The 288358-nt window shown below is 46.3% G+C and overlaps 2 protein-coding genes and 1 long non-coding RNA gene across 7 annotated transcripts in view; 1 reads left to right on the top strand and 2 right to left on the bottom strand.

Annotated features, from left to right (window-relative positions):
- xrn1 (5'-3' exoribonuclease 1) overlaps positions 1-98684 on the bottom strand; it is a 169882-nt gene extending 71198 nt beyond the window's left edge. The window contains exons 1-16 of one of the 3 annotated variants that reach the window (XM_072473915.1): positions 98330-98683; positions 77688-77812; positions 72999-73231; positions 57134-57231; positions 53388-53497; positions 48477-48587; positions 33628-33713; positions 33237-33324; positions 31238-31406; positions 31072-31139; positions 28941-29072; positions 4593-4683; positions 4094-4214; positions 3123-3212; positions 1687-1843; positions 541-660 (exon numbers count right to left, since the gene is read on the bottom strand). In XM_072473915.1, coding sequence (XP_072330016.1) covers positions 541-660; positions 1687-1843; positions 3123-3212; positions 4094-4214; positions 4593-4683; positions 28941-29072; positions 31072-31139; positions 31238-31406; positions 33237-33324; positions 33628-33713; positions 48477-48587; positions 53388-53497; positions 57134-57231; positions 72999-73201 — 1644 coding nt within the window. In that variant the 5' untranslated portion in view covers positions 73202-73231; positions 77688-77812; positions 98330-98683. Of the gene's footprint in view, positions 1-540; positions 661-1686; positions 1844-3122; positions 3213-4093; positions 4215-4592; positions 4684-28940; positions 29073-31071; positions 31140-31237; positions 31407-33236; positions 33325-33627; positions 33714-48476; positions 48588-53387; positions 53498-57133; positions 57232-72998; positions 73232-77687; positions 77813-98329 lie in introns of all 3 variants that reach the window. The other 2 variants (XM_072473914.1, XM_072473913.1) reach the window with 2 other exon arrangements.
- Positions 98685-135858: 37174 nt separating this feature from the next.
- Positions 135859-255698, bottom strand: LOC140389628 (serine/threonine-protein kinase ATR-like). 2 transcript variants are annotated; one of them, XM_072473911.1, is made up of 47 exons: positions 255516-255698; positions 252168-252259; positions 250568-250735; positions 245575-246476; positions 243446-243633; positions 240894-241085; positions 240174-240394; positions 236480-236635; positions 233800-233998; positions 227275-227537; positions 225576-225769; positions 225154-225254; positions 224007-224178; positions 221700-221870; positions 219059-219253; positions 217650-217835; positions 215360-215452; positions 215135-215265; positions 213238-213381; positions 208132-208225; positions 207511-207636; positions 206428-206634; positions 202873-202986; positions 199702-199817; positions 199211-199331; positions 198402-198539; positions 195637-195844; positions 192691-192869; positions 188096-188260; positions 186176-186267; positions 185230-185321; positions 183989-184166; positions 183716-183901; positions 182140-182299; positions 178670-178852; positions 177084-177226; positions 174999-175096; positions 174669-174907; positions 157218-157352; positions 150811-151011; positions 146872-147015; positions 145125-145275; positions 143809-143965; positions 143171-143324; positions 141139-141290; positions 140893-140998; positions 135859-137365 (listed from the first exon to the last, which is right to left on the bottom strand). In XM_072473911.1, exons 1-47 carry the CDS (start codon positions 255614-255616, stop codon positions 137192-137194), a joined length of 8082 nt encoding a protein of 2693 aa, XP_072330012.1. In that variant the 5' UTR covers positions 255617-255698; the 3' UTR covers positions 135859-137191. The 2 variants fall into 2 exon arrangements, with proteins under 2 accessions (XP_072330012.1, XP_072330013.1); XM_072473912.1 differs by lacking the exons at positions 135859-137365; positions 140893-140998; positions 141139-141290; ... (4 more) ...; positions 150811-151011; positions 157218-157352 and adding an exon at positions 169794-172339.
- Positions 255699-273556: 17858 nt separating this feature from the next.
- LOC140389627 (uncharacterized) overlaps positions 273557-288358 on the top strand; it is a 34790-nt gene continuing 19988 nt past the window's right edge. The window contains exon 1 of one of the 2 annotated variants that reach the window (XR_011934433.1): positions 273557-274340. This is a non-coding gene — a long non-coding RNA (uncharacterized lncRNA). The other variant, XR_011934434.1, reaches the window with a different exon arrangement.

The following is a 288358-nucleotide window of genomic DNA, read 5'->3' as shown; positions in this document are numbered from 1 at the left end:
ACTTTAAAGGCACCATACCAATGCAAGTTGTTTTGCTTCCCTAAAGACACAACAAGATCTAATGTGTCAACAGAACTTTGAGAACTCTCTCCGTGTCTGCGTGGGTCTCTTCCCCACAACCAAGGATGTGCAGGGTAGGTGGATTGGCCACACTAAATTGCCCCTTAATTGGAAAAGAAGAATTGGGTACTTTAAATTTAAAAAAAAGCTATGAGAAGACTTGGAGAAGTTGTTTATAATGAGACTACAGATGAATAAACAATAAACATCATGGAGGATTTTTAAAAGTTATTACTTATCACCTGAAGCAAAAATGTGTCATATACAAGTACACATTAAAATACAAACGCGAATCATGTAACCCACTGTTCTACAAGTTGGTTAGCATTAATAAAGAGAAATCTTTTAATATTTTCAACTAAATAGATGCTAGACCATTACAATTCAAGATTAGTTACTTAAAAATTTGTTAGATTTAGGTACAAAAATAAATTAAAATACTTCGCTTTGGAAAATCTGGTAACGCTTAAAAATACTCACTTCATCAATAAATGGAATCAGAACAACAGCTTCCCATTCCTGCTGCTTGCCATTAAGGTCAGTTGTGAAATCTGGAGGATAGTACTCAATGATTGGAGATTCTTCGTCAGTCATTAAAAACTGAGAATGCAAAAATAAATCATCTCAAACATAACGACGCAGTTTCTATCATCCTATTTTTCCCTTTCTTACATACACACAAAATTCTTTTTACGACAATCCTTGGCAAGAAGCCGGGCAAGTACATACATACAGGCAGAGGCAATGGGAAAGGCAGAAAGAGAAGAGAAGGGGGAATAGCTAGTAGCATCAAGGAACTAAGCATCGAATAAAATTGCAGAGTGGGCAACAACTCCACACTGCAGTGATCTGCAAACCATATGCATATCATGTATATCTCTGGGGGCTAGTTAAATTTGGAACAGAGATAAGTGAGATTAAAGAGATTTCCATCGAGAAAGTTTTTAAAAAAAATTAAATTTAGAGTACCCAATTTTTTGTTTTCCAATTAAGGGGCAATTTAGCATGGCCAATCCACCTAACCTAAACATCTTTGGGTTGTGGGGGTGAAACCCACACAGACATGGGGAGAATGTGCAAACTCCACATGGACAGTGATCCAGGGCCAGGATTCGAACCCGGGTCCTCAGTGCCTCAGTCCCAGTGCTATCCAATGCGCCACATATCGCCCATCTAGAAAGTATTTAACACTGACATCAGAAGTCAGGTGGGTCTTTGGCGAGGTGAATAGCCACCAACAGGTAGATTGTAAAGAGCATGAGGGATGATACACAACCTTTCTTGACCCAGCCCGGATTTTGAAGGCGTTTGTTTCAGCTCTCCCACTCGAGGCAGTTGCAGTCAGATCATAAAAAGGAATTACAGGATTGAGGAAGTTTCCTGGACATCCTACACTTTAGAGCACAATCCACACAACCTCACAATTTATTGAGTCAAATACTTTGGTCAGATCTATGAATGCAATTACGAGTTCCTGTTTGTCAACATTTTTATTGGATTTGTCAGGCAACAAAAGACCATGTCAAAGGTGCCTCAGGAAGATCTAAAGCCACACTGTGCAAAATAGAGAAATGAATTGTAAGCAATTTTAAAACTTACTTGACACCAAGAGTAATGTCTACTTACCTGGTAGCAGGTGGGTAGAAGCTCTTTACTAGCTGCTGGCAGAACAGCCAAAAGCTGCTCAAATGGCTTGAATGGTCTCCCTATATCAAACGTTAGCTTCAATTTGCTGATATTTCGGATGTCTGATAGGTAAGGTGCATAATGACAAGGATAATACCTAAACAGTGGAACAGAATATCTGATCATATACATTGTATGACAGTACTTTTTAAAAATAAACTCACCAACCCATTGTCTTGATGGGTTTTATTTGAAATTAAATTCTAATTCAACATTGAAAAGGGAACTCAAATAAGCTGGTAAATTTGAAAAGGTACACATCTCCATTGCAATAAATTACTTCAAACATACTTGTCCAAAAACTTTAATGAAAAATGGTGTGAAAAAGAATCACCCATGAAATTTTAATTTCAAGTCATCATGAAACAGTTAGTCCTCCCAATAGCCATTGGGAACAAGCTCAAAGCATAAGCTAGGCCATGAGCATCGCATTTCAATACTAACTGTACAAACAGAGAAGATTTGACATCATGTCACATCAGAGAGCTTTGGGGGGGAAATTCTGAAAGGTTTTTACTTCATTGGAATAAAGTCTAGTCCCAGAGCATTATTTTTCAAAGTTAGTATGTTATGTGATGCATACATTTATGATGAATTTATACCCAACATTTACAGTGGGGACATTATAACCATCTCCTGAAGCCTAAATTAAACTAAAGCCCCTCAGTGTCATCTCTTAATGTTTAAAATTCTAGAAATAGCATGTCAGATCATGCAGTTATTACAATGTTGAAATGCTGTATGCTTCAGAGCTGAAACCTGTAACTGATTAACACACTGATTTGTAAAGTTATCTGACTGAAGAAGAGACAACTCAAATCATTTAATAACACCATCACCTCCAAGGTCAGAAGGGAGAGAGTTCAAGTCATGCTATTGACACATTAAACTTAAAAAAATACATTTGCAGATCTATTTAAATCACAAAACGATATGAAAATAATGAGGTGATGATGGTATGGATTCCATAATCTGTGTAGTTAAAGGTGAATAGTGTGGAAGGATTGAACTTAATGGACCAAATCACCTTTTCTAATTTCAAGCTTTGCCAGACTTGGGAACAATTTAAAAGGCAGTGAGCAAATTTTCTGCAACAGCTCAGATGAAGTGTTCGGTGAAATGAGTTTCAGTTCGTAACATTCATTAGAAATTGTAATCTTTACAAACACTTCCAAGTGTCTGGCATTCACTTAATATTGGAGCACAAATGTAAGTGGTGCATCCCATATTCAAGAAAAAAATCTCTAAATCCTCGAAAATATTTAACAGAAATTGTGTAACCACATTTAAAATAATAAAATGAGTAAAAAAGAAATGCTGTAGTGCTGCCACAATCATAACATTTCAATTAAAATTATCTCCATGCAAAAACCCACCAGCTCCAAGACTGCACACCATGATAATAATAGTGCAAAATCCACTGTATTGCTTGAACATAACATCTTGCCTGTTGAGCAAGAAATTCACTATTGGAAGAAAGAAAGAAAGAAAATTAGCAAATTGTGCCAAACACTCCTCCAACAACTGATCTCCACATGCAAGCTTCAACAGTGAATGGCAGTAGCCTATTCAAACGTTCAGGTTAAGCCCGATCCTTTTTTAAATTAATGCCCATTTGTGCAAAGCGTTCAATAAAATTTGAATGCTGGACGAGCAACCCAGAGCGCAAGTCAGTAAAAACCCAGCTCCAGTTTCTTAGTCTACATAACCTGAAGTAGAGTTTAATCATTTCAGTGTGATGGAATCTCTGCTGCATTTTTGCAGCCAGATCAAAGCACTCTGCAGACAGCAGAGTGTTGTCATTTCAGGGCTTGGAGCTCAAGGGTATATTCAAACTCTATGAATCAAGGTTCTCCTAGAATTCGAAGGAAAGGAATCAGCGACCTGCCCTCTCCTCTCAGAGGACATTTAAACTCTCCTTTGTAGAGTCAACAAAGCAGCAACTCAAGTAACACTTCCCCAGATGTATTTGATGTCTCTCCCCGGACCCATCCTACCCTCTATAGGTGACCAGTGATACGGTCCTACTTTTGCAGTACACTTCGGTGCTCAAACAAATGGGAAAACCAGCACCATTCTATTTGGGAAACCTTTCTCATGGGGCTGGTTTACCACACTGGGCTAAATAGCTGGCTTTTAAAGCAGACCAAGGCAGGCCAGCAGCACGGTTCAATTCCCGTACCAGCCTCCCCGAACAGGCGCCGGAATGTGGCGACTAAGGGCTTTTCACAGTAACTTCATTTGAAGCCTACTTGTGATAATAAGTGATTTTCATTTTTTTCATTCCTCATAAAATATCATGTGATTAAACACTAGTCCTGATAGAGGGAAAATAAAATTTACTTACTCAGAAACAACTTCTATGCCCATCTTTGTCATGTAATAAACTCTTTTGTACTGTCTGAATTCTGTTTCAAACAAATCATCCTCATCCTCATTGTCATCATCATTGACATCATCCCATTGATCTGGAATAATTGAAATATACCAGTAAGTCGCCGAGAACAGAACTAGATTGTCATTTGGTCAAAAACTAAACCTTTTGCATGACAAGAGTAAGCCGTTATATCTGGACTAAAATTATCTTTATGTTAAAACTGAAGCCAGAACAAAATTCAGTTAGGTGTCACTCAGTTGACAGTGTAAATTCAAACACAATACTGAAATTTAATGGGAGCAGAAGTTGATAGCTTTGAAGAATGTCGCACAGGTCACACAGATGGGCAGGCGCCTGCCCTCGGGAAACCAAGGTAAGTTTATGTACATTTCTCCTCTTCGCTTTACTGAGATCCAAGAACAATTGGCAGCAGTTTCAGAGTGAAAACATTTACACGTGGCTCAGTTACCTTTGTGATTTAATTCAGTACTGCAGTGTGAACAGGCTCCTGCCTCATTTTCACCTTCATCTAATACAGCTAAACACATGTCATCTCGAATCTGTAAATGGAAAAAAAAACCTTCAGCTCCATTTAATAAAGGTTGGGCACTTACGAACTTCTCCATAAATCGAGGCAAAGGACCTCCACAACTAGTCAATGGGCACAATAACATATATCCATTAATTCCATTCCCTTTTCCTCTCCAGATATTCACTTCCCTTTCAATAAGCCATAAATTACATAACAATCTTCATCAGATTTAACCAAAATCACACTCAAAATAGTTATATGCGGATGTATAAATTGTGGTTTGGAAAAAAATGCATGGGATATCAACATTATAACCACCATTTTCTGTACTTTCAGTATGTAGATAATTTTAAACCACAAAAAAGTGCCTCAAGCAGGAGCTATTCTGATAATGGGATATTTGAACATATTATTAGTGAAAATAGAGATTTGTAAACAAATTTGAATGAGAATAAATGCACATTTTGTTGGGAAATTGATGTTCAATGATTAATTTTAGTTTACACACAATTGAAGGATGTCAACCCAATATGGTTTTATGCGGAATTCTGGGACACTAGCCCATCACATGACTTGGTCTTAGCATCACACCCAAACTTGGTACGGGAGAAAAAATTATATATGCCCTTAAGTTAGTGATGCAAGACGTCAATTTTGAACAATCACTGGTATGGAATTATCCATCTCCCTCACAATTAAAATAAGTTCTGTTCTTGAAGTCCAATTGTGCAAAGAAAAACAAATATTGAAACATTCAGCCTTGTTCATTAAATTAGTGCAGTTTACCTTTTGATGTTTAGAGAAAGTCACTTTATTTCACACAATGTAACCATATTTGATTTTATAAGTGTGGAATTAAATTCTGTATTTAACTTCAGTAACTCTATAATTCTTCTAAATTTTAATATAGGTTAGTTGAATGTGTTACATTTAGCAAAGCAACCACTTTCAATTGGTTGTATATGTATTTTATATGTGTTATTGCTGTAACTTAAGTTTTACAAACTATTCTGCAAGTTTAATTGACTTATATGAATCAACTGATGCAAAAACACATTGAGAGGTGCCTATTTTAATTAAGTTACCTATAGATCAATTAGACATCCAATAAATCCATTTTCCCCAAACATTGCATGCTGTCGTATCTCAAGTAAAAGCAGACATGAAAACTATTCTCACTTATATTCTATTAATATATATTATATTAGTACTTTGCAAACTTCTTTAATAGTTTTAAGTTATAAACAGCTTTGCCGCTCTATCCTTTGTTTTAAAAGTAAAGTAACTCATTTCATTAGGTTTTGAGATGATGAACTCAAGGTATTAATCAGGAGGGCATGACAGCAAATTTCCCTCATCCTGGACAAATGGGCAATGAAGATATCAAAATATTCTTTCATCTTACCAAGTAACAGAAACAAACCTGAGAGGGATGGTCCCACAAGTAATTGACACTTTAGAGGGCCAGTCAGAGGGCAATGGGAAATTACATCAAGAGATGACCATCACCCTCAAGAAACTGATCATGCCTACCTAGAACAATCATTGATCACACGTCCCTTAAGACAATTAAGAATTAGTCCCACCTCATTTCAACCAATTAGAGCATATCATGGAGCATGCTGTTGCTATGGCTTGGAAAGAGCAGTCAAGTTTGGACCCTTCTGACCTGGCTACTGACTTGGGTGCAGCCGTTACGCCTCACCCCACCATCACCCAGCAACACCCTCAGCCCGGTGACATTTCGCCAACGGATGCCGGGCCCGGCGACACTTCTGCTCAGGCCCCTGTGGGTGGCGGTAGTGAGGTGCGTGACCTCGAACCAGAGGGTGCTCTGTCCCAGCCACAAATTCTGGAGAGAAGCATTGAGGGACAAGGACTCAGCCAGGAGGGGCCTCCAGAGATAAAGGTCGCCTCGGTGTGTGACCCTCTCCGCCGCAAACAGCGTCACTCCAGGTTCTTTTCCATAGATGTCACGCCCAGTCCCCGAAAGAAAAGAGGCGAGGGGGGGGGAATAGTGAGGAAATCACAACAGCTGCCGCTGTCCCCTGTGCAGGGTGCTTCGGGGTTGGATGGGACCCCAGAGGGCCCGTTCCACCCAGTACAATTTAGTACCCCGGGCTAGTTCAATTTCACGGGGGAGGGAGGTCAGCGATAATCCCCTGCTTCTTAGCGGGTTACAGTTTTGAAGGTCCTCTGTGCCAACCGTCGTCTTTGGGTACCTCTACCACCATCCCAGACCTGTTTCCGGAGTTATTTTCAGGGCCTTCCAGTGACCAGGCGGCAGTGGCGGTGCAGGCATCTGCACCACCGCCTCCCGCTGGCCTGGGACCCCGGGGATGAGCCCGAGATGATCCTGGTGGCGGGATCAATTCAGGGCCGGGATTGGTTGGTGGGCCCATGTCGCCCGCCGAAGGATTCGGGCCCGGAGGGCGACTGTCCAAAGGCTGTCAGCCGCCCAGTGTCGGGAGCGGAGGGTGCTTATGAGGCTCTCTGCAGTGAGGCGCAGGGCTCACTCGTGCCTGACACTGTCACCTCTCACCTCTGGGGGACTCCCGGAATTTGGCACATCATAATTGAAGGTTTTTTTGTTTTTGTGCCTCCGTAGATAGTTCAGGCAGTGTCCTATTGGGCCCTCCCCACCACCCTCCTTTCCCCTCTCTCCTCTTCCTTCCTTCCACCCCCTGCTTTTCCCTTCTGTTGGTAGAGAGGCAGGTGTATCTGGTCACCCCAGCGCAAAGTTTAATGTGTACCATTTGTTTTTTGTAGAAATCTGTTGTGAACTGTTTTAATAATCAGAGTATCCACCCCCCATCCCCATACACTGGTACTGAGGGGAGGGTACCCTGTTTCTCCAACACAAAATTAGTGTTTGTACCGTTTGACCTTGTATATGCTTTTTACTGTTTTAATAAAAAGATATGGAAAGGGTTCATTTTGGTAGATCTAATCAGGGCAGGGCCTATTCAGTTAATGGTAGGGAGTTGGGGGGAGTTACAGAACAAAGAAATCTAGGAGTACAGGTTCATAGCTCCTTGAAGTGGAGTCTCAGGTGGACAGGGTGGTGAAGAAAGCATTCAGCAGGCTAGGTTTCAATGGTCAGAATATTGAATTCAGGAGTTGGGACATCTTGTTAAAGTTGTACAAGACATTGAAAAAAAAAAAAAAAAAAATGAAAATCGCTTATTGTCACAAGTAGTCTTCAAATGAAGTTACTGTGAAAAGCCCCTAGTCGCCACATTCCGGCGCCTGTTCGGGGAGGCTGTTACGGGAATCGAACCGTGCTGCTGGCCTGCCTTGGTCGGCTTTCAAAGCCAGCGATTTAACCCTGTGCTAAACAGCCCCTGTTGGGAAGACCACACATGGAATACCGTGTTCAGTTCTGGTCACCCTATTATAGAAAGGATATTGTTAAACTAGAAAGGGTGAAGGAGAAATTTACAAGGATGCTACCAGGACTTGATGGCCTGAGGTTATAAGGAGAGGCTGGGACATCTTTTCCTCGAGGTAGGTGGCTATGGGGTGATCTTATAGAGGCCTGTAAAATAATGAGGAGAGATAAAGGTAGGTAGTCAAAATCTTTTCCCAAAGGCAGAGGAGACTAGAACTAGAGGGCATAGGTTTACGGTGAGAGGAGAAAGATACAAAAGAGACCAGAGGGGAAATTTCTTCACACAAGGGGTAGTGAGCATCTGGAATGGGCTGCCAGAAGCAGTGGTAGAGGCAGGTACGATTTTGTCTTTTAAAAAGCAGTTGGACAGTTACAATGGCAGGGTGGGTATAGAGGGACATAGGCCAAATGCAGGCAAGTGGGACTAGCTTAGTGATAGAAACTGGGCAGCATGGACAAGCTGGGCCGAAGAGCCTGTTTCGTTGCTGTAAACGTCTATGACTAATAAGCAGCTACATGCACTGAGCAAGTTGCACAGCAAGTGACTGCTGTCCAGAGGGAAGCATAAATAACGGAGACGGAGAGAGAACAGAGATTGAGTATCAACCGACACCCAAGGCTGAACTGAAAAGCAATAGCCATAGTACACTAGTCTCATGGCTTCAGGTCAAACATGAGCAAGTAAACTTCTTGCTGATTACCACGTACAGTTCACCATCAACTGATGAATCACTACTCCATGTTGAAGACCACTTGGAGGAAGCACCGAGGGTGGCAAGGGCACAGGACATACTCTGGGTGAGGGACTTCATGTCCGACACCAAGAGTGGCTCGGTAACACCACTACTAACTGAATTGGCCAAGTCCTAAAGGACATAGCTGCTAGACTGGGTCTGCGACAGGTAGTGAGGGAACCAAGAGGGAAAAGCATACTCAACCTCATCAACCTGCATACCATGGATGCATCTGTCCATGACAGCATAAGTAGGAGTGACCGCCGCACAGTCCTTTGTAGCGACAATCCCATCCTTACATCGAGGATGCCGTCCATCATGTTGTGTGGCCCTACCACCAATTGGCTAGATTCAGAACAGACCTAAAAAGTCAACACTGGGCCATCGGCAGCAGCAGAATTGTACTAAGCCACAATCTGTAACCCCATGGCCCAGCATATCCCCCACTCTACCATGACCGCCAAGCCTGGTTCAATGAAGAGTGCAGGAGGGCATGCCAGGAGCAACACCAGGGGTACTGAAGTTACAACACAGGACTACTTGCATTCCAAACAACATAAGCAACAAGTGAGACAGAACGAAGTGATCCTACAACCAATGGATCAGGTCAAGGCTATGCAATCCTGCCACAATCAGTCATGAATGGTGGTGGACAACTAAACAATTCACTGGAGGAGGAGGTGCCGCAAATATCCCATCCTCAATAATGGAGGAGCCCAGCACATCAGTGCAAAAGGCAAAGCTGAAGCGTTCACAATAATCTTCAGCAAGAAGTGCCGAGTGGATGAACCATCTCGGTCTCCTCCAGAGGTCCCCAGCGTCACATATGTTGGTTTTTGGCCAATTGGATTTACTCAGCGTGATATCAAGAAAGACTGAAGAAACTGGATACTGCAACGGCTATGGGCCCTGACTAAATTCCGGCAATAGTACTGAAGACTTGTGCTCCAGAACTTCCCGTACCCGTAGCCAAGCTGCTCCAGTATAGCTACAACACTGGCATCTACACAGCAATGTAGAAAATTGCCAGATTTGTCCTGCTTTCTGTGTGTAGGACCTATCTAACCTGGCCAATTACCGCTCCATCAGTCTACTCTCAACCATCCTCAGTAAAGTTATGGAAGGGGTCATCAACAGTGCTATCAAGCGACACCTACTTAGCAATACCCTGCACCCTCATGCTCAGTTTGGGTTCCACCAGGGTCACTCAGCTCCTCTCCCGATTACAACCTTGGTTCAAACATGAACAAATGGGCTGAACTCCAGAGGTGAAGGTGAGAGCGATTGCCCTTGACATCAAGGCAGCATTTGATCGAGTCTGGCATCAAAGATCCCTGGAGTGAATGGGAATCAGTGGGAAAACACTCCACTGGTTGGAGTCATACCTAGCACAAAGGAAGATGGTTGTAGTTGTTGGTTATTCATTTAGTCTCAAGGCATCACTGCAGGGGTTCCTCAGTGTCCGAAGCCCAACCATCTTCAGCTGCTTCACCAATGACCTTCCTTCCAACATAAGGTCAGATGTGGAGGTGTTCACTGTTCAGCACCATTGACGGCTCTTCAGACACTGCACGTGCAAATGCAGCAAGCTGTGGACAATATCCAGGATTGGGCAGACAAGTGGCAAGTAATATTTAAGCGCCAGGCAATGACCATCTCCAACAAGAGAGGATCTAACCATCGCCCTTTGACATTCAATAGTATTACCATGACTGAATCCATCAACATCCTCAGGGTTACAATTGACCAGAAACTGAACTGGACTAGCCATATAAATATTGTGGCGACAAGGGCAGATCAGAGGCTAGGAATCCTGCAGCGACGCTTCCGGGTGCGGCAATGACCAGCTGAGTCGCACGTTTCGGCATCTCCCGTTGGAACGGACTTTTGGGCTCTTAATAGGAGCCCCAACGGCAATTTAAACGGCCAAAAACACTGTGCGGTAAACCAGAAGGGAATGTCCCCGGGCACGCATGGAAAAGGGAGAGGATAACGGCCGGATTACGGAGGATCCTCTGGAGCAGCGGCAAGGAAGGGAAGCTCAAAGCAATATGGCGTCGGAAGGTGGCCGTTTGATATGGGGCCCGGAGCAACAAGAGTTCCTGCGGCGCTGTGTGGAAGAGCTGAAGAAGGAATTGAAGAAGGAAGTGTTGGCCCCGATATTACAGGCGATTGAAGGGGTAAAGGAGGAGCAGAGGACCCAAGAGCTGGAGCTTCGGATCGTGAAGGCAAAGACTGCTGAAAACGAGGATGAAATACAGGGCCTGGTGGTGAAGGCAGAAACGCACGAGGCACAGCACAAAAGGTGTGTGGAGAGGTTGGAAGCACTGGAGAATAACTCGAGGAGGAAGAATTTAAGAATCCTGGGTCTTCCCGAAGGCGCAGAAGGGGCGGACGTCGGGACATATGTGAGCACGATGCTTCACTCGCTAATGGGATCGGAGGCCCCGATGGGCCCTTTGGAGGTGGACGGAGCCTATCAAGTTCTGGCGCGAAGACCAAAGGCTGGAGAAATACCTCGAGCTATAGTGGTGAGGTTTCTCCGCTAAAATGACAGAGAGACGGTCCTCAGATGGGCGAAGAAAACTCGGAGCTGTAGGTGGGAGAACGCGGTGATCCGCGTATACCAGGATTGGAGTGCGGAGGTGGCGAGAAGGAGGGCAAGTTTCAATCGGGCTAAGGCGGTGCTTCACAAAAAGAAGGTTCAATTTGGAAAGTTGCAACCGGCGAGACTGTGGGTCACACACCAAGGGAAGCACCACTACTTTGAGACGGCAGAAGAGGCGTGGACATTCATTGTGGACGAGAAGCTGGAATAGTCTGGCGAGAGACTTCCGGGTGCGGCTATGCAGAGCTAGGTCGCATATTCGGCAGCTCCTGCTTGGAACGGACTTTTGGGCTCTTTTACAGGGCCCCCACGGCATTTGTTTGACATTTCCCGGTGTGGGAAGAAGGCGGCAATATTCCCCCGACAGTGTCCCCCAGGAAGGGTATGTCTCTTGGTTGCCAGACACACGCAGAAACAGTGAAAGATTTGGCTGCAACTACAGGATAAACAGGGCCTCTTCCAGCATGCAGGCGGGGGAAGGGCAAGCTTAAAGCTGCAAGCTGACCTGAGGGCCTGTATCAAAGGTGAATTCTAGCAGCAGAGGGAACAACTGTGAAAAGACCTCATCAAGGCCACTGAAGGGACTTCCGGTTGCGGTGATGCCTAGCTAGCCGCACGCTTCGGCGGCTCCAGCTCCGACGGACCTTCGGGCTCTTTTAAGAGCCTCAACGGGGAATTTTTCGACGACGCAACCCGGTGTGGGGCGTGTGAGAAGGGAGTCCCCCCAAACGAAGGAGGAAAAAACCGGCGGCAGCGGCTGCAGCGCGAGGAATCGTCGACCAAAGGGTCAGAAAGAGAGAAGTACAAGATGGCGGCGGAGAAAGCGCAGGCGACATGGGGGCCTGAGCATGAAATTGTGAGACGGTGCGTGGAGCTGCTGAAGAGGGAGGTGCTGACCCCGTTGCTACAGGCAATTGAGGGGCTCAAGGAGACATTAAAGACCCAGGAGACAGAGCTCCGTGTGGTGGAGCAGAAGGTGACAGATATTGAGGACGAGATCCTGGGCCTGGCGGTTAAGACACAGACGCACGAGGCACTTCATAAAAAGTGTACTGAAAGGATCGAAGCCCTAGAAAATGGAGCGCGAAGGAAGAACCTTCGGATACTGGGTCTCCCTGAGGGTGTGGAAGGAGTGGACTGTGGAGCGTACGCAAGTACGATGCTGAGCTCACTGATGGGTGCTGAGGCCCCTACGGGCCCCTTGGAGGTGGAGTGGGCAAATCGGATTCCGGCGAGAAGACCAAAAGCGGGAGAACCACCCAGGGCGATAATCGTGCGATTTTACCGCCTTAAGGATAGAGAAGAGGTCCTGAGATGGGCTAAAAAGGTGCGGAGTAGCAGATGGGAGAATGCAGTGGTACGGGTATACCAGGATTGGAGTGCGGAGGTGGCGAGAAGGAGGGCGAGCTTCAACCGAGCCAAAGAGGTGTTGCATAAAAGGAAGGTGAAGTTCGGGATGCTGCAGCCGGCAAGACTATGGGTCACGTATCAGGAGAGACACCATTATTTCGAGACGGCGGAGGAAGCATGGACCTTCATCAAAGAAGAGAAATTGGATCGGAACTGAGGGACTGATGCTGCAGGAAATGTTATTGTTAATGTTACGGTGGAAGTTAATTGAGAAGTAAACAGGGAAGGGGGGAGACATTGGGGAAATGTGGGCGCCGGTGAGGGGGGAAAGACGGGACATAGTTGGAGAATGGGGAAGGGGAGGGGGAGGGGAAAGGGAGCTGCGCCATAAGAGGCGGGTCAGGTAAAGGGATGTTCCCGCACCAGAAAGAATAAGGCGGGAAGACAGGCGCAAGGCGGATGGGAGTTCCCCACATGGGGGGGGGTCGAGGAGTGAGCAGGAATAGCCGGGGTCAGTTGAAGTCAGCTGACTTACGGAAGTAATATGGGGGGAGCAATCAAGCTAGAAAGAGATCTAGCGGGGAGGGGAGGAGGGAGGAAGAAGGGGGGGGGGGACAACTGGGTTGCTGCTGCGGAAATCCAAAAGGAAATGGCTAAAGAGTGGGTGGGCGGGGATGGTGTGCGACGCTGGGGGAGCGAGCGGGAGCGCGGAGGCGGGATATGGGACTGGCCTAGAGAAGGTAATGGCTAGTCGACACGGGAGGGGGGCAGGTAGCCCCCTAGTGAGGCTGATCACGTGGAACGTGAGAGGCCTGAACGGACCGATAAAAAGGGCCCGAGTGCTCGCGCATTTGAAAGGACTAAGGGCAGACGTGGTTATGCTCCAAGAGACGCACCTAAAGGTGGCGGACCAAGTTAGGCTAAGGAAAGGATGGGTGGGACAGGTGTTCCACTCAGGACTGGACGCAAAGAATAGAGGGGTGGCCATTTTGGTGGGGAAACAGGTCGCATTTGAAGCAAAGAACATCGTAGCAGATAGCGGAGGTAGATATGTAATGGTGAGTGGCAGGCTGGAGGGAATGGAGGTCGTGTTGGTTAACGTGTATGCCCCAAACTGGGACGATGCGGGATTTATGAGACGGATGCTGGGGCGTATACCGGACCTGGAGGTAGGAAACTTGATTTTAGGAGGGGACTTTAATACGGTGCTGGACCCGGGGCTAGATAGATCCAGCTCAAGGACCGGAAGAAGGCCGGCAGCGGCCAAGGTACTTAAGGGGTTTATGGACCAAATGGGGGGAGTGGATCCATGGCGATTTCTTAGACCTAGGGCTAGGGAGTATTCCTTCTTCTCCCATGTCCATAAAGTGTACTCCCGGATAGATTTTTTTGTTTTGGGAAGGTCGTTGATCTCTAGGGTGGAAGAAGCTGAGTACTCAGCCATAGCGGTTTCGGATCATGCCCCACATTGGGTGGACCTGGAATTAGGAGAGGAAAGGGAGCAGAGAACACTCTGGCGATTAGATGTGGGACTGATGGCGGATGAGGGAGTGTGTGCAAGAGTGCGGGGGTGTATTGAGAGATACCTGGAGGTCAATGACGACGGCGAGATCCCTGTGGGAGTGGTATGGGAAGCACTAAAAGCGGTGGTCAGAGGAGAGCTGATCTCCATTGGGGCCCACAAAAGGAAAACAGAGGCCAAGGAAAGGGAAAGATTACTGGGGGAGATTTTAAGGGTGGATAGGGAATTTGCAGAGACCCCGGAGGAGGAATTGTACAGGGAGAGGAGACGACTCCAGACGGAATTTGACCTTCTGACCACCAGAAAGGCGGAGGTACTGTGGAGGAAGGCACAGGGGAGGAGGTATGAATATGGGGAAAAGGCGAGTCGCCTGTTGGCTCATCAATTGCGAAAGAGGGCAGCAGCGAGGGAAATAGGAGGAATTAGAGACGAAAGGGGAGACACGGTGCGAAGGGCAGGAAAGATAAATGAGGTGTTCAAGACCTTCTATGAGGAACTGTATAGGTCTCAATCCCCAGAGGGAGAGGAGGGGATGCGGCAGTTCCTGGACCAATTGAGGTTCCCGAAAGTGGAGGAGCGGGGGGTGGTAGGCCTGGGGGCACCGATTGGGGTGGACGAGGTTATTAAGGGACTGGGAAGCATGCAAGCAGGGAAGGCCCCAGGACCAGACGGGTTCCCGGTGGAGTATTACAGAAAATATGTGGACTTGTTGGCCCCGTTGATGGTGAGGACGTTCAATGAGGCCAGGAAAGGGGGGACTCTACCCCCGACGATGTCGGAGGCGACGATATCGTTAATTTTGAAGAGGGATAAAGATCCGTTGCAGTGCGGGTCCTATAGACCCATTTCATTGTTGAACGTGGACGCCAAATTGTTGGCAAAGGTACTGGCATCGAGGATAGAGGACTGTGTCCCGGGGGTGGTGCACGAAGACCAGACAGGGTTCGTAAAAGGGAGACAACTGAATGTTAACGTGCGACGACTATTAGGGGTGATAATGATGCCCCCAGTGGAGGGGGAGGCAGAGATAGTGGCGGCAATGGACGCAGAGAAGGCATTTGATAGGGTGGAGTGGGAGTATTTATGGGAAGTGTTAAGGAGGTTTGGGTTTGGGAACGGGTTTATTAGCTGGGTTAGACTTCTTTATGGGGCTCCAACGGCAAGCGTAGTTACAGGTCGACATAGATCGGAGTATTTCCGACTATATAGGGGAACAAGACAGGGATGCCCGCTGTCTCCATTGTTGTTCGCGTTGGCAATTGAACCTCTGGCCATGGCGTTGAGAGACTCCAGGAAATGGAGAGGGGTGATTAGAGGGGGAGAAGAACACCGAGTCTCGTTATATGCGGATGACCTATTGTTATACGTGTCGGACCCAGCGGGGGGAATGATAGAGGTTATGCGAATTTTGAGGGGGTTCGGGGATTTCTCGGGGTATAGGCTAAACATGGGGAAGAGTGAATTATTTGTGATACATCCAGGGGACCAGAGTAGAGAGATAGAAGGCTTGCCTCTAAGGAAAGTGGAAAGAAACTTCCGATACCTGGGGATTCAGATCGCTAGGGGCTGGGGAACCTTGCACAGACTTAATCTGACACGGTTGGTAGAACAAATGGAGGAGGACTTCAAGAGGTGGGACATGCAGCCTCTATCGCTGGCGGGCAGGGTGCAAGCAATTAAGATGATGGTCCTCCCGAGGTTCTTATTTGTATTTCAATGTCTCCCTATACTAATCACGAAGACCTTTTTTAATAAAATAGACAGGAGCATCACGAGCTTCGTGTGGGCAGGGAAAGTTCCGAGAGTAAGGAGGGGGTTCCTTCAGCGTAGTAGGGACAGAGGAGGATTGGCACTACCGAACTTGGGCGATTACTATTGGGCCGCCAATGTGGCAATGATACGTAAATGGATGATGGAGGGTGAGGGAGCGGCGTGGGAAAGACTGGAGAGAAAGTCCTGTAAAGGGACGAGTTTAGAGGCGCTGGTGACGGCGCCGCTACCGATCTCACCTAAAAAGTTTACCACGAACCCGGTGGTGGCGGCAACATTGAATATCTGGGGACAGTGGAGGCGACAGAGAGGGGTGCGGGGAGCCCTGGTGGGGTCCCCAATCAGGAACAACCATAGGTTCGCCCCAGGAAGAATGGATGGAGGATTTCAGAGCTGGTTCCAGTTGGGAATTAGGAGGGTGGGAGATTTATTTATAGATGGGACTTTTGCGAGCTTGGGAGCATTGGAGGAAAAGTATAAGTTGCCCCGGGGAAATTTCTTGAGATATATGCAGGTGAGGGCATTTACTAGACAACAGGTGAGGGAATTTCCATTGCTCCCGACACAGGGGATACAGGACAGGGTGCTTTCAGGGGTGTGGGTCGGAGAGGGCAAGGTGTCAGAGATTTACCGAGAGATGAGGGAAGAGGGGGAGGAGTCGGTGGGCGAACTAAAAGGAAAGTGGGAAGAAGAACTAGGGGAGGAGATAGAGGAGGGTATGTGGGCTGATGCCCTAAGCAGGGTAAATTCCTCTTCCTCATGCGCCAGGCTTAGCCTGATTCAATTTAAGGTGCTACATAGAGCACACATAACGGGAGCAAGATTGAGCAGGTTCTTTGGAGTGGAGGACAAATGTGGGAGGTGTGGCGGGAGCCCGGCAAACCACGCACATATGTTTTGGGCATGCCCGGCACTGGAAGGGTATTGGAAGGGAGTGACGGGAGTGATTTCGCGGGTGGTGAGGGCCCGGGTCAAACCAGGCTGGGGGTTAGCTCTATTTGGAGTTGCGGAAGAGTCGGGAGTGCAGGAGGCGAAAGAGGCCGACGTTGTGGCCTTTGCGTCCCTAGTAGCCCGGCGCAGGATCCTACTCATGTGGAAGGAGGCGAAACCCCCCGGACTGGAGGCCTGGGTAAATGATATGGCGGGGTTCATTAAACTGGAGCAGATAAAGTTTGCCCTGAGAGGATCGGCTCAAGGGTTCACCAGGCGGTGGCAGCCATTTCTCGACTACCTAGGGGAACGTTAGAGGGAAGACAGATGACCAGCAGCAGCAACCCAGGGGGAGGGGGGGGGGGGGGAGGGGGGGTTTAGTTTAGGTCAAAGATAAAGGGGTTTTGTTACTTGTGTATTGTTTAAAATTTCTGTATTGTTATTGTTGCGTTTGCTTTGTAAGAGGGGAAAAATTGTTGTTTGGGAAAAAATTTTCAATAAAACATTTATAAAAAAAAAAAAAAAAAAAAAAAAGGAATAGTCTGGCGAGAGAAAGAGCTTCTGAGACAAAGTGGTAGGGTGATTATGTGGGGCGAGGGGGGGGATGATTTTTCAATTTGTTAATTCTGTGATCCTGTAGCTTTTCTAACTCTTCTCTCTTCCCCATGTTTGGGGGGGGGGGGGGGCGAAGGAGAAGGGAAATGCGCCATTAGGGGCGGGGCCGAGTGGGAAACGCGGGCTTTGCTCCCGCGCTATGGTAATTGTGGCGGGAACAGGGACACAGGAAGGGGGGGGCCTCGCACAGTGGGGGCCAAGGACAAGGGGGAAGCCGAGGTCAGCCAGAGTTCGCTGACTTCTGGGAGCAACATGGGGGGTGCAACTACGCGAGGGGGGGATCTAGCAGAGAGGGGGGGGGGGTTAACTGGGTTGCTGCTGCTAAGGAGAAGGGGGAGCTGTTATGGGATGGGGTGGTCGAGGCGGGAGGGCACCGTCGGTGGGATATACGGGAACGTGGGAACCGGGTGAGGAGCTGGGTTAAAAAAGGGGATGGCTAGTCGACAAGAGGGGGGGGGGGTAAAGAGCCCCCCAACCCGGCTGATCATGTGGAACGTGAGAGGGCTGAACGGGCCGATTAAAAGGGCACGGGTACTCGCGTACCTAAAGAAATTAAGGGCAGATGTGGTTATGTTGCAGGAGACGCACCTGAAACTAATAGACCAGGTCAGACTACGTAAAGGATGGGTGGGGCAGGTGTTCCATTCGGGTTTAGATGTGAAGAATAGGGGGGTGGCTATCTTAGTGGGGAAACGGGTACTGTTTGAGGCAAAGACCATAGTGGCGGATATTTGGGGTAGATATGTGATGGTGAGTGGCAGATTGCAAGGGGAGGCGGTGGTTCTGGTGAACGTATACGCCCCGAATTGGGATGATGCAAATTTTATGAGGCGTATGTTGGGACGTATCCCGGACCTGGAGGCGGGAAAGTTGGTAATGGGGGGGGAGACTTCAATACGGTGCTTGATCCAGGGCTGGACCGATCGAGGTCCAGGACCGGGAGGAGGCCGGCAGCGGCCAGGGTGCTCAAGGACTTCATGGAGCAGATGGGAGGAGTAGATCCCTGGAGATTTAGTAGGCCTAGGAGTAAGGAGTTCTCATTTTTCTCCCATGTTCACAAAGTATACTCACGGATAGACTTTTTTGTCTTGGAAAGGGCACTGATTCCGAAGGTGACAGGGACGGAGTATACGGCCATAGCCATTTCGGACCACGCTCCACATTGGGTAGACCTGGAGGTAGGAGAGGAAAAAGAACAGCACCCACTCTGGAGAATGGATATGGGCTTATTGGCGGATGAGGGGGTATGTCTAAGGGTGAGGGGGTGTATCGAGAGGTACTTGGAGCTATATGACAACGGAGAGATTCAGGTGGGAGTGGTCTGGGAGGCGTTGAAGGCGGTGGTCAGAGGGGAACTGATATCCATAAGGGCACATAAAGGGAAGCAAGAGGGTAAAGAAAGGGAGCGATTGCTGAAAGAACTTCTGAGGGTGGACAGGCAATATGCAGAGGCACCGGAGGAGGGACTGTACAGAGAAAGACAAAGGTTACATGTGGAATTTGACCTGCTGACCACAGGTAAGGCAGAGGCACAGTGGAGGAGGGCACAGGGTGTACAGTACGAGTATGGAGAGAAGGCGAGTCGGCGATTGGCCCACCAATTGAGGAAGAGGGGAGCAGCGAGGGAGATAGGTGGGGTGAGAGGTGAGGAGGGAGAGATGGAAAGGGGAGCGGAGAGAGTGAACGGGGTGTTCAAGGCATTCTATGAGAGGTTATATAAGGCTCAGCCCTCAGAAGGGAAGGAGGGAATGATGTGTTTCCTGGATCAGCTGGAATTCCCGAAGGTGGAGGAGCAGGAGAGAGCGGGACTGGGAGCACAGATTGAGATGGAGGAGGTGGTAAAAGGGATTGGGAGCATGCAGGCGGGGAAGGCCCCGGGACTGGACGGATTCCCGGTGGAATTTTATAGGAAATATATGGACCTACTGGCCCGCTTTTGACGAGAACCTTTAATGAGGCCAGGGAAAGGGGGAGGTTGCCCCCGACTATGTCGGAGGCGACGATATCGCTCCTTCTGAAGAAGGAAAAAGACCCGCTGCAGTGTGGGTCCTACAGGCCCATTTCCCTTTTAAACGTAGATGCTAAGCTCCTGGCCAAGGTGATGGCGATGAGGATAGAGGACTGTGTCCCGGGGGTGGTCCATGAGGATCAAACTGGGTTCGTTAAGGGGAGACAGCTGAACACGAACATACGGAGGCTGCTAGGGGTGATGATGATGCCCCCACCAGAGGAGGAGGCGGAGATAGTGGTGGCGATGGACGCCGAGAAAGCATTCGACAGAGTGGAATGGGACTATCTGTGGGAAGTGCTGAGGAGATTTGGTTTTGGAGAAGGGTTTATTGGATGGGTACAGCTGCTGTATAGGGCCCCGGTGGCGAGTGTGGTCACGAACAGGTAGAGGTCTGACTACTTCCGTCTTTATAGAGGGACGAGGCAGGGTGTCCCCTGTCTCCGCTACTGTTTGCATTGGCGATTGAGCCCCTGGGCCATAGCACTGAGGGGTTCCAGGAAGTGGAGGGGAGTACTCAGGGGAGGAGAAAAACACCGGGTATCATTGTATGCAGATGATTTATTGCTGTATGTTGCGGACCCAGTGGAGGGGATGCCTGAGATAATGCAGACACTCAGGGAGTTTGGGGAATTCTCGGGGTACAAATTGAATATGGGGAAGAGTGAGTTGTTTGTGGTGCATCCGGGGGAGCAGAGCAGGGGAATAGATGATTTACCGCTGAGGAAGGTAACAAGAGATTTCCGGTACTTAGGGATTCAGATAGCCAGGAGTTGGGGAACCTTACATAGGCTTAATTTAACATGATTGGTGGAACAGATGGAGGAGGATTTTAAGAGATGGGACATGGTGCCCCTGTCACTGGTGGGTAGGGTGCAGGCGGTCAAAATGGTAGTCCTCCCGAGATTCCTTTTTGTGTTTCAGTGCCTTCTGGTGATGGTCACGAAGGCCTTTTTCAAGAAAATCGAGAAAAGTGTCATGAGTTTTGTGTGGGCTGGGAAGACCCCGAGAGTGAGGAGGGGGTTCTTGCAGCGTAGCAGGGATAGGGGGGGACTGGCACTACCGAGTCTAAGTGAATACTACTGGGCCGCCAATATTTCAATGGTGTGTAAGTGGATGGGAGAAGGGGAGGGAGCGGCGTGGAAGAGATTGGAGATGGCGTCCTGCAAAGGAACCAGCCTACAAGCACTGGCGACGGCGCCGTTGCCGTTCTCCCCGAAGAAATACACCACAAGTCCAGTGGTGGTGGCAACACTGAAAATTTGGGGGCAGTGGAGACGGCATAGGGGAAGGATGGGAGCCTCGGTGCGGTCCCCGATAAGAAATAATCATAGGTTTGTCCCGGGGAGAATAGATGGGGTATTTGGAGCATGGCAGAGAGCTGGGATTGTGCAACTGAGAGATCTTTTTTTAAAAAAAATATATTTTATTGAAATTTTTTTCCCTGAGCAACATTTTTCCCGCTTACAAAACAAGCGAAACGATAACAGTAACAAAACAGAAATTTTAAAACTTTTTAACAATAGTAATAATAGTAGTAATAATATACAAGTAACAAAACCTCGTACTCTATTGCCCGATACTCAACTGCCTCCCCCCCCCACCCCGGGTTGCTGCTGCTGGTCATCCGTCTTCCCTCTAACGTTCCCCTAGGTAGTCGAGAAATGGCTGCCACCGCCTGGTGAACCCTTGAGCCGATCCTCTCAGGGCAAACTTTATCTGCTCCAGTTTAATAAACCCCGCCATATAGTTTACCCAGGCCTACAGTCCGGGGGGTTTCGCCTCCTTCCACATGAGTAGGATCCTGCGCCGGGCTACGAGGGACGCAAAGGCCACGACATCGGCCTCTTTCGCCTCCTGCACTCCCGGCTCTTCCGCAACTCCAAATAGAGCTAACCCCCAGCCTGGTTTGACCCGGGCCTTCACCACCTGCGAAATCACTCCCGTCACTCCCTTCCAATACCCTTCCAGTGCCGGGCACGCCCAAAACATATGTGCATGGTTTGCCGGGCTCCCGCCACACCTCCCACATTTGTCCTCCACTCCAAAGAACCTGCTCAATCTTGCCCCCGGTATGTGTGCTCTATGTAGCACCTTAAATTGAATCAGGCTAAGCCTGGCGCATGAGGAAGAGGAATTTACTCTGCTTAGGGCATCAGCCCACATACCCTCCTCTACCTCCTCCCCTAATTCTTCTTCCCACTTTCTTTTTAGTTCGCCCACCGACTCCTCCCCCTCTTCCCTCATCTCTCTATAAATCTCTGACAGCTTACCCTCTCCGACCCACACCCCTGAAAGCACCCTGTCCTATATCCCCTGTGTCGGGAGCCGCGGAAATTCCCTCACCTGTTGTCTAGTAAACGCTCTCACCTGCATATATCTCAAGAAATTGCCCCGGGGTAACTTATACTTTTCCTCCAGTGCTCCCAAGCTCGCAAAAGTCCCATCTATGAATAAACCTCCCACATTCCTAATTCCCAACTGGTACCAGCTCTGAAATCCTCCATCCATTCTTCCTGGGGTGAACCTATGGTTGTTCCTGATAGGGGACCCCACCAGGGCTCCCCGCACCCCTCTCTGTCGCCTCCACTGTCCCCATATGTTCAGTGTTGCCGCCACCACCGGGTTCGTGGAGTACTTTTTCGGTGAGAACGGTAGCGGCGCCGTCACCAGCGCCTCTAGACTTGTCCCTTTACAGGACCTTCTCTCCAGCCTTTTCCACGCCGCTCCCTCACCTTCCATCATCCATCTACGTATCATTGCCACATTGGCGGCCCAATAATAATCTCCCAAGTTCGGGAGTGCCAGTCCTCCTCTGTCCCTACTGCGCTGCAGGAACCCCCTCCTTACTCTCGGAACTTTCCCTGCCCACACAAAGCTTGTAATGCTCCTATCTATTTTATTAAACAAAGGTCCTGGTGATTAAAATAGGGAGACATTGAAATACAAATAAGAACCTCGGGAGGACCATCATCTTAATTGCCTGCACCCTGCCCGCCAGCGATAAAGGCTGCATGTCCCACCTCCTAAAGTCCTCCTCCATTTGTTCTACCAGCCGTGTCAGATTAAGTCTGTGCAAGGTTCCCCAGCTCCTAGCGATCTGAATCCCCAAGTATCGGAAGTTTCTTTCCACTTTCCTTAGCGGTAAGCCTTCTATCTCTCTACTCTGGTCCCCTGGATGTATCACATATAATTCACTCTTCCCCATGTTTAACCTATACCCCGAAAATTCCCCGAACCTCCTCAAGATTCGCATAACCTCTATCATCCCCCCCGCTGGGTCCGACACGTATAGCAATAGGTCATCCGCGTATAACGAGACTCGGTGTTCTTCTCCCCCTCTAGTTACCCCTCTCCATTTCCTGGAGTCTCTCAGCGCCATGGCCAGAGGTTCAATTGCCAGCGCAAACAACAATGGAGACAGCGGGCATCCCTGTCTTGTTCCCCTATATAATCGGAAATACTCCGATCTACGTCGACCTGTAACTACGCTTGCCGTTGGTGCCCCATAAAGTAGTCTAACCCAGCGAATAAATCCGTTCCCAAACCCAAACCTCCTTAACACTTCCCATAAATACTCCCACTCCACCCGATCAAATGCCTTCTCTGCGTCCATTGCCGCCACTATCTCTGCCTCCCCCTCCACTGAGGGCATCATTATCACCCCGAATAGCTGTCGCAAGTTAACATTCAATTGTCTCCCTTTTACGAACCCTGTCTGGTCTTCGTGCACCACCCCTGGGACACAGTCCTCTATCCTCGATGCCAGAACCTTTGCTAGCAGTTTGGCGTCCACGTTCAATAGTGAAATAGGTCTATAGGACCCACACTGCATCGGATCTTTGTCTCTCTTCAAAATTAGCGATATCGTCGCCTCCGACATTGTCGGGGGTAGTGTCCCCCCTTCCCTGGCCTCATTGAACGTCCTCGCCAACAACGGGGCCAACAAGTCCACATATTTTCTGTAGAATTCCACCGGGAACCCATCTGGCCCCGGGGCCTTCCCTGCTTGCATGCTTCCCAGTCCCTTAATAACCTCGTCCACCTCAATCGGCGCCCCCAGGCCTGCCACCGCCTGCTCCTCCACTTTCGGGAACCTCAACTGGTCCAGGAACTGCCGCATCCCCTCCTCTCCCTCTGGGGGCTGAGACCTATACAGTTCTTCATAAAAGGTCTTAAACACCTCATTTATCTTTCCTGCCCTTCGCACGGTGTCTCCCCTTTCATCCCTAATTCCTCCTATCTCCCTCGCTGCTGCCCTCTTTCGCAGTTGGTGCGCCAACAGGCGACTAGCCTTTTCCCCATATTCATACCTCCTCCCCTGTGCCTTCCTCCACAGTACCTCCGCCTTTCTGGTGGTCAGAAGGTCAAACTCGGTCTGGAGTCATCTCCTCTCCCTGTACAGCTCCTCCTCAGGGGTCTCTGCAAATTCCCTGTCCACCCTTAAAATCTCCCCCAGTAATCTATCCCTTTCCTTGGCCTCTGTTTTCCTTTTGTGGGCCCCAATAGAAATCAGCTCTCCTCTGACCACCGCTTTTAGTGCTTCCCAGACCACTCCCACAGGGACCTCGCCGTCGTCATTGACCTCCAGGTATCTCTCGATACACCCCCTCACTCTTGCACACACTCCCTCATCCACCATCAGTCCCACATCTAATCGCCAGAGTGTTCTCTGCTCCCTGTCCTCTCCTACTTCCAAGTCCACCCAATGTGGGGCATGATCCGAAACCGCTATGGCTGAGTATTCAGCTTCTTCCACCCTAGAGATCAACGACCTTCCCAGAACAAAAAAATCTATCCGGGAGTACACTTTATGGACGTGGGAGAAGAAGGAATACTCCCTAGCCCTGGGTCTAAGAAATCGCCATGGATCCACTCCCCCCATTTGGTCCATAAACCCCTTAAGTACCTTGGCCGCTGCCGGCCTTCTTCCAGTCCTTGAGCTGGATCTATCTAGCCCCGGGTCCAGCACCGTATTGAAGTCCCCTCCTAAAATCAAATTTCCTGCCTCCAGGTCCGGAATACGCCCCAGCACCCGTCTCATGAACCCCGCATCGTCCCAATTTGGGGCATACACATTAACCAACACGACCTCCATTCCCTCCAGCCTACCACTCACCATTACATATCTACCTCCACTATCTGCTACGATGTTCTTTGCTTCAAATACTACCCGTTTCCCCACCAAAATGGCCACCCCTCTGTTCTTTGCGTCCAGTCCTGAGTGGAACACCTGTCCCACCCATCCTTTCCTTAGCCTAACTTGGTCCGCCACCTTTAGGTGCGTCTCTTGAGGCATAATCACGTCTGCCCTTAGTCCTTTCAAATGCGCGAGCGCTCGGGCCCTTTTTATCGGCCCATTCAGGCCTCTCACGTTCCATGTGATCAGCCTCACTGGGGGGCTACCTGCCCCCCTCCCGTGTCGACTAGCCATTACCTTCTCTAGGCCAGTCCCATATCCCGCCTCCGCGCTCCCGCTCGCTCCCCCAGCGTCGCATTCCGCCCCCGACCACCTTCTCTTTAGCCATTTCCTTTTGGATTTCCGCAGCAGCAACCCAGTTGTCCCCTTCCCCCCGCTAGATCCCCATTTCCTTTTGGATTTCCGCAGCAGCAACCCAGTTGTCGTCCCCCCACCCCCCCCCGGCTAGATCCCTATCCAGCTTGATTGCTACCCCCATATCACTTCCGTAAGTCAGCTGACTTCAACTGACCCCGGCTACTCCTGCTCGCTCCTCGGCCCCCCCGGTGTGAGGGAACTCCCATCCGCCTTGCGCCTGTTTTCCCGCCTTATTCTTTCTGGCGCGGTAACATCCCTTTACCTGCCCCGCCTCTTATGGCGCAGCTCCCTTTCCCCTCCCCCTCTCCTTCCCCAGTCTCTGACTATGTCCCGCCTCTCCCCCCTCACCGGCGCCCACATTTCCCCAGTGCCCCCCCTCCTTCCCTGTTTCCTTCTCGCTTAACTTTCACCATCCCATTAACAAAAACAATAATAACAACAATAACAGTTCCCTGCAGCATCAGTCCCTCAGTTCCGGTCCAGTTTCTCTTCATTGATGAAGGACCATGCTTCCTCCGCCGTCTCGAAATAATAATGTCTCTCCTGATGCGTGACCCATAGTCTTGCCGGCTGCAGCATCCCAAACTTCACCTTCCTTTTGTGCAAAACCTCTTTGGCTCGGTTGAAGCTCGCCCTCCTTCTCGCCACCTCCGCACTCCAATCCTGGTAGATCCTTACCACCGCATTCTCCCATCTGCTACTCCGCACCTTTTTGGCCCATCTCAGGACCTCTTCTCTGTCCTTAAGGCGGTAGAATCGCACGATTATCGCCCTCGGTGGTTCTCCCGCTTTTGGTCTTCTCGCCGGGATCCGATTTGCCCACTCCACCTCCATGGGGCCCGCAGGGGCCTCAGCACCCATCAGTGAGCTCAGCATCTTACTTGCGTACGCTCCACAGTCCACTCCTTCCACACCCTCCGGGAGACCTAGTACCCTAAGGTTCTTCCTTTGCGCTCCATTTTCAAGGGTCTCAATCCTGTCAGCACACTTTTTATGAAGTGCCTCGTGCGTCTGAGTCTTGACCGCCAGGCCCAGGACCTCGTCCTCAATACCTGACACCTTCTGCTCCACCACGCGAAGTTCCATCTCCTGGGTCTTTAAAGTCTCCTTAAGCCCCTCAATTGCCTGTAACAACGGGGTCATTACCTCCTTCTTCAGCAGGTCCACGCACCGTCTCACCACCTCGTCCTGCTCAGGCCCCCATGTCACCTGTGGTTTCTCCGCCGCCATTTTGTTTCACTCCCTCTCTCTCTGATCTTCTGGCTGCAGATTCTTCGGGCTGCAGCCGCCGGCGCCGTTTTTTCCCTCCGTCTTTCGGGGGGGGGGCTCCCTTCCCTCGCGCCTCGCACCGGGTTTTACGGCCGTCCAAGTCCCCGTTGGGGCTCTTAAAAGAGCCCGAAGTTCCGTCGGAGCTGGAGCCGCCGAAACGTGCGGCAAGCTCATCCCTGCCGCAACCGGAAGTCGCAACTGAGAGATCTGTTCATAGACGGGACGTTTGCGAGTCTGGGAGTGCTGACGGAAAAATATGGGTTGCCCCAAGGGAATGCATTTCGGTAAATGCAACTGAGGGCTTTTGCGAGGCAACAGGTGAGGGAATTCCCGCAGCTCCCGACGCAGGAGATTCAAGATAGAGTGATCTCAGGGACATGGGTGGGGGATGGTAGTGTCGGATATATATAGGGAAATGAGGGACGAGGGGGAGATCATGGTGGATGAGCTGAAGGGAAAATGGGAAGAGCTGGGGGAAGAGATTGAGGAGGGGCTGGGGCTGATGCCCTACGTAGGGTAAACTCGTCGTCCTCGTGCGCCAGGCTAAGCCTGATACAATTCAAGGTTTTGCACAGGGCACATATGACCGGAACAAGGCTTAGTAAATTTTTCGGGGTAGAGGATAGGTGTGGGAGATGCTCGAGAAGCCCAGCAAACCACACCCACATGTTTTGGTCATGCCCGGCACTGCAGGGGTTCTGGGTGGGGGTGGCAAAGGTGCTTTCGAAGGTGGTGGGGGTCCGGGTCGAACCAAGCTGGGGGTTGGCTATATTCGGGGTTGCAGAAGAGCCGGGAGTGCAGGAGGCGAGAGAGGCTGATGTTTTGGCCTTTGCGTCCCTCGTAGCCCGGCGAAGGATATTGCTTATGTGGAAGGAAGCCAAACCCCCGGGCGTGGAGACCTGGATAAATGACATGGCAGGGTTTATAAAACTAGAACGGATAAAGTTTGCGCTAAGGGGTTCGGCTCAAGGGTTCACCAGGCGGTGGCAACCGTTCATTGACTACCTCGCAGAACGATAAAGGAAATGGGAAGGTGACAGCATCAACCCGGGGGGGGGGGGGGGGGCTCGGGGGGGTCCTCAGGGGTGGTTTTTGTATAGATATTTGTACTTGGTTATGTATATTGGATTGTTTGATTTTATTATCTGGAGAGTTATTATTTTTGTTATGGCAGTTGCCATTTAGTTTATATATTATTTATTTACTTGTTAAAACGGTCACTGTTATTTATATTGTTTTATTGTTGTAAAAAGGGAAAACCTTTGTATTGTTTTGTTTGGCTGAAAAATTGAATAAAATATATATATATTTTTTTAAAAAGGAATCCTGCAGCAAGTAATTCACTTCCTAACTCCCCAAAGTGTGTCCACAAGGCACAAATCAGGAGTGTAATGGAATAGTCTCCACTTGCTTGGATAACTGCAGCTCCAACAACACTCAAGAAGCTCGACACCATCCAGGACAAAGCAGTCTGTTTGATTGCTCCTCCTTCCACAAACATTCAAACCCTCAACCACCGACAAACAATAGCAGCCATGTGTACCATCTTAAAAGTGCACTGCAGAAACTCACCAAGGTTCCTTCGGCAGCACCTTTTAAACCCAGGACCACTACCATCTAGAAGGACAAGGGCAGCAGCCACATGGGAACACCAGCCACTGGATTTTCTCCTCCAAGTCATTCATCATCCTTACTTGGGAAATATATTGCCTTTCCTTCACTATCACTGGGTCAAAATCCTGGAACTCCCTCCCTAGCAGCATTATGGGTGTACCTACACCATGTGAATTGCAGCGGTTCAAGCAGGCAGCTCATCACCACCTTCCCAAGGGCAATTAGAGATGGGCAAAAAATGCTGGTCTAGCCGAAGACAGCATGCGGTAAAAATTAATTTTTTTAAATGTCCCACCCTGAATTTAACAAGTATAAATTTATAACTTAAATATTTCCCAAGTTACTTCACCAAGCTGTCTCATTGCCTAAATGGTTAAAATCTCAACGAACACGATTAGAATTTAAGTTTTAATAATACCCAGAACTTATCATTTCAACAATGGTCATCATACTGCAGGCAGTTTAATGATCATGAAAAGATGATCATTGATAGCTCTACAACCCAAGGGAATGAGAAATGGACAGTTTTTATGGTTAATCGATTACTTGAAGTTTCAGGCACCTGTTGTTTTTGAATTAAAATCAGATTATTCTATAACTCAGTGCATTAGCAATGCCTCTCTCATGCTGCATCAATTGACAGACACAATTAAACAAGACTTCAATGGAGCGCCGATTTCCATGCTGCGACTTGGAAGGGGGCAAGGGATGACAATACAGAGCACATCATGCCAAGCTTGAATAATATTCACGAGAGGATGAGAAAATCTTCTGGTATTTCACTGGACAATTTGGGGGATTAGGAAGTATTGCTGAACGTTCCTTTGGGAGATTAAGTGGCTCTTGATAGGATAACCACTTAAAAGGTTTAACGTACAATGAGCTGAAAAAGAGTATTTGAAGAATCAGAAGTGTACCTTGTTTTTCTTTTTACGTCGTTTTGCTTCCTCTGCTGCAATGCCTGCTGCCTCATTTAGGTACTTCTTACCCACTTTACTTTCAAACCACTTTAGGTCAACAAAAACTTCACTGAAATGTTCACGATCAAACTGCAAACAAATAGTTACATCATCTTTAAATCAGGCAATCAAATCAACTAAGCAATATTTTTTTAAAAACCACACTCAAATGCTTTTGATGAAAAACTTCACCAATTGATATATACAAACTGAATCTAGTTAAGGTTCAAGCCACTCTCCAAATTGACAGGCATCGCCTGAAATTAATTCAGCTGTCTCCTCAGAATGCAGAAAGATCTGGGCCACTTTGCACAAGGTGCCAGAAAGCATACCAGTGCTTTGTTGTGATTTAGTGCTTTGAAAAGGCATCGTTCACTGAAAAGGTGGGAGAATAAGACTCAATTTGAAAAAATTTCTGAACTATGAACAAAAATACCCAAACAATAATCCCCGAATAAGGAGGAACAAAACCTGCACCAGGGTAATATTCATTATGTCATTCATAAAAGGCTTAAAGATGGAGCTGCTAATCGTACCAAGAGTTTAGGTTTAACCAAAAGTCATTTGCACTAAGCTACTTTGTTGTTCTAACATACTTTTGAATTTTTCATCTTATGGTACAGCACCAATCACAGCGATAGTAAGGTCCACCATGGATGTTAAATTTCTAAAGCTCTCAATCTGAACCCCTTAAAGCAAGATAGCCAAATTAGATTTGGACAATCAACTTTAATTGGTCTGACATATACTAGTATGCCTTTTCAACAATGGAAGCACACAGGCTCTTGTAGCAAGTCTAAACTGTAGCTAGTGCCATATCACAGTGATGGTGGTAAAACATTCACATCCATGGAATCCAACCTTGGCTACATTTTCAGAAACAGGGGAGTGAAATTAAATATCAAGCTCAGATGTCTGGTTCTCAAGCTGGAGTTCACCGATTTCCGAGGACATTCCGGATTGTCCGCAAAATAATGCTACTGCCCATGCCACCATGGCCAAGTGTGAACAAATGAACCGTGGCCATAGCCGGCTTAATGTGAGTCAGGAGCAGTATGCATTCCCCCACATGTACAGCTCAGAACCGTCTGGCTATCTCAGAGGAGAGTGCACATCAAGGAGCACTGAGAGCAGCGCAAAGATAGTCAGGTAGATTTAGTTACCAGGGCTGGCAATGGAAAACATTTAAGCTCAGCCTTGTTCAAGAGAAGGGAGTTTCTAAAAATAATTAAGTGCTACATACTTAAACTTAAAGAATGGGTACCAAAAATACAAATTTGTCAAGGGTGCCATTTTTCTCAAGGCCAGCCATGTCAATGAGCAAAAATATTGTCAAAGGCCACAGCGAGGATAGATGGACTCTGATACATTCAAGTAAATACCCGTTTTCTCAAGAGCATTAAATAATCCTTCACATATAGCACTTCCACATCGAGTGGTACTCAATTATAGTATTACAATTTAGGTGTGTGCTTACTAATCTGTTTAAAAAGGGTTCAGTCAACCAAAAAGGTTTGAGAACCGCGAACGTAGAAGTCAGAACCTTCCCATGCAGAGATGAAAAATAGGTGGGTGGAATATCATTCTCCATTTTCTAAAGTCGGATGCAAGACGAACAAAGGCTTTGAGAACAAGTCATTTCTCACTCCACCTGCCTGGATGGGGAGAGCGAGCCAAGATTTTTTTTTAAGAAAAAGGGATGGGCACACAAAGGAAAACAAATGACTAATATCCATAATCAACAAAAAGGCTTTTATCCCTAACAATCTGCTTAAGATTAATAGCCATCACATAACCTGCAAACACCAGTATGTTATTAGGTCAAGTAACATTTTCCAGAAACGTCAAGTTTGGAAGCACAGAAACTGTAATTATAATGCTCAATGTGCTTTCTTTAAACTCAGGACAAGCGGACTCAACCATAAGTTACACAAATTTGCTGTGACACATTACTGGAACCTTAGTAACAAGGTTGTTACATTTTTGATTTACTTTTTAAACAGACCAATTCAAACAAATCTTCAGGCTAAACTATGTGAACTGCAAAAAGTTTTTTTTTTTAAAAATGGTGAAAACATTCCATGCTTACCTCTGACAGTTTTACCAGATACTTCTCGAAGTGTTCCAAATTCAATGTTCCGCCTTCATTAATGTACCCTGATCAAAAGAAAATATTTTCAGAAACACTTATTTACACAGGAAACAATCAAGGGTTTGAAATCATTTTTTTCACTTGTTTTCTATCATGCACTCACCTCCAAGGGTTGGCAGGACCTCAGTGTATGTCTTGTATAGCAAAGGCAATGCATCATGATTGATGTGTAAATGAGGTAGATGAGGAATAAAATCATTACCAACAAGAAACCCCATCAATATCCAGTCATCAATTATTCGTTCAAGGTCATACTCAAAGCAAATCTTGTCCTGTTAATTGAAATAAAGAACAAGCTGTTTACTTAAATATGATCAAAGTGTATTTGTGGCAGGGAAGCACAATATTGGGTTTGATCCACTGGCACATTAATGTTAAAGGCCGATTATTTAGAAGATAAGGTTTAATGGTCTGCTTACTACAACTGAACAATTTTTTTTTGGGGGGGGGGATGTGGATACAGGTTCAATCATGGTAAAGGAGAATTGGTTGCTTATCTATTAAATGTTTGCAGTGGAAAATTAATTTGAAGTAGTTTTCATTCTCTCCCCTCACCCCACCGACCCATCCCACCTTACAACACCCCTATAGTAAAATAACAACTATATATATGAGTTCCACAGCCAACCTTACCGTCGACAAAATGGACCTAAAGCACTTAATAAGTTCTCGGTCAACCTAAGCCAGGTTTGTGCAACTTGTAACAGACAATTGCAGAGAAGCACTGGGAAAAGCTTTGGAAGAAGTTATCAATATATGTACCGAGAAGGAATCTAAGTTCCTTTAAAATAATACATATTCTCATTTACACATTAAGTTGGGGAAGAAGGATAGAATCATTAATGTACCGCCCATTTAAAAAAAAACGCATTTTATTCAAACTTGTATCAAAGTAAGTTACAGCAAATAAACACCCCAGGAAACATTCTTCCCAACAATCAACGATACAGTTTGTACAGATTTTTCTCCTTTTTCACCCCCCCCCCCCGCCGCGCCGAACAGCTCCTCAAATACGGTCACAAACATCCCCCACCTTTTCTCAAACTCCCCTGCTGAGTCCCTTAACTCATACTTTATCTTCTCTAACTGCAGGAAGTCATACAGGTTGCCCAACCATGCTGCTACCCCCGGTGGCAATGCCGACCGCCACGCCAGCAAAATTTGTCGCTGTGCAATCAGAGAGGCGAAGGCCAAAACATCGGCCTTCCTCCTCTCCATGAGCTCCGGCTTCTCTGAAACTCCAAATATCGCCACCAAAGGGCGGGTCCACCTTCGCCTCCACTATCCTGGCTAAGACCACGAACACTCCTGCCCAGAATCTTCCCAAATTTTCGCAACCCCAAAACATGTGTATGTGATTCGCTGGCCCCCACCCACACCTCTCACACTCATCTGCTACCCCCTGAAAAAACCCACTCATTCTCACCTGAGTCAAGTGCACCCTGTGCACCACCTTAAACTGTATCAGGCTCATCCTTGCACAAGAGGAGGTCCTGTTTACCATTCGCAGTGCCTCACTCCATACTACCCAGTTGATCTCCATTCCCAACTCTGCTTCCCATTTCTCCTTGATCTTCAACACCCGCTCACCTCTCTGCTCCCCCCAGCCACTTACATATATCCCCAATTCTTCCCTTCCACATCCGGAAGCAGCAGTCGCTCCAGCAGGGTGTATCCCGGCAATCTAGGGAAACCCTTCCAGATCTTTTGTGCAAAGTCCCAAACCTGTAGATATAATATGCCGATTCTTACTGCATCCTATCATGAGAGATGTTTACTTGCATGCTCCTATGTCAGTTCAGTTTTGTTCCATTATTTCTGCTATCAAGGTGTTGCTCAGCGTAAACCTGCATTAGATATTTTGTCGAAACCTCTATCTGGAGGCATCAGATAGGAGCTGCAGGCACCAGGGGCTGTGCAAAGCAAACTAAATTACACCAGTAAGGGGCACTTAGTGTACTGCCTATCTCTGACCAGTTTAACAGACTAAAAGGTAGAATGAGAGAGATTAAAGAGAAACTAATTGCTGCATTATCTCCTTTTATATCATTTATGTGGCAAAGCACTTTTTCATTGAAGAAAATCCAAATCCAAATACTGACCCGTACAGATGAAAACTCATAGTCAATATACTCTCTCATTAGGGACAGGTGCAGTAAGTGAAACGTAGTTTCTTCAACTGCAGTAATCCTGAAACAAATAAATGCGAATAGCAAATATTGGTGCATTAAAATTAACACAGTAAGAATAATTACAGCTCCTAAAATATCCAAAGATTTTCTTCTTCAGGAAGGAAAAAGTTGGATAGCCCAGGCCACAATTACACACCACTTTGTGCTTTGACTAGTATTAAACAACCTCTGGGAAGTAATTTGATCTGACAAATGAAACACTTAAAGAAAAATGGGAGAAATTTATGCATTTTAAGAGAGGAGTCGAATAAACTTTTATTTAAAGCCTGAAGAGTTCTATTAATTGGTACCAAGATCCTACCTTTTCTGTGATTTCCTGCCACCAAATCGAACTTCTTCCCTCAAAAGGGAAAAATTTGGTTCATGGCTTGTTAATCCAAGCATAATCTTCAGTAAACACAAATATCAGTCATTTAGTTGTACAAGAGTGAATAACTTTTTTTTCTTTAAAGCTACTTGTAACCATGATGAAAACCCTTATCCCGATCAGTGAAATTATGCGAAAGCATATAATTATATTAAAATAAAATATCTTTACGAGATCTTGCAAATTACAAAAGAGACAGATACCATGATTTTGTATTTCTTATAAAATAAAAGCTTTTCAAGTCTTGAAATGTAATATTAATAGTACAATATTAATATATTGATTTTGAAGTTGCAAAGTGACAGTGGAACACCTTCATCACCCACTGACACAGTCATGTTATTGTGGGTAGGTACCAACTGACACTAACTGATTTCTACAGCTTTCAGCTGAGGAGTGATAGCAATCCCCAACTTGGGAGAAGCTAATGCTACAAGAAAGTCGGCTCAGAACATTAAACAGTCTAGCTATATTTCCTGTAGCAAAATACCAATAACAGTCATTCGCAATTTATCTTATAGCTGTCACAACTTAGAAAGAGTTATTCATAGTATACTAATTTAGAAAATAAGTGAAAAATTGCTCAATAGTTTTAATAAGTTCATTTAAAAAAAAATAATATTGTATTAAGGTATTTGAAATTTTTTATAACAGTAACAAAAACAATGACATCAACATGGTAAAATAAACATTTCCCCCCCTCCAGCCCAACCTTCACACACCTCAATCAGACAACAACAATCCAATCCCCCCGCCACCCCCCCGGAATACTGCATCGGCTGACATTTTTAATTTTCCCCGAGAAAGTCGACGAACGGCTGCCACCTCCGGGTGAACCCTAACATTGACCCTCTTAAGGCAAACTTTATTTTCTCAAGACTGAGAAACCCAGCCATGTCACTAACCCAGGTCTCTACATTCGGGTGCTTCGAGTCCCTCAACATTAATAAGATCCGCCTCCGGGCTACCAGGGAGGCAAAGGCCAGGACGTCGGCCACTTTCGCCCCCTGAACTCCCGGATCTTCCGACAGTCCAAAGATCGCTACCTCTGGACTCGGCACCACCCGTGTTTAGCACCGTGGACATTGCCTCAGCAAAACCCTGCCAAAACCCTCTTAAGCTTCGGGCATGCCCAAAACATGTGGACATGATTTGCTGGGCTTCCCTCGCACACCTATCCTCGACCCCGAAAAACATGCTCATCCTAGTCACTGTCATGCGTGCCCGGTGGACTACCTTAAATTGTATCAGGCCAAGCCTGGCGCACGATGAGGAGGTTATTAACCCTGCATAGGGCATCCGCCCATAGACCCGCCTCTATCTCTCCTCCTAGCTCATCTTCCCACTAGCCCTTAAGCTCCTCCACCAGAGTTTCCTCCACCTCCGAAAGCTCCTGGTAAATATCCGATACCTTCCCCTCTCCCACCCAGGTACTGGAAACTACTCTATCCTGTATCCCCGTGGCAGCAGCAGCGGAAAGCCCGGCACCTGTTTTCTCAGGAAGTCGCGCAACTGCAAATACCTAAAACCATTCCCTGCTGGAAATTCAAATTTATCCTCCAAAGCTTTCAAGCTGGGAAAGCTCCCATTTATAAATAGATCCCCCATCCTTCTAATTCCTGCCCTCCGCCAACTCTGGAACCCGCCATCTAGCCTACCCAGTACAAGCCTGTGGTTGTTATAAATCGTGGTCCAAATCGATGCTCCCTCCACTCTCTTATATCTCCTCCACTGCCCCCAGATCCTCAGAGCCGCCACTACCACCGGACTTGTGGAGTATCGGGCCGGTGAGAACGGCAGAGGTGCCGTTAATGATGGAAAGGGATAAGTATACACCGCAGGGCAAGAGTTATAGCTGGGGGAAGGGCAATTATGATGCCATTAGACGTGACTTGGGGGGGGGATAAGGTGGAGAAGTAGGCTGCAAGTGTTGGGCACACTGGATAAGTGGGGCTTGTTCAAGGATCAGCTACTGCGTGTTCTTGATAAGTATGTACCGGTCAGACAGGGAGGAAGGCGTCGAGCGAGGGAACCGTGGTTTACCAAAGAAGTGGAATCTCTTGTTAAGAGGAAGAAGGAGGCCTATGTGAAGATGAGGTGTGAAGTTTCAGTTGAGGCGATGGATAGTTAAAAGGTAGCGAGGAAGGATCTAAAGAGAGAGCTAAGACGAGCAAGGAGGGGACATGAGAAGTATTTGGCAGGAAGGATCAAGGAAAACCCAAAAGCTTTCTATAGGTATGTCAGGAATAAGCGAATGACTAGGGAAAGAGTAGGACCAGTCAAGGACAGGGATGGGAAGTTGTGTGTAGAGTCTGAAGAGATAGGCGAGATACTAAATGAATATTTTTCGTCAGTATTCACTCAGGAAAAAGATAATGTTGTGGAGGAGAATGCTGAGCCCCAGGCTAATAGAATAGATGGCACTGAGGTACGTAGGGAAGAGGTGTTGGCAATTCTGGACAGGCTGAAAATAGATAAGTCCCCGGGACCTGATGGGATTTATCCTAGGATTCTATGGGAGGCCAGGGAAGAGATTGCTGGACCTTTGGCTTTGATTTTTATGTCATCATTGGCTACAGGAATAGTGCCAGAGGACTGGAGGACAGCAAATGTGGTCCCTTTGTTCAAAAAGGGGAGCAGAGACAACCCCGGCAACTATAGACCGGTGAGCCTCACGTCTGTAGTGGGTAAAGTCTTGGAGGGGATTATAAGAGACAAGATTTATAATCATCTAGATAGGAATAATATGATCAGGGATAGTCAGCATGGCTTTGTGAAGGGTAGGTCATGCCTCACAAACCTTATTGAGTTCTTTGAGAAGGTGACTGAACAGGTAGACGAGGGTAGAGCAGTTGATGTGGTGTATATGGATTTCAGCAAAGCGTTTGATAAGGTTCCCCACGGTAGGCTATTGCAAAAAATACGGAGGCTGGGGATTGAGGGTGATTTAGAGATGTGGATCAGAAATTGGCTAGCTGAAAGAAGACAGAGGGTGGTGGTTGATGGGAAATGTTCAGAATGGAGTACAGTCACAAGTGGAGTACCACAAGGATCTGTTCTGGGGCCGTTGCTGTTTGTCATTTTTATCAATGACCTAGAGGAAGGCGCAGAAAGGTGGGTGAGTAAATTTGCAGACGATCCTAAAGTCGGTGGTGTTGTCGATAGTGTGGAAGGATGTAGCAGGTTACAGAAGGATATAGATAAGCTGCAGAGCTGGGCTGAGAGGTGGCAAATGGAGTTTAATATCGAGAAGTGTGAGGTGATTCACTTTGGAAGGAATAACAGGAATGCGGAATATTTGGCTAATGGTAAAGTTCTTGAAAGTGTGGATGAGCAGAGGGATCTAGGTGTCCATGTACATAGATCCCTGAAAGTTGCCACCCAGGTTGATAGGGTTGTGAAGAAGGCCTATGGAGTGTTGGCCTTTATTGGTAGAGGGATTGAGTTCCGGAGTCGGGAGGTCATGTTGCAGCTGTACAGAACTCTGGTACGGCCGCATTTGGAGTATTGCGTACAGTTCTGGTCACCGCATTATAGGAAGGACGTGGAGGCTTTGGAGCGGGTGCAGAGGAGATTTACCAGGATGTTGCCTGGTATGGAGGGAAAATCTTATGAGGAAAGGCTGATGGACTTGAGGTTGTTTTCGTTGGAGAGAAGAAGGTTAAGAGGAGACTTAATAGAGGCATACAAAATGATCAGGGGGTTGGATAGGGTGGACAGTGAGAGCCTTCTCCCGCGGATGGAAATGGCTGGCACGAGGGGACATAACTTTAAACTGAGGGGTAATAGATATAGGACAGAGGTCAGAGGTAGGTTCTTTACGCAAAGAGTAGTGAGGCCGTGGAACGCCCTACCTGCTACAGTAGTGAACTCGCCAACATTGAGGGCATTTAAAAGTTTATTGGATAAACATATGGATGATAATGGCATAGTGAAGGTTAGATGGCTTTTGTTTCGGTGCAACATCGTGGGCCGAAGGGCCTGTACTGCGCTGTATTGTTCTATGTTCTATGTTATCAATGCTCCCAGACTGGTGTCTTTACATGACGCCGCCTCCATCCGCTCCCATGCCGACCCCTCCCCCACTACCCACTTCCTAATCATGGCTATATTAGCCGCCAAGTAGTAATTGCAGAGGTTCAGCAGGGCAAACCACCCTCCCCCCTACTGCGCTCCAGCAACACTGTCTTCACTCGCAGGGTTTTACTTGCCCTCACAAAGCCCGAAATAATCTTATTCACCCACTTGAAAAAGGCCTTAGGGATGAAGATGGGGAGGCACTGAAAGACAAACAGAAATCTGGGGAGGACCGTCATTTTCACGGTCTGTACCCTCCCCGCCAGTGATAGCGGGAGCATGTCCCATCTCTTAAAGTCCTCTTCCATTTGTTCTACCAACCGGGATAGGTTTAACTTGTGTATAACTCCCATTTCAGGGCCACCTGGATTCCCAGATATCGAAAGCTCTTCCCTACCATTCTAAGCGACAGCTCTCCCAGTCTCTTCTCCTGCCCTCTTGCCTGGATCACAAACATCTCGATTTTCCCCATGTTCAATTTATACCCCCAAAAATTGCCAAATTCCCCCAAGATTCGCATTACTTCCCCCATCCCCTCCAACGGGTCCGAAATGTACAAGAGCAGGTCATCTGCTTAGAGCGAGACTCGGTGCTCCACCCCACCCCGAACCAGCCCTTTCCAGTTCCTAGAAGCTCTTAACACCATGGCCAATGGTTCTATGGCCAGAGCATACAGTAACGGGAAAGGGGGCACCCTTGCCTCGTCCCTCGGTGTAGTTCAAAATACCCCAACCTCAGCCGGTTCGTACGCACACTCGCTACTGGTGCTTGATAGAGCAACCGCACCCAGTCAATAAAGCCCTCACCAAACCCAAACCTTCCCAGCGCCTCCCACAGGTAACTCCACTCCACCCGATCAAAAGCCTTCTCCGCATCCATCGCTACCACCACCTCCGCCTCCTCTCCTTCGGAGGGCATCATAATAACATTTAGAAGCCTTCGAACATTGGCCTGGAGTTGCCTGCCCTTAACAAATCCCGTCTGGACTTCCGGTTGCGGCAATGCGGAGCTAAGTCACACATTCGGCAGCTCCCGCCAGAAACGGACTTTTGGGCTCTTTTTAGGGGCCTCAGCGGCATTTGTTCAACGGTTCCCTGTGTGGGAAGGTGACAGTACGATTTCCCCGGCACTGTATGGATTGGAGCAGGAGCGGAACTGTGAAAAAAGTAATTTTGGTGCAGCGAAAAGTGCGAGGGAGGAAAACCAAGATGGCGGCAGGTGGTGACCAGGCAGCGTGGGCGCAGTGGTCGCAAGAGCAGCAGGAGTTTCTCAAGCGCTGCTTCACGGAATTGCAAGCAGAGCTGCTGGAGCCGATGAAGGCTTTGATCGACAAGCTGGTCGAGACCCAGAAGGCCCAAGGGGCAGCGATCCGGGCGGGAGAGGAGCAGCATAAGAAATGGCACGAGAAGTTAGAGGACATGGAGAATCGGTCGAGGAGGAAGAACCTGCGGTTTCTGGGTCTCCCGGAGGAAGTGGAGGGGTCGGATGCTGGAGCATACGTGGTCACGATGCTGAACACGGTGATGGGCGCGGGTGCCTTCCCGAGGCCCCTGGAGCTGGATGAGGCCCACCGAGTCCTGGCGAGGAGGCCAAGTCTAACGAGCAGCCACGGGCGGTATTGTTGCTGTTCCACCGCTTGGTGGACAGGGAGTGTGTCCTGAGATGGGCAAAAAAGGAGCGGAGCAACAGGTGGCAGAATGCAGAGGTCCGTATATACCAGGACTGGAGCGCAGCGGTGGCCAAGAAGAGGGCCGGTTACAATCGGGCTAATGCGGTTCTGCATCGGAAGGGGGTGAAATTTGGGATGCTGCAGCTGGCGCGACTTGTGGGTCACGTTTAAGTACCGGCACCATTACTTTGAGACGCCAGAGGAGGCGTGGACCTTTATCCAGGCCGAAAAGTTGGACACGGACTGAGGGTCGGTTGTAAGGGGATGTCGCGGGGGGGCTACTGTGGTTACTGTGCTTTGGGGGATGTTCTGTTCAATATTATGTCCTTGGGTGCTGGGTGGGGTAGGGTGAAATGGTTCGAAGTGGGGTTTTGAGAGTGTGGGCGTCAGTGGTTGGAAAGACGGGGCCGTTTGGGGGGGCGGGGGGAGATGGGAGGCCCGAGGTGGGGGAGCTGGGATTAGGCTGCAAAGGGGAGCCGCGCCAGAGGGCGGGGCTGGTTTGATAGGAAGCGTGGGCTTTTTCCCGCGCTGGGGAAGGGGGCAGGGCCGGGAGGGAAGGGCGGTGTTGGAGAGGAATGCCCGCTGATGGACAGGTGGACGGGGGGCGGGGAGAGAAGAGAAATACCACCGAGGGGGTCGACGACTAATCGGCAGGCTGGGGGGAGGGGGGGGGTGCGGGGAGCCCCCTGATCCGGCTGGTAACTTGGAATGCGCGAGGCCTGAACGTGCCGGTCAAGAGGGCACGTGTGTTCGCGCACCTTAAGGGACTGAAGGCAGATGTGGTTATGCTCCAGGAGACGTATTTGAGGTTGGCAGATCAGGTTAGGCTGAGAAAGGGGTGGGTAGGGCAGGTTTTCCACTCGGGGTTGGACGCGTAAAGAATCGAGAGGTGGCGATTTTGTTGGGGAAGCGGGTGTCGTTTGAGGCGCTGAACATGGTGGCAGACAATGAAGGTAGGTATGTGATGGTGAGTGGTAAGCTGCAGGGGGTGCGGTGGTATTAGTGAATGTATATGCCCCGAATTGGGACGATGCCGGATTTATGCGGCGCATGTTGGGCCGGATTCCAGAACTGGAGGCAGGGAGCTTGATAATGGGGGGGGGGGGGGGGGGGGCGCGGAGCGGATCCGGGGGTGCATTGAAAGCTATCTAGAGGCTAACGATAATGGGGAGGTGCAGGTGGGGGTGGTCTGGGAGGCGCTGAAGGCGGTGATTAGGGGAGAGCTAATCTCCACTACGGCCCACAAGGAGAAGGAGAGGAGAGAGAGGGAGAGATTGGTGGGGGAGATTTTAAGGGTGGATAGGAGGTATGCAAAGGTCCCCGAGGAGAGACTACTCAAGGAGCGGCGAAGCCTCCAGGCCGAGTTCGACCTGTTGACCGCCATGAAGGCAGAGGTGCAGTTGAGGAAAGCACAAGGGGCAGTGTACGAGTACGGGGAGAAGGCTAGCCGGATGTTGGTACACCAGCTTCAGAAGCGGGAGGCAGCGAGGGAGATTGGGAGAGTTAGGGATAAAGGGGGGAACACGGTGCGGAGTGCGGTGGGAATAATTGGGGTATTTAGAGACTTTTATGAGGGGCTGTATAGGTCTGAGCCCCCGACGGAGATGGGGCGATGCGTCGATTTTTGGGTCGGCTGAGGTTCCCGAGGGTGGAGGAGGAGCAGGTGGCTGGGCTTGGGCACCGGTAGGGCTGGAGGAGCTGACTAAGGGGCTGGAGAGTATGCAGGCGAGGAAGGCACCGGGGCCAGATGGGTTCCCGGTGGAATTTTACCGGAAGTACATGTACCTGCTGGGCCCTCTACTAGTGAGGACTTTCAATGAGGCGAGGGAGGGGGGGCCCTACCCCCGACGATGTCCAGGGCGCTGATCTTGAAGAGGGACAAGGACCCATTAGTGTGGGTCATATAGGCCAATCTCGCTCCTCAACGTGGATGCGAAGCTGTTAGCGAAGTTGTTCGCTCCAGAATGGAGGACTGTGTCCCAGGGGTGATTCACGAGGACCATATGGGTTTTGTGAAGGGAAGGCAGCCGAATACCAATGTGCGGAGGCTCCTTAACGGAATCATGATGCATGCAGTGGAGGGGGAGGCGGAGATAGTGACGGCGATGGACGCGGAGAAGGCCTTCGATAGGGTGGAGTGGGGGTACCTTTGGGAAGTGTTGGAGGTTTCAGTTCGGGATGGGGTTCATTAGTTGGGTTAGGCTACTTTACGAAGCCCCGGTGGAGAGTGTGGCCATGAATCGGAGGAGGTCGGAATACGTTCGGCTGTACCGGGGGACGAGGCAGGCGTGGGAAAGAGTGAGCTCTTCGTGGTACACCCAGGAGATCAGGGAAGGGGGATAGACGAGCTTCCACTGAAGAGGGCGGAAAGGAGTTTTCGGTACCGGGGGGATCCAGGTGGCCAGGAGCTGGGGGGCCCTACACAAGCTCAACTTGACGCGACTGGTGGAGCAGGAGTTTAAAAGGTGGGATAGGCTGCCAATCTCCCTGGCTGGTGGGGTGCAGTCGGCGAAAATGATGGTGCCTTCCCATCAAGATCCCCAAGGCTTTTTTTAAGCGGGTCAGCAGGAGCATCATGGGATTCGTGTGGGCGAAAAAGACCCCGAGGGTGAGAAGGGTGTTTCTGGAACAGAGTAGGGACAGAGGAGGGTTAGCATTGCCTAATCTGTGTGGGTACTACTGGGCTGCCAATGTGGCGATGATACGCAAGTGGGTAATGGAGCAGGAGGGGGCGGCGTGGAAGAGGTTGGAGATGGCGTCCTGTGTGGGCACGAGTCTGGGAGCGCTGGTGACAGCACCGTTGCCGTTCCCGCCGACTAGGTACACCCAGAGTCCGGTGGTGGCGGGGACTTTGAAAATTTGGGGGCAGTGGAGACGCCACAGGGGTGAGGTAGAGGCTTCGGTTTGGTCCCCGATCTGAGAGAACCATCGGTTCGTCCCAGGGAGAATGGGTGGAGGGTTCCTGAGCTGGCACAGAGCAGGAATTAGAAGGGTGGGGGACCTGTTTTTAGATGGGACGTTTGCGAGCCTTAGGGCGCTGGAGGGAAAATTCGGGCTTCCCCCCGGAAATGCCTTCAAGCACATGCAGGTAAGGGCGTTTGTAAGACGGCAGGTGAGGGAGTTCCCGCTGCTTCTAGTACGTAGGATCCAGGATAGGGTGCTCTCGGGGGTGTGGGTTGGAGAAGGCAAGGTTTCGGCGATCTACCAAGAGAAGTAGGAGACCTCGGTGGAAGAGCTAAAGGGTAAATGGGAGGAGAAGCTTAGGGAGGAGATAGACGAGGGTACGTGGGCGGACGCCCTGGATAGCGTTAATTCTTCCTCGTCTTGTGCCAGGCTTAGCCTGATACAATTTAAGGTTCTTCACAGAGCGCATATGATTGGGGCGAGGCTGAGCAAGTTCTTTGGGGTGGCTGACAGGTGTGTGAGGTGCAGCAAATCACACCCATATATTCTGGGCGTGCTCGGCACTGGGTGGGTTCTGGAGTGGTGTTGCGAGGACGGTGTCTCAGGTGGTGAACACCCAGGTTAAGCCGAGCTGGGGGGTAGCACTATTTGGGGTATCGGACGAGCCAGGAGTGCAGGAGGCGAAAGAGGCCGGTATTCTGGCCTTTGCGTCCCTGGTAGCCCGGTGGAGGATTCTGCTCCAGTGGAAAGATGCGAGGCCCCCCAAGCGTGGAAGCCTGGATCAGTGACATGGCAGGATTCATTAAATTGGAGGGGGTAAAATTTGCCGTGAGAGCGTCTGTGCAAGGGTTCTTCAGGCGGTGGCAACCGTTCCTAGACTTTCTAGCAGAGTGTTAGGAGGTGGTCTGCAGCAGCAGCAACCCATGTGGGGAGGGGGGGGGTACTTTGTGTTTACTACTGTGTTTATGTAATTGTGAGATGTTTATTTATGCGTTCTTTGTTTTTCTTTTTTCTGTAAGGTTTTGTTGAAAATGTCAAAATTTGAATAAAAATATATCTTTTTAAAAAACAAATCCCGTCTGGTCTTCCCCTATCACCCCCGGGACACAGTCCTCTATCCTTGTGCCCAGTATCTTAGCCAGCAGTTTGGCATTCACATTCAGTAGCGAAATCGGCCTGTATGCCCGCATTGCTCCAGATCCTTCTCCCGTTTCAAGATCAATGAAATTGAGGCCTGCGACATTGCTGGGGGGAGGACTCCCTTCTCTCTTGCTTCGTTCAATATCCTCACCAGTAGTGGGCTCAATATCTCTGAAAACTTATAGAATTCCACCGGGTAGCCGTCAGGCCCCAGGGGCCTTGCCCAACTGCATGCCCTCCTCTTGATTATTTCCTCAATCTCAATTGGGGCTCCCAGCCCCTCAACCAGGTCCTCCTCCACCCTCGGGAACCTCAACTGATCCAGAAATTGCCTCATCCCCTCCACCCCAGCCAGTGGTTACGACTCATATAATTTACTATAAAAGTCTTTAAACACCTCGTTCACCCCCGCTGGGTCCAGGACAGTAGTACCGTCTCTACTCTTTACTTTACCTATCTCCCTGGCCGCCTCTCTTTTCCTGAGCAGGTGCACCAACATTCTGCTTGCCTTTTCCCCATACTCGTAGATCGCCCCCCTTGCTTTCCTCAACTGTTCCACCACTTTCCCTGTGGTCAACAGCCCAAACTCCACCTGTAACCTCCGCCGCTCCCTCAGTAGCCCCGTGTCCGGGGCCTCCAAGTATCTCCTGTCCACTTGGAGTATCTCCTCCACTAATCTATCCTTCTCAGCTCATTCCACCTTTTCTCTGTGGGCCCGTATCGAGATTAATTCCCCTCTGATTACTGCCTTCAGAGCTTCCCAGACTGTCGCTGCAGACACCCCCAGTATCATTTATTTCCAGATAGCTATCGATGACGTGTTAACCCGCTCACAGACCGCTCGTCTGCTAGCAACCCCACATCCAGTCTCCACAGCGGGCGTTGCCCTCTCTGCACACTAACCCGTAGGTCCACCCAGTGCGGGGAATGATACGGCACTGCAATTGCCGAGTACTCAGTATCCACCACCTTCGGTATTAGCGCCCTGCTCTGAACAAAAAAGCCAATGCGAGAGTATACATTGTGGACATGTGAAAAAAAGGAAAACTTCTTCATCCTCGGCCGTGCAAACCTCCATGGTTCTACTCCCCCCATCTGTTCCATAAAACCCTTCAATTCCTTTGCCACAGCCGGCCTGCTCCCTGTCCTGGATTTTGACCAGTCCAATTCCACCATGATCAGGTTATGTGACTCTAAGTCTGGGATCTTACCAACACCCGCCTCATAAATTCCACATTGGCCCAATTCGGAGCATATATGTTCTCAAGTACCACTCGCACCCCCTCCAGCGTCCCACTCACCATTATGTACCTACCCCCCTTGTCTGACACGATTCTCCCTGCCTCGAATGCCACTCGTTTGCTGATCAGGATCGCTAACCCCCTGGTCTTGGAGTCTAGTCCTGAGTGGAACACTTGGCTAACCCACCCGTTCCTCAATCGCGTCTGGTCTGTAACTTTTAGGTGTGTCTCTTGTAGCATTGCCATGTCTGCCTTCAGTTCCCTCAAATGCGCGAACACGCGAGCCCTCTTAACCAACCCATTCAGTCCTCTCACGTTCCATGTGATCAGCCTGGACAGGGGGCTTCCAACCTCCCCCCCCCTTGCCGAGGAGCAACCCCCCCCCCCCCCCACCGACTAGCCATCACCCTTTTTAGGCCAGCCTCAAGCTCGCGCCCTCCGCTTCCTCGAGTCCCCACTCGGGCTGTCGCCGTTCCCGACCTCCCATTTGTCCCCTAGTAACAGTTCCTCCCCTGCCAGCAAAGCAGCCCCCCCCCAACTCCCTAGCAACAACAATAAAAACTCAATCCCCCAAGTCAAGCTCCAGCTTAACACCTGTCCACCCCCCACTGCGCTTTCGACAGTCAGCTGACCCAGGCTGACTCAACAGCTCCTGCCCCTGGAACCAAGCAGTCTGTCTCCTTATTTTTAAAAAAATATATTTTATTAAAGTTTTGAAACACAATTTTTCCACTTTACAAATCAACATAAGAGATAACACAACAACTAATAAGTAACATTATTTAAATAAAATAGTGAACTGGCAAAGTAACAAAAAAAATTGTGCTCCCCCCCCCCCCCCCCCCCCCCCCCCCTCCCCCCTCTGGGCTGCTGCTGCTGACGATCTATTTTCCCTTAACGTTCCGCGAGATAGTCAAGGAACGGTTGCCACCGCCTGGAGAACCCCTGAACCGATCCTCTCAACGCAAACTTCATCCGTTCCAGTTTTATGAACTCTGCCATGTCGTTTATCCAGGCCTCCACGCCGGGGGGTTTCGCTTCCTTCCACATGAGTAAGATCCTTCGCCGGGCTACCAGGGACGCAAAGGCCAGAATATCGGCCTCTTTCGCCTCCTGCACTCCGGGCTCTTCCGCTACCCCAAATATAGCTAACCCCCAGCCTGGCTTGACCCGGACCTTCACCACCTTTGAAATCACTCTTGCCACTCCCCTCCAGTACTCATCCAGTGCCGGACACGACCTGAACATATGTATGTGGTTCGCCGGGCTTCCCAAGCATCTCCCGCACCTGTCCTCCACTCCGAAGAACCTGCTCAGCCTTGCTCCAGTCATGTGTGCTCTGTGTGGAACCTGGAATTGTATCAGGCTAAGCCTGACACACGAGGAAGAGGAATTTACCTGACTTAGGGCATCCGCCCACAGACCCTCCTCAATCTCCTCCCCCATCTCTTCTTCCCATTTTCCCTTCAGCTCCTCTACCAGCGCCTCCCCCTCGTCGCTCATCTCCTGATATATTTCGGACACTTTGCCCTCCCCGACCCATACTCCGGAAATCACTATCCTGGAGCCCCTGTGTCGGGAGCAGCGGAAATTCCCTCATCTGTTGCCTCGCAAACGCCCTCACTTGCATGTATCTAAAGATATTCCCCGGGGGCAACTTATACTTTTCCTCCAGCGCTCCCAGGCTTCCAAATTCCCCGTCAATAAACAAGTCTCTCAATCTCCTAATTCCTGCCCGATGCCAGCTCTGGAACCCTCCGTCCATCCTTCCTGGGACAAACCTATGGTTATTCCTGATCAGGGACCACACCGAGGCACCCGTCACCCCCTTATGTCGCCTCCATTGCCCCCAGATCCTTAAGGTTGCCACCACCACTGGGTTCGTGGTATAACCTTTTCGGGGAAAGCGGTAGCGGCGCCGTCACCAGCACCTTTAGGCTCTTTCCTTTACAGGACGCCATCTCCAGCCTCTTCCATGCCGCCCCCTCTCCCTCCCTTATCCACTTGCAAACCATCGCCACATTGGCGGCCCAGTAATAGTCGTCCAGATTCGGCAACGCCAGTCCCCCTCTATCCCTGCTGCGCTGCAGGAACCCCGTCCTTACTCTCGGGGTCTTCACTGCCCACACGAAACTCATAACACTCCTATCTATTTTCTTAAAAAAGGCCTTAGTAATCAAAATGGGAGTCTGTCTCCCTATTGTACTCTCCTCTCTCCCCATCACATGAATAAACATTTTAAAGGCATCACATTCCCCAGTAAACAAACAGAAAAAAGAAACAATCACTTTAGAAAAATAGTCACCCAAAAAGCAGAACTAAATTCAAAGCCCCCCCCCACCCCCCAAACAAGGTCCCGACAAGACAGATCCACCGATAACCATCCACACAGCCCATTATTTCACATAGAGCTAGTTAAATTTTTACAATACAGCACCACAAATCGCTGCCACATTACTTCTCCAAGGCTTGAGTGTCTTTTAATTCGCCTCCAGCTTCATTTCTTTAATAAAGGTCCATACTTCGTCTGGCGTTTCAAAGTAGAAGTCCCGTTCCTCATGTGTGACCCACAGGCGGGCTGCGTACAGCATCCCGAACTTCACCACCTTCTTAAAAAGAGGGCCGTTTTTGCCCGATTGAACCCAGCTCGCCTCTTGGCCAAATCCGCTCCCAGGTCCTGACAAATGCGCAACTCACAGTTCTCCCACTTGCTGCTCCGTTCTTTCTTGGCCCACCACAAAACGTGTTCCTTGTCCATGGAACGGTGAAAACATACCATCATGGCCCTCGGCGGTTCATTCACTCTGGCCTTCCTCGTGAGGGCTCTGAGCGCTCTGTCCAATTCCAGAGGCCGAGGGAACGCCCCAGCCCCCATCAACTTCTCCAACAGGTCCGTCACATAGGCCCTCGCATCCGATCCCTCACTGCCTTCAGGGAGGCCAACAATTCTGAGATTCTGCCTCCTGGACCTATTCTCCAGGTCCTCCAGCTTCTCCTGCATTCTTTTCTGGCGGTCGTTCATCATTCCCACCTGGCTTTCCAGCACGGTTATATACTCCTCGTGCTCGGACAACTTTTGTTTGACCTCCTGGATCGCTCTCCCGTGCGTTTCTTGATTCTGAACCACTTGATCAATCGAAGCCTCGGGTCCAGCGTGTCCTTCTTCAGCTTGGCGAAGCAGTCCTCAAAAAACTTCACCAGCTGCTCAGTCGACCACTGTGCTGTTTCCCTGCGGCCCATGCCCTCCGCCATGCTGTCTCGTGTTACCAGCTCTGCTCGAGTCTCCCTTATAGGACTTTGTCGGCTCACACGGCCACTTCTGGTCCAATTCTCCATACACCGGAGGGGGATTTCTCCTTACTGTCTCACTCTTCACTGCTTTATCCCATAAAATCCAAAAAAAAACAGGGGGGGGGGGGGTCCAAAAGTCCAAAAGCTATCAAATGTGCGACCTACCCCTGCATGGCCGCCACCGGAAGTCCCAATAAGTTCATTCATAATAAACAAATAGGTGTCTAAATCAAATCTGGCATTGGAAGGTCTTTCACAAAGCGCCATAGACTCAAGTTACCCAAGATCAAGAGTAAAATTCAGGTCAATTGGTTAAAGAGTAAGGGCGGGGGGGGGGGGGGGGGGGGGTGTAGAAATAGAGACACCAAATATTTTTTTCCTCTAAAATAATAAGAATAATAAGAATATGTACACATTACTGGATTTTTAAAAATCCTCTGAAAGGATTACATAATACATACTAAATCAGCATCCAGTCCATACAAACAGTGTCTTGTATTGGGATCATGATCAGGTTTTGTTGTTTCAGCTCTAATAAATTCCATGATTTTGTGTTCTCCCTCTCCTGGGGTCTAACAACAACAAAAATGATGATATTACAATACAGAAACATGTACTTAAACAGTCACATACTGTAATACTATTTGTTATCCTCACTTGGTGTGGGAAAGAAAAACTGCTGACTAAACTACAACAGCTTAACTACCAAAGGCCGAGCTGAGTGTCACAGAATGTTCCATCTCTTCTAGATCCAAATCGACTGATAAGGGAAGTAAGCGTTGAGCACAAAAATCTGAAATACTAAATATGCATGAGCACCTACTTACATTTTAATGATTAGAGATTAATGTTTTAAACAAAATATGACAAATAAATATATTTCTAACTACAAATTTGCATAAAATACATAAAAAGATCAACCACACAAATGGTATTATACATAGTCAACACAGTTGGTGCAAGAGTATGAGATGCCCGAGGCAAACTTTCAGCCTTGCACACCCCAACCCACCTCCCCAAATCCCCACAATGAACTTTTGAAAAGGAATATTGTGAATTAGTAGGGATAGAAATTCTGCATTTAGAATTACAGATTTATTTTACATGAAAAAGATGATACAGATTGTACATTCTCACGATTTTATACTTTTCATAGTATATGTGCATCACAATGAAGAAGGGAGGTAGGCGATGGCGCAGTGGTGTTTTCACTGGACGAGTAATCCAGAGACCCACGGTAATGCTCTTGGGAACCTTGGCTCAAATCCCACCATGGCAGATGGTGAAATGTGCATTCAATATATGGAATTAAAAGTCTAATGATGTCCATGAAACCATTGTCCAAATGTCATAAAAACCCATCTGGTTCACTAATGTCCTTTTGGGAAGGAAGTCTGATATTCTTATCCAGTCGGGCCTACATGTGACTCCAGACCCACAGCAACATGGCTGACTCTTAACTGCCCTCAGTTCAAGGTTAATTAAGGATCGGCAATAAATGCTGGCCCAGTTAGCGATGCCCACATCCCATGAATGAATATTTTTAAATGCCTCACACGATGTAATAGTCTTCTCAACAGTCACAAGATGATTTTATGCGGAATTTACATAATCAACACTCATTACAATAGAGTGAGTAGATTAAATTACATTATTTGATATTATTTTCTGGAATAATCATGTACAAATTTATAAAACTGTCACATAAACAGAATGAGGAATAGAATATGAAATTCTGGGAAAGACTGCAATTTAAATACAGGTAGAGTACCTTTTCTCCATAAATCCAAAAACTGAACAATCCAAAAATCATACATTTTGTTTTAAGAGAGAGAAGAGAGGGAAGGGGGAAGGGGAAGAGAGAAGAGAGGGAAGGGGGAAGGGGAAGAGAAAAGAGAGGGAAGGGGAAGAGAGAAGAGAGGGAAGGGGGAGGGGGAAGTGAGAAGAGGGGGAGGAATGGTGTGGGGTGGAGAGAGGAGAGAGCCTTACGCAGTCCCAGGTTTCTCAGTCACTCACCACCCTACACGAGTGGGTGAATGTGCAAGTGAGTGAGCATCCTGAGACTGGGAGTAAGCCACATATGACCCTGATACTTTTTATTAATTGCCCTTTCTTAACTTATCGCATTAATGCTATGAGATATTTCTTTACAATTGTTCAGTTATTTGGTTTTATTCATTTCCGAGATGGGGGCATCGCTGCCTAGGCCAGTATTTTGTTGCCCATCCCTAGTTACCCTTCAGGTGGTGGTGAGCCGCCTTCTTGAACCGCTGCAGTCCTTGAGGTGCAGTTAAACCCACACTGCTGTTCGGGAGAGAATTCCAGGATTTTGACCCAGCAACATTGAAGAAACAGCGACATATTTCCAAGTCAGGATGGTGAGTGACTTGGAGCAGAACTTCCAGGTGGTGGCATTTCCAGATATCTGCTGCTCTCGTCTTTCTAGTTGGTAGCGGTCATGAGTTTGGAAGGTGCTGCCTTAAGGAACCTTGCAGAGTTCTTGCACTGCATCTTGTAGACAGAATACATGGCTGCTACTGTTAGTCGGTGGAGAGACTGAATGTTGGAAGGGGTAGCAATCAAGTGGGCTTTGTCCTGGATAGTGTTGAGCTTTGTGTTATTGGAGCTGCACCCATCCAGTTAAGTGAAGACTATTCCATTACATTCCAGCAAAGGAAGGCCAAGGGATTGATTAAGGGGAAAATAGAGTACGAGAGTAAACTCGAGCATAAAAACTGACCGTAAAACTTTCTATAGGTGCGTGAAGAGAAAAAGATTGATGAAGACAAATGTAGGTCTCTTACAGCCTGAAACAGGAGAATTAATACTGGGGAAAAAAGAAATGGCTCAGCAACGAAATACATACTTTGGTTCTGTCTTCACAAACAATGACACAAGATACTAGAAATGGTGGGGATTCTATCGATTCTGGAACGGTTCCTACAGATTGGAGGGTAGTTAATGAAACTGGACTATAATATCCTGTTTTTTCTCTACCCCACTTCTAAAAAATGGGCGTAGAGAAAAAAAACAGGATATTATAGTGCAATAAGCCTGATGTCAGTAGTGGGAGAATTCTAGAATCCATTATCAAAGATTTTATAGCAGCGCATTTATAAAACAGTGGCAGGATCAGACAGAGTCAGCAGGGATTTATGAAGGGGAAATCATGCTTGACAAATTTACTGGAATTCTTCGAGTATGTAACCAGTAGGATTGATAAGGGGGAGCCAGTGGCTTAGCTTATTTGGACTTTCAGAAAGCTTTCGACAAAGTCTGGAATAAGAGATTGGCGTGTAAAATTAAAGCACATGGGATTAAGGATAGTGCATGGAGATGGAGAGAAAACTGGTTGGCAGACAGGAAACAAAGAGTAGGAATTAACTGCTCTTTTTTAAAATGGCAGGCAGGGACTTTTGGGATATCCCAGGGATCGGTGCTGGGATCCCAGCTACTTACAATTTACATTAATGACTTAAATGAAGGAACAAAATGTTCATATCTCCAAATTTCACAGATGACACCAAGTTGGGTGGGAGGATGAGTTGTGAGAAGGATGCAGAGACCCTTCAGTATGACTTTGACAAGTTGAGTGAGTGGGTAAATGAATGCCAGATGCAGTATCATTTGGATAAATGCCAGGTTATCCACTTTGGTAGCAAAAACGGGAAGGCAGACTATTATCTGAATGGCCATAAATTAGGTGAGAGGAATGTGCACCAGGCGCTGAAGGCAAGCAGGCACATGCAGCAGATGGGAAAGAAGGCAAATGGTGTCTTGGCCTTTAAAGCAAGAGGTTTCGAGTACAGGAGCAGGGATGTCTTGCTACAATTATACAGGGCCATGGCAAGGCCACACCTGGAATAGTGTGTGCAGTTTTGGTCTCCCTATCTAAAGGATGTTCTTGCTCGACAGTGAGTGCTGAGAAGGCTTACCAGACTGATTCTTGGGATGGTATGAAGACAGATTGGGTTGGTTAGGATTGAATTCACTGGAGTTCAGAAGAATGAGGGGGGAAACCTCCTGGAAACCTATAAAATTCTCACAGGGCGAGACAGGGTAGATGCAAGAAGAATGTTCCTGATGGTGGGGGTTTCCAGAACCAGGGGGCCAGTTTGAGGATACGGGGTAGACCATTTAGGACAGGGATGAGGAGAAATTGTCACCCAGAGAGTAGTGACCTAGAGGAATCCGTTACCACAGGAAGTAGTCGAGGCCAAAACAGTGTGTTTTCAGGAAGCAGCTAGATGTAGCACTTGGGGCAAAGAGGATCAAAAGATATGCAGGGGGGGGGGGGGGTGGAATCAGGCTACTGAGTCGGGTGATCAGCCATGATCGTACTGAATAGCGGAACAGGCTCGAAGGCCCGAATGGCTTCCTCCTGCACCTATTCTCTATGTTTCTATGACTTGTGCATTGTAGATGGTGGACAGGCTTTGGGGGTGGGGTGTGTGTGTGTGTGTGTGTGTGTGTGTGTGTGTGTGTCAGGAGGCGAGTTACTCAACACAGGATTCCTCGCCTTTGGCCTACTACTCTGGTAGCCACACATTTTTTATGATTAGCCCAATTCAGTTCCTGGACAATGGTACCCCAACTAGGGTCAAATTTGTTTTTTCCCTCCCTCCCCTTACTTTTGTTGGTATTTAAATATCTGCAAATAATGTGTCAAATGTCATCTTTCTGAAATTTGCTCATTGGCCCAAGGCCCGAGTGAGAGAAAAAAAATGCAAACATGTCTCCTGTCCTGCCCGAAAGGGACAAACTCGCTGTAACCTATAACTAGCCCAAGCTTCAGCTATTGTAATGGAAGCAGGCCTCGGTCTATAAGCGGTTTTGGAAAACTTAATATTTTGGATAAACAATACTAAACGTGTACATGAAAATACATGTACGTCAGTATATGGCAAGCGGAACTAGAACTTTCATTCTCACGGCTGAAGCCCGTTTGTTTACTTTAGTTTCATGAATAGTTTGTATCAGTTTCTTGCACCCCGACCCCCAACCCAAATTGGGCCACTCTAGGTGACCAGCTAGTTTCCAAGTTGTTGCACCAGTCCTGTACATTGGTTAAAATCTGTTCAAACTTGTAAACAGGATTCCAATTGCTAACAAATTGAAGTCCCAAGGGCATTGTTGCAACAGTAACAAGTGAATGAAATGCACACATTTTCTTTCCCAGTATAATTTTCAACACCATATTTTCTGATTGCTGATGTTTTTTAAGACAAGTTACCCTCTGGCATGATTCCTTTATAAATTAACATTAAATAGTCTACTTTCATGCCAATTTAACAAGAGTTTTTCTTCTCCATTCACTGGACGTTTCAAGTTTGAGGAAAGAGACAATTTTGGGCTAGTTAATATTTAATTACCTCATGACCTGACAAGTACACAGCCACACCTTCCCAGGATTTCTCAGTTGAAATCTTCAAGTTTATAAAATATTTTAGCTGTTCATGTAATCTGGCCATAAAAGCAGTACCTAAAACAGAATATAGAAAATTATGGAAAATCCTATTTTAACCAAACAAGCACAGAACAAAAATACTCTCAAAACTGCCTCTGTCCTCTAACATAAGAACATAAGAACTAGGAGCAAGAGTAGGCCATCTGGCCCCTCGAGCCTGCTCCGCCATTCAATGAGATCATGGCTGATCTTTTGTGGACTCAGCTCCACTTTCCGGCCCGAACACCATAACCCTTAATCCCTTGATTCTTCAAAAAACTATCTATCTTTATCTTAAAAACATTTAATGAAGGAGCCTCGACTGCTTCACTGGGCAAGGAATTCCATAGATTCACAACCCTTTGGGTGAAGAAGTTCCTCCTAAACTCAGTCCTAAATCTACTTCCCCTTATTTTGAGGCTATGCCCCCTAGTTCTGCTTTCACCCGCCAGTGGAAACAAACTGCCCGCATCTATCCTATCGATTCCCTTCATAATCTTATATGTTTCTGTAAGATCCCCCCTCATCCTTCTAAATTCCAACGAGTACAGTCCCAGTCTACTCAACCTCTCCTCGTAATCCAACCCCTTCAGCTCTGGGATTAACCTAGTGAATCTCCTCTGCACACCCTCCAGTGCCAGGACCTCCTTTCTCAAGTAAGGAGACCAAAACTGAACACAATACTCCAGGTGTGGCCTCACTAACACCTTATACAATTGCAGCATAACCTCCCTAGCCTTAAACTCCATCCCTCTAGCAATGAAGGACAAAATTCCATTTGCCTTCTTAATCACCTGTTGCACCTGAAAACCAACTTTCTGCGACTCATGCACGAGCACACCCAGGTCTCTCTGCACAACAGCATGTTTTAATATTTTATCATTTAAATAATAATCCCTTTTGCCGTTATTCTTACCAAAATGGATAACCTCACATTTGTCAACATTGTATTCCATCTGCCAGATCCTAGCCCATTCACTTAGCCTGTCGAAATCCCTCTGCAGACTTCCAGTATCCTCTGCACTTTTTGCTTTACCACTCATCTTAGTGTCGTCTGCAAATTTGGACACATTGCCCTTGGTCCCCAACTCCAAATCATCTATGTAAATTGTGAACAGTTGTGGGCCCAACACTGATCCCTGAGGGACACCACTAGCTACTGATTGCCAACCAGAGAAACAACCATTAATCCCCACTCTTTGCTTTCTATTAATTAACCAATCCTCTATCCATGCTCCTACTTTCCCCTTAATGCCTTGCATCTTTATCTTATGCAACAACCTTTTGTGTGGCACCTTGTCAAAGGGTGGAGTTTTCAAAATCATTCCAAGAGTTAAAGCTCAGTGATCCTTATTCACAAAACCAGTACAGGAAAAGCAGTGGAGAATTTTTTATTTTTTATTTTTTTTTAAAAAAAGAGTTGGAGGCATGAAGGGAGCAAATTGACTCTTGGTATCTATATGTGCACGACATGAAAAAATATTTTTGATGCAACTGAAGTAACTGAGATGTCCTTATCTCAGCTTGATCCACTCAATCAGGCAACTGTGATAGTGGCACAAATCTAAAAAATACATACAATTTGCACATCTGCCTACCCATGTTTTTAAACCTAATCTGGTAGAGTGGCTCATTACGTCAGAAATATGCACCTCCCAGATCTTTTATTTGCAGCGTGTCACTCCAGCACTCGGAAGTAGTGTTGACATCAACTGCAAGTTAACTGTTAATTATTAATGATAATCAATGAAGAACCCAACAGTAGAATTCTACTTTCATAGTGAACTGTGTTGACTAATTAGGATTATTGTGCTGATCATAAACTGACATATGAACATTTGATGCACCAATGCTACAGCAAATACTCGGTTTAGGCTGTCCCACTCCCCCTTCAATGTATATTTCATTACCCAACTGACTATTTGGGGCTCACCAAATAATTTTAAAGTTGATTCTTTTATAGTAAATTCATTTTTAGGCTTTAAAGTTTTAATAAACTAACTTCCAAATGCACTATAATTACATTATAAGGAAGTTTTAAGAATCCTAAAGTGACACCAAACATGCAGGCTAAAAAATCCAAGTCATGGGAAAAGAATGTCAGTCTCTGACTGAGCAACGTCTAGCACATCACCGTAAATGAATTGTCGTGCTTCCTTCATGTCTTTTCAATTCAATGCAAGATTCTTTTCACAAATACCATAAATATTTTGGTAGGTGGTGAAGCTTTATGTTATTCACTGCCTATTTTCACCTTCCTAGCATTGCTTGACTTGGCCCCTGCCTCAGATCATCTGCTGCTAAACATGCCTTTGTTACCACTAGATTCAAATATTCCAACACACTCCTGGCTTGTCTCCCACATTCCACCCTGTGTAAATTTGAGGTCATCCAAAACTCTGGTGTCCAGGCCTCAATTCAAGTCCCATGCCCCCTTGCTCATTTGATTCCTGGTCAAGCAATATCTCAATTATTAAATTCTAATCCTGGTGCTCAAATCCCTCCATGGTCTTGCCCCTATGCTCTAGTGCTCTCCAACCTCACAACCCTCAGATATATCTGCATTCCTGTAATTTTGACCTATTGTGCATTCTCAATTCCAATTGCTCCACCATGGGTGGCCATGCCTTCAATCGGCTACACCCCAATTTCTGGAATTCCTTTTCGACATCTCATTGCCTCTCACCTTCCTCCTTCAGGACATTCCTTAACAGATACCTCATTGAACGTGCTTTTGGCCTTCCGATTTAGTAATTATTTATGTAGCTCAGGGTCATGCTCAAATTTTATAATGGTCTAAAAAGAAATGTTGTTGCAGAAAACAAAAGTCAAAATCAAATACTGCAGATGCTGGAAATCTGAAATAAAGGCAGAAAATGCTGGAAATACTCAGCAAGTCTGGCTGCATCTGCTGGGAAAGAAGCAGAGTTAACACATCAGGTAGAGGACTTTTGGAAACATTAAAACTCTGTTTCTCATTCTACAGATCCTGCCAGGAATCCAAGTGTTTCTGATTTCAAACTTGGTTGCAAAATCTACAGTGCTTACATTTTGACCGTTAAACTTTTAAGGTTCCAAAATGTTGCATATTAGTTGGAAACTCTCAATACCCAGTTAGTTAGGTCTCCCCAAACTGGGTGAAGCATTTAGAAAACGCTGAAGCATTTGTGCTGAAACCAATATCATAGGAGTTAAAAATCAAGAAGCCAAATTCTACTTGTAAAGTAACGCATTACTCAAGCACTCACAGCTCATGACTAAAAAGTCATTTATTTTTATGCGAGCTGTGATATTCTGTTGGTGGACTTTGATACCAAAGTAAAGCATCAATTCAACTCAAAATACTCATCAATTCGTATCAGGACTGGAACATCATAATATTTATCTTCCTATACCTAGAAGTACAAAAGACAACTGTTGTCTCTGTCCTGATGTTGTCTCTGATGAGATCAGAAACTCTGGCACTGGGGAAACAAATCCAGTAAATATTTTTAGCACTACAAAAGATAGGCAAGGTTGCCAAATTTCCAGAATCAGGTTAATAGATATTAAAATGATTTGAAAATATCTGACTTGCAGGAAATACATTTATGCCACTATCCTATCCAATATTCTGTAATTTGTAGTAGACATATATAGTTTGAAGAAAAAGTGGTTATATAACAGCATTACCTGGGGTAATACAGTTGGAGTCAAATCTGGACTCTGTTGGAAGAATTTCTCCTTTCTCTAACGCTTTTTTAATTTTCTCTTCTGCTTCCTTTGCTGATCTACATTTAAGAAAATTGTTATGATGCAATGAATCACACGGAGCAGAAAACAGAAACATTCATAAATGAGGGGGGAAAAATAATTTGTCATGCTGGTTTCTTTTTATGATCTCAATAACCTGCCTCACTCAATGATAGCAGTCAGCTTGACTTCCTGCTTCCTAACCCATACCGGAGCCATACTTACAGCTCTTGACCATGCAAATGTCCGCACCTTTCCCCTTCCACTGCTCCCCCATACCTTCCACCTTGTCCATTCCTGACACACTGTACCACTTATATGCCTGCACACCTTCTGATCCTCCACATGTGCACTCCTGAAAATAATTAATTTTACCACATTCCCCACTGCGATCCATCCAATATCACAATTTAAAAAAATATAGCTTTCATTGAGAACGCACGGCCCAGTTGCTAGGTCCCTCCTCTCCATGGATCAGGTGGCTGACACTTGTGAACATATGTGTGTTAGTGGCACTAGACAGTTCGATGTTACTTTATCAGCCCCAGCAAAGTCCACAATCATACATGTATCTATTGTGCCTTTCCAAATCGTGCCTTTCTGAATCATACCTTTTCACCCTCTTCTATTAGCCATAGATTCAACAAACTTCAGCTGCCATTCTGAATCTTCAGGGCACCAGGGCCGTCTTCAATTACCACACAGCATAAACTGCAGTCCACCTCGCAGCAGTTCAACTTTGTCTCCAGACATTCTGTTGCCCAAGATCCCAGAGTACTCACTCAGCACCAAATTACAGGGACAATTTCAGATCTTTAGCTGTGCCAAGCAGAACACTACTGTTCCAAAGACGTACCCTTTCCCCAATGACCCACAGGGCAGTCACCGACCTTTGGGTGCCTTCTTCACTGCAGCCCTTTTCCTAATCATAGCTTCTTTCTATGCTCCTCTTTTTTCCCCCCTTAGCTTAACTGGGCCCTGTAGCGCACAAAGACTCCGTGAGACGAATAGAGTGAAGTCGATGAGGCTTTATTAAGCGTGCCTGTTCCCCCGCAGCTCGATAGTAAACTGGCCTGCGGGGGAAGACTCCGGCTTCAGGGCGGAGCTGGAGGTCAACGGCCAACCAGGACCCGGGATCTGTCAGCCAACGACACTAGGGCTTCCAGTCCCACATGACCCCCAATACATACTACCACATTCACCCCTTGTCAAAAATGAACCCGGCGGGGTGATGCTTCGTATGGTGGTAAGGGTTTACAGGGCTGGTCCTGGGAGGACAAAACATTCACATGGCAATACAGTATTGGACAATTTCGTCCTGTTGCAACTATTTACAGAGGGTATAGGAAGAAAAGCAAAATGTTCTTGTGAACAGTCCATATTTGTTTTACATCGACGCCACGAGTCGGTCGGGCGGTCTGGTCGTCCGTGTCGATCGCCTCGGCCCCGGCGGTGGTGGTGGTGCTTGTACCAGTGTTGTCGCCTCCAGGAGCCGTACGGTTTCAGCTCGGGTTTGATTCTTGGTCGGTGCTGAGGGGAGGGGAACCGATCCTCCTGGGAAGGGGGCGGTCGCGGGGTGCGGCGGTGGCAGGAAGGTGGGGGGGGGGGTGGGTTGATGGTGTCGGGGGGGTGTGCGTGTTGCCGGCGGGCGCCAGATCCCGCAGGGAGACCGTGTCCTGTCGGCCGTCGGGGTACTCCACGTAGGCGTACTGGGGGTTCGCGTGGAGGTGGTGAACCCTTTCGACCAACGGGTCCGCCTTATGTGCCCGCACATGCTTTCGGAGCAGGATGGGTCATGGGGCCGCCAGCCAGGTCGGCAGCGACATAGAACATAGAACAGTACAGCACAGTACAGGCCCTTCAGCCCACGATGTTGTGCTGACCATTTATCCTAATCTAAGATCAACCTAACCTCTCCCCCTTCAATGTACTGCTGTCCATGTGCCTGTCCAAGAGTCGCTTAAATGTCCCTAATGACTCTGACTCCACCACCTCTGCTGGCAGTGCAATCCACACGCCCACCACTCTCTGTGTAAAGAATCTACCTCTGACATTCCAGAGGAGGACCTCCTTGGGAAGACAAGGAGACGCTCATGACGCGTTTGATTAGTGCTCGTACATAATAACGACCGGATGGAATGGAGAGCGTCCGGGAGGACCTCCTGCCACCGTGAAACTGGGAGGTCCCTGGACCGTAGGACGGCCTTCCAGACCGTGCCGTTCTCCCTTTCTACTTGCTCGTTCCCCTGGGGGTTGTAGCTGGTCGTCCTGCTTGAGGCTATGCCCTTGCTGAGCAGGAACTGGCGCAGCTCGCCGCTCATAAAAGAGGACCCCCTGTCGCTGGGGACGTATGCGGGGTAACCGAACAGTGTGAAGATGCTGTTCAGGGCTTTAATGACTGTGGCCACGGTCATGTCAGAACAGGGAATGGCAAAAGGGAAGCGGGAGTATTCGTCCACTACATTAAGAAAATATGCGTTGCGGTCGGTGGAGGGGAGAGGCCCTTTGAAATAGAGACTGAGGCGTTCAAAGGGGCGGGAAGCCTTAATCAGGTGCGCTCCATCTGGCCTGAAAAAATGCGGCTTGCATTCCGCGCAGATGTGGCAGTCCCTTGTGACTGTACGGACCTCCTCTAAAGAGTATGGGAGATTGCGGGACTTGATGAAGTGGTAAAACCGAGTGACCCCCGGGTGGCAGAGGTCCTCGTGGAGGGTTTGGAGGCGGTTAATTTGTGCGTTGGCACATGTGCCGCGGGATAGGGCATCGGACGGCTCGTTCAGCTTTCCGGGACGATACAAAATCTCATAGTTGAAGGTGGAGAGCTCGATCCTCCACCTTAAGATCTTGTCGTTTTTGATTTTGCCCCGCTGTGCATTATCGAACATGAAGGCTACCGACCGTTGGTCTGTGAGGAGAGTGAATCTCCTGCCGGCCAGGTAATGCCTCCAATGTCGCACAGCTTCCACTATGGCTTGGGCTTCCTTTTCTACTGAAGAGTGGCGGATTTCTGAGGCGTGGAGGGTCCGGGAGAAAAAGGCCACGGGTCTGCCCGCTTGGTTAAGGGTGGCCGCTAGAGCTACGTCGGATGCGTCGCTCTCGACCTGGAAGGGGAGGGACTCGTCGATGGCGCGCATCGTGGCCTTTGCGATATCCGCTTTGATGCGGCTGAAGGCCTGGCAAGCCTCTGTCGACAGAGGGAAGGTCGTGGTCTGTATTAGGGGGCGGGCCTTGTCTGCGTACTGGGGGACCCACTGGGCGTAGTACGAAAAGAACCCCAAGCAGCGTTTCAGGGCTTTTGGGCAGTGTGGGAGGGGAAATTCCATGAGTGCGCGCATACGTTCGGGGTCGGGGCCTATTATCCCATTGCGCACTACGTAGCCCAGAATGGCTAGACGGTCGGTGCTAAAAACGCACTTGTCCTCGTTGTACGTGAGGTTCAAGGCTTTGGCGGTCTGGAGGAATTTTTGGAGGTTGGCGTCGTGGTCCTGCTGATCGTGGCCGCAGATGGTTACATTGTCGAGATACGGGAACGTGGCCCGCAACCCATGTTGATCAACCATTCGGTCCATCTCCCGTTGGAAGACCGAGACCCCGTTTGTGACGCCAAAAGGGACCCGTAGGAAATGGTATAATCGCCCGTCTGCCTCGAAGGCTGTGTACTTGCGGTCACTTGGGCGGATGGGGAGCTGATGGTAGGCGGACTTGAGGTCCACGGTGGAGAAGACTTTATATTGGGCAATCCGATTGACCATGTCGGATATGCGGGGGAGAGGGTACGCGTCTAGCTGTGTGTACGTGTTGATGGTCTGGCTATAGTCAATGACCATCCTTTGTTTCTCCCCTGTCTTCACTACTACCACCTGTGCTCTCCAGGGACTATTGCTGACCTGGATTATGCCCTCCTTTAGTAGCCGCTGGACCTCGGACCGAATGAAGGTCCGGTCCTGGGCGCTGTACCGTCTGCTCCTAGTGGCGACGGGTTTGCAATCCGGGGCGAGGTTCGCAAACAAGGACGGGGGTTGCACCTTAGGGTTGCGAGGCCGCAGATAGTGAGTGGGGGTATGGGGCCGCCGAATTTGAACGTAAGGCTCTGTAGATTGCATTGGAAATCTAATCCCAGCAAGGTGGGGGCACAGAGTTGGGGAAGGACGTTTAGTTTGTAGTTTTTGAACTCCCTCCCCTGCACCGTTAGGGTAACTATGCAGAATCCCTGGATCTGTACGGAGTGGGATGCTGCAGCTAGGCAAATCTTTTGTGCGCTGGGATAGGTGGTCAAGGAACAGCGTCTTACCGTGTCGGGGTGTATAAAGCTTTCCGTGCTCCCGGAGTCGACTAGGCATGGCGTCTCGTGGCCGTTTATTAGGACCGATGTCGTCGTCGTCTGGAGTGTCCGGGGCCAAGCTTGATCGAGCGTAACCGAAGCGAGCCGTGGTTGTAGTAGTGGAGTGGGGTCCGTTGTTGCCGTCCAAGATGGCGTCGGGATGAACAAAATGGCCGCCCCCATACATCACACGTGGCTGGGGGGTCACAAGATGGCGGCGGGGGTGGACAAAATGGCCGCCCCCATGCGCGTACAGGTCTGGGGCGGTCCAAGATGGCGGCGCCCCTCCTCCCCTCGTGGTGGCCGGGACCCAAAATGGTGGCGTCTGCGGGTCGCACATCGGCGCCCCTCCTCCCCTCGTGGTGGTCGGGACCCAAAATGGCGGCGTCTGCGGGTCGCACATGGTGTGCTGGGGAACGCTAGGACTGCGAGCGCTAGGACCGCGAGCGCTAGGACCGCGCGGAGCTCCCTCACCAGGGACAGCGGTGGTCGGGGCCCAAGTCGGCGGCGCCGGCGGGTCAGGCGTGGGGCCGCGAGCGCTAGGACCCCGCGGAGCTCCCTCACCGGGGACAGCGGTGGTCGGGGCCCAAGTAGGTGGCGCCGGCGGGTCAGGCGTGGGGCTCGGGTTGGGGGTTAGGGTGGCGTTAGGGACCCTAACTCCTTCCTCTCCGTGGAGAGTGTTGGCCGGGACCCAAAGTGGTAGCGCCGGCGGCGGGTCATACATGGGCTGCGGGGAGGGGGGTTGGGGAGCGTAGGCGGCGTGCAGGGCTCCCAGTTCTCCCGGGACCGCGGTGGTCGGGACCCAGAGCTGCTGCGCCTGCGGGTCGTACATGGCGTGCTGGGGGGGTTGGGGCGCGTAAACTGCTTGCAGGGCTCCCTGTGCTCCCGGGACGGCGGCGACCTCGCGGGACTGGCACACAACCGCATAATGGCCCTTTTCCTCGCAGCTTTTGCAGATAGCTGCGCGGGCCAGGCAGCGCTGTCGGGGGTGTTTCGCCTGGCCGCAGAAATAGCAGCGGGCGCCCCCGGTGCGACTCGGCGTTTGGACTGCGCAAGCCTGTGGGGTGTCCGGGGGGGGGGGGGTGGGGGGTTTGCCGCAACGGGTACGTACGGGGCCCAATGGGCTGCCGCGCGGTCGGGGCCGTAGACGCGGGTATTACGCGCGGCCACGTCTAGGGAGGCTGCTAGGGCCCGTCCCTCTGAGAGTCCTAGCGACTCTTTTTCTAGAAGTCTTTGGCGGATTTGGGAGGATTGCATACCTGCCACAAAAGCATCGCGCATTAACATGTCCGTGTGTTCGTTTACGTTCACCGACGGGCAGCTGCAGGCTCGTCCCAAAATCAGCAGCGCGGCGTAGAACTCGTCCATCAATTCTCCGGGAGCTTGCCGTCTCGTCGCGGGCTGGTAGCGAGCGTAGATTTGGTTAACTGGGCGAACGTATAGACTTCTCAGTGCTGCGAACGCCGTCTGGAAATCGTCCAAGTCTTCGATGAGGGAGAAAATCTCCGTGCTCACCCTCGAGTGCAGGACCTGCAGTTTTTGGTCTTCTGAGACTCGGCCGGTGGTCGTTCTGAGGTAGGCCTCGAAGCAAGTCTGCCAGTGTTTGAAGGCTGCTGCCGCGTTCACTGCGTGGGGGCTGATCCCCAGGCATTCCGGAATGATCCTGAGCTCCATAGTCCTTTTTAGGCACGCTTAATAAATTGTAGCGCACAAAGACTCCGTGAGACGAATAGAGTGAAGTCGATGAGGCTTTATTGAGCGTGACTGTTCCCCCGCAGCTCGATAGTAAACTGGCCTGCGGGGGAAGACTCCGGCTTCTTATACTCCGCCTTCAGGGCGGAGCTTGAGGTCAACGGCCAACCAGGACCCGGGATCTGTCAGCCAATGACACTAGGGCTTCCAGTCCCACATGACCCCTCAATACATACTACCACAGGCCCCGTCTCTGTTCCTTACCTGGGACTTCCTTTTTGGGGCCTCTCCCTGCCTCCTCTCCAGTTTTGGTACTGTTCCCTGTCTGCTGCCTGGGACACTTGCTGGTGATGGTGCATCGCACCAAGTCACTTGACCTGGCTGTTCACACGGTTATGTGCAGGCACACTGGGCCCGAAGAACTCTTAATTACAGAACTGTGCCCATGCGGATGTCCGATCTCCGTCAGTAGTAGAAGTTCCCAACCTCCAAGATCAACAAGTATAATTTTTGCAACAATCTGCAAACATTTAATCTCTGCAAAACCATACTTCTGTTGTTTGTGTGTGCCCTGCTTAACAATAAGCTTCAATGTATACTTACAATGGAAATTTGTCCTGTAGCTACACCTTCTCACCCCTTGTGGTATATATTACCTCAATTTTGCATCTCCCAGCTTGCGAAGAACTCCACAGAGTCCAACAGATAATTACTGCACAAGGCCCTTTGGCTCATCAAATCTGCACCTGCTCATTATTTTTCTAAGAACAATCCAGTTGTTCCACTCTCCAATTCTTGCTTTGCATCCCTGCTTTTTTTTAAAAAACTTTTAAAATTATAAATCCATACACAAATGGAAATGTTGTACAAGGCAAGGTCAGAATGACTTTACAATAGAGACTGCATTGCATTTGTGCAATGGACCAAATTATCCCTCCAACAACATTGCGACTGTGGAGTATATTTGTTCTCGACATGCCGTATATAATGCCAAAGATCAACTTATTAAATTGGTGCAAGGTGAAAGGTCCATGGAAAACTACTATACGTAAATCAGGTCTACATAAAATCCCATAAATTTCCAATTCTTGCAATTACCGTCTGTACTGCTGAGATAATTTAAAATTTTACAGATAACAGACCTTTCTAGTAACTGAAGGCCCAATGTTTATTCTGTGACAGTTGTACAAGATTTTTTTAAGCTGCATTAAATTTGCAAGCAGTTTAGTAGGCTCTGACCAGCAGGTGGTACTATATTATTATTTTTCCTCTCGAATGATCCAAAATACAAATTTTACATTTGTCACTTTCTTCTCCATAAGTAAATCTTCCAATATCTAAAGTGAGGCTTTTAAACAAACCATAAATATAACATTTTTCATGATAATCATTTGTCTCTACACCCGTTAAAGTTTTCAGTTAAAGGTCTCAATCTCTCAAAAGCATGGGTTTGGCATTTGAAATCTTTACCCTGAACTACGACTCGGAAGTAAATGCAAACGCAAATTGCGCATTTGGAGTGAGTATCAGTTGGATTCTCAAGTTCCCTGAGGCACATTTGGACCATTCAATGGCTAAATTGGGGTAAAATATTTCTTCAGCTATTATCAGTTTCTTGAGCTGTTTTCCCAAAATTATTTGGCACCAAACCCGTTGTGAGTCTCCCAGCCCACTCCCCCTGGCGAGATCAGGTTTTCGTCCAGAAACGGCAAGGAGCTGATCAGAACTCATTTGCATCAATTTCAATCTTATGAGCAAGTTTGAAGTAGAATGCTGCAGCCTCCCAGGATGCTCAACTTCCCACCCATCCATATCAGCTGAAAGTCCCGCTGGCCCTAATCAATCACTATTGATCCCTAAAAGCCAGGGACACCAAGGGGGTGAGTACCCTCTTTACACTTACCTCCAGGGTGCCGAGGGGGGTCCTCCTGGGGAGATGGGGTCGGGGTCTTTAAACCCTCTCCCAGCATGTCAATTTCTTTTTTTTTATAAATGTTTTATTGAAAATTTTTTCCCAAACAACAATTTTTCCCCTCTTACAAAGCAAACGCAACAATAACAATACAGAAATTTTAAACAATACACAAGTAACAAAACCCCTTTATCTTTGACCTAAACTAAACCCCCCCTCCCCCCCCCCCCCCTCCCCCTGGGTTGCTGCTGCTGGTCATCTGTCTTCCCTCTAACGTTCCCCTAGGTAGTCGAGAAATGGCTGCCACCGCCTGGTGAACCCTTGAGCCGATCCTCTCAGGGCAAACTTTATCTGCTCCAGTTTAATGAACCCCGCCATATCATTTACCCAGGCCTCCAGTCCGGGGGGTTTCGCCTCCTTCCACATGAGTAGGATCCTGCGCCGGGCTACTAGGGACGCAAAGGCCACAACGTCGGCCTCTTTCGCCTCCTGCACTCCCGGCTCTTCCGCAACTCCAAATAGAGCTAACCCCCAGCCTGGTTTGACCTGGGCCTTCACCACCCGCGAAATCACTCCCGTCACTCCCTTCCAATACCCTTCCAGTGCCGGGCATGCCCAAAACATATGTGCGTGGTTTGCCGGGCTCCCGCCACACCGCCCACATTTGTCCTCCACTCCAAAGAACCTGCTCAATCTTGCTCCCGTTATGTGTGCTCTATGTAGCACCTTAAATTGAATCAGGCTAAGCCTGGCGCATGAGGAAGAGGAATTTACCCTGCTTAGGGCATCAGCCCACATACCCTCCTCTATCTCCTCCCCTAGTTCTTCTTCCCACTTTCCTTTTAGTTCGCCCACCGACTCCTCCCCCTCTTCCCTCATCTCTCGGTAAATCTCTGACACCTTGCCCTCTCCGACCCACACCCCTGAAAGCACCCTGTCCTGTATCCCCTGTGTCGGGAGCAATGGAAATTCCCTCACCTGTTGTCTAGTAAATGCCCTCACCTGCATATATCTCAAGAAATTTCCCCGGGGCAACTTATACTTTTCCTCCAATGCTCCCAAGCTCGCAAAAGTCCCATCTATAAATAAATCTCCCACCCTCCTAATTCCCAACTGGAACCAGCTCTGAAATCCTCCATCCATTCTTCCTGGGGCGAACCTATGGTTGTTCCTGATTGGGGACCCCACCAGGGCTCCCCGCACCCCTCTCTGTCGCCTCCACTGTCCCCAGATATTCAATGTTGCCGCCACCACCGGGTTTGTGGTAAACTTTTTAGGTGAGAACGGTAGCGGCGCCGTCACCAGCGCCTCTAAACTCGTCCCTTTACAGGACTTTCTCTCCAGTCTTTCCCACGCCGCTCCCTCACCCTCCATCATCCATTTACGTATCATTGCCACATTGGCGGCCCAATAGTAATCGCCCAAGTTCGGTAGTGCCAATCCTCCTCTGTCCCTACTACGCTGAAGGAACCCCCTCCTTACTCTCGGAACTTTCCCTGCCCACACGAAGCTCGTGATGCTCCTGTCTATTTTATTAAAAAAGGTCTTAGTGATTAGTATAGGGAGACATTGAAATACAAATAAGAACCTCGGGAGGACCATCATCTTAATTGCTTGCACCCTGCCCGCCAGCGATAGAGGCTGCATGTCCCACCTCTTGAAGTCCTCCTCCATTTGTTCTACCAACCGTGTCAGATTAAGTCTGTGCAAGGTTCCCCAGCTCCTAGCGATCTGAATCCCCAGGTATCGGAAGTTTCTTTCCACTTTCCTTAGAGGCAAGCCTTCTATCTCTCTACTCTGGTCCCCTGGATGTATCACAAATAATTCACTCTTTCCCATGTTTAGCCTATACCCCGAGAAATCCCCGAACCCCCTCAAAATTCGCATAACCTCTATCATTCCCCCCGCTGGGTCCGACACGTATAACAATAGGTCATCCGCATGTAACGAGACTCGGTGTTCTTCTCCCCCTCTAATCACCCCTCTCCATTTCCTGGAGTCTCTCAACGCCATGGCCAGAGGTTCAATTGCCAACGCGAACAACAATGGAGACAGCGGGCATCCCTGTCTTGTTCCCCTATATAGTCGGAAATACTCCGATCTATGTCGACCTGTAACTACGCTTGCCGTTGGAGCCCCATAAAGAAGTCTAACCCAGCTAATAAACCCGTTCCCAAACCCAAACCTCCTTAACACTTCCCATAAATACTCCCACTCCACCCTATCAAATGCCTTCTCTGCGTCCATTGCCGCCACTATCTCTGCCTCCCCCTCCACTGGGGGCATCATTATCACCCCTAATAGTCGTCGCACGTTAACATTCAGTTGTCTCCCTTTTACGAACCCTGTCTGATCTTCGTGCACCACCCCCGGGACACAGTCCTCTATCCTCGATGCCAGTACCTTTGCCAACAATTTGGCGTCCACGTTCAACAATGAAATGGGTCTATAGGACCCGCACTGCAACGGATCTTTATCCCTCTTCAAAATTAACGATATCGTCGCCTCCGACATCGTCGGGGGTAGAGTCCCCCCTTTCCTGGCCTCATTGAACGTCCTCACCATCAACGGGGCCAACAAGTCCACATATTTTCTGTAATACTCCACCGGGAACCCGTCTGGTCCTGGGGCCTTCCCTGCTTGCATGCTTCCCAGTCCCTTAATAACCTCGTCCACCCCAATCGGTGCCCCCAGGCCTACCACCCCCCGCTCCTCCACTTTCGGGAACCTCAATTGGTCCAGGAACTGCCGCATCCCCTCCTCTCCCTCTGGGGGTTGAGACCTATACAGTTCCTCATAGAAGGTCTTGAACACCTCATTTATCTTTCCTGCCCTTCGCACCGTGTCTCCCCTTTCGTCTCTAATTCCTCCTATTTCCCTCGCTGCTGCCCTCTTTCGCAATTGATGAGCCAACAGGCGACTCGCCTTTTCCCCATATTCATACCTCCTCCCCTGTGCCTTCCTCCACAGTACCTCCGCCTTTCTGGTGGTCAGAAGGTCAAATTCCGTCTGGAGTCGTCTCCTCTCCCTGTACAATTCCTCCTCCGGGGTCTCTGCAAATTCCCTATCCACCCTTAAAATCTCCCCCAGTAATCTTTCCCTTTCCTTGGCCTCTGTTTTCCTTTTGTGGGCCCCAATGGAGATCAGCTCTCCTCTGACCACCGCTTTTAGTGCTTCCCATACCACTCCCACAGGGACCTCGCCATCGTCATTGACCTCCAGGTATCTCTCAATACACCCCCGCACTCTTGCACACACTCCCTCATCCGCCATCAGTCCCACATCTAATCGCCAGAGTGTTCTCTGCTCCCTTTCCTCTCCTAATTCCAGGTCCACCCAATGTGGGGCATGATCCGAAACCGCTATGGCTGAGTACTCAGCTTCTTCCACCCTAGAGATCAACGACCTTCCCAAAACAAAAAAATCTATCCGGGAGTACACTTTATGGACATGGGAGAAGAAGGAATACTCCCTAGCCCTAGGTCTAAGAAATCGCCATGGATCCACTCCCCCCATTTGGTCCATAAACCCCTTAAGTACCTTGGCCGCTGCCGGCCTTCTTCCGGTCCTTGAGCTGGATCTATCTAGCCCCGGGTCCAGCACCGTATTAAAGTCCCCTCCTAAAATCAAGTTTCCTACCTCCAGGTCCGGTATACGCCCCAGCATCCGTCTCATAAATCCCGCATCGTCCCAGTTTGGGGCATACACGTTAACCAACACGACCTCCATTCCCTCCAGCCTGCCACTCACCATTACATATCTACCTCCGCTATCTGCTACAATGTTCTTTGCTTCAAATGCGACCTGTTTCCCCACCAAAATGGCCACCCCTCTATTCTTTGCGTCCAGTCCTGAGTGGAACACCTGTCCCACCCATCCTTTCCTTAGCCTAACTTGGTCCGCCACCTTTAGGTGCGTCTCTTGGAGCATAACCACGTCTGCCCTTAGTCCTTTCAAATGTGCGAGCACTCGGGCCCTTTTTATCGGTCCGTTCAGGCCTCTCACGTTCCACGTGATCAGCCTCACTAGGGGGCTACCTGCCCCCCTCCCGTGTCGACTAGCCATTACCTTCTCTAGGCCAGTCCCATATCCCGCCTCCGCGCTCCCGCTCGCTCCCCCAGCGTCGCACACCATCCCCGCCCACCCACTCTTTAGCCATTTCCTTTTGGATTTCCGCAGCAGCAACCCAGTTGTCCCCCCCCCCCCCTTCTCCCTCCCTCCTCCCCTCCCCGCTAGATCTCTTTCTAGCTTGATTGCTCCCCCCATATTACTTCCGTAAGTCAGCTGACTTCAACTGACCCCGGCTACTCCTGCTCACTCCTCGACCTCCCCATGTGGGGAACTCCCATCCGCCTTGCGCCTGTCTTCCCGCCTTATTCTTTCTGGTGCGGGAACATCCCTTTACCTGACCCGCCTCTTATGGCGCAGCTCCCTTTCCCCTCCCCCTCCCCTTCCCCATTCTCCAACTATGTCCCGTCTTTCCCCCCTCACCGGCGCCCACATTTCCCCAATGTCTCCCCCCTTCCCTGTTTACTTCTCAATTAACTTCCACTGTAACATTATCAATAACATTTCCTGCAGCATCAGTCCCTCAGTTCCGATCCAATTTCTCTTCTTTGATGAAGGTCCATGCTTCCTCCGCCGTCTCGAAATAATGGTGTCTCTCCTGATACGTGACCCATAGTCTTGCCGGCTGCAGCATCCCGAACTTCACCTTCCTTTTATGCAACACCTCTTTGGCTCGGTTGAAGCTCGCCCTCCTTCTCGCCACCTCCGCACTCCAATCCTGGTATACCCGTACCACTGCATTCTCCCATCTGCTACTCCGCACCTTTTTAGCCCATCTCAGGACCTCTTCTCTATCCTTAAGGCGGTAAAATCGCACGATTATCGCCCTGGGTGGTTCTCCCGCTTTTGGTCTTCTCGCCGGAATCCGATTTGCCCACTCCACCTCCAAGGGGCCCGTAGGGGCCTCAGCACCCATCAGTGAGCTCAGCATCGTACTTGCGTACGCTCCACAGTCCACTCCTTCCACACCCTCAGGGAGACCCAGTATCCGAAGGTTCTTCCTTCGCGCTCCATTTTCTAGGGCTTCGATCCTTTCAGTACACTTTTTATGAAGTGCCTCGTGCGTCTGTGTCTTAACCGCCAGGCCCAGGATCTCGTCCTCAATATCTGTCACCTTCTGCTCCACCACACGGAGCTCTGTCTCCTGGGTCTTTAATGTCTCCTTGAGCCCCTCAATTGCCTGTAGCAACGGGGTCAGCACCTCCCTCTTCAGCAGCTCCACGCACCGTCTCACAATTTCATGCTCAGGCCCCCATGTCGCCTGCGCTTTCTCCGCCGCCATCTTGTACTTCTCTCTTTCTGACCCTTTGGTCGACGATTCCTCGCGCTGCAGCCGCCGCCGCCGGTTTTTTCCTCCTTCGTTTGGGGGGAACTCCCTTCTCACACGCCCCACACCGGGTTGCGTCGTCGAAAAATTCCCCGTTGAGGCTCTTAAAAGAGCCCGAAGGTCCGTCGGAGCTGGAGCCGCCGAAGCGTGCGGCTAGCTAGGCATCACCGCAACCGGAAGTCCCTTCAGTGGCCTTGATGAGGTCTTTTCACAGTTGTTCCCTCTGCTGCTAGAATTCACCTTTGATACAGGCCCTCAGGTCAGCTTGCAGCTTTAAGCTTGCCCTTCCCCCGCCTGCATGCTGGAAGAGGCCCTGTTTATCCTGTAGTTGCAGCCAAATCTTTCACTGTTTCTGCGTGTGTCTGGCAACCAAGAGACATACCCTTCCTGGGGGACACTGTCGGGGGAATATTGCCGCCTTCTTCCCACACCGGGAAATGTCAAACAAATGCCGTGGGGGCCCTGTAAAAGAGCCCAAAAGTCCGTTCCAAGCAGGAGCTGCCGAATATGCGACCTAGCTCTGCATAGCCGCACCCGGAAGTCCAGCATGTCAATTTCAATGATTGGTCAGATGAAGGCACTAGATGCGACAAAGGGTATGTATGGACCCTGATAACATTTCCAATTGTTTGGGTTCTCCCAGGGCCCCTCTGCTTCAGTTCTCGTTACAGCCATGGTCTAAACATGGAAAGGAAGAAGAGCTAAATTCCTGAGTTCAGAGTGAATGCATTGGGCAGCACAGTGGTCAGCACTGTTGTTTCACCAGGGTCCCAGGTTCCCGGCTTGGGTCACTGTCTGCGCGGAGTCTGCATGTTCTCCCATGTCTGCGTGGGTTTCCTCCGGGTGCTCCGGTTTCCTCCCACAGTCCAAAGATGTGTGGGTTAGGTGGATTGACCGTGCTAAATTGTCCTCAGTGTCCAAGAAGGTGAATTGGACATTCTGAATTCTCCCTGTGTACCCAAACAGGCGCTGGAATGTGGTGACTAGGGGATTTTCACAGTAACTTCATTGCAGTGTTAATGTAAGCCTACTTGTGACAATAAAGATTATTATTAAATTCATATCAATGCTGCATTTGACAGATAGTGGCATCGACAAGCCACACCGAAAGTTAAATCAATCAGATTCAGGCCAAAAAAACCTCCACTGGTTCATGTCATGCCTAGCAAAAAGAAAGATGGTTGCGGTTATTGGAGGCCAATCATCTCAACCCCAGTGAATGCCACTTTCCATTTATCACCCCAAGCATGAATCTTGTCCAGCTCTTCCTCCATCCAAGTATGGACTGCATCAATATCTGAGGAGTCACAAATTGCACTGAACACTTATGCAATTGTCACTTTCCCACTTCTGACCTTATGATGGAGGGACGGTCTTTAATGAAATTGAAGATGGTTGGGCCTCGGACAGCACGTGGCACAGTGGTTAGCACTGCAGCCTACGGCGCTGAGGACCCGGGTTCGAATCCCTGCCCTGGGTCACTGTCCGTGTGGAGTTTGCACATTCTCCACGTGATTGCGTGGGTTTCACCCCCACAACCCAAAGATAAGCAGGGTAGGTGTATTGGCCACGCTGAATTGCCCCTTAAATGGGAAGAAAACAATTGGGTACTCTAAATTTAATTTTAAAAAGATGGTTGGGCCGAGGACACTTCCCGAAGGAATTCTTCCAGTGATGTTCTGGAACTGAATTATCATCCAAATTAATCAAACAAAATCCTCGGTAGTGTTCTACTATCAAGTGGCATTCAGGCTACACAAGTGCCAGGTAATAACCATCTCCAACAAGAAAGAATCTAACCATTGCCTTTTGACATTCAAATGGCAATGGCTGTATTCGCCCAACCAAGCAATTCTGATGAAGGTCATGACCTGGAACACTGACTTGGTTTCTCACTTCACAGATGATGAGAGACCTGCTCAGTATTTCCAACATTTTAGTTTTTTATTTCAGATTTCCAGCACTGCCAAAGTTTTGCTTTTGGATATCTTTCCTGAAAGCATGAATTAACTCCTTACTGGATACAATTTGACAGTGCTGTTCATTGTCTAGTGCCAAATACAAGTGGCCAAGAATTGGTACCCGTTACAGTGAATGTAGGCAGTCTGTGACAACAAGAGGCTGTAGCGCACAATGACTTACGAGAGAGACGAGAAGTGATGAAGTCGATTCAGGCTTTATTAAGCGAGACTTGTCCCCAGCAGCTCAGCAACAGAATGAAGCGGCGGGGAGAAGCTCGGGTTCTTATACTCCGCCTTCAGGGCGGAGCCAGGAGTCGGCAGCCAACCAGGACCCGGGATCTGTCAGCCAATAGCATCACGGCTTCACAGTCCCACATGACCCCTAATACATACCACCACAGAGGCATCACATCTGAACCCTATTGTTGTCCTCAGTGTTCACAGGCATTTCTTTAGAACTGGATATTAGCTGGGAGGAAAATCTCTATGTCAAGTGCCTTGACTATTTTTAACTGCTTTCTTACCTAAAACGTCTGCCACGTTGTTGATTCATTTTTGCTCTTGGAGCCACACCATCAACTGCCATGAAGAAGATCTTCTTTGGCTTAATGATGCGAAATAATACTTCCACATAGTGGAAAATATCAGCAATTATTTTTTCCTCAGAGATTCGAAAGTGCACATCTTCATCATTTGGGTGAGAACATTGATGGATAATTCCATTCATATCCAGATAGAGATTGTCAAATTCCGGAATCTGTAAAATTGAATGCAGAAAACAGCATAATGAGCATAACAGCGTAACAATCATAATTAACTAAAGTTTCCCCATTTCAAACTGACAACATGCTATTCCACAGATTTTTATTAAAAGTATACGGTGAATTTTAAAAAAATTAATAAATTGTTATCCTCAGTGCAGGACTAGAATATATGTACGTGATTGGCCGAGCCCCTCCCACACCACTCACAAGTATTCTCCATGCCTTCAAATAACCGGTGTATCCTCGACGTTGTCAGGTGTGCTCTATGTACGACCTTTAGCTGTATCAACCCCAGCCTCGTACATGAGGTTGAGGCATTCACCTCCGCAGCACCTCACACCACAACCCCTCCTCCAGCACCATCCGCTGCTGCTCCTCACGGCCTTAAACCACTCCCAGGACGCCATATCCTACTCCAAAATCATCCCATAGATCGCCGAGATGACTCCACCCTCCAGCCCCATCACCTCCAACAACAAGGGTGGTGCCACCGGAAAAGTCAGAAAAAGCTTGAAATCTCGCCTGCATATACCCGAAAACCTCCCTCCTCGAAATCCCAAACATCTCCCCCAAGCCGCCATTCTAGAAATAGGTCCTTTATTTCCATCGCTCCCATCCCCGAACCCTAGCATCCGTCCTCGCTGGCTCAAACCCATGGTTCCCTCGGATCGGCATCAACTTCGACCCCAACCCTAACCTAAAGTGCTGCTGAAATTACTTCCATACTTTCAACGTGGTCACCACCAACGGACTCCCCGAGTATTTCCCGGGGGCAAACAGGAACGGTAACGTTACAAGAGCCCACAACCTCAACGCCTTTCAAGGGCCTGCCTCCATCCTCACCCTCAAAGCCTCCGGCTCCCTGCTCCAGCCCCGCACCTCCAGGGTCACCACACAATACTAATACATCAGGTTTAGAAGGGCCAGACCCCCTGGCTGGCACCCTCTCTGAAGCACCGTCCTCCTAATCTTTGCCACCTTACCTGCCCACACAAAACGCCAAAATCCACCCCCATAAAAAACGTTTTCAGCAAAACGATCGGTAGACACTGAAATAAAAATAAAACCGCGGCAAAATGTTCATCTTAACCACCTGCACCCAGCCTGCCAACAATAGTGAAAGGCTGTTCCATCTGAATTAATCCACCTTGACCATAGCCACCAGGCTCGTAAAAATCAATTTATGGAGCTAGGCCCAGTTCCGCACCTCCTGCACTCCCAAGTACCTGAAGTGTGTACTTGCTATCCAAAATGGCAACCCCCCAAACGCTACCCAAAATGGCAACCCCCCCCCAAACCTACTCCCGCCCCGGGAGAAAACACAATACACTCACTTCTCGCCTGAAAAGCCACAAATCTCTTAAGCAGTCCCGTTATATTCCCCACCGAAGAACCTGGGTTGGAGATATACAACATCAGATCAGCAGCATACAGACACCCTCTGCTCTCCGCCACCCTGCCTCACTATCCCCTTTCATTTATCGGAGCACCTAAGTGCTATGGCCAAGGGCTCTATCGCCAGCGCAAACAGGAGGGAGACATGGGCCACCCCTGCCTCGTTCCCCTAACGGAGAGTACCCCAAATTTACCTCATTCATGCGCACACTGGTTATACAGCAATTTAACACATGCCACAAACTTGGGCCCCATCCCAAATCTCTCCAACACCACAACCAAATAGCTCCACTCCACATGATCAAACGCCTTCTCCGCATCCAGCGTCACCACCACCTCCGGCGCCCTCCTTTCTGCCGAAGAAAGCTCTCCACTCAAGACCCCATCAACTGCCTACCATTTATGAACTCCGTCTGATCCTCCCCAATCACCTTTGGGAGGCACTCCTCCAACCTAAGCGCCGGCACCTTAAGTCAAACTCTTGGCATCCACATTCAGCAGAGATATTGGCCTATACGACCCACACTCCACCAGGTTCTTATCCTTTTTTCGCAGCAATGAAATGGATGCCTGTCCCATCATCTCTGGCAGTGCCCCCTTAGCCACTACATCCTCAAATATCTCCACTAACAGCAGCGCAAGCTTATCCAAAGTCTTTTAGAAAACTCCACTGAGAAACCATCCGGCTCTGCATCTTCCCTAAAGCCACCGGCACCACTTCCATACCCAGTCTCTTCCAACCCTGCCCTCTCCTACTTCAGGGCACTGCAACAGCTCTACAAACTCCCTTATGTCTGACAAGTGGTAGATCAGAAGACTGGACAGAATACAAATAAGAGTAAAGAATGGAGGGAAAATTAGAGTACAAGTGAATGCTAGCCAGAAATATAAAGATGGATAGTAAGAGTTCTATCGATAATTAAAAAAGAAAAAGCTAACAAAGTGAGCATCAATCTCATAGAAAGTGAGTCTGGGGAGTTAGTCATGGAAAATAAGGAGATGTCAGATGAATTGAATGGGTATTTTGCTTTGGTCTTCACTACAGGATGCAAGTAACAACCCAGACATTGGAGGAGGGAGGAACTCGGAAAAACTGCAATAACCAGGCAAGTGGTACTAAGTAAATTGTTGGATCTGCAGACTGACGTTCCCGGGTCCTGATGGACCTAATCCTAGGGAATTAAAAGATGTAGCTCATGAGCTAGTTGATGCATTGGTTTTAATTTTCCAAAACTTCCTAGATTTGTTGAAGGTCCTATTAGATAGGAAAATAGTGAATGTAACTCTCATACTTAAAAAGGGAAGGAGACTCCAGGCCAGTTGGGTTAACATTTCCCTATGACTGATGTTACAATCTATTAAAGACATTATAGCCTGGCATTTGGATAAATTAAGGGTAACCAGGCAGAGTCAATATGGTTTTGTGAAGGGGGAAATCATGTTTAACCAATTTTTTGGGAGTTCTTTGAATAAGTAGTAGATGCTGTGGACAAAGGGGAAACCAGTGGATGTACTGCATTTATATTTCCAGAAGGCATTTAATAAGGTGCCATATTAAAGGCTATTGTGGAAAATCAAATATCATGGCATAGGGGACAACATACAGAGATGGACAGAAGATTAGCTAGCTAACAGGAAACATAAATGGGTCATTTTCTCATTGGCAAGATGTAAAGAGTGGTGTGCCATAGGGATCAGTGCTGGGGCATCAACTTTTTACCATTTATATAAATTACTTGGATGAAGGGACAACATTATGGTTGCTAACTTTGCCGGTTAGAAGTTGTGAAGAGGACATGAGGTTACAAAGGTATATAGATGGGTTAAGTGAATGGTATCTGGCAAATGGAGCATAATGCGTGAAAGTGTGAAATTGTCTATTTAGGCAGGAAGAATAAAAAAGAAGCACGGTCTAAGTGGTGGGAGATTGCAGAGCTCTGAGTGATAGTGTCTTATTGCATAAATCACAAAAGGTTAGTATGTAGGTACAGCAACAATTAGAAAAGCTAGTAATACATAATAAATGTTACTTTTTATTGAGAGGGGAATTGAATACAAAAGTGGGGAGGTTGTGCTTCAGTTCAACAGAGCATTGGTGAGACCACATCTGGAGTATGGTTTTCTCCTTATTTAAGGAAGGATGCAAATATGTTGGATGCAATGCAGTGAAGGTTTACGAGACTAATACCCGGAATGGGTGGGTTGTCTTATAAGGAAAAGTTGAACTGACAAGGCTTGTATCCATTGGAGTTTAGAAGAGTTCCCGTACCAGCCTCCCCGAACAGGCGCCGGAATGTGGCGACTAGGGGCTTTCCACAGTAACGTCATTTGAAGCCTACTTGTGACAATAAGCGATTTTCATTTCATTTCATTTCAGTATGATTGAAACATACCAGATTCTGAGGGGTCGTGACACAATGGATGTGAAGAGGATGCTTCCTCGTGGGAGAATCTAAAACTAGGGGGGTCACTATTTCAAAATAAGGGGTCTCCCATCGAATGGTGGAGCAGACTCGGGGTGCTAATTTGTATTTGTGCAGGTTCTTTGACTTATAACTCTCTCTGGTTTGTGGCAAAGACTTGGTAAAATCCTTTGGCATTCAACACAAAATGTTTAACACAATAGAAAACAACATAACTCAATATGGCTCGAATCTCAGCTGCACAGGCCAGGAAGTTACAGAAACTAACCAGTCTGCATTTATGTTGCTTATTTTAGCTTGACAGCAGTGAGATTTTTGAATATGCAACAGCATGCAAGACCCAAGGAGTTTGGATGAATACCAGGCTTCATAGTGAATGGTCAACTGGAAATCAATCAGATCCCAAACTCTGAGACAAGATAGTTTTTCCCCATTTCGCAAGCAATACGGTTTAGGATTAAATTTTAAAAAGTGGTGCCACATTGTTTGTTAATCATCAAATTTTTGTTCATGAGACAATCCTGCTGTCGTTGTGATGTAAAATACCATGGTCAGGGTGTCAGATATGCTCAATAACATTTAGCTACCTGCTGAGACACCAGCTAATTCATACGGGGGAGAGACCATTCACCTGCTCAGAGTGTGGGGAGGGATTCACTCAGTCATCCCACCTTCTGAGACACCAGCTAATTCATACTGGGGGGGGGGCTGTTCATCTGCTCAGCGTGTGGGAAGGGATTCACCGCTTCATCCTCCCTGCGGAGACACCAACGTGACCATAATTAACCACAGAGATTGGATTTTGCTGTTCCTCAAATTCAAGACTGAACCATGTTCATTTGGGTCTCTTTCTGCTGGTAACAAACTCCAGCCCATTTACAGGGGCTAATATTCTGGCTAAAAGTCAAATACATTAGATTTGTGTTAAAAACAACATTTTAAAAATAACATTTAGCTTCAACTGGGCCAGTATTTCATGCATAAGAGCTGCTTGGAAATTTTATGCAGAACATATCTGTCTATAATAATTAGAAATCTGACAGATGCATACATCTGGTCGACTTCTTCCATTATAATTTTGTTTACACTGTACCCCTCATTTACACAATGAAGTCAATGTCATGAATGTAATGAGAACCTCCCACCAGCAGCGGTGCTCTACTGGTAGGTCAACTGACAGTATTAGAATTGTGAACATAGGAACCTATAATGGAAGAATAAAACAGGAACTGCACACAGACAATATAACGTGTAACAATAACACAACTTTTGTCTGTCCAAACGCTTTCGATTAAGCAGTTTAAGGGGTCTGCCGATGGGTTTGGTGGGAGGAGCCTGTTGCACGCAGAGGACTAGAGCACATGACATCAGTGCAGTTCCGACAGTTGGTAGTGCAGTGGAAGGGTTGAGGGATTGATGTAAAAACAAAAATACTAAGAGGAGTCCAACTACAAAGATACTCTGGCTGGAGAGAATGTTTCTATGAGGGGTAGGATGGGGTGGCAGCAAGGGATAGACTGGAGATGGCACAAGACAGCACTGTAGCACAAGTGGATAGCACTGTGGCTTCACAGCGCCAGTGTTCCAGGTTCGATTCCCCGCTGGGTCACCGTCTGTGCGGAGTCTACACATTCTCCCAGTGTCTGCGTGGGTTTCCTCCGGGTGCTCCGGTTTCCTCCCACAGTCCAAAGACGTGCAGGTTAGGTGGATTGGCCAGGATAAATTGCCCTTAGTGACCAAAAAGGTTAAGGGGGTTATTGGGTTACGGGAATAGGGTGGAAGTGAGGGCTTAAGTAGGTCGGTGCAGACTCAATGGGCCGAATGGCCTCCTTCTGCACTGTATGTTCTATGAATTGGACCGCATGGTTCAGGACAGGTGACATGGGAGGGATGGTGGAATTGGTCAAGTGTGCCTAAATGGCAGGAACAATTATTTGACCCAACTTACTATTCAAAAGCTACTCTTTGTGGTAAGAATGAAGATTCACTAGATTTGAATTAAAGGTTTTTAATTATATAGGTAATGATGCTGATAACAGTCTATAATCTCCAGAGTTTTGCTACAGTCCAACATTAATGGCTATGCCAACATATAAAGTTAAGACTCAAGGAAAGAGCACTTTTAATGTTGCTATGAAACTTGAATTCAAAACAAGGATTTTTTTTTTATTGGTAGTTAAGATATCTTTCTTTGATGATAGATGCTGAAATTATAATAGGCAGGTTTTAAGGAAAGTGTGTTTATTTCTCGAAGAATATGGAGACCTAAACCTGCCTTTTCAACTCGGGGGCAAATATTTGCCAATTCATATTCTGTGACTATGAACAAGTCACTGGGGCTGGTTTAGCACAGTGGGCTAAACAGCTGGCTTATAATGCAGAACAAGGCAGCAGCCCGGGTTCAATTCCCGTACCGGCCTCCCCGAACAGGCGCCGGAATGTGGCTTTTCACAGTAACTTCATTGAAGCCTACTTGTGACAATAAACGATTATTGTTATTATTATTAAGTCACAAAGCCAGGTGGTTGACAGGCTTGTTTCTACATGTGGGTAGCTTTATGTAACTTTTTCCAGAGTTAGAAGTTTTGATTCTGTTGGAGTCTTTGGTGAAAGTGTCTAGAAATCCTGTATTTAAAGAAGTACTGTTACAATAAAGATACCAATTTGACATCAAAATGTTTTGCGGGTCCTGGCTCGTTTGTCATATGTTAAGGAAGGATATTATTTTCAGAAGGATAAAAAAAAAGAAAGAATTTAACTGAATTAAAAGTACCACCCAAAGAGAAAGTAGATTATAACAATTAAACAAAGGTCAAGTATCATTAAAGTACTTGCGGTCTAATATTCCCATCAATAAACATCCTCTTATGGAGCAAAATCACATAGCCAGCTTTCCACAACTCATTGTATGAGGTTGTTGTTCTTTGACAATATACACCCAGCTCAGCCACAAAAGGTAGAAAGGCCTAGGTTGAAATACTGACTGACTGTGTTAGCCAATTTTAGCCAGTCAGGCAATACGCGAGACATAATTGACCTCTGCACCCTGGATTTAAAAGAGCAGGAAACAGTTCCTGACTGAATAGCTCATCACAAATCACTGTTGATGCTCATCTGAAGAGTGGTCAGTTGAAGAAGGTATTAAAAGTGATCACTATGTCCGAATCCCTTGTCTGTCAATGCCTTGCAGAATTGGAACGAAGGAATAAAAAGCAAGACAATTTCCCAATTAAAAAATCATCAAAATCATCAAAACATAACTCTTAGCAGCAGTAGAGGTTAAAAAAATGAACCGTGACAATAGTACCAGATACAAGCTGAATATGCACAGATAACCATTGGTGTATATTTTAGAACTTCACCAATTATGTAACTAAGTTTCACCCTGATAGTTTAGATCCAGCTCACTTGAGTGTTGCATGCTGACAGTATCTTCAACAAATCTGCAATAAAGACAAAGAATATACTGTGCAAAGAGGGAAGAAAGCCAGACAGAGTGTGATCCTACTCTGCTGTGTTTTTTTTTAAAAAACACTTTGGGTAACATTTTCTTAACAGTTAGCATTGTGGCCTGGGTTGTAGTGAAACCAGAAGTAGGGGGAAAACATGTGGATTTGCAGATGAGATCAGAACTCTTGTGTACAAGGGCACAATTAGTCTACATCTAGGCCAGGTGGAATGTTTTGCAAGTTTGCAGCAGGATGGTGCACAAGATGTTGGCTTGGAAGATTGCATCAGAAATTTGGTTCCTTCCATTCAAGCGTCCTGCTTGAGCAACACCTACTTTCTTTGCCCCGCCATTACCTCCCTAAACCTAAATCTTCAAGGCGATTCTGAAAACCTACCTCAAGCGACTAACCAACCCAAATATCTCCTTTTTGGCTCAGCATCAAATTTGGCTGATTCTTATCAAGCCCCCCTGGGATGTTTCGCTACCTTGAAGACATAGTTATGGGCGAGGCATTTTCAGAACCCCAAAATGTATCATGGAGTTCAACCAACCTCTCCCTTTAATGGATTTGTTGCTTTTCCTAGCACACGGCTTTTTCCCTAAATGTGGGATTACAATTATGGACATGAGGGTTTTTAAACACAAAACACTGTTTATTCCATGAACTCAACTTAACATCTTAAATAAATATTGGATCTCTTAACACCCCTTACTTCAAAGATAACTCGGAAAATATTGCAACAAGTAAATAATTCCTTAAAATGTTCCTTCAAACTTCCAAGAGACTTAACACCTTTAAACACAATCACATCAGGTTAAAGATCCAGCTCACTGCAAACCACAGACACTCACAAGCTCTTTTCAAACTGCAACTGCAGCACTCTGGAAACACAGACACACACAAGCTGCTTTTTCAAACTGCATAATTCAAAATGGCTGACCTGAATTCAGCTCCACCCACTCTCTGACATCATTGTTTTCTTAACGGTACATTGCTTAAACATCCACGTCTTAAAAGGTACTCTCACATGACAACATAAATTGAATATCTTTTCTTCCATTCTGAAACCAGCTATCTTCGACATCATAGTTTGTTATTTATTAATTTACAGGATATGGGCGGTGCCGGCTAGACCAGCATTTTATTGCTCATCTCCAAATGGCCCTTCGGGTTGTACGGTGGTTCAGTGGTTAGCACTGCTGCCTCACGGCACCGAGGACCCGGGTTCAATCCTTGTGGAGTTTGCACATTCTCCTCGTGTCTGCGTGGGTCTCACCACCACAACCTAAAGATATGCAGGGTAGGTGGATTGGCCTCGCTAAATTGCCCCTTATTTGGAAAAAAAGAATTGGGTACTCAATTTATTTTTTTTTAAAATCTAATTACCCTTAAAGGTGGCGGTGAGCTACCTTCTTTAACTGCTGCAGTCCCGGAGGTGTTGGTACATCCACAGTATTGTTCGGGAGGGAATTCCCAAATTTTGACCCAACAACAGTGAAGGAATAGCGATATATTTCCAAGTCTGATGGTGGAGGGGAACCTCCAGATGGTGGCGACAGTATTTATATGGCTAGTCCAGGGGTTCTGCGAGACCCCCAGGATTTTGATAGCGAGGAATTCAGCCATGGTCCTGCCATTCAATGCCACGGGCAATGGTTAGATCCTCCTACGTTGGAGATGGTCGGGGGTTGGGGGTGTTAGGTGGTGAGTTCTCGCCTTTGATGTGCTTTGGTAGCAACAGTATTTATATGGCTAGTCCAGGGGTTCTGGTCAATGGTAACCCCCAGGATGTTGATAGTTAGGGATTCAGTCATGATAATGCCATTGAATGTCAGGAGGCAATGGTTAGATCCTCTTTTGTTGGAAATGGTCATTGCTTGGCACTTGTGTAGCACAAATGTAATTTGCCACATGTCAGCCTAGGCCTGGATATTGCCCAGGTCTTGCTGAACTTGGACATAAGCTGCTTCACGATGAGGAGTTGCAAATGGTGAACATTGTGCTGTCATCTGCGAACTACCTTATTTCTGACCTTATGGTGGAAGGAAGGTCATTAATGAAGCAGCTATAGATGGATGAGCCAGTAGTGATGGATGGGCTTGGAGCTGAGATGATTGATCTCCAATCACCACAACCATCTTCTTTTGCGTCTGGTATGATTCCAACCAGCGGATTGGATTGGATTTGTTTATTGTCACGTGTACCAAGGTACAGTGAAAAGTATTTTTCTGCGAGCAGCTCAAACAGATCATTTAGTACATAAAAGGAAAATACATAATAGGGCAACACAATGTAAATACAAAAACACCGGCATCGGGTGAAGCATACAGGGGTGTAGTATTAATCTGGTCAGTCCATACGAGGGTCGTTTAGGAGTATTGTAACAGCGGGGAAGAAGCTGTTTTTGAATCTGTTTGTACGTGTTCTCAGACTTCTGTATCTCCTGGCCGATGGAAGAAGTTGGAAGAGTGAGTAAGCTGGGTGGGAGGAGTCTTTGATTATGCTGCCCGCTTTTCCCAGGCAGCGGGAGGTGTAGATAGAGTGGAGGAGTTTTCTACCCGATTCCGCTTGACTCTGGTTTTGCTATGCTCCTTAATGCCATACTCGGTCAAATGCTGCTTTGATGTCAAGGGCAGTTACTCTCACCTCACTTCTGGCATTCAGCTCTTTTAAACCAAGTGTTTAAACCAAGGCTGTAATGAGGCTGTTAATTTATCTAAGATTTCACGCCTTACAGCAGAATAAACACAAATGAATTGTATACACCCATTATTGGTGCTTATCGGGGGAGGGGTTAGTGTTTGGTAGGTGTCTTTGCGAGCCGAGATAAAATGTTAAAATCCTCGTTTGTTCATAGGGGGTCGGAATGGGCTAGGGTGGGACCCTTCTTACAGAGATGCAGTTACTGATTTTTTAAAATATTTTTATTAAGGCATAAATAATTTTAAAAGTAACAACCACCCAACCAACAACCAAACCCAGCCAGCGTGGCGTACATATACAATTCCCCAATCCTCCTGTCAAACAAACTATTTCCCACCTCAACCAAGCCCCATACTTCCCTCTTACCCGCCCCCCCTACTGACAGCTTAATTTTCCCCAAAGAAGTCAATAAATGGCTGCCACCTCCGGGCAAACCCTAGCATCGACCTCCTCAGGGCCAACTTAATCTACTCAAGCCTGAGAAACCCAGCCATGCCACTAATCCATACCCTTGATTTCGGTCCCAGTCCCTCCACACCAATAGGATCTGGCTCCGGGCTATCAGGGAGGCAAAGGCCAAAATATCAGCCTCTCTCACCCTCTGGACTCCCGGGTCTTCCAACACACCAAAAATCTCAATCTCTCGACTCGGAACCACCCGTAACTTCAATACCTTTGACATGACATCGGCAAATCCTTGCCAAAATCCCCCAAACCTCAGACATGCCCAAACATATGGACATGATTTGCGGGCCCACCCGCACACCAGTCCTCCACCCCCTCAAAGAACTTGTTCATTCGGGCCCTGTGGACATATGCGCCCTGTGGACCACCTGGAATTGTATCAGACTAAGCCAGGCACACGGCAAGACGTGTGGACTCACCTCAGGGCATCCTCCCACAACCCCGCCTCTAATTCCCTGCCCAGGTCTGCCTCCCAGTTTCGCTTCACCTCCCCTCTTGGGGCTCCTTTTCTCCCTCTGGGGCAGCATGGTAGCACAGTGATTAGCACAGTTGCTTCACAGCTCCAGGGTCCCAGGTTCAAGTCCCAGCTTGGGTCACTGTCTGTGCGGAGTCTGCACGTTCTCCCCATGTCTTCGTGGGTTTCCTCCGGGTGCTCCGGTTTCCTCCCACAGTCCAAAGATGTGCAGGTTAGGTGGATTGGCCATGCTAAATTGCCCTTAGTGTACAAAAAGGTTAGATAGGGTTACTGGGATAGGGTGGAGGTGTGGGCTTACGTATGGTGCTGGTGCTCCTTCCAAAGGCCGGTGCAGACTCGGTGGGCCGAATGGCCTCTTTCTGCACTGTAAATTCTCGGATTCCAAATTTACGAGATGCTCCCCTCCCCCATTCCCGTTTTCGACACTACCTTGTGTCCTGTACCCCCTGGGCAGCAGGTGCAGAAAGGTAGAAAACTGCCTCCACACAAAGTCCCTCCCTTGCAAGTAGCAGAACTCATTCCCACCAGGCAGCTCAAACTCCTCTTCCAATTCCTCCAAACATGGAAAGCCCCCATCGATAAACAAGTCCCCAAACCACTCGATCCCAACCCGCTGCCACCCCCAAAACCCCCCATCCAGCCCCCCCCCCCCCCACAGTGTAAATCGGTGGTTGCCACAATTTGTGCCCATACCAATGCCCCCGCCACCCCCATATGCTTCCGTCACTGAGTGACACCCTCAGGGCAGCCGCTACTACCGGACTTGTGGAGTACCAAGCCAGCGAGAATGGCAGAGGCGCCATTAACAGTGTCCCAAAACCTATGCCCCTACATGAGGCCGCCTCCACCCGCTCCCACACCGCCCCTCCCCCACTACCCTCTTCCTGACCATCGCTATGTTTGCTGCCCAGTAATAATTTATAAAGATCGGTAGGGCCAGCAACCCCCCCCCAACCCCCACCCCACCCCGTTCCAGCAGCACCTTCTTTACTCACAGGGTTTTATCCACCCACACAAACCCAGAAATCACCGCATACACCCTCTTTTTAAAAAAATATATTATCGGGATTTATACCTGATATCGCCCTCTTAAAGAAAGCCTTGGGGATAAAAATAGGCAGGCTCTGAAATATAAACAAAAACCTCAGGAGAAGAGTCATCTTCACCGTCTGCACCTTCCCCGCCAGTGACAACGGGAGCATATCCCACCTTCTGAAGTCCCCCTTCATCTGCTCCACCAACCGAGACAAATTCAGCTTGTGCAGCTGCTCCCACTCCACCAGGCTGCCCAGATACCGAAAGTTCCCTCCCGCCACCTTGAACGGCATCTCCCCAATCTCCTTTCCTATCCCCTTGCTTGAATCGGAAAGACCTCACTTTTCCCCCATATTCAATTTATACCCTGAACACCGGCCGAATTCCATAATCCCTCCAATCCCTCAATGGGTCAGAAATATACAAACGCAGGTCGCCCGCCTAGAGCGAGACCTTGTGCCCCTCCCCCTCCCCTCTACCCCCCACGATCTATCCCCTGCCAGTCCTTCAATGCTCTCAAACGCCATTGCCAGTGGCTCTATAGCCAAGGCAAACAGCAGTGAGGAGAGCCTGCCTCGTCCCCCAATGCATCCTAAAATAACCCAAGCTCACATGGTTCGTCCGGACACTTGCCACCGGTGCCTGGTACAGCAACCAGACCTAGTCCACAAAACCCTGCCCAAACCAAACCACTCCTAGACCTCCCAAAAGTATTCCACTCCACCCGATCAAATACCTTTTCCGCATCCATGGCGACCACCACATCCACCTCTCGTCCCTCGGAGGGCATCATTATCACATTTAACAGCCTTCTAATATTTGCCAATGGTCTCCCCTTCACAAACCCAGTCTGGTCCTCCCCGATCACCCCTGGCACACAATCCTCTATTCTCGAGACCAAGATCTTGGCATCTACATTTAGCAGGGATGTTGGCCTGAATGATCCACATTGTTCCTGGTCCTTTTCCTGCTTCAGGATGAGAGAAATCGAGGCCTGTGACATCGAGGCCTGCAACATCGTCCGGGGGAGCACCCCTTGCTCCCTAGCCTCATTAAACACCCTTACCAACAGGTGCTCCAGCATACCAGAGAACCTTTGTAACACTCCACTGGGTAACCGTCCAGCCCCGGGGCCTTGCCCAACTACTTCGTCTCCAACCCCTCCATCACTTCAATGAGCCCAATTGGGGCCCCTAGGCCGTCCACCAACTCATTTTCCACCCACAGAAACTCCAATCCCTCTAGAAACCGCCTCTTCCCCTCCGTCCCGGCTGAGGGTTCCAACTCGTATAACCTGCTGTAAAAGTGCCTGAACACCTGGTTCAACCCCAACGGGACCGGGTTCAAGACCGTATTCCCCACTTTTTCCTTTACTTTCCAAATCTCCCTCGCCGCCTCCCGCTTCCTCAGCTGGTATGCTAGCATCCTGTTAGCCTTCTCCCCATATTCATACACCGCCCAGCTGCCCCACCGCCTTCATAGATAGCAACCCAAACTCCATCTGCAGCTTCTGCTGCTCCCTCAACAGCCCCACCTCCGGGGCTTCCGAATACCTCCCATCCATCTGGAGAATCTCCTCCACTAACCTATCCATCGCCGCCCACTCCGCCTTCTCCCTGTGCGTCCGTATCGAAATAAACTCCCCTCTCACCACTGCCTTCAACGCCTCTAATACCATATGGCGTACCTTCACATGCCTCCGATTGGCCTCCCTCACCCGCTCACCCACCTCTGCCAACATAGAACATTACAGCGCAGCACACCCACAAGTCCACCCAGTGCAGTGCGACACCACAATCGCCAAGTACTCAACATCCACCACCCCCACCAGCAATGTCCTGTCATATTAAAGAAGTCAATTCGGGAGTACACTGTGCACATGGGAGAAGAATGAATACTCTTGCGCTCTTGGCCGCCCAAACCTCCACGGATCCATCCGTCCCTTGCCCCCAATGTGTTCCATAAACCCCTTTAGCTCCTTCACCCCCTGACCTTGAGTGATCCAGCCTTGGATCTAGAACCGTATTAAACCCCCCCCCATAATCATCCAATGCGAGTCCAGATCAGGGAACTTTCCTCCCAGTACCCGCCACATTAACTCTACATCATCCCAGATCGGAGCATAAATATTCACCAACACCACTGGCATCCCCACCAATCCCCCCAAAGTCTGTCACTATACTTCCCACTTCAAACACCACCCACTTGTTAATCAAAATCGCCACCACGCGCCCCCCCCCGTTTTGGACTCTAGCCCCGAATGGAATACCTATCCTACACACCCTTTCCTCAGCTTAGTCTGATCTACCACCCTAAGATGCGTCGCCTGTATCATTGCCACGTCTGCCTTTGCCACGTCCGCCTTTAAGCTTTTTAAATAAGCGTACACACGGGCCCTCATGACTGGCCCATTCAACCCTCTCACGTTCCAGGTGATCAGCCTGGTCGGGGGGGCGCTGCACCCCCCACAAATCATCCTCCCAGTGCAAACTAAACAACCCCCACCAAACATCCAGAAAAGAGCAACTCACCATCCCCCATCAAGAAAAAACAAGCAAACGCAGAACAAAACAACCAATGGCCCCAAACACACGTGATCCAAACAAACCACAAAAATACAGAAGAGGAACATCTCCTCCAGAGTTCAATGGCCTCATTCTCCTGCCAGTCCATGGTCTCTGAAATTCCATCGCCTCCCATGCCGTCCCAAAGTAGAGTTCCTGATCTTTGTATGTTACCCACAGGCGCACCGGGTATAGCAAGTCGAACTTCACCCGCTTCTTAAAGAGGGCTGCCTTCACCTTGTTGAAGCTCGCTCTCTTTTTGGCCAGCTCTGCACTCAGGTCCTGATAAACGCACAGCTCACTACCTTCCCAGGTGCAGATCCTCGTATGCCTGGCCCACCTCAAAATCTGTTTCTTATCCAAGAACCGGTGCAGGCACACCATTGCCCTTGGCAGCTCGTTCCTCTATGGCTTCCTCATTAGTGCCCGGTCCACTTCCAGGGGCCGACTAAATGTCCCTTCACCGTCTCGAACATCCGCCCCACATGTGCGCTGGTGTCCGCTGCATCACTACCCCCCAGCAGGCCTGCGATCTCTTCTCCAAATACGCCACTTTCTCCTGTAGCCTCCTTTGTTGATCCCACATCAACCCCATCTTCGCTGCCATCGAGGCAGATTGCTCGTGTTCCCCCACCGCCTCCTCCACCTTCTGGATCGCCTGGCCCTGGGCCTCCAACCTCGTCTCCATGCAGTCGAACCCCGCCTTTATCGGGTCCATCACCCTAGCCAGGTCCGCCAAGTTCTCCTTCCTCTGCTGAACAAATTTCTCATGGAGGAAGTTCATTAGCTGCTCCATCGACCACTGGGCGGACAGGATCAGACCCTGATCCTCCACCATCTTCCCGTGTCGCAGGAACCACACCAACTTTCAACGATTGTTCTCTCCTTTTACCGACCACTTCTGGTCCATGAATCCAAACATCGGTGGGACATTCTCTCCTTCCAACCCTCCTGCACCTTTTACAATCACTCAGCCCTGCCGTTAGCTGAGGAAATAGTCCAAAAAGTCCACCATGAGCAGGAGCTACCAAAATGTGCGACCACTCACATCATGGCCCCCACCGGAAGTCCGAGGTGCAGTTACTGTTGAGCGGACTTTTGCCGTGGCTATATTCTGTGCATCAGATTTGCTGCAAATCTCGGTTCTGCTGTGCAGGTCAATAGGGCTCACTGAGTTGTGGGATACTTTTATGAAGGTGCACGAGGAGGTTCTTGCACCTGAGAGAGCACTATCCCTGGTGGGGGCCCGCCTCAGTGTTGCCAAGATCCTGCGACATGGCTTATCATCCATCCTGAAGGGTTCGGGAGAATAGACCTTCTTGGCACTCGAGCCTGGTGCGAGGTGGTGGAAGAGTTCTCCAGTGAGTTCAAAATTTGGCTGCTATGTTTTGCCGATCATAGATCATGGAATTTAGTGCAGAAGTACATTCGGCCCGTCAAGTCTGCACCGGCCCTTGGAAAGAGCACCCCACCCAAGCCCATGGCTCCACCTTATCCCCATAACTCCACCTAACCTTTTGGACAATTTTAGCATAGCCAATCCACCAAACCTGCACATCTTTGAACTGGTGGCTAGGTGCATCAGATTTGATAGAGCACAGCGTATCCTGTCTTCAAGGCCAGACGTTGGTCTGGCTTACCGACCACTGGTCCTGTACCTAATGCTCGTCATGAGGGGTTGGAGGTGGCCGAACCGGTAGCCCCCCCCCCTCCCCCGCTGCTGCCAGTGTCGAGGCTGTAGACTGCCTGGGTGTTGGTGGGACAGCATGGTGGAAGTAATGGGTGGCATTACAGTGGTTAGCACCGTTGCTTCTCAGCACCAGATTCGATTCCTGGCTTGGGTCACCGTCTGTGCAGATTTGCACGTTCTCCTCACAACTGCGTGGTTTTCCTCTGGGTGCTCCTGTTTCCTACCTCGAGTCCCAAAAGACGTTCCGTTAGGTCATTTGGACATTCTAAATTCTCCCTCCGTGTACCCAAACAGGCGCCGGAGTGTGGCGACTAGGGGATTTTCACAGTAACTTCATTGCAGTGTTAATGTATGCCTACTTGTGACAATAATAAAGATTATTATGGTGGCTCATGATGAGATTGTTGGAATCGTTGTGAGATCCTGAAGAGTGCTCGTTGATCCTGCTTTACCCTGGACTTTTGCTTTCTTCGTGCCACCTGGAAGATGCCTTTATCCTGTGGACTGACCTGCAACTTGTCTGTCATCCTAGACATTACTCCCTGTTTATGTTGTTGTTTTCTTGATGCTGTCTTTTTTCCAATGGAGTGTGAAATATGGGTGTGAAGGCCTGTACTATTGGTTATCCTGATTTAGCAAGTGGGAAATGGAATTTGTGCAGTTTCACTCCCATTGTAATTATGCCTTTTGTGTCACAATCCTTATGTTTGGGGGAAGGGGGTGTTCTGTGTCATCACCCCTTCTCATTTAAAGCAAGATACATGGAGCTGGAGCAGGGAGAGAGCAGGATGTGCGGGGATGGTAGGATTGGTTCATCCTCGCTGTGATTGAGCTAATCAATTTGGGGTTTTTCTTTTAGATTTGAATTTAAGCTGGTCTGTTATTGGAGTAGGCTGAAGTGGGATTGGTATTCGTGGCTGAGGATTAGTCATGAGGGTGGCCCTGGATAACCTTTATATAATGGTGGTTACCGTGGGTTGGTTGTGTACCCCCTCCCCTCCCTGGGTCCTTTTTTCCCTTTTTCTATCTGAATGAACATTGCGCTGCTCCTGGTCTGGTGGAGTGGACAGTGGTTCTCGGGTGGCAGGGGGAGGACAGCCGGCCCTCCCTCCCGGGACACTATTGTTGGGTGTCTTGACGGTTCTTCTCCTGGACCAGGATTCCCTACTGGTGGGGTCAGAGAGATTATCCTTTCCCTCCTTATGTGAGTGGGGCAGTGCAGTGCCCTGGGGACATAATTTAGAGAATTTTCTTTTCTTCCTTATTTATGGCAAGAAGTCAAAAATAAATTAGGGGAAAACAATATTGAGCAGGATCAACTACTGTTTCCAACAAATCAGATAGAATTAACTCTGGTCAAATGTGCTGGTGGGTGAATAATGATAAAAAAGATGTACCAACCGGTCAGACACAATGACATTTATTCATAGACACCTGTTGAAATGACATCAAGCAAAATATACACAAGCATGAGATCACAATGACTAAATTGCATAACAAAGCACTTTGTTGGATTATGGAAATTTTGCTATTTCATCAATGAAAACACAACAAATGTATTAGGGACTGTGTAAATACCTCTCTCTGACTGAGGCTGGCAAGGCTTTTCTACGTAAATTGATAAAAAAAATAAATGTATAAATAATTTCAAATATTTGTAAAGATCATATGCAGCTCAGATAACTTGATAGTAAATCAAACCCAATTCAGGGGAAGACCAATTAATCCAGAGATACACAATAAAAAGATGACAAAGTAACATTACAGAGACAAGACGAATCATTTTCATTATTAGAATTCTTAAAAATTAATGAAACAAAGATGATCTGATAATGCTAACAACACCAACAGAGAGAGAACAGATACAGGAGAAAGAAATATGAAACTGCTAAAGAAAAATGCAGTTACAAATGCACATTTAAATCAGGAGTCTGGAGAAATGGTACGATGGTTGGCTGATAAGCAAACAAACCATTTCAGCAACAACAAACAATTCAGAGCTTCGTCCGCTCTTGTGATTTTGAATTTGTCTACTTTTGAGAAACTTTCACGAGTGGCCATTAAATAATTAAAGCACCTCTTTCAAACACTGGAATTGTTAAATAACAAGTGTTATTAGAAACTTAGTTCCAGCCAAATCCTGGGACTAAGGAGCAAGGATTTGAAGGTGAGCCGCAGGGTTGAGGAAAGAGTGGAAGGCGAGCCTCAGGGTTGAGGAAAGAGTGGAAGGCGAGCCTCAGGGCTGCGGCAGGGAGGGGAAAGAGTTGAAGGTAAGCCGTAGGGGGGTGGAGAGTTGGAGGTAAGCCTCAGGGTTGGGGGGGGGGGAAAGAGTTGAAGGTAAGCCTCAGGGTTGGGGGGGGAAAGAGAGAGAGAGTTGAAGGTAAGCCTCAGGGGTAGAGGGGTGGAGAGTTGGAGGTAAGCCTCAGGATTAGGGGTGGTGGAGAGTTGAAGGTAAGCCTCAGGGTTTGGGGGGGGGGGGGAGAAAGAGAGAGTTGAAGGTAAGCCTCAGGGTTGAGAAGAGGGAGTTTTGAACGCAGGGCTCCAGTAGTATGGGGAGTTCTGGACGGCCAATTCGGGGGGGGGGGGGGGGGGGGGGGATTGCGGCAAATTTGGGGGGGGGGGGGGTTGTGGCCAATTCGGGGTGGGGGTTGCGGCCAATTCGGGGTGGGGGTTGCGGCCAATTCGGGGTGGGGGGGTTGTTGCGCCCAATTTGGGGTGGGGGGGTTGTTGCGCCCAATTCGGGATTGGGGGGGGGTCGTTACGCCCAATGGGGGGGGGGGGGTTGCGCCCAATGGGGGGGGGGGGGGTTGCGGCCAATGGGGGGGGGGGGGGTTGCGGCCAATGGGGGGGGGGGTTGCGGCCAATGGGGGGGGGGGTTGCGGCCAATATGGGGGGGGGGGTTGCGGCCAATGGTGGGGGGGGGGTTGCGGCCAATGGTGGGGGGGGGGTTGCGGCCAATGGGGGGGGGTTGCGGCCAATGGGGGGGGGTTGCGGCCAATGGGGGGGGGTTGCGGCCAATGGGGGGGGTTGCGGCCAAAGGGGGAGGGGTTGCGGCCAATGGGGGGGGGGGTTGCGGCCAATGGGGGGGGGTTGCGGCCAATGGGGGGGGTTGCGGCCAATGGGGGGGGTTGCGGCCAATGGGGGGGGTTGCGGCCAATGGGGGGGGGTTGCGGCCAATGGGGGGGGGGGGTTGCGGCCAATGGGGGGGCGTTGCGGCCAATGGGGGGGGGGTTGCGGCCAATGGGGGGGGGGGGTTGCGGCCAATGGGGGGGGGGGGTTGCGGCCAATGGGGGGGGGGGTTGCGGCCAATGGGGGGGGGGGTTGCGGCCAATGGGGGGGGGTTTGCGGCCAATGGGGGGGGGGTTGCGGCCAATGGGGGGGGGGTTGCGGCCAATGGGGGGGGGGTTGCGGCCAATGGGGGGGGGTTGCGGCCAATGGGGGGGGTTGCGGCCAATGGGGGGGGGTTGCGGCCAATGGGGGGGGGTTGCGGCCAATGGGGGGGGGTTGCGGCCAATGGGGGGGGGTTGCGGCCAATGGGGGGGGGTTGCGGCCAATGGGGGGGGGTTGCGGCCAATGGGGGGGGGGTTGCGGCCAATGGGGGGGGGTTGCGGCCAATGGGGGGGGGTTGCGGCCAATGGGGGGGGGTTGCGGCCAATGGGGGGGGGTTGCGGCCAATGGGGGGGGGGTTGCGGCCAATGGGGGGGGTTGCGGCCAATGGGGGGGGTTGCGGCCAATGGGGGGGGGTTGCGGCCAATGGGGGGGGTTGCGGCCAATGGGGGGGGTTGCGGCCAATGGGGGGGGTTGCGGCCAATGGGGGGGGGTTGCGGCCAATGGGGGGGGGTTGCGGCCAATGGGGGGGGGTTGCGGCCAATGGGGGGGGTTGCGGCCAATGGGGGGGGTTGCGGCCAATGGGGGGGGTTGCGGCCAATGGGGGGGGTTGCGGCCAATGGGGGGGGTTGCGGCCAATGGGGGGGGTTGCGGCCAATGGGGGGGGGTTGCGGCCAATGGGGGGGGTTGCGGCCAATGGGGGGGGGTTGCGGCCAATGGGGGGGGTTGCGGCCAATGGGGGGGGGGTTGCGGCCAATGGGGGGGGGGTTGCGGCCAATGGGGGGGGGGTTGCGGCCAATGGGGGGGGGGTTGCGGCCAATGGGGGGGGTTGCGGCCAATGGGGGGGGTTGCGGCCAATGGGGGGGGGGTTTGCGGCCAATTCGGGTGGGGGGGGTGTTGCGGGCAATCCTGGGGGGAGGGCGGTTAGTTGCTGCCAATTCGGGGGGGGGGGGGGGGGGTTGTGACCAATTCCGGGGGTGGGGGGGGGGTTTGCGGCCAATTCCGGGTGGGGGGGGGGTTTGCGGCCAATTCCGGGGGGGGGTGGTGGGGGGTTGCGGCCAATGGGGGGGGGGGGGGGTTGCGGCCAATGGTGGTGGGGGGGGGGGGGGGGGGTGTTGCGTCCAATTCAGGGGGGGGGGGGGGGTGTTGCGGCCAATTCACGGGGGGGTGGCGCGGTTGGTTGCGGCCAATTCGGAGGGGGGGGGGTTGTGGCCAGTTCCCGGGGGGGGGGGGTTTGCGGCCAATTCCGGGGGGGTGGGGTGGGGGGGGGTTTGCGGCCAATTCCGGGGGGGGGGTGGGGGGCGGTTGTGGCCAATTCCGGGGGGGGGGTGGGGGGTTGAGGCCAATTCCGGGCGGGGTGGGGGGGGGGGGGGGGGCAGTTGCGGCCAATTCCGGGGGGGGGGGGGTTGCGGCCAATTCGGGGGGGGGGGTTGCGGCCAATTCGGGGGGGGGGGGTTGCGGCCAATTCGGGGGGGGGGGGTTGCGGCCAATTCGGGGGGGGGGGCTGCGGCCAATTCGGGGGGGGGGGGCTGCGGCCAATTCGGGGGGGGGGGGCTGCGGCCAATTCGGGGGGGGGGGGTTGCGGCCAATTCGGGGGGGGGGTTGCGGCCAATTCGGGGGGGGGGGGTTGCGGCCAATTCGGGGGGGGGGGGGGTTGCGGCCAATTCGGGGGGGGGGGGGTTGCGCCCAATTCGGGGGGGGGGGGGGGTTGCGCCCAATTCGGGGGGGGGGGTTGCGCCCAATTCGGGGGGGGGGTTGCGCCCAATTCGGGGGGGGGGGGGTTGCGCCCAATTCGGGGGGGGGGGTTGCGCCCAATTCGGGGGGGGGGGTTGCGCCCAATTCGGGGGGGGGGGGTTGCGCCCAATTCGGGGGGGGGGGGGTTGCGCCCAATTCGGGGGGGGTTGCGCCCAATTCGGGGGGGGTTGCGCCCAATTCGGGGGGGGGGGTTGCGCCCAATTCGGGGGGGGGGGTTGCGCCCAATTCGGGGGGGGGGTTGCGCCCAATTCGGGGGGGGGGTTGCGCCCAATTCGGGGGGGGGGTTGCGCCCAATTCGGGGGGGGGTTGCGCCCAATTCGGGGGGGGGGGTTGCGCCCAATTCGGGGGGGGGTTGCGCCCAATTCGGGGGGGTTTGCGCCCAATTCGGCGGGGGGTTGCGCCCAATTCGGGGGGGGTTGCACCCAATTCGGGGATGGGGTTGCGCCCAATTCGGGGATGGGGTTGCGCCCAATTCGGGGGGGGGTTGCGCCCAATTCGGGGGGGGGTTGCGCCCAATTCGGGGGGGGGTTGCGCCCAATTCGGGGGGGGGTTGCGCCCAATTCGGGGGGGGGTTGCGCCCAATTCGGGGGGGGGTTGCGCCCAATTCGGGGGGGGGTTGCGCCCAATTCGGGGGGGGGTTGCGCCCAATTCGGGGGGGGGTTGCGCCCAATTCGGGGGGGGGTTGCGCCCAATTCGGGGGGGGGTTGCGCCCAATTCGGGGGGGGGTTGCGCCCAATTCGGGGGGGGGTTGCGCCCAATTCGGGGGGGGGTTGCGCCCAATTCGGGGGGGGGTTGCGCCCAATTCGGGGGGGGGTTGCGCCCAATTCGGGGGGGGGTTGCGCCCAATTCGGGGGGGGGTTGCGCCCAATTCGGGGGGGGGTTGCGCCCAATTCGGGGGGGGGTTGCGCCCAATTCGGGGGGGGGGTTGCGCCCAATTCGGGGGGGGGTTGCGCCCAATTCGGGGGGGGGTTGCGCCCAATTCGGGGGGGGGTTGCGCCCAATTCGGGGGGGGGTTGCGCCCAATTCGGGGGGGGGTTGCGCCCAATTCGGGGGGGGGTTGCGCCCAATTCGGGGGGGGGTTGCGCCCAATTCGGGGGGGGGTTGCGCCCAATTCGGGGGGGGGGGGTTGCGCCCAATTCGGGGGGGGGTTGCGCCCAATTCGGGGGGGGGTTGCGCCCAATTCGGGGGGGGGTTGCGCCCAATTCGGGGGGGGTTGCGCCCAATTCGGGGGGGGTTGCGCCCAATTCGGGGGGGGGTTGCGCCCAATTCGGGGGGGGGTTGCGCCCAATTCGGGGGGGGGTTGCGCCCAATTCGGGGGGGGGTTGCGCCCAATTCGGGGGGGGGGGGGGTTGCGCCCAATTCGGGGGGGGGGGGTTGCGCCCAATTCGGGGGGGGGTTGCGCCCAATTCGGGGGGGGTTGGCGCCCAATTCGGGGGGGGTTGCGCCCAATTCGGGGGGGGGTTGCGCCCAATTCGGGGGGGGGGTTGCGCCCAATTCGGGGGGGGGTTGCGCCCAATTCGGGGGGGGGTTGCGCCCAATTCGGGGGGGGGTTGCGCCCAATTCGGGGGGGGTGGGGGGCGGTTGTGGCCAATTCCGGGGGAGGGGTTGCGGCCAATTCCGGGGGGGTGGGGGGGGGAGGCAGTTGCGGCCAATTCCGGGGGGGGGTTGCGGCCAATTCGGGGTGGGGGGGTTGCGGCCAATTCGGGGGAGGGGTTGCGGCCAATTCGGGGGGGGGGGTTGCGCCCAATTCGGGGGGGGGGGGTTGCGCCCAATTCGGGGGGGGGGGGTTGCGCCCAATTCGGGGGGGGGGGGTTGCGCCCAATTCGGGGGGGGGGGGTTGCGCCCAATTCGGGGGGGGGGGGGTTGCGCCCAATTCGGGGGGGGGGGGTTGCGCCCAATTCGGGGGGGGGGGGGTTGCGCCCAATTCGGGGGGGGGTTGCGCCCAATTCGGGGGGGGGTTGCGCCCAATTCGGGGGGGGTTGCGCCCAATTCGGGGGGGGTTGCGCCCAATTCGGGGGAGGGGGTTGCGCCCAATTCGGGGGGGGGGGTTGCGCCCAATTCGGGGGGGGGTTGCGCCCAATTCGGGGGGGGGTTGCGCCCAATTCGGGGGGGTTGCGCCCAATTCGGGGGGGGTTGCGCCCAATTCGGGGGGGGTTGCGCCCAATTCGGGGGGGGTTGCGCCCAATTCGGGGGGGTTGCGCCCAATTCGGGGGGGGGTTGCGCCCAATTCGGGGGGGGGGTTTCGCCCAATTCGGGGGGGGGTTTCGCCCAATTCGGGGGGGGGTTGCGCCCAATTCGGGGGGGGTTGCGCCCAATTCGGGGGGGGTTGCGCCCAATTCGGGGGGGGGTTGCGCCCAATTCGGGGGGGGGTTGCGCCCAATTCGGGGGGGGGGTTGCGCCCAATTCGGGGGGGGGTTGCGCCCAATTCGGGGGGGGGTTGCGCCCAATTCGGGGGGGGGTTGCGCCCAATTCGGGGGGGGGTTGCGCCCAATTCGGGGGGGGGTTGCGCCCAATTCGGGGGGGGGGTTGCGCCCAATTCGGGGGGGGGTTGCGCCCAATTCGGGGGGGGGTTGCGCCCAATTCGGGGGGGGGGTTGCGCCCAATTCGGGGGGGGGTTGCGCCCAATTCGGGGGGGGGTTGCGCCCAATTCGGGGGGGGGGGTTGCGCCCAATTCGGGGGGGGGGTTGCGCCCAATTCGGGGGGGTGGGGGGGGGGGTTGCGGCCAATTCGGGGGGGGGGGGTTGCGGCCAATTCGGGGGGGGTGGGGTTGCGGCCAATTCGGGGGGGGGGGTTGCGGCCAATTCGGGGGGGGGGGGTTGCGGCCAATTCGGGGGGGGGGGGTTGCGGCCAATTCGGGGGGGGGGGTTGCGGCCAATTCGGGGGGGGGGGGGTTGCGGCCAATCCCATGGGGGGGGTTGCGGCCAATTCGGGGGGGGGGTAAGCGGCCAATTCGGGGGGGGGTAAGCGGCCAATTCCGGGGGGGGGGGGGGTAAGCGGCCGATTCCGGGGGGGGGGGGTAAGCGGCCGATTCCGGGGGGGGGGGGGTAAGCGGCCAATTCGGGGGGGGGGGGGTAAACGGCCAATTCGGGGGGGGGGGGGTAAGCGGCCAATTCCAGGGGGGGGGGGGGGGTAAACGGCCAATTCGGGGGGGGGGGGGGTAAGCGGCCAATTTCGGGGGGGGGGGGTAAACGGCCAATTCGGGGGGGGGGGGGGTAAACGGCCAATTCGGGGGGGGGGGTAAGCGGCCAATTCCGGGGGGGGGGGGTAAGCGGCCAATTCGGGGGGGGGGGTAAGCGGCCAATTCCGGGGTGGGGGTTAAGCGGCCAATTCCGGGGGGGGGGGGGTAAGCGGCCAATTCCGGGGGGGGGGGGGTAAGCGGCCAATTCCGGGGGGGGGTAAGCGGCCAATTCCGGGGGGGGGGGGTAAGCGGCTAATTCCGGGGGGGGGGGGTGTAAGCGGCTAATTCCGGGGGGGGGGGGTGTAAGCGGCTAATTCCGGGGGGGGGGGGTGTAAGCGGCCAATTCCGGGGGGGGGGGGGTGTAAGCGGCCAATTCCGGGGGGCGGGGGGTGTAAGCGGCCAATTCCGGGGGGGGGGGGGTGGTAAGCGGCCAATTCCGGGGGGGGGGGGGTGTAAGCGGCCAATTCCGGGGGGGGGGGGGTGTAAGCGGCCAATTCCGGGGGGCGGGGGGTGTAAGCGGCCAATTCCGGGGGGGGGGGGGGGTGGTAAGCGGCCAATTCCGGGGGGTGGGGGGGGTAAGCGGCCAATTCCGGGGGGGGGGGGGGGGTGTAAGCGGCCACTTTCCTTACCTGATGCTCTTTCACCACTTGGCTCAGGCACGGATACCGTTCGCTTATCCAGCGGTAAAACTTGGGGACGCCCATCGCCGCGGCTGAGTTGAGGAGGGATGGTGGATAAAAGTTAGTGCTGGTAAGCGGTGGCTGCTCCGGGTGGCGGTGTCCGGGGACGGGCCGCCCGCTCAAGCCGCCTCTCTCGCACCCACGGAAGCAGCGGCCTGTCCGGGTGACGCAACTCCAACTGGCAGCTTGTTGCTGGTCTGACCCGCTAGCTGACAAAACACCGGGATGTTGCTTTGAACTTTATATATTATTCTCCTCTTTTATCTTTCTCCTTTTATCACCCCCCCCCCCCCCCTCCCCTGTTTTTAAATTTAAAAAAAATTAGTTTGCGGCTACTGGAGCGAGCGGTGTCACTTTAATATTGTTCCGGGCTGCCCTCCTCCCTCCTCCCTCCCCCCTGGCGGCGGTGTCCCTGCGTTGTGAGTCCGCCCGTTGCGCAGGTTGGTGGAGACAAACCTTTCGTTCCGGCCCGCAGCTGCTTTCGCTATTACCCCCGCAAAGAAACTCAATTAATGGAAATTTATATAAACTATAAATGCTTCTCAATTTTCACTACTAAATGTAATAAATCTATGCCAACTTTTAGAACATAGAACATTACAGCGCAGTACAGGCCCTTCGGCCCTCGATGTTTCACCGACCTGTGAAACCACTCTAAAGCCCATCTACACTATTCCCTTATCGTCCATATGTTTATCCAATGACCATTTGAATGCCGTTAGTGTTGTCGAGTCCACTACTGTTGCAGGCAGGGCATTCCACGCCCTTACTACTCTGAGTAAAGAACCTACCTCTGACATTTGTCCTACATCGCCCCTCAATTTAAAGCTATGTCCCCTCGTGCTAGACATCACCATCCGAGGAAAAAAGCTCTCACTGTCCACCCTATCCAATCCTCTGATCATCTTGTATGCCTCAATTAAGTCACCTCTTAATCATCTCTCTAACGAAAACAGCCTCAGGTCCCTCAGCCTTTCCTCAGAAGATCTTCCCTCCATACCAGGCAACATTCTGGTAAATCTCCTCTGCATCCTTTCCAATGCTTCCACATCCTTCCTATAATGTGGCGACCAGAATTGCACGCAATACTCCAAATGCGGCCGCACCAGAGTTTTGTACAGCTGCAACACGACCTCATGGCTCCGAAACTCAATCCCTCTACCAATAAAAGCTAACACACCGTACGCCTTCTTAACAACCATCTCAACCTGGGTGGCAACTTTCAGGGATCTATGTACATGGACACAGAGATATCTCTGTTCATCCACACTGCCAAGAATCTTACCATTAGCCCAGTACTCAGTCTTCCTGTTATTCCTTCCAAAATGAATCACCTCACACTTTTCTGCATTAAACTCCATTTTCCACCTCTCAGCCCAGCGCTGCAGCTTATCTATGTCCCTCTGTAACTTGTGACATCCTTCCGCACTGTCCACAACTCCACCGACTTTAGTGTCATCTGCAAATTTACTCACCCATCCTTCTACGCCCTCCTCCAGGTCATTTATAAAAATGACAAACAGCAGTGGCCCCAAAACATATCCTTGTGGTACACCACTAGTAACTGGACTCCAATCTGAACATTTCCCATCAACCACCACCCTTTGTCTTCTTCCAGCTAGCCAATTTCTGATCCAAACTGCTAAATTACCCTGAATCCCATGCCTCCGTATTTTCTGCAGTAGCCTACCGTGGGGAACCTTATCAAATGCTTTACTGAAATCCATATACACCACATCAACTGCTTTACCCTCATCCACCTGTTTGGTCACCTTCTCAAAGAACTCAATAAGGTTTGTGAGGCACGACCTACCCTTCACAAAACCGTGTTGACTATCTCTAATCAAATTATTATTTTCCAGATGATTATACACCCTATCTCTTATAAACCTTTCCAAGATTTTGCCCACAACAGAAGTAAGGCTTACTGGTCTATAGTTAACAGGGTTGTCTCTACTCCCCTTCTTGAACAAGGGGACAACATTTGCTATCCTCCAGTCTTCTGGCACTATTCCTGTAGACAAAGATGACTTAAAGATCAAAGCCAAAGACTCAGCAATCTCCTCCCTAGCTTCCCAGAGAATCCTAGGATAAATCCCATCCGGCCCAGGGGACTTATCTATTTTCACACTTTCCAGAATTGCTAACACCTCCTCCTTATGAACCTCAAGCCCTTCTAGTCTAGTAGCCTGAATCTCAGTATTCTCCTCAACAACATTGTCTTTTTCCTGTGTGAATACTGACGAAAAATATTCATTTAGCACCTCTCCTATCTCCTCGGACTCCAAACACAACTTCCCACTACTGTCCTTGACTGGCCCTATTCTTACCCTAGTCATTCGTTTATTCCTGACATATCTATAGAAAGCTTTAGGGTTATCCTTGATCCTACCTGCCAAAGACTTCTCATGTCCCCTCCTGGCTCTTCTTAGCTCTCTCTTTAGGTCCTTCCTAGCTAACTTGTAACTCTTGAGCGCCCTAACTGAACCTTCATGTCTCATCTTTACAGAAGCCTCCTTCTTCCTCTTGACAAGTGTTTCGACTGCTTTAGTAAACCACGGTTCCCTTGCTCGACCACTTCCTCCCTGCCTGACAGGTATATACTTATCAAGGACACGCAGTAGCTGTTCCTTGAACAAGCTCCACATTTCCATTGTGCCCATCCCCTGCAGTTTTCCTCTCCATCCGATGCATTCTAAGTCTTGCCTCATCGCATCATAATTGCCTTTCCCCCAGATATAACTCTTGCCCTGCGGTATATACCTATCCCTTTCCATCACTAAAGTAAACTTAATCGAATTGTGGTCACTATCACCAAAGTGCTCACCTACCTCCAAATCTAACACCTGTCCTGATTCATTACCCAGTACCAAATCCAATATGGCCTCGCCTCTCGTTGGCCTATCTACATACTGTGTCAGGAAACCCTCCTGCACACATTGGACAAAAACAGACCCATCTAAAGTACTCAAACTATAGCGTTTCCAGTCAATATTTGGAAAGTTAAAGTCCCCCATAACAACTACCCTGTTGCTTTCACTCCTATCCAGAATCATCTTTGCAATCCTTTCCTCTGCATTTCTGGAACTTTTCGGAGGCCTTTAGAAAACCCCTAACAGGGTGACCTCTCCTTTCCTGTTTCTAACCTCAGCCCATACTACCTCAGTAGACGAGTCCTCATCAAACGTCCTTTCTGCCACCGTAATACTGTCCTTGACTAACAATGCCACCCCTCCCCCTCTTTTACCACGTTCCCTGAGCTTACAGAAATATCTAAACCCCGGCACCTGCAACAACCATTCCTGTCCCTGCTCTATCCATGTCTCCGAAATGGCCACAACACGAAGTCCCAGGTACCAACCCATGCCGCAAGTTCTCCCACCTTATTCCGGATGCTCCTGGCATTGAAGAAGACACACTTTAAACCACCTTCCTGCCTTCACGGTACACTCCTGTAACTTTGAAACCTTACTCATGACCTCACTACTCTCAACCTCCTGTATACTGGAGCTACAATTCGGGTTCCCAAGCCCCTGCTGAACTAGTTTAAACCTTCCCGAAGAGCATTAGCAAATTTCTCCCCCAGGATATTGGTACCCCTCTGGTCCAGGCGTAGACCATCCCGTTTGTAGAGGTCCCACTGATCCCAGAATGAGCCCCAATTATCCAGAAATCTGAAACCCCCCCTCCTGCACCATCCCTGTAGCCACGTGTTCAACTCCTCTCTCTCCCTATTCCTCGTCTCGCTATCACGTGGCACGGGTTACAACCCAGAGATAATAACTCTGTTTGTCCTAGATCTAAGTTTCCACCCTAGCTCCCTGAATTCCTGCATTACATCCCTATCCCTTTTCCTATCTATGTCGTTGGTACCTATGTGGACCACGACTTGGGGCTGCTCCCCCTCCCCCTTAAGGATCCCGAAAACACGATCCGAGACATCATGCACCCTGGCACCTGGGAGGCAACACACCAACCGCGAGTCTCTCTCATTCCCACAGAATCTCCTATCTATCCCCCTAACTATGGAGTCTCCAATGACTAATGCTGTACTCCTCTCCCCCCTTCCCTTCTGAGCAACAGGGACAGACTCTGTGCCAGAGACCTGTACCCCATGGCTTACCCCTGGTAAGTCGTCGTCCCCAACAGTATCCAAAGCGGTATACTTGTTACTCAGGGGAACGACCACACGGGATCCCTGTACTGACTGCTTCCTCCCAGCCCCTCTCACCGTCACCCATCTATCTTTATTGTTCGGAGAAACTACATCCCTGAAGCTTCTATCTATGACCACCTCTGCCTCCCGAATGATCCGAAGTTCATCCAGCTCCAGCTCCCTAACGCGGTTTCTGAGGAGCTGGAGATGGGTGCACTTCCCACAGATGAAATCAGCAGGGACACTGACGGCGTCCCTCACCTCACACATTCTGCAGGAGGAACACTGCACTACCTTCCCTGCCATCCTCTCCAGATAAAAAAAAGAAAAAGAAAGCTTACCTGTTATTCACTCCCCGTCTCAGCAAGCACTCACTCAGCAACCTCTGCGCCCCGCACGATAACACCTGAGGGAAAAGAAAAGAAAAACTACTTACCAGTCACCAGCCAGTCCCTTACCTGCAGGCTGTGACGTCACGGTTCAACTTCTTTCGACTTCTACTTGCCCTCGGGCCTTCCTCTTGATCTTTACAGCGGTTGGTTTTTTTTTTGTTAGAGGAGGGGGTGGGGAGGGAAACACTGAAGAAGTGTTTCGGGTTTAAGTGTCGCTTGACAACAGTTCCTCCACAAGCCACCTTCAAGTTAGGGTGAGCACACGGACGTATGCAAATTTCCCCCGCAACACCAATCAGCAGCTCCGCTCTACTGCCCTCTGCTGGATGCTTGTCTTCACTTGAACAGCTAGGGTCTGTTGCTGAGGTACACCTTCAAGTTAGGGTGAGCACACGGATGTTTGCAAATTTCCCCCACAACAGCCAATCAGCAGCTCCGCTCTACTGCCCTCTGCTGCCTATCAGCACTAACCTTTGGGGCACCACGGTAGCACAGAGGTTAGCACTGTTGCTTCACAGCTCCAGGGTCCCGGGTTCGATTCCCCGCTGGGTCACTGTGCGGCGTCTGCACGTTCTCCCCATGTCCGTGTGGGTTTCCTCCAGGTGCACAGGTTTCCCTCCCACATGTCCCGAAAGATGTGCTGTTAGGTGAATTGGACATTCTGAATTCTCCCTCTGTACACCCGAACAGGCGCCGTAGTGTTGCGACTAGGGGATTTTCACAGTAACTTCATTGCAGTGTTAATGTAAGCCTACTTGTGACAATAATAAAGATTATTATTAGTAGCAGAGGTGCACCTCCTGTGAAACCTTACCAAGTACCAGAAGTAAATTATTAATTCATGTCTAAAGCAAAAGTATTGACAGTTTCATATTGTGTGAAGATTACTACAAAAGAACACATTTAATGAATACATTCTTCTCAGAAACGTTTTAAAAACTTTCATGGAATGTGATATCATTGGCTTGGCCAGCGTTTATTTCCCAATCCTAATTGCCCTTGTGAAGGTAGTAGGAAGCTGACTTCCCAAATCACTACTGTCCATCTGGCACAGGGTACATCCATGGTAGAAAGGAGTTCTGGGATTTTGATCATGCAATTGTCGTGAAATAAACAGCAATAATTTTCCACACCAGGACGGTGTGTGGTTTGGAGGGAAACTTGCAGGTGGTGGTGTTCCCATGCGTCTGTTGCCCTTGTCGTTCTAGGTGGTCAAGGTCATGGGTTTGAAGGGTGGAGTTGAAGGAGCCTTGGTGAGTTGATGCCCTGCATCTTGTAGGTGCTCAGGGGCAGCACAGGGATGCAGTGGTTCGCACGGTGCCGAGGACCCGGGTTCGATCCAGGCCCCGGGTTACTGTCAGTCTGGAGTTTGCACATTCTCCCTGTGTCTGCATGTGTCTTATCCCCACAAACCAAAAAAGATGTGCAGGGTAGGTGAATTGACCACACTAAATTGCTCCTTAACTGGAAAAAAAAAATTGGATACTCTAAATTTATTTAGAGGTGCTCCACGAGTGGTGGCCAACCTGTGGCTTATTAGGTTTCTGAGTTCAGCTCAGGAGACATTTTGTTGACCATTGCCCATGACCAGGGTTGCCAAATTCCACTGGTTTCTGTCTGCATAGTTTTTTCCCACCGTGTGACAAAAGTGATACATACATAAAGAAAGGGCATGTGAAATGAGGTGCATGCTGGTGGCTGTCATGGGAGCGTTGTTGTCTTATCACATGACTTCAGTGACGTCATTGTGTGGATGGAGCTGGGCTGTGACACTGAGTTTTACTTTCGCTTTGAGTTTGAACTGGTTTGTACAGCACAGGTTGAAAAAGAAGGTTGTTTTCTTCTCTATCTGCATTTTAACAGCTGCTTCCAGACTGCTTGATAACTTGAAAATAAATAATTGTTTTCTGGAAGAAATTTAAACCTGCTGATTTGGAAAGGACACAAGAGCATCCAAACCAGTGTGCTGGGCCACACCTTTGAAAAGGGTTTTCTGGTTTATGGGATTTTATTATTAAATTGGAACAGCTTAAGGGGGAATTTATTAAGGGTTATACATAGAGTACTGTAGCTGCGTGAGGTATTTATGTTGGTAGTTGATTAAAAATGCTTACTGTGTGTGTTTATAAAAATGTTAACTAAATTTGTAGAATAAACTTTGTTTTTGATTAAAGTGCTTAAGGCCTCTGTTGAATAACACCTGAAAGGCAGGCCCTTTGTGCTCATTGTAACCAAAACCAATAAACAGTTGTGGGTCAGGTGAACTCCATAATATACTTTGGAGTTAGATCATAGATGGCCCATAACATTGCACACACAACATTGACTGAGAGTCATGTACTCCCTCTGCGTCTAAAGTCTAAATGCTTATTTTGTTTAGACCATTTTAAGTTGTAAATGTAAATTGCTTATTGTCACAAGTAGGCTTCAAATGAAGTTACTGTGAAAAGCCCCTAGTCGCCACATTCCAGCGCCTGTTCGGGGAGGCTGGTACGGGAATTGAACCGTGCTGCTGCCCTGCTTTCAAAGCCAGCGATTTAGCCCTGAGCTAAACCAGCCCCTAATAGTGTGATCTTAAGTTGATAGTTTGATTAATATATGAATGATTAAGCATTTTCTATAACTGGTTATTTGCTTGTGTTTAATGTATTCAATCTTATTCATGTGGTCATGTTTAGTGAACATGTCTGATTACAATCCTGTGGCCCACTGAGGTGCAGCCCACTCACTGGCCTAGGTCACCATCACTGTCCTACATCTATGGTGGAAGGAGCAGGGCCTAGGAGAGGCGGTGTGGTGTGCATACGCTGCTAAACACTGGGACCTGGGGGTTCGGGGGGCCCGGGCTCAAGTCTTCCTCCTCGAAATAAAATATTGATACCCTGCACCATTATTCTGAAGTGAACTCTTATTTCCTACCACCTCCCACTTACTTCCTTGGTGAGAACTGGAGTGGAGTAGAGAGACTCGCAGGAGCTACAATTGATTGACATGGTTTCAGCTTTCCATTGGTCCATGGCGCTGTCAATCAACTGAACACCAGTACAGGATTGGTTGGTTGACATGAGCGGGTTGACATGGCTGGTGGAGGCATTAAAGCTCTGGATAAACAACATGAGGCACTGGGGAGGCAAAATATAACCATGAGTCCACAAATCGTTTTTTTCCCCCTTTTGGACTTTAAATTAATGCTTTGTGTATGCCAAGAATTCAAGTACATTCTGGAATTTTACAAAGGCAACGGGCTGGATTCTCCGGTCCCCCCAGCCGCATGTTGCGCTGACGGGATTCTCTGTTCCCACCACTGTCAATGGGAATTTCCATTAAAACCAGCCCACGCCACCAGGAAACCCGTGGGCAGGGGTGCACTGCCAGGGGGATCAGGTAGTCCTGCCACCAGCAAACCTCCGCAGAATTCCATCTTCGTATTTCATTCACTATTTGGCCTTTCAAATTTCTCATTTATTTAGGCCTATAAAATGTAACTTGCTGTTACATTTGTACAGGACCCACCAAGTAATTCTAATTCTATTTTGAGGTGATGAGAATTTGTTTAATATTATGAGGGGCATAGATAGACAGAAATAAATGTTTCCTCTTGTTGGAGGGATTTATAATTGACTTAAATGCAGTTCAGTTATTTGATGCAAGTTTATTCAACTTCAAAGTGCACGATTAGAAAGAAGCTAATCAATATTGAGGAATGCTGGCAACACTAAAACTGATAGTGACATTTAAGGGGCATCTTGACAAATACATGAATAGGATGGGAATAGAGGGATACGGACCCAGGAAGTGTAGAAGATTGTAGTTTAGTCGGGCAGCATGGTCGGCACGGGCTTGGAGGGCCGAAGGGCCTGTTCCTGTGCTGTACATTTCTTTGTTCTTTTATTTGACCCACAGACAACCAACAAACTAATTGTTCTAGTTAAGACCATAAGACATAGGAGTGGAAGTAAGGCCATTCGGCCCATCGAGTCCACTCCACCATTCAATCATGGGCTGATTTCACTCCATTTACCCGCTCTCTCTCCATAGCCCTTAATTCCTCGAGAAATCAAGAATTTATCAACTTCTGTCTTAAAGACACTCAACATCCCGGCCTCCACCACCCTCTGATGCAATGAATTCCACAGACCCACCACTCTCTGGCTGAAGAAATTTCTCCTCATCTCTGTGATAAAGTGACTCCCTTTTATTCTAAGGCTGTGCGTCCGGGTCCTAGTCTCCCCTGCTAATGGAAACAACTACCCTACGTCCACCCTATCTAAGCCATTCATTATCTTGTAAGTTTCTATTAGATCTCCCCTCAACCTCCTAAACTCCAATGAATATAATCCCAGGATCCTCAGACATTCATTGTATGTTAGGCCTACCATTCCTGGGATCATCCGTGTGAATCTCCGCTGGACCCGCTCCAGTGCCAGTATGTCCTTCCTGAGGTGTGGGGCCCAAAATTGCTCACAGTATTCTATATGGGGCCTAACTAATGCTTTATAAAGTTGTCACTAATCAAACAAAATTGACATTGAAAAAAGTTTTCTCAAATATGAATTATTTTGTCAGATATTCAGTTGTGGCATCGTGATGAGCTCATGTCTCCCCAACCAGAAGACAAGTCATTGCAGTCACTTCATGGAGACTGTTGTTTCCAATAATGTAGCTCTTGCTACAATGGCAGCTGATTTCTTCCTACTGAAGGTGCCTCCATGTTGTCGCTAACACACACGCTTCTGGCCCCTTAGCAGCAACCACACTGCAAGATGATCTGCGGATGATTTTCAAGCTATTTGTCTGCATGGAGACATTGCCATGGTTGTGTTGTTGTTGTCATCGCCGCGAACACAACACACACAGGGAATCTCTGTCCAGGTTGTGCTTACATACTCTGACTCTCAGACCTGCTGACCTTTGCGGTGAATTCTCTGATGGTCTCCTTCTGTTTCATGGCGGTCTTTTTCGACTGCAGAATTGTCACCTGAAGGGAGAATATGATCCCCTTGATGTCGTCCACCGGACAACTTTTCTGCATCGGGGCAGAGCCCATTGGGCTCAAAGTGCAGATGGGCCGCAATTTTGGCCAGGAGAGGGCAAGGGACCCAACAAATTTAGTGACACATGGTTTTCAAAGCTGAGCCGCCGCCGCTGGGAAGGGGGTGGTGATGGTGGGTTGTCAGGGGGGGGGGGGGGGGAGGAACCGTAAGGCTTGCAGGAAATATGTCAAATAATTGCTTCCTCTAGAGGACTGAATTAATATTTTAGGCAGGAATTTCCTTGCAGGCTGCTGAACGCTGACGGGAAACTGCGTTAGTGGCTGATGGATGCAGAAAACTGGGACCCTTCGCTCCGTGACCCTTCTGATACCCACCCGGGTCGCGACCCTTGCTTGGAAAAAGCCTGGTTTAGAGAGGATGTGAGGGAAAACTTTTTCATTTAGAGTGGTGGAAATCTGGAACTCACTGCCTGAAAGGGTGGTGGAGGAGGGACCCTCATAACATTTAAGAAGCATTTAGATGTACACTTGCAATGTCAAAGTATACAAGGCTGTGGGCCAAGTGCTGCAAAATAGGATTAGAATAGTTAGGTGCTATGGACCTCTATGGCGCTAACTGGACAACATTATACAGTGTATTTTAAGTGCTCCTGACACTCAAATGTTGTCGGGAACGATTGATTATAATTGTATGGACTTTAATTCAAAAAAGGCAACTTTGAAAGCCCTTACTGAAATAGTCTCCAAAACTAAATAAATACAACTCTATTTGTTAAAGGTGGCAAACTGGGTGATTAGTGCTCCTGTTTTATATATGTGGATCGTTTGTTCTATGGGAGAATTTTTAGAAGCCAAGTAGAAACCCAGGCCATTGTTTGACGAAGAAAAGTGCACTACACTCCTCTTTTAAGCTGTGTTACAGACAGTCAGAAAATTCATAACATGTATAATTTATTAAATGTAGTGTCAATTCAACAATTTGCCATGGAAAGCTCAGCGATGCATTCATAGAATTATCATAGAATTTACAGTGCAGAAGGAGGCCATTCTGCACCATCCCTTACAAAGAGCACCCGACTCGAGCCCACTTAACTACCCTATCCCTGTAACCCCCAATTAACCTTTTGGACACTAAGGGCAATTTAGCAAGGCTAATCTACCTAACCTGCACATCTTTGGACTATGGGTAGAAACCGGAGCACCAGGAGGAAACCCACGCAAACACGGGGAGAACGTGCAGACTCCGCATAGACAGTGACCCAGCTGGGAATCGAACCTGGGACCCTGGAGCTGTGAAGCAACTGTCCTAGCCACTATGCTGCCGTGCTGCCCGATTGTGATCACTGAGATTGTAATTTGTTTCAACTTGAGACAGTGAATAGGGCGCGAGATGGAATTGCTGCTGTTTTAACATATCTAACTGGAGGATGTTACAGCTTATTTAAGAGTGGATCTCAGAAGAGGAGGCTGGAAATACAGAGGCAGAAGTAAAACTTGGACCAAGTGAGGGAAATCTCACTAAGCTGGATGACAATGATATACGCATTTGAGAAAGGATGTATCTATCTCTGGGACCCCATCAAAAGCTGCAGGAAGATTAAGGACAGATATGCACCTCGATCAGACACAAAGAATGTCATTGCAACTTGGCTAGAAGCTGTTTCAGTGGTGTGGCAGTGGCAGTGGCAGAAACTGATTGGATAGATTCAGGGAAGGATGAGCACTGGAGGCAATAACATGTTCAAAGTATAAGTCTATAGCTGGCAATTACTAATTTGTGTTATTTTATTTCTGCTTCACTTTTGATTTTTAAGTGAATCGTTATTGAATCTTAATTTGTCGACATTGATTTAAACCTATGTGATGGTGCTTTGATTAATTAATTAATAGTTATCACGAGTGATATTATTAATTATAGACGTGTTTTACCAAGTTCTCATTTTTCATACTGACCATCCACAGCTGGTATTTTGTCTACTTCTTTTGTTTTCCCTTTTCAAGCTAAATGACTAAAATTAAAGTTGTTTTTTATTTATCGCAAGTCCTTTTTCTTTCTGCATCTGATGACATTTGAAGTACAAGCCAGGACAATGAATAGCCTTCAACATGGAGTGGGCAACTATGGTGTGGAATCAGGAGATGGCGTTTGATTGACAGATTGATGGCAGGTGGGAGACGTCATCAAAAGATGTGGAAGCAACTTGAATATGGTACAGTCTACGAACCCTTGCAGTGCTTATGAGGAGAATTGTTAAGGACTTATGTTTTCAAGACTTGTTTTGAGAATGCCTGGGTAAAACCTCAAAAGGCTGGAATGGAGCCAAACAGTTGGCTTAAAGGGAAACTGCTTTCAGGATTTGTGGCTACAGCCAGAGTGGATTAGTCAACCACTGACGCCTGTGGAGGAAGGGACAGCGATATGACAGGCCAAAGAGTCCATTCCCATGTAAGGTTCTTCAGAAACTTGGTAATATATGTGTCATGAAGCAATTTTACCAATTCAGGGTCCTGTCATGAAACACACTAATTTGGGGGTTTCCACTCTGGGGAACTATCGTGGAACAATTTGGGGGTTATTGTTTGCGATTGTAAACAAAAAGTCTTCTTTATTTTTGATTTTAAAGTGCTTTTTCCTTTTCAATAAAGTTATCATATTTTTACTTTTCCGTTTTTATATTATCAATTATAATTGTTATGTCACTACAATTATTGTCATTATTCAATAAAGTTGTTGTTTTGACATATTACTTGGCGTTGTCATTCATTTCTGTTACATCTATGGCTCCCAACCTAAGTGAAGCTCCTCAAGGGCTTCTCACCCTTACAAGAGGAAAGGGATGTCGGAGATAGAACGGTAATTTGAAAGGGTAGAGTGATTGAGAGTTGTTTGCTTCAGGGGAGGTGTTTTGAATGTAGAAGAGACAGTACTTGAGGATAGCAAACTTATTAAACCACTTCAGCTGGCATGGGGAACCATGGAAGGAAGTTATTGGTCAGCAGTTTAATGGGAGTGGGATGAACAGAGTGCAGAAGTCCGAAAATTATTCTAAATGTATAGAAAACACCAGTTAACCCCACTTAGAATAGTGCGTGCAACCTGCGTAGCACACTTCAGGAAGGATGTGAAGATTTTGGAGAGGCTATAGTTGTGATTTACGAGAATGGTTCCAGGATGCTGGACACAATAACTGGTGCATTGGAGTGGGTTCCACTGGAGCAGGTCTTCAATGTGGATAGACATATATATGTATAGTTCAACACAGCATATTCAGTTGTATCAAAATTGATCTTGTGTGCAAAGAAATTGAAATTCCAGAACAAACAGAATTGTTGAACTTATTAAAATTCAATAATTAAAAATTATTACATAATATAATCAGTGGGCAGGGGAAGCACCAAATCCCATGATTTTCCTCTCTGGCCCTGGGAACGTGTAAACATTTTAGTTGGTGGAAGGTGTGGTCAATGGATGTTTTATGATTAATGGTTGTTTTGTAGTGGTGTTGGCCAGGAGTCTGTGTAGGGACCCTTGCTTTTTCTGATACATATTGATGACCTAGATCTTGGGTGCAGAGCACAATTTCAAAGTTTGAAGAAGATGCAAAACGTGGTAGTGTTGTGTACTGTGAGTATAACGGTGTAGAACTTCAAAACGACATACACAAGTTGCTGGAATGCGCAGACAAGTGACAGATGAGGTTCAATGCAGACAAATGTGAAGCGATTCATTTTGGTAGAAAGAACATGGAGTGACAATAGAAGATAAAGTGTACAACTCTAAAGGCGGTGCAGGAGCAGAGGGACCTGGGTGTATATGTGCATAAGTCGTTGAAGGTGGCAGGCAGGGCAGCATGGTCAATTCAGGGCTTGGGTGACAGAATGGAGTTTGCATTTGTCTGCCTGGGTTTCCTTCAGGTGCTCCAGTTTCCTACCACAGTCCAAAGATGTGCAGGATTGGCCATGATCAAAGCGGGGATTATAGGGATAGGGTGAGGGAAGCGGGCCGAATAGCCTCCTTCTGCACTGTAGAGATTCTATGGACAGGTTGAGAGAGAGAGAGAGACTAATAAAGCAGACAGTGCCCAGGCTTCATCAATTGCAACTGGGGCATTACGTACAAGAGCAAGGAGGTTATGCTGAACTTGTATGAGCCACTAGTTTGGTCTAAGCTGGAGTATTAAGTCCAGTTCTTGGCACAACAAGTTGGTGAAAGCATTGGTGAACACAGTGCAGAATAGATTTACAAGAACAGTTCCTGGGATGAGGAACTTCAGTTGTGAAGATGGATTGGCGAAGTCAGGACTGTTTTCTTTTGAGAAAAGAAAGCCTAGTGGAGATTTCACAATTATTCAAAATCACGAGGGGTCTGGATGTGGAGATAGGGAGAAACTGTCCCCGGTGGAAGGATAGAGGGAACAGATTTGAAGTAATTGCCAGAAGTAGTAATATGAGGACATTTGTTTTCCGTGTAGTGAAGTTACATGGAAATGCTCTGTCGAGTTTACTCGAGACAGGTTCAATTGAAGCATTCAAAAGGGATTAGACTGTCATTTGAAAAGAATGTGCAGGGTTACACGAAGAAGATGGGAGAAGACAACTAGTGAGTTGCTCATTCGGAGAGCCTGTGCAGACACTCAGGGCCAAATCTCCTCATCTTGCATTGTAACAATTCTGCGGGTGCTGATAAAGCTCACTGCGTCCTCCAGAATGGTGGCAAGCTACTTCAGTGTTGTTAGAGTTTGTCATGCAGGCAATATTCCATTCCATGGAGAATATTCCATCACACTCTTGACATGTGCCGTGTAGATGATGGTCAGGATTTGAAGAGTCAGGAGGTTGGTTACTCACCCAGAATTCTCAGCCTCTGTCCTGCTCTTGTAGCCAGTTTATAATTGTTGGTCCTGTCGTTTCTGGTCAATATTAACCCAGGATAGGGCGGCAGGGTGGCGTAGTGGTTTGATCCCAGCCCGGTTCACTGTGTGGAGTTTGCACATTCTCCCAGTGTCTGCGTGGGTCTCACTCCCATAACCCAAAAAGATGTGCAGTGTATGTGGATTGGCCACACTAAATTGCCTCTTAATTGGATAAAAAGAATTGGATACTTTAAATTTTTTTTAAAAATTAACCCAGGATGTTGATCGTGTGGGATTCAGAGATGGTAATGCCATTGAATGTCAATGGGACATAGATGTTTTCTTGTTGGAGATGGTCATTGCCTGGCACTTGAGTGGCATAAATTTTACTTACCACCCATCAGTCCAGGTCTGATTGATTTCCAGGACCAGCTGCATATGTACACAGACTGCTTGAGTGTCTGAGCAGTTACAAATGGTACTGAACATTATGCAATCATCAACAAACATCCTCACCTGTGATTTTAAGACGGAGAGGGTCATTGTTGAAGCAGCTGAAGATGGTTGCGCTAAGGACACTAGCCCAAGGAACTCCTGCAATGATGTAATGGGGCTGAAATGATTGGCCTCCATATTAGTCAATAAATTGAACTGTAACAAAAATATGGTAACTGCTTCGCCCAAGATCGCAAGAAACTGCAGAGTGTGGTGAACTCAGCCCAACACATGACACAAGCTTGTCACCCTCCCATTGATTCTGTCTACACTTCCCTCTGCCTCAGAAGGCAGACAGCATTGTCAGAGACCCCTCCCACCCAGGCATTGCCCCCTTCCAGACCCTTCCATCAGGCAGAAGGTACAGAAGTCTGAATACCTGCACATCCAGACATAGGAACAGCTCTTCCCCACAGCCTCAATGACTCTCCCTCTGACATAGAACATTCGGCCCATCGTATCTGCACCGACCCACTTAAGCCCTCACTTCCACCCTATCCCCGCAACCCAATAACCCCTCCTAACCTTTTTTGGACACTAAAGGCAATTTAGCATGGCCAATCCACCTAACCTGCACATCTTTGGTCTGTGGGAGGAAACTGGAGCACCCGGAGGAAACCCACACAGACACGAGGAGAACGTGCAGACTCTGCACAGACAGTGACCCAGCGGGGAATCGAACCTGGGACCCTGGCGCTGTGAAGCCACAGTGCTATCCACTTGCACTACTGTGCTGCCCTGGGACTGATCTGTCCCCAGAAAGAACACTATTCACAACACTCGATGCTGCTCTTGCTCATGTATTTGCTTTGTTTGGCCCTTGTTCCACACTGTAACCAATCACTATTTGTCGATGTACTATTTGTCAATGTACTCTGTCGATTATTCTTTTTGTCTACTGTATACGTATTATGTACGTTCGCTTGGACGCAGAAAAATACTTTTCACTGTACTTCGGTACATGTACATGTGACAATAATTCGATCAATCAATATTCTTGCTTATAAAGCTAAGTGTGGTTGCTTACGCTTATGATGACTCGCACTGCACATATAGGGCCAGTCTAGTTGTGTGACAGCACAATGATTAATGGGGATGAGGTTTCTGGCCTCTCTACTCTCTACTCATATAGCATCAACTATGGCATAGCATGCTGAAGACTATAGGATGCACAAGGATCCATTTTATTTCCACTGTGTTCTCCGTTGCTCTGATCTGCAGTGAAGTGTGTTGTCTGCAAGGATGGTGGAAAGAGATTCAATAATAACTTTTAAAACAGGGAATTTCTTTTGCAGACTATGGGTGAAAAAGCAAGGGAGTGGAACTAATAAACATAATAATCTTTATTATCACAAGTAAGCTTACATTAACACTGCAATGAAGTTACTGTGAAAAGCCCCTAACTGCCAAATTCCGGCGCCTGTTCGGGTACACAGAGGGAGAATTTAGAATGTCCAAATTATCTAACAGGATGTCTTGTGGGAGGAAACCGGAGCACCCGGAGGAAACCCACGCAGACACGGGGAGAACGTGCAGACTCCGCACAGACAGTGAGTCAAGCCGGGAATCGATCCCGGAACCCTGGGACTGTGAGGCAACAGTGCTAACCTCTGTGCTACCTTGCTGACCAATCGGATAACATTCCAAAAAGAGGCAGAGCAGCCTCACTTTTGATGAGCAATATTATTTCGTGATTTGACAGGAAACAATCAAAATTTATTTATTTTTTCCTTAACTTAATACATGGAAGGAAATTATTACCTGGTCTAAGCAGAGCGAGGAATTGTACATTAGAGCTGAGCCAGATATGAAGGAACGGGGTTGCAGTTAAGGAAGGTAAACGGAAGAAAAATATTTCAGTTCAAATGAAACGTTTTTTCGATTCTTCTCTCCACAATTTCTGCTTGAGCCAAGTGTACTTCCAGAATTTTCTGTTTTTGATTTAAGAAAGATATCGACAGATACAGAGATAAAACAAGAGTGGGCAATTTTACGGGAAGATCAATAGTAAATGGAAAATGTGTCATATTAAGAAAATAAGAATCAACTGGTGAAAAATTGAACTAAGTGGCAGAGAGATGATCTAAAGAAAAAGGTCATTGAAAGTGTTTCAACAGTAAAGGAAAGGATCGGAAAGGATCACAAAAGAGAATGGTCCAGAATTTGTTCGAAAAATGTGTGAATGACACATGCCATTGTCAATCAAATAAGTCTGCAACATGTCAGGTTGCTCTGCTCCACTTTTAGCTTGAAGCATCTCCCCATAATGATCATGAAGTCGATGTATTTGCACATTAGTTCCCATTAAAGACAACAAAGTTAAATTTAGTGGTTAACAGGGTAAGTACCTGAGTATTGCTGACAAAAAAACAGACGTGCTGCCAAAACTTTCTGTCATCCACTCATTAGAACAGTTTGCAAGAATACCAACTGTAAAGCGAACAACAAATTATACTGCATGAGAAGAGAATGCTGATTGGTCGGCAAGTGGACTGATTGGAAGAGACATTGCCATCGCAAAATGCACTATAATGCTGGAGGGACAGGCATTCCCTGGCTCATTCCCCATGACAAATTATTTTTTTAAAATATTTTATTGAAAATTTTTGGCCAACCATCACAGTACATTGTGTATCCTTTACACAGTAATATCACAATATAAATAACAATGGCCAGTTTTATAAACAAGAAATAAATAATATATAAACAAAAACAAAAACAAAACTAAATGGCAACTGTCTTGTCCCAAATAAATATTCTCCAAAAATATGTTTTAACCGTCCAATATACAATTATCTATAACAACAACCTATACATATTATACTTATATATTAACATCCCTGAGAATCCCTCTGGTTCCTCCCCCACGGGTTGCCGCTGCTGTCTTCTTCTTTTCCATTCCCTCTATCTTTCTGTGAGGTATTCGACGAACGGTTGCCACCGCCTGGTGAACCCTTGAGCCGATCCCCTTGGGACGAACTTAATCCGTTCCAGCTTTATAAACCCTGCCATGTCATTTATCCAGGTCTCCACACCCGGGGGCTTGGCTTCCTTCCACATCAACAGTATCCTGCGCCGGGCTACTAGGGACGCAAAGGCCAAAACATCAGCCTCTTTCGCCTCCTGCACTCCCGGCTCTTCTGCAACCCCGAATATAGCCAACCCCCAGCTTGGTTCGACCTGGACCCCCACCACCTTCGAAAGCACCTTCGCCACCCCCACCCAAAACCCCTGGAGTGCCGGGCATGACCAGAACATGTGGGTGTGATTCGCTGGGCCTCTCGAGCATCTCGCACACATATCCTCTACCCCAAAAAATTTACTGAGCCGTGCTCCAGTCATATGCGCCCTGTGTAACACCTTAAATTGTATCAGGCTTAGCCTGGCACACGAGGACGATGAGTTTACCCTACTTAGGGCATCAGCCCACAGCCCCTCCTCAATCTCCTCCCCCAGCTCCTCTTCCCATTTCCCTTTCAGCTCGTCTACCATAATCTCCCCCTCGTCCCTCATTTCCGTATATATGTCTGATATCTTACCGTCCCCCACCCATGTCTTTGAGATCACTCTGTCCTGCACCTCCTGCGTCGGGAGCTGCGGGAATTCCCTCACCTGTTGCCTCGCAAAAGCCCTCAGTTGCATATACCAGAATGCATTCCCTTGGGGCAACCAATATTTTTCGGCCAGCGTTCCCAGACTTGCAAACGTCCCATCTACAAACAGATCTCTCAATTGTGTTACTCCTGCTCTTTGCCATGTTCCAAATCCCCCATCCATTCTCCCCGGAGCAAACCTATGATTATTTCTTATCGGGGACCACACCGAGGCTCCCGTCTTTCCCCTATGCCGTCTCCATTGCCCCCAAATTTTCAGAGTAGCCACCACCACCGGGCTTGTGGTGTATTTTTTCAGTGAGAATAGCAACGGCGCCGTCACCATGGCTTGTAGGCAAGTCCCCCTACAGGACGCCTTCTCCAATCTCTTCCACGCCGCTCCCTCCTCTTCTCCCATCCACTTACATACCATTGAGATGTTGGCGGCCCAGTAGTACTCACTCAGGCTCGGTAGCGCCAGCCCCCCCCTATCCCTACTACGCTGCAAAAATCCCCTCCTCACTCTCGGGGTCTTCCCGGCCCACACAAAACTCATGATACTCTTCTCAATCCTTTTCAAAAAAGCCTTCGTGATCACCACCGGGAGGCACTGAAACACAAAGAGGAATCTCGGGAGGACCACCATTTTAACCTCTTGCACCCTCCCTGCCAGTGACAGGGATACCATGTCCCATCTCTTGAAGTCCTCCTCCATCTGTTCCACCAACCGCGTTAAGTTTAACCGATGCAATGTACCCCAATTCTTGGCTATCTGGATCCCCAAGTAGCGAAAGTCCCTCGTTACCTTCCTCAGCGGTAAGTCCTCTATTTCTCTGCTCTGCTCCCCTGGATGCACCACAAAGCACTCACTTTTCCCCATGTTCAGCTTATATCCTGAAAATTCTCCAAACTCCCCAAGTATCCGCATTATCTCTGGCATCCCCTCCGCCGGGTCCGCCACATACACCAATAAATCGTCTGCGTAAAGAGATACCCGGTGTTCCTCTCCTCCCCTGAGTACTCCCCTCCACTTCCTGGAACCCCTCAATGCTATTGCCAGGGGCTCAAACGCCAGTGCAAACAATAATGGGGACAGAGGACATCCCTGCCTCGTCCCTCTATGGAGCCGAAAATACGCAGACCCCCGTCCATTCGTGTACCCCGTGACAAATTCTTGACCAATCACAGTTGATCTGCCTGGTTTGAATTTGAACAGAATTCGGCAGTTGACTGTTCCCTGATGCAATCTCCATGGCGATGCTTCGATAAATCTGTCCAATTGTCAACCAATCAGCATTCTCTTCTCATGCAGTATAAATTGTTGTCCCCTTTACTATTAGTATTTTTGTGAACTACGCTGATACGTGCAAGACGTAACGCTATGGGGCGGGATTCTCCATTTGCTGAGGCCATAATCGCAAAAAGCGAATGGGCGGAGAATAGGTTCCGATGCCAAAATTGCAATGGGTGCCGACTGACGCCAAATCGCGATTCTCCGTCACCTCGACAGCGCCGTCAATGCATACCGGAATGCACGTACAGTAAACATCGTATGCATTTTATTAGCGGGCCCGATCCAGTATTCTCTGGGGCCTTCACGATTCTCCTCCTCCGATGGCCGAGTTCCCGATGGCGCGGCTCACATGCTTTCAAAAATCATGAAACTGGTGTGGTTGATGAAGGAGAGAGAGAGAGGAGGTAGGACACAAAGAGGAGCAACCATGGGCTGCCGGGTTGAACAGTGGCCAGGCTGGCTTTGGTGGGGGGGGTGGCGGGCGGCCAGGTCGGGGGGGAACAGGGTGAACAGGTCCGAGCAGACCCCCTCGGAACTGGGCCATTACTGCGGCCATCTTGCTACGCACCCACTGACCACCCATCTTGGCCCCTGGTTCTGCAGACTGACAATGGTCATATGGCTGCCCTTCTGCACAAATTGAAAGGGGTTTCGCTCGTTGAATGTGCAGGTGATATGTGACCATCGGCTGCGCATCATACACATCTGCGTCCGAAACCTGGGCAATGTGCACAACGCTTTCATCCTGGCATACTTGACATGCTCGAGATCCCCCTCCCCCCGGCTGTGGGTTGGCTCCTGGGCAACAGGGTGTTATCCACTGCTGTCGTGGCTGATGGCGCCTATCCGGAGGCCACAGACTGACACGGAGACCCGCTACAACGATGCCCTTGCAGCAACCAGGTCAGTGATCGAGCACTGCTGCAGCCTCCTGAAGATGCGGCTCAGGTGCCTGGACCGCACAGGAGTAGCCCTCCAGTATGATGCTGTGTCGCCTGCAATGTGGCAGCCTGTGTGTCCTCCACAACATCGCGAGCAGAGGGGTGACGTGCTAGAGGAGAAACGCCAGGCCTCATCCGACAAGAAGCAGAGACAACAGATTGTCGGTTAAACTTTCCAGCCAGCACAAGGCGAAGGGCGAGGATGGGCAGGACATGGGGCCCAGGCAGGAACAGGAGGCCACACGTGTGCGGCAGGGCCAACGTCCATGGGACTCTCGGAACGCCTCCAGGTTCACCGACGTGAGGGTGGGGGGTATGGAGGGGGGGGGGGGTACGGAGGGGCATGGACACTGCATCCCACACTCCCACCCCCCTCCCTTGCAACTCCCTCTGTGATACATACCTGCCGGACTACGGGGTGGGGCCCTGGGCTGGCAGCAACGGCGGGTCTGTTCCATGGGATGGAGGATGATGACAACCCGCTCTGCGATGAGCTCTGGTACTCCACATCGTATGACAATGTCGGACTCCAGCCCGCGGTGGCACTTTCCACCGTCCACCTGGGTGAACCCTGCATGCCACAGTGGCCAGGGCACCCGGCCATGGCAGCTGGTATGAGTACCGGCATGTGCAGGTTGGGGGTTTGGTCGGCCTCCGGGTTTGCGGGGGCGGGGGCGGGGGGAGGGGGGGTGGATTACGGGGGTTAGTGCCAGGAGCAGAGTGCAGTCTACTTACCTTGGCCACACTGAGGAGGTTGTGCAGTTTCTTTCAGCACTGCTGGCCGGTCCGGACGGTGTTGCTGGTGGCGCTGACTGCCTCTACCGCATGCGCCCAGGTACGATGAACAGCAGCAGCTGGCAGCCACCTTCCCAGGCTGGGGTACAGGATCAAGCACCTCTCCTCCACAGCGTCCAGGAAGGTCTCCAGCTCGGCATTGGTGAAATGGGGTGACACTCTTCTTGCTGCCATCTTGTTGGCCGGGATGGTGTGTGTGGGGAGTGGAATGTGTATATGTGGCTGCAGCTGGTCAGTCTCCTGAGTGTCAATCACGGAACCGGCGAATCTGGCACCGTTTCTCATTATAATTGACTGTGGTCCAGGTGGCGCTGGTGCTAGCCCCTCGGCACCAGTTTTGCTGTCGTGAAAGTCTGTGAATTCTGCGATGGCGTCAACACTTTGTCTCAATATTGGAGAATCCCGCCAGTGATATCTTTTATCAGCAGTACTCAAACTCTGTATTATCAAACAACTAAGAGTAAATACTCTTTTAAACATCTGCCAATCGATCTCCTGCTCAGAAAGTGAAAAATTAAAAGTGCAATGTGTTATTGCTTTATGTTGTGAATTGTTGGAGATTTTAAGTGTCATTTAAAAAAATGTATTACTTTAATTTCTCTCCTTTCTGAATCCAATCTTTCATCTCCTCTTTATATTTCCCTTCTGTACTAATCTAATTAATCGGGCGTGTTTCTCCATCCCGTCGCGCCAGATTTCTGGTGGGGCACGCCGTCGGGATTCTGTTTCGGCAGCTTGTAATGTGGTTTCCCACTGTGGGGCAACCCCACGCCGTCAGGAAACTCCCGGGCTGCCGGCAAAACGGAGAATCCCGACGGCGGAGAACTCAGCCCATGATCTTTCTCAGTACATACATTGTTGATTTCTCAATTGGCCCATCTAATTAGTTAAGAAAATAGACTCCTGGTCCCATCATTCATCAGGTTCCACGTGCCCAGTTTTCAGCTCACACTTCCACCAACTTTGTGGGGCAAAAATCTTTTGAGCTGAGGGTGCAGGAACAACTCTAACCTCCGGCAAATTCGGCAACAATGTGATGAGTTTGGGAAAGAATTTAAAACGACAATTAAAGCAAAAAAGAAATATAAATCGGAACGGTTAAAGAAGGTGAAAAGAAATGGGAAAGTATTCTATAGACACATCAGGAATTAAAATCGGGATATGGCAATTAGTGGATAAGCAAGATCAAGTCATGGGAAAAGTAACTGATTTGAATATTTTGCTTTATTTTCAAGAGATGGCAACAGTAGAAAAGTTCAGGAAGGATATCGCACCAAGTTAATGTGGAAGAAAATTATGTACAAGACAAACTAGCTAAACTGGAGGGCAAGACCACAGTCTGATGCATTTGAAATTCAGGAATAAGCAGACAGTAGCAGCCAAATTATAGTATCCGTACATTCAGGAGGCCATTCAGCTCTTCAAATCTGCACCAATCTCCAAAAGAGCATCCTACCACACCCCCTGCTCTATCCTCGTAGCCCCACCTATCCTTTGGACACTAAGGGGCAATTTAACACAGCCAATCCAACTAACCTGCACATCTTTGGACTGTGAGAGGAAATAGGAGCACCCGGAGGAAACCCACGCAGACACTGGGAGAACGTGCAAACTCCACACAGACAGTGACCCAAGGTCGGAATCAAACCCGAGTCCTTCGTGCTGTGAGGCAGCAGTGCTAACCACTGTGCCACCTTTATTAATTAAAAAATAAAGAGGAAAACGAAGGGCTGGAGAATTGCAAATGTAAGTACTATCAAAAAAGGTAGAACCTAGAACCACTGAGTGGTAGAAATATATTCTAATCTCTGGAGGTGAAGAATAATTTTAAAAAACCAGTATGATTCTCTAAAAGAGAGGTCAAATTTATCCACCCATTGGGAGACCTGATAGAGGTCTACAAAATTATGAGGGGTGTAGATAGGGTGGATAGTCAGAGGCTTTTTCCAAGAGTGGAAGTGTCAATTACAAGGGGGCACAGGTTCAAAATGAGAGGGGGAAAGTTTAAAGGTGATCTGCGGGGTATGTTTTTCACGCAGAGTGGGTTCCTGGAGGATGCTGCCAGAGGATGTGGTGGAAGCAGGCACATGAGCAACATTTAAGAGGCATCTGGATGGATACATGAATAGTGAGGAAATAGAGGGATACGGACCGAGTAAGGGCAGAAAGTTTTGCTTTTAGTTAGGGCATCATGATCGGCACAGGCTTGGAGGGCTGAAGGGCCTGTTCCAATGCTGTACTTTTGTTTGTTCTTTGAATTCTTTCAGGAAATAAGAATAGACAAGGGTGATGCAGTGAATGCTTGCGGGAGGCATTTGTTATGCTTCCACAAAAGAGACTCGGGCAAATGGTCAGGGTGTGCACAGGTAGCAGAGCAGATTAAAAGATGGATATGGAAAACAGGGCAGTGGTTTGGGGAATTTCTGGGACTGGCAGAAAATTGTGTCACACTTGGATCTGTGCTGGGACAATGGTTGTTTGGGACACAGGTAAATAATTTTGGACTCGGGCAATGCATTAACTGATTCAAGTTTCAGTAGGAGAAAAACGTTGTCTGCTGCAGTGAATATAATCTTAAAAATGGGAGATACGAGAAGTTAGAAATTTTGGCTGTCTGAACTAAAACAAAAAATGCTTGAAATCCAAGGCAAAGGGTCATTAGGAGGTGCCTTTGGGCAGGGGCAGCGGTTATTCTGGTGAACGGAAGTGAGGTGGTGGGGAGAAGGCCAAGAGGGGTGGCCGGGTGGAGTGGGGAAAGGGGAAGTGGGGGGGGGGGAAAGAAGGAGATGGGGAAAAGCGGGGGGGGGGGGGGGATTTCTGCGACGTGGCAGGGGGTGAGAGATGACATGGTCAAGGGCGAAGAAAGGGGCCCTCTGGGATAGGCTAGGTACAGAGTGGAATTAAAGGGACAAGAGTTAAGCGGGGAAGATGACGGACGGTAGAGGGGATTGGAGGCGCAAGCCTCCGGTACGGTTGGTAACGTGGAACGTCCGGGGACTGAATGGGCCGGTTAAAAGGTCGCGGGTGTTTGCGCACCTCAGGAGCTTGAAAGCGGGGGTTGTCTTTTTGCACGAGATACACCTCCATGTGAAGGACCAGGTTAGGTTAAGGAAGGGGTCGGTCGGGCAGGTTTTTCACTTGGGGTTTGATTTGAAATCGAGGGGTGTGGCGATTTTAATGAGCAAAAAAATGGGATTCGTGAGTGCGAAGGAGGTGAGGGATCCATGTGGGAGATATGTGATTGTGAGTGGGGTATTGGAAGGGGCACCGGTAGTGTTGGTACATGTATATGCCCCAAATTGGGATGATGTGGGTTTTATAAGGGGGTTGCTGGCAGCAATCCCGGATTTGGCCACGTACCAGTTGATCATGGGAAGAGATTTTAACTGTGTCCTGGAGCCGAGGATGGATAGATCGAGCCCCAGGTCGATGGGTGGGGTACGAATGGCAAGGGAGCTGGGGGGGTTTATGGAGAGTATGGGTAAGGTGGATCCATGGCGCTTTCAGAACCCAGGGGGAAGGGGGTATTCCTTCTTTTCACACGTCTATAAGGTGTATGCGAGGATCGATTACTTTGTAGTGAGTTGGGAGATGTTGGTTGGGGTGGGGGGGGCAGAGGATGTGGCGATATGTTGTCTCGCACCATGCACCCCACTGGCTGGATATTAGGTTCAGTACGGGACAAGAGCAGAGGCCGGGGTGGAGGTTTGACTTGGGGTTGTTGGCGGATGGAGGTTTTTGATAAGGTGTGGTTGGCGATTAGGGATTATGTGGAGTTCAATCAGAATGGGGAGGCATCGGCGGGCATTTTTTGGGAAGCACTGAAGGCAGTGGTCCAGGGAAAAATTCTCATTTACGGTTCATGCGAATAAGGAGGGTGGAACATGATCGTCGAGTGAGCGAGATAGTGGAGGTGGACAGGGAATATTCAAGGGTGCCCACCGTGGAGGGATTTGCGATGAGGAAAAAGTTTCAGGGGCAATTTGACAGGCTGACAATGGGGAGGGCAACTGTGTAGGGCAAGAGGGGTGCAATACGAGTATAGGGAGAAAGCGAGCCGCATGCTGGCGCACCAGCTGCGGAGGCAGGCTGCTTCCAGGGAAATATTGAAGATCCGGACTGGGGCTGGGGATGTGGTGTCAGAGCCAGGGATGATGAAATGAGGCATTTAGAGAGTATTACCAGGGACTTTGTGAGGCAGATCCAGGAGGAGAGGAAGGGGGACATGGGGTGATTTCTGGACGAGCTGGAATTTCCCCAGGTGGAGGAAGCAAAGAGGCAGGCGTTGGAGGAGCCCCTGGGGCTGAGGACGGTGCTGGATAGTATCAGGGGTATGAAGTCGGGGAAGGCCCCTGGCCGGATGGGTAACAGGCGGAATTTGCGGCGGACCTGGCACCACATCTGTTGGAGGTGTTTAATGAAGCACTGGAGAAGGGGGAGTTGCCGGAGACGATGAAGCCGGCAGTAATCACACTAATCCCCAAAAAAGGAAAGGATCCAGTGGAATGTGACCCATATCACTATTGAACACAGATGTGAAAGTATTGGCTCAGTTGTTGGCGGGGAGGATGGAGGATTGTGTCCCGGGGCTGGTTGCAGAAGATCAAACAGGCTTCATGAAGGGCAGGCAGCTCGCGAGTAATATAACACGTCTGTTGAATGTGGTGATGAATCCGTCGAGTGCTCTGGTACCGGAGGTGGTGGTGTCCATGGACACAGAGAAAGCATTTAATCGGGTGGTGGCGGTACTTGTTTGAAGTTTTGGGAAGGTTTGGGTTTGGGCCAAGATTTGTTGCTGTATGTGGCGCCAAGAGCGAGGGTGAGGACGAATGACATGAGCTCACGAAGCTTTGACTTACACAGGGGTACGAGGCAGGGGTGCCCACTGTCGCCGCTGCTGTTTGGACTGCCCAAAGAGCCATTGACGATGGCTCTCAGGGTGTCGGCAGAGTGGCAGGGGATAATGAGGGGACAGAGGGAGCATCGGGTGTCGCTCTATGCCGATGACCTCTTGCTGTATGTTTCGGATCCGTTGGAGAGTATGGGAAGGATTATGGGCCTGTTGGGGAGGTTTGGAGGGTTCTCGGGATACAAGCTGTGGTATTCCTGGTGAATGAGCTGGCACAGCGGGCTAATTTAGGGGGGGGATGCCATTTATGGTGGCGAGGGATAGGTTTAGGTACTGGGGGATTCAGGTAGCGAGGGAATGGATGGGGCTCCATAAGTGGAACTTAACGAAGCTGGTGGAGGAGGCCAGGGAGGACCTTAAGAGATGGGATACACTGCATTTAACGTTGGCGGAGAGGGTCCAAGTGGTGAAAATGAATATTCTGCCGAGGTTCTTGTTTATCTTTCAGGCTCTCATGATCTTTATACCAAAGGCCTTTTTTCGGAAAGTGGACACAATCATCCCTGACTTTTTATGGGCGGGGAAGGTGCAGAGGGTGGGGAGGACCCTGCTACAGAGGCAGCAGGGGGGATTGGGGTTGCAAAAATTGCTTCATTATTATTGGGCGGCGAATGTGGACAAGGTGCGGCAGTGGTGGGAAGGAGAACGGGTAGAGTGGGTTAGGGTGGAGGAGGAATCTTGTAAGGGGTCTAGTTTGAGGGCTATGGTGACAGCAGCATTGCCAATTGCTCCGAGTAGGTATTCAGGGAACCCAGTGGTGCAGTCCATGGTGAAGATGTGGAATCAGCAGAGGAGGCATTTAGGGTGGAAGGGATGTCGGTGCTAACGCCACTGTGCAAGAATCATGGGTTTGAGCCGGGGGGGATGGATAGTGTATACAGGAGGTGGAGGGAAGTGGGGCTGGTCAAGATGAGGGATTTGTATTTGGAGGAAGGGGTCGCCAGTCTGGAGGAGCTCAGGGAGAGGGTAGAGCTGCTGAGGGGTAGTGAGTTCAGCTATCCACAGGTTAGGGAATTTGCACAAAAGGTCTGGAAGGGGTTCCCTAGATTGCCGGGATACACTCTGCTGGAGCGACTGCTGCTTCCGGATGTGGAAGGGGAGGGGAGAATTGGGGCTATGTATAAGTGGCTGGGGAGCAGGGAGGCGAGTGGGTGGTGAAGATCAAGGAGAAATGGGAAGCGGAGTTGGGAATGGAGATCAATTGGGGAGTATGGAGTGAGGCACTGCGAAGGGTAAACGGGACCTCCTTTTAAGCAAGGATGAGCCTGATACAGTTTAAGGTGGTGCACACCTCGGGTGAGAATGAGTGGGTTCTTTCAGGGGGTAGCAGATGAGTGTGAGAGGTGTGGGCGGGGGCCAGCGAATCATGCGCACATGTTTTGGGGTTGTGAAACATTGGGAAGATTCTGGGCGGGAGTGTTCGTGGTCTTAGCCAGGATAGTGGAGGAGGGAGTGGACCCGGACCCTTTGGTGGCGATATTTGGGGTTTCAGAGAAGCCGGAGCTCATGGAGAGGAGACAGGCCGATGTCTTGGCCTTCGCCTCTCTGATTGCACGGTGTCGAATTTTGCTGGAGGGGCGGTCGGCATCGCCACCGGGGGTAGCGGCATGGCTGGGTGACCTGTACGACTTCCTGCAGTTAGAGAAGATAAAGTATGAGTTAAGGGACTCAGCAGGGGGGTTTGAGAAAAGGTGGGGGATGTTTGTGACCGTGTTTGAGGAGCTGGTCGTCACAGGGGGGTGAAACAGGAGAAAAATCTGTAAAAACTGTACAGTTGATTGTTGGGAAGAATGTTTCCCGGGGTGTTTATTTGCTGTAACCTACTTTGATACAAGTTTGAATAAAATGCATTTAAAAAAAGGAAGAAATCCAAGGCAATGTCCTTCCTTCATTGTCTGAAAGACAATTTAATGGTTAACGTTTCAAGAAGTGATCTATTGCCAGATGCCTACAGTCAGGCTATTCAAAACCATGAGATTTATTTTGACAAAAAGTAACAGATTTCAAATTAATTGAAAATAATACCATCGTACATGTATTTATTTAAATGGATCGGGTTATAAAAATTGACTAATCAGAAATCAGCAAGACTTGAGCATTTGTGTAAATAAAAATGAGCAAGGACAAATTATTTTCTCCCCCTCAAATATTAAAGGTCAGGTGCAAAGTCTATCGCAACTGCCTTTCAGATATCTATAAATGCGAGGGCTCAAAAGGAGCGTACTGTGAAATACTGCCAGAGCAAAAACAAATATTATAGCTTCCTTTCTTGAATTCTTATGGCATTTTACATAATTTTAGCGTACAATCTAATATTTGATCAACATATATTTTAAACAGAGTCTTGTGAAGCTAATTATTATTATTTTTTAAAACATATTTCATTACAAACAAGTATCAAAACAGGTTACATGAAATAATCACCCCGGGAAACATACTTCCAAACAATCAACTATACAGTCTATACAGAGGCGAAATTCTCCGGTATCGGCGCGATGTCCGCCGACCGGCGCCAAAAACGGCGCAAATCAGTCGAACATCGCGCCGCCCCAAAGGTGCGGAATCCTCCGCATCTTGGGGGGCCCAGCCCCAACCTTGAGGGGCTAGGCCCCTCCCGGACTAATTTCCGCGCCGCCAGCTGGCGGAAAAGGCCTTTGAAGCCCCGCCAGCTGGCGCGGAAATGAAATCTCCGGGCGGCGCATGCGCGGGAGCGTTAGCGGCCACTCACGGCATTCCCGCGCATGCGCAGTGGAGGGAGTCTCTTCCGCCTCCGCCATGATGGAGACCGTGCGAAGGCGGAAGGAAAAGAGTGCCCCCACGGCACAGGCCCGCCCGTGGATCGGTGGGCCCCAATCGCGGGCCAGGCCACCGTGGGGGCACCCCCCGGGGCCAGATCGCCCCGCGCCCCCCCCAGGACCCCGGAGCCCGCCCGCGCCACCTTGTCCCGCCGGTAAGAGAGGTGGTTTAATCCACGCCGGCGGGACAGGCATTCTAGCAGCGGGACTTCGGCCCATCCGGGCCGGAGAATCGCGGGGGTAGGGCCTGCCAACCGGCGCGGCGCGATTCCCGCCCCCGCCAAATCTCCGGTTCCGGAGAATTCGGCAACCAGCGGGGACGGGATTCACGGCCAGCCCCCGGCGATTCTCCGACCCGGTGGGGGGTCGGAGAATCTCGCCCCAGATCTTTCCCCTTTCTCACCCCCTCCCCCCACCGACGAGTAGCTCCTCAAACACGGTCACAAACAACCCCCACCTTTTCTCAAACTCCCCTGCTGAGCCCCTTAACTTATACTTTATCTTTTTTAACCGCAGGAAGTCGTACAGGTCACCCAGCCATGCCGCTACCCCCGGTGGCGATGCTGACCGCCACTCCAGCAAAATTCACTGCAGTGCAATCAGAGAGGCGAAGGCCACCACATCAGCCTTCCTCCTCTCCATGAGTTCCAGCTTCTCTGAAACCCCAAATATTGCCACCAAAGGATCCGGGTCCACCTCGTCCTCCATAATCCTGGCTAAGACCACAAACATCCCACCCAGAATCTTCCCAATTTTTCACAACCCCAAAACATGAGCGTGTGATTCGCTGGTCCGCATCCACACCTCTCACACTCACCTACCCCCTGAAAGAACCCATTCATTCTCGCCCGAGTCATTTGCACCCTGTGCACCACCTTAAACTGTATCAGGCTCATCCTTGCACAAGAGGTCCCGTTTACCCTTCGCAGTGCCTCACTCCCCCCCCAGCCATTTATATATATATCCTAAATTTTTCCCTCCCCTTCCACATCCGGAAGCAGCAGTCACTCCAGCAGAGTGTATCCCGGCAACCTATGGAACCCCCTCCAGATCTTTTGTGCAAAGTCCCTAACCTGCAGATATCTAACTCACTACCCCATGGCAGCTCTACCCTCGCCCTTAGCTCCTCCAGACTGGCGAAACCTTCCTCCAAATACAAATCCCTCACCTTGACCAGCCCCACTTCCCTCCACCTCCTGTATACACTATCCATCCTCCCGGCTCAAACCCATGATTCTCGCACAACAGCGTGAGCACAGACATGCCTTCCATCCTAAAATGTCTCCTCAGCTGATTCCACATCTTCACCGTGGACGGCACCACTGGGCTCCCTAAATACCTACTCGGAGCCATTGGCAATGTTGCCCTCACCATAGCCCTCAAACTAGACCCCTGACAGAATTCCACCTCCATCCTAACCCACTCTACCCCTTCTCCTTCCCACCACCGCCGCCCCTTGTCCACATTCGCCACCCAATAATAATGAAGCAAGTTCGGCAACGCCAGCACCCCCCCCCCCCCCCCCCCCCCGCTTTTGTGAAGCTAATTATGACTAGTTACAGAATTTTGTGTGTAAAACTAAATTATACAATTTAGTATCCCAGGAGATGAAGCTGGAGACAAGATAATTATAATTAGTTGGAAAAATAACAGCTTAGTAATTTGATCAGAACCCTTGGTAGTTACAACCATAAATGTCTCCATTTTGAGGAAAAAGGAGGAATACCTTTGTGAATTCTTTTTCACTGCTCCCAGTCCCAAGGATTTTCAGATTATGTTTTCAACATTAGGAAAGGCATTTGCTTACAAATGTGACTCACTATTCAGTTTATCATAGAATCATAGATTATCATAGAATTTACAGTGCAGGAGGCCATTCAGCCCATCGAGTCTGCACCGGCTCTTGGAAAGAGCACCCTACCCAAGGTCAACACCTCCACCCGATCCCCATAATCCAGTAACCCCACCCAACACTAAGGGCAATTTTGGACACTAAGGGCAACTTTTGTCACTCTCCCTCTGCATGCAAGTCCCAAGGACATCCCTCGCTTTCTCCCAAACTCGGCTCCACTCCATCTCTCATCCTATCCTCTTAACTCAGTAACCCCCCCTAACTTCTTTTGGACGCTAAGGGCAATTTATCATGGCCAATCCACCTAACCCGCACATCTTTGGACTGTGGGAGGAAACCGGAGCACCTGGAGGAAACCCACGCACACACGGGGAGGATGTGCAGACTCCTCACAGACAGTGACCCAAGCCGGAATCGAACCTGGGACCCTGGAGCTGTGAAGCAATTGTGCTATCCACAATGCGACCGTGCTGCAGTTGTGCAAAGGGCAAATATATTGCTCCATAAATAAGTTTGTCACCGTTCCAAGAGGATTCTATAAACCTGCTTGCAGCCAAACTCAGAATACTGTAACGGCAGCACGCTGGCGCAGCGGTTAGCCCTGCTGTTTCATGGCGCCGAGGTCCCAGGCTCGATCCTGGCTCTGGGTCACTGTCTGTGAGGAGTTTGCACATTCTCCTTGTGTTTGCATGGGTTTCGTCCCCACAACCCAAAGATGTGCAGGCTAGGTGGATTGACCACGCTAAATTGCCCCTTAATTGGAAAAAATGAATTGGGTACTCTAAATTAAAAAAAATATCAGAATACTGCGAACTTTGTTGTAGCCTGTAACTCATGGTTGTCTGCCCTTTTAAAGGATGAACTTGCCCAAGGTTCAAACGTGAACAGGAGTCCTTCATGTGGGAAGAGAATAACATCACCGAAAATCAAACTTCAGCTTATCGAAGGAAGGTAGTAATTAAGACTATAAGCTTTTGCCAGGTCAGCAAACATTATTATACCCAAAAAGCAAAACACTGCAAATGCTGGAAAGACTTAGATTGGGCAACATCTGTGGAGCAAGATAATGCAGCCCTGGAAAGCTGCCAATCAAACTTACAAAACAAATCCTCTATCCTTTTGCAGATGTTTCTTCATCAGGGGAGACTGCACCAACATTTCCATCAGTGCGCTGCCTGCCATAACAACATTAAAACATCTGCACAAATTAAGCATATAATAATTGTATTAGCTTCACACCCATTCAAATGGCATTTTTCTTCGAAAAGCCTGGGACAAAACCACGATCAGAAACGGTTTCAAGGGTTTTCAAGATGAAAATAGATGTTGCAACATGAAGGCTCCTGACTGGATACAGATGAAGACAACCTGACAAACAAATGAACTCACTGCATCAATGCTTAACTGATTCTCCACAATTATTTCAGTACCTTCGCCCTTTTATTCAATCTACGTATGTTGAGCTTTACATCATTTGGAGGAGGGCAGGTTAAAAATCATAGAATTTACAGTGCAGAAGGAGGCCATTTGGCCCATCGAGCCTGCACCGGCCCTTGGAAAGAGCACCCTACTTAAGTCCACGGCTCCACCCTATCCCCGGAATCCCACCTAATTGTTTTGGACACTAAGGTCAATTTAGCATGGCCAATCCACCTAACCTGCACATCTTTGGATTGTGGGAGGAAACCGGAGCGCCCGGAGGAAACCCACGCAGACACGGGGAGAACGTGCAGACTCCGCACAAGCCAGGAATCAAACATGGGACCCTGGAATCGGTATTCAAACGGTTAAGCCATCCATATGCTCCAAAGGATGGTAACCAAATGGGTTGGGAATCGCCCACAGGTCTGAGAACTATCAGGAGTATGATCTAGAAACTTCTAAGTTCCAATTGCACCTGTTCTGATTTTTAAAAAAATCCTGAATCAAAATATGAAATTTCTTTTGAGTGAAGGATGCTTGACAATAAAATGTGGACTGATCCCTCAAAAGGTTCATTCATTTCTTTATAACCCATAATAGAATCTAGTTTTGCCGAAAGTGGTTGCGTAGCCTGCCAAACAGGTTGATTTTCAAGTAATACTGGTTTTAAATTTTGTTGGTATTTTAAAGCATTTCTTCATCCCCTTCGCGATGCGAACCAGTTTTTAAAATTTACATGAGCACGCTTGGGTGAAGATGAGATATGGAATCAGGATATGTAAACAAAGAACAAAGAAATGTACAGCACAGGAACAGGCCCTTCGGCCCTCCAAGCCCGTGCCGACCATGCTGCCCGACTAAACTACAATCTTCTACACTTCCTGGGTCCGTATCCCTCTATTCCCATCCTATTCATGTATTTGTCAAGATGGCCCTTAAATGTCACGATCGTCCCTGCTTCCACCACCTCCTCCGGTAGCGAGTTCCAGGCACCCACTACCCTCTGCGTAAAAAACTTGCCTCGTACATCTACTCTAAACCTTGCCCCTCTCACCTTAAACCTATGCCCCTTAGTAATTGACCCCTCTACCCTGGGGAAAAGCCTCTGACTATCCACTCTGTCTATGCCCCTCATAATTTTGTATACCTCTATCAGGTCTCCCCTCAACCTCCTTCGTTCCAGTGAGAACAAACCGAGTTTATTCAAACGCTCCTCATAGCTAATGCCCTCCATACCAGGCAGCATTCTGGTAAATCTCTTCTGCACCCTCTCTAAAGCCTCCACATCCTTCTGGTAGTGTGGCGACCAGAATTGAACACAATACTCCAAGTGTGGCCTAACTAAGGTTCTATACAGCTGCAACATGACTTGCCAATTCTTATACTCAATGCCCCGGCCAATGAAGGCAAGCATGCCGTATGCCTTCTTGACTACCTTCTCCACCTGTGTTGCCCCTTTCAATGACCTGTGGACCTGTACTCCTAGATCTCTTTGACTTTCAATACTCTTGAGGGTTCTACCATACACTGTATATTCCCTACCTGCATTAGACCTTCCAAAATGCATTACCTCACATTTGTCCGGATTAAACTCCATCTGCCATCTCTCCGCCCAAGTCTCCAAACAATCTAAATCCTGCTGTATCCTCCAACAGTCCTCATCGCTATCCGCAATTCCACCAACCTTTGTGTCGTCTGCAAACTTACTAATCAGACCAGTTACATTTTCCTCCAAATCATTTATATATACTACAAAGAGCAAAGGTCCCAACACTGATCCCTGTGGAACACCACTGGTCACAGCCCTCCAATTAGAAAAGCATCCTTCCATTGCTACTCTCTGCCTTCTATGGCCTAGCCAGTTCTGTATCCACCTTGCCAGCTCACCCCTGATCCCGTGTGACTTCACCTTTTGTACTAGTCTACCATGAGGGACCTTGTCAAAGGCCTTACTGAAGTCCATATAGACAACATCCACTGCCCTACCTGCATCAATCATCTTAGTGACCTCCTCGAAAAACTCTATCAAGTTAGTGAGACACGACCGTCCCTTCACAAAACCGTGCTGCCTCTCACTAATACGCCCATTTGCTTCCAAATGGGAGTAGATCCTGTCTCGAAGAATTCTCTCCAGTAATATCCCTACCACTGAAGTAAGGCTCACCGGCCTGTAGTTCCCGGGATTATCCTTGCTAGCCTTCTTAAACAGAGGAACAACATTGGCTATTCTCCAGTCCTCCGGGACATCCCCTGAAGACAGCGAGGATCCAAAGATTTCTGTCAAGGCCTCAGCAATTTCCTCTCCAGCCTCCTTCAGTATTCTGGGGTAGATCCCATCAGGCCCTGGGGACTTATCTACCTTAATATTTTTTAAGACACCCAACACCTCGTCTTTTTGGATCTCAATGTGACCCAGGCTATCTACACACCCTTCTCCAGACTCAACATCTACCAATTTCTTCTCTTTGGTAAATACTGATGCAAAGTATTCATTTAGTACCTCGCCCATTTCCTCTGGCTCCACACATAGATTCCCTTGCCTATCCTTCAGTGGGCCAACCCTTTCCCTGGCTACCCTCTTGCTTTTTATGTACGTGTAAAAAGCCTTGGGATTTTCCTTAACCCTATTTTCCAATGACTTTTCGTGACCCCTTCTAGCCCTCCTGACTCCTTGCTTAAGTTCCTTCCTACTTTCCTTATATTCCACGCAGGCTTCGTCTGTTCCCAGCCTTTTAGCCCTGACAAATGCCTCCTTTTTCTTTTTGACGAGGCCTACAATATCTCTCATTATCCAAGGTTCCCGAAAATTGCCGTATTTATCCTTCTTCCTCACAGGAACATGCCGGTCCTGAATTCCTTTCAACTGCCACTTGAAAGCCTCCCACATGTCAGATGTTGATTTGCCCTCAAATATCCGCCCCCAATCTATGTTCTTCAGTTCCCGCCTAATATTGTTATAATTAGCCTTCCCCCAATTTAGCACATTCATCCTAGGACCACTCTTATCCTTGTCCACCAGTACTTTAAAACTTACTGAATTGTGGTCACTGTTACCGAAATGCTCCCCTACTGAAACATCTACCACCTGGCCGGGCTCATTCCCCAATACCAGGTCCAGTACTGCCCCTTCCCTAGTTGGACTGTCTACATATTGTTTTAAGAAGCCCTCCTGGATGCTCCTTACAAACTCCGCCCCGTCTAAGCCCCTGGCACTAAGTGAGTCCCAGTCAATATTGGGGAAGTTGAAGTCTCCCATCACCACAACCCTGTTGTTTTTACTCTTTTCCAAAATCTGTCTATCTATCTGCTCCTCTATCTCCCGCTGGCTGTTGGGAGGCCTGTAGTAAACCCCCAACATTGTGACTGCACCCTTCTTATTCCTGATCTCTACCCATATAGCCTCACTGCCCTCTGAGGTGTCCTCCCGCAGTACAGCTGTGATATTCTCCCGAACCAGAAGCGCAACTCCGCCTCCCCTTTTACATCCCCCTCTATCCCGCCTGAAACATCTAAATCCTGGAACGTTTAGCTGCCAATCCTGCCCTTCCCTCAACCAGGTCTCTGTAATGGCAACAACATCATAGTTCCAAGTACTAATCCAAGCTCTAAGTTCATCTGCCTTACCCGTAATACTTCTTGCATTAAAACATATGCACTTCAGGCCACCAGACCCGCTGTGTTCAGCAACTTCTCCCTGTCTGCTCTGCCTCAGAGCCACACTGTCCCTATTCCCTCGTTCTCCCTCAATGCTCTCACCTTCTGACCTATTGCTCCCGTGCCCACCCCCCTGCCATACTAGTTTAAACTAGTATGATTTAGGTAGAACACATTCCCATTTGAGAACATCAATAGCTCATCTTCTGAGCAGTTTGGCAAGTTCTTGCTAAGAATAATCCTATTTATCAAGAGCACTGGCCATCCAAATATTAAATCTGAGCCACTTGCTGTTAGATAACTTACACAAGGTTCCAACAGACTGTTTGCAACCTTGGCATCCTATTTGGCAGAAAGCTGATGTACCATTCACATATCCTCCTTCCACACTGCTTTTGAAACCCTCCCTCTCTTTTATGACCTCTACACTCAGCTATTCCAATGCTCCCCTGGGTGATCGCCAACCATCTGAAAATGCCTTATTCAACTCGGTTGCCTTTATCCGAACTCGCACCAAGTCCCATTCACCCTCAATGACCCGTGTTCGCTCTCAATCCAGCAACACCTCAAATTTGAAATTCTCACCACTGTGTTCGTGTCACTCAATAGCTTTGTCCCAACTTATCTCTACAACATCCTCCTGCCCTAAAACTTTGAGAATAATGCAATCCTCCAATCCTGACTTCTAACTCATCTCTGATTGTCTTGACCACCATTGGTAGCTGTGCTTCAGTTGTCTCGGCCCTAAGCTCTGTAGCCTTCTCCCTAAATCTGTCTCACTTTAAAGATGCTCTTTGAAACCACCTCTTCCCACCTGCCCAAATATCAGATGCATTTCATTGTCAAATTCTGCCTGTTCTCAGTCCTGCAAAACATTTTGGAATATTTACTTTGAAGATACAACGTAGATTTAAGTTGTTCATTTGTAAAATATTTTAAAATATATTTCATTTGTGAAGTATGCCCTTCTGCTCAACATGTCCAATACCTTCGCAGATAGGAGATGCTTTTTCTATATTTCAGCTGTACTTCGAAGAACTGACAAATCTTCAATAAGGGAGCAAATGAGATCCTTATGGCTAGAAGTTTTCCATACAATGTATGCACCCAACCATGATTGTGAAGCATTCTCTCACTTTTGTAAACCTGCCATGTCAGTCCATCCATAGAGAACAACAATGTGCAGCTGTGGCCCGGTGTAATGATTCAGTACAGGTGGTTCACTGTGTTTTTTGCCACTCTTTTTTGCCAAACAATATCTTTGCACTCATGAACGGAAAAGCTATAATTCTGCTGCTATCTGAATTTAAAATCACACTCTATAAAAACACAAGTATATCTTAAAAGTTTTAATTCACATTAGTGTAAACCAAGGTCGTGGACGTAAAAAAAAAAGAAAATCTGTCCCAAATCACTAAATTTCAAATAGTACAGTCCCGTACAAAAATATTTTCAAAAATAATTTTTTGTTAAGTTTTTACAACTAACCGTGAACTAGCACAAGAGGTTGCTCCATAAAAGTACACTTCAACAAATGTGCATATTCTTCTGTCATTTCATGTTTATGCGAGAAGAAACCAAGACGTACACGTTGATTAAACGTTGGGTCATCCGCACCATAAACAGTGGAAACTGTATGCAAAGGGGGACAATGAAAATCAAAATAACAAGACTAACTCAACACTCTTTGACTTCGGTATCAACCATCGTCTATTAGGTTTGTGGAATCATTTATCTACACATCTCACTCAAGGTTGTATTTCACTTCTTTACAGATGTGGAAAAAATTCTTTGCTATCTACGCAGAGGGGTTTGTACAGTTGCAAGGAGCCATCCCTGGACCTCAGATCCCACATAGTCCATTTCACAACTGGCAAAACTATGTTCAATCTTAATGGAGTAACTTAATGATAGCTTAACAGAGAAAATAATATTGATCCCAATGAATAGTCTGGGTCACCAATGTGTGTGTGTGTGTGTGTGTTTTATCCCCTCAAAAACATCAATATAAGTCAGTTTATAATACAAGTTCATTAATATAATGCAAGTTGACAGCATGCAATGGGCTCAGACCTTTGAGTCCCCTTACTTCTGTTCACAAAAATAATCCATTTATTTTATCTTCATCAGTCTTATTTTCAGGTTGTTTGGCTTTCAAAGTTGACAATTTTAAGTCATGTGTTATTATATCAACAAGTCTCTGATTGTATACTTTATCAGGTTTCCATATATCTGATTTTCTGTTCCAGTTAAACCTTACCTCGTCCACCTAATTGTCTTGAAAGCCTTTAATTCCAGGCTTGTGAGTACTTGTGAGAAAACATAGTTACTTTACTTCCTAGATTTGCACTGCACTCAATCAGACGTCAGTAAAATTATTGCTTGTCCTTTGTCTTGCCTTCTGAAGTGAAAGAGAATTCCAGATCTTCGTGATGCGGTCTCTTTGACAAGAATGTACACTTCTGTTCCTAAACGAAGTTGTCAAAAAAAAAATCACAACTACCAAGTGTACTGCGATAATATAAAGTTGATTTGCTGAAATATTAGCAACATGCGGTGGATGATTTAGAGCTGAAGATAAAAGATGATACAAATCGAGCAGCTACCCCATGAATTACATATCTTGCTTCTTCTTTATACCAGATTTGCAGCTTTCAGTGAATTCTTTCACATGTATGGAGCCCAGCCCAGGTACATTTGGCACAGGAGGTTTACATTTGTTGCTTCTTGGATAAGGTAGTGAACATGACCTTCAATGGATAACGGTAAACCTTTCACCTTGTTTCTCGTCTTAATCACTCCATGTAGTCGCTTTTCGATATCCTGAACATGGGTTTTGGCCTAAAAAAAAAATCAACACTTCAAAAGTTGAGCAATTGTTTCCCTTTAAAATTCAACCGAGGTTTACCCACGGTTTAAATGAACAATCGCTTTTCTTTCATGGAGATTAGACTAATTGTAATTGATGTGCTTTAATCCAAAGGGTGATTACTTTAATTTGAAAAGGGAGTATCTATCACCAACTTGCTTCATAATGTCATAAAAGGGAAACAGCTCTACTCATGTCACCTCATGTTACCACAATTTACACTATCAAGAATTACTTCGAGAAAAGAATTGGCCCCTTCTATTTCTCATCCACATGCCAAGCCTCGACAACATCATCTGCAAGTACAGTGTCCATTTCCACATGTATGCTGTCAACATACAGCTCACCTCTCTCAACCCCTCCAGTTACTAAATTGCTAAGACAGTCTCATGCCCAGGACTGAAAGAGCAGAAATTTCCTCCAATTAAATATTCAGAAGATGAAAGCCTTCAATCCCCACCACATGTTCTGTTCCTTAGCCACTAACTCCATCGCTCGTATCTGTACATGACACAGATACCTTCGCAATTTTCATGATCCAACCACGTCTTTTTTAAACATTAATTTACAGGATATGGGAGTCGCTGGCTAGGTCAGCATTTATTACCCAACTCTAGTTCCCCTTGAGAAGGTGGTGAGCTTCCTTCTTGACCCGCTGCAGTCCCAGAGGTGTAGGTAAACCCACAGTACTTTTGTGAAGGGAATTCCAGGATTTTAGTCAGCAACAGTGAAGGAATGGCGATGTACCTCCAAGTCAGGATGTTGAGTGGTTTGGTGGGGCACCTCCAGGGGGTGGGTGCTCCCATGTATCTGCTGCTCTTGTCCTTCTAGGTGGTTGCAATCGTGGGTTTGGAAGGTGCTGTCCAAGGAGTCTCGGTGAGTTACTACAGTGCATCTTGTAGATGTTACACACGGCTGCCACTATTCGTCGGTGGTGGAGGGAGTGAAGGTGAGTGAAAGGGGTACCAATCAAGCAGGCTTTGTCTTGGATGGTGTTAAACTTCTTCAAATGTTGTTGGAGCTGCACTCATCCAGGCAAGTGGAGGGTATTCCAACATACTCCTGCTTCTGCCTTGTAGATTGTGGACAGGCTTTGGGGAGTCAGGATATGAGAAACTCGCTGCAAGATTCTTAACCTCTGACCTGCTGTTGCATCAGTATTTATATGGCTGGTTCAGTTCAGTTTCTGACCAACGGTAACCCCTCACTGAGTGAGGGATTCAGCAATGGTAATGTCATTGAATGCTAATGGGGTATGGTTAGGTTCTCTCACTCTGGAGATGGTCATTGCCTGGCATGACTGCTACTTGCCACTTGTCAGCATAAGCCTGGATATTGTCCAGGTATTGCTGCATATGGACTTGGACTGCTTCAGCATCTGAGGAATCGCAAATGGTGCTGAACATTGTGCAACAGCGACCACCCCCACTTCTGACTTTATGATGGGAGGAAGGTCATTGATGAAGCATCTGAAGATGGTTGGGTCCGAGATACTGCCCTGAGGAATTCCTGCAGTGATGTTCTGGACCCGAGATGATTGACCTCCAAGCACTACGGTCTTCTTTTGTGCTAGGTATAACTCCAACCAGCGGAGAGTTTTCCCCCTGATTCTAGTGGACTCGAGTTTTGCTAGTTCTCATGCCACACTCATCAAATGCTGCCTTTGATGTCAAGGGCAGTCATTCTGACCTCACCTGTGGAGTTCAGCTCCTTTGTCCATGTTTGAAACAAGGCTGTAATGAGGTCAGGAACTGAATGACCCTGGCGGAACCCAAACTGAGCAGCTAATTGCTTAAATGCTGCTTGATGGGCTGTTGATGACCCCTTCCATGTCTTTGCAGATGATCGAGAGTAGACCAATGGGGTAATAACTGGTCAGATTGGATTAGTCCTGTTTCTTGAGTACAGGACATACATGGAAATTTTCCACATTGCCAGGTAGATGCCAGTGTTGTTGCTGTACTTGAACAGCTTGGCTGGGGGTGTGGAAGTTCTGGAGGTCAAGTCTTCAGTAGTATTGTCAGGGTCCATAACCTTTGCGGTATCCAGTGCCTTCAGCCGTTTCTTGATATCACGTAGAGGAAATTGAAATGGCTGAAGACTGACTTCTGTGTTGATGGAGGTCTTTGGGGCAGGTTAAGCTGCATCATCCACTGGTCACTTGTGGCTGAAAATTGTTGTGAATGCTTCAGCCTCATCTTTTGTGCCAATGTGTTGGGCACCTCCATTACTGAGGATGCGGAAGGTGATATCAATTATCCACCACCATTCCTGACTGGATCTGACAGGACTACAGAGCATAGATCTGATCTACTGGTTCTGGAATTTCTTAGCTCTGTCTATTATTTGCTGCTTATGTTGTTTGGCGTAGTCCTGTGTTGTAGCTTCACGAGGTTGACACCCACATTTTAGGTATGTCTGGTGTTGCTCCTGCCATGCTCTCCTGCAGTTTTCATTGAACTAGGATTGATTGATCTACTGGCTTGGTGGTCATGATAGAGTGAGGGATATGCTGGGCCATAAGGTTGCAGAATGCTTTTGAGTACAATTCTGTTGCTGCTGATGACCCACAGCTTCTCATGGATGCCCAGTCTTGAGTTGCTAGACCTATTCAAGTTTATCATAACGAAGACTGCCCATTCCACCAACTTCAGCTGACCTGACCCCAGTCTGAGCTCATCTATTGCTGAAATCCTTATCCATGCCTTTTGTTACCTCTAGACTTGGCTATTCCATTGCACTCATGGTCACCCTCCCACATTCTATCCTCTCTAAACTAGAGGTCATTGAAAACTCTGCTACTCACATTCAAAGTCACACCGTCCTATTCACCCATCCTCCTGTTCTGATGGATATCCATTGGCTCCCAGTTAAGTCTTTCCTCAATTTTAAAAATTCTCATCCTTGTTTTCAAATCCTCCCATGACCTCGCCCTGCCCTATTTTTGTAATCTCTCCCAGCTCTAATTTGCTCCAAGTTTGGCCTCTTGAGCATCCCCAATTTTAATCATTCCAGAGTGACTGCCAAGGCCCTAAGCTCTGAAATTCCCACCCCAACCTCTCTTCACTCCTTCAAACCACTTCTTAAAGCCTACCTTGATGATCAGCGAGAATATCTCTTAATGTAGCTTGGTGTCAAATTTTGTTTGTTAACACCCATGTCAAGTGCCTTGGGATTATGTTGCTCTCTGAGAAATACATAAATTGTTGTCCTATAGTTGTATCAATGAAATAGAGAAGGGGAAGAAAACTTGCAGTGCATTCAATTTTGTAGATTAAAAATCTAATTTTACATGAGGGATGCTGTCTGCTCTCATCTGAGCATAACTGTAAAAATGGTCCAACACATTTAAATCAAAGTCCCAGCTACCTTTATCTGAACAAAATAGGCCGTCTCTGCAGTTAGGAGTGTTGGATAAAAATGGGTGTGTAGAACAGAGGCAAAGATAAATAGATTAGTAGGGGGAATATGTCAGAGCTCTAAATCTTTTTTCACTGACCTTTTCATTGATTACCTCCCCAGTTTCATTGGGTTGCACTTTTGCACTTCCTTTTACTGGCTTGCTCCACTCCACCAGTGGGTCATGGAGAAAGGTTTTCAAAACACTGTAAGACAAATAAATGTTTGCTCTGACAATAAGGATAGCAATGAAACTGAAAAAAGTTAAGTCAATCAATTTTATAATGACACCTTAAATAAATATATTTGAAATAATTCCAACTATAACTAAGATCTAATGCTTTACCTCATTAAAGGTTCTCGTTGATCACGCATTAATCTCAATGTCACTTCACAGGCTCGGCGAAACAAACCTTCTGTTCCCATTGGGCCCATGGCATGGGCCATATTGTGGGTTAGACGAAAAGGGACAACTTCTGGAACATCAAAGGTCTCCCCCTAAGAAAATGAGAAGATTTTTTCAACTACAGAACATTCACAAGCTCCTGCAATGCTCCCGTGAAACCTGGCGCAAGCAGGAGGATCAGCATCTCATCTTCCAGGTAGGCACTTTGCAGCCTATGGGACTCAACATTGAGCTTGACAGCTTTAGAATGTAACCTTTCTCCTCCATCTTAAATCCCTTTTTAAAAATATTCCCTTCATGTATTTCACCCCCCCCTCCCTCCCCGCCACCTCCACCCCACCTCACTCCCACACTAGCCCACCTGTCTTGTTCTTGAAGTGGCTACTTTTTGTTGTGATCTCTCAGATACACTTTAATATCTAACACATTCTTCCTCTCTTTAGTTCTGACGAAGAGCCAAAAGGATTCTAAACGTTAATTCTGCTTTCTCTCCTTACAGATGCTGCCAGACCTGCTGAACTGAGAGATTTTTTTCGTTGACTAAGCAACAAGTTGGTGATCCCCAAAACATGGGACAGGCAATGGCAAAACAGAGGTTTGCAAATCAATCTACTTTAAAACTACAATGGGAAACTGGTTTAGACATCAACTGTTTAATCTGCAGAGAATGTGCTGCGTGTGTCATTCTAGTCAAGTGCACCCTAAATGTTTTGGAGAAGGGTGCCCAGATGTTGCAGCTGTATTGATGGCAGAACTTTCAGCATTCGCTACCATTACAACTATGAAATAGATAGTGACTATGCCATCCACACATGCGCAGCTAAATATGGAAATCCAGAAGTTGTTGTAATTCCACACGCTATGCTGAAGTTCCCGCAGATGGAAATCTTACAAAATCGCTTGAATTAGTGCAAACTTTAATTTTTCTGCTATTAGTCTCGCTGAGAAAACTACAGAAAAATTAACACCATGTTAATTGAAGTGTAACTATTTTTAATGGTGTACGAAGATCAAATTTGTTGTTGAACAGCATCTCTGATCCTGAAAAGCGATGTCAAATATTATTATAATAGAACTTTCCAAATTTAATTTTTGTTTTAAGCTGATCATCTTACAGCTTCTACCTGCATCCCTCATGTATGTCCCAGTCTTTATTTTGTTATCTGTAAAGTGATTGAAAAGTAGATATTAAAGTGTTTCTAAACTTTCTGGTTTGCTAACTGTGAGAATTCTTTGATGTGATTGGCTGCTTAGTTTGTTTGATTACATCTTTGATGTTGGAAATCCCTGGAGGTGCCACAATCAATGTGCCACCCTGAAAGCAACACCACAGAGATTACTAGATCTTTGTAAGCAGCTTTCTTTGAAGTCAGCAGCAAGCATCACCGCTGAGTGTGAAATCCATGCCAATCACTTTTAAAACAACAGCCAAAATGTGATTTTTAAAGTACCTTTAGTGTCGTAAAACATCTCAAAGCATGTCATAGGAGCATTAGCATAAAATGTGGACACCAAGCCAGATATTCGGACAGCTGATCATGGAACAAAGGCCTGTAGAATCATGGTTGACTCTATATATTTTGCATTTCTTAAGTCGCTGGACCACATCTCTACCAGACCAGATTTTACTAATGCAGAAACACACTCCTAAACAATGCAAGCGAAATTCAATGCATAATTTATCCACCAAAAGAGCACCAACTGAAGGATGGCAAAGTCAATACCACTGCTGTTTCAAACCTCTCATCCACAATATAGAACGTCTCTATGCAGCCAGAAGTAGATTAAATGTGTAAAGGCTTGACCACACAGGTCACTGGTGCCTGAAACTGAAATCTTGCTGAGAAAAGTCGATCAGTGATAGAATTTTTAGTTCATACCAGTTCATACACTTTGGCTGTTTACAATTAGAAATAGGAAATAAAGTATATGTATGCTCCCACTAGAAGATGAATGCTGGAAACTGAGTTACCTTATTGAAAAGACAGTTGAAGTCCACATGAACACATTCGCCTGTTAAAGAATCAAACAAAATGTTTTCTCCATGGCGATCACCGAGACCCAGAATGTAGCCAACCATTGACATCACAGCAACAGAACGGCAGTAGGCTGATCTACTACTATACCTGATTGGAAGGAATTAGAAGATTGAAGTTTCAAAATAACAGAACATATCTATCAGAAAGCATATGATTAGTGGCACAAGTTAGAATTAAGTACATTATGAAATGTTAATTACTAACCATACAGCCATTTTTGTGACTATCAAATGAGCAATTATCCCATTATCCTCACTGCAAACATACAGTAATTAATCCATTATTTCTGACCTCACCCTTGCCGTCTTAAATTTTATCTTTACTGTGATTGATTCTTAAAACCAAACTAACAATTGCTTTGACTTTCATGGCAACTGAATGATGATCACATTAAATACCCATTCCACTTTACCAACCCAACCCAAACCAACCTACTCCCATAGGCCTCATAAAATGCTCTAAAGGAGTTACCTAAAAATGAGGGTAAAACATTGCTAAACAGATATCTTCAATCCCTTAACATTGTAGTTCGGAAAGCAGAATCCCATGTTATCAAATTTAAGAAACTGACCATGAAGTTGGATCAGGGAAAGTCCGAAGGAACCATTCATGGAAGACAGCAGGGTGACGTGGCAGCAGCTGCTGTTGAAAGACAGATAATTTCTCCTCCAAAGGTGCTTGCTTTGGCAGCATGCACTGACGCAACTCTTTACCAATCATGTAAACACCTGTCATAGAACACATGCAAAACTTAGAATACCAGGAGCCAAACAAAACAAAATCCAATGTGCAAAATATGTACATTAATGAGCTGAGCGTTATATTTGAAGAGATAGTCAAGACCATAAAGACATAGGAATAGAAGTAGGCCATTTGGTTCATCGAGTCTGCTCCACCATTCAATGAGATCATGTGAAATAATAATCCTCATCACTTTCCTGCCTTACCCCCGTAACCCTTGGTTCCTTTACTGATTAAAAATCTGTCTATCTCAGTCTTGAACATACCCAACGACCCAACATCTTTAGTCCTCTACGGTGAAGAATTTAACAGATTCACTACCTTTTGAGAGAAGAAATGAGGATTTTCCTTTATTTTACCCGCCAGTATGCTTTCATGTCCCCTTTTCGTTCTCCTAATTTAATTTTTAAGTTCCCTTTTGAACATTCTATTAACCTTTAGAGCTCTCGATATCTCCAGGTGTTGATAAAAAGTCAGCCTTTTGTATCCTATCCCTCTGTTTTTGAACCAAGGGTGCCATATGTTTGGGGAGACGACGGCACAGTGGTAATGTCGCTGGACAGGTAATACAGAGGGCTGGCCTAGTGCTCTGGGGACACGGGTTCAAATCACAGCTGCTGGTGGAATTTGAATTCAATCAAAAACTGAAATTGAAAGTGATCTCAGTAATGGTGACCATGAAACTATCACTGATCGTCATAAAACAAGTCATCTGGCTCACGTCCTTGAGGGAAAGATATCTGCTGTCCTCACCTGGTCTGGCCTACATGTGACTCCAGATCCACAGTAACGTGGTTGCTGCTAACTGTCCTCTGAAAGGGCCTAGCAAACCGCTCAGTTCAAGGGTGATTAGGGATGGGCAACAAATGCTGGCCCAGCCAGCAACACCCACTTCCAGGAAAGAATTAATTTAATTTAAAAAAAATTAAACTCCTGCCCCCTCCCTTTAATATTGTGCTATTCAGCTTATATCAACACTTATTGTCACTCTTAGCAGAAAAACTAATTTTAACATATAAAGCATATAATTTGCAATATGTATATTGTATTCTCCGTGTTTCACAGCACATTTGGATTACAATTTATCAACAGCTTCTATTTATTGGAACTTCAACAACATGCATTTATGATATGTTCAATCCTTGCCTTTTTCTTTGTACAGCTTATTCAGAATGTGTCTTAAGCCAGCAGTGTTGTTAACCCACTCAACCAGACCGCATTCTTCATTCAGAGGAATGACTGCGTATGTTCTGATGTGAAGCTCTCTTCTGCGAGACTCTGCATCTTTTCTTAAACACTGTCAAACATCAAAGTGTCCAGAAAGCTCATTAATCAATGAAGTGCAAATAATAATGTGATTATTATTATAAGTTTCAGGGAAATGATGGCAAGTCATATCACTGTACAGGTAATCCTGATGCCCAGGCTAATGCTCTGGGGACATGGGTTCAAGTCCCAAGGCAGCAGATGGAATTTAATCAGAAGGTGGAAAAAGCTGGAATTGAAAGTTAGTCTCAGTAATGATGACCATGCCAACTCTCGTTAGTCGTCATAAAAACCCGTTTGGTTCACTAATGGTCTTTAGGGAAGGAAATCTGCCATCCTTACTTAGCCTGGCACACGTGACTCCAGACCCACAACAATGTGGTTGACTCTTAACTGCCCTCTGAAGTGGCCCAGTCACTTTAAGGGCAATTATGGATGAGCAACAACCTTGTCAGTGAGACGAATATCCCGTGGAAGTACAAAGAGAAAAATTTATAGTCATTGTTCAGTCTGCTACGATTGAAACAGTCGGCTGCAATAATTTTGAAATCAAAGATAAAAGCAGAGATTTTCAAACTTTTCTGTGTCAGGGACTCTGTTGAATCAGGGAGTGCTCCTGACGCTGTGAACTCAACGACTGAATATTGTTCACATAAAGGAAAACAGTGCTAACCATATGGAAAACATTTAAAAAAAAATTTGTACATAGCAACAGTAGTAACATTCTTGAACGTTAACAAATACAGAAATCAGATGATGGGAGTGTGTAAACCTCTGTAAAACAGTATGCAATCGGGTAGTTTGGTTCAAGTGCAGTTTACTCTTTTATATACTCAACCCAATTTATTAAATTTCCAGGAATTAACCAAAAATTTATAAACCGTCCAAGGAGATAAAGCTATGAAGTCTCTCCTTTATAAACCCCACCCGAGATAACAAAGCCTGAGCAAATTGACCTAATCTTATAACCCTGGCCAATTACATTTGACAGTTAACACCCTCAGCAAACTCCCAAGTAAGCTCCAAAGCGGCAAGCCTGGTAGGGAAGCTGGCAATTTATTTATGTAAATATAGAAGATTTTTAGACCACTGCATTTACACAAATCAACTTCCACAGAACTTGAGTATTATATTAAAAAAAGCTACATGTTATGAAATTCAATGTATAACATGCCCAAACTACAAACCACATCCTTATTTGTAAACACAAAATAATCCACAATTAAATAATGATTAGCCTATTTTATTTGGATGGCTTCAAAGTTCATACACTAATCTTTTTTCCAATGAAGGGGCAATTTAGCGTGACCAATCCACCTAACCTGCACATCTTTGGATTGAGGGGGCGAAACCCATGCAAACACGGGGAGAATGTGCAAACTTCACACAGACAGTGACCCAGAGCTGGGATCGAACCAGGGACCTCGGCACCGTGAGGCAGAAGTGCGAACCACTGCGTCACCATGCTGCCTGTTCATACACTAATCATGTTAAGAATTTGCTAAACACTGCGTGAAAATATAATTTAGCATCTGAACACTTAACAGGATTTCCAAATGTGCATTAATTTAAACATACAAGTTGCTTCAACTTTCCAATGGCCATGTTAACTTTTCAAATACTACACCTTATTAATTAACGAGTTAAATTCCATGAGTCGACAATCCTTCCTCAGGTCGTCTTTTGGTTTACACATCATAATATAGGATTTTCCATCAGAACCCTTCAGATTGATTTTCTTTGGCTTCTGAAGAGAGGCTAAAATCTCAACCTGGCACAAGGGAAGATGAAAACATCTGGATGCAGTATTCAATCTTCATGTATTACAATACAAGTAATAATACTTGTCGTGTGCAAGTCATCATATATCAATTGTTGGTATGTGAAAAACTTTCGTCTATCAAAGTTTTGACAGATTTCCGAGGCCCTAGGGATAAACTGCATAAGATTAAAGATGCACCTTTTAACCCACCTCTTGAACCAATATTCTGGTCACTTTTCCCAACATTTACGGAGATTTACATAGAGTCTACAGCACAGAAACAGATCATTTGGTCTAACAAATCAATACTGGTGTTTATGCTCAATACAAGCCTCTTCTAACCCTCTTCATCGACCTTGATCAGCATTGCCTTCTGTTTCTTCCTCTTTTCTATGCTTATTTAGCTTCTCTTTAAATGTATCTACACGACTTGTCTCAACCACTACTCTGGTAGCGGGATCCACATTCTTACCACCATTTGGGTAAAATCAGTTTCTTCTGAATTTTCTATGGATTTTTTGCTGGCCATTTGCATTATGTCTCTAGTTTTGTTCTCCCCTACAAGTTGGAAAATATCTGATCATTATCCTTTATAACAGTAAAGACCTCTATTAGGTCATCCCTTAGCTTTCACTTTTCGTGAGAAAATAATTCTAGCCTAATCACCCTTTCCTGATAAATGTATCCACAAGTTCTGGTATCATTCTTTCTGCACTTTCTCTACATCCTTTTTAAAAATATGGAGTCCAGATTCTTTTTTGGTTCGGTCCATTTTTAAAATCTAGTTACATCTCTCTGAAGCACCTGGGGAATTTTTATTTGATTGCAGATGGTATACAAGTGTGGTTTTGTTGTTAGATTTAATTTACCACAATGACTTGCATTTACGAATAAACCAGAATCCAGAAGAATCCAGAGAAGTGGTGCAGGCATTGAAAAGAAAAGCTTTGGAGACATTTTTGAAGATAATTCTATTCAGAGACAAGGAGCCTGGAAAGTAAATTCCAAAGTGCAGCAGTGGCAGCCAAAGTCTGCTTTTACATGTTTACAATAAAAATTCTTGATATATCAATAATGTTTTGGCCAAACAAGACCCCGAGGGTAAGGAGGGGGTTTCTGGAGCGTAGTAGAGATAGAGGAGGGCTGGCGTTGCCGAATCTGTGTGGCTACTATTGGGCAGCCAACGTGGCGATGATTCGTAAGTGGGTGATGGAGGGAGAGGGGGCGGCATGGAAGAGGCTGGAGATGGCGTCCTGCAAAGGAACGAGCCTGGGGGTGCTGGTGACGGCACCGCTGCCGCTCTCGCCGACAAGGTACACCACGAGTCCGGTGGTGGCGGCAACGCTAAAGATCTGGGGGCAGTGGAGACGACACAAGGATGCGATGGGAGCCTCGGTGTGGTCCCCGATCAGAGATAACCATCGGTTTGTCCCAGGAAGGATGGACGGCGGGTTTCAGAGCTGGCATCGGGCAGGGATTTGAAGAATGGGGGACCTGTTCATCGATGGGACGTTTGCGAGCTATGGGGCGCTGGAGGAAAAGTTTGGGCAACCCCCGGGAAACGCTTTCAGGTACATGCAAGTGAGGGCGTTTGTGAGGGAATTCCCGTTGCGCCCGGCACAGGGGATTCAGGACAGGGTGATTTCGGGTGTATGGGTTGGAGAGGGCAAGGTGTCGGTGATATATCAGGAGATGAAAGAGGAGGAGGCGGCTCTGGTAGAGGAGCTGAACGGCAAATGGGAGGAGGAGTTGGGGGAGGAGATTGAAGAGGGTCTGTGGGGTGATGCCTTAAGAAGGGTTAATTCCTCTTCCTCGTGTGCCAGGCTCAGCCTGATACAGTTTAAGGTTATTCACAGAGCGCATATGACAGGGGCGAGGCGGAGTAGGTTCTTTGGGGTGCTCAGGAAGCCCGGCGAATCACGCCCATATGTTCTGGTCGTGCCCGGCACTGGATGGGTTCTGGAGGGGTGTTGCGAGGACTATGTCTAAGGTGGTGAAAGTCCAGGTCAAGCCAAGTTGGGGGCTAGCACTATTTGGAGTGGCGGATGAGCCGGGAGTGCAGGAGGCGAAAGAGGCCGGTATCCTGGCCTTTGCGTCCCTGGTAGCCCAGCGGAGGATCTTGCTAATGTGGAAAGACGCGAAGCCCCCCAGTGTGGAAGCCTGGATAAACGACATGGCAGGGTTCATCAAGCTAGAGAGGATTAAGTTTGCCTTGAGAGGGTCTGCGCAGGGATTCTTCAGGCGGTGGCAACCGTTCCTAGACTATCTCACGGAGCTTTAGATGGAGGTTGGTCAGCAGCAGCAACCCAGGGAGGGAGGGGGGGTAGAAGGGTGGGCGGGGAAAGGGTTTTTTCCTAGGGGCACTTGAGAAAGGAAAAACATAAACATATGGGAAAGTCAATATGTGCGGGAGGAACCTATTGTACAAAGTTCTGTATTATGTTGGATTGATATGTATATGTCTTGCTCTGTGACTTTGCTTTTCTTTTTGTTATGGGGGGGGGTTTGAATGGTTGAAAATTTTTGTTGAAAAATTCTGAATAAACATACTAAAAAAAATTTTTTTTAAATGTTTTGGCAACACTCCCTGCCTTACTTCATTAGCAGATCAAAAGTCACTCGCATATTCAGTGTCACGGTGCCAGGAGAATCATAGAATCATAGAATTTACAGTGCAGAAGGAGGCCATTCGGCCCATCGAGTCTGCACCGGCTCTTGGAAAGAGCACCCTACCCAAAGTCAACACCTCCACCCTATCCCCATAACCCAGTAACCCCACCCAACACCAAGGGCAATTTTGGATACTAAGGGCAATTTATCACGGCCAATCCACCTAACCTGCACATCTTTGGACTGTGGGAGGAAACCGGAGCACCCGGAGGAAACCCACGCACACACAGGGAGGACGTGCAGACTCCTCACAGACAGTGACCCAAGCCGGAATCGAACCTGGGACCCTGGAGCTGTGAAGCAATTGTGCTATCCACAAGGCTACCGTGCTGCCAAGTTGTTTGTGGGTATTACTGCAAGCAACGTCGGTGCTAGTTAATTGATGTAGTGCGCAAACGACCATTAATCTGATTCCGGTTGTAGAATGCTGGTGACTTGTTGCACCCAATCCAATCAAAGGTTTGCACCAACATCAAAGCAACCACGACAGATGAGAGACATGAGAAAGTGTTCATGCGACAACTGCAGCCAAGTTAGGTACTGTGTGTGTGGATGAAAAATAAAGCTGAATGCAAAATTAATTTTAAGCTCACAGAGCAATTTCCACAGCTGGTAGTTGCACTAAAATGGAAAGGAAAGCAAAGCTTTATTCATGTGAAAGACAAGATAATCTAAAACCTTGGGTTTGCATGAGTTTATAGTTGAGGCAGCAGTGACTGGCTTCACAATTTGAAGAGATGGCATGGTGTTTTGAATGACAGCAAAACCAACATTGTCACATACAACTGAGTTTCTGGCAAACTGAGCACCGCATATGTTTACAAGTAAAGGATGCTTTTAGTATAGATGGGATTGGTCCATTTTACCAATTGTTCCCAAACTAAAGGCTTAAAAGGGACAAATGTGTGAAACAGCTATGTGTCAAGAATGCGCAAGGTACCAATGCCACCCAACAGCAACATGGAGATGTAGATGATAGAACTTTTCAGAGTGGATTTGGCATTGCAATGAGTTCATGGCAATACAGAAGAGAAATGTTCTCCCCATGCAGCTTTGAGGTATGCTGAAGCAACAAAGGTAGTCAGTACGAAGGTTAATATCGTGAAACTGGAGCAAGTAAAATAGAAGCGTTACCATGTCATCAAAACCAGCAATGTAGGCCCAGTGACCAGGGAAAGGGTCATGGTTTGCATGAGTGCCTGCAGTTGATGGCAGGGTGGGAGTCATCACAGATTGCAAAGGAATGAGGATTTCACTGAAAGCAGATTCTTCCACCAGCCTTTTGAGCAATTTGAAGTGAACGCTCATGCTTAAAGTTGTGGTATTTCCATCCACCTACAAACAGAAACACTAGTTAAGGAAAACCACAACAAAATTGTTTTCACAGTGCTGAACATTTTTAAGATATGTTGCAAAATGTGAACCTTTTAATTACTCAGCAAAAAATTCTAACTTGAGCAAATTTAGAGGCTACAATGTCACTGTTAAAGATTAAAATTAAGAACATAGACATAGGAGTAGGCCACTTAATCCCCCTCTGCCCCCAACCAGTTCTAGCATTCAATAAAAACATGGCTAATTTGAAGCCTAACTGCATGTAATTAACTGCCTTTGTCCCATAACCTTTGGTAACTTTGCCCAACAAAACTTTATCAATCTCATGTTCATAATTAACAACTGCTCTAGCATCAATTGCTATTTCTGGAAAACAGTTCCAACCTTCTTAATAATCTTTATTATTGTCCGGTGGCAGCATGCAGGAGGAGGTCACACATTGGATGGCTCCTGCTCGAGGCTTGATTTTTTAGAATTTAATGCCCAGTCCCAGGGGCAATTTTGGTTAAATAAGTGCAGGAAGAAAGATGTCCAAAGCCCAAAGGAAAGCTGCCGTGAAGAAGGGGGTGAGTGAAGGTTCGCCGTCCAGTGGAAGGCTTGGTTCAGCAACTGGAAGGAAGGCTGAGGCTGGGTCGCTGCGTGGGGCCGAGGTGATGATTGTGGAACTTGAAAAACAGTTCGCAAAGCTCATGGAGGTGATGAGGAAGGAGATGATGGCAGTATTGAAGGTGCTGGTCGAGGGGGCGATTGCCCCAATGAAGGCCACGGTGCTGAGGGCATCGGCCTAGGTGCGGGAGCAGGGTGAGAAGCTGAAGGGAGTGGAAGAGGCCTTGTCAGAACACAGTGATCAAATCACCTCGATGCGTGAGGAGCGGCAGAGGGTGATGGAGGCCAACAAGGGTCTGCAAGCCAAAGTAGAGGACATGGAAAACAGATCTAGGCGGCAAAATCTGAGGATCGTGGGCCTGCCCGAAGGGGTGGAGGGTCCGAGGCCGACGGAGTATTTTGCCAAGATGTTGGCAGAGCTGTTGGGGGAGGAAGATCGCTCTCGGTACGAACTGGATGGGGCACATAGGGCGTGGAGGCCTAAACTAAAGGTGAATGAGCCGCCAAGAGCAGTGATTATTTGATTCCGTAGGTACCGCGTAAAGGAGAAGGTCCCGAGTTGGGCAAAGCAGAAACCGAAGGTGAAGTGAGCTGAAGCTGGTGTACGTATATACCAGGACTTTACTGTGGAGTTGGTGAGGAGACGGGCGGCCTTCGGTCAAGTCAAGACAGCACTGTATAACAGCAGGGTGCGGTTCAGCCTAGTGTACCCAGCTAAGTTGAGGGTGACCTACAACTCCAAAGACTTTTATTTCGAGACTGTGGAAGCGGCGGAGACGTTTGTGAAGGCAGAAGGACTGGGGCAGAAGTAAGAAATGAGACTGAGGATTGGTCTTGGACTGAGGCTAGGGGGTGTGGAGGAGTGTATGTAGTTCTATTTTTCACTGCACGTTGTCAGATGTGCTAAATGAGTTGACGTTGCCTCTTTGGACTAGGTAAGAGTCTTTTCTTTCGCAATGATGGTTCTTTGGGGTTTGTGTGTTTACACTGGGGTTGTGTGTTGAAGGGTATTTCTTTGTTTTCCTGGGACTGGGCGGGGGAGGGAGGGGATTGAAGCCTGGGCAGGGGCCTCCACACTGGCTAGCTCAAGTTGGCCAGTGAATGGGAGTGTGGTGGTGGTAGAAATGCAACAGGGCGGGCCCAGCCCAGTGGGCAGGGCCTGGAATTATGAGGATGGTGGTTAGGAGTGGAGGGAGGGAGGGTGAGAGAGGTTAGGATAGTTACGTGGAATGTGAGGGGTTTGTTGGAGGGAAGTTTTTTCTGGGTCATCTCGGGGGTAGTGCTCGTGAACTTGGAACCAGGGCCCCTAGAAGCCTTTTTCAGGGGTTCGGACAGGCTCGGGTGGCAGGCGGGTGTGGGGGCAGATGTTGTTAGCCTTTGCCTTGCTGATTGCCTGGAGGCGGGTCCTGTTGGGGTGGAGGTTAGCTTCTCCATCCTGTGACACGGCTTGGTGGGGAGGGGACCTACTTGAATTTCTTGGACTCTCAGGAAGGTGAAATCTCAGTTGAAGGGGCTAAGGAAGGGTTTCACAATTCATGGGGGCTGTTTATTATGCACTTCCAAGAATTGGTTGCCATTGAACATTAGGGAGGGGGGAAGGGGGGTTGGCAGTATTGTTGTCTTTGGTTACACTGTTTACGGATTGTTAATGTGTGTGTTTTTTTTAAAACCTGGAATGTATGGGTGGATGTTTTGGTCTGTATATTAAGCAGGAGCGGTTTGTTTGGGAGGGGGGGGGATTATTACTGTATTTGTTTTTTTCTTTTTTTTTCTTTGGTTGTTCATTGATGAAAATGTGGAGAATATAAAGATTTTTTAAAATAATCTTTATTATTGTCACAAGTAGGCTTACATTAACACTGCAATGAAGTTACTGTGAAAATCCCCTCGTCGCCACACTATGGCGCCTATTCGGGTACACTGAGGGAATTTCAGAATGTTCAATTCCATCTTTGTGGGAAGAAACACTTCCTAGCTTCAACCCTGTGATGTCTGGGTCTAATATTTTGAACTCACCAATGAGCAGAAATTGTTTCTCCCAATCTACCCCACCTGTTCCTTTTACTATCTTGGAAACTTTGATGAAATCATCTCATATCTTTCTAAATTCTACTTTGTGAAATCACTTCTTGTAATTTAGGGCAGTAATTTTTAGGGCAGCAGGGTAGCATTGTGGATAGCACAATTGCTTCACAGCTCCAGGGTCCCAGGTTCGATTCCGGCTTGGGTCACTGACTGTGCGGAGTCTGCACATCCTCCCCGTGTGTGCGTGGGTTTCCTCCGGGTGCTCCGGTTTCCTCCCACAGTCCAACGGTGAGCAGGTTAGGTGGATTGGCCATGATAAATTGCCCTTAGTGTCCAAAATTGCCCTTAGTGTTGGGTGGGGTTACTGGGTTATGGGGATCGGGTGGAGGTGTTGACCTTGGGTAGGGTGCTCTTTCCAAGAGCCGGTGCAGACTCGATGGGCCGAATGGCCTCCTTCTGCACTGTAAATTCTATGAAACCCTTGGAGACCCGGTATAATTTTCCAAAATCAATGTTGCGCTCCCTCCAAGGCCATTTTTTCCCCACCTAAGGTATGGTGCTCAGAACCACTCACAATATTCCAGATTTGATCTGACCATGGCCTTGACTAGCTTGAAGAATGACTTCTATCCCCTTCTATTATAGTCTGCTAGATATATAGGTCAATATGAATTAAATATAAATTGGCATCGGTTGCAACTTGTCTCAGGGCGTGATGCAGATTTGAGGCTACTATCAGATCAGTCATGATCTTACTGAATGGCGGAGCAGGCTCGAGAGGCTGGATGGCCTATTCCTACTCCTTGTTCATATGTCCTGTTCTCCCTTGCTCTGGCAACAGGACAGTCAGAACATAATCTAACCTAACTTCCACTAGGTAAAACAAGATAATGGTAAAGAGATTCAACATCATCAACTAAAACTCTGTTTAATTGTCATCCCATACAATACCTGACATTTTAGAAAACTAAAATTCCAATTAGAAACTGACAAAAACTTTAATGAATTTCTGCCAAATAATTACATTATTTCAAGTATAAAAACACACGTTTCTGAGTTTTTATTTCATGGGTGTGCGCAAAGACATCGTGACTCCATCAAAGGGTGGAGAAGATTCAACATATGGTTTAGGCCTTGTGCACGGTTATGTGAGAAACAATATATATAATGAAAATAGTAACAATGCCCATACTTACAACTCCCTCTCCTCCTGATTGAAGAGCTGAGATTTTTTTTTAAAAAGCAGAAACAGAGAAAGCTAGAAAAATTCAGCAGGTCTGGCAGCATCAATAGGAGGAGAAAACAGAGTAACCGTTTTGAGTCTGCATGACACTTCTCCGGAACTAAAGAGAGGGGAAAACGTGTTGGGTTACATGCTGTATAAGAGGGGGTGGAACAGCAGGAACAGTGATTAGTGGGAGCTGGGAGAGATGTAGCAAAACTGAAGAACAAGTGACAGATGACCCTGTGGCGGACGGGAGAGGGAGGCTTTTTTCAGAAGAACAAAAAGGGTGTTCCACCCCGCCAGCCTCTGCTTTCAAAGGATGAGGGCTTTCAAAGGGCAGCACAAGTAGCTAGCACTGTGGCTTCACAGCGACAGGGTCCCAGGTTCGATTCCCCGCTGGATCACCGTTTGTGCGGAGTCTGCACGTTCTCCCCGTGTCTGCGTGGGTTTCCTCCGGGTGCTCCAGTTTCCTCCCACATTCCAAAGACGTGCAGGTTAGGTGGATTGGCCATGCTAAATTGCCCTTAGTGTACAAAAGGGGTAGGAGGGGTTATTGGGTTACAGGAAGTGAGGGCTTAAGTGGGTCAGTGCAGACTCGATGGGCCGAATGGCCTCCTTCTGAACTGTATGTTCTATGATCCTCCGCCATTTCCACTAACTCCAGCATGATGTCACCACAAAACATATCTTCCCCTGAGCTGTGTCCGAATTCTGCAGGGACTGCTCCCTCCGTGACACCATGGTTCGCTCCTCCATCACGCCCAAACTCCTCATCCCCTTTCATCGGCACCATCCCTTACAAATGCAGAAGGTGCAACACCTGCCCTTTGACCTCCTCACCATTCAAGGCCCCAAGCACTCCATTCAGATGAAGCAACATTTCACCTGAACCTCCTTCAATTTGTTCTAGTGTATTTGCTGCTGCCAATGTAGCCTCCTCTACATTGGGAGGCTAAGCACAGACTAGGTGACTGCTTTGCGGAACACCTTCGTTTAGTACACAAGCACAGCCACAACCTTCCTATTGCTTGCCATTTCAATTCAGCACCTTGCTCTCATGCCCACATGTTTATCCTTGGGCATGCTACAATGCTGCACTAAGTCCAATGCAAACTGGAGGAGCAGCATCTCATCTTCTGGTCATACATGTTACAGCCCTCAGGACACAACACTGAGTTCAACAATTTTAGACTGTGATCGTTCTCCTCCATCTAAACATTTTTTAAATATCCCAAACATTTTTTGTTCTTCTGCAAAAATCCTCCTTCCCCCTCCCCCACTGGGCCATTCGTCACTTATTCTTAAATTTTGCTACATCTTTGCTGCAATCTCTCTCAGCTCCCACTAATCACTGGTCCCACTGTTCCACCCCCTCTTATACAGCATATGACCCAACACGTTTTCCCCTCTATTTAGTTCCGTCGAAGGGCCATGCAGGCTCAAAATGTTAATTTGGTTTTCTATCTCCACGGTTGCTGCCAGATGGGCTGCGTTTTTCCAGCTTTCCCTGTTTTTGTTTCAGTTTCCAGCACCCACGGTGTTCTGCTTTTATTTTAGCGAAAGACATTTTTGATGCTATTGTTGTCAGAGATATTTTCCACTTAAAAGTGATCTAAACTCCAAAAATGGACCAGTTCTTTAAAACATCCTTCACCATAAAGCAGTTCTTCTGAGATCAACTCCATGATCAAGTCTGCAACACAATATAACTCAGGATCCGTTGCACATTGGCCTATGTGCCTCCCAAACAGCTTAATGAAGCCACACTGTGGTATCAGGAGACATTCCCTCATGAGTATTGAGGCTCAAAATAGAAAATCAAATTAAATTGAAACCACTTCCTACAACTCAAAATATTGTAAACCGAGACATTTTAAGGGGGTGGGGTAGGGGCACAGGCAGAGGAAGGGGAAAAAATGGATTTGAAGGTGTCATCCTGTATACCATCTTCTTCCTATAAGCACACTTACTGAAAGGAATAGGGCAATATTATTCACAAATATGAATAAAGATTGGAGATAATTATTTTAAGATTCTTCAATGCTGATAACTCTATAACACTTTGACAGAACAAAAAATTGTAAAATATATACATGGATTTTATGAAATATTAAGGCATGTACCGTTTTGAGGGTGGCACAGTAATTAGCACTGCTGTCTCACGGCGCTGAGGACCCGGGTTTGATCCCAGCCCCAGGTCACTGTCCGTGTGGAGTTTGTACATTCTCCTTGTGTCTGCATGGGTCTCACCCCCACAACCCAAAGATGTGCAGAGTAGGTGGATTGGTCACGCTAAATTGCCCCTTAATTGGAAAAGTTAAAAAAAAAAAATTTTTCAAAAGGCATGTACCGTTTTGTTGCACAGTTCCAGCAACTTTTCAGTAAGACGAGTGGCATCTCCGATGAACTTGCCTAAGCAGCTCTTATCAGTGATGGCCTTCTGAAGAATTTCCTTGCACCTTGTAACTCGAGTTGCGTACGATGACTGCAAAAGACAAAGAACGTTCGTCATGTAATGTACAATGTTTATTTCATTAACAGCACGGAGAAGAAAGTGAAATTAGAGTATCATCTTGCATTTGTTTTTGATGCAGACTAGTTTTGTTTACTCAATACAGCAGCACACTAAAATTGTATAAAATCCAAAAATCCAATTCAGGAGCTATTAAATTTTTAGGTGCTATTTCGAGAAAGTTACATTTATTTATAAAGATGGTCAAATAGACATTTCAAATTATTCCTCTTTCTGACAGGGTTTCTCAAAGTAGAAAACTAAATTAAACAGAAACCACCTCCTAACTAAAGGAGGTGACCTTATTAAATATTAATTTAAAAATTAGCCATATTTTCTTGGGATTTTTTAGAAAATTTATGTACAATGTTTTTTTATGTAGTTAAACATTTGGGAATTGAACTGTTGCGACATTCACAGAATTGTAGGTTAGTTACAGCACAGCACAAAGAGGGGCCGGGCCATTCAGTTTGTTGTCTCCCTGAGGGCCCTCTGCAAGAGCCCACCAATCAGGTTCATTTCTCCGTCTTTTCCCCACATGTGGTGGATTCAAGATCGAGTCTGCAGGCCTTGGCGGTTCAACCAAAACATGGAGCTTTATTTAGAAGGTGCTAACACTACAGGCTGCGTTGTTAGACTGCCTGTTTACCCGTGCAAATGGAAAATGACGCCACGCCATCGTTCAGCTATATGGCTGTTCAGCTATATGGCTGCTTGTGAGGAAACACTAAAAACACAATGAATACACACGATTTGCTCCCCTTTTAAATCAAAGGTCCCTGACACAATAAACAGCACAGTATCAACAATCAATTAGCAACATGAACAATTAATCAACAACAAGCCAATGCGTCAGTCATTCCAGAAGCCGCATTCTGTGTGCTTGTCAGCGAACCGTGGGCATCTGCTTTTCCGTATTTGCTGCAACCTCTGGTGTCTTTGCTTTGCTTGTCACTCGTTATCTTAACCAGAGTCGATGTAGCGATATGAGATTGACTCGGTGTTTGATTCGCAATTGAGGTGCTGTTTTCCCCAATTGGTTCAGTTAGTGTCAGATTCTCGGGAAGGACCAGGTCGTCTCTTGACACAGCTGGATTTGGTCTCTCTGTTGGTTCAGCCTCTGGCAGATTGGTTCTTGTCACCAAAAGTTGATCGGCATGCCTTCTCCATATTACATCATCTCGGGTTTGTACCATGTAGGAGACCAATGGTGGCAGGAATCCAGTTTTCACTTGTGGTATAGTTTCTTGCCAGAACTTCTTGACCCTGGCAGAAAAACATGACATTTTGCCTTGTTATACCGCTGTATGAGTTGATTTTTCTTGACAATTTATTTTGTCTTTGGTGGTTTTACCAAATCGAATGCTGTTCGTAGTTGACATTTAATCATTAGCAAGACCAGAGATACTGGAGTGTTGTGTGTGCAGTATTCCTGTATGTGAGCAGGAATTGACTCAAGCGTTTAGATAATGAATCTTGTTCTCTGCTTACCTTAAACAAATATTTAATCTTCTGTATAAAACGTTCTGCCAGCCCATTTGTGGCAGGGTGATAAGGAGCAGATGGGATGTGTTGAATTCCATTCCCTTTCAAAGTAGTTTATGAACGTTTGAATTGCGGTCCATTTTCACTCACTTGTTGTTCAGGGAACTTGAATGTGCTGAAGATTTCAATCTCTCAACTTTTTTCTCCGATGACGTTGACTTCATGATGGCAACTTCAGGCCATTTCAAGTGAGCATTGACTAGAATGAGAAACATGCACCCTTCCAATGGTCCTACATAATCAACACCCTCCGTTGTCAGGCCTTCCTCTTCTGGCCTTTCCCATGGGTGCAACAGGGCCAGTGGCAGCAGGTTCTGCACTTTTGCTCAAGACTAACATATTTGCGCCTTTTCCTCTATTTCAGCACGTAGCCCTGGCCACAAAAAAAAGCTCCTATCTCCTTCATGCTTACAATACCACAGTTGCCTTTGTGTAATTGGTTTAATACGCTTTTTCTTAATAATGGTGGAATGGTAACTCTCATTCCCCGGAGGAGACAACCTGCCTGTACGGAAAACTCAGGGTTTGCTCCTGAAGACTTGCCTCGAACCACCAGGTCCAAAACCTCAGACTGTACTGGATCACTTATGGTATTACTCTTCACCTGCCCTGTAGCTACAGGAGCATTATCCACTTGGCCGTTTCCAACGAACTGCCCATCAACCAACTATTTTTAAAAAAAAATTGTTATTCAAATTTTCACAAAATATCAACAACAAAATACAGAAAGAAAAAGAACAACCCCCCCCCCCCATATACATAAATAATAAATTAACACCCTTCATCAACACAAAGGCAAAAATACACACCCACTCAAGAAAAACGAACCAACCCCCCCGCGTTGCTGCCGCTGCTGACCATCTTGTAACGTTCTGCCAGGAAGTCAAGGAACGGTTGCCACCGCCTGAAGAACCCTTGTACCGATCCCCTGAAGGCGAATTTCACCCTCGCCAATTTAATAAACACCGCCATATCGATGATCCAGGATTCCACGCTTGGGGGCCTCGCATCTTCCACTGAAGAAGAATCCTTCGCCGGGCTACCAGGGACGCAAAGGCCAGAATACCGGCCTCTTTCACCTCCTGCACTCCCGGCTCCTCTGCCACCCCAAATATTGCGAGCCTCCAGCCCGGCTTGACCCTGGAACCTACCACCCTCGACACCATCCTCGCTACACTCTTCCAAATGTCCTCCAGCGCTGGGCAAGCCCAGAACATGTGGGTGTGATTTGCTGGGCTCCCTAAGCACCTAACACACCTGTCCTCACACCCAAAGAACCGGCTTATCCTTGCCCCGGTCATGTGAGCCCTATTGCAGCACCTTAAATTGTATGAGGCTAAGCCTCGCGCAAGAGGAGGAAGCGTTCACCCTCCCCAGGGCATCCGCCCACATCCCCTCATCAATCTCCTCACCCAACTCCTCCTCCCACTTACCCATTAGCTCCTTCACCGAGGCCTCCTCCACCTCCTGCATCACCTGATATGTTGCAGAGATCCTTCCCTCTTCAACCCAGACCCCTGACAGCACCCTGTCCTGGACCCCGCATGGCAGCAACAGTGGGAACTCCACCACCGGCCGCTGAACAAACGCCCTTACCTGCATATATCTGAAGGTGTTCCCCGGGGGGAGCCCAAACTTCTCCCCCAGCTCACCCAGGCTCGCAAACTTCCCATCCACAAACAGGTCCCCCATCCTTCTAATACCTACCCTGTGCCAGCTCAGAAACCTTCCGTCCATCCTCCCCAGGGCAAACCGGTGGTTCCCCCGAATCGGGGACCACACCAAGGCCCCCACCTGCCCCCTGTGACGTCTCCATTGCCCCCAAATTTTGAGGGTAGCCGCCACCACCAAGCTCGTGGTATACCTCGTTGGAGGAAGCGGCAGCGGCGCCGTCACCAGCGCCTCCAGGCTCGTGCCCACAGGACGCCATCTCCAGCCTCTTCCATGCCACCTCATCCCCCTCCATCACCCACTTACGCACCATCACCACGTTGGCGGCCCAATAATACCCACAGAGTTTAGGCAGCCCTGCACCGCTCCAGGAACACCCTTCTCACCCTCGGGATCTTCTGCGCCACACAAACCCCATAATGCTCCTGTTAACCCGCCTGAAGAAGGCCCTAGGGATCAGGATGGGGAGGCATTGGAACAGGAACAAAAACCTCGGGAGCACCGTCATTTTAAGTCACTGCACTCTACCCGCCAGGGAGAGTGGCAGCACGTCCCACCTCTTAAACTCCTCCTCCATCTGCTCCACCAGCCTCGTGAAGTTAAGCTTATGTAGGGCCCCCCCAGCTCCTAGCCACCTGGACCCCCAGGTACCTGAAACTCCTCTCTGCCCTTTTTAGCGGGAGCTCACCAATGCCCCTCTCCTGGTCCCCCGGGTTCACTACGAACAACCTGCTCTTCCCCATATTAAGCTTGTACCCGGAGAAATCTCCAAACTCCCTAAGGATCCTCATCACTTCCGGCATTCCCCCCACCGGGTCCACCACATATAGCAGCAAATCATCCGCATAGAGCGACACCCGATGCTCCTCCACACCCCGCACCAGCCCCCTCCAGTTTCTCGACTCCCTCGACGCCATGGCCAGGGGTTCAATCGCCAGTGCAAAGAGCAGGGGGGACAGGACACACCCCTGCCTCGTCCCCCGGTGTAGCCGGAAATACTCTGACCTCCTTCTGTTCGTGGCCACACTCGCCACCAGGGCCACATACAGCAGCCTCACCCACCTGACGAACCCCTCCCCGAACCTTTTCAACACCTCTCACAGGTACCCCCACTCCACCCTATCAAAGGCCTTCTCCGCATCCATCGCCGCCACTATCTCCGCCTCCCCTTCCATCGCCGGCATCATTGTAACATTCAAGAGCCTCCGTACATTAGTATTCAACTGTCTCCCTTTCACAAACCCCGTAACAAACTATCTATTAAGGGTAGTGGGGATAGTCCATCTGCATTCCCACAAAGGTTTGACTAACGATATTTGATGGTGTATGTGTGTGCTGACAAGAGTAATGCCCACCTTCGCATTCTGCTCGATGCTAGTGATGGGATCCTGGTATGAGGTTCAAAAACTGTTGTTAGTGGACGATGGTCTGTCAATAAAGTGAATTTTGTCCCACACAGGAATTGATAGAATCATTTAATTCCAAAAATGATTCCTAGGGATTCTTTTTCTATCTGCTTTATTCAAGGTCTTTGATGCCAAGGCTTCTCTTCACCAGTGGGCATTATGTGGGAAACCCCATAAGGTGATTCGTCACATGCTAGATGCAGGGATAAATGTGGATTAAAACGTGTCAGGACTTCTGGCTTGAGTAACACCCCTTTTGGTTTGCTCAAATGCTCGCTCACATTAATCCCCCCATTTCCACTCTTTATTTTGACAAGTAAATTGTGCAAGGTTTTTGGAATAGTCGCCAGATTAGGGACAAACCTTCTGTAGTAATTTAGTCCGCCTAAGAAGGATTGAAGTTGGTTGAGACTTTAAGGTGTGGGAGCCTCGTAATGGCTTTGACTTTCGAAGGCGACTTATGCAGTCCCTTGGCATTGATGACATGACCCAGATATTCAATTGAAGTTTAGAAAATTTCACATTTGTCTTTTCAGACTCATAATCTACAATCTTCTAATCTCTGGAGAGGGGCATTGAGGTTGCAGAGATATTTTTCCTCATTCTTGGCAATAACCAAGATGTGATCTAGGTAACACTGGATTCAGTCTAATCCGTTTAAGATTTGGTCCGCAACACGTTGGAACAAAGCTGGAACTGAAGTGATGCCAAATGGCAATCTTTTGTATCGAATTAACCCTTTGGTTGTCGCAATCGTCAAGAACTGTTGTGAATCCAGATTTGGATTTGGGTTTATTGTCATGTGCACCGGATTCTGTGTACAGACCAGCCAGATCGTTCCATACATGAAAATACATAGGACATACGATAAAATATACAATGTAAATACATAGACCACAGGGTGAGCATACGGAGTGCAGTGCTACTCAGTAGAGAGGACGTGTGTGTTAGACGTTTTAGTTGCTGTGAAATGAAGAGTCTAAAGTTCTTGTTCCTTTTCACCAAACACCATTTATTTCACTTCCACAGCCTCTACATAAAACTCTTAACAACACACCACTTGCCAGAGGCCACCTGAAGCCCCTTTACATATCAGTGTCAATTAATGGATACTTAACATAAATGAGACAACTAATTGCAATGTCTCTTAACCCATTACTTAACAGTCTCCCCTTCCTTGGAGAAAAAAAAATTAGGTGAAAACAAAATTTCAAGAAACTCAAAAACACACACATGATGTCCCCCTTTTTTTTTGTTTGGACGAGAAAGAAAAAAAAAAAGTCACAGAAACAAGCGCCCTTCATTAACAATATCCAAAAGTTTCTGTGAACTCGCCCCTCTTTTCGTAAAACAGTCTGACAGTTGATAGCTCCTGTCAACTCATTTAATTTTTGTTATTTCCCCTCTGTCCAACATCTGCTTCAAACTTGCGATGTCTATCCGTAACCTCTTTTCATTGACACTTTTTGTAGAGTGCACATTTTCCCACAGGGATTTATTGTCAATGTGACAGTCAATAGATATATTACCCAAATCCCCTAATCCCAAAATTTCTGTCAATATCATACTTATATAAAAAGCCATATCCACCACCTCTACAAGGCTTAACGTCTCAGCAGCCAAAGTGCTTTTTACCACTCTCCTTATTTTCTTTGTTTCCCACACAAGTGGGAAACATTTACCATTGTTCCGCAAAAGGAAAATTATAAAACCTCCTGCGCTTGAAACCCCATCACATAAATTTGCGTAGGACGCATCACTATAAACTATGAGTTTCAAGTGCTTACGGTCACCTAAAACCAGGAACTTCAAAACACACTCCTGCATTTTTAATTTGGCCAACGTTTTATTTGCTCTTATTATGTCTTCCACTTTGGGATCATTCATTTTTGTACTCAACTAAGACATCAAAACTCACATCCGGTCTAGTCTGTCTACCTAACCAGTTCAGTTGCCCAATTAAACTTCGCATTTGCTCTTTTTCTATCTTTGAAACCAGTGCGACTTTTTGTGAAACTCGGCCACGACTAATTGCTATTGGGGTGATGCTTTCCAATTAAGATTGCTGACGTAAAGTTGCCCCTAACTTAGTCTGTCCCATTGCCAGTCCAATATATTTAAATGCACCGGAAGCCTGACTTCCAACTCTGAATTCTTTCCTCAAACCAGAGATTGCAATAGCTTCAAAAATCACTAGTCCCACCCCACAAAAAATCATCGACATGCATCACAAAAATGCCAGAAAGATTTCCTTTATAGTGCCAGTAAAACATTGCAGGATCTGCTTTCAACTGGCAACAGCCTAACTTTAACAAAACTGACCTTACCAGAAAAAACCAGACTCTAGATGCATTATTTAATCCATATACACATTTGTTCAACTTCCAGAGTACCCCTTCTGTGTTAGCTGCTTCTTTAGGAGGACGGAGAAAAATGTCTCTCTGGAGCTGATGCCCCTGCAAAAGGCAGCTTTTATATCTATAGATTTGCATTCCCATGCCTTTGTGGCTAATAGAGCCAAGAATATCTTTAAAATAACCTTTCCTGCTGTAGGTGAATCTACCCTTAAATCCTGATCTTCTAAGTTTTCTTCAAATCCCCTTGCCACAAGCCTGGCCTTTGCCTTATAAGTTCCATCCGGAAGAACCTTTTTCGTGTAAATCCATCTGTGGGATAGAGCTCTTTGTCCCCTATCCGGTACTTCCGTGTATACCCCAAATTCACTCCAACTATGCAATTCTTGCTGTTTAGCTTCTTTAATAACTTTTTCATCTAATTTATTTGAAGCCACCAAAATCTCACGCGCAAGTGGACTTCTACTCCTATTTGCATTTGTAGTCTTACTCATGTTCCGAGATCTTGACAAACTACGTCCCCTCTCCCGCCTGGTATCTCGTTCTGTACTGCTACGGTTTGATCTTTCCCTTCTGCTGTGGGATGTCCTTTCAATAGTTCTCGACCTTTTACTGCGGACCTGTTCGCTATCCGATATACTATCTGAACTGGCACTGCGTTTCTGTGCCCTCCATTTTTGAACTTCGTTTCCCCAATCCATTGTCTTGACTCCTTCCCCTGAATGCTGTACATTCAACCAATGTTTATACTTTCCAGTGACCTTCCCTGCTCTACTAATAACAGTTGCATCCTTCCATTGACTAGACCCTTCAGGCAAGTATGTCACTTTTGTACCAACTTTTGGCAGTTGCCCTTTCGGAAAATTGGCCTGTTTTAATTCACCAGAAGTGTTGTGTTTCTCCACAGAAACCCTGTCTATATCAGTTAATTGGTCCTCATAGTTCTGTAACACATGCGTACCAGATGACTCTGGTTCCTCGTCATGTCTGTCTGCTCTGTCTAAATTTGAAAATTTGTAATCTGTACCCATTATTCTTGATGAATGGACCCTAACAGTTTGATTACCATGTTGCAAAATAATTGTTTTGCCATCTATGCCTATCATCTTCCCTGGGCCTTTCCATTCATTAGAATTGTCTCTCTTATAGTATACCATGTCTCCTTGCTGACAAGCGGCATCTGATGGCCATACGTTAAGTCTTAAAGCTCTGCGAATTCTTTCAGAGACTTCTGCATCCAAAAAAGCTTTTCTACTGCTATGTAATGCATTTAAATGTTCAGCAAAACCAGAGCTAATTGTAGTCCCCTCCCAAGCTGGAGGCTGGTCATCCAAAATGGACGGAATTTTAGGATTTCTACCAAACACTAATTGATAAGGACTATAGCCCCCAACCATCTGAAATTAATTCTTTGCATGTACTGCCCATGCGAAAGCTGAATTTAGCCTGCAATTTGGTCGATCTGCCAAAATCTTCCGAAGCATGTCATCCATGACAGCATGATTTCTTTCACAGACACCATTACTAAATGGGCTTTCTGGAGCCTTATTCATAACTCTGATATTCATGTTTTCACACATATCCCTAAACTCATCATTAGCAAATTCTCCCCCATTGTCCGGAAGGAATTTTGCCGGTGGACCCATTCCTGTCCCTATCCATTTTTCCACGATTTGATCCAGAATTACTCTCTTTTCTTTACTTCGTACAATCGTTGATTGACTAAATCTGGTTGCTAAATCTACAAAATGCAAAATAAATATATTATTTGCTTTATCCCAGATCTTAAGGTCCATGGCCACAATGTCGTTAAAATCCCTGGCCAAAGGTAGGGTTACTATCGGTCGTGCTGGTGTCCTTCTGTACTTCCTAAAAACTTCACAGCGGTCACTAACCTGTTCTATCAGTTTAGTATAGTCGTCATCCCTTACCCCTGCATCCTTTAATAAATTTTTCAGCCTCCGAGGAGACGGATGTGCAAATTGCCTATGCATTTTTAATACCACAAGCTTTTTATCAGCTAAAGTCCCATTTTCAACTGCCATTCACACATCCTTAACCACTCTACTTGAAAAACTATTTGTCAGTAATGGAATACAATAGTGTCCCGACTGTGTAAATTGTAAGTCCACCATCTTTCCAAAAACTGTTGCCTTATCCTGTTCCATATCCAGTTTCATGTGTGCTTTCTTCATCGATGGTCTGCTCAGAAGCAAAGGTATCTCACTTGATACAACATCCATGCTAATGAAATGATTCACTCCGGCAATATTGCAAGGGATCACCACTCTTTTCAGTGACTTCAGACTATTATCATCCCCAAACCTGAAACTTGTGGAACTTTCAAATTCCTTAACCTTGTTTCGATTTTCAGCATTCAAAGAGTCCAGGTAACATTTTAACCAGTCAATTCCCCACACAGTAGATGTGCAGCCACTGTCCAATACAGCACAGTTGAAGGATTCTGCAACCAACACCCTCATTACCGGCGTAAAACTGCTTGTCAATAGGACAATGCCTTCTTTCTGGTCACTATCTTTTTCCTCTTCTGACTCTTCCGTGCCATGTGTCGCTTCAAACACTATCATAACGAGTTGGACAGTTGAAAGCATAATGGTATTGAGAGTCACATCGAAAACATCGATTTATCATGCCCCGTGCATTTCTGGGGTCCATCTTCCGATTGTAGGTTCTATCTGGGATTCTGTCTTCATAATTTCCTTATCTCGGTCTCCGTCTATAGTTTTGAGCCCTGTTCGTAGCCATACGATTTCGCCATCCTGTTACTAGTGTATCTTCCATATTCTGCCTTATTGCAGGCTGACCTATTTGGGTCATCAGAGCCATCGGAATCGAATGTTTCCCCAGAAGCTTTTGTCATCTGTTCGAATAAGGTATCCTTATCAGTAAACTGAACTCCTGTCAAAACCAGGAGCCCATCCATGTTGCTCACTCTAGCACAGTCAAGTAATTTAAAGGCCAACACAGACTGTGGAAATTCCAGATTGTGTTTCTGCAGCCTTTTATATAGTCTGCCAAATTCCATTGTATAGTCTTCCATGGAGATATCCTCCATTTTCCGGAACTTATCAAAATCCAACCATGCTTCATACGCACTTAACAAGTCACCTTTCTTATAAATCTTATCCATTTAATGTAATAAAGTCTCCAGACCTTCTTCTGAGTCTAACTCTTCCAATTCCAGCTCAGAAAGCACTTTGTTTCGGATTTTACTGCCATATGGCTGAGAAAGAGCCAATGCCATACCTTGTTTTCTCTTTCCCAAAGCAGTTACTTTAGTCCACATAACTACTGCACTTCTCCATTGGTCGTACGATTCCCTTTCAGAAAATAAGGGAGGATAGTCATATCCAGCCATGTATCTTTTTTTTCCCCTTCTCACTCACTCCTTGGTTTGATCAGGAAAAGTTGTATCTTTCAAACCTTCACATTTGCACAGCAACCATCCTCTGCTACCATTTGTTCGATGTTTTAGTTGCTGTGAAATGAAGAGTCTAAAGTTCTTGTTCCTTTTCACCAAACACCATTTATTTCACTTCCACAGCCTCTACATAAAACAACACACCACCTGCCAGAGGCCACCTGAAGCCCCTTTACATATCAGTATCAATTAATGGATACTTAACATAAATGAGACAACTAATTGCAATGTCTCTTAACCCATTACTTAACAGTGTGGAGAGATCAGCTCAGTCCATAGGAGGGTCATTTGGGAGTCTGGTAACATAAGAACTAGGAACAGGAGTAGGCCATCTGGCTGATCTTTGTGGACTCAGCTCCACTCTCCGGCCCGTACACCATATCCCCGAATCCCTTTATTCTTTTTCTTAAAAACGTTTAAAGAAGGAGCCTCAACTGCTTCACTGGGCAAGGAATTCCAGAGATTCACAACCCTTTGGGTGAAGAAGTTCCTCCTACACTCCGTCCTAAATCTACCTCCCTTATTTTGAGGCTGTGCCCCCTAGTTCTGCTTTCCCCGACCAGTGGAAACAACCTGCCCGCATCTATCCGATCTATTCCCTTCATAATTTTATATGTTTCAATAAGATCCCCCCGCATCCTTCTAAACTCCAATGAGTACAGTCCCAGTCTACTCAACCGCTCGTCATAATCTAATCCCCTCAACTCTGGGATCAACCTAGTGAATCTCCTCTGCACTCCCTCCAGTGCCAATATGTCCTTTCTCAGGTAAGGAGACCAAAACTGAGCACAATACTCCAGATGCGGCCTCACCAACACCCTATACAATTGCAGCATAACCTCACTAGTCTTGAACTCCATCCCTCTAGCAATGAAAGACAAAATTTGATTAGCCTTCTTAATCACCTGTTGCACCTGCACACCAACTTTTTGCGACTCGTGCGCCAGCACACCCAGGTCCCTCTGCACAGCAGCATGTTTTAACAGCTTACCGTTTAAATAATAATCCATTCTGGTGTTATTCCTCCCAAAATGGATAGCGCCAATGAAGCTGTTTTTGAACCTGTTAGTGCATGTTCTCAGACTTTTGTATCTTCCTGCCCAATGGAAGAGGTTGGAAAAGAGAATAAGCCAGGTGGGAGGGGTCTTTGATTATGCTGCCCACTTCCCCAACTTCATTAAAATCTGTCGCCAAGAGCATACTCACTGTGGGCCGCAATGGTACTCTTCTATATTTCTTACATATATCACATCTATCGCTTATCATTCCTATAAGTTGGGTGTATTCTTCATCTTTTATTTTCTAAAATAGATTTAGAGTACAGAATTATTTTTTTCCAACTCGGGGCAATTTAGCTTTGCCAATCCACCTACCCTGCACATTCTTTTGGGTTGTGGCAGTGAGACCTAAGCAATCACGGGGAAAATGTGCAAACTCCAGACGGACAGTGACCGGGGGCAGTGATCGAATCCGGGTACTCGGCGCCTTAAGGCAGCAGTGCTAACCACTGCGCCACCATGCTGTCCTTCTTTATCCCTTACACTCGCATCCCTGAGCTAAATCTTTAACCTTTGGTAAGATGTATGGGCAAATTGCCAATCAACTTTATAACACAATTAACTTTTTGTTTAATCGACTCCGGTTCTCTGGCACCAACAGTGCTTCCTTAATTTCTTTACAAGTAAAATTAGAATTCACGAATGGAAAATAGTGTCCAGACAATGTAAATTGGTAGTCCACAGTTTTTCCAAATACAATGGCCTTGTCAGTTTCCATGTCAAGTTTAATATGTGCTTTCTTCATCAATGGTCAGCTCAATAATAAAGGTATTTTGCTGGATATCATCCCTGCGAAAACATGATTCCTTCTGGCAATTTTACAAGGAATCACGATTCTTCTCAGTGATTTAAGAGTATTATCATCCCCCAAATCTGAAACTCGTGGAACTTCCAAATTCCTTAACTTTGTTCCAATCTTTTCACTTAAAGAGCCCAGATAACGTCTCAATCAGTTTATTCCACATATTGTACATGTACTTCCACTATCTGATACAGTAAAATTGAAGGACTCTGTGACCAATGCCATCCTCACCGGACTGAAACTTCTTGTTACTAAAACAATGCCTTCTCTTTGGTCAATATTTTTCTCTTCTACGTCTGAGTCTTCTTTCGCGTGTTTGATTTCAAACACCCTATTATATCGCTTAGGACAGTTTATTGCATGATGGAATTTTGAATCACACTTAAAACACCAATTGACCACACCATGGGCATTTCTGGGGTTCATTTTTCCCCAATTCATTCTACCTTCCATAATTGTTAAAGGTGTTCTGTCCTTGTTATTTTTAGTTATAAATATTCTTTTGTATTGACGCTTGTGGCGTTTCTAGATCACCTCTCCCTCCCATTAACATTGTGCTTTCCATTGTCTGTCTTATTGTTGATCGGCTCATTTGTGTCATGATGGCTGGCGGTAAGGAATGTTTTCCAAGGAACTTTGGGGCAGGGTTCTCCGACCCCCCACCGGGCCGGAGAATCGCCGTGGGGTGGCGTGAATCCCGCCCCGCCGCCGGCTGCCAGATTCTCTGGCGCCGTTTTTTTGGCGGGGGCAGGAATCGCGTCACGCCAGTCAGGGGCCGTTGGAAGTGCCCCCCCGGCAATTCACCGCCCCGCGATGGGCCGATTGGCCGCCCGTTTTCGGCCGGTCCCGCCGGCGTAAATTACACAAGGTCCTTACCAGTGGGACCTGGCTCTGCGGGCGGCCTGCGGAGTCCTGGGGGGGGCTCAGGGGGATCTGGCCCCGGGGAGGGGGGGGGGTCCACGGTGGCCTGGCCCGCGATCGGGGCCCACCGATCTGCGGGCGGGTCTGTGCCGTGGGGGCACTCTTTTCCTTCGCGGAGCGGCTGTAACGGTCCGCCATGGCCGGCGCGGAGAAGAACCCCCCTGGGCGGCCCGACGCCGGAGTGGTTCACGCCACCCCTCGGTGCTGGTACGGGCCGCCCCACCGGATATCGGAGAATCCCGGCCTTTATTCACAGCCTCTTACATTTGTTCTAGCAGGGTACGTCTTTCCGCAAATCTAACTCCCGTCAAAACCAGAAGCCTATACATATTTGTAACATTAGACCAGTCCAATAACTTGAAAGCCAACACTGATTTGAGTAATTTCAGAATGGAGTTTTTGCAGCCTTGTATAAATCTGCTATATTCCATGGCGCACTCTTCTGTGGAGGTATTCTTCAACTTTCTAAATTTGTCAAAATCTGACCAGGCCTCATAAGCACTTCATAAGTCATCCTTCTCGTAAATCTTATCCATGAAAGTTAATTTTATTTAATTACTTAAATTTAGAGTACCCAATTATTTTTTTGTCCAATTAAGGGACAATTCAGCGTGGCTAATCCACCTACCCTGCACATCTTTGGGTTGAGGGGGTGAAACCCACGCAGACATGGGGAGAATGTGCAAACTCCACACGGACAGTGACCCAGGGCCGGGATTCGAACCCGGTTCCTCAGCGCCGTAGGCAGCAATGCTAACCACTGTGCCACGTGCTGAAAGTTAATAATGTATCCAATGTATCAGAAGTTAAAATGCTCCGGCTCCAATTCGGAAAATACCTTGCGTCTTATTGTGCTTTTGTTCTGAAACAAATGTGCCAAGGCCATTCCTGGTTACTTCTTGGGCAAGGATGTAACCCGTGTCCACGTGCTAACTTTATCCTTCCATTGGTCACAGGGTTGACACTCATTAAACAATGGTGGGTAGCCATACCCTGACATTTTACACTTCGATTCAGCCATTTGTTTTCCAAGCCATTCCAAATTACTCTTCAAGGTTCAAACACAGCCTTTCATCCGAAGAAATCTTAGTTTGCAATCCTTTTTACTTACTATCAGGGAGCATCTTCCACTACCGTTAAGTTCTGATGGTATCTCTGTTAGAAGAACTAGAAAACAAGTCTTGACTTCTTCAACTCTAACAATCACTATATATGTGCAGTCTACCAAACAATAAGTGTGGTCTATTAAACAATTAAAGGTCCAATTCTAACTTATGCATTGTGGAACATTCATTCTTTTCTAACTATGGCTGCCCCAGTGTCCAGCTCCATTTTCACCGGCTAATGGTCCAGTAATGGAGTGACCTAATATCGGTTTGTTGCACCAGAAATAGCTAGCACATTTAATGACAGTTCAACTTCGGACTGTGAATCAAGTTCCTTCTTACATCCTTCTTGTGCCACGTGGACACTTCTTCCTTGATTCAGCTTGCCACTTATTTTATTTGGCTCGTGCTTCCTGCAACTTTTGCCTGAAGTCAGTTTCTTTTTCCATGCAATGTGGCCCTTCCTGCCACAATTTCCACGCATGATGTCTTTGCACCAACAATCTACTGTTAAGTGCCCAGTTTTTGCACACCTATGGCAAGTGTGAGCCTAGCCTGTGTTTGTGTTAAGAGTTTCAGTCGACATTTTGTGAATTCTTGTGCCTGAACTCAACAGTTGAGCTTCTTAAAAGCAAATTACTGCGGATGCTGGAATCTGAAACGAAAGAGAAAATGCTGGAAAATCTCAGCAAGTCTGGCAGCATCTGTAGGGAGAGAAAAGAGCTAACGTTTTGAGTCCAATGACTCTTTGTCAAAGCTAACAGAGGAAGTGGGAAATATGCCATACATTTTTAAGAACGACCTTGCTTTTTTTCTACCCAAAACAAGGCATAACCCAAGCTCAGCCTGTTTAATTTTATGTTTTGTAACACCCCCAGCTTGAAGTTTGTTGCTGCTGGATACTTGCTACTCACGGCTCCAGAATTTGTTTCAGGCGGAGCACATAGCAGACTTGTTTCCTTTAGATTTCCAACCATTGCAGGTTGTTTCCTTTAGATTTTGTGGTTCATCTGGCGGCTGTAACCATTGTTTGGCTCCCCATCGGCAGCTTTCATGAAGCGGTGATTTCAGTTATTTATTATTTCTTTGGATGCGTACAAACGCTGTTTGCCTACCTCATCGCCAGTTTTTCTGTGCTGGATTTAACGTCTGGTCTGCAGGACTTGGGAGGTTTAATCAAAACTTGGGAGCTGTATTTAGAAGGTGTTAACACGGCAGGCTGCGATGTTAGACTTCCCGTTTGACCGCATAAACGGCTGGTGACGTCCCACAATCGTTCTCTTAAAGTGCCCCTGTTCAGCTACAAGCTGCTTGTGAGGAAACGCTAAAAACACGATGAATACACAACGCCACAGCTCTGCAATTTTCTTTCCCCCCCCCCACCCCCCAAGTGCTTGCCCAATTCGATTTGGAAAACCATGACCACGCCCTCAGGCATTGGATTCCAGATCCATGCTACTTGTATACATTTCTCATGTAGCCATTAGTGCTTTTGCCATTCAGCTTATATTGGTGAACCTTCAGCCCACAGGAATGGTTTCATTCTAGCTCCTCGTTCTGCATCCCCTCATGAGTTTCAATCAAATCTCATCTCAACCTTCTCTTCTCCAAGGAGAACAGTCTCAGCTTCTTCAATCAATTCACACAACTGACATTCCTAACACTAGAACTGTGCCCGTAAATCTTTTCTGCACCCTCTTTAAACCTTTCCTAAATTATACCCAGAACTAGACGCAATACACCAGTTGAGCTTGCAGCCAGTGTGTTGTAAAGTTTCATCGTAAAATCTTTGCTTTTGTACTCAATGCCTCAGTTTAGAAAGCCCAGTATCGCGTAGGCCTTTTTAACCACTTTCTCAATGTGCCAAGTCGCCTCATGCACAATATGCTCAAGTCCCTCTGTTCCCACATCTCCTTCATTTTGAATTACCTATCCTCATTCATCTTACCAAATTGTATCACTTCACTTTTCTCTGCATTAAAATTCATCTGCCACACAGTCATCCGTTCAACCAGTCTGTTTATTTGTACTCTTGTGATCCATCACTATCCTCGTCACAGTTCACTATACTGCCAAGTATTATATCATATGCAAATTCTGAAATTGTGCCCTGCAGATCCATGTCGTAGGTTATCAGAGAATTTACAGTGCAGAAGGAGGCCATTCGGCCCAGTGAGCCTGCACTGGCCCCTACAAAGAGCACCCACATCTCTACCCTATCCCTGTAACCCAGTAACCCCACCTAACCTTTTTGGACACAAAGGGCAATTTAGCATTCCCACACTTTACTTCCTCTCACCCTATCAACGTATCCATTTGTTTTATTTGTTCATGGGCTGTTCACTGGCAAGGACAGCATTTATTGTCCATCCCTAACTACCCTTAAAAAGGTGGTGGTGAGCCACCTCTTTGAACTGCTGAAGTCCACGTGATGGGGCAGCATGGTAGCACTGTGTCTTCACAGCACCAAGGTCCCAGATTCGATTTCCCACTGGGTCACTGTCTGTGCGGTGTCTGCACGTTCTCCCCGTGTCTGCGTGGATTTCCTCCGGGTGCTCCGGTTTCCTCCCACAGTCCAAAGACGTGCAGGTTAGGTGGATTGGTCATGCTAAAATTGCCCTTAGTGTCCAAAAAGGTTAGGAGGGGTTATTGGGTTACGGGGATAGGGTGGAAGTGAGGGCTTAAGTGGGCTGGTGCAGACTCGATGGGCCGAATGGCCTCCTTTTGCACTGTATGTTCTATGTCTATGTAGGCACACTCTTAGTGCTGTCAGAAAGGGAGTTTCAGGTTTTATATCCAGTGACAGGGAAGGAATGGCAAATAGCTCCAAGTCAGAGTGGTGTTCATTTTCTAGATACTCTTAAATGAATATTTGCTATGGAAGAGAACCACTCCATGTGGTAGTGAATCCTACATTCTCACCACTCTGATTACACACAACGTTATTCATTCAAATGTAATTAAATGATGTAACATCTAATTACCTTGCAGACGGCTGTCATCATCCACATGGCCTGCTGGGGATAAGCCAGGAAAACCTTCACAATAATGCCCTTCAGACGAGCAAACACATCATCATGAAAATGACAGATTCGTGAAATCAGTTGTGAAAATGCCGTCAGAAATTGGTAGGGAGCCAGGTGGTTAGTGTGATCCTCTATCACCTTGTTAATCTTTTCGAGATCTGTTCTCATGGCAATGCGATCAGCAGTTCGCCCTGGTGCTGGACAGAAGATATTTGTTCAGACTGTGAAAATCATTAAAACATTTGCTTTACAAAGGCAGAAAGCACATGCATATTAAAGCATTCTTACCTTTTTCCAATTCATAGGCTTTTGCTCCATAGTCAAGCCACAGTGATAGCATTCTAGGCATGGACTGGTAGATGAACTGATTTCCAAACTGCAGGGAACTGTCATTCAATATTTAAATACGTATTAAGCATTTTGATACATCATTAATTAAATGCTTTCATACAACAATTCACTCTGTTTATTCTCAATCTTTGTGTATTAATGACACAAACCTACGCCCAGTGCTGAGTTAATGTGCAACGTCAAACAAAAAAACAATCTATATTCTGACCTTGATAGTCTGTACATATATTTTGTTGAACAAATAGGAGATTCAGTTGAGAAATACCCAACTTGGCTTTGGGAACAGAGGCTAACAATTTCACAATATCTGGTAGCTATTTTGAACTGTTTGCTTTGCTCAGCTGATAGCACTCTCGTTGCATTAGACGTTTATAAATGCACGCCTCACTCCGGGAACTAAGCATAGAATGTGTAAAGAGCCCAGATGAGTTGTTTGCTCTCTCAGATGAGTACAATGATGCTTTGGCACTTTAGCGGAGGGAGCTTTCCCCCAGTGTCATTGTCAATATTCACAGTTCAACTCAGAACGTCAAAACAGATTAACAGCTCAGTATCTCATCGTTGTTTATAGGGCCTTGCCGTGCACAAGTTGGCTACATTGCTTGATGCAAAATAAAAATAACTCTCAGTTCAACAGTAATTAATTGTCTGAAGTATTTTGCCGGTCCCGAGGGCACGAAAGAGGATATTTGCAGGCTCTTTTATCTTCTTGAAGTGAATATTGATTTCAGGATTGACAGTAATTGCATTTTTATAGAATACAGATAAAAGTGATTGAGCAGTTAGTGCAGGAGGGGAAAAAGTGAGAAAGGTTATAAAAAGCAAAATAGGGGCTTTTTTCAAGTAGTTCCACAGAAAACATTTAATTAATGGTATCCTTGAAATTTTTTCTGAATTAAAATTTAAAAATGTAATTGTTTTTATCTTACTTTGACAAATCCTGAGAGTTAATTGAAATTATATAACAAGGTTGGTGACACTTGGAAGTAAAATAAAAGTAATAAGCAACGTAGTTTATCGTTTGGGCTTCAGAGACATGGAGATGTAATGCTGAGCTTTAAGAATGGAGAAATACATTTGTAAAAGGAAATTTGTTGCATTCTGTTTAAAATTTTCAATTCAATTCAAGACCTAGGTCAAAGTAGCATATCAACAAAATCTTTTTCATTCAAAAGATACACATCGACATTTTTAAATATAGAATTAACCTTTCTTGAAATATTTCAACATCCAGATCCACAGCAATGTGGTTGACTCCTAACTGCCCTCTGAAATGGTCCAGCAAGCCACTGGGTTCAAGGGCAATTAGGGAAGGGCACCAAATGCTGGCCCAGTTCACATCCCATGGAAAAACCTTTTAAAAAGTTGAGTTTTCAGAGGTGGGGCTGATTTCTAATGCACATCAACAGAAAACATTCCCATTCCAAGCATAAATATAGATTGCCATATATTGCCAACTCAGAAACAAATTGTTGTAATAATAATAATAATCTTATTATTATGCAATGAAGTTACTGTGAAGAGCACCTAACCGCCACCTTCCAGCGCCTGTTCGGGTACACAGAGGGAGAATTTAAAATGTCCATTACCTAACAGCACATCTTTCGGGACTTGTGGAGAAAACCCACGCCGACACGGAGAGAACGTGCAGACTCCGCACAGACAGTGACCCAAGCCGGGAATCGAACCTGGGACCCTGGAGCTGTGAAGCAACAGTGCTACCCTCTGTGCTACCTTGTAATTCACATTCCTAACTTGTTTCTGAAGAACATAAAGATAATCAATTATCCATCGTCCACAAGGGACTGTAGGCATATCTCTCTTTCTGTTTGAGAGTGTCAAATGGTTATGTAGCTTGAGGGTCATCACTCCACATCAAGCATGGGGCACAGTAAGGAGGTTGGCCTTCATGAACTACCACACCTGGTTTAGGGCTTGAACCTGGCCTTTGGATGTTGTTCTACAACACATTCAAGCCATCTAGCCACCTGATAAAAATAACCAAATAATCCAGACACCTACGTTCCAAAATGAAGGACGATGTAGCGAATCAAATCTCCCTGCTTCTCTATCTTGTTATCGGTCACCATCGGCATCAATTTGTCATAATACTTCGCCAAGTAAAAATGTCCATCTTCCCAGTCTGGCAACAAAGTGGTCACTTCCTGTAAACATTGAAAGTGATTTGTGAAACTGAGGGATGTGCCAAGGAAATAGTATCCATGCTTAAAAAAGTCACATCTGCAAACCACTGATCATCTGAAGAGAAATTGGAAGAGAAATAAGGCACACAGAAGTTGTCATATATTCCATCTTTATGAAATGGAAAAGCGAAGGCCTCATCTAAGTCTCAAACTTTTCAGAATTAAATCTTGGATAGTTCTCTGGCTACACAGCTGTGATGATACGAGCATCACCATCTTTACTTCTGGCCACTGCCTACTCTGTCACTCACGATGGCGTAATGGAGCAAAACACTGGAACTGTATTATGTACGGTGTTGACAACAAATACAGCCTGTCTTAATATGTTCCTGTTCTCTTTAATTTAATTGTCACCTTCAATGCTGATGTACATTCAAACACATCTGCAAACAATGATAAAAATAATTTCTGAAATTATAATATGCTGAAATTTGAAGTGTTAACAGTACTGGAGCTGTTCTACCCCTCCGTCGTTTCTGTCTCACACCATGCCCCACGCTCCAGGATAATTCTTGAACCAATATAAATTCTTCAGCCAAGTTGCTCAGATGTGTGCAGAGTTGGCTTTCCTATATTATTTATTCTTTCTCTATGCCGAGAGGCTGAATAGATTCAGACTGTTTTCATTAGAACGACGGAGGTTGAGGGGTGACCTGATAGAGGTCTACAAGATTATGAGGGGCATGGATAGAGTGGAAGAGCAGGCACTCTTTTCCAGGGTGAAGGGGTCAGTCACCAGGGGGGGCATAGGTTTAAGGTCCGTGGGGCAAAGTTTAGAGGAGATGTGCGAAGCAGGTTTCTTTTACACAGAGGGTGGTGAGTGCCTGGAACGCGTTGCCTGGGGAGATTGTGGAAGCAGATACATTAATGGCATTCAAAAGTCATCTTGACAAATACATGGATAGGATGGGTATGGAGGGATATGGCACAAGGAAGGTTTTGTCCAAGGTTATGACCGGTACAGGCTTGGTGGGCCGAAGGGCCTGATCCTGTGCGGTATTGTTCTTTGAAAGCATGTCCCCATACAGGTCAAAAGCTTGGAGATTTGCTGTGAGGAGAAGCATAGGAAAACTGTATTTTTGGATTTTTTTAAATTTTAAGAGCACTGTATATAACACTTGCTTTTAGAGTATTTAGAATGTGACAGCTTTGAACCACATTCAGACTACAATCGTACATAACTATATTGCAAGCCCAGCGTCTTGAGTTTCACCTGGCTCGAGGTGAAGTATCACTTCCTTCTCCAAGAGTTTCATTCTGCTTCACTCCAGAGTCAGGTCAGAACCAGGCTCCAGATATGTGCCAGAAAGTCAGAGAAGGTGTGAAGCAAAACTCCATTCACATCAACAGGACGGTCGCTGTTATAAATCTAAGCGCAGACGCACCCGAGGATATTTCAGTTACCTTATACTTTTTCATAACCGCGTTGCTTTCAAAGTTAGCTGTCTCTTCCATAAAACGGCCAACCAACAGCACAGCTTTCCCCTTTATTAAACAACTTTTATCATCACTCATTTCTGTTTCTGTTTCTCCAAAACACAACTCAACACCTTTCTGCAGGACAATTAAAGCTTGGTGAACATCCCCCTGAAGAAAAAGTAAAACAATTTAATTACACAGGATTAAGTTACAAATGATTGTCTATATCGAATAAATTTCTTCACCCAGAGTGGTGATCCTGTGGAATTCTCTACCACAGAAAGCAGTTGAGGCCAAAACATTGTATGTTTTCAAGAAGGAGTTAGATATAGCTCTTGGGGCTAAAGGGATCAAAAGATATGGAGGGAAAGTGGGCACAGGTTACTGAGTTGGATGTCAGCCATGGTCACAATGAATGACGGAGCAGGCTTGAAGGGTCGTATGGCCCACTCCTGCTCCTATTTTCTTTGTTTCGAAGAGGAATTACATCAATCAATATAGATCCAAATAGCTTTTCTTTGCTATCAGTCAACACGCTGCCATTTCATCCACAGATCTCAGGCTTCATTATAATCCTCTTTTCTGTGAGCTGTAATCAAAGTAAATACCTAGCATGCACGGATAACCAGCACAAAAGTGATCTTGAGTTGGAAAAAATAATGGTGTCATAAAGGTGACCCAAGTATCATGAAATTCATATCATTGTAATTAGAGGTTTCCTGTTGTGGTTGGAGCTGAATTAAGAACTGCAGGATTTTTTTATGGACAAATGCGATCTGAATTAATTATTACCGTTAAAAGGAATAATCTAACTGAACTACAGCAGTCATTCCATTTTTGCACATATGTCACAGAATTCATAAAGCACATTAAAAGCCATTTTCACTTGGAAATTACAGACGGTGGAATAAAATTAAACTCGTCTCCAGACAGTAGCAAGGCCTTTGACAAGGTACCGCATGGTAGGTTGTTGCAAAAGGTTAAATCTCATGGAATCCAGGGTGAAGTAGCTGGTTGGATACAAAATTGGCTTGGCGACCGAAGCCAAAGAGTGGTTGTAGAGGAATGTTTTTCAAACTGGAGGCCTGTGACCAGTGGTGTGCCTCAGGGATCGGTGCTGGGTCCACTGTTACTAGTTATTTGGATGAAGCATGGTTAGTAAGTTTGCAGGTGATACCAAGATTGGTGGCATAGTGGATAGTGAAGAAGGTTATATAAGATTGCAGCAGGATCTTGACCAACTGGGCCAGTGGGCTGATGAATGGCAGATGGAGTTTAATTTGGATAAATGTGAGGTGAAGCTTTTTGATAGATCAAATCAGGGCAAGACCTACTCAGTTAATGGTAGGGAGTTGGGGAGAGTTACAGAACAAAGAGATCTAGGGGTACAGGTTCATAGCTCCTTGAAGGTGGAGTCACAGGTGGACAGGGTGGTGAAGAAGTAATTCAGCATGCTAGGTTTTATTACCTATGGGCTGGGACTTTTTTCCCAGGAGTGTAGGAAGCTTGGGGATGATTTTATAGAGGTGTGGAATCCATGGTATACTGTACCTTAGCAAGGGACATGAGTTAGTATGAAATCCATAATATCCTGCTCCTTAGCGAAGGACATACGTTTGTTTCTTAGTGTGTGATGCAAGTCTGTGGAGACAGGACATGGGGATAGCCTTCTCAGCTATGCACTTTTCTGTAAACTACCGTAACCTCCAAGGGAAAAGGGGAGATGATTACATAAAAGGAAGATGGAAATACTTTGCTCTTCTATTGGTCAGTTGCCCGGTCTACTATTAGCTAGAATTACTGTCCTTTCATTGGCCTAAAATGAAAGTTTAACTGTCATATTATTGGTGTGCATGACATGCAAATGAAGGATTAGACTGCAACTGTAATTCTATTGGTTAATCAAGCTATAAATGTTTCTGCTTGATTGGACTTAGTAGAGTGAAGCAGTGTACCCACTGGTTTGCTCTCCGTGTGCACATGTCAATAAAGATTGATCAAAGAGTGCTCCTGTGTCTGCCTTGTAATACTTCGACAGAGGTTTATAAAATAATGAGAGGCATAGATAAGGTTGATAGTCGACATCTTTTCCCAAAGGTAGGGGAGTCTAGAACTAGAGGGCATAGGTTTAAGGTAAGAGGGGAGAGATACAAAAGAGACCAGAGGGGAAATTTCTTCATCTGGAATGAGCTGCCAGAGGCAGTGGTAGAGGCAGGTACAATTTTTTACTTTAAAAAAGTTAGACAGTTACATGGACAGGGTGGGTATAAAGGGATATGGGCCAAATGCAGCCAAGTGGGACTAGCTTAGTGATAGAAGCTGGGCCGCATGGACAAGATGGGCCGAAGGGTATGTTTCCATGCTGTAAACATCTATATCTCTCAGACATGCTTTGCACAGGCACATTCCAGAAGGAGGAGGATAACAGTCTTTTCCCACCACAGGTACCTTGAGGGCAACATGAGTGTCCGGGCGTACAGGAAGGATGTGACAGGAATGAGCCTTTCGCACTGCCAACCAAGCTACACCTTGGTGCTTGTTTGAAAGTCCTGGCAATAAGGCAGCCTGCCAAATTACTTTGACAGTCTGCTCAGGGAACCATCCGACACAATCTACCACAGACTTGTCCAACGTTTTCACCTGTCCAGTTTTTTTCCCTCACTCAAGGAGATTTCAGAAAGTTAAGGTTTGGCACAATGTTAAATGTATTTTTAAAAAAATAAAAAGCAGTCCCTCCTTTCCTCCCTCTCTCTTCGAGCACATACTCACCCCTCTCACATATACACACACACACATGCACTCACCCCTCACACACATGCAAGCACAGGCACACTCACCCCTCACATACACATTCAACCCTCACACGCACACTCACGTCTCTCACACACGCACACTCACCCCTCTCTCATACGCTCACGCTCACCCACCCTCTACACAAACACACACAAGACAGACAAACACAGAGGGCTGGAAAGGGGTAAAAATCAAAGTGCAACAATAAACAAATTCGCAAAATGCAATTTTAATTAAAATAAATCAATCGATAATGCAAGAACTCACTTGCCCTAGCTATAAGTAAGGATGAGCTACAGTGTATGGCGGATGGGAGACCAGGATTGACAATGACACTGTCAAGTCTGGATATATAGCTGAGGAATTCAGCATTGATAGGCAGAAGTAGGTGCAAAAGCGGGTGATTATAGGGGTACAGTTAAATTTATAATTGAATTATAAAACCAGTATGCTTGAGTTTAATTCAGTCAAATTGTGCAAACTGCAGGCCTACCTTCTTATTCATCACATAAGTCCTATTCTGAAATATCCTCACATTATTGGTGGTTAACAATATTTAGGAATATTTTTGAAATTCCAACATGCATGAGACATGGACCCCTTTTTTTTTCTCGCTAAAGTAAAGTTTGCAAATGGTGCTGCCTTGTTAACCTTAAACTTACCTTGGACCAAAGCCACTTTGCTCTTTCAATGTAAAGCTCAGGTAATCGGTACTCTCCTGCATTCAAGAGCGCATTGTATGCAGTTTGGTGATGACCTGCTTTCCTGGCAACCCTGGCACTTTGCAGCCAGCACTCTCCAACCAGCTCACTGTAGTCCGCTCTATTTGCAATCACATAGATTTAAAATCTCTGAACACAATTTTTTTTAAACTAACTTTTTGATCTTTTTAAAAAGTCACTTCAAATACTTATAATTCCATATAAATATCATGTAAAATATAAAGGTTTTCCCTCCCTACATATCATTCTCTACCCACTAAATTGATTTCCGGACCTCACATTAGTTGAAACCAGACATACACCACTCACATTAGTTGAAACCAGACATACACCATGTACTGAAATAGCACCAAACCTGCACTTCTACCATTGTATGTACATGGCAATTCTATAAAGCTTATATAATGTACACACAACTGCTACATAATATTTCACTTAAATAAAAGTCTCACTTATAACTTGTAAATATCAAAAATATATGGTCGTCTTGTGACACCCGGGAGATGTTAGGAAATTGGATCGAAGATGCAGTGTGCAATTTAGGGGTTAACAGTCTGAGGGTAAAACTACGAGCTCCCACCAGGACGGCCGCGGACTCACACCGAGTTCCCGACGGGTGGGACCATGAGAGAACCACGCCGTCGGGAACTCGGCCAGTTACACTTGGGAAAATCGCCGTGGGGGCCTCTGTCAATGGCCCCCTACCTGCACCGCGTAGACCACGCACGATTCGCAGCGATTCTCCGGGGGCCAGAGAATCGCGGAGCGGCGAATTTAGGCGTCGACGCCCATTCTCTGCCCCCGCGCCGATCGTGATTTTGGCGCGGAGGCTTGGAGAATCCAGCCCAGGCTTTTGGAAAGGAGATTCACAAACAGCAGGAATATGTTCTGTAAATGTAAGTATAATTTTTGCCTGCCTCTGTTAAGTGGAGTTGTGATCTGTATGTTCATTCTTCTGCTGTTTAATGCAAAATCATGTGTCAGGGTTAAGAGATATGTGCAAGCTGTTCTTGTTAGGTTTGAAGTTTAAAAGTATAAATATTGCTTTTCTTTTGTCATACTAAAGTTTTGTTTGTAAATATAACCAAGCCCTATTTCTCATGCAATCACTCCTGGAGCAAATCATTCCTTCCTCACAGTCTTAAAAATAGAAAAAATGTTGCAGTTCTTGTCCAGTATCTTAGCCACTGGTTTGGTGTCTGCAAAACCTGTCAGCTGTTTTTGTATGGCTCCCAATTAGGGACTCAGTTGAATCTAGGAATACATATCTGGCTTCTGTGGAACTTCACAGAATTAATTTCACATTTGTTTTTACATGTATGCACAGCCTGAAGCACTCTTAGACATAACTGAAATAAAACCTTGGTAGATGCAAATCCAACATTATTGTAACTTGGAATAATCCAGACTTCTGAGAGGCTCTTTTAGCCAAGCAAATTCCCACCATAATTTAAATGCCCCATTTCTGAATTAATATTTCACCACTTAAAATCATAAACTAAATACGTTGACATACGTTTTACTGACACGGAGCAACGCTCTGCGCAATGCCAAGACTGGCTCCTTAGCCCGAAAGGAATTTTGAGTCATTTCTAGACGAGCATGCCAGTTGAGAGGATGCTCATGTTCTTTACGATGTATCTCAGGCTGCTGGTGAAGAAGTCCTTTGACACTGTGCTCCAGCTCACACAACATGTGTAGTCTGAGTAAAGGAAAATGACTCTGAATTAATAATTAATTAATACGCTTGAAACAGAAATATCTAAAGCAAAGTCAATTCTAACAGTACCTGACAATATACTCATAGCCTCGCTGATAGGACCCACGTTCAAAACTTGCTGCGGAGAGAGGCACGATCTGTTCCGCTCGAGTGACCTGCAATTGTTCATAGAAACCCTCGGTGTTGCTCTGTTTAGCAACAAGCAACAGTTGCCCAAGTCTCACGCTCCAAGAACAGGATTTCCTCTCTGAAAAGGAAAGTATTGACTACAGCTGATCTTTTGCAGGATCATTTCACATTAGGTTCACTTTAAGCAATGGTTGCAATGCATACTGCACCATTAGAGGTTGCTTGTCATAATGTTCACAAAGTACAAGTCCAGCAAATGGCTAAAGGATTTCCTACTTTAACAACTCAATATTACCAAATGCAGCATTTAGGTCAGAAAGATGAGAGTGAGAAAGCAGAGGCAGAAATATTCCTGAGAAACAGCAAGAAACAAATCTATTTTAAAATTAGAGAACACACAAATATGGCCCAAACATGTTCTGGTTTCTAGGGTATGCTTTAGTCATGTTCCAGACCAGAATGTATGAAAGTAGCAAAGTGTGGTTTCACTACAATTCTATATAGAGTATTTATGGGTGGAGAAGAAATCATGTAATAATAATAATCTTTTTTAGTGTCACAAGTAGGCTTACATTAACACTGCAATGTAGTTAATGTGAAAATCCCCTCGTCGCCACACTCCGGCGCCTGTTCAGGTACACTGAGGGAGAATTCAGAATGCCCAGTTCACCTAACAAGCACATATTTCGGGACTAGTGGGAGGAAGCCAGAGCACCCGAAGGAAACCCACGTATAAGCAAGCTGAAAGATCAATTTTGAGCCTCTAAATCTAGCAGTATGATATCTGCATTTAAGAAGTTGATTTCTATATTGCACTTTCTTAGTTTTAATTACCAATGCCAGGGAGATATAGGATGGTGGTTGGAATCCATGGCATTCCACACAGCACAGCACGGATCTTCAATCTCAGCTTGGGGGCGGGGACAGGGGGTGGAATAGTGGTATGAAGGAAAATAAGACGACGCTGCAAACTTAATCTTACACAGCCACTGTCATTGATAAAGAAATGCTTGCCTGTCCTCTTGGCCAAAGAAAGGTGTGCAACAAAGTGCACGGAGAAAGACAAGGATTTGAATGGGCCTAATGGGAGAACATTTCACATCTCAATATTATGCTGGAATGCTAATATCCATTTATAATAATTTATTCCGAGTCGCTGAACTTCCGTCTACTTTTATTACCTGTCGTCACATAATTCTGCAGCAAGTCCCATTGTGTTAGTTTCCACGCCGCCTCCACTCTGTATGTGTTCAATTCAGAGGTCCACTCAGTCCTGTGAATAACAACTAAATGTAATGTGTTCACAAATTCCGTTAAGTAATATATACCAGGTTAGTTTTTGTTCATTGCATAGACTTCACAGCAGGCTAATATGTTCTTCATTTGACCAGATCTCATTTTCACCATTTAAAAACATTCTACAGCTGCTCAGATCGAAATGCCTTGCTCACATTATAATTTAGCAACACATAAAGTAACTAAAAATAACAGAAGGACACAATTATAAACTGAATCTTAGTTTAGTTTACTCTTGTTGAAGGAAAGAAGCAGTTTGCATCAGGACTTGGGAATCAGAAATTGTTGACATGTTGTTTCTACATGAAAAGGTACCATGTACCCAACATAAAACTACACTTTCTTGCATTTGTCTTGTGGTAATTTAAATTTGATTTTATAATATGGACTGTGAAAAATAAAATTAAAAAAATATTTTTTTCAAGCTATGATTGTAAAACCTTTTATAGAATCCTGAAGTTTTGAATAGTATGTCGGCACTTGAATGCAACAAAATTAATTCACAGGTTAAAAATGCATTATTTATATTAAATCTGCATACGACACATAATAACTTCCAGGGAGGAGAAGGTAATCAATATTCTGATACCAAACCACATCCCCCACAATAAACACCATGCAATGTCCTTCCAAATGTTTTTTTTACTTCTGTTGGCATAATTAAGGGACCAGAGCATGAATTTCTCAATGTTATTCATACCCTTAATAGTTACTGGGTGATCAACGGAACTTGACCATCAGAAAATATTAAAAATATGTAACTTGGATATGCTTTCAACAATTTGAACTATTTGCAAAATCAACGGATTTAAAAAGCCGAGTAGATTATACCTGCTTGCAAGCACTCCATTAACCTGAGTGATTACTGTAGACAGCTGACCAAGTCCGAGCATAGATTTCATCAATCCATGGTAATGAATAATCTGATTTAAAACAAAAGAAAGCCACTGTCAAACAATTTCTTGCAACAACCACATAATAAGTATTACTTTGGTTATAATGATGACATGTTTTTAAAAGTTGAATAGAATTAAGTCACAGTGGTTCTTTAGCGGTGCTGAAGTGGTTTGTTATCTCTATCATATTACCAATGTGGAGATGCTGTATAAAGGCCAGGATTTTCCCTTCACAAAAGATGGCAATGGGGTGGAAAGTAATTGGAAGGTGTTACTGCTCCCATCTCCTCATATCTTGCCCACAAAAGCTGTTCCAGAGTTCAGACAGTGAATGGCCAGAACATTCAACTGTGAGAAGGAAAATAATTCACGTGCCCAGCCAGATAGTGTCTTCACCTGCAAACCATCCTTGTGCACCAACCAGCAGGACCTGTGGCTTGTTCTAATCTTACCTAGTTTAAAGGTATTTGTCACACCTCCACTGGTGCTCTGATTGACTTCAGTTAATTAAGCTCCAACAAGGAGCCAAACTTTGAATCTGCCTAATCTGTATGGTTCAGAACCACAGCAGGCAGTGCATTTACCTCCTGGTTCACAGAGACCGGGTGTAGAAGCCAGGTATTTCGAATACAACTAGTATAGGTAAAAGATAGCTGTTTAAGCATAAATGTTGAGCCCCAGTTTTAAATACCCATTTATACAGCATAATTCACTTTTACTGAGGTCTGTTGTTCTGGCAAATGCATATTTTCAAAGACAGTGTGACATTAAAACAGCACAGTTGCAAGATAATTTGACACTGCTTGTGCTAATTGTCAAGGCCAAGGGATTGAATACACAGCAACAGGAAGGCACCATTGTTCACAATGCAGATAACAGCTAGGTCAGAAAAGCTGATGTTGCACATTGAAGATGGACGGCTTGCCATCAAATCAAATGTGTTTGAGTCTAACCCAAACCAATTAGGATTATATTGGGGTGTGATTAGATGACTTAAGACAGATATGAAAGTGTATAACTGAAAAGTTTCCCCCGCCATTTTAGTGTGTTGTCTGTGGTGTATTGTCTTTGGGGGTGTGTTGTGCGAAGATGTCTTTGTGTTGTCTTTCTGTTAGTTTAGTCAGTTTTGTCCTTTATAGACTCCATTTTAGAGATGTCTTTTGGGGGTTCTGTCAGTCTAACAGTCTGTGTCAGTGATGTTAGTTCACTTTTGACTTTGAGTTTGAGTTTAGCTGAAGATTAGCTTTCTCTCTCTCTTTATGTTTCATTGCCAGACTTTGACCTTTTAAAAGTTACTTTCGAGCTGTCTGCCTAAGCAAAGAAAGATAATGTCTGTAATTCTCTGAAAGCTTCGAATTGTCTACGAATTGCCTTTTAAATGACTTTCAAATTGTAATCAAGCGACTACAAATAAAACAATTATTTTTGGCACCTGAGAAGTTTATACTGCAAATTTCTGCTGAGTTCCAGTATTCGCAAAGTGCTACTGATAACCGAATAGCAGAGATGATATAAATTCCTTCAACTATACACAGTCGAATAATACAAGGAATCGAACAACTTAACACAGTCTACAAATATTACAAATCTTACAACTTGTCGTATTGCGCCAGGACTTGATTCATCAACTAAGCTTCCCCCAAACTTGGCGTAGTTCGACAGGTTAAGATCCCTATAAATTAAAGATTCCTTCACCAGGCATAATCAATTATCAATATAACATTTTGAAACTAACATTCATCCTCACGCTTCAATGTTTAAAAAATAATTCTAGTTGCAGTTTTGTATCAAAAAAATAAAGTGGTCCTCCCAGTGTTGAGTAACTTATCTTGAATGAGTTTTATTTGGCACTTACCTCATCAGGTTCCAACTGAATAGCCCTGTCGTAGCAGGCTGTGGCATCTCTCAGCAGTCCGCTGCTCTCATGTTCCAAAATTTGCTCCCTCAGAGATCGCTCTCCTTTACGGATTGCACTAACTCCAGCTACTCCATCTGGCTCATGCATTGCTGCATATAGCTTCTGTATTTGGAACAAGAAAATTGTCCTTAATGATGTTCTGCGAATAACATGGGATGCCATTTTATCAACTTTATCGCACTAGCTTTTTGTTGTTGTTGTTATTACGCATGAATCAAATATATAATTAATCTTCTCTACACACTGCACCTGCTCATTAAGGTTGTCTTTGAGTCCACAAAGTTTATTCACGGATAGACTTTTTTGTTTTGGGAAGGGCACTGATCCCAAAAGTGACAGGGACGGAGTACACGGCTATAGCTATTTCGGATCACGCTCCACATTGGGTGGACCTGGAGATAGGGGAGGAAACAGAACAGCGTCCATCCTGGAGAATGGACATGGGATTATTGGCAGATGAGGGGGTGTGTTTAAAGGTGAGGGGGTGTATTGAAAGGTACTTGGAACTCAATGATAATGGGGAGGTTCAGGTGGGAGTGGTCTGGGAGGCGCTGAAGGCAGTGGTTAGAGGGGAGCTGATATCTATCAGGGCACATAAAGGAAAGCAGGAGGGTAGGGAAAGGGAGCGGTTGTTGAAAGAACTTCTGAGGGTGGACAGACAATATGCGGAGGCACCGGAGGAGGGACTGTACAGGGAAAGGCAAAGGCTACATGTAGAATTTGACTTGTTGACTACGGGTAATGCAGAGGCACAATGGAGGAAGGCACAGGGTGTACAGTACGAATATGGGGAGAAGGCGAGCAGGTTGCTGGCCCACCAATTGGGGAAAAGGGGAGCAGCGAGGGAGATAGGGGGGGGGTGAGAGATGAGGAGGGAGAGATGGAGCGGCGAGCAGAGAGAGTGAATGGAGTGTTCAAGGCATTTTATGAAAGATTATATGAAGCTCAGCCCCCGGGTGGGAAGGAGAGAATGATGTGCTTTCTGGATCAGCTGGAATTTCCTAAGGTGGAGGAGCAGGAGAGGGCGGGACTGGGAGCACAGATTGAGACGGAGGAAGTAGTGAAAGGGATTGGGAGCATGCAGGCGGGGAAGGCCCCGGGACCAGACGGATTCCCAGTTGAATTCTATAGGAAATATATGGACTTGCTGGCCCCGCTACTGATGAGAACCTTTAATGAGGCGAGGGAAAGGGGGCAGCTGCCCCCGACTATGTCAGAAGCAACGATATCGCTCCTCCTAAAGAAGGAAAAAGACCCGCTGCAATGCGGGTCCAAAAGGCCTATTTCCCTCCTGAATGTGGACGCTAAGATTCTGGCCAAGGTAATGGAAACGAGGATAGAGGATTGTGTCCCGGGGGTGGTTCATGAGGACCAAACTGGGTTTGTGAAGGGGAGACAGCTGAATACAAATATACGGAGGCTGCTAGGGGTAATGATGATGCCCCCACCAGAGGGGGAAGCGGAGATAGTGGTGGCGATGGATGCCGAGAAAGCATTTGATAGAATGGAGTGGGATTGTTTGTGGGAGGTGCTGAGGAGATTTGGCTTTGGAGATGGGTATATCAGGTGGGTACAGTTGCTGTATAGGGCCCCGATGGCGAGCGTGGTCACGAATGGACGGGGGTCTGATTATTTTCGGCTCCATAGAGGGACGAGGCAGGGATGTCCTCTGTCCCCGTTATTGTTTGCACTGGCGATTGAGCCCCTGGCCATAGCATTGAGGGGTTCCAGGAAGTGGAGGGGAGTACTCAGGGGAGGAGAAGAACACCGGGTATCTCTGTATGCGGATGATTTGTTGCTATATGTGGCGGACCCGGCGGAGGGGATGCCAGAGATAATGCGGATACTTGGGGAGTTTGGGGATTTTTCAGGGTATAAATTGAACATGGGGAAAAGTGAGTTGTTTGTGGTGCATCCAGGGGAGCAGAGCAGAGAAATAGAGGATTTACCGTTGAGGAAGGTAACAAGGGACTTTCGGTATTTGGGGATCCAGATAGCCAAGAATTGGGGTACATTATATAGGCTTAATTTAACGCGGTTGGTGGAACAGATGGAGGAGGACTTTAAGAGATGGGACATGGTGTCCCTGTCACTGGCAGGGAGGGTGCAGGCGGTTAAAATGGTGGTCCTCCCGAGATTGCTTTTTGTGTTTCAGTGCCTCCCGGTGGTGGTCACAAAGGCTTTTTTCAAAAGAATCGAGAAGAGTATTATGAGTTTTGTGTGGGCCGGGAAGACCCCGAGAGTGAGGAGGGGAATTTTGCAGCGTAGTAGGGACAGGGGGGGGATGGCACTACCGAGCCTAAGTGAGTACTACTAGGCCGCCAATATTTCAATGGTGTGTAAGTGGATGGGAGAAGAGGAGGGAGCGGCGTGGAAGAGATTGGAGAGGGCGTCCTGCAGTGGGATTAGCCTACAAGCTATGGTGACGGTGCCGCTGCCGTTCTCACCGAAGAAATACACCACAAGCCCGGTGGTGGTGGTTACATTGAAAATATGGGGGCAGTGGAGACGGCATAGGGGAAAGACGGGAGCCTCGGTGCGGTCCCCGATAAGAAATAACCATAGGTTTGTTCCGGGGAGAATGGATGGAGGATTTGGAGCATGGCAAAGAGCAGGGGTAGCACAATTGAGAGATCGGTTCGTAGATGGGACGTTTGCGAGTCTGGGAGCGCTGACGGAAAAATATGGGTTGCCCCAAGGGAATGCATTTCGGTATATGCAACTGAGGGCTTTTGCGAGGCAACAGGTGAGGGAATTCCCGCAGCTCCCGACGCAGGAGGTGCAGGATAGAGTGATCTCAGAGACATGGGTGGGGGATGGTAAGGTGTTGGACATATATAGGGAAATGAGGGACGAGGGGGAGATCATGGTAGATGAGCTGAAAGGGAAATGGGAAGAAGAACTGGGGAAGGAGATTGAGGAGGGGCTGTGGGCTGATGCCCTACGTAGGGTAAACTCATCGTCCTCGTGTGCCAGGCTAAGCCTGATACAATTTAAGGTGTTACACAGGGCGCATATGACTGGAGCACGGCTCAGTAAATTTTTTGGGGTAGAGGATAGGTGTGCGAGATGCTCGAGAGGCCCAGCGAATCACACCCACATGTTCTGGTCATGCCCGGCACTACAGGGGTTTTGGGTGGGGGTGGCAAAGGTGCTTTCGAAGGTGGTGGGGGTCCAGGTCGAACCAAGCTGGTTGGCTATATTTGGGGTTGCAGAAGAGCCGGGAGTGCAGGAGGCGAGAGAGGCTGATGTTTTGGCCTTTGCGTCCCTAGTAGCCCGGCGCAGGATATTGTTGATGTGGAAGGAAGCCAAACCCCCGGGTGTGGAGACCTGGATAAACGACATGGCAGGGTTTCTAAAGTTGGAACGGATTAAGTTCATATTAAGGGGTTCGGCTCAAGGGTTCACCAGGCGGTGGCAACCGTTCGTTGACTACCTCACAGAAAGATAGAGGGAATGGAAAAGAAGAAGACAACAGCAGCAACCGGGGGGGGGGGGGGGGGGGGGGGGGAAGAGAGAGAGAGAGGAGGAGGAGGAGGAGGAGGAGGAGGAGGAATCGGACAGACTCTCAGGGATGTTAGTGTATATGTATAGGCACTTGTTTTAGGTAATGTATATTGGACTGTTGGATTGTATCTTTGGAGAGTATTTATTCTTGACCAGGCAGTTGCCATTTAATTTGGTTTTTGTTTCTGTTCATATATTATTTATTTATTTGTTTAAAACTGGCCACTGTTATTTATATTGCTTTATTGTTGTTTAAAAGAAACACTACGTACTGTTATGTTTGGCCAAAAAATCTTGAATAAAATATATATTTTTTAAAAAAGGTTGTCTTTGAGAATCATACAATAAGTGCATGATATCCTGTTTTATGTAATCAGCAACAACCCTTGAAAATGTTATTAACAATGCACAATAGTGGGGAGTGAGTTATAAGAAGATTACAGCTCCTTAAGTCTTCTGTTTCATGAAGTATCAGAGATTTAAAGAAATCTCTTCTCACCTTGTAATCGATCAAAAAGCATGATACAAAATCCAGCTTTGTGTTAGAATTAGATTCTGTGATGGCTGATCGATCATGGTTTATGGTTTTAATAATATCATTTTAATAATATAAATAAATAATAAAATAATAATCAATAATATACATAATAGTAACAAAAAAATAAAATAAATACAATAAACATGAATAAATAATATAAATAAAAACAAATAATAATAAATAAATAATAATGATTATTGTTATTTATTTAGTTTTATTTGTTAATTATTTATTAACTATATTTATTTATATTATTTATTTATATTATTTAAAAGGTATTATTAAAACCATAAACAATGATCGATCAGACATCACAGAATCTAATTCTAACACAATGCTGGAATTTGCATCATGTCTTTTCGGTCGATTACAAGGTGAGAAGAGATTTCTTTCAATCTCTGATATTTCATGAAACAGAAGACTTACTCCCAAATTTCTCAAGTACTGACCATTTTGGAAATTTCTATTACTTATCTACTTCTTTGACCTGCAAAAATCCAAGGTGCTGCTGAATGTTCTCTTTCTTTTCTGTGATGAAGGATTCAAAGTGCATCACTGCTCGAGTATAAGCCTTGGATCGAAAAGAAGCCACGGCAAGAGCATCCTGGGGTATGAGGTCCAGAAAAGAGGTGACATTTTTATACTCCTTGTACTCTGAGCTTGAAACTGTAAAAAAAAACACAGCCCAATGGTAGGCAACTGCATTTATTGCGATATCACTCTGTACATGAAAGAAATGCTGCACACTATTTTCTCTGAAGTAATTTCTACAGAACTTGCAAAAAGAAATCAACTTCATTGCCTTAGTTGACTTTTTCTTATTAGCATACATCAATCAACAGGGAGATTTACCAAGTGTAATACTGCACCTTCTCATTAACATTGCTCTTCTTTATAAAACAACGGGCGAGTTTTCCCAGGTATCGGCAAAGGCGATAGGTGGAGAAAGAGACGATAATGGCAGCTTTCTCCGCCATATAGTCTGGGACTCGGGGGGAAAAAACTTCAAAGGGGTGGCTCCCATGACGTATCCCTGGTGGCGCACGTATCTGATTCGCCCGCACAGCCAGCAACTTAGACACACGAGGATCAGGGTGTCACGTTTAAAAGACGCCTCAGGTTATAATACCTAGGTAGTGCCGGGGCTGGCAAGGTAATACCAGGGGGTGCCTGGGTGGTACCAGGGGTGCCCGGGTACTACCCAGGCATAACCCTCTCCCCACTGAGTGCAACACGCACCTAAGCTCCCCGGGAGGTCCGCTCATCAGGTGCATGCGTTCGGAGACAAGTCTGACTTCATGCCATTCTGCCATCCCTCCATCATGGAGGCATTTTATGATGGGTTAGGGGGATGATTATGGCGTACGAGCCTGATAGTTACATGGTAATGTATTCAAATGAGGTTCCCGATATTCATCGTCGGGAAACGTTCCCCATCACTTACTGGGGGCGGAGACAATCACGTCACATGTTTCTACCAATGTAAAACGTGACTTTTCACTTCTCGTGATATCATAATAATAATGTTTAACACTGCAATGAAGAGACTGTGGAAATCCCCTAGTCACCACACTGTGGCGCCTGTTCGGGTACACGGAGGGAGAATTCAGAATATCCAAATTACCTAACAGCACGTCTTTCGGGACTTGAGGGAGGAAACCGGAGCACCCGGAGGAAACCCACGCAGACACAGGGAGAATGTGCAGACTCCGCACAGACAGTGACCCAAGCTGGGAATCGAACCTGGAACCCTAGCGCTGTGAAGCAACCGTGCTAACCACTGTGTTACCATTTTCCGTTCCCATTACCAAAGCCGTCTGATGTCCTGGTCGCAGGCCAGAGTGCTCCTGAGGTCACCAATCTCCCACCAGCAATGCATGATTTTAAAAAAGTCTTGTTTCCAACTACTCCTGTCCTTCTCCCAAGGCAAGAGATACTGAATAGATTTATGCTTTTCTGTCAGTTAGCTGAAGTGATGACATGACTGAAATGTCATAAGTAATGATGCATCAAGCATGCGCAGTAGCAGGAAGAATATTGCTGATATTAGTGACTCAATGTAACTAACATTCAGAAGTGTTGGAATGTAACACTGACAAATGAAAGCTCTTCACTTCTACAAGCATACCCAAACAAATTTCTGTCAAAGATTTAAAAAGTTCAAGTGTAAACCTATGCAAAACATTCAGTTCCGAACATAGAGCTACAGAAGAAATTTATTGCGGTGTGAAGCTTTTAAAAAATTATTTAAAAATCTTTATCAAATTTGGATAATTTGGGAATAATACAGTTGTTACTTTTGGGAAAAAACCTAGGTTGTAATTTCTCTCCCAGGCATTCTGGCTATTTTTTAAGATTTGAATTTGAAAAGTGATCAATGCAATTAATACCTTGAAAGAAATGGGGGGGGGGGGAAAAACACAGCATAAATCTGTTACTAAGGTATCACATAATACTGATTACATTCAATCGTGAAGTGACAAGCAGAACAGATTTGCACAATATAATGGCACTACCTGTATGCAATTCAACTGTAACTCTTCTATCTAGCAATGGACAACAGCCAACAAGAGCTTGAAATTAAATCAGGACTTATTACAGGATGGCAAAGCTAAATACAATGTATGTTAGATAGATAGCCAGTAAGCCAAGTTATTGTTCTAGTGTGCATATCCCCACAGAGAATAACAGATACCTGGAAGTGGGTACATACATACAATCACATCCAGAGGTTCGGATAGAATGAGGATGCTCATCTAAACTCTGAAATAAATGACTGCATTAAAATCATTCACATCTGTTCATGTTTTTGAACTGCACATTTTGGGCTTTGTTAAAGCAGTTTTACTTCCTCCCTGTTTTTTGGCAACTAAACATTGGTGGGTTAGCAACAACAGCCAGAAAGCTCAATTCAAAGTTAATACGAATTAGAAATGCTGCAAGTTAATAAAGTAACAATCTGCAGCTGTTACCAGAAAGTAACGGTAAGCACGGAAAGTAAGCACGGTAGCACAAGTGGATAGCACTGTGGCTTCACAGCGTCAGGGTCCCAGGTTCGATTCCCCGCTGGGCCACTGTCTGTGCGGAGTCTGCACGTTCTCCCCGTGTCTGCGTGGGTTTCCTCCGGGTGCTCCGGTTTGCTCCCACAATCCAAAGACGTGCTGGTTAGCTGGATTAGCCATGATAAATTGCCCTTAGTGACCAAAAAGGTTAGGAGGGGTTATTGGGTTGCAGGGATAGGGTGGAAGTGAGGGCTTAAGTGGGTCAGTGCAGAACCGATGGGCCAAATGGCCTCCTTCTGCACTGTATGTTCTAAATATAATGATTTATTTTTAAATGGTTATGGGCAGTTCCCATTTTGAAATGCCTGGACATGTCTCATACACATTGCTTCTGAACAATCATCAAAGTGTGTTAAATTTTCAAGACTCACCATTAGGACCCCCTCTGTCCTTGCTGGATCTGCCAAGGCTTTTCTCGGAGCTCAGAGTCTGTAATTTGTGTCTGGACCACTGTGCAAGATGATCCAACATAGAGAAAACAGTCTGTGTACTCAGCTGACTGAGATCTGATGCACTGTCTTGCAACCTCCTATCTGATGCCTCATCGTGCTTTAGGACGGCCATCATCTCTGAATATACCTGCAGAAGAAATAAAAACATTGTCACGTGAGAGTCCCTTTAAGAAAAGTGTGTTTCATCAAATGGCTGCAGTGATGTCATTGTGTGGGTGGAGCTGGAATGTGATTCTGTATTTTCCTTTCGTTTTGAGCTGGGAGCTGCAGTGTGTCTTAGTTTTGTTTTCAGTTTAAGCTGTATTCAGACTACAAGGATGTAGGAGTCTCTCTCTCTCTCTGTATGTTAAAAAGGTATTCAGATCACTTCATAATTTAAAAGTGATACCTGCTTTCTGTAGAGATTTCCAACCTGCTGTCTTTGTTAAAAAGGGTCTTTTGACTTATGGATGTTGTTAGGAAAGTTATTAAGGGTTAACTATAGAGTATTGTATCTCTGGGGATTATCAGTGTTGGTAGTTGATAAACTGTTTACTGTATGTTTATAAAGTGTTCACTGAATTCATAGAATAAACATTGTTTTGTTTTTAAAAAATACTTAAGGTCTCTGTTGCATAACACCTGGAGATTGGACCCTTGTGCTCCACATAACCAAAATCTATTAAAAGTTGTAGGTGAGGTGAACTCCATCATATACGTTGGTGTTCTCTAAACCCTGGCCCATAACAATCTATTCACGAGAACTATTTTCTTTTTTAAAAATAAATTTAGAGTATCCAATTCATTTTTTCCAATTAAGGGGCAATTTAGCGTGACCAATCCACCTACACTGCACATCTTTGGGTTGTGGGGGCGAAACCCATGCAAACATGGGGAGAATGTGCAAACTCCACACGGACAGTGACCCAGAGCCTGGATCAAACCTGGGACCTCGTGGCATGAGGCAGCAATGCTACCACTGCCCCACAAGAGCCATTTTCAACTGGACACCAAGCTCAACCAATTAAATCTTTCAACAAAGGGCTTGATCAGACTGAAGCTAAACTCAATATTGATTGCTAGTATTTTTATGTTCAATATTTTAGCTTTGAGATTGCCAACAGATTCAAGAAAATTAGTCGCTGGACAGCTCATAAATTTTTATCTTGCACACCATGTAAAACAGATAGTCAGGAATAAAACTGCTGCAATGTTAGAAGCAGATTTACTTTGTAACATTAACCTTCCAGGAATGACAAACAATTAAAAGAAGTTTAAGGACTTAAATTTTATTCACCCGAGTGTTATTTTCATCTAATTGTTTTTTCTGAATATAAATATATCGTGGCCAAACTTTTCCTACCCATTTCCTCAAATTTAAGATTTGGAATCTTTTTTGCATGGACTGGTGTAATTATGTGATGTATTTATGTCATTTTTGCCTGCCAATCAAAAGTTTGTACAATGGATGACGATGACCTGATCCAGTTAAAAATCATGGCATTTTATATACTAAATCCAGGAAGGGCTGTTGAATGAGTATACTATGGGTTAGCTTGAGCATGACCAATTTTTACTTTGAAATCCAATAATGTTTGGTAAGAACTACATTTTCTCTCTCTTCTCAACATAGAGCTGGCTGATTAATATATGGGGCTGGATTCTCCGCCACCCACCGTTGGTAGCAGAGTTCCTGATGTGGCGGAGAATCCCGTGAAAGGGGAAAAAATGGGATTGGCGCCGTTTGCAATTCTCTGGTTTCTCTCTAGCAGTGGCATTGAGGTTTGTGTCCCATGCCAGCAGGAAAATGCAAATGGGTCGAAATGACCCATTTGCATCCTATTAATGGACTGGACACCAGCTTCTCCACCCTCTGGTACAGGATTCATGAGGGTGTGGATTGGTACAAATATTTGCCAGCGTGGTCTTGATGCGCTGGACCACACGGTGGGCCAAGGGGGTAAGTATTAAGGTATGTGTCCCCAAAGTCAATCGGCGGGCCTTCCTACTCCCCACAATGCAAATCCTGCCCACCCGATCTGCCCCACCAGACTTCCCCCCCCCCTCCCCCCCCCAACCAAAGACTTCATGCATGCGTACTGTGGGGGGAGGGGATCCAGTAATTCCCATGGTGGGGTGGATGCGAAGGGGTATGCCCCTACTTGTCATCGCGGTGGGGGGGGGGGGGCAGGATTTGCATTGTGGGTTGGAGGGGACCAGCTGTCAGACCACTCAAAATGGCGGAATCTCTTGCCATTCCTGCCATGCATAATTTTGCAAGGCAAGGGACAGTGAACCACTTCTGGACACCGCTCCAAGCATGAAACAGAAGTGATTCAGCTCTCGCTGGAGGACAAAATAACAATAATCTTCATTAGTGCCACAAATAGGCTTACATTAACACTGCAATGAAGTTACTGTGAAAATCCCTTAGTCACCACACTCCGGCACCTGTTCGGGTGCACTGAGGGAGAATTCAGAATGTCCAATTCACCTAACGAGCATGTATTTCGGGACTTGTGGGAGGAAACGGGAGCACCTGGAGGAAACACATGCATATAATCTCCCGAACGGAGAATCCGGCCCTTGATGTTTTATTGGTATAGTATTTTTGGAAAACTAAAACAGCCTATGATCATCATAAAGCATGATCTGTTTAATGCATATTAACCACAGGCATATCCAAATAGTTACTGTCTTCTTACTTCACGTTGATCCTCTTCATTACATCCAAGCAAAACGTAGACTAAAATATGAGGTAGCAGATAGATGGTCACTTTGAAGTCATGTTTTGTAATAAAACTGCAACAGTCAAATACGTTTCTGGCTAGCTCATGTCGAACCTGAAAGAACACACAATTGGATATTTATCTAAACATATATTAAATCTGCAGCTAAAAAAACAGACATGTTTAAAGATATAAACAATTTTGGGGTCTTTCTACAAATTCAAGTTTGAATCATTAATCTATGAAGTCACTGAACAGTCTTTTCGGGTAAACAATCTGTCAGTGTTCAACTTTAAAAGGGGTTGCATTGAGCTATCATCAAGCACATCAGGTACAGAGGCCGGGTGGTTAGTAATGGGGAGGGTGCATCATCAGGAACGTTTGGAATTCAGCATCAATCAGAAAATAGTCCCCTTTTTCATCCCAGCCATGATTCATGATACCATAATCCTAATGACTCCATAGTTTAAGGATGTTACTTCACATGCTGTTTGATGATTTTATGCCTCTACTGGAACATATCAAGTAAATTTTGCTAGTAACATGACCGTTTGATGTTATACAAGACAAGACTGGAAGTACAACGGTGAAGGGATCGCTCTAACATTTACCTTTTATTGGAACTGCGCCTTACTTTAATTCAGCAACAGCAAAGGTTCTAGCAAACGACTACATGAGGGAACTACTTAAGTGTTATAAATTAGTCTTATATGTAGATTTAATTAACAGATAAAATAAATGCTATGGTTAGCTTTAATTAACTCCAATCTCATCAACATGCTCACCTTGGTTGTAAGGTAGCCTGCCCATGTTGCTGACCACTCTGCAAAGTTTTGGTCATGTTTGCCAAGATAAAATGGCTTCTTAATGCTGACCCAATTGCAAGTCTTCTGAGAACTTTTATACCTGAAAAACAAAACAACTGCCAATCGGTTAATTTGGTGCATCTTAACATTTTTTTTTAGCAGTAGTGGGCAAAATGCATTTACTCACTTAAACACTTCAATGATTAACTATGTTTATTGTTTTAATTGATTTTGGCTTTCGGCAATGAACATAAAGAAAGGATTTCTCGCAAAAACAGATTAAATGCATCATAATCAAGTGAATCTGAGCCATGTACAAACTTCACCTGGTGAATAAATTTACACTGAGAAGTGAAGATGAAGTTCTTTTCCATTGCAGAGCAAATTATGTTAAAAATTGCGACTGTGAACAAAGCACATCTTCAGTTCCGTCAAAATGCTTGGAAAAGCGCAAAGAGAATACTGCAGACCTGGTGTTTAGATGAGGCTCCAAGATTTCTTGCACATGTTCTGGAAAGCTCCTCCACAGCCTACGTCCTGGGTTATCGGTTTTCCCTTCTTTACATTTATATATTTGTAACAGCTCCTGAAAGTGCAATTTTATTAATCTTTAGCAAAACATCCTCACACTTAAACTGCAAAAACCTACAAAATGTTGAAAGTAATCTCTTAGTCAGGACTATCGGATACTGTTTCAGAGAGATAGTGGCCCAGGTTTTCCCAGCGGTGGCAATGATGGTTGTCCGATTGCGACTGCGCTCCTAGATTTACATACGAACATAGGAAATAGGAGCAGAATTTGGCCCCTCGAGCCTGCTCCGCCATTCATTAAGATCATAGCCAATCTGTCTGTGTTCCACATGACCATCTACCCTCGATAACCTTTGATTCCCATGCCCCAACAAAAATCTATCTACCTCTGCCTTAAAAATATCCAGTGACCCGACTTCCACTGCCTTCTGAGGCAGAGAGTTCCAAATTCACACAACACTCTGAGAGAAAAATAATTCTTCTTACACTTGTGTATACCTTGTCAAACCATATAGGATCCTATATACTTCAATCAAGTCACCCCATACTCTTCTAAATCCTCCTGGAAATAAGCCCAGCCTTTCCAACCTAACCTTATAAGATAACAGGTATCAATCTCGTAAACCTCCTCTGTACTGCCTCCAACATATTTACATCCTTCCTTAAGTAAGACGACCAAAACTGCACACAATATTCGAGATGTGGTCTCACCAATGCCCTGCATAGTGGAAGCATAACAAGCTTATCCTGGTGTTCAACTCTCTTGTAATAAAGGATATCATTCCATTATTCTTTTTTATTATATGCTGCACCTGCATATTAGCTTTTTGTGACTCATGCAAGAGGACACCTAGATCCCTCTGCACCTCAGCATTTCTGCAGTCGTTCTTCATTTAAATAATACTTGGCTTTTTTTATTCCTCCAGCCAAAGTGAACAACTCAACATTTCCCTGCTTCATGTTTCTTCCAGGATCGTCCAAGCCTGCCTTCTTGGAAATACACATCGCTGCTTCCCTCATTGAATCTGTCAGCACAGAGTTGGGGGGGGGGACACACACGACGGACACCTTTTTTACAGCACTAGCTGCCATACGTCAAAGTTTAATTGTCCTGTCTTTGCATGTTATTGAATGGATTAGTAAAGGGCGAGTGGATGAATGAGTTGGGCAGGGTGGCTAGGGTGGGGATGTGCATAGTCAGACCAGGCAGGGAGGGGCGGGATAGTCAAATCTGGTCAGAGGTGTAGCCAGATCTGGTTGGGGTTTGGGGAGGGGGGAATCAGTGTGAGTGAGTAAGGATTCAGTTCTGGAGTTACCAGGTTTCAATCTGTCTCATGTTTCCTGGTTAACTATTCAAGTAAGTACTGCGGAACTGTCCAAAGTCTCGGATTCTAACTCAGAGAAGGTCAACTGTTCATTGAAAGTTAAAACTTCTCAGGCAAGTCCACATGTCAGGACTTCCACAGGGTCCCGACATGCATCTTCATTAGTGAGGCCACACCTGCAGTATTGTGTGCAGTTTTGGTGTTCTTATCTGAGGAATGATGCTCTTGCTATGGAGGGAGTGCAGCGAAGGTTTACCAGGCTGATTCCTGGGATGGCAGGACTGTCATACGAGGAGAGACTAAATCTGTTTGGGTTATATTCATTGGAGTTCAGAAAAGTGAGAGGGGATCTCATAGAAACTTACAAAATTCTAACAGGATTATACTGGGTAGAATGAGAAAGAATGTTCCCGGTGGTGGGGGAATCCAGAACCACGGATCATAATTTAAGGATAAGGGGTAAACATTTTAGGACTGAGGCGAGGAAAAACTTCTTTACCCAGAGAGTGGTCAATCTATGGAATTCGCTCCCACACAAAGTAATTGAGGCCAAAACGTTGTGTAATTTCAAGAAACTCTTGGGGCTAAAGGGCTCAAGGGATATTGGGGGGGGGGGGGGGGGCAGCGATCAGGTGACCAGAGGATTTGGCCCATTATATTTGATTATACTGGCGGTACCTGTTAAGATGATGACAATTACAGTTCCCAGTTGATCCACTGAAATAAAAGTAACTCTCAGCCCAACTGCCCTCAACAGAAATACCTCTTGGTGGAATTCATCTGCAGTATGTACAAAGTTACAAAATGTAACTCTAACATCAGTCACGTTCAAGCATAACAGCTGAGAAATGTAAACTGCAAATTTCAAATTGTATCTAGCTACACGCCTCTACTTGCCATTTACAATAACTCTGTTCCAAATCACCATCCAGATGCATTTTGCAGTAACAAGGAAATCTAGATCACTTTTTTCAAATATAATTTCTTTGGGTGTAAATATTTAATTGTTAAAAGCTGAAGCACATAAACCTGACCCTCCCAGGCTTGATTGCTGCTTGGTTTTAGTAGGTCATATGGACTAACAGGTATTATATTTGTCTCAGCATGTCCAGAAGGAGAGAGCTTGCCATACTTCCAATGACAATGCAATGAGTCCCAGTAATTTGCAGTGTAGAAGGAAGCCTTTCAACCCATCATATCTCTGCTAGCTGCTCTCCCCACTGCCGTGTCTTGGATGCGGCACATATGTTGTTTATGTGGGTACACCAGGAGAGGGCTTGGCTTTGGCGCACTACTCACAGCAGTTAAATGCCACCCAAGCCCGAGAAGGAAAGTGGCAAAAATAGAAAGTGATATTTATAAATAGTGTCTTGAAACAAAATGCACACATCACCAATTACAACTTTGCAAACTATTTATTTTATGTTTATGCTCTGTACATTTTTGCTAGATAAGGCGAGTCCTTTTTAGCCAAGGTCAAGGCTGAAGCATTCTCTTTGCTGATGCTACGGAGAGTCCAAGTACCTGATCTCGTAAACACAACAGGTGGTTGAATGCATTACACGCCATGAAAGTATGTTCACTCCTAACCGTGAACATGCTTTTTATTGCTTGTCACAATTTATATTTCTTCCCTGCTCTATAGTGTGTTATTAACTCTACCCTGCTCCTTCTAGAAAATGATTTCCGAAAGAAGTTAGTTAACACTCGCTCTAAAAATATTCTGGCTTGTTATTACATAAACCTCTCTCCCAAGTCTTCACAGACAGGCAGCTGTTTCCATACCTGAATGGCATAAGCAGCTGAGTCCTGAGCTCGAACATTATCTGCATAAGCGAGGAAAGCTCTTGTCAACTCTATCAGCAAATGATGGGCAAAATTGGAGTCTTCCACACCAGCCTGTCATAGAAGTCATTACAAAACAATAAGTACTTTTCTTGCAATAGTCGTACCCTTTTAAGTTTATAATTATCTCTTAACTTATTTTCTTGCCCTTTTCTCAAGCCTCGCAAGGCATTCCTCAACTAAAAATCCAATTAGTTCTTCCCTTCGACTGATTTTGTAATGGAACATATTGCCAGAAAATGCAAGCAAAGTAACGCATGCTAAATAGAATCATTGAATAACACAGCACAGGAGGAGGCCAGTCTGGCAATCACATCTGTGTAGGCTCTCGGAAAGAACATAGAACATTGAAAAATACAGCACAGAACAGGCCCTTCGGCCCACGATGTTGTACCGAACCTTTGTCCTAAATTAATCATAGATTATCATTGAATTTACAGTGCAGAAGGAGGCCATTCGGCCCATTGAGTCTGCACTGGCTCTTGGAAAGAGCACCCTACCCAAAGTCAACACCTCCACCCAACACTAAGGGCAATTTTGGACACTAAGGGCAATTTATCATGGCCAATCCACCTAACCGGCACATCTTTGGACTGTGGGAGGTAACCGGAGCACCCGGAGGAAACCCACGCAGACAGCCGGAATCAAACCTGGGACTCTGGAGCTGTGAAGCAATTGTGCTATCCACAATGCCACCGTGCTACCCTTAAGAACAAATAAATCTACACTATATCATTTTACCGTAATCCATGTACCTATCCAATAGCTGCTTGAAGGTCCCTAATGTTTCCGACTCAACTACTTCCACAGGCAGTGCATTCCATGCCCCCACTACTCTCTGGGTAAAGAACCTACCTCTGACATCCCCCCTATATCTTCCACCATTCACCTTAAATTTATGTCCCCTTGTAATGGTTTGTTCCACCCTGGGAAAAAGTCTCTGACTGTCTACTCTATCTATTCCCCTGATCATCTTATAAACCTCTATCAAGTCGCCCCTCATCCTTCTCCGTTCTAATGAGAAAAGGCCTAGCACCCTCAACCTTTCCTCGTAAGGCCTACTCTCCATTCCAGGTAACATCCTGGTAAATCTCCTTTGCACCTTTTCCAAAGCTTCCACATCCTTCCTAAAATGAGGCGACCAGAACTGTACACAGTACTCCAAATGTGGCCTTACCAAAGTTTTGCACAGCTGCATCATCACCTCACGGCTCTTAAATTCAATCCCTCTGTTAATGAACGCTAGCACACCATAGGCCTTCTTCACAGCTCTATCCACTTGAGTGGCAACTTTCAAAGATGTATGAACATAGACCCCAAGATCTCTCTGCTCCTCCACATTGCCAAGAACTCTACCGTTAACCCTGTATTCCGCATTCATATTTGTCCTTCCAAAATGGACAACCTCACACTTTTCAGGGTTAAACTCCATCTGCCACTTCTCAGCCCAGCTCTGCATCCTATCTATGTCTCTTTGCAGCCGACAACAGCCCTCCTCACTATCCACAACTCCACCAATCTTTGTATCGTCTGCAAATTTACTGCAGACGATACGAAGATTGGTGGAGTTGTGGATAGTGAGGAGGGCTGTTGTCGGCTGCAAAGAGACATAGACAGGATGCAGAGTTATCCAATTAGTCCCACTTCCTTGCTCGTTCCACGTAGCCTTAACATGTTTTCCCTTCAAGTATTTATCTAACCCCCTTTTAAAGTTACAATTGCATTGGTTTCCAACATCCTTTTGGGCAGTACATTCTAGATCACCACAACCGCTGCACAATAAACTATTTCATCTTTTCACACCGAGTTCTTTTGTCTGTCACTTTAAAACAGTTTACCTCTAGTTACTGAGCCTTCTGCCACTGGAAACAAATTCTCCCTACTCAATCCGTCCAAACTGTCACAAGTTTTTAAATATAAATTCAGAGTACCCAATTATTTCTTTTTTCCAATTAAGGGGCAATTTAGCATGGCCAATTCACCTACCCTGCACATCTTTGGGTTGTGGGGGTGAGACCCACCCAGACACAGGGAGAATGTGCAAACTCCACACGGACGGTGACCCGGGGCCGGGATCGAACCAGGGACCTCAGCGCTGTGAGGCAGCAGTGCTAACCACTGTGCCACCAAAACTGTCACAACTTTGAAAACCTCAATCGAATCTCCTGCTAACCTTCTCTACCCTAAGAAAACAACACTAGTTTCTCGATTCTGTCCACAAGCTGAAGTTCCTTGCCCTTGGTACCATTCTAGCAAATCTTCTCTGAACCCTCTCTCAGGGACTTGAGATCCTACTTGAAGGGTAGTGTCCCAACTGAAAACAATACTGCAGCTGAGGCCCAACCAGTGCTTTCTCAAGGTTCAGAATTATCTCTTTGTTGTGTACTCAATACCTGAACTTCGATTAATTAAGCTAAAGATCCCATATGAAATTATACCATGTGCTCACAAGTTTAGGTCTGGATAATTTTCTGAATCATCTTCTGATCACCGAGACACCCACCACCAGTACTTGGTGAAAGTTTTTTTATGTGTCCTGTTGTGTTAAATTTCTCCACTTTCCAGCTACTCTGAGAATTCAGGCCCTCACAATCACTGAAGAACTCAACTGCCTTCCAAAAAAGTGACAAGCCTCAAGGCGCGCCTTATTTAAATTTAGTGTCTGAGATGGGTGAATTACACTGATTATTCCTTTGGGATCAGACATTCCATCTCTGGAAATGAGAACAGGGATAGCCTATCTTGCCTCCTGCAGGTCAATATGCTGAAAAATGCTGGGGCAATAAATTATGCCCAAGTTTTTCTACCCTTTTGAGACAGATGAAAGGATTACTCCTGTCCTCGCCAATCTACCCCACAGCAGTACAACTGCCACAAAAAAAAAACCCAGGTGTAAGTGTGTTACAGCAATAAAAAAAACAGGAGAAAAGTAAAATAGATGTGAAAGCAAAAGTGAAGAGGAGAGGACAAGAAAAGTGATGGAGCAAATGATGACAGAATGCACCAGTCCTCCTCCAGACTAATTGTGGACAATTTATTTCAGTATAGCAATCTAGGAAATTGGAGAAAGCATACAATGTGCATTGGAGGAGGAAGAGGAAAGCAGCAAGCAGAAGGAAGAGTGAGGGAAGAGGAACAGTAAAGAAGACAGAAAGCAAAAGAGAGAAAGGACCTTTTTTGAGGGAAGCAGGTGCAAGCAAAGAAAGGGAAGGAAGCCCTCCTGGAAGAGGAGGTACTCCTGCAGCCAGAGCTTGGCAACAGCTTCAAACTTACCATCGACATCTGGAAGTGATTAATTTAAAATACAAATAATACTGTCGACATTTTTCCTCAGCAGTACTTGATCCAGTCCGATACTGTGGTTCAAAGTGCATTATTAATCTTTGCTAACACTGTTGTGTCGTGTGACATGGAATCCTATCATAAGTTTTCTAGGATAGACCTAAATTAGTATGATTTGAAGTGGAAGATGCTCAAATTCAAATGATTTCTTACCACAAATGTGGAGCTTTTCCCCTCTGTGTTACTCGTCATGAGGTCCAACCGGCCAGGATCGATTGCGCCCAACTCACCAAGGCACTCTCCACACAGAAGTCTGGCTTGTGCATTTGCATCTTGGCAACCCTTCAGAAGCACCATCACCAACTGAGAGATAATTGGCTCCACTGTTTCACTGTCTGTGGCAAGTTTTACCAATTGTTCCTAAAATATATATATGATATATGAATCTAATGACAATTTCCCTATTTTCAAATGGAATGATTTTTTCTTAAGCATCACCCTCCCTATAGACTCAATGCTGAGGAACCATAGAGACATGTTAGAAACTTTTTTTGTTTTCTCTTTTGAGGTACTAAAACGCGCAGTGCAGAAAGTCATAACTTGTAAGACATGTCACGACCTCAATATTAAGTTCCTCTTGCATAGGGTGAACGCAACGTCGACATGTGCGAGGTTAGGGCTGATACAGTTGAAGGAGTGCATAGGGCCCATTTGACCAAATCCAGGATGAGCAGGTTATTTGTGGGAGGGTAGAGGATGAGTGTGGGCCTTGTGGGAGGGGCCTGGATAACCACATACACATGTTCTGGTCATGTCCTAAGCTTGTGGCCGACTGTATCTCCTTCCTTGGCACCATGTCGGCGATCCTACAAATTGAACTGAAGCCTCGGGGCCGCATTTGGGGTATTGGACGTCCAAGAGCTGCAGACTGGAGCGGGGTCTGATGTATTGGCCTTCGCTTCGCTTATTGCTTGAAGACAGGTGCTGCTGGGTTGGGGATCAGCTTCTCCACCCAGTGCCTCGGAATGGCTGGGGGATCTTAAGGAATTTCTGTATCTCGAGAAAATTAAGTACACCTTGAGGAGTGCAATTGATTTTTGTTTGGCTTTCTAGGGGTGAGGGAGGGATTTTCTTTCGGGGGGGGGGGGGGGGATTCTGTTATTATCTGTTACTGTTTTTGTTATGTATAAAATTGAAAAAGTTCCTCTGCCTCAATTAATACTGAATTTATCATATGCACTTTTGTCATTAGGCAATGCATCAAAGTCTTACAGCCATTAATATTAAATTGTGTACCTGTTTCTTGTACAAAGTATCCTTCAAACTGGTCAGTGCATGTATACGGACATCTACATTCTCATGTTGAACAGCTCGCATTGACAATTGCAGTTCAGTTTGTAAGTCTGTGCTTTTAGAAGTTTCCTATAAAACAGAACACCAAGCAAAAATTAGTGACACAAATGTTAGCACCTACTAACCAAAGAAATCAGGAAAACATTCCAAGTATTTTCTGAAATTTATTAACTACCTAACCGCTGAAGGAGTATTTCTGGATCATTTTCAAAGCTTAATTCACAAATAGTCTGGTTCATGGATGGATTCCCTGTGACATTAAGGTAATGGAAGCCCAGTAACACCAGACGTGTTTCTGGCACTACTCATTTGTGAGTTTCTGGAAATGCTCAATTTGGTGTTTTGAGATGGCATCTTGGATTTCTAATTTTGCGGGTGAACGAGTCAGTGAACAGGACAGTACAGGTCATGAGCAGTCATAAATCTTCACGAACAAATGGTATGCTGAAACTACCTGTTAGGTTCCCTGATTATAATTCTGCATCCCCATACATTTAGCCAAAACATTTTTAGTGAAACTTTAATCAACAGACCAATTACGAACACACTGAGTAAAAGGCTCACCTTTCTATAATCCTGCAGAACCTTCTGGATCTCAGTAAAATCAGGGTGTTCCGGCAAAAAGTAAATCTCATGGAGAAAATCTTTTACCTCAGCTCTGAAATAGCCACAAAAAAAGTTGCTCAGGTCACATCTACACATGCTAAGTTAGCCATGGCACTCGGTTGGTCAGACTCTCACCCTGATTCAAAGGTTCTGGGTTCAAGTCCCATTCCAAGGCTGTCACGTCAATGCAGTACTGAGGGAGTGCAATAGCGTTTCCGACGAGAAGTTATTCCGGAGCCCCATCTACCTGCTCGGGTGAATGTAAAGAACCCCATGGCATGACTTCAACAAAGTTATTTATCATTGATATCCCTGGTGTACTGGCCAATATATTTCCCTCAATCTACATCACAAAAACAGATCATTGGTCATCACCACATTGCTGTTTGTGAGAGTTTACCTCACACAGCTTGGCTGCTGTGTTTCCTCTCTTACAACAATGACTACACTTCAAAGCTACTTCATTGGCTGTAAAGTGCTTTGAGACATCCGCTGGTTGTAAAACGTGCTTTTTAAATGCACATCTTTTTTTCTCGAGATAGTTTATGCAATAAGATTAGAAAAAATGACAACAGACAAAACTGGAATTTATAGTGATTTTGTTGTTGCAAAACATTACAAGGTACTTCACAGCGCCGGGAACCCGGGTTCGATTCCCGGCTTGGGTCACTATCTGTGCGGAGTCTGCACGTTCGCCCTGTGCCTGCATGGGTTTCCTCCGGGTGCTCCAATTTCCTCCCGCAGGTCCCGATAGACGTGCTTGTCAGTTGAATTGGACATTTTGAATTCTCCCTCAGTGTACCTGAACAGGCGCCGGAGTGTGGCGACTGGGGGATTTTCACAGTAACTTCATTGCAGTGTTAATGTAAGTCTACTTGTGACATTAATAAAGATTATTATTATAAATAATGGTCAACGGCACAGTTGAAGAGTTAAGCTTCAAAGCAGGCTTGCCCGAGACACAGAAGGCATTTTCAAGTGGGCTGCCACATTCTCATGGTATAGGTAACAGTTCAACTCCAAAACCTCCTGGAAAGAATGTCAAAAAATGCTTGGAGGCGCTCAGCCAATCACAGGCTGTTTTTTTCCCATGCATTTACAGCTGATAGGATACTGGTGACTCTATCAGCAGCCAAAGTAGGGTGAAACCAGCTTGTGATTGGATGAGTGAAACGTGATCAGTTGCTGGGGAAGTTTTGAATATCTTTGGAGAGCACAGAGCAGAAGTTCATTGGGAGAGGGATGTTCAAAAAGGGAGGGAGACAAAAAAAAAGGTCAGCCAGTTGGCTTAACATCTGTTATTGGGAGAATGTTAGAGTCCATTATAAAGGATGTGGAGATGCCGGCGTTGGACTGGGGTGAGCACAGTACAAAGTCTTACAACAACAGGTTAAAGTCCAACAGGTTTGTTTCGATGTGCCTGCATAGTACATGCAGTGACATCGAAACAAACCTGTTGGACTTTAACCTGGTGTTGTAAGACTTCGTATTATAAAGGATGCAATAGCAGAGCGTTTAAAAAGAGGTAATATAATTGTCGCTGTGAATCTCAGAGACCACCTGACTTCGCAGAAAGTCCGTATGCACGTACAGCATGTAATAAAAAGGCAAATGGAATTTTACTGTTTATTGCAAAAGGACTGGAGTTTAAAAGTCGAGAAATGTTGTTGTAACTGCATAGGGTGTTGGTGAGACCACATCAGGGGTATTCTGTCCAGCTTTGGTCTCCTTATTTGAGGAAGGAAGTGGTGGCATTCAAGGCAGTTCAGGAGGGGTTCAGCAGATATATTCCGGGGATGAAAGGGTTGACGTATGAGGAGAGATTGAACAGTTTGGGGTTATAGAAGAATGAGGGAGGATCTGATCGAGGTGTATAAAATACCAAGAGGGATTGTAAAGTAAACAAAGACCAAATGTTCCCCTTTGTGAGGCAACCTGAACGAGAGGTTCACAGATATAGGTTGAGAAGCGGTGGATTTAAAACGGATATGAGGCGGAACTACGTTTCGCAAAGGGTGGTGAATTTTTGGAACTCGCTGCTCCATAGTGCAGTGGAGTCTGAATCATTAAATGAGGAGATATATAGATTTCTGGTTTAAAAATCAGGCTAAAGGGATATGGCTATATATTTCTGATTTAAAAATCAGACTAAAGGCAGGAAGATGGATTTAAGACCAGGAAGAGATCAGCCACGATCTGATTGAATGGTGGAGCAGACTTCAAGGGCTGAATTGTCTACTTGTGCTCCTAATTCCCAAGTTCCTCGTCTGAGGTTTCGGCATATCTTGGAGTTGATTCGGAATCATTATCATCGAAAACCCTCCATCATTCTTCAGAGGTACAAATTTTATTTTTGGGGGTCCTTGTGCATAAATCACACAAAGCTAGCATGCAAGTTCAATGGGCAATAGGTAAGGCAAATGATTGAAATCATTCCCTTTATTTCAAAGGGAATGGTGTATAAAAATCGGGAAGTCGTGCTAAAACCATATAAGGCACTAGTGTAGCCACCTAAAATGGCTGATTCCCTATTAATTTGGCCAAAACCCGATATAAAATGGCTAACCGAAAAGGCTGATGGGAAAAGCAGCCAACAGGATACAAACGGACAGCTGCAGACAGAATAGCGTATTCGGCTCTGGGGAAATCGACCCAGATCGATACCTACGACTATTAGCAGCACATCAACACAGATATCTGCAGTTTAATCGGCTATCCCCGGGAACAATTGCAACATATTAGCAATTGATTGCCGGGCCAGACCTCTCGGCGCCTGCAGTGGCCGAAACAAAGACAGGTGAACGACCACCCCCCCGATCGAGGTATCGCCCCATTATTGGAGCATATCGAACCCAGTGATTGGGAACAAGTCCAATCACTTGGGACTCTGGGTCAAGGGCCGCTCCGAGAGGCGGGAAGCCCCTGGGCCCTATAAATTGAGGGGCCAAGTTCAGATCTCTCTCTCTCTCCCTTCTTCTGCTCGCAACCTTCGCACGAACATCGACCAGAAACTGTAAGTTTGACTCCAGCGATCGCTACCCGATAGAGACTCCTAGCCATCGACCCGTATCAGCCTTTGAATCCCGCAGGCCAGATCCAATTCGATAAACCATTCATTTCCCTGACCTGGTGGGCCATCCCCAAAAGTTAAGTATTGGCCAGTAGTGGTAGGTAGTGATATAGATAGTAGGATTATTGTGTAAGTGTTTATTGCTGTACATAATAAATGACCGTTGATTTCAATCTTACTAAGCGGTGTGCTGACTTATTAATCATAACTCGAGCTTGAACCACGTGGCGGTATCAGAAAGATACCTGGCGACTCGTGAGCAAAGGTGACATAATCAGAGCTAATAAAACGAAGGCTAAAAAGAGCAACACTAGTTGGGCCACACCTGGAATATGTTGAACTGTTTTGGTCCCCTTATACAGGGAACTATATGCTGGCCTTGGATGCAGTCCAGAGAAGGTTCACTAGATTGATCCCAGATATGGAGGGATTTTCTTATGAGAAGCGATCGAGTAGGATGGGCCTGTACTCATCGGCGATTAGAAGAATGAGAGGTGACCTTATTGAAACATAGGATTCTCAGGAGGTTTGACAGGAGGGATGCTAAGAGGTTTTTTCCCCATGTGGCAGTGTCTAGGACTAGAGGGCATAATTTCAGAGTCAGGTGTTGCCCATTTAAGACAGAGATGAGCAAGAATTTCTTCTCGCAGAGGGTAGTGTATCTATGGAGTTCTTTACCACAGAGAGCTGTCGAGACTGGGTCATTAAATATGATCAAGACTGAGATATTTAATCAGTAAGGGAGGTAAGGGTTATAGGGATAAGGTGGAAAAGTAAAGTTGAGGATTATCATATCAGATCAGTCACCATCTCATTGAATGGTGGAGCAGACCCGACTGGTCGAATGGCCTACTTCTGCTCCTACACTTTATAGTTTTATGGGTTGGTCATAGCTGGGGGGTACCTAGGCGGACAGGTGCCGGGGCAGGCAGACTGACAGGAATCATGGCGGGTGGGAACCTGGGCAGACAGGCTTGGGGGCAAGTGACGGCGAGAGGGAAAGCGAGTGCCAGGTTGAGGTAGAATCTGGCTACGTGTGCGCGCGCACGTGAGAGAGCGCAGGGGGAAGTGCGCACGTGTGTGTGTGTGAGAGTGTTGTGTGTGTTAAGGAGAGTGTGTGAGCGTGAGAGATTGTGTGAATAAGAGAGTGTGTGAGAGAAAAAAGTGAGTGTGTATGTGAGAGAAAGTGAGTGTGTATGTGCAAGAGATAGTGTTTGTATGTCTGTGTGTGAGAAAGTGTGTGTCTGAGAGCGAGAGAGAGCAAAGTGGGGGGGGGGAAGCCTCAATTTTCTTCAAGAGGGAGGACGAGGCCACGTCTGACCCAGGGAAGTGTGTGTGTGTGTGTGTGTGTTGAAGTGAGTGACTGAGGGAGTGCATGGAGGGCAGTTCTTAGCACTGAGTGTGTGAAGGGCAATGCATTACACTGAGTGAGTGTATGCAGGCGAGTGCAAGCCTGCCTTATGCCCAGTCTGTTTTCCCACATATTCCCACCACCACACAGCAACACATACACACTCACCCAATCACACCATGTTGGTTTTTATTTCTTCTTTCATCTCCGAAGAGTCACATTAGACTCGAAACATTAAACCGTTTCTCTCTGCTTTTTTTGCAGCACTTCTGTTTTTATTACAGATTTTCAACATCCTCAGTATTTTGCTTTTGTTTGACTGACTTTTTTCAAGTGTTTTTAAAGCAAGACTAATAACCTAAAAGTTTTCATCAATTCACAGGCTGTTTAGGAATTGCACTGGGAGGTGGAGGGCTCCTCAACAGTGCCACCTTTGGAGGAGTGAAGAAGCACTGACTGCAACTTCTAGATTTCCATGTCAAACCGCGCAGACTCCCGAAGTTGCTGTCAGTTTCAGTGGAGTGAAGACAGAGATCACTGGCAATCTCACCACTACCATCACTGCTAAATCTGGATCATTGAGTGCAACCTAAATGTTGCCCAAATTTGTTTTAAAAAAAAAATCACGTGAGAGTTAATTTACCTGTTCTCCACAATAAGATAGCGAAATATTCCAGCAGTCTCCTTTGGCTGAATGGACATAAGAGGCAGCAGAGCCACAATCACTTGACTGAGAAGGGCTCCCAGGTAACTGGGATCGAGGCAGCGCACAAAGCAATCCCATGCTCTGAAAGCAAGAGGTTTAATTAACAAACTGCCATTAAATAAGAAACATGTTAAAACTTTATAACAAATAAAATAAGCCATGAAAACTAAAGAGAAAGTTCATGAAAAAAATCACTCAAGAAATAAGAATAATAAATCTTGATACAGATCAGGATAAGCTTCTTGGAAGTTAAGATGAGTTATTTCAAGATTCCATTTTATACCATTCCCTCCGTGTCTCCATGCTGATAAACCATTGCAGTTGCGAGAACATAGAAAATAAAAATAAATGTGAAAACTTAGGTGAGATTTGTTTCCTCTCTAGTCTTGTATCTTCTCCAATCACCAAGGAAACTCCTCACAAGCAATCACGTGATCGGCTGACAGAGCTGCCTCAGGCTTTTCACAGCAACGGTATATATAACAGTAACAGAGTTATCAGTCAAGTACACCCAAGATTTTATGGTTAAAAGAGAATATGGTTACAAAGCGATCATACATTGCACTATAAATGGAGCGAAATACAGTTGAGGAAAGAATGCAGTGATCATGCGCAAAGTTACATTTCTTTTCTTCTTTTAGTTTGTTCCTCTACATAGTCAATTACCCTGGAATAACATTTTCATGGTCGTCTTTTTGGGGAAATTACTCGGTTTCCTGGAATTCCACAAAATTCTCTTTGGCTGGTTCAACTGTTGACACATCCACTGAGAGCCTCTCACCTGTCATTGACAGCTCTTTATTATCCTAAAAAAAAATTTCTTTAATAACCTATAAATGGCTTCATTGTTCTAAGATGTTAATGGAAATGCCACTTCTCTATCAGCACAGGATATTAGGACAATCCCACTGCATAATAACAGTGAAGCCATGCTCGATCTAGTTTAGCACATTTAGATTCCCTTAGTTATTTTGCTATATGCTGGTCTTGTCTCACTGTCTGCTTTCTTGTTTAATTTCTACAACTGTTTCTTCATTGTTTTAATATCTCAGATAGTACTGACACAAGTTCAACTTATAGACAAAATTGGCATCAGATTCTCAGTTTTCTGACTGTTATACAAAATTTTATTTTGCTTCAACGACAGTAACAATAACAGAGTTATAAAGCAAGATTGGACAATTAGCCACATAAAGTATCATTAGGGAAGACGGTCCTAAGCTTGGTGGGTGGTAGGTTTTAATGCGGGTTCTAAAGGAGGAAAGAGTAGTAGTGAGGCAGAGGGTTTAGGGAAAGAATTTCAAAGCATGGAGCTGAAGTAGCTGAAGGCAAGACCACCACTCAAAATTGGGGATGCTCAACAGGGATGCTTACCAGGCAGCACGGTGGCACAGTGGTTAGCACTGTTGCCTCACAGCACCAGGGAATCGGGTTCGATTCTGTCCTTGGGTGACTGCCTGTGTGAAGTTTGCACTTTCTCCCAGTGTCTGCGCGGGTTTCCTCTGGCTGCTCCAGTTTCCTCCCACAGTCCAAAGATGTGCAAGTTAGGTAGATTGGCCATATTAAAATTGTCGCTTGGTGTCCAAAAGTTAAGGTGAGGTTACTGGGTTACGGGGAAAGGGTGGGGTTTGGGCCCAGGTGAGCTGCTGCTTCAGAGAGTTGGTGCAGACTCAATGGGCCGAATGGCCTGCTTTCTGCACTGTAGGGATTCCATGATAATTCAGATTTGTTTTGTTTTAGAAAGATAATTTTTCTTTTAAATGTTAGAACTGCAATAAAATTCAATGTTGCGTTTCCATTCATTCAAAGTGAAAGGCTGCATTTCAAAACATACCTGCAGCATAATTCAGGAAATTCATCCCTGTATCGGAGGCCTGTCCTCAGAGTAGTCATCATCTTTACCCGGACTGAACTAATGTGTTTTGGTCCCATCAATTTCATTAAAGACATTAAACTGTTCATAGCCTGTAAAAAAAAACACACTAATAACTGCTTTCGTATAAGTTCCTCAAAAACCTTCATCTGAAAACCATAGGGTGCCAGCGTAGAATTTACATACCATCTTCTTATCATTCATTCCAACACTGGAACTCAGTAGATGCATGTTAAAAAAGGCCAGGATCCCCAACAATTTGGGTTGCAAGTAGTCTGCCTGGAAAAAAGTTAACTTCTTTTTTAAAAATCAGGGTTGAACAGATCCTGAATATGTTTTAACTTCAAGTAAAACATGTGCTGGGTTACTGACTAACTAATGTTTGTTACTTCATATCATTATATTTAACTTCAAATTGAGCATCTGGACAGCCAAGACTCAACTATATCACAGCAGTTCACTGGCCCAGTGGACTGGAGCAATGACTCTGAAATGTTTTTGGATCACTTTGCAAATAGATTAGACACCCCAATCTTAAATCATAATGCAATAAGGCGTCATCTTAAGTTGTTTCCTTCAGTGTCATTTTTACTTTAAAGTTGCAGATATAACAGGGCTAATATAGTCATCTAGTAATAAGATTTGGAGCAACTTCTACTCCCTGAGACACTCTTCATCTGGCCAGGACACTCGCAGCGAGGGTGGAGGACAGGGAGTGGCGAGAGTCAGGCAGGGAAGCAGTGAGTAGGAAAGAGTTTGACTTGGTGGGGAGGCAAAATGTGCTGAAGGGAAAAGCCTCTTCACACAGCGAGTGGTTCGGGTCTGAATGATACATTGCCTGGACGTGGTGGAGGCAGGTTCAGTCGACACATTCAAGACGGCATTGGATGATTATGAATAGAAACAATGTGCATGGGGAAATGGCAGGAGAATGGCATGAAGTCATAATGCTCATTTGGAGAGCTAGTGTAGACACGATGGGCCAAATGGCCTTCTTCTGCAACATATCAATTCTGTGATTCACAGCATAACGTTTTAATTTTGTTTTCTTACTGGGAAAGGTTCTACAGAACGCAGCCACAAATTTGACATTGGTTTTACACTTAAAATTGTTTCACAAAAAGTTGCACTTTTCAGAAACGCCACTAAAACTTTAAACAAGAAATTACTCAGTAAGCTCTCACTCAAAGTTGGGATTGCTTTCCCGAAAATCACAATTTTAAGTGAAACAACTTCATAAGTTCCAAAATGTTAAAACTGGAGTTAGGATCTTTTGGACATTTCTTGTTGGGAAAAAGCCAATGTACATGTTGAAATACTGTACAGGTGCAGTACTGTGCATGCCAAGCTGAAATAATTGTGAAATAAAATAAAGCACTAAATATAAAGGAAATACTGGAGTTAGGATCTTTCTCATCTGAAATAAAGTTATAAGTTGAAATTCTGCACATTCCTAAATGAAATAATCTTTAAAATAAAACAAATTCAAAATATAAAAGAAATAGAATATAAATGAACAACGGTTACGCTCACCAGCTGCTTGGTTTCAGATTTGATCAGACTCCATCTAGTGGCAGACGCTGGTCATTGCAAATAACTGCAGGAGAAGCTCCAGGATATCAGTGCTTGCAGGGAGCAGGAACAGGAGCGAGGGAGAACAGGAGCCAGCTGAAGTCCCAAGTGGTGGCAGCTTGCACCTGGACTTCAAAAGGTGAGAATGGAGCATGGGAATAGGAGCTGGACAGGAAAGAGGGACTTCAGGGCTGAGGACGGGAACGTGAAAGGAAACGTTCTGGAAGCTGGAAGGAGACACGGAGCAGAGGGCAGAGAAGCAACAGAAGAGAACCCCAGTAGTGGTGCCCTGATCCCAACAGCAGTGGGGGAAAATGCCATGCACGAAGGGCAGCACGATAGCATTGTGGATAGCACAGTTGCTTCACAGCTCCAGGGTCCCAGGTTCGATTCCGGCTTGGGTCACTGTCTGTGCGGAGTCTGCACATCCTCCCCGTGTGTGCGTGGGTTTCCTCCGGGTGCTCCGGTTTCCTCCCACAATCCAAAGATGTGCAGGTTAGGTGGATTGGCCATGATAAATTGCCCTTAGTGTCCAAAATTTCCCTTAGTGTTAGGTGGGGTTACTGGGTTATGGGGATAGGGTGGAGGTGTGGACCTTGGGTAGGGTGCTCTTTCCAAGAGCCAGTGCAGACTCGATGGGCCGAATGGCCTCCTTCTGCACTGTAATTTCTATGAAATAATTTCTATGAAATTTGGGACACGCAGGCCACAGAACAGGTCTGTGACAAATGATGTTACAGTGAATGTCGCAACATTCAATGGATATTCAATCTCTATTTTATGAATGGCTTTAAAATGAAACAATGTTGACCGAGCCGAGGTAACCTACTGTATTTTATATTATAAAACCAGCATATCAACAAGAACAGTCTAAAATAGATGCATGTGTGCTACATTTCCTTACCATTAACTCCGGGGAAGTAATGTCTCTGGGTGCCTGGTGTTGATCATTTCTAGACGCTGAAGCAGCCAGGATGGCCAGTCCATTGAAAACCTGCTGATAGTGCTCTCCTATACGCAGCAATAGTTCATTATGTAACCCCTGAAAATCTTGTCTGAGAAGGCTGCCCAGTTCAAGTTCAGTTTCATTCTTTAAAAAAAACAGTAAGAGGAGCAAAAATCCCGTCATGTGAAAAACAGTACATAATGGGAAATCCTTCTGTCCTGTCGCTGGAATGAAATAATAATCGCTTATTGTCACAAGTAGGCTTCAGTGAAGTTACTGTGAAAAGCCCCTAGTCGCCACATTCCGCCGCCTGTTCGGGGAGGCCGGTACGGGGATTGAACCCGTGCTGCTGGCATTGTTCTGCATTACAAGCCAGCTGTTTATCCCACTGTGCTAAACCAGCCCCTGGATGGAGAGGGGTACATTATGTCAAAAACAAATTTAAGAAACAAAAATGTGGAAGGAAAAGGAACAGAAAAAAATAAACTGAAGGATGTTTCTGAAAGCTGGAAGGAGATATTTGTCCAGCCACTGGTGAGCAATGGATGGCTCGCAATATTTTAAAAGTCTCCAGAGAAGATACTGGATGATCTGCATGACTTCCTGACTCCCATCTCAATGGAGTATTGAAACCTGGAGGTTTCCCTGCCTTTTCAGGAGTGATCATCACAGATTTTCCGAGATCCAGCTTGATAGATGAGTTGTCTTGATTAATAAGGGGATCAGGGGTTATGGGGAGAAGGCAGGAGAAAGGGGATGAGAAAAATATCAGCCATGATTGAATGGCGGAGCAGACTCGATGGGCCGAGTGGCCTAATTCTGCTCCTATGTCTTATGAAACATGCAGGGTCTGAAGCTGATGAAAAGCAAAATTCTGCAGAAGCTGAAGATTTGAAATAAAAATAGAAGCAGAATTTGTGAAGGGAGAAACAGCTAATATTTCAGGTCAATGACCTTTCATCAGAATTGGAAAAAAGTTGTACATGTAGCAAGTTTTAAGTAAAAAGGCAGAGAAAGGGAGAGGGGAAAGAACAAAAGGAAGGAAAGTGAAATAATGCATAAGACACAGGAGCAGAATTAGGCCACTCGGCCCATAGTGCAGGACAAGGGCAGAGGATTGAGCGTGAGAACGGGTGGTGTTTTCCAACCATTCCCCCCCCCCATTCTAAACTCAATGTAAACTCAAGGAACAGCACCTCACCTTTCAATAAGGCACTGAACAGACTTCAAGGCTCAACAATTTTAGATCATAACCTCTGCCCCCAATTTTCTAACCACTTCTCATCAGTTAATTCGACCAAATGATTTTTAGCCAGCAGTGCCATATTGAAAGCCCTTTTTACTGAATACAAACATACTCTTTTTACCTGGAGATAATGGAGACCACGCTCAAGCTCATCCTTTGAGCAGGAGCAAACCAGATGGGAAAAAATGTATTTAAAGTTGTTGATCAAGATCTCTCGGCGATTAACATTCAACTGTTTTGCTATGGTCCGAATCAGTAATGAGGAAGTAGCACTGGCCTTTGCAGCCAGATATGGCAACAGAGATTGCAAGGTACGCTGGAAAATAAAATACAATTTGCATCATACAGCAGCATAGATTGAAGAATATCCTTTTGTCAGTATGAATGCTAACGAGGGAGAACTTTGGAGTTTGGGGGAGGCAAGCATAAGGAATTCAAGTGTAATACTGGCCTGTAGCTTACATGGAGTGGCAAACAGCGTCAGATTGTCCCCTCACTACCAGTTTCTTACCTTGAAATCAAGCCACTCCTATCTCGCCCGACTTACTGACTCGGGCCGGGTGAGAACGGTGTCGTGCAACAGGTTCCGGAGGCCTTGTGGCGGAGGCAAGGAAGCCGCATCCCATTTTTAATGACGCTAGCTGCTCTGAAGAGGTAAGTTTAAAAGTCCTGCCACTTTGAGAAGCCAGGGAGACAGTAGGTTTCTGAGCTAAGCGGGGAGGATTGGGGTGCGGGGTCAGGGTACGCACCTCACATCTTTGGGTTAGACCCCAGTCACGATGCCCTGGAACTCAGAAGTAGTAGGCCATGATTTCTCCACTCATTATTAAAATAACCATGATTTTCCTGGAATGCCCTGCATTCGACCATGTCGACAGATGAACTGAAATGGGGAAAAGTCAAGCTTCCACCCACAATTGTAGAAGATTGAATTAGATCAAAATTTAATTTACAAACTGACTCCTAAATATTTATTTTTTTGTTCATGGGATATGAGTGCCGCTGGCTGGGCTAGCATTTATTGCCCATCTCAGAGGGCATTCAAGTGTAACTTTCATGGTAACATTGCTGTCGATCTGGAGTCACATATAGGCCAGACCAGGTACGGTTGCCAGATTTCCTTCCCTAAAGGACATTAGTGAACTAGATGGGTTTTTATGACATTTTACAATGATTTCATAGTCATCATTAGACTTTTAATTCCAGATTTTTAAATTTGGTTCAATTTACTTTATCCTCTCTAAAACGCTTTGACACCAGACACCACAGATTGTGGTTTCCCCTTCAATATAGAACCCACAACTCATAAAGGACAATCTTCGTATCTGCTACAGTGCAGATGGGAGTCTTTTCTGAGCTAGCTAATAACCTAGTTTGACCATTAGTCTCAATATAAGCCAGGATTCCTATTTGTGATCACTATCCAATGATGGATGTTAAGTGACACGTTCCATGACCAGGATAGTCTCCCTAGTGGCAATATATGGCATCACACACAAAGAGGAATGTGGCACCATCTTCAAGAAGGAGGAAAGAAAACTGCAGTTTCTACATCAACAAAAAGAAAATCCACATATTTATCCAAATCTCCATGAAATCTGATTATCCTGCATTCATTTTGACAAATGTTAACACAAGCTCAACTCTGAAAGAGACATGTGCAACTTCCTCTTCCAACCTTCAAGCTCTCAGATAAATAACATTACTGAGCCTCAGATGAGCTTTTCTTATATTCACAGTATTATTAAAATTGTCTATTTCCATCTCCATAACATCATCCAACTTCACCTGTCTGTTCATCTGCTGATGAAGCCCTTATTCATGCCTTTGCTACCTCAAGTCTTGATTATTCAAATGCACTCTGGGCACATTCTACCCTCTGTAGGCTTACGGTCATCCAAAGTTCTGCTGCCCGCATGTTATCTCACACCAAGTCTTGTTCACCTGCCACCTTGTTTTCATTGACTTACATTGACTCCCGCCCTGATTTTAAAATTCCCAGCCATGTTTTACAATCTCTCCATGGTCTCGCCCTCCCCTAATGCTGCAGTCTTCTCCAGTCCTAAATCCCACTGAGATATCTACGTCCTGTTGCTTGACAGCACCAGGGTCCCAGGTTTGATTTCTGCTTTGGTCACTGATTGAGCAGAGTCTGCATGTTCTCCCAGTGTCTGTGTGGGTTTATTCAGAGTGCCCTGTGTTCCTCCCACAAGTCTCAAAATACTTAGGTGAATTGGACATTCTGAATTCTCCCTCTGTGTACCTGAGCAGGCGCCGGACTGTGGCGACTAGGGGGTTTTCACACTAACTTCATTGCAGGGTTAATGTAAACTTACTTGTGACAATAATATTATTACTAATTCTGACCCCTTGAGCATTCCCAATTTCAATAGCTCTATCTATGGTGGTTGCGCCATCAGGTGCCAAAACCCTAAAGTTTTAATATATTCTCCCGACACTGCTCCCTCTCCTCTTTGAAAACATTGCATAAAAGCTACCTCTTCACCAAACCTATCGGTCATCTGACCTAACATGTCCTTACATGGCTCAGTGTCATGCTTTTTTTCTTTATAAATGTTCCTGTAAAGCACCTTGGGACATTTATCTACTTTATAAGCGCTATATAAATATAGGTTGTTGTTGATGATTCCTTAATAGTTTGCTTAAATACCATAAAATAAAATCTTATATGTGAAACGTTCTTTCAGTGTGCCTGGTGACAGAAGACTACCATTTAGAGAAACACAACAATATTTACGTACAGTGAGAAAACGATTCAAATCTGGAAAATCAAACACTTGAGCCACTTCAGATAAGATGCCAAGTGTAATCTGCCGCTGATGATCTGCCTCTCGCTGACATAGTTCTTTACTCTGACCCTCAATACTAGTACTGGCTGCCAGCTGTCTTGTGTGCAATGATTCCACCAGAAACTGCAAAACAAACAACAACATATTAGCAATAGCAGATTAATCCACAACTAAGATTGCAATTGAGAGCAGGGTTGGACTCTCAAAACCATACAAATCTGAAACACTGGCCACAACAGTGTACGAATCATACCCAGCAGAGACTTGGCTATATCAGTACATATCTTATACCCTTAACTTATGCCCTTAAGACTTGCATGTGAAAAAGTTTACGAACATTTGAAATAGGAGCAGAAGTTGGCCATTCAGCCCCTCGAGCCTGCTCCATCATTTAATAAGATCATGGCTAACAAGTTTGTGTTTCAAATTCCACATTCCCATCTAACTTCAATAATCTTTGATTCCCTTGCCCAACAAGAATATTTCTACTTCTTGTTTAAGAATAGTTAGTGACCCCCATCTCCACCACCTTCTGAGGCAGAGATTTATTTACATCACGTGGCTAAGTTTTTCAGTATTTCTATAATTTAAAATTATCCTGCCCTTTTCCTAGTTTGCTTGCAAGTAATGCAATGGCACAAGATTCAATATCCAGATTATATTTATAATTATTATAACAGTTTTTTGACTGCACAGAACAGAATTGTACAAAGGAGTGGCTGAATAGAAAAAAAAGTGTCCTTTTATCGTACCTTTCACATCTCCAGGATGTCCCGATAGCCAAATAAATACTATTGACGTATAAACATCATGAACAGCCATGTCTAAACAATCAATCATTAACAAAATAGCTTTTGTAGCTCACCTTACAATACCATTTATTTTTCCTTCACAACCCCACCTAATTTGATGCAAATATGACCGTTTGTAACCTTGACTAATTATATATGAAATTGTAATTATTCATATTTATATTCCAAATGTATTTGCATATTACAACTTTCAATATTTAGGTATTTGCAATTCTATAATGACACGATTAGACACAGGAATATAGGAATGGCACAAAGGTCAAGCATTTCTGTCCATGACTATTTTTGAACAAATTCTTTTTGTTGGTCACAGCACTCAAGAGTTAAACTCAATACCTGCAAGAAACAAGGGATTCACATTTAGAATCCAGCATATCAAATGCATAAGTTAGTGCATGTACCTTTTTGTTGCTGAATAATAGGGCGAGACTAATACGATAATAGCTGTAGAGTGCAGATTCATTAGTATCATTCTGACCAGAAATAACTGAAAATTTTGTTGGGCAAAATGTTAGTTCTGTGCAATCGTACACTATTCAAAATAATTGGGACATACAACCCAAGTGATCTACACTATCAGCATTTATAATGAGGTTCTTTGGAAAGTTTGTGTTTTGATTGGCAGTTCTGAAGTTCAGAAACTCATTCATGTCCTTTATTTCAGATTAGATTTTTTTCAGAAGAATTCGGGGTATATCTTAGCTGAATTGCAACCAGAGTTGGTCAATTAGTTAGAAGTATGAAACTAATCAGAGGCTTCATGTCAGCATTTCAAAATGTAAAACGTGAGTTGCCATGTTCCAATAATTCATTTTATTTTGCAGGTTGCTGTAAGAAAGGGACTTTTTCATTTTGGTATTTCAATTAAAAAGTTTATCATATTTTAAAGATAAAGATCGTACTCGTAGTAAATGCATTTGGCTGTATAACCTCAATTACAATTTGATGTAGCTGCTGACGACACCGAGCCCCACCTCACCATCACCTCTCTCAACACATTCACTGTTGTCAAACTGTCAGACTACTTATCCGATGTCCAAAAATGGACAAACTAAACTTCCTCCAACTGAATACTGGGAAGACTGAAGCCAACATTTTTGGTCCATGCTCCAAACTCGGTTCCCAGCTCAGGGATTCCCAAACTGTGGGTTGCGACCCGGAGATAGGTTTGGGGTCGTAAGGTTCCACTCCCTCCGAGGCAGCAATAGCGACTGTGGAGAGGAAAACCAGGACCCACGGGATTTATATCTTTCAGAATTAAGCACAGGGATGTGTCCTAAAGAGTAGTTTAATGATGCAGTGGTCCACATACTTTAAAGTTTGAAAACAACCTGTTCACAGCGGGGGTCCCATCAAAGAATGACTAATGGACACAACGTATTACAGAGAAGAAATACTATACAGTTAACATGGTGTAGGCATATTGGTTGTATCCCCGCAATCTCACCTGGCATATGGGTTTCTTGTATTGGCTAAAGAAGGCCTGCAGCTTCATACCTTTGGCTGCTGCTAGTGCTCTGATCTCTGTATATGCAGCACCAGCAACAAACGTGAACTTTGACAATAAGCAGTGACACAGGTGCAAAAGGGCCAATGGAACCAGGTCTCCTCTGGCAGCTCTATTTTACAACATTAAAAAGGAAAACAGTACACATATATATATTCTTATGTATGGATATTTTTAACTTATTGCTGACGTTTATGCACATAACTGGAGTAAAAACCATCTTAACAAATAATGATGAATTTACACTCTTCTCTGTTGTTCAGTGATTGGTATCTGCATTTTAATCTCCAAGCAGCTTGGAGGAACCAAGAAGATGCTTTGGCAACATTATGGTTTGCTGGGCATTCTATCATCTGCTCAAAGGCAGATCACTAATACAACAGGTTTGTAGTATTACAAAACTGTTAATTGTTGAACCATGTTTGAGCACACAATCCCCACACAGGAGATTGCAGAGTATGATCAGATTGGAAGCAAGACATGTCCACCACAAGGCGGCATGGTAGCACAGTGGTTAGCACTCCTGCTTCACAGCACCGGGGACCCGGGTTCGATTCCTGGCTTGGGTCACTGTCTATGCAGAATCTGCACGTTCTCCCCGTGTCTGCGTTGGTTTCCTCCGGGTGCTCTGGTTTCCTCCCACAAGTCCCGAAAGATGTGCTGTTAGGTGAATTGGACAATCTGAATTCTCCCTCTGTGTACCCAAACAGGCGCCGGAGTGTGGCGACTGGGGGATTTTCACAGTAACTTCATTGCAGTGTTAATGTAAGCCTACTTGTGACACTAATAAAGATTATTATTAAGTAACTCTTCAGGAAGTGGAAAACCAATGCGAGCCAAACTTGGAAGCAATCTGTTTCCCTTATGTCAATGGAGACATAATGAGAGGAATACATCTTGAAACAGAAGTGGGAGGAACATATGATACATGCTTACATATATATATATATATATACAGTTTAATATACATGTTTAACATATAATTCTGGCTTGATTCTATATTTTTAATTGTTCTGCCAGATTTACAGCAGCACACTTCTGGAGGTAAGTAACACTTTACATGAAAGTTCTGAGATTTATTGCTTACCGTCCAATTTCTCTGGTTGTAATAATTAGTGTATCTTTTAACTCATTATTTCTTGAAATCTTAGCAATTGCATATGCTTCCTTCAGTTTAGATACAAGCAGCTAAAATTAAATTTTTAAAAATACAAGTGATATTAATTTATAATTCCATATTAAATGGCATCATAGGCACATAAACGCCCAGTGAGACTCCAGTCAAATACATTCCATTTATATTCCAAATAAACACAGCAAAGCAGTTCATTGTTCTATTCGAATGGAGATGTGTATCCATAAACTACAATACTTCTGATAAATACTTAAATAGCTCTGAATCATAATCAGCGTTTATGTGCCAATTATTTTTTTGAAATATCAAAAACAGAAGAACAAAGCCGCAAAGTCACTACATAACTTTTTCTTTAGAAATTTGACTTTGTTCACCTCTTTCAGTAAACTCTGATTTTCAACATCTTGAGACTCTAACAAATGATGTATTTTTTCACCAAATGCAATTCTGACAGCTTTATCTGAATCTTCCATGAGGTTTAGTATTGCACTGTAAATGGTTTTAGTATCTGAATCCGTTTCCCCCAGATTCACATGTTTACACAGATAGGGAATGTTGCTTATGAAAGCTGTGGAGAAAAAATGACCAAAGTTAATGTATTACTACTAAAACACTGTTTAAATATCACATTCTTATTTTAACCCTTTTAACCCAAGGCAAGGCAAGGCATAGCCTCATAACTACTTAAGTTGTAGCACAAATTTCAAATATTGACTTTTCTCTGAGTGTCTATGAAAAATGCAGATTAAAAACTGTTCCAGAAACTTTGTTATTCGTGCCTTAAGTATTAATTTCGTTTTACAACAAAGTCAAATAAGCAGCATCAAAGAGGAGTCAGCACTCCTAGAGAATAAAGAAACATGTCAAACTAGCTTGTCCCTACTTTACAAATTTAGATTAAAGCAAATTACTGTGGATGCTGGAATCTGAAACAAAAACAGAAAATACTGGACAATCTCAGCAGGTCTGATAGCGTCTGTGGAGAAGGGACCTAACGTTTCGAGTCTGGACGACTGTCGAAGCTGGAGAGAACTGGAAATAGGGGCGGGGCCACAATTTCAGAACTGCTCTAGATACCTTCTTGGATTCAGTGGCATCAGTTGCTCCCATAAGGGAACTGGCCTCTTACTTTTATAGAAACTGACCCACTCTTCCCTACATCTACTTGCACAGCAGCATAAGCCAGGGGTGTAACGATAATTACCCTTGTAACTTGAACTGGATATTCATCCCTTTCACGCATGTGCTGCTTCAATCCCTCCAAATGGGAACCAAGCAAATACTTAGTGAAACTAGGCTTGTTCAGTAAATTGTTAAGCTGCCTATGGTTGCACTGAATGAACCTATCGAACATTTTTACTGGTACAACTTGTCTTTGTGAATTAATTCAAAAAACAAGGAGGACACAAGGGGGCGGTGGCGTAGTGGCACTGTCACTGGACTAGTAATCCAGAGATGCAACGTAATGCTCTGGGGTCCCAGGATCGAATCCCACCATGACAGATAGTGAAATTTGAATTCAATAAAAATCTGGAATTGAAAATGTAATGATGACTATGAAACCATGGCCGATTGGGTTTACTAATGTCCTTCAGGGAAGGAAATCCGCCGTCCTTACCTGGTCTGGCCTACATGTGACTCCAGACCCACACAGCGTTACGGTTGACTCTTAACTGCCCCCAAAGAAAGTGCCTAGCAAGCCACTCAGTTGAAGAGCAATTAAGGATGGGCAACAAATGCTCGCCCAGCCAGCAACGGCCACATCACAAGAGCGAATTTTTTAAAAAATCACTGGGTGACTTCACTCGAGTTAAATGTGATCTTTTTAAACTTTTCTTCCAGCTTTTCAGACCGTAAAAATCTCTGAGGCAGCTTTCTCTCTTCCACCTTCAGTAGCGGAGGCTATAAAGTTTAAGGACCAGTGGCCACAGTAGCACTGATAAAAGTAGATATAAAATTTAAAATGCCAAATGGAACTTAAGTAACATTTGCCGGAGTGTAAAATTGTGCTCAGTGTGCAGACTCCTATTCTCTTTCAGCAAGCAGCTCTCCCTAAACTGATGTAACACTCACCAAGTTTTACTGAAGCAGGCATTGACTTTCCAATTAGCACAAGGAATGGAATAAAAGTTGACGGTCCAACTGCTGGTCCAGCCAGCGCAGACGCACTTCTCACAGTGATATGGCTACACAGGAGTTCACAGCCTTCATTTGTAAGTAGCAAGTCGTTGGTGGGAAGCAACAATTCAGATTTGCCCGAAAGCACACAGGCTAGCTTTCCAACGTTATTGGCTAATTCTTCATGTACCAAGTTGGAATCATCTTGGAGCTTGTTTCTGTAATGTTTTAAAAAGAAGTTATGGGATCAACGTAAAGATTCTGAAATTTTTATGTCAGAGCATTTACTATTTGGAGAATAAAAAATGGTGGTCAAGAAGAAATGAAGAATATGGAAATAGAATTACAGGACATAATCCAGCAGAGCAGGTGGATAAATCTATTTTTAAAAATACAATAATTAGTAAAATAATTTAATTTTGAAAGGGAGTTCCAGTCAGCAGGGGTCAAGGTGGCTGAATGTGTGCTCAACAATATAGAGGATAAAAACAAGAAATAGATCAGAGGAGTGAAGGACACAAAATTAAGTCCCAAAACAGTGCCAGCTGTAGGAGTCAGCATGCAATTCTGCACAGACACTAAAAGAGTGCTGCAGTGATTTCTCAGTATCCAAAAGGTCCAAATGAAAATAGTCATTTGCAAGATGCATCTGTATTAATATATCGAAATGAAATAATTACTTTTACAGACAGTCCATCAAGCCATAATGTTTCTCTAATGTTTAGACTGATTTGTGGTCTAGGGTAGCAAATAGGCTAATAAATTAATAGCCAATCCTAAATCTTCAATATAGACCCTCACTCTTCAGAGTAGTGGAAATCAATTTTTAAAAAAATATATATTTTTATTGATTTCCAAAAGAGGAAAGGAGCAGGTAAAAAAAAGTTGAATACATCTCCCCTCCAATAAACAGACAAAAACTATAAAATGAACGGTCGACAGTAATTAACTCTTTAAAGAAACAAACAAATGGTTATCATCAACAAAAACATTCCTCAATGGATCCTCTTGTGGCATACTTCATCCTCTCCAAATATAGAAAATATATTGTGTCTTCCAACCACGATGAAGCATTGGGTGGCTTGGGGGACTTCCAGGTTAATAAAATTCGCCTGCGGGCTATTATTGAAGCAAATGCAATGAGGTCTGCCTCAATCTTAGTGAAACTGACCAGAGCAGATGAGACTCCAAATATGGCTATCAAAGGACAAGGCTGTTGGTCAATATCTAGGGCAGCATGGTAGCACAGTGGTTAGCACTATGGCTTCACAGCGCCAGGGTCCCAGGTTCGATTCCCGCTTGGATCAGTGTCTGTGTGGAGTCTGCACTTTCTCCCTGTGTCTGCGTGGGTTTCCTCCGGCTGCTCCGGTTTCCTCCCACAGTCCAAAGATGTGCAGGTTTGCTGGATTGGCCATGCTAAATTGCCCTTAGGTTAGATGGGGTTGCTGGGTTACGGGGATAGGATGGAGATGTAGGCTTAAGTAGGGTGCTCTTTCCAAGAGCCGGTGAGACTTAATGGGCCGAATGGCCTCCTTCTGCACTGTAAATTCTATGATTCTATGATAACATTGGATGACCAAAAACCGGCGGGCTTCAGGCATGATCAGGTATGGTTTGCAAGATTGAGTGAGCACCTGTCGCATTTGTGGTTTGTGTTGGCCTTGATAAAGTGAATTCTGTGCAGAACGTTAAACTGAATTAAGCTTAACCGAGCCCAGGAGGATTTGGAGTTGACCCTAAAAAGGGCTCCTCCCACCAGTCATCTGTAAGATTGAGCCCAAGCTCCACTTCTCAATCATTTCTTACATTGTGGAGAGGGGATGATCCAGAGGTTATCATGAGATTGCACAACCGTGAAATAATCACAGCTGATTTGAGGCAATGACAAAATCCCTTCTAACAATGTACTTGCGAGATAGTTGAGGAAAGGATGGACCATGCGAGTGAACACTACAGGCTTGAAAATAGCACTAAAGACTAGATTTAGGTAAATTAAATTTGGCTGCAAGCTCACTAAAGCTGGCAAAGTTCCCATCCACCAACAAGTCAGTAAAACTTGCACGGTAACATAGTGGTTAGCACAATTGTTTCACAGCTCCAGGATCCCAGGTTCGATTCCCGGCGTGGGTCACTGTCTGTGTGGAGTCTGTACGTCCTCCTCGTGTCTGCGTGGGTTTCCTCCGGGTGCTCTGGTTTCCTCCCACAGTCCAAAGATGTGCAGGTTAGGTGGATTGGCCATGCTAAATTGCCCTTAGCGCCCAAAATTGCCCTTAGTGTTGGATGGGGTTACTGGGTTATGGGGATAGGGTGGAGGTGTGGACTTGGGTAGGGTGCTCTTTCCAAGAGCCGGTGCAGACTCGATGGGCTGAATGGCCTCCTTCTGCACTGTAAATTCTATGATTCTATGAAAACGATTGAGTCCCTTCTTCCTCCACAAGGCAAATGTCAAGTCAAGCATGGAGGGCAAGAATAAGTGAATAATTACAAAAAGGGCTCAATAGTGAAGGAGTGAAGAGTTTAAAACGCTACTGGAATTGTTTCCATATTTTTAAAGTAGAAATCACAATGGGGTCTGACGTGTATTTAGAGGAAAGGGTAGCAGGGCACAAATTAAGGCAGGAAGAACGGATGAGCAGCAGGAGTACACTTCCATAAGACACCAGTTTAAACTTGAATCATGACACCGTGTTAAAATCTTTTGAATATTGGCCCAATAATAGTACAGTAGGTTAGCTAGCCCACCAACCAGTCTTCGTCTTTGACGTATTGCTCTAGCAACTCGAGGAGTTCTGCCTGTCCATATAAATGTTGATATCAGCTTGTTAAGATAAAATAATTTTGGGAGAACAATAAGGAGACATTGGAAAAGATCAAGAATCTTGGCAGAATGTTCATTTTTATGGATTGAATTCTGCCAGCTAAGAAAAGAGGCAAACTATCCCAGCACTGCAAATCCGCTTGAATTTTGGTGACCAGGCTTGTAAGATTTGTTCTATGAAGAGTCGCAAGATGTTATGTTCACACCTAAATCACAAAAACCAACACCAGATATACGAAACGCAAAGCTCTTGGGGGATTTGTTTGCCACTAGAATTGATTGGGAAACGCTCACTTTTGTTGATATTCAATTTATAGCCAGAGAACAAGCCAAAGGCACTGAAAATACTCATTATGCCATCAACACAGGGAACAGGGATAGTGATATAGAATAAGAGGTCATCAGCATATGAGGACACATGGTGCTCGAAAGATATCTATTAGCAGTGTGGACAACTTTAAGGCTATTGACAGGGTTCTATCACCAGGGCAAAGAACAGTAGGGACACAGGGACCCTAAAGGGATCAGGGGTTATGGGGAGAAGGCAGGAGAATGGGGATGAGAAAATATCAGCCATGATTGAATGGCGGAGCAGACTTAATGGGCTGAGTGGCCTAATTCTGCTCCTCTGTCTTATGGTCTTGACGGGTTCCCCTGGATAAGGGTAAGTACTCTGAGTGTTCAGAGTTAGTGTGCACACTTGCGCTAGGGGAGATATGAATAATAATAATCTTTATTGTCACAAGTAGGCTGACATGAACACGGCAATGAAGTTACTGTGAAAAGCCCCTAGTCGCCACATTCCGGCGCCTGTTCGGGTACACGGAGGGAAAATTCATTACGTCCAAATTACCTAACAGCACGTCTTTCAGGACTTGTGCGAGGAAACCAGAGCACCTGGAGGAAACGCACACAGACACGGGGAGAACGTGCAGATTCTGCACAGACCATGATCTAAGCCGGGAATTGAACCTGGGACCCTGGTGCTGTGAAGCAACAGTGCTAACCACTGTGCTACCGTGTCGCCCACTAAAGGCGAAACTATGAAGTAAATTTTGGACCAAACTCAAATTTACCCAAAATTGCAAACCGATAATCCCATTCCACCGGGTCAATAGCCTTCCCCACGTCCAGCGAGAGACCAACTTCAGGGACAGTCAAGGCACTTGGGGAAAATATGTCAAGAAGACATACATTTGAGGATAAGTAAGTAAATTGAATGGAAAAGGAAGCAAAGCCAAAAGGATCTATTACATAATGAAGATGGCCAAATACAAAAAGGTCTTTGATTACTGTCAACACAGGAAATCTCTCCCACTCCACTCTATCCCTAGAGCAATCATCACACTCCCCAACCACGAAAACAAAAACCCAAAAGTGTGATAATAAACTTTTAAATAAATAAAACCATGAATCAAATCCTAAGCTTGCCATTGTAAACAAGACAAGCAGCAGGTAATCCGTCTTATATGTCATCCATTGACTAACCAACCTTGTTAATGGGCATACCACTGATATATGAGCTATATGCTATATAATACACCATTAGAAAGTTACATGTTCTCACCACTTAGTAAGAGTTCTAGTGTAAACAGACAATCGAGCATGCCCTTAATTTTTTGCATATTAAGTGGCCGGTACAGGTATTCAAACAGATGACACAAAAAACAAAACCACAAACTTAATAAGCCAGTCAAGAATTAAGTATGCAAAGTGATTAGCACTGCTGCCTCACGGTGCTGAGGACCCGAGTTTGATCCCGGCCCCGGGTCACTGTCCCCGAGGGGTTTGCACATTCTCCCCATGTCTGCGTGGGTGTCACCCCTACAACCCACAGGTTAGGTGGATTGGCCACGTAAAAGTGCCCCTTAATTGGATATTATTTTTAAAGGAATTAAGTATGCGTTGTTGAAGGAGTCTGCCTCTGGTGTATCAAAGAGGTGATCTTATCCGTTAAATGTGATGAGGAGCCGGGCAAGATGAATCAGCCCGAAGCTGATTCCTTTCCTGTGCAGCATGGACTTGATATTGTTGAATGCAGAACACTTCCTTGCCAGGTTTGTCCCCATGTATTGGTCGATCCTGATTTGGGTGGCCCTGTCATATCGCAGAGCTCCTTTGCCTTTGTATTAATGGAACAGGACTACAATAGTTTGGTGGGGGTCACGAGGGCAAAGGACATGGTCTAGCTCCAGGGGTTTAGAGAATGCATCTTCACCCACCGCCTTCTTGAATAATTTTGACATCAACTATGTTTGGGCTCAGCTGTCAGACCCTTCTGGGAAACCATCAATGCGTAGGTTTTTTGTCTTGACCGGTTTTCCAGGTCATCGTCTTCACCCTGCAACGACATGCTCTCTTTAATCGTTGCAGACAGCTTGGACTCCAGTGTACTGACCCTGTTGCTGTGGACCGAAAAGATGTTGGTAAGGGTGCCGGCGAGAGTCAAATAGTGTCAAGGGAGGACTGAACAGGACCCAGCGATTCTTCCAATTAATTTTTCCGCTCCAGCACTAAACGTCATCAGAATTGTCGAGCTCAGTGACCAGAATATCGCTCAGAGTTTTGGTTGTTAGAAGTGTGGGGGAGCCAGTTGCCGCCTTAGATGGAGCCATCACGGCAGGAGTATCTTTATCATTTAATATTTTCCAGCCTGTATGATTTAAGTTCTTGGGCATATTTTTTAAAACTTGTTCCTGGAGGCCTGGCATGGCGGCAAATAACAGTATACAGATGCATTAAAAAAGAACTTGTAAAAAGAATCGTTGGGAGAAACACCATGTACTCTTCCCCAACATCGCGCAAACGGAGGTCTCGCAGAAATCAATTCTGTCAGTCAACTGTAAACATGCCTACAGCTCAATTTTCGGAGCCCCACTCTTGCAATTGGTGATCCCTGTCCCAATTCCTGCTCCACAACTGTCTTGGTCAGCCCCGACTGCCTGCTTTTCACCACGCCACTAAATATCGTCATTAGCAGGCTGGCACTCCAACGCCAAGTCATAGAATCCCTGTAGTGCAGAAGGAGGCTCTGAAAGTGACCGACCCTCTGAAAGTGCACCCTACCTAAGCCCACACCCCCAACCTATCCCCATAATCCAGTAATCCCACCTTTTGGATACTAACGTGCAATTTAGCATGGCCAATGCACCTAACCTGCAAATCTTTGGACTGTGGGAGGAAACTGGAGCACCCGGAGGAAACCCACGTAGCCACGAGGAGAATGTGCAAACTCCACAGACAGACAGTCACCCAAGGCTGTAAATCACTCGGGTCCCTGGCTCTGTGAAGCAGCGGTGCTAATCACTGTGCCCCAAAACTGTTTACTAACTCGCATACCGTTCACTTTAATAGCTGATGGGCTCAGAAATAGTTAGCATAACCCTGTAGAACCATAGAAAAATCATGGCACCGAAAGAGGCCATTCAGTCCATATATTATTGCCAAATATCATTCAAAGTAAATTACTGACTACATCACACTCTCATAACGTTGCTCAAATGTGTTTTACAACATTAAGCGTTATATAGAAAACAGTTTGGCAAAGATTATATTTAAAATGAAGCAATTGTTTGTACTATTAATTCATAGCTTGCTGTCAAACACTCAGGGAAAAACTAAAATCTGTTTTGTGTTTCCTTCAAATTTATAAAAGCACATACACAAGAACCTCCTCAATGAGGGAATGTGATTTAGCACCGAGGTAATGCAGTAATATGGGAAATCCCTGCACGGAGCCTGCACGGGTGACTTCACTGGAGCTCTGCAGAGACCATCTGTGTATCGCTGTTCTCCAATCAGGACATACGTCGCTGTGTAGCAAAGAAAGCAGGTAGACACATTTTGCCTGGTTCTGTTTCGCTGTGGGACATAATAGGATCAGAAATCAGAGTGAGAAAAATATATTGAAAAGTAGTGAACTGCACAACAGTCTCAAGGCAATAACCAGCAATAACTTTTCAGACTGGTTTAGATCCAATATTTATTTAATTAACAGAGGCAGTTTTAAGTGATCTATATTTGAATTGTTTAATGTTAAAAATAAAGTGCAACGGGCAGCATGGTGGTGCAGTGGTTAGCACTGCTGCCTCACGGCACTGAGGACCCGGGTTCGATCCCGGCCCCGGGTCACTGTCTGTGTGGAGTTTGCACATTCTCCCACTGTCTGTGTGGGTCTCACCCCCACAACCCAAAGATGTGCAGGTGGATTGGCCACGCTAAATTGGAATTTCAAAAAAAGGAAATAAGGAAGGGTAAACCTAAAGTTAGATTCATGCCAGATAAAGATGTTTGAATCTGGGCACTTTGGTTTCAGATAAAACTGTGCTTCATTAGAAGGGGCTAAGGAGTGAAAAGTAAACAAGTTGGGGAGAAGTAGAAGTTGTTGCCTAGCAACCAGGGGTACCTTTATATTCGGACGGCTTTTGAGTTTAGTCATAACTGGATATATAGCAGTTGGAGTTAGATTGTGAAAGGGGAAGGCAGCTCTGCTAAAAGCATGTTGGTTATTGAAAGCTAGATAGGGAAGGTCTCTCTCAGCTTTGCCAAAAGAAAAGCCATGGAGTAATGGTTGAGAGAACAGATGCTGAAAACTTAAAGAAAAGCTAGTTAAGGAAACTACAGAAATGAAGAGATGTTCCCAGGAAGTCTGAAGTTAAAGAAACAAAGAACTGTTTTGGAGAGCAGGATACTGCTTCTGAAAGTCAAAGTCAGACTGTGCAAGAGAAGAGTTCATGAGACTGGTTACAGACAAGTCACATATCTGAAGCAATTGATGTCCTTATTCCAGTGTTTGAAGCTGTTTATATTCTGTTAATATTCTGTTTGGGACAGAGCACCTGAATTTGTGTAAACGGAATTCAGACAAAAGAAACCTGAAAGGACAGTTGGAAAACCTGGAGTTGGGTTCCTTGTTAAAAGTGAAATACAGGTTTTGTTTGAAAGACTAGCTGGAAAACCTGGAATGGATTCTTAATGCAAACAGCTGATGGAAAGCATTGTTGAAAGAAGGTTTAAAACATGTATTTTTGGGAGTGGAGTTTGGAAACACTTATGTGACAATCACCTGGTGTGGATTGAGAGAGAAATCTACAGAAGATTGGATGAGTGGCATCAGCCATTTGGTTTCAGAGAGGGGGTTATCTTTGAAAACTGTGTACATTTGGGAAGCTAAGAGGGAAGTAAAGGACGATTGTATCATAATTTTTTTTCTTCTTGTTAAAACTATTGAGTGGTCCTGTGACACTCCACATTTCCTAAAAGTATAAGTTTCGATTTTTTAAGCCAGCATTCCAATCTGGGATATTCCTATCCAGTTAGAATATTAACTGGGATCATAACACCTGATCTTTGCCACTGTGGTTTGACATCTCATATATTTTTATGGGCAGGTACCAAGGAAAGGACACAGCCTGAAGTAGATACAGAAATGAATCAGGGTGTCAACATGGGAACATATTTACTGTGAAACTTATTTCTTCTTCATTTGGGTTCTGAAGCCACTGGAGCCAGATCTTTGCCATTTCCATCTCTCTGTGCCTTACCCAGTGCACAGTTGCTTCAGTTATTCACACATTCGCTTTTGTCTCTTATTTTAAAAAATTCTCTCATTATACTTCCCAGTGACTGAGAGATATTAATGTGAGACAATCAACCATCTTCTATTTTACTTTTAAACACTCGGCTAGTTATTCTACATCCTCTCATATGCAATGCACCTGTGTTTGTTTGTGCAACTTTCCCTCCTTGTTTCCTCTTCCCTTTGTTCTGCTCTTTTTTCAATGCAAGTCAATATATTTTATATGAGTAACTCAGGAACTGCAGGCATGGACAGGATTCCCTCCGGGAAGTAATTCGACGGGATTTTACATTGGGGCGGACAGGAAGCCTCACCTTTCCCAGCTGAGATCTTCAGTGGCAAATTAATGACCTCCGGACCTCTCTCCCCGTCAGCCCGGAGATCCTGATCGCCCCCACTGGCCTTCCTTTCCATCCCCACCCTATGACACTTAGCTCTGTTGGTCTTGACCTCTGGCAGCTTTGAGGAGTGTCTCTTCTGGCCACTGCAATGCTGTTGCTGGTGGGACTGGAGAGCTGCTGGCCAGTCAGATTGGCTGGCAGCTCTCCAAGGCGGGGCTTCCTCCCGACTGAGGGACGGAAGTTCTGCCTTCAGCCAATTAATGCTCATTAGAGTGCAAATTGGAAGCAGAGCTCTCCAAAATCAACAGGGATGTGTTCTCTGCCGACTCTTCGGATGATGGGTCCGTGTCCCTCCCATCATAAAATTTCAGACCAGACGTATTGTACATTTGAATGAAACTTAGCTGTAATTACTGTACTTACAGAAACTGCTTGACAAATGCTGACTGAGGGATACCAGGTCAGAACTGAAACCAACAGATGTGAAAGCTGCATCGGTACTGTGTTTGTGAATCCATGGTAATGACAGAAAATCACAAAGCGTCTGAAGTGTGTCTTTGTTCCCATGACCTTGGACAACTGACAAAATATAAAATCTTGAAATTAACTTCCTAAAAACATAGACACGAAAACCTAACAAGATTCATTTAGCAAAATACATTCATTTTGTAAATTTGTGTGGGATACTTATTGAAACTACTGCTATTAGTCTCTTGCAAATATTGCACTAAAGATGTTACTTTTCTCAATAGTTTCTTACAATTGGCGTAGCACTCAGCACTGAAAAACTGGAGCTTTGAACAATTTTGAACTCAAAAATATGATCTGGGTCTAGAAATATTATAGAAATTGGAATCATACCATGTCCTTATTATACATCTCAACAAAATGTAAGTTCAAATCATTTATTAAATCAAAACTGGTTTTAGATGTTCAAAATCATTCCAGTTTTAATATTTTACATGGGACCCATCATCACTCAAACTGGAGCACATTTTCACAGAACCCATTTCACCAGAGTTCCTAAGCCATTACAGCCTGTTCTGCACTGCTATTTACATCTTTACCTGCCTTGCTCACACCCAGCTCCTTCAGTTACTCACACATTCTCTTTTCTGGTAGATCAAAATCAGGGCAGGACCTATTCAGTTAATGGTAGGGAGTGGGGGACAGTTACAGAACAAAGAGATCGAGGAGTGCAGGTTCATAGATCCTTGAAGATGGACTCTCAGGTGGACAGAGTGGCGAAGAAGGCAGCATGCTCGGTTTTATTGGTCAGAATGTTGAATACAGGAGTTGGGACATCTTGGTGAAGTTGTACAAGACATTGGTAAGACCACACATGGAATATTGTGTTCAGTTTGGGTCACCCTATTATAGGAAGGATATTGTTAAACTAGAAAGAACGCAGAAGACATTTACGAGGATGCTACCGGGACTTCATGGTCTGAGTTATAAGGAGAGGCTGGATAGACTGGGACCTTTTTCCCTGGAGCGAAGGAGGCTTAGAGGTGATCTTATAGAGGTCTACAAACTAATGAGAAGCATAGATAAGGTAGATAGATAGTTGACATCTTTTCCCAACGGTAGAGGAGCCTAGAACTAGAGGGTATAGGCTTAAGGTGAGAGGAGAGAGATACAAAAGAGACCAGAGGGGACATTTCTTCACACAGAGGGTGGTGAGCATCTGGAACAGGCGGCCAGATGCAGTGGTAGAGGCGGGTACAATTTTGTCTTTTAAAAAGCAGTTAGACAGTTACATGGGCAGGGTGGGTATAGACGGATATGGGCCAAATGCAGGCACGTGGGACTAGCTTAGTGATAGAAACTGGGCGGCATGGACCAGCTGGGCCTGTTTCCATGCTGTAAACATCTATGACTCTTAATAATTTTTTTTCCTTTATTTTTTAAAATAAATTTAGAGTACCCAATTCATTTTGTTTCCAATTACGGGGCAGTTTAGCGTGGCCAATCCACCTACCCTGCACATCTTTGGGTTGTGGGGGCGAAACCCACACAAACACGGGGGGAACGTGCAACCTCCACACGGACAGTGACCAGAGCCGGGATCAAGCCTGGGACCTCGGCGCCGTGAGACTGCAGTGCTACCACTGCGCCACCGTGCTGCCCGTGACTCTTAATCATTAATTTCTCTCATTATACTATCCATTGTCAATGCTTCATTAAAGCTCCAATTTTTTGTAATTTGAGCTTTGCAGGACATTGAACCATAGATCTCAATCATAACAGTCATTGAACCATAAATCTCATCATTGGTGTCACCAGCACACAGGTTAGCATGTTAAAGTCAAATCCCTGGGAGTATAAGATGAGTGAAACAATTGAATGGGGGTTAAAGTACAGGAATTGGCACAAACACTTTAACCAATGTCCTGAAAGTAGTGGCATATAAAATTTCAATTCTCAGATATTCAGCACACACGCACGTCCAACATGAGTTGCTGGAAGCAATCAGGGGAGGGGGAATAAAGCTAAAATTTCTCTTTCCCTACTGATGTGCCAGATCAGATACAGATAGTGTTCAGAGCACGCTAGTTACTGATCCTTGGCAAATTGCTAGTAATGAAGAGTGTAATTATAAAAAGAACCATCAAGGACACTTTACCCAATTACCCTCAATTATTTGAGTAAAAGCTACCTTTAAAATTGACATTTTTTTCATTTGCGATCCTGATGTGAAAAAAGACTTGCATTTAGATAGCATCTTTCACAACCTCAGAAAATTAAAGCCAATTAAATACTTCTTAAGTGAATTCATTGTTCTATCACAGGAAACACAGCAGCCAAAAAAACACACAGTAAGGTCCCACAAACAGCAATGTGATCATGACCCGATTATCTTATTTTAGTGATGTTGATATAGGGATAAATACTGGTCAGAACACCCGGGATAATTCCCTTGATGTTCTTCAAAACAGCGCCATGGAGCTTTTAGGTCCACCTCAGAGAGCAGATGGGCCTCAGTTTAACACATCTTTGCGAATGAAGCACACCCTCAGAACTGCACTGAAGTGTCATCTTAGATTTATATGCTCAAGTCTCCAAATTGAGACTTGAACCCACAATCCTCAAGATCAGGGTGCAACCCATAGCAATGGCTGATGCACGGTTGGCACGGACAATGCTACCACATTTGCTGCCTGCAAAAGTAGTGCTACAGTATTAAAAGTCAACAAGCTGCATGCATGAGTCACATGCAGGGCAGACTGGGGCAGATTCCTTCCCTCATTTGGTTTTCAGAAAATCCTTCCTACTGCTAGCTCATAAATTGTCAGATACATTGAATTCAACTTTACTACTTGCCACAGTGAGATTTGAACCCATTACCTGAATAATAACCACTAATCAAAATAAACATGTACAGTAAATCTGTCACAGAAGTCCCCAGCAGCCCCCAAAACTCATGTTTTCGCATATTCGCAGTGTGCAAGTTGACCTCTTTTCTGCCACAACATGCTTTACTTACATTTTTGTCAGCCTCAATTTTTCTTCCCACAAATGCATATTTTACTCACTGGTACCGTACAATTAAGTGCAATGGATCAAGCATGTGATACAGGCTGTGTTACAAAGGTGTGTGGGGGTTTAAGCCACTCTTTGCTTTAGAAACAGATGACATTTCAAAATGGCGACCACCCACATGGGTATTTCACTTTTATACTCAGCCCATTTTTGGAAGGATTTTTTCCAAGACTTGAAAGGTGGATTTATATGCCAACATGAAGGAGGCCATTCGGCCCATCGAGTCTGCGCCGGCTCTTGGAAAGAGCACCCTACCCAAGGTCAGCACCTCCACCCTATCCCCACAACCCAGTAACCCCACCCAACACTAAAGGCAATTTTGGACACTATCATGGCCAATCCACCTAACCTGCACATCTTTGGGCTGTGGGAGGAAACCGGAGCACCCGGAGGAAACCCACGCACACACGGGGAGGATGTGCAGACTCCGCACAGACAGTGACCCAAGCCGAAATCGAATCTGGGATCCTGGAGCTGTGAAGCAATTGTGCTGTCCACAATGCTACCGTGCTGCCCTTATTGTACCAATATTCCTCACATTAAACTACCAACATTAAATATCTACTTCACCTACCTTGCAAGTAGATTGCAGCATCGATTATTTTTAATAATCTATCAACTAACTGTCCGAATTCTTCAACTTTGGAAGCAGTGCTCAGTTGTTTTCTGCCACATTCTAGGACTTGTGTAAACATCTCAAATGTTGTCCAAATCAGTTGTATTTTCATTGTCGAAATTCCAGTGGAACATTGTATCTTCCCAGCGGAGTTTTCACTTGTTTTGATTCTGTCAGCACTGAACAGAAAGAGATTGCAATGTTTGTTTTAGTGAAGACAAATCGAATTTCAACTCAAGTAGATTGCTGCGAAAGGCCATGCATTGCACCGCAATATGCCTGATAATGTTTTTTGATTCCACTTTTTACCATTTGAAAATTACTTGGGGAAGTACGAGGGCAAAGGCTTAACCATCGGGTTCTTTGTACCTTTGAAGGCGTGGGCTTTCACCCAAACTTCCTGAGTGCAAGTATGCCGAGGATAAGCAAACAATGGTTATATAACTATTCTTGATATTTATGCTCAAATATGTGACCAAACACTGGTTTCCATTTCAGCATATAGACACATCTAAGAAGAGACTTGCAAAGTCTTGTGACAAATAACCATAACAAACGGTTGGAGAACGTTTAGTGCTCATTTCCCCCAAGGCCAGGATGTTAGAAGTAGACGGCTGAAGTACTGAAGAGTGGAACAACTGTGAGAAAGAATAAACATAGATCAAAACTACTTTGTACCTGTCTGAAACTCCTTGGTCACAGAATGCTGTACACAAAGCAGCCAAACGAAATATAACTGTGATGCCCTCCAGTGCAGTTATGGCCTTCTCATGTGACTGAACCTTCTCCAGCAAGCTGATCAACGATGTGAGTCTCTCGCACATTGCCCACCATAACTTGCTCTTGAATTTTATTTCCACTGGACCAAATCTACAAGAACCAGATTTGCATGAAAAAACATTGAAAAACAATTTCTGAAAATAAATGTATTGCCGCTATATTCATGAAGAATCAGATGTTTCTGTTTAAAATATACAAACATAACAATTAGGTGCAGCAGTAGACAACTCGGCCCTGCTCTGCCATGAGAGAAGATCATGATTCGATTGTGATTTCGATCCCACATTCCTGCCTACCCCCAATAACCTTTTGCCCCCTTAATCAATAATCTATCTAACTCAGCCTTAAAAATATTCAAAGGGTCGGCTTCCTGTTCCTGTGCTGTACATTTCTTTGTTCTTTGTTCTACCGCCTTTCAAGGAAGAGAGTTCCAGAGACTCACAACCCTCAGAGAAAACAATTGTCCTCATCTCTGCCTTAAATGAGCGACCCCTTATTTTTAACAGTGACCTCTAGTTCTAGGTACTCCAATAAGAGGAAAGATCCTCTCCATATCCACCTTCTCATTACCCCTGTTTGGGAGATAACAAATAACACGGTTTGGGAGGTAATAATAATAATCTTTATTGTCACAAGTAGGCTGACATTAACACTGCAAAAAGCACCTGGTCGCCACATTCCGGCGCCTGTTCGGGTACACAGAAGGAGAATTCAGAATTTCCAAATTACCCAACAGTACGAGAATCGAACCTGGGACCCTGGAGCTGTGAAGCAACAGTGCTACCGTGCTGCCCTTGTGGTGGGGGGTTCAGAGTATGGGCCTGTTAAACATGGGTCATGTCTTCTTGCTTTGATCCACAAAATAACTTGGTGAATTTCTCTTCCCAGCAGTCAACCCAACAGCAGAATAGTAGAAGTAAATTTCTAGCAGTTTGTTCCATGAATCCATTACTGCAATATTTAAATGGAAATTCTAACTGCCGACTCCAGCCACAGTTACCACGACTGATTTTAAAAGTTCCTCTTTCATAACTATCCTGGCTCCCTCAAGTTTAAGTGAAACAGTGGGAGCTTGCACTCAAGCCAACAGCGAGAGCTTAGATACCACAACTATGGAACAGCAGAGCAAATGTTGGAGGAATTTGTGGTTGAAATCAGAAAGAGAGAAAACATATGGATCGATGCCAGCCATAAAGAATGTAGTTAACTTGGTGGATAGAAGTTTTGGCTTGAGCAAGGGGCAAAACCAATCTACACCACTTCTGGGGCCAGTCTAGTAGATTGGCAACTTTTAACCATTCCACCATACATGCGGTCGTAACAGTACCAGGTAGGAGAATCGACAGAGCCCACTAATTCACTGTGATGCATGCCTCAAATCATTACAGCATATTGAAAACGCTTATTTTCTGTCCATTGTTACAATTTTGACTTATGTTTTCTATCCACATTATGGATTTTATTGAGGGGGGAGTTGTGCCTGGCATTGGAGTTAGGAAGTCTTCTCCTGAAGATTCACACTAGAATCACATTATCTTCATTTGCCAGTTCTAAAGCTGAATGTTTGTGACAACACAGGAGGTAATCATCTGCTAGTGATTAAAATTCCAAGGTGGCTAGATAACATAAACTTCCATGTATAATAATAATCTTTACTGTCACAAGTAGGCTTACATTTACACTGCAATGAAGTTACTGTGAAAAGCCCCTAGTCGCCACACTCCGGCGCCTGTTCGGGTACAGAGGGAGAATTCAGAATATCTAATTCACCGGAGAGCACGTCTTTCAGGACATGTGGGAGGAAACCGGAGCACCCGGAGGAAACCCAATGCAGACACAGGGAGAACGTGCAGACTCCAAACAGACAGTGACCCAAATCGGGAATCAAACCTGGGACCCTGGAGCTGTGAAGCAACAGTGCTACCCACTGTGCTACCAAGTATATTGCAACTCCGATGGGAGCAATTATGAAACAATATTTGCCACTGAACAACATTAGGGCAGCTCCTAAATAGAGAGCTGGAGAGGGTGAAAGGGGGAATTCCAGAGCTTAAAGCCTGAACCTGCTGAAAGCACGGCTGCCAGTGTTGAAGCAAAGAAAACCAGGGATGCTTAGAAAGTCAGAATCAGAGGAATGCAGAGGTCTTGCAGAACTGAAAGCTGTTGCAGACGAAGTACATCGCCACGTAGTAACCCAGTCTACTTCATATAAATTCCCTTATGAACAGTTTTAGATGCCAACTATGATCTTTTCTCAGAAGTAGGGGAAAAGAGCAAGTCAGCTCAAATGCATACCTCACTGGACAGTCATAATAAGGAAAGACCAGATGGCAAATCTGATGTTTAATTCTTTTGCTAGTTAAATAATTTGCAGCCAACAGGAAACAAAGAAAATGGTTATCATTGAACAAATGTTAAAAGTATATAAGCAAAACAAATATAGTCCATACTCAGCTGGTGTGACTGGTTTCTGTATGCTTTGTACAGCTAAACTCAAGCGTGGTCGTTTTTCTGGAACTTCATCACTACTACTCTCTCCGTCTGTTTTGGGAACTGGTGTCAGGGTCCGATTACATATTTCTTGAATGACAGTGATCCCTTCTGCCCTCATTGCTATATACAAGCAGCTTAACAAATACTGAAACACAAAGCATCAACTTCATGAGTTACCAAACATAATTTCAAAGAGAACTGAATAAATAGCTGTAACATTTATCTTAGTGGTGACACCTTGTGCAGCCTTTCCAAGTCTACTGGTGACAAGCACAGGAGATGCAACATATGACTTTTTACCTCCTCACCATCCAAGGCTCCAAATGCTCTTTCCAAGTAAAACCATGATTTTACGTGAACTTATTTTGACTCGGTATACTATATTCGCTAGTGACAACATGTTCTCCTCTACATTGGGGAGACTGGGTGACCACTTTGTAGAACACCGCCAGCGTGACCGAGCTTTGTGTCGCTTACCATTTCACTTCTCTACCGCGCTCCCACTGAGCTTTGTCCTTTTTGGCTACCATATTGCAATGAAGCTCAAGCCAAGCTCAAGGAAGCAACTCATCTTTCGATTCGGCACTCTACAGCCTTCAAGGCTCATGAGTTCAACAATTTCAGACCACAAGCTCAGACATTTTATTGCGCTGGTTTGTCTTATTGTCTTTCTTTGTCCCACCTGGTTGCATTTGGATGGCTGCTCTACAGCCCTTCATACCTCAGCTGTGATGCATCTTTTGTTTCTTTACGATACCCACTGACACTCCCTGTTGTCATTTAATCTCTTCTGCCCTCCATCCTTTCACTAGCTCAAAACCTATTACATCTATATCTTTCTTCAGTTCTGATGAAAGGTCATCAACCTGAAACTTATCACCATGGATGTAGTCTGACCTGCTGAGTATTTCCAGCATTTTCTGTTTTTCTTTCGCAAGATTTATGAAAACTTTAAAATTTCATGGACAGCACCATGCTCCACTCTTTATTTTTGTTTTTGACATGCGCTGGGGAAACTGCATTTACTGTCCATCCCTAGTTGCTCGGAGAAGAATGACGATGAGCCACCTTCTTGAATTGCTACAATTCTTGTGCTGATGGTCTTTGAAACATGGGCCAGTCTTTTACTGCCCATACAGGATGTAGCGAGCCATTTAAATCTCTATTCAGTTCAACGGGACCATAATATCCTGAAAAGTGTTTCGTTTAGTTTAACTGCAACATTGCGTGTGAAGACAGACATTAATTTATTTGGCAGCTTGATATTTCTCAGTAACTGTTCACAGCATTTAACATATGACAATTATTTTAAGTCCAATATCTTATGGAGGCAAACAGGGTGGTAGGAGGAAGTCATAGTCATAGAGTACAGAAGAGGCCCTTCAGCCCATCGAGTATGCACCGACAAAACTACACTAAATCTACACTAATCCCACGTTCCAGCGCATATCTTTCAATGTTATGACATTTCAAGTGCTCATCCACATCCTGTTTAAAAGTTGAAGTTTCCCGCCTCTACTACCCTCCCAGGCAGAGCATTCCAGACCCCCACCACCTTCTGGGTGAACAGAAATTCCCCAAGTCCCCTCTAAACCTCCTGTTCCTCACCTTAAAATGTGTCCCCTTCAACTAAGCGGGAGCTGGAATTAGTACATGGAGTGAAATCTGCCCAAGATGGAAATGAGCATGAATGGGGCTCCTGGCCTTTACTTGCCATCAACGCAAATATACGCTGCAGCTAATTTGCACAATGTAGATCCCGTAAATACCAAAGACATAAAGGAGTAATTAATATATTTTGGCACTGTGGGTTGAAGAGAGAAAATAAAACAATTTCCTGGTCTTCTTTGTGCCATGAGATCTTTTATTATCACTTCAACCATCAGAAGCTGCCACGACACGTTTTAAACATCTCATCTGAAAGAGAGTACTTCCGACAGTGCTGCACTCTACTACTGCAACGTTACTGATTACAGAAAGCCATTCACAAAGACGTGGTTACAAATGACCTGCAAACCATACTGACCAGAGGAAAATACATAATTTGAAACAGCATGGGGACGTTCGGAATTTTAAAAAGAATTACCTCCTGTTTGGGTTGAGTTCCTATCATTTCAGTTAACGCTGTGCAAATTAAATTTATTCGGTGTTTCTGGATTGGCACTGCACACACGAGTCCTGACGGGGCGAACATCAAAAAGTGCTGGAATATTTGACATAGAGCTAATCTCAATTTATCTGATTCAACGTGCTTCAACAGTCCATCTCCCATAAAGACACTCAGTTTGTCCATCATCACGTTCAGGTAAACAGGCTCGATTGCAAACATGTTTGTGCGATATTCAGGAGCGACAGGAAAAAGTGCTCTGACCAAATTAGCATATGGCTCCTCGTATAATCCCAATTCTGCCCTGTCGGCCTTTTTAAACAGTTTAAAGAGACCAATAAAATTTGTGAAGAACGTATTTGCCACTTCCTCTGGTGGTGGTCCTCCAAGGTTTACCAACTTGGTCAACAAGGCCAACACAATACTCTTAATATTGGAACTGCCATGCTCTAAAAGAGAGCAGCCTATTTCCCACAAGATGAGTCGTTGCCTCCTGCAAAACACACTTGAGAGGATCGAGGAAAGTATTCTCAGTAATGTGACCTCCAATAATTCCACTTGTAACACAGACGTCAATTGAAGAGGTGCAGGGGTTAAATATCCTGCATTTTCTCTCTCAGCCACAACAAAACGATTAATTATATACGGCCAGAAGAAAGAATCCTGCTTCATGTGCATTATCAGCGTCTTCTCCCTCAGACAGATTAGATCCTGAAAGAGGCCAAACAGTTCCTTGGTTTGTACTCCAAATATGAAGGGATTCTTGCTCTTGAACAACCAAAGCAAAGAAAGGATAATCTTTGCAATACAGTCATGAAGCACTTGACAGTTTTGGGCTGCAGCAATGCGGAGAAGCCTGGTTATAATCCAGTTACTGAAACCTTGAAAATAGAAAGAAATAGCCATATTCAGATCAAATATTGCAAACAGGCAAATGTAATTTATTTATCCAATCAGAGATTTAGCCCAGGTTCCGACTGAGGGTATCAGTGCATCTGCCTGGATTCAACAACTATTAGGCAATTAAAAACAAACATACATGATAGATTTAAACAAATATTATTGCAAAATGAATTTTGAAAAGTAGTATATATACTGTATATGGTTTAGCGATTTTTGTTGTACTCATCACTTTTTTTAGGGTGGTGCAACAAATTGGTCCTCCATTGAATATTCAGGCGGTGCCACAAAGCAGCAAGTTGCCAAAGGACACTCAAGTCATGTTTCATCATTGAACTAAGATCACCAGTACCCTGTCTGAGGACAGTTAATTCAACACTGACAGGGATTGAAATCTGGACAATTCTGATCAATTATGGGGCAATAATAAGTTACACAGTATTGTCAGCATTTGAGCTTGATAAGAGTGTAATTGTATTCATCATTATGATGAATTGAATTGAGATTAGAAGCTCGTTGCTATAAAAATTCAATGCAGTGGGGTAATCACGTGATGTGACAGCGGGAGCAGTTTCATTTTCATGAGCTCCAGCTCTGCTCATCTTTTAATCCATCTTTTTATCCGTGTGCACATTTCTTTTTTGTCTTTTCTTGGTTTACCAGTATGTCCCAAGAATTGTTAGAACAAAGAACAAAGAAAAGTACAGCACAGGAACAGGCCCTTCGGCCCTCCAAGCCCGTGCCGACCATGCTGCCCGTCTAAACTAAAATCTTCTACACTTCCTGGGTCCGTATCCCTCTATTCCCATCCTATTCATGTATTTGGCAAGATGCCCCTTAAATATCACTATCGTCCCTGCTTCCACCACCTCCTCCAGCAGCGAGTTCAAGGCACCCACTACCCTCTGTGTAAAAAAACTTGCCTCGTACATCTACTCTAAACCTTGCCCCTCGCACCTTAAACCTATGAAATGAAATGAAAATTGCTTATTGTCACAAGTAGGCTTCAAATGAAGTTACTGTGAAAAGCCCCTAGTCGCCACATTCCAGCGCCTGTTCGGGGAGGCTGTTACGGGAATTGAACCGTGCTGTTGGCCTGCCTTGGTCTGCTTTCAAAGCCAGCGATTTAGCCCTGTGCTAAACAGCCACTGTGTATGCCCCCTAGTAATTGCCCCCTAGTAATTGACCCCTCTACCCTGGGGAAAAGTTTCTGACTATCCACTCTGTCTATGCCCCTCATAATTTTGTAGACCTCTATCAGGTAGCCCCTCAACCTCCGTCGTTCCAGTGAGAACAAACTGAGTTTATTCAACCGCTCCTCATCGCTAATGCCCTCCATACCAGGCAACATTCTGGTAAATCTCTTCTGCACCCTCTCTAAAGCCTCCACATCCTTCTGGTAGTGTGGCAACCAGAATTGAACACTATACTCCAAGTGTGGCCTAACTAAGGTTCTATACAGCTGCAACATGACTTGCCACTTGTTAGTCGGATGTCCGAAGCTTCGGGGATTCTGGCAGGGGTTTGCTGGCGTCATGTCGGAAATACTAACGGGAAGGGTGGTTCAGAGTCCAGAGGTGGCGAATTTTGGTGTGTCAGAAGACCCAGGAGTCCAGGACGCGAGAGAGGCCGATATCTTCGCCTTTGCCTCCATGGTAGCCCGGAGACGGATCTTGTTAGCATGGAGGGACTCGGAGCCCCTGAAGTCGGGGGTGTACATTAGTGACATGGCAGGGTTTCTTCAGCTTGAGAAGATCAAATTCGTCCTGAGGGGATCGATGCTGGGGTTTGCCCGGAGGTGGCAGCCGTTTATCGACTTATTTGGGAAGAATGAAGCTGTCAACAGGGGTGGGGTGAGGGGGGGTGCTTATTCTGTTAAAATTTATTATATAAATGCCTCAGCAAAATATTTTTCACCAAAAAAAAAGAACTGTTGGTCGGTATTCCTCCATAATGGAACAGAGTTAGAATGTTTAAATCCTCGATTGTTCGTGGTGACTGGAAGGAGATCGGGTAGGGCCCTGCCTTTAGTGGCGCAGTTGCTTTTGAGGGGGTTCCCACTCTGATGGTGCTGTGTGCATCGACTGATAAAGGCTTACAACGAAGGTGCTGTTCTGGCTGAAGATCTCGGCTCGGAGGTTACAGGTTGTCAAGGCCCAATTCCAAGAGTTGTGGCATGTTTTTATGGAGGCAATGGAGGCGCACGAGGGGGTTCTTGCATTAAAGAAGTTTGATGGAGCACATCTAACCCTGTCTTCGAGCCCTGAGGTTAATGTGGCCAACTGACCACTGATCCTGTTCTGGATGTCTGTTGTGAGGAATTGGGGGTGGCCAAACTGGTCGAGTCATCCCCCTCTGGCTGGAGCCTAGTTCGTTGACCAACTGGGTTCTGGTGAGACAGCATGGTGGAAGTAATGGTGTCTCATGCTTCGATCGCTGGAGTCCTTGAGAGATCCTAAAGAGTGCTCATTGATCCTGATCCATCTCTGATATTGGTTTCTTGTGCGCCTGTGAAGAAGCCTTTTTCCTGAGGACTGCCTGGCATTTCTGCATCTTTGTTATATCCTGGACTTTGCTCCCTGTTGATCATGCTCTCCGCTTGATGGCCTGTACTGCTGGGCATCCTGATTTGAGTTTATATCGTGTTGAGCTGAATGTTGAATGCGGGATCTGTGCACATTGTTTATCCTAAATGTATTTGTGCCTTCTACTGTCTGACAATCCTTGTAGTGGAGGGAGGGGGATGGTGATTTTTGTTGTCTCGCCCCTGTTTCACTTCAAAGGAACATGAGGGGAGCTGGAGAGGGGTGAAGGGTTGGAGTTGGTACGGTTAGTTTGTCCTCGTTACGATCGAGGAATGCCCCCGCCAGTTAGAGCAAACCAGTATTGGGGGGTGGGGGTTTCTTACCTTTTTCTTTTAATTTGGATCAGATCATCCATACTTTTTTCTCTGTCCCTGACCCTTTTTCCTGAGTGATCCTAATTGTCGGGATGGTTTCCTTGGTGCTAGGACAATGTGGGCAGGCCCTCCCTCCCAAGTTCCCCTGCCCCCTTCGGGGGGTTCCCTGTCCCAGAGAAGGGGATGGCCATCGGCTCTTCTAGTTTGGAGCTGATGTTATCCTTTTTAACCTTGGGCCCTTCACATTGTGGGTGTCAGCGTAATTCCCCTTTTGCTCAGGGGTTCTCGGGTTTTTTATTCCTCTGTTATTTTTTAAGCTTTGATGTAACTCTGTTATTGGTTGTATCCTGCTTTGGTGCAGCCTGATCTTGCATCCGTGGAGGAAACACTTTAGGGATATTGTCCCTGACTCATCCGGTCTTATTTGTTTCTCTGCTGACAATGACTTCGGTTTTGTACTGTACCTGTTTTTGCACTGATACCTATGGCTTTTTTTTCTTTTTCTTTTGTTTTCATGCGATAATTGTAAAACTTGAAAACTTCAATAAAAATACATTTTTAAAAAATCAATGCAATGCCATAGAGAAGTTTCACCAGCATCTTGCAACAGTAAAATAATAGTTTGAAAATAGCAACTCCTTCAAGAAAGAGAACTAAATGAGTCCACCTCAATACAGTTCTGATAAAGAAAATTATTAAAATGCGTTCCAAAAGTTCATATCCTGTTTTATTAACCCATGGAAAAGAAAATTGGATGTGATGTAAAATGGGCTGCTGTTTGGGGCAAAGGTAAATTTCTATCCCCCACATGGCAAAATAAAGCAATGTTGCAAGAAACTAATTCCTGGTGAACAATTATTGAACGCTCGATTTTTGTTGTTTTAGGTGCTGCACTCAAAAGTCGTGGCTGAAATATATTATTTTAAGTTGCATTTCCACCTGGCATTTTGCTTCATCAAAAAAAAACAATTAAAGCAACTATTGATTTAACTGGAATGTCATTTTAATTTTCACGTGCATCATTTAAACTCAATTTGTCAACAAACTGTGAAACTTAAATGTCAAAATTGAGCCACAGTACTGAAAGATTAATAGCCATGGTCGATCTTTAACACTGGTGTTAAAACAGTGACGGATTACACCCATGTTTCTGTAGCTTCCACAAGCACTCACCAATACAACCACACTCATCATCACTACTGAGCCGCTGAATTTCTTTAGTTGGTTTTCGTGGGGTATTCACAAACATAAGAGGAAAAGACTTCATAATGTGTTGAATAAAGTCCAACAACATCACACATGTTGGCTGAGAGTCAGTCTTCTTCGAAAGCTCCAAAGCAACTGAAATTTCAACAGAAAAGGATAGTTTTAAAAGAAATACTTGTATTTTTATAGTTTTCAAAACCCCCGGAGATCCCAAAGCATTTTACAGCCAATTAAGTACCGTTAAGTGTAGTCACCAGTAAAATGTAGAATACTCGGGAGCAAACCTGTGCCCAGCAAACTCCCACGCACAGGTAATGATCTGTTTCTGTTTTATTGATTAAAGGATAAATAATGGCCAAGACACCAGGGATATCTCCCTGGCTCTTCCTGAAACAGTGCCATGGGGTCTTGTACATCTACTGGAGCAGGCAGATGGCACCTTGTTTTAACATCCCATCTCAAAGACGACATCTCTGGCAGTGCAGCACTTTGTCAATACTGCATAGAAGTATCAGCCTTGATTTTTCTGCTCATGTCCTGGAGTGAGAGTTAAACCCAGAACCTTTTGACTCAGAAGTGAGAGTGGTACCAACTGAACCTCAGTTGACACATTTTATGCATTGACTAAAGGTAGCAGCTTTTTCCATGATATAGCTATTGTAGGATCAATGACAAAATATCGAGGGAAACAATTTTGTCAACAGTTGTCTTTCCAGTTGATAGCCAGGATGCTTCATGCTGTCAGTCAGATCTTCAATGAAACATAATTGTTTCTATCATCAAATTTCATCTGCGTTTGGAACACTAGGAAATAATTTATCAAAATATATTCTCTTACAAATTACTCTGTTATTCCAAGGGCCTGCAGCATTTAGATAAATTACTTTATTGCAGGAGTTAGCAATGAAACAAACCACATTAAAGGAACAGAGTTGAATCTGCAATTCTGACAAAATATTTGAAGTACTTTCTGGAAGATAAACATGTTGCAACAAATTTACAGTTATGCTGTTAAACGAAAATGATCAAAATACATAAAAATTGCTATTTGCCGCAATGACACAAATACAAACAAAATCAACAATAAACTGGACTTAACAACACTTCCACCAAACCCTTATTCCCATATTCTAGGAAAATCAAAATGTGGAATATGCATTGGGGAGAAGTTACAGAAATGAACCATTTACAAATCCTGCCAGATTCCCTTCTCTAACTGATCTCTAAGTAAGGATGATATAGCATACATTTTATACCTAATGTACTTTGAGCTAATTGTAAGATGCAGCAATGCAAGTTTGACTCTCGCTTCTTTGGGTAGCATTTGGTCTCTACTCTCACGGAGTGAGAATCTGGAACTCCTGAGTTCCAAACTGAGCCAAGACTATACACCCTCTACAATAATCGTTCACAAAACAAAGTATTGTCTGTAGATGGGATTTAGAGATAATGATGTTTACTAATGTAAGACACTGCTGAACAAACTCTCCTCCTTTCAATAGCAAATTAATTACCAATACTCAACACTGGACCGCAATTACAAGTAATAAGGGGAGTGGGTACTCACCAACATCCACGTCTGTCAGCATTTTGTCAACAAACTGACAAAGAATCTGCCTTGGCTTCTGCACCACTGTATTGTAATCTTCCGGACTGGCACTGTTTGGAGAACCAGGTTACAATATGTTACAGCATACTTTTCAAACTAATCTCAAGTAGGTTGTTCAGGAGGTTTCCTGACTTTTAATACCACCATAAACAACTATTGCACATCATTAGGATACTTCAATTTGTAAGTACAACCTCTCACATGTCTTCTTCACTCAAACTCCAAGACAGTACCAAGATGAGCATTTGAACTCTCTCAACGCCACTCCCCCTTCCTCTTATCCAAGCCACACCTCAGATTCCCTCACCCTACCCAAGTCCTGACCCCTTATCTTTCAAAGTTTCTCTCCCATATGCACCCCATCTCCCACACTCCATTTAGCTCTCCTTCCTGGTCCCTATGCTACCCAATGTAAATGGCTCAGTGACCATCCCTTTCAAAATCAAAATCAGCACTGCCGCTCTGTCCTTACAAATTGCTGCTCCATCTCCACACTTTCAACTCCAATATTTTTCAACCCAAATGATATTTCCCAAATCAACTTCTTTAATTTCTGGTTACCATCCCCCCCCCATGGCATCAAAATGTTTCCAAAGTCATGAATGACATTCACTGTTCTGTGACCATGGTACATTATCTATTTGCATCCTCCTTAACCTTTCTTCAGCTTTCGACACAATTGACGACACAATCTTCCTACAGTATCCCTCCATCCAGCTCAGAGAGACTCAGCGGTCGTGTACCATGTTAACTTGTCTCACTATTTGCACTCTTTACTTCTGAGTCATGAGTTCATGACCTACTCCAGAGACTTGAACACTAACCAACGTACACACATCGCTGCAGTATTAAAAGAGAGTTGCACCATCACACATGCCAAATTTCAAATGTCCTGTCTACCTACTCTGTTGAACACTGAAAGTTCCATGTCTCTCCTCCAAGAAGAACAGGGAAGTTTTATTGGTCTGCTGTTCCTCAAAGAACTTCATTATAAACATTTTATCTCAATTGCCTCACTGCCTTTTATTAAACACTGCTGTGTACTGATTGGTTGTCTCGTTTATCATGTTTTGTAATTATAACTACATCAGTGACTATAACTCAACTCAGAAGAACTTAATTGGCAGAAGAGCTTTGCAACAGAAGGATTATATTCCTCTTTGCTTTTTCATGGGATGTGGGCATCACCGGCAAGGCCAGCATTTGCTTCCCATTTCGAATTGCCCTTGAAATGAGTGGCTTGCTAGGCCACTTTAGAGGGCAGCTAAGAGTCAACCACACTGTTGTGGGTCTGGAGTCACATGTAGGTCAGACCAGGTAAGGATGACAGACCTCCCTCCCGAAAGGACATTGGTGAACCAGATGGGTTTTTACGACAATTGATGGTAGTTTCATGGTCATCATTACTGAGACTAGCTCTCAATTCCAGATTTATCATTGAATTTAAATTCCACCAGGTGCCATGGTGAGACCTGAATCCCTGCCACCAAAGCATGAACCTGGGCCTCTGGATTACCAGTCCTGTGACATTATCACTCCACCATCACCTCCCCACAAAGGATGTGAAAGGTAATATGTAGATACAGATTATTTCTTTTCAGTGATCCAAAAGCAGCCAGAGCCTCTCAAGTAACACCCTCCCATCAAACACATCCATCAACATCTTAGGCTTTGGGCCAAGTGCTGGAAAATGGGATAATATATAATAATATTTATTTTCACAAGTAGGCTTACAATGAAGTTACAGTGAAAATCCACTAGTTGCCACATTCCAGCACCTGTTCGGGTACACAGAGGAAGAATTCAGAATGTCCAATTCACATAACAGCAAGTCTTTCAGGACTTGTGGGAGGAAACCCGAGCACCCGGAGGAAACCCACGCAGACACAAGGAGAATGTGCAGACTCCACACAGACAGCGGGCCAAACCGGGAATCGAACCTGGAACCCTGGCGCTGTGAAGCAACAATGTTAACCACTGTGAATAGTTAGGTGGTTGTTTTTGACCGGTGCAGTCGCAATGGGCAGAAGGACCTTTTCTGTTCTGCAGACCGTCTTGATTCTATAACTCCTGTCCTTCCTGCCCTACATTAACATCCAACCTTGTAAGCAGGAAGAAAGATTTGCATTTCATAACCTCAAGCGCGTGTCAAATCCAGTCTGATCAAGACTACTCAAGTTTGGAAGGAAGGGTAAGTTGTGCATCAATTGAAATTACACGAGAAACATTTTTTGCTTCCCCAAGATTGAAGTAATTGCAAATTAACTAAATAATCCCAAAAATCAAAATCGGGTTTCTTGGAACTTCATGTTAAACCTTCACTTTACAGCCAATGGCATACTTTTGAACTATAGTCAGTGGTATAGCCAATTTGCTCACAACAGTATTGCACACACTGCAATGTGCAAATGATCTGTTTTAGTGATGTTGTTCAAGGAATGAATATTGTCATTCAACAAGGAAAGCTCTCGTTCTCTTCCGCAAAGGGGCTACGGGATCTTTTGTGTGCCGCTAGAGCAGATGGGGCCTCAATTTGGCATCTCAACTGCAAAACAGGGCTTCAGACAGTGTAGCACCCCATAAGCCTAGATTTTGCACCGACATCCTGGAGCTGGCCTTGATTCCACAACTGACACAGGGGCTTGGGTAGGGTGCTCTTTCCAAGAGCCAGTGCAGACTCAATGGGCCGCATGGCCTCCTTCTGCATTGTAGATTCTATGACTCAGTGGCAAAGGGACCACCACCATGGAGGAAGCTTCACACGTATGACCGAAAAACAACACACAAATTATGAAAGAACCCATGGTGCTGGTGACTTTCAGCACTAGCCGAAACATTTTGACTCTCAGGCCAGTGCTTTGGCTCGTAGTAGAAATAAGACAAAATGTGAGAGCCCTGATAGATACCATGGAAAAAGTACACATTTGTTCCCCAGCATTCAAAAATAACGTTTTTATTACGTTATGTGACTGAAATCGTGAGCATTCATTGAAGCATGCTCGAGGGGACGAATGGGTTCCTATATCTTATTTCTTAAGATCTTAGGATCTATTAGGATCTGTCATATAGTTTCAAATAAAATATTGTTTATATTTGAGGTTAAATCAATTGGCTTTAATTTATTTATAAAAAGTTAAACAGAAAAAGTTAATATATTCATATAAACCATGTCAGTGACGGATGCTGCAGGTGAGGGGGGGGGGGATGGTGTTCGCATCAATCCTCCCCAAACTTGAGGGCTTGCAGCCTGGGCCTAGTCTCTGTCTGAGCCACTGCGGTGCCCATTCCCCTCAGTGTAGAGCTCACCTCTCCAACTCCCGCAGAGCCGGCAAGATGGAGGCCATCTCCAGCCCCTGCTCACACATGCTGCCGGCTGGGCTGGACTCGCCGCGGCCCCGGCTCTTCATTCACATCCTCCAGCTTCCCCAAAACAAGACAGCAGCAAAACTGCGCCGGCCGCCTGGCTCCCGCCCCACTGCCGCTCACTCAATCAGAGCGGGGGGCGTGGCTGTCTGCGGGCCCCGCCTCCTCTTCCCCACCCAATCAGAGCAGGGGGCCTGGCTCTTTGCGGGTCCCGGCTCCTTCACCCGTCACCCAATCACAGCGGAGGCTGTGGCTCTCTGCAGGCCCGCCCACTTTACCCGTCACCCAATCACAGCGGGGGACGTGGCTCTCTGCAGGTCCCGCCCCACTGCCCGCTCACCCAATTAGAGCAGGAATCATGGGCGTGGTTGTCTTTTGACCCCGCCTCCTCCACCCGTCACCCAATCAGAGCGGGGGTGTGGCTGTCTGTGGTCCGGCTTCCTCCACCCGTCACCCAATCGGATAAAAAGGGTGTGGGTATCCCTCACTGGTACTGCCCACTCTCCAGCCTCCGCCCTCCCCCAGACTGTTGTATTATGCTGTTTTGGTTAACACAGGCTGCTACTTGATGCAGTCTTAACTGAAGGATGCTCCACACTCTGAAATGAGTTCAACATGTTTATTGAACTATTAACACAGTTCTCATATGAGTTTGACTCTCTGTTAATCTAACTGTAGTAACTCAAAGAACAAAGAACAAAGAAAAGTACAGCACAGGAATAGGCCCTTCGGCCCTCCAAGCCTGCGCCAACCATGCTGCCCGTCTAAATTAAATCTTCTACGCTTCCTGGGTCCGTATCCCTCTATTCCCATCCTATTCATGTATTTGTCAGGATGCCCCTTAAATGTCACTTATCGTCCCTGCTTCCACCACCTCCGGCAGCGAGTTCCAGGCACCCACTACCCTCTGTGTAAAACACCTGCTTCGTACATCTCCTGTAAATCTTGCCCCTCGCACCTTAAACCTATCCCCCTAGTAATTGACCCCTCTACCCTGGGAAAAAGCCTCTGACTATCCACTCTGTCTATGCCCCTCATAATTTTGTAGACCTCTATCAGGTCACCCCTCAACCTCCGTCGTTCCAGTGAGAACAAACCGAGCTCCTCAGAGCTAATGCCCTCCATACCAGGCAACATCCTGGTAAATCTCTTCTGCACCCTCTCTAAAGCCTCCACATCCTTCTAGTGGTGTGGCGACCAGAATTGTACACTATACTCCAAGTGTGGCCTAACTAAGGTCCTATACAGCTGCAACATGACTTGCCAATTCTTATACTCAATGCCCCGGCCAATGAAGGCAAGCATGCCGTATGCCTTCTTGACTACCTTCTCCACCTGCGTTGCCCCTTTCAGTGACCTGTGGACCTGTACACCTAGATCTCTGACTTTCAATACTCTTGAGGGTTCTACCATTCACTGTATATTCCCTACTTGCATTAGACCTTCCAAAATGCATTACCTCACATTTGTCCGGATTAAACTCCAGCTGCCATCTCGCCGCCCAAGTCTCCAAACGATCTAAATCCTGCTGTATACTCTGACAGTCCTCATCGCTATCCACAATTCCACCAACCTTTGTGCCGTCTGCAAACTTACTAATCAGACCAGTTACATTTTCCTCCAAATCATTTATGTATACTACGAACAGCAAAGGTCCCAGCACTGATCCTTGCGGAACACCACTAGTCACAGCCCTCCAATTAGAAAAGCACCCTTCCATTGCTACTCTCTGCCTTCTATGACCTAGCCAGTTCTGTATCCACCTTGCCAGCTCACCCCTGAGCTAGAGCTAGAGGCTGTTTAGCACAGAGCTAAATCGCTGGCTTTGAAAGCAGACCAAGGCAAGCCAGCAGCACGGTTCAATTCCTGTAACAGCCTCCCGAACAGGCGCTGGAATGTGCCGACTAGGGGCTTTTCACAGTAACTTCATTTGAAACCTACTTGTGACAATAAGTGATTTTCATTTTCATTTCATTTCATGTGACTAACTGTACCAGTCTAACTGTACCAGCTTGCTCTAAGCCACGTGCTGGGGTGTGATGCTGCTGATCAACCCTGTCTAACTCTCTAGATGTCTGTCTGTGGAAAGAGGCAGGGTGTGAGTGCCTCGTCCCTTTTATAGTGTTTATGTCATGCCCCCTTGTGGTGATGCCACCTCTGAGTGTCCTGACTGCCAATTGGTTGTGTCCTATTCTGAGTGTTCATTGGTTGCTTGTTTGCATATCATGACACAGACAAGTTTGACATTGGGCAGTCTGACGCTACCCTTTTTAAAAAATATAAATTTAGGGTACCCGATTCATTTATTCCAATGAAGAGGCAATTTAGCATGGACAATCCACCTACCCTGCACATCTGTGGGTTGTGGGGGCGAAACCCACGCATACACAGAGAGAATATGCAAACTCAACACGGACAGTGACCCAGAGCCAGGATCGAACTTGGGACCTTGGCGCCGTGAGGCAGCAGCACTAACCACTGCGCCACCGAGCTGCCCTCGCCTTACACTGCCCTGACTGGTTGATCATTCAATGCTCTGATTGGTCATTCAGCCGGAACGCTCCGATTGGCTAATGAATGATTGCAGGAAGGAGCTCTGTTTGAATCGGGTCTCCGGGAGTTCCCTGTTCGCGGGGATCCGCTGGGTGAAAAATAGAAACCAAGGAGAAAATGCTGGAAAATCTCAGCAGGTCTGGCAGCATCTGTAGGGAGAGAAAAGAGCTAGCATTCCGGGAAGTCCAGATCACCCTTAGTCAAAGCTAAAAGACTTAGAAAGTGGGAAATATTTATATGTCTTTTAGCTTTGACTAAGGGTTATCTGGACTCGAAAAATGAGCTCTTTCCTTTCCCTACAGATGCTGCCAGACCTGCTGAGATTTTTCAGCATTTTCTCTTTGGTTTCAGATTCCAGCATCCGCAGTAATTTGCTTTTATTCAATGAAAAATAGAAATGGGTCTGGAGGAAAGAACATCGGGGACTTTGATTTGAACGCAAAATGTTTGCAAAAGAATTGGGGCTGATGGTGGTGGAAATCATAAGGATTCATTCTGGGAGCCTCTAGAAGTTATAGAGAGGAGAGTCAGAGAGAGTGACAGAGTGGAAAGAGAGGGAGAGAGTGACAGAGTAGGAAAGGGAGAGAGAGAGCAACAAAGTGGGGAAAGGGAGAGTTTTTCAGTGGGAAAGGGAAAGTGACGGAGTGTGATATGGAGAGAGAGTGGAAAAGGGAGAGAGTGATAAAGGAAGAGGGGCAGAGTGGGAAAGGGAGCGGGTGATGTGGATAGAGTGGGAAAGTGAGGGGAGAGGGTCAGAATGAGAAAGGGAGAGAGGGTGAAAGACAGAGTGGGAAAGTGCGATTGTGAGGCAGACTGGGCAAAGGCAAAAGTGAGAGGGTTTGAGTGCTAAAGGGAGAGGAAGAGGGACAGAGCGGGAAAGGAAGAAAATCAGGGGGCAGTGTGGGAAAGGAAGAGAGTGAGGGGAGAAAGGGAGAACTGAAATAAACTATTGATGGGTCTTCATCTTCAAGCAAGCAAGGACAAATTGAGAGCTGGAAGCCGTGATGGTCTAGGGAAATGTCAGCTATCCACACTCTCACTTTTCTTCCATTGAATAAAACAGTTTCAGCTCCGCCACCCCTTTTCCCAGCAGGCTGCTGCTGGTCAATGTTCGAGAGCTCCTCACCCCTGCCCCCCCTCCCCTCCCATTGAAGGTCTCAGAAAGTTAGAAGGCAAACTCTTAACGAGATCTGAATGACCTCAACATGTCCAATTAATGAGGTAGACAACTTCACTTTCCCACACACCCTTCTCTTCCCCTTCCTTTGGGGATTGGAGAGAGGTCTGCCACCGACACCACCTTTTTACCATCTCGCCCCTGTTCCCTTAACTCAGGATGGGAAAATCTGGCCTCTTCCTTGTCCACATTCTCTTCCTTGCTTCTTTTCTTCCAAACTTCCTCCACCAGCATGAACTCTCGATCTTGATCACTCTTTTGGATTATGCTCTTCATTTAATAAGAAATACTTCATAAATTTTATCTATCATTTCAAAACTAACTATTCTGAAGGATCGGGTACTTTATTCCTGATTTGGAAAACACCCAAGGTAACTTGCAAAGAGAATACCAGTTTCTAGACTTCACTAATCCAATGTTCTTCTGGCAGTCTTCGAACTATCACCCTTCTTAAACTGGAGCTCATCCAAAGCTTGGCTGCCTGTATCCTATCTCAGTCCAGTACTCCTGTGCTCGCTAACTTATATTGGCCCCTATGCTCACTAACCTATATCGGCTCATAGACCCTAAGTCTGACATTCTCTCCCTAAATCTCCACCTCTCTACCTTTCATTCTTCTTTTAAGACACCCCTTAAAATCTGCCTGTTTGGTCAAGCCTTTGCTCATCTGTCCTAATATGCCTTTACATAGCTCGGCATCAAGTTTTGTCCTAAAAAGCTGCTCTGAAGTATCTATGGACATTTTACTAAGTTAAAAATACTATATGACGTCATGTAAAAATGAAAATGAACTTCCTACCCCTGTTGCAATCTCCCAAGCTGGAGGACGCAATAACATAAGAAATAGGAGCAGGAGCCGGGCACACAGTTCATCAAGCATGCTCTGCTATTCATTATCGTCTTGACTGAACTTTTACATCATCTCCACTTTCTCACCCTATCCCCAAAGAGTGCAAAAATTTCACAGATTCACATCCGCCCAACTGAAGAAATCTCTTCCCAGTTCAGTCCTAGATAATCAACACCTTATTCTGAGATTGTGAAACCTAGTTCTAGCCATCCAGCCAGCTAGGAAAAAGAAACACCTTAACATTTATCCTGTCAAGATGTATAGGAACTTTAATTTCTTGTTTTAAATTCATTTACGGGATGTGGGTGTCACTGGCCAGGCCAGCATTTATTGACCATCACTAGTTACCCTTGAGAAGGTGGTGGCAAGCTACCTTCTTGAACCACTGCAGTCCTTGAGGTTAGTGTTGTTATGGAAGGAGTTCCAGGATTTTGGCCCAAGACAGTGAAGGAACTGTGATATATTTGCAGGATGATGAGTGACTTGGAGGAGAAGTTCCAGTAGGTGGCAGTGTCTGGTCTCTGGTCCTTTGAGATGATAGCACTCATGGGTTTGAAAGATGCTGCCTAAGGTGCCTTGGTGAGTTCTTACAATCAAGCAGGCTGCTGTCCGGGATGGCTTTCAGCTTCTTGTGTTGTTCGAGCTGCACTCAGCCAGGCAAGTGGAGAGTATCCCACCACACACCTGACTTGTGCCTTGTAGATGGTGGAGGGGCTTTGGCATGTCAGGAAGTGAGTTACTCGCTGCATGACCTTGGGTAGGGTGCTCTTTCCAAGAGCCGGTGCAGACTCGATGGGCTGAATGGCCTCCTTCTGCACTGTAAATTCTATGAACTATGAACTTAATGATTTCTAGCCTCTGACCTGCTCTTGTAGCCACTGTATTGATGTGGCTAGTCCATTTCAGTTTCTGGTCAATGGTAACCCCTAGCATTGATAGTTTGGGATTCACAAGACTAATGCCATTGAACATCAAGGGGTGATGGTTAGATTCCCTCTTGGTGGAGATGGTCATTGCCTGGCACATGTGTGGCGTGAGTGTAACTTGCCACTTATCAGCCCATACCTGGGCATTGTCCAGGTCTTGCTGCATTAGGGAACAGACTGCTTCAGCTGCATTTCACGGCGAAAGCCTTTCATTCTTCTAAACTTCAGATGATATAGACTTAATTTACTAGTGGCAGCCTTCTCAATCCGGAATCAAACGGTTGAACAATCATTGCATCTTCTCTGAGGTAAGTACATTAATTTTTAAGTATGGAAACCAAAATTATACACAGTACTGTAGGTGTGGTCCCACCAAAACTCTACACAATTCCACCTAGACTTACTTTACTCTGATACTTCAAGTTTTAAATGCTTCAAGAAAATTTAGACAAACTAAATGAGTGGGCAAGACATGGCAGGTGGAATATTGTGTGGATAAATGTGAAGTTATCCACTTTTGTAGGAAAAACAGAAATACAGGATATTTGAAACTTTGTTAATTGTGCCCACCAACAGGTGAGTATGTAGCAAAACCCTTCATCAGGGGCTGGTTTAGCACATTGGGCTAAATAGCTGGCTTTGAAAGCAGACCAAGGCAGGCCAGCAGCACAGTTCAATTCCCGTACCAGCCTCCCCGGACAGGTGCCGGAATGTGGCGACTAGGGGCTTTTCACAGTAACTTCATTTGAAGCCTACTTGTGACAATAAGCAATTTTTAATTTCAATTGTCAATCACCAATACAAAACTCATTTACAAAAGCAACATTGCCCCCATTGTGTCTGCAAACTTCGGGAGGATTGGGGGAGACTTGACCAAACTATTAACTCTATAGTCTAAATAACATAGTTGATCATAAATAGTCAGGAAATTAAACAAGTGGAACCACTGGTGATTCTGCCCTATAACATCAAAGTGGCCTAGCCAAATCCTCTCCGGAATTCCAATGAAGTTGAAAATAATTGCGAAGAGAAGCTTCATTGCTACAGAAATTTAAAAATATAGTTGGATTTTTGTCTATGATTATGGGCAGGGTCGCACTGGCAAGCATAGCTGCTCTGATCATGGAACGATATCGCGCCAAATCAACGTGACTTATTACAAATGGCAACAGTGCAAAGGATGGCATGGTAGCACAGTGGTTAGCACTGCTGCTTCACAGCACCAGGGTCCCAGGTTTGATTCCCACTTGGGTCATTGTCTGTGTGGAGTCTGCACATCCTCCCGTGTCTGGGTGGGTTTCCTCCAGGCTCTCCGGTTTCCTCCCACCAATGCCCAAAAGACGTGCTGTTAGGTGAATTGGACATTCTGAATTCTCCCTCTGTGTACCCGAACAGGCGCCAAAATGTTGCATGGATGCAGAAAGGGGAGTAAACTTTGATCACACCACTGTACTCTGCACATTGCCCATTTTTTCCCAGCAACTTCGACAGTAGAGCTGGGTTCATTACAGCAGTAGTAACAGGCAATAGCGGATCCAAACCCATAACAGTTCAAAGCAACATAGTCCATGTAGTGGAAGGTTTTGAGGAGCTGCAGCGACTGGCAGTTAAGCAGTGGGCGGGCGGGTGGCACAGCTTTCCGGGAAGATCGTTGTGACACCAAAGGCAAACCACCACATGGGCAAAGTAAATGGATGATCATAGCCGACCCCCGCATTCTTGAAAAGGAAATTTGGCATGTCACCTACGACTCTCACCAACTTCTACAGATGCACCATAGAAAGCATTATTTCTGATTATATCACAGCTTGGTATGGATCCTGCTCTGCCCAAGACCGCAGTAAACTACAAAATGTCGTGAATCTAGCCCAATCCATCACGCAAACCAGCCTCCCATCCATCGACTCTGTCTACAATTCCCGCTGCCTCGGAAAGGCAGCCAGCATAATTAAGGACCCCACGCACCCTGGACATACTCTCTTCCACCTTCTTCCGTCAGGAAAAAGATACCAAAGTTTGAGGTCACGTACCAACCGACTCAAGAACAGCTTCTTCCCTACTGCCATCAGACTTTTGAATGGACCTACCTCGTATTAAGTTGATCTTTTCTCTACACCTTGCTATAACTGTAACATTATATTCTGCAGTCTCTCCTTCCTTCCATATGTGCGGTATGCATTGTTTGTACAGCATGCAAGAACCAATACTTTTCACTGTATACTAATACATGTGACAATAATAAATCAAATCAAATCAAAGGAAATTATAAAACTTACAGAGAAAAAAAGCAACGGGATGAAATGAGTCCAAAAGTTAAATGCTTGGATTGTGGGTTGGAAGCATTGCATTGTAGTAGAATTCGGCCTTCAGAATCTTCAGTACCTTGAAGCAATGCAGGACAAGAGCAGCAGATACCTGGGAACCCCACCACCTGGAGGTCCCCCTCCAAGTCACTCACCACCCTGACTTGGAAATATATCGCCGTTCTTTCACTGTCGCTGGGGCAACATCCTGGAACTCCCTCCCTAACAGCACAGTGGATGTACCTACACCTCAGGGACTGCATGGTTCAAGAAGAAAACTCACCACCAACTTTTGAAGGGCAACTAGGGATGGACAATGTTTAAAACTTCCACTGGGGTCTTCTTCACACACAAGGAAATTGAGTTCTGTCTTCCAGCCATTTTATTGCATTTGCCTGTTACTGTTCACACAAATTTGGCTGAAATTTCCATGAAATGTTTCTCCTTCTGAAACCTTTCTCCTCTAAATCCTTTGTCCTTATGGGTGTTCATGATTCTATTTCGTATTTACACGTTTTGATTTGATTTGATTTATTGTCACATGTACCGAAGTACAGTGAAAAGTATTTTTCTGCAGCCGAGGGAACGTATACAGTATGTACATAGTAGACAAAAGAATAATCAACAGAGAACATTGACAAATGGTACATCGACAAACAGTGACTGGTTACAGTGCAGAACAAGGGGCCAAACAAAGCAAATACATGAGCAAGAGCAGCATAGGGCGCCGTGAATAGTGTTCTTACAGGGAATAGATCAATCCGACGAGGAGTCGTTGAGGAGTCTTGTAGCTGTGGGGAAGAAGCTGTTCCTATGTCTGGACCTGCGGGTCTTCAGACTTCTGTACCGTCTGCCAGATGGAAGGGTCTGGAAGACAATAGACCCTTTGGAAGGGTCCGCAGCCTTCTCCGGTAAAGAATTCCATAGGTTCCCGAGCCTTTGAATGAAGAAATATTTCTTCATCTGTTACGGTCCCACTTGATGTTAGAACTTAATGGGAAGATCCCAAAATGGAACCCTGGCTCAAAAGTCCCTGGGCTGGATTTGCCAATAATGGGGCTATGTCCACATGCCAGCGTAAGAGTGCTGTTGGAGCTGCAGTCATCCAGGCAAATGGGGAGTATTTATCATATTCCTGGCTTGTTCGTTGTAAATGGTGGGCAGGCATTGAGGTGTCAGAGGTGAGTTTCTCACTGCTATAATTCCCACCCTCTGGCCTGTTATTTCAGTTCAGTGTTTACATGGCTGGTCCAGTTACATTTCTGGTTAATATGGACTCCCAGATGCTGGGGCATTCAGTGAAGGTAATGCCATTGAATATTATGGAAAGGTGATAAGATCCTCTCTTGTTGAAGATAGTCATTGCCTGACACTTGTGTTGCTCGAATGTTACTTGGCACTTAGCAGTCCAAGCCCAAATGTTGCCAGGTCTCGTTGCATGATGGCTATTGCTTCATTATGTGAGAAGTTCCAAATTTATTGGAACTAAACATTGCATAATCATCAGCAAATCTCCCCACTTCTCATCTTCTGACGACAGACAGGTCATTGATGAAGCAGCTGAAGATGAAGACTGCTCTGATGAGCTCTTGCAGTCATGTCCGCAAGTTGAGATCATTAGCCTCGAACAACGACAACCGATATTCCTTTACGCGAGTTATGGATCCAGCCAATGGAGAATCTCCTCACCCTCAGACCCACTCCTCCGCCACTGGTAACACCAGTGTTGTAACTACTGAAATAGCATGGCTAGCAGTGCAGCTGGTTTTGGAGCAGAAGTTACCAGCACTACAGCTGGGTTGTTGTCAGGGCACGGAGCCTTTGCTCTATCACAGTATTCTCAGCTGTTTTTTGATATCACACCAAATTAATCCAATTGGCTCCAGACCAGCATTTATGATGCTGGGGACCTCAGGAGGAGGCCAAGATTAATCATACACCCTGTATTTCTGGCTGAAGATGGTTGCAAATGCTGGGTTCTGCTATCATTGAGGATGAGGGTATTTGTGGAGTCTCCTTCTCCCATTAATTGTTTAAAAGTCAATCACGATTTACCATTTACATTTTTAAAAAAATATATGTTTATTCAGATTTTCCAACAGAATTTTTAACAACCCCTCCCCCATAACAAAAAGAACACAAACACAATAATCAAAATTAATACAAAACTTATACATTGGGCTTCCCCCATATATAGCAACCCCCCCATATGACATTCAAAGGTACCCTTGGGGAAGCCCCCCCCACCCACCCAAATACCCCCCTCGAAGGAGACACCCCCCCCACCCTTGGGTTGCTGCTGCTGCTGACCTCCTAACGTTCCGCGAGATAGTCTAGGAACGGTTGCCACCGCCTGAAGAACCCCTGCACAGACCCTCTCAAGGTAAACTTTATCCTCTCCAGCTTAATGAACCCTGCCATGTCATTCATCCAGGCTTCCACACTAGGGGGCTTTGCGTCCTTCCATAATAGCAAGATCCTCCGCCGGGCTACCAGGGACGCAAATGCCAGGATGCCGGCCTCTTTTGCCTCCTGCACTCCCGGCTCATCCGTTACCCCAAATAGTGCCAACCCCCAGCTCGGCTTGACCTGAACTTTCACCACCTTGGACATAGTCCTCGCGAAACCCCTCCAGAACCCATCCAGTGCCGGGCATGACCAGAACATGTGGACGTGATTCTCCGGGCTTCCCGAGCACCTCCCACACCTGTCCTCCATCCCAAAGAACCTACTCAACCTCGCCCCTGTCATATGCGCTCTATGAGTAACCTTAAATTGTATTAAGCTGAGTCTGGCGCAAGCGGAAGAGGAGTTAACCATACTCAGGGCATCAGCCCACAGACCCTCATCTATCTCTTCCCCAAGCTCCTCCTCCCACTTGCCCTTGAACTCCTCTACCGAGGACTCCTCCTCTTCTTTCATCTCCTGATAGATCGCCGAAACCTTGCCCTCTCCGACCCATACACTCGAAATCACCCTGTCCTGAATCCCCTGTGCCGGGAGCAACGGGAAATCCCTCACCTGCCGCCTCACAAACGCCCTCACTTGCATATACCTGAACGCATTTCCCGGGGGTAACCCAAACTTCTCCTCCAGCGCCCCCAGGCTCGCAAACGTCCCGTCTATAAACAGGTCCCCCATTCTTCTAATCCCTGCCCGATGCCAGCTCCGAAACCCCCCATCCATCCTTCCCGGGACGAACCGATGGTTCTCCCGAATCGGGGACCAAACCGAGGCTCCCACCTCGCCCCTATGCCGTCTCCACTGCCCCCAGATCTTCAACGTTGCCACCACCACCGGACACGTGGTGTACCGTGTCGGCGAGAGCGGCAGCGGTGCCGTCACCAGCACCCTCAGGCTCGTGCCCCTGCAGGACGCCATCTCCACCCTCTTCCACGCTGCCCCCTCTCCCTCTATTACCCACTTACGGATCATCGCCATGTTAGCTGCCCAATAATAGCCGCACAGATTCGGCAGCGCCAGCCCTCCCTCTGCCTGCTACGCTCCAGAAACACCCTCTTTACCCTCGGGGTCTTATTTGCCCACACAAAACCCATGATGCTCCTACCTACCCGTTTAAAAAAGGCCTTGGTAATCATAATGGGAAGGCACTGGAACACAAAGAGAAACCTCGGGAGGACCATCATTTTAACCGACTGTACCCTGCCCACTAGTGAGAGTGGCAGCACATCCCATCTTTTGAAATCCTCCTCCATCTGCTCCACCAACCGCGTCAAATTGAGCTTGTGCAGGGCCCCCCAACTCCCAGCCACCTGGATCCCCAAGTACCGAAAGTTCCTTTCCGCTTTCTTCAACGGTAGGTCCTCTATCCCCCTTCCCTGGTCCCCTGGATGCACCACAAAGAGCTCACTTTTCCCTACGTTGAGCTTATAGCCCGAGAAGTCCCCAAACTCCCTTTCCGCATGACCTCCGCCATCCCCTCCACTGGATCTGCCACATACAACAACAGGTCGTCCGCATACAGCGACACCCGATGTTCCTCTCCCCCTCGGACCAATCCCCTCAATTTCCTGGACTCCCTTAGTGCCATGGCCAAAGGCTCAATTGCCAATGCAAACAAGGGGGACAGGGGGCACCCCTGCCTCGTCCCACGGTACAGCTGAAAGTACTCCGACCTCCGTCGATTCGTAGCCACACTTGCCACCGGGGCTCTATATAGCAGCCTGACCCAGCTGATGAACCCCTCTCCGAACCCAAACCTCCGCAACACTTCCCAAAGATACTCCCACACTCCCACTCCACCCGGTCGAAGGCCTTCTCCGCGTCCATAGCTGCCACTACCTCCGCTTCTCCCTCCACCGATGGCATCATAATCACGTTGAGGAGCCTCCGCACATTAGTGTTTAGCTGCCTGCCCTTTACAAATCCCGTCTGGTCCTCATGGATCACCCCCGGGACACAATCCTCAATTCTCGTAGCCAGCACTTTTGCCAGCAACTTAGCATCCACATTGAGGAGCGAGATCGGTCTATACGACCCACATTGTAGTGGGTCCTTGTCCCGCTTCAGGATCAGAGAGATCAGCGCCCCGGACATTGTCGGGGGCAAGGTCCCCCCCCCCTTGCCCCATTGAAAGTCCTCACTAGCAACGGGCCTAGCAGGTCCACATATTTCCTATAAAACTCGACCGGGAACCCATCTGGCCCCGGGGCCTTCCCCGCCTGCATGTTCCCCAATCCTTTAACCAGCTCCTCCAACCCAATTGGCGCCCCTAAACCAGCCACCTCCTACTCCTCCACCCTCGGGAACCTCAGCTGATCCAAAAATCGTCGCATCCCCTCTTCCCCCGCTGGGGGCTCAGATCTGTACAGCTCCTCATAGAAGTCCTTGAATACCTCATTTACTCTCACCGCACTCCGCACCGTATTCCCCCCGCTATCCTTAACTCCACCTATCTCCCTCGCTGCCTCCCTCTTACGAAGCTGGTGTGCCAGCATCCGGCTCGCCTTCTCCCCATACTCGTATGTCGCCCCCTGTGCTTTCCTCCACTGTGCCTCTGCTTTCCCTGTGGTCAACAGGTCAAACTCCATCTGGAGGCTTCGCCGCTCCCTGAGTAGTCCCTCCTCGGGGGCCTCTGCATATCTCCTGTCCACCCTTAAGATCTCCCCCACCAACCTCTCCCTCTCCCTACTCTCTCTCTTCTCCCTGTGGGCCCTGATGGAGATTAACTATCCCCTGACCACCGCCTTCAACGCCTCCCAGACTACCCCCACCTGCACCTCTCCATTGTCATTGGCCTCCAAATATCTCTCGATGCACCCCCGCACCCTCCCGCACACCTCCTCATCCGCCAATAATCCCACATCAAGACGCCACAACGGGCGCTGATCCCTCTCCTCTCCTAACCCCAGCTCCACCCAGTGCGGGGCGTGGTCTGAGATGGCTATGGCCGAATACTCCGTTCCTTCCACTTTCGGGATTAGCGCCCTACTCAAAACAAAAAAATCTATCCGGGAATAGGCTCTATGTACATGGGAAACGAATGAGTATTCCCTGGTCAGGGGCCTGGCAAACCTCCATGGATCCACTCCCCCCATCTGGTCCATAAACCCCCTAAGCACCTTGGCCGCAGCCGGCCTCTTCCCCGTCTTGGACCTAGAGCGATCCAATGCTGGATCCAGCACCGTGTTGAAATCCACCCCCCATTATCAAGCTTCCTACCTCCAGGTCCGGAATCCGACCCAGCATGCGCTTCATAAATCCGGCATCATCCCAGTTCGGGGCGTATACGTTTACCAGTACCACCCGCACCCCCTGCAACCTACCGCTCACCATCACGTATCGACCTCCATTATTCACTACAATATTCTTTGCCTCAAACGACACCCGCTTCCCCACCAGTATTGCAACCCCTCTGTTCTTCGCATTCAGCCACGAATGGAATACCTGTCCTACCCATCCCTTTCTCAGCCTGATCTGATCTGCCACCTTCAAATGTGTCTCCTGAAGCATGACCATGTCTGCGTTCAGTCCCTTTAAGTGCGCGAACACTCGGGCCCTCTTAACCGGCCCATTCAGGCCCCTCACATTCCAAGTTATCAGCCGGATTGGGGGGCTGCTCACCCCCCCCCCCCCCACCCCCCTGCCGGCTAGCCATCTCCTTTTCTAGGCCAGTCACGTGCCCGCGCCTCCCGCACCCTCCAGTCCCCCAGACGGCGGACCCCCACCCCGACCACCTCTCCTATTTCCAGTTCCCTTTTGGCCAATGCAGCAGCAACCCTATACCCCCCCTCTCTCCCCCCCCCCCCCCCCCCCGCCCCCGCTAGATCCATATCTAGCTCTTTTGCTCCCCCATAACACTCCCGTAAGTCAGCTGACTCCGGCCTCTCCCGCCTTCCCATCGACCCCCCCATTGTGGGAATCCCCCCTCCCCCTCCTCCCTGGCAGTCAGTGTGCGCTCCTCTCCAGTACCGCCCCCCCCCTCCGTCCTTCCCTAGCGTGGGAAAAAGCCCGCGCTTTCCTGAGCGGGCCCCGCCCCCTCTGGCGCAGCTCCTTTTGCGGCCTTACCTCAATTCCCCATCCCCGGGCCTCCCCTCCCTCCAACACCGATGCCCACACTCTCCCACAGTCTCCCCATCAAATCCCTTCACCCATCCCCATCCAGCACCCAACCAAGGGAACATTCCCCACACGTAGTGAAAACCATATATACAGCAAACATCCCCCCCCCCCCCCCCAACAACAAACCCTCAATTTGAGTCCAACTTTCCAGTCTGTATAAAGCTCCAAGCCTCCTCAGGCGTTTCGAAATAGTGGTGCCGATCCTGGAATGTTACCCACAATCGTGCTGGCTGCAGCATATGGAACTTCACCCCCTTCTGATGGAGCACCGCCTTAGCCCGATTAAAGCCAGCTCTCATCTTGGCCACCTCTGCACTCCAGTCCTGGTAGATTCAGATCTCTGTGTTCTCCCACCTGCTGCTCCGCTCTTTCTTGGCCCATCTCAAGACACACTCTCTGTCCATAAAGCGGTGAAACCTCACCACTACAGCCCTTGGCGGCTCTTTGGCCTTGGGTCTCCTTGCCAGGACCCGGTGCGCCCCATCTAGCTCCAGGGGCCTCGGGAAGGCTCCCGCGCCCATCAGCGAATTGAGCATCATGCTCACATATGCCCCGGCATCGGGCCCCTCCACTCCTTCAGGGAGAACCAGAATCCGAAGATTTTTCCTCCTCGACCTATTCTCCAGGTCCTCAAATCTTTCCAGCCACCTCTTGTGCAGCGCCTCGTATGCCTCCACCTTCACAGCCAGGCCCAAGATCTCGTCCTCGTTCTCCGAGGCTTTTTGCCGCACCACTTGGATCGCCGCTCCTTGGGCCTTCTGGGTCTGCACTAGCTTCTCAATCGCCGCCTTCATTGGCATTTCGGTTTTCAGCTCCTCAAAGCAGCGTCTAAGAAACCCCTGCTGCTCCTGCGACCACTGCCCCCATGCTGCTTGGTCTCCACCCGCCGCCATCTTGCTTTTTCTCCCTCTCACTTTTCGCTGCTCCATGATCCCTTTTTTCACCGCTCCACTCCTGGTCCAATCCATATACTGTCGGGGAGACCTTGCTGTCACCTTCCCACACTGGAAGCTGTCGAACAAGTGCCGTTGGGGCCCCTCTAGAGAGCCCAAAAGAGAGCCCAGAATGTGCGACCTATCCAGGCATGGCCGCAACCGGAAGTCCACGATTTACCATTAATGAGACAGGAATGCAGAGCTTTGATCTGACACGTTGTTTATAGGGTAACTTAGCTCTGCCTATAGCATGCTATTTACTGTGTTTTATCTTGTGTTGTTTTTCCACCAATTTGACACTTAAATTTTAGGTATGCCTGGTGTTCTTTTCTTATGCTTCTCATTGAAGCAGGGTTGGCACTCTGTGTTGATAATAATCTTTATTATTGTCACAAGTAGGTTTACATTAATACTGCAATTAAGTTACTGTGAAAAGCCCCTAGTCGCCACACTCTTGCACCTGTTCGGGTACACTAAGGGAGAATTCAGAATGTCCAATTCACCTAACAGGCACGTCTTTTGGGACATGTGGGAGGAAACCAGAGCAACCTGAGGAAACCCACGCAGACACGGGGAGGATGTGCAGACTCCGCACAGACAGTGACCCAAGCGGGAATCGAACCTGCTACCCTGGAGCTGTGAAGCAACAGTACTAACCACTGTGCTACCGTGCCGCCGACGTTTGTAGTAGAGAGATATGCTAGGCATGAGGTTACAGGTTATGATAGAATAGATTTCTGCCACTACTGATGGTCCAAAGCACCTCATGGATGCCCAGTTTTGAGCTGATGGATCTGTTCTGAATCTATCCCTTTTGGCACAGCGGCGGTGCCACACAACACGATTGTTGCTGTCTTCATTGTGAAGATGGTATCCTGTCTACATAAGAACTGTGCAGTGGCCATTCCAACCATACTGTCATGCTCAGATGCATCTGTGACAGGTAGATGGGTGAGGCCAAGGTCAAGCAGACCTTTCTCTCTTTTTGGTTCTTTCATCGCCTGCTGCAAGCCCAGTGTGGTGGATATGTCCTTCAGGACTTGGCCAACTTGTCAGTAATGGTGCTACCAAGTCACTCTTTCTGATGGACAGTGAAGCCTCCACCCAGAGCACATATGTGCCCCCACTACTCTCAGTTCTTCTTCAAAATGGGATCCGACATAGAAGAGTACTGAATCATCTGCTGAGGGATGGTAGCAGGTGGTCATCAACAGGAGATTTTGTTGCTTATGTTTGGCCTGATGCCATAGCACTTCATAGGGTTCGCAATCAACATTAAAGGCCCCCATGCCACTCTCTCATGACTGTAAACCACGAGGGCGGTGTGTGGTGCAGTGGATAGCACTGGGACTGTGGTGCTGAGGACCCGGGTTCGAATCCTGGCCCTAGGTCACTGTCCTGTGGAGTTTGCACGTTCTCCCCATGTCTGCGTGAGTTTCACCCCCAGAACCCAAAGATGTGCAGGTGAGGTGGATTGGCCATGCTAAATTGCCCCCTAATTGGAAAAAAATAAATAATTGGGTACTCTAAATTTATTTTTTAGAAATGACTGTAAACCACTGTGCCACCATCTTTGGTGGATTTGTCCTGCCAGTGGGACAGGACATAGACGAGAATAAGATATGCCAAGAGATGGTGATGGAGAAGTCTGGGACATCGGCTGATATTCTGCATTGTTCTGTCATACTAACAGATATTCATCAGCAATAAATCAATATTGTAATCTATATGGGGGATTATTGCTGTGTAATTAATTGCATGGGTATGACTATGTCAGGCTGATGCTTGACTGGTGTGTGGGACAATGCTCCCAATTTTGACACACGTCCCCAGATGCTAGTGAAGAGGACTTTGTCGTGTTAACTGGGCTGACTGTGCCTCTGTCAGATAGGTTGCCTAGCTCAATGCTGGGTGATCTATCTGGTTTTATTATTATTTAACTTTTTCAAAGCTGTTTGTTACAACTAAGTGCCTTGCTGGGCCATTTCAGAGGATAGTTAAGAGTCAAGTATATTGTTGTGGATCTGGAGTGCCACTAAGGTTATACACGTAAGGACGGCAGATGTCCTTCCCTAAAGGATATAACTTGAAAGGACTTAAAAGAAAAACTTTTCAATGTCATCAAACCAAAACACCACGGTGACTGCAGCAAAACTGGCGCCAAATAACCAGTAACATGTCATTTCATCTGAATATTTACAAGTGAAATTACCAAACAGACGTAATTGTAATTAGTTTTACATATTACGGTTTAAAAATAGGCTTTTTAAGAGTCTTCTTTTGGGCATTCCCTTAAATTGCCCCCAATCTTTTTTCAACAAGTTATGTGAGTTGTACTTGTCATCCTATCAGTAACCCACCTGCAATACTATAATCTCATGACCTTTACTAAAGAGGATAGAAGCTATGCAAATAATTGTGTGCCATTGTGCTGCATAATTTGTAAATACTGTGGGCATGATTGATTCATGCTGCTGTGCTTCCCATTCATCGTACATGTTTGCATCTATTTAAATATGTGTGGGGGCGCAAGGAAAACAAATAAAGGGAAAAGAAGTGGTGGCAAATGAAAAACCTAAAGGAAGGAATAAAATCTAGAAACAGTGACCAATGGCAAGCCAGGCTCAGAGTGACCACCAGAATTAGGCAAGAGATTTTGGATTTTATTTTTACATACGCGCGCAAAAAAGGCACCTCAGATACTGCAAGACTTTCTCTGCACTGAGCAATGAGCCCAAGCCCTGGAGACTGGTGCTTCACAAATCCTCACTCTCCCAGCTGACAGAGAGCTGAGCCGAGCTGGCGGTGAAAACCCATGGTGTCGATTCGGGTGAAAAATGACAAGCTGAATTTGAACCCGCTTGTATCTTGTGCGATAATCGGGGGAAACCGCTGCGCATTTCAAACATTTTCAACTTTCACTTTTTGTTTTGCTCTTGGGGGGGCTGAGCGCAGACCCAAAGCGACCGGTGCTTCTTTTGCGCATCTTTTCCTGAACCAAATCAAACAAAAAAAAAACCGTGGGATAAATGTTTTAAAGACACGCAGTTCCTGAAAGGGGATGATACAGCGTCGAAGTGAACATAACCTCGAAGGGATCTTACAGCGTCAAGCCCGGCCCTGGGCCTAGCCGCCCCAGCGTCCTGAGCCACCAGACCCTAGCAACCGTTGCCACCGGGCCTCTTGCAGGCGGCGCTCGCCCCGCCCCCAAGGCCGTCTTCACCTGCTGCACCAGCTCTCCCCCGGCCGATTGCCATCGCCCCCCTCTAGTTTGATTGACGTGGGCTGTGGAGGATGCACCTGAAGAAGTGGGCGGGGCTGTGGGTGCAGTGACATCACAATAGTGCTGGTCCGGGACTTGCGCTGCTGCTGCTCCTCTCTGTCTCTCTCGCAACAACCTGCTGCAAGCGGCGGAGCGCAGCGCCACTCACTCACTCACTCAGTAAGTGGAGGACGGACCCTGCAACTTATTGTCGCCGCTTGACCACCCACCGAGGTGCAAACTTACTTGAGCTGCCGAAGGGGTGGGGGGAAGGTTGGCACTTTAGATAGGGCACGACCGCTGTCGGCCAGCTGATGGCCACTCGAATCGAGTCGTTTCCTGCACCAGTTTAATAATTGTTCAGATCAACTTTGTATGTCTGTTCTCTCGGATTGCCTACGGAATAGTTAGTCTAACTTTGGAGGTGGGATTTGCGATGCGCTCTCGTCTGGGTTGCTAACCTTTATCTTCAGTTTGCGCTGTGCGATTGCATTCGGTAAGAATGTTATTCTTGGATGTATAACAAATTTATGATTTCTTTTTACTGTTGTTGTGGCTGAACATTTTTTTAAAAAGTGTGAACGAATGAATTATTCAATTGACAGAAAACCCATTTGGCTATTGCAATAATTGGGAAAACAATACTTAGTACAAAGTGAAAATGCAAATAAATTAGATTTTTTGTAACGCGTCTAAATATTTTGGAAGACCTACACGGGGTTCATGTAGCAAGTCGGCTGTGTTCCCCTTGTTGAAATATGAGGGTATTCTTTATTGAGGATTTAAGTTTGGAGCTGTAGCTTTTTACGTATACTTGTGCGCAAGAATATCATGGGCGGGATTCTCCCATCCCGCGGTAGAGTGTACACGCCGTCGTAAACGCCGTCGCGTTTTACGACTGCGTGAACGGGCCCTCTCATGACTAATTCTGGTCCCTACAGGGGGCCTGCACGGCGCTGGAGTGGTTCGCGCTGCTCCAGCTGCAGATCCCGTCGTGAACTGTGCGCCGTGGGATCGGCGCATGCGCAGTTGTGCCGGCGCCAACAAGGACATGCACAGTGGCATCGGCACCAACGTGGGCATACGCAGTGGCCTCCTTCAATGCGCCGGCCCCAACGCAACATGGCGCAGGACTACGTAGGAAAGGAGGCCCCCAGCCACAGAGGCTGGCCAGCCGATTGGTGGGCCCTGATCGTGGGCCAGGCCACATTGGAGCCCCCCCCCCCGGGGTCGGACCCCCCTCGCCCACCCCAAAGGCCGACACCCGACCCTTACATGCCGAGGACCCGCTGGCCCAGAGCAGAGTAGAACGGCGCTGGCTCTTTTCTTACAGCCACTTGGCCCATCCAGGCCGGAGAATCGGCAGGCCGGCTACATTGAGCTGCCCGTGACCGTGGCTGCGCCAACCATGCTGGCGCAATGGTGCCGATTCTCCGCTCTGTGGAGAATCGCGTGCTGGCATTGGGGCGATTCGGGCAGCCCGCCGCCGATTCTCCAACCCGGCACGGGGTCGGAGAATACCGCCCCATAACGCCGTAAAATCTCCACTAAAACGACAGCTGCGATATCACACAGAATACTCCTGGTAATGAAGCATCAAACGTATTTGATTGTTAAGGGTTAAATGTAAGTGTTGAATAATGCACTGGACACGGATGGATGATGGCATGCCAAGGTAGTAGTATTAGTGAGTGGATGGACTGCAATTGCCTGTGGCTGGGACCTGGGTTGCTGTGGGCAAATGATGCGCCAGAGGGGGCAGCAGGGTGGCATGGTGGTTAGCACTGCTGCCTCACAGCTCCAGGGTCCCAGGTTCAATTCCAGCCTCGGGTGACTGTGTGGAGTTTGCACTTTCTCTCTGTGTCAGTGTGGGTTTTCTCCAGGTACTCCGGCTTCCTCCCACAGTCCAAAGGTCTGTGGGTTAGGTGGATTGGCCATGCTAAATTGCCCCTTAGTGTACAAAAGGGTGCACTCTCCAGGGACTGGTGCAGACTCGATGGGCCGAATGGCCTCCATCTGCACTGTAAATTCTATGATTCTATAGAGGCATTACCTTTACGCAAATAAGTAAATATTGATCCCCTGACAAAAAGTGTACTCTTGCACACTTTGAAACAGTTGTGTAAAGGGCAGCATAAGCTGGTCTCCAGCCCCAGACTTTTACCTGGGGCAAGAGCACAGTTTGGAAATTGAGGGAAACAGGAAGAAAAATAATCAAACATTTTTATTTGCTGGAAAACATTATTTTCCAATAAATAAGTATTGCCTTAATATTTGGTTTGGCTTGATCTTTCCTATAGTTCTGTTCGGATATTAATATGTAATTTTGAAAATTGATATATTTTCACCTCCCCAAATATGAGGGAGATTCTGCGGTTCTCTGAAATTCTTAAAATATTCGTTAACTATTTTGTGTGCCATTCAGACATTTATCAACGTTTTGTCATCAGACCAGAACCATTAGTCATTTTCGCTTTGCTTCTCCATCGACAATCTCCATTCTATTAACAATGTAATTAACATACATAGATTAACATAGAATTTACAGTGCAGAAGGAGGCTATTCGGCCCATCGAGACTGCACCGGCTCTTGGAAAGAGCACCCTACCCAAGGTCAACACCTCCACCCGATCCCCATAACCCAGTAACCCCACCCAACACTAAGGGCAATTTTGAACACTAAGGGCAATTTATCATGGCCAATCCACCTAACCTGCACATCTTTGGACTGTGGGAGGAAACCGGAGCACTCGGAGGAAACCCATGCACACACGGGGAGGATGTGCAAACTCCGCACAGACAGTGACCCAAGCCGGAATCGAACCTGGGACCCTGGAGCTGTGAAGCAATTGTGCTATCCACAATGCTACCGTGTAAAATTTGAAATTGTTACGTATATTAGGACAGATGACCAAAATCTTGGCCAAAGAGGTAGATATTTTTTTAAAAATATATATTTATTAAAGTTTTTTAACACAATTTGTCTCCCTTACAAACAATAACCCCCCCCCCCCGTAACAAAAAAAACACGAGATATCGCGCAGAGCAAGATATATACATGGCAAAATGATATATTTACACAGCTTTGTACACTGGCCCTCAGCCGTATGTGCCAGTTTCCCCAACCCTTCATGTTATCTCTTGCTCATCCACCCTCCCAGGAAGTCCCCCCCCCCCCCCCCCCCAAAGGTTGCTGCTGCTGCTGACCGACCTTCCTCTAACGCTCCGCGCGATAGTCTAGGAACGGTTGCCACCGCCTGTAAAACCCCTGCGCAGACCCTCTCAAGGCGAACTTAATCCTCTCCAACTTTATAAACCCAGCCATATCATTTATCCAGGCCTCCAGGCTGGGGGGCTTCGCCTCCTTCCACATGAGCAAGATCCTTCGCCGGGCTACTAGGGATGCAAAGGCCAGAATGCCGGCCTCTTTCGCCTCCTGCACTCCCGGTTCGTCCACTACTCCAAATATTGCTAGCCCCCAGCTTGGCTTGACCCGCACTTTCACCACCTGAGATATTGCTCCCGCCACTCCTCTCCAGAACCCCTCCAATGCCGGGCATGACCAAAATATATGGACATGGTTCGCCGGGCTCCCTAAAAGAGGTAGATGTTAAGGAATTTCTTAAAGGTGGGAGAGAGGTTTAAAGATGGGATTCCTGAGCTTGCAACCTCGAGATCCGAAGACACGGCTTAGCCATTTACAGTGGAGTAACTGAAAATGAAGCTATGCTATGTGACAGAATGGGAGGAGAGCAGAGATATCTCTTGAGTTGTAAAGTTTGGGGAAGGTCACAGAAATAGGGAGCGTGAGGCTGTGGAGAGATTTGAAAATGGGAATGGAACAATGTAGGTGAGCAAGCACAAGGCTAATAGTGACTGGAACCTGATGCAAGGTATAGGGGCTACAAGATATGGATGAGTTGCTTGTGTTTATGTCAGGTGGAAGATGAGACCTGGCCAGTGTGGGGAATATTGCACTGCCAAGATCATGCAAAAGGATAGATGTTGCAGGATATGCCATTAGGTATGTGAGTTTTATTTTTGAAGTTGTCCCCTAATGTGTACGTAATTTCAGGAAACACTGTCTTTTCATGCTTTGACATAATTATATGTCAAAGCAATCAAGCACTATCTTTGGATAATGGGAAAAGAAATGGACTGGCATGGTCATGGACATTTAGTGACAAAAAACATATCAAAAGCAGTTTTGTGGGGTATGTTGAAGAATTGACAACCCATCGGCATTAATGAATAGCAACTGGCAGCTTCCAATATCAGGGGTTATCTGATATTTGTACACCTACATTTGTTGACAAACACACCAGTTACTGGTGAGTGAGATTCATTGCTTCCGCTACATTTTTGGGAGCAAATAATTGCAGCCTTATCAGGCTGGAGTTGGCAAGCTGCTGCAGAATCAACCCAGACTGATTCAAGGGGGTGGGGGATTGCCTCTAATGTAGTAAAAGACCTACAATGCTTCATAGAGGTATAACATGTTTGACTTAAAATGCCCTCTGAAATAGCCCAGCAAGCCACTCAGTCCAAGGGCAATTAGAGATGGGCAATAAATGTTGGCCTAGTAAGCAACACCCACATCCCCATGATTGAATAACAATTAATAAGAAATGCAGTCTGAGGGCAGAGGGATTCAACATTACAAAGAATCATGAAACACAACTGTTGAAAGCGAAATGATACTTAAAATCCTGATCTGTTGAATTAAATGGTCATCACATGAATTCAACACAAACTTTCAACATCACTTAGCATGCTGCAAGCCTGCTCTGCTATTCATTATAATCATGGCTGATCATCGAACTCAGTAACCTGTTCCTGCCGCTTTTCTCCACCGCTCCCCCCATATCCTTTGATCCCTTTACCCCCAAGAGCTATATCTATCTAATTCCTTCTTGAAAACATACAATGTTTTGGCCTCAACTACTTCCTGGGGAAGCAAATTCCACAGGCTCACCACTCTCTGGGTGGAGAAATTTCTCCTCCCCTCTGTCCTAAATGGTCTATCCCATATCCTCACACAGTGACCCCTGGTTCTAAACCCCCCCCCCCCCCCCCCCCGGAACATCCTGCATCTACCCTGTCTAGTCCTGTTAGAATTTTATTTTTTTAAATGAATTTAGATTACCTAATTCTTTCTTTTTTTCAATTAAAGAGTAATTTAGTGTAACCAATCCACCTACCCTGCAACCTGTTAGAATTTTATAGGTTTCTCATAGAATTTACAGTGCAGGGGGACGCCATTCGGCCCATCGAGTCTGCACCGGCTCTTGGAAAGAGCACCCTCGTTAAGCCCACGACTCTGCCCTATCTGTGTAACCTTGCATCTAACCTAAGGGCAATTTATCATGGCCAATCCACCTAACCTGCACACCTTTGGACTGTGGGAGGAAACCAGAGCACCCGGAGGAAACCCAAGCAGACACTGGGAGAACGTGCAGACTCTGCACAGACAGTGACCCAAGCCGGGAATCGAACCTGGGACCCTGGTGCTGTGAAACCATGGTGCTAACCACTATGCTATCATGCTGCCCCCAAATGTTTCTCAGATGTCCCCACCTTCCATTCTTCTAAACTCCATGTAGCCCTAATTGACTCGATCTCTCCTCGTACAAAAGTACTGTAATCCCAGGAATTAGTCTGGTAAACCTTCGCTGCACTCCCTCGACAGCAAGAACGTGCTTCCTCAAATACGGAGTCCAAAACTGCACACAATATTCCAAGTCTGCTCTCACCAAAGCCCTGCATAATTTGCATCAAGACATTCCTGCTCCTGTACTGATTCTCTCATTATGAAGGCAACATACCATTTGCCTTCTTTACTGCCTGCTGCACCGCCAGGCTTACTTTTAGCAGCTGGTGTATGAGGACACCCAGGTCACGTTTCACATTTCCCTTTTTTGGGACCACTTTTCTCCTGGCTCTTTAGGAGAATGAACCAGTTCAAAACACCCCACTGAGGTAATCCAATCCCACTGAGATAATAATACTGTCGTTGAGAGTCAAAAGTTTTTTCCAATTTATTCTAAGGTTGAATATTTTGTCAGATTAAAGCCTTTCCTGTTCTAAAATCGAATTTTCAAAGTTTGGAAAATCATTTTAACCGATTCTATCTATTCCTGCCAGAAATATGACTGTCCAGGCTTCCAAACAAATTAATTGATTTTTGATTCATTTAAAATGGAATTGTGTAGAGCTTTTGTAACCAACTGTATGATGTATTTTGGGATTCAGCCAGTCTTTTATTGTTTAGTATCCTGAGGGGGTTAGAATATATAATCAGATTTGTCACCTCTTCTCTCGTAGATCATCTCAGGACAATTCTATTCGTGATTATGTGATGTTTTGTGGCAAGATTGGATCAGTGCGAATAAAGATATTGTTGGTTAGGAGGTTATATTGAATTGAACAACAAGACTTTGTGATAATTTCTTAAAAATTCCATTTCCTCCTTGGAAGCTGGCCAACCAAGTGGGAAAGCCAGTGATCGGATGCCACTGTCACAGTCTGTTTGAGGCCGTAATCAGAAAAGATAAGGTTTTGGCGGGAATGCGTGGGGGTGGGGCAGTGTGGTGTTTATCAGAGCCACAGGTAGTCATGAGACAAGGGAGTAAAGATTGGTGCTTGATGGGGGTGAGTGAGGTTTGGTGAGTGTCTGTTTCTACATTCATTTTGCTGACAGATTTCTTGACCCTGGGAAACTCACCAGTGTAGCCACCTGAATTGGCCAAGTCCGAATTTAAAATGGCGAACGGCAAAGGCTGAAGGGAAATTCAGCCAACACAGGCAGAAACCAGCAGGTGCAGGTTTGCTGTGTATTTAACTCTGCAAAAGCCCAGACAGCATCGATACCAGCGACCATCAGCATAATAATGTAGCAGCCAACTCCATACTAATGAGCAATCCCCGGGAACAATAGCAACATTTGGGACACACAAAACTAAGCCAGACTCCCCGGCGTCAGCAGGAGCCAACACAAAAGAGGTTAACGAACACCTCCAGACCGCCCATCGATCAGGGAACCGCTCCAGTATTGGAGAAATCGAACCAAGCGCTTGGAACGAAGTCCAATCACCTGGTGGGCCAGTCCGAAGTTAAGTATAGGCCTGTTAGTTGTAGAAGTAGCTTATACACAGTAATCGCTACTCATGCACAAATTCTATGTCTAAGCTACTTCTACAACTAACAGGCCTATACTTAACCTCGGACAGGCCCACGAGGTCAGGGGAACAAATGGCCTTTCGTTCGGGTTCTGAGTCTGCGGGATTCGAAGTTGGTACGGATTGGTAGCTGGGAGCGCCAATCTCTAAGACTTGCGGGCTTTCGGCGGTCACTGCGCTGGTCACGGTCAATGTTGGTTCGTGTTGCTGGGTGACCCGGGCATGAAGAAGAGAGCAATTTGAACTTGGGGCTTAACTCTTATAGTCCCCAGGGGCTTCCCGCCTTTTGGGGCGGGCCCTGTACCTGGTTCTAGGTGATTGAACTTTGTTCCAATCGCTTGGTTCGATTTCTCCAATACTGGAGCGGCTCCCTGATCGATGGGCGGTCTTGAGGTGTTCGTTAACCTCTTTTGTGTTGGCTCCTGCTGGCGCCGGTGAGTCTGGCTTAGTTTTATGTGTCCCAAATGTTGCTATTGTTCCCGGAGATTGCTCATTAGTATGTAGATGGCTGCTACATTATTATGCTGATGGTCACTGGTATCAATGCTGTCTGGGCTTTTGCAGAGTTAGATACACAGCAAACCTGCACCTGCTGGTTTCTGCCTGTGTTGGCTGAATTTCCCTTCAGCCTTTGCCATTCGCCATTTTAAATCGGGACTTGACCAATTCAGGTGGCTACACCTGGCACCCTTTAAATTTAAGTTGCGTTCTCAATTGCCCTGGGAACCCGATTTTTAAATATTAAAAAACTGTGACGCCGCTCCATATCAGGATGCTCACATGCCATGCAGCTCACTGTCATAAAAATGGCAGTGGGGGGGGGGGGGGGGGGGGCGGCACGGCAGCACAGTGGTTAGCTCTGTTGCCTCCCAGCACCAGGGTCCCAGGTTCGATTCCTGGCTTGGATCACTCTGTGCGGAGTCTGCACGTTCTCCCCATGTCTGCATGGGTTTCCTCCAGGTGTTCTGATTTCCTCCCACCAGCCCTGAAAGATGTGCTGTTAAGTAATTTGGATATCTGAATATTCCTTCCGTGTACCCAAACAGGCGCCGGAATGTGACGACGGTAGGGGATTTTCACAGTAACTTCATTGCAGTGTTCATGTCAGCCTACTTGTGGCAATAAGGAAGATTATTAGATTATTATATGCTATGGAATGGGGACGTGTATCCTTACCTCCCCCACGTCAACCTCCTTCCCATTGTGAAAGGATCAGATTTATTCATGATCCTCGCATTATTCTGAAAACCTTTCTTCCCATATGTAGTCTAATGCTTTGAGGTAATCATGTTGCTGCATTCTTTGCAAACTACCAATTGGCTTCATAATGTGATCACTGATTATAAATCATGATTTAAAATTCCTAACTAAACTGAGCTTTATGTTGCAATTGGCTGAAACGTTAATGCTTCTGATGATGCTCTTAATTAAACAAAAGCGAGGGGAGTGACACGTGCCTGATGGGGCACTGTAACTAAAACAAAACCTCAAAGGACACTTAATTAAGCTAAAATATATTTCCCCAGCCCCCATGGAGCCCACTGGTCATGGAAGGCTTGAAGCTGGCCAATGGACACCGCATGCTCCCTCTCCAGCGCCACCCTGCTGTGAATGTGGTGCGGTTCAGGAGCAGACAGTTGGGTTGGACAATCCCCTTGATCACCTGCTACTTGGACCTATTAATGGCCAAATTGGCCAGGCCCAGGAGCAGGCTCTCTCTCTCTGTCGCTCTCTCTCCCCTTGCCCCCAGCTCGCACCGGGCATGTTTCTGATTAGATGAGCATAGTTTAAGGAAGAATCTACATTTAAAAAAAAACCCAACCTTTTAGTATAATAAATATTATATGCTACATGGATATATGTAAGACCGTATCGGTAACTTAAGGGATCATGTGCATGTCTATACTACAAAAGATCAGGAAGAAGAATTGAGGTGTGGTGATAATTGTAATGTTATGAAAGGCATGGACTGTATCTGGTAGCGGAAACCTATCCCCAGTCTACAGTATGATGGAACCTGAATAACGCGCAATTGAATGAATGGGCAGTTGACCCATTGTTGAGAACTGTGTCGATCCACCTGTTTTCCTGCAATTTAATTCCTGACAATATGAAGAGCTGATGGTGTGCTCAGCTTGATGGTCAGCCGTGCAACTTTGATCACTCTCTTAATATCTGTCCGAACATGTTGCATGATTGCTAATCAGGAAGGTGAGAGCATTCCGTATGCGAAGTATACGCCAATTTAAATCAGTGACATGATTTTATGATGCTTGTTCCTTTAAAAAAAAAAAATATTGGTAGGTATTTTAAAAAGGAACTAAGCCACTAGGCATAATTAATGAGGATCTTTCACTTTAGCATTGATCCAGCTCGGAATCATAGCATAAAGATTTCTTAGTAATAGAATGTGAATGTTTTGCAGAGCTAATGAAAGCCAAGCACCAAGTTCATGGAGCACTGTCATTTGGTGCAGCGTCTTATCATTCACATTGGTAAACCAAAAAGGTTTTACTCTTTAAATGTTGTGATTGAAAATGCAGTGTACCGTAGTGTCAACATATTCTGATGGCTAACAAAACAGATTCTTCCTCTGAACCATTGTTTTGGAGCCAATTTAATTTTTCCTGGCTATTGAATTTACTAAAAAGTATTCGGGTACAGATTGAGTGACAGCCTGTTTCATGTCCTATTTGTATTGGAACAATTTCCATTTTCTTTAGGTAAAGACGTGGCGGGATATAGAGCAACAGCAGGTCAAATCAAGTGATATATAGATTACCCATAATTAATTGATTGGGAGAAACAGCATTATCTCCCCGATTGGTTTACTCGTTCCTATTTCTTGAGACTGATTGAAATTCTTTTCCATTTCAGTTAGAGGCAGATTTCAGAGCATCCTTAACATTATTGCGACATATATTTTTTTGAAAATAGTTTTTTTTTTTTTAAATGTATGTTATAACCTGTCTGCTTACCATTGACCGGGGACTAATGGCAATCCCACAATCCTTTGGGAGTATGAGCTTCCCCAATGAGGGGGGCAGAGAAATCAATAGCAGATACCCTGCATAAATACAGCTGGCCAGTTTGGAACCAGCTATAGAGGAGTGAGCAGCAAGGCAGTTGCTGCTGCTGTTGTGGATATATATGTCATTGTAAATAAATGTTATTTCTTTCTATCCTTCAACTCTTGCTGGATTCTTCGTGGCCCTCACAAAAATGTACAATTGTGATTTAAAAATAGTTGTGCATGTGTGAGCTAATGTGCAAGTACAGTGCATTTAGAACTTTCAAATTGCAAAATGTATACAGGCCAGGAATGCAACAAAACAGCTGTGCAGGTATTATAGAATACCTACTGCATGTGACAATAGTGTCTAATTGTAGCCAATCATGTTTTCTGGTCAACAGGAGGGAAGCACCTCCTTGAAATGCATATCCATCCTGCTCGATGTCCTTATGCCACTGCATTTCTATTGTATGTAGCTGCTGAGGTCTGGCCTGACTATGTGGCAGCTCCCCAATAATAATTCAGCTCATGCCTTTTGGAATGGTAGGATTTCAGCAAGTGAAAGGTGCTGAATTCCAACCTGCCATGACATTTTTATATTAACCAGAGAAGCTTTCTGATGATGAGCGGCCAGCAATGGTTACTTTGTGTGATACAAGCAGCGAATGTTAAGTTATTATAATCAAAAGCATGCGACTTGCGTAATGACAGCTTCTTAAGTCTACCTACTAGTGAGCATCCAGTTACTTCCTCAGGTTTGCAGCTGGCACTCCGGTTTAGTTAAAAATACATTTCTATATGGCTTCCTCCTGTGCTGTAACAATCATGATTCATGTGAATGTGTGATGGAACTCTGGTAACTTGATATCCCATGCGTTTAATCAATATTGTTTCAAGTAGGACAAGTCTTTAGTGTCTTTTCTCAGGGAGAGAAACTGCCTTGAGGTGTCTCCATCCAGAGGCAGCTTCATGGCATTGACACATCTGGCTTTCCATAGTCACGTGACGAGCAGATGGATTACCTTTCTAAACCCAAACATCTTCCTTTTCATATTCAACAAAAGATACAAAAATCCCCTTTTTACTGGCGAACAAAAGACACATTTGCATGCATGATCCTGTGCGACTGAGTTAATACTCGTGCATTACCAACGGTTTGTTCTGCTCGTCAACCTTTGAAATGCATTGCACCCATCATCTTTAGACTGTGCAGGTTTCTTAATGGAACACATGCATGTTGACATTGGCTGTTCGACTGCGTGATTTTGGTTGTCCAGCGAGTGTTGTTCCTATGGCCCTTGTCTTGGTAACTGTTCCTTTGCAGTTTTTGGGAACTTGTGGACCACTGGGATCGATGATAATTCTGCACTCCGTACAGCTGGTGAGATCCCTTCTCCCTGACCACCCAATTGCTTTGGAGGAACAGCTTTGCTAGTTGTTTGGATATACCTGCAGTTGCACTGGTATATTTTGTTGTTCACTTCCACTATGTATGATCAAGGTGACAATTCCTCTATGCATGTGCCAAGTTTCCAAGTTGACTGACACCTGCTGAGAGCATTACTGGCATTCTGATGGTAAGCGCTGGTAATAGTTTGGCTGTCCTTTCAAACTGCAATTTGGCTATCTGTCATTTCATCTTGATGGTCTCACTCACACCTGTTACTGTTTCTTGTTTCAGTCGCTTTTTTTGCTTTTGGAAGAGTAGTTTGTAAGGATTGCCTTGTATACATCTGTGCTTGATTTGCTCACTCCCTTGATGAATCCTTTGACGATCTTTGCTGCCATTTCATTCAATTGGTGATACTGCGAAGATTGTGTAGTGCTGAATTTCCCAATCCTTTGTGAATTGGCTGAATTCTTCACATGTGAACGGAGGGCCATTCTCACTCATCATAATGTTTGGAATGCCTAGCGACTGAAGTGGGCATCCATGCCTCCTATTATGTTTGTCATCGCTGAAATCAGTTGATCTAACTCCCAGTAGTCAGAATAATATTCTGCAGTGATTAGATAATTAATTTGCTACTGAAGTGAAAAGGTAATTCTCAGGAGGTCCACCATCTTTCTTCAATGGTGGGTCAGTGATGTTTTTGATCTGGCACCTGGACACAACTGCGGGCAATACGCCTTTCAAGCTTGCCCTGCCACTGAATACAGTTTAAAACACCCGGGTATATAATTAAGAGGTTGGGGCTGAAAGATTTGGTGTGGTTTCCTGCCAACCTCTGCAGGGGGAAACAGTCTGTTCTCGCCCTCACCACAGGACGTAGTCTCACAATGGCAAAACTATGGGCGGAATTCCCCCATTTTAAGTGGGCAGAAATTGCCAGTTTTGCCACATATCACTGGCAATGTTAGTGGAGATAGGATGGGAAGATTAATGCAGCCATTTTTTACTCGCTCAGTACTTGCAGCTGTGTATTTGTCCGTTCTTTAAGCCACTTTTTCACAGATCTGAGCCTTTTGTGTTCTTGCATTCTCAGTGCTTCCAGTGTTCAAAAACGTTATTTGTTTTCCACTTCTATACACCATGTTTCAAGTCGAAGGACCACCATCGTCTTCCATGTCTTGTCTCCATGAGAGATTTTATTGAACTACCCTAAAATATCTGCCTCCAGACGCAACTGCATAACATGGTCACATGACGACAGAAAAGCAGCTGTGCCAATCAGACTGGCTACATTTCGAAGCCCTAACAAATATTATGTGACTGTGGCAACTTGGGTACATGACTGATACTGCCGCCAGAGTAGAGACTAGACAGCCTAAGTCTAACCTAGCAATATTTCGGAGTTTGTAATGGTGCTCTTGATAGTTCGTATTCTATAATTTTCTAAAATGTGGGCCTTTTGAAATTGATATCAACAGCTTCGCTACGATCACATGAAATTATCATTCAGAACAAAGTAAATTTTTGACCTGACCTAGGATTGTGTTGTCAAAATATATTTTGCTGTGCAATATAAAATGAGCCATGTTATTATGAAGTGTTTTTAATGTGGGTATAATATTAGTTATTTTGCTTATAACTGGATCAGAAAGTTCTGTTGAATAAATAACCAAGTTCTGATCTGTAACAAATGTTTCTTGCTAAAGATGCAGATGTTGTGAACAACATGTGAAAACATTTTCCATTTCCTGTCCTTGAACTGTTGTGATCAAAGATCTGTTCCAATCTTGTTTTCCGTTGTCCATGGGTTAGAGTAATTCTGTAGCAAGTACGTTCTGCAGCTCATTGTTCATTATTTCAGTGTACACTGTGGTGTTGAGTTGGCGTCACTGTCTGATTTTGTATCTTCTCCCGTGCACAAGGGAATGGGATGATTACTGGGCTTGAAATGGAGGGAAATTATGGATGCAAAACCTGTTGGGCATGATCCAATTGCTACACTGCACCTGAAAGTCTGCTCGCCGTGGCGCAGCATGCCCGATAAAAGCTGGGAGATCCGCTCCCGGGATCTACCCGGATCTCAATGCGTCGTGACATCTAACGTGATTTTGTGAGACATTGCAATGTAATATGGGCAGCACGATAGCACTGTGGCTTCTCAGTGCCAGGGTCCCAGGTTCGATTCCACGCTGGGTCACTGTCTGTGCGGAGTCTGCACTTTCTCTCTGTGTCTGGGTGGGTTTCCTCCGGGTGCTCCAGTTTCCTCCCACAGTCCAAAGATGTGCAGGATAGATGGATTGCCCATGATAAATTGCCCTTAGTGACCAAAAAGGTTAGGAGGGGTTATTGGGATAGGGTGGAAGTGAGGGCTTAAGTGGGTCGGTGCAGATTCATGGGCTGAATGGCCTCCTTCTGCACTGTATGTTCGATGTTCTAAATCCTGCCCATTGTAGGTGGGATCACGTTTCGGCAAATATGCATATTAACGCAAGACTGCTAGCCTTACTTTAATGTGCAGATCTGTATATAAACAGATTGCCCTGAAGCTTTGGGATTTATCCTCTTCACCTTTTGAGATATCGGGTGAGTGCCGTTCAGCACTGGTCACCACAAA

Source organism: Scyliorhinus torazame, chromosome 14, assembly GCF_047496885.1.
Source record: "Scyliorhinus torazame isolate Kashiwa2021f chromosome 14, sScyTor2.1, whole genome shotgun sequence".
Taxonomy (NCBI): domain Eukaryota; kingdom Metazoa; phylum Chordata; class Chondrichthyes; order Carcharhiniformes; family Scyliorhinidae; genus Scyliorhinus; species Scyliorhinus torazame.
Note: the sequence above shows the minus strand (reverse complement) of the source record. Positions and strands in the feature narration are given on the sequence as shown.

Coding starts and splice junctions, on each gene's coding strand:
- LOC140389628 (XM_072473911.1), bottom strand. CDS start 255,616: ATGAAGAGCCGGGGCCGCGGCGAGTCCAGCCCAGCCGGCAGCATGTGT. Junction 252,260..255,515: donor GCTCTGCGGGAGTTGGAGAG/GTGAGCTCTACA, acceptor TTCTCCAAACAG/TGCCAGTCCGGAAGATTACA. Junction 207,637..208,131: donor TTCTGCAGGATTATAGAAAG/GTGAGCCTTTTA, acceptor TCTGTTTTATAG/GAAACTTCTAAAAGCACAGA.